The 288,358-nt window shown below is 36.3% G+C and overlaps 4 protein-coding genes across 6 annotated transcripts; 2 read left to right on the forward strand and 2 right to left on the reverse strand.

Annotated features, from left to right (window-relative positions):
- Positions 1-21,093: 21,093 nt before the first annotated feature.
- LOC149777695 (serine/threonine-protein kinase N2-like) lies at positions 21,094-151,783 on the reverse strand. 3 transcript variants are annotated; one of them, XM_089938745.1, is made up of 21 exons: positions 151,515-151,783; positions 95,205-95,463; positions 85,170-85,279; positions 77,501-77,669; positions 73,250-73,404; positions 70,471-70,703; positions 69,819-69,979; positions 62,911-63,020; positions 56,184-56,327; positions 52,639-52,714; positions 49,390-49,518; positions 42,581-42,729; positions 35,410-35,690; positions 33,294-33,366; positions 31,905-32,084; positions 28,972-29,123; positions 27,833-28,052; positions 26,650-26,757; positions 25,312-25,392; positions 24,482-24,541; positions 21,094-22,465 (listed from the first exon to the last, which is right to left on the reverse strand). In XM_089938745.1, the coding sequence occupies exons 1-21, from the start codon at positions 151,545-151,547 to the stop codon at positions 22,322-22,324; spliced, it is 3,027 nt and encodes a 1,008-aa protein (XP_089794871.1). In that variant the 5' UTR covers positions 151,548-151,783; the 3' UTR covers positions 21,094-22,321. The 3 variants fall into 3 exon arrangements, with proteins under 3 accessions (XP_089794871.1, XP_089794870.1, XP_089794872.1); XM_089938744.1 differs by lacking the exon at positions 151,515-151,783 and adding an exon at positions 138,960-139,030; XM_089938746.1 differs by lacking the exon at positions 151,515-151,783 and adding an exon at positions 130,375-130,404.
- Positions 151,784-151,955: 172 nt separating this feature from the next.
- On the forward strand, positions 151,956-197,255 carry LOC149777696 (abasic site processing protein HMCES-like). Its single transcript, XM_089938747.1, has 9 exons — positions 151,956-152,088; positions 160,211-160,348; positions 162,362-162,583; positions 165,989-166,287; positions 169,420-169,484; positions 172,104-172,184; positions 180,587-180,652; positions 182,484-182,593; positions 195,968-197,255. The coding sequence occupies exons 1-9, from the start codon at positions 152,069-152,071 to the stop codon at positions 196,110-196,112; spliced, it is 1,146 nt and encodes a 381-aa protein (XP_089794873.1). The 5' UTR covers positions 151,956-152,068; the 3' UTR covers positions 196,113-197,255.
- An 18,270-nt stretch (positions 197,256-215,525) lies between these two features.
- Positions 215,526-237,522, forward strand: LOC149777697 (ADP-ribosylation factor-like protein 3). Its single transcript, XM_089938749.1, has 6 exons — positions 215,526-215,601; positions 218,752-218,895; positions 224,783-224,899; positions 227,487-227,537; positions 230,693-230,878; positions 233,007-237,522. The coding sequence occupies exons 1-6, from the start codon at positions 215,599-215,601 to the stop codon at positions 233,049-233,051; spliced, it is 546 nt and encodes a 181-aa protein (XP_089794875.1). The 5' UTR covers positions 215,526-215,598; the 3' UTR covers positions 233,052-237,522.
- Positions 237,523-244,513: 6,991 nt separating this feature from the next.
- LOC149777698 (AP-3 complex subunit mu-1-like) lies at positions 244,514-281,708 on the reverse strand. Its single transcript, XM_089938748.1, has 13 exons — positions 281,627-281,708; positions 277,279-277,357; positions 274,721-274,826; positions 273,569-273,681; positions 270,285-270,409; positions 267,365-267,524; positions 264,372-264,485; positions 260,707-260,780; positions 256,557-256,662; positions 254,147-254,305; positions 249,630-249,680; positions 247,677-247,745; positions 244,514-247,162 (listed from the first exon to the last, which is right to left on the reverse strand). The coding sequence occupies exons 1-13, from the start codon at positions 281,659-281,661 to the stop codon at positions 247,097-247,099; spliced, it is 1,257 nt and encodes a 418-aa protein (XP_089794874.1). The 5' UTR covers positions 281,662-281,708; the 3' UTR covers positions 244,514-247,096.
- Positions 281,709-288,358: the final 6,650 nt, after the last annotated feature.

Consider the following 288,358-nt stretch of genomic DNA (forward strand, 5'->3'; position numbering starts at 1 on the left):
TACCATCAAGTACTGTACTGTTACTGTCCCTGTCTTATGTACCATCAAGTACTGTACTGTTGTTACTGTCCCTGTCTTATGTACCATCAAGTACTGTACTGTTGTTACTGTCCCTGTCTTATGTACCATCAAGTGCTGTACTATTACTGTCCCTGTCTTATGTACCATCAAGTGCTGCACTGTTGTTACTGTCCTTGTCTTATGCACCATCAAGTACTGTACTGTTACTGTCCCTGTCTTATGTACCATCAAGTACTGTACTGTTGTTACTGTCCCTTTCTTATGTACCATCAAGTGCTGTACTGTTGTTACTGTCCCTGTCTTATGTACCATCAAGTATTGTACTGTACTGTTACTGTCCCTGTCTTATGTACCATCAAGTGCTGTACTATTACTGTCCCTGTCTTATGTACCATCAAGTACTGTACTGTTGTTACTGTCCTTGTCTTATGCACCATCAAGTACTGTACTGTTGTTACTGTCCCTGTCTTATGTATCATCAAGTACTGTACTGTTGTTACTGTCCCTGTCTTATGTGCCATCATGTATTGTACTGTTGTTACTGTCCCTGTCTTATGTACCATCAAGTGCTGTACTATTACTGTCCCTGTCTTATGTACCATCAAGTACTGTACTGTTGTTACTGTCCCTGTCTTATGTATCATCAAGTACTGTACTGTTGTTACTGTCCCTGTCTTATGTGCCATCAAGTACTGTACTGTTGTTACTGTCCCTGTCTTATGTACCATCAAGTATTGTACTGTTGTTACTGTCCCTGTCTTATGTACCATCAAGTGCTGTACTGTTGTTACTGTCCCTGTCTTAAGTATCATCAAGTACTGTACTGTTGTTACTGTCCCTGTCTTATGTACCATCAAGTACTGTACTGTTACTGTCCCTGTCTTATGTACCATCAAGTACTGTACTGTTGTTACTGTCCCTGTCTTATGTACCATCAAGTACTGTACTGTTGTTACTGTCCCTGTCTTATGTACCATCAAGTGCTGTACTATTACTGTCCCTGTCTTATGTACCATCAAGTGCTGTACTGTTGTTACTGTCCTTGTCTTATGTACCATCAAGTACTGTACTATTACCGTCCCTGTCTTATGTACCATCAAGTACTGTACTGTTGTTACTGTCCGTGTCTTATGTATCATCAAGTACTGTACTGTTACTGTCCCTGTCTTATGTACCATCAAGTACTGTACTGTTACTGTCCCTGTCTTATGTACCATCAAGTGCTGTACTGTTGTTACTGTCCTTGTCTTATGCACCATCCCTGTCTTATGTACCATCAAGTACTTTACTGTTACTGTCCCTGTCTTATGTACCATCAAGTGCTGTACTGTTGTTACTGTCCCTGTCTTATGTACCATCAAGTACTGTACTGTTGTTACTGTCCTTGTCTTATGTACCATCAAGTGCTGTACTGTTGTTACTGTCCTTGTCTTATGTACCATCAAGTGCTGTACTGTTGTTACTGTCCTTGTCTTATGCACCATCAAGTACTGTACTGTTGTTACTGTCCTTGTCTTATGTACCATCAAGTGCTGTACTGTTGTTACTGTCCCTGTCTTATGTACCATCAAGTGCTGTACTGTTGTTACTGTCCTTGTCTTATGCACCATCAAGTGCTGTACTGTTGTTACTGTCCCTGTCTTATGTACCATTAAGTGCTGTACTGTTGTTACTGTCCTTGTCTTATGCACCATCAAGTGCTGTACTGTTGTTACTGTCCCTGTCTTATGTACCATCAAGTGCTGTACTGTTGTTACTGTCCCTGTCTTATGTACCATCAAGTGCTGTACTGTTGTTACTGTCCTTGTCTTATGCACCATCAAGTACTGTACTGTTGTTACTGTCCTTGTCTTATGTACCATCAAGTACTGTACTATTACTGTCCCTATCTTATGTACCATCAAGTGCTGTACTGTTGTTACTGTCCCTGTCTTATGTACCATCAAGTGCTGTACTGTTGTTACTGTCCTTGTCTTATGCACCATCAAGTGCTGTACTGTTGTTACTGTCCCTGTCTTATGTACCATTAAGTGCTGTACTGTTGTTACTGTCCTTGTCTTATGCACCATCAAGTGCTGTACTGTTGTTACTGTCCCTGTCTTATGTACCATCAAGTGCTGTACTGTTGTTACTGTCCCTGTCTTATGTACCATCAAGTGCTGTACTGTTGTTACTGTCCTTGTCTTATGCACCATCAAGTACTGTACTGTTGTTACTGTCCTTGTCTTATGTACCATCAAGTACTGTACTATTACTGTCCCTATCTTATGTACCATCAAGTGCTGTACTGTTGTTACTGTCCCTGTCTTATGTACCATCAAGTACTGTACTGTTGTTACTGTCCCTGTCTTATGCACCATCAAGTACTGTACTGTTACTGTCCCTGTCTTATGTACCATCAAGTACTGTACTGTTAGCCCCTTTCCGTTTAAGCAAGACATTATCTACTGTTTTGAGTCCATTCTCTTAAACTAGATATCAGAACAGAGTGAAAGACAACAAGCTGTGTAAAATTTAACAAACAGTTTATTTCGCTAGAATTCAAAGTGAAAATGAGAAAAAATGACTTACAGTGTTAAGAATTAAATCTCAAAATAATCCAAAAAGTACAGACACAAGTAATAGTAATTTAAAGTCCTGAATAAAATTCAGCAAAAGTCCAGAATAAATCCAAAAATATGTCTTATAGCTCGAAGTGTGTTGATGTGCCAACAATCTATCATTGAATTACATAAATATAATTCCAGGTTTGAATACACTATAAATGTCAATATCCAATGATTTTATCAGAGCACTTTTATTTTCAGAGAAAACAGTCACTTGAATTCAATAAATTGAAGAAATAGATTCCAGCCCAAAATTACTGGTTACAACATAAAATATACAACTTGAAATTGATCGCTGTTAAAGCACGAATGAAATAATCCTCTCAGCAACACTATATATAATTATATATAATTCTCTACTTGACCTAAGGTCTCAATTAACTGATTCTATAATAATAATAAAAACATTTCCTAATGGAAAATAACCTTCTAAAATGATCCTGATGTTTACAAAACAATATCCTGGATTATGTATAATTCAAAATTCCACAACATAGACCTAAATAAACATATTACTTCTTCCATTAATAATAATACTTATTTTACACCCATACATATAGATAATAAATTAGCGATGTATAAGTTGCTTGCAATTAATAAAATTAAAAAGGTCAATTTGGGTCAAGCAGAAATCAACTCAATTTTGGACAAGGTCAAGTCCAACATACATTGTTACATTACAATAGCATGCAAAAATAACAATTAAATTAAATATACGTAACACTGCGTCATGGCATGATTTTAGTCCTAAACTGGTGGTTTGCTTCTAATACAAATTAGAATTTTCATTTTAACCTTAATTTGAAGTAACCTAGCTTCTTTCCGTTTTGCAACCTTCAGATCAACATGTGTTGTTTTAGTTACACTTTTAATCAGTGCCTTTTAAAACTGCTTTGCTTGCTTATATTTTAAGTTATGCGATGTGTGTTTTCTCCGAGTGTTTATATTTATTATGCTGTGTTTGTGTCTTGCAAATTCATGTTTGGTTTAATGTCTTTATTGTTTTTTAATTGTCACGTCAGCGATTATGTGGATTAATATTTATTACGTCATGTCGACTATAAATAAATCATAAAACTGTTTATGTTCTCAATGCCGTTTAATTTAACTATGCTATCAAATGAAAAATAAATACATTTGATAAAATACAAGCAAAAGTATTACTTTTACTAATGGGATCGCGAGGCTCTCATTTGGATTCAATCCGACATTCAACGGCTTATGCATAAAAAAGCTATATTTACTGTAGTTAATGAAATATTATAATCAAACCAATATATAAAATATAATAATCAAAACAATATATAAAATTCGGATAGAATAAATACAAGACAAGATCTCTGGGATATCAAGCATCTTCCACGTGCTAAGCGGCCATCTATCCACTTAACAATGAATAGCTTAAAATAATAAATATATTTGTGCATGAAGACTTAAGGCTTAAAATTCAAAACCTATATTGTAAACAGATGATGATGATGAAACAAATTTCAGTTTACTATGTACATCGTATCTGTGAGGCAAACTAGTTGGAAAAAAATATATGTGATCATAATAAGTCAACAGATAACTACAAGTCTGCCCAAACGATTGCGATCTGAACTACACGTATCGAAAATTCATCCCTTTGTTTTCTTGTCAATCTATGAATCTATTTGCAATTTAAAGACATGTAAAAAAAACATGAATCCAGATGAGCAGGTGAAAATCATAGCCATGGATGAGAAATATTTCACTTATCAAGGATTCTAAAGTTGATAGATTCATGAAGGATGGCAATTGCAAAATATTAATAACAGTTCAAAGGTCAATTATGTTCATGCAAAGATTTCGGCGGTCATTTGGCGGTCATTAGAGCAGCTGGCTAAACATTTAAATGATGAAACAATGTCACATTTTAGCGAGAAGAAACAATATTCATGACAAAGATAGTTTCGAAGGATATAAAGACCACCATTTATATAATTTTTTTATTCAAGTCTGAGTCAATCAGACATACCTGGTTAATATTACCAGTGTGTACATGATGTAATATTGCACTCCAGTCTGACAACACAAGGCAACATTGGTGACTACTTGGTACTTCACTCTGACAACACTAGGCAATATTGGTGACTACTGGGTACTTCAGTCTGACAGCACTATGCAACATTGGTGACTACTGGGCACTTCAGTCTGACAACACTAGGCAACATTGATGACTACCAGGTCACGAAAGAAACACTAATGCTACGTGACCTTTTCTAAGAATTTATGAATGATTGAAAACTTACAAACTAGATCCCATGTACTATTTATGTGCATCAAAGATTCTCAGTGTTAAGTTATTTAAAGTGTAGTGATCAAAGATTTTCAGTGTTAAGTTGTTTAAAGTGTAGTGATCAAAGATTTTCAGTGTTAAGTTGTTTAAAGTGTAGTGATCAAAGATTTTCAGTGTTAAGTTGCTTGAATTGTAGTGTATCAAAGATTTTCAATGTTGTTTGAACTGTACTTACTCAAGAAAAACTAATCGTGTCTCATATGTAGCATTATAATCTGTGTGGGAATTCAGTAAATTAAACATAAATTGTCTACCGATTTAAACTAGATGAATCATGTATAAATATAAAAGTATACTTGAACATTTCTTGTACATGCAATTGCTTCAAAAATCATTAATGGTTATATAAAAAAAGATGGAAATGGAATACATTTGTTTGGTTCTGACCTGTATGTTAATTTAAAATAGTTTTGATAATTTGTGACAGCTTGCACTGCCATAAATATCTGCCTATTAATTGCCTCAAAAAATTGTCTTAATTAAAGTCGGGTCCATAATGTGAGTACAACACGATGTCTCAGAGTTGTATAGTTTTTACATTCTAACGAAGTGTTCAGCTGTTTCTGCTCGTATGCAGGAGCAGTGTTTATTATTAGAAACATAATTTATGACTTAAGCTACAGCTTTTGATTCTTAATCGCGTTTGCTGAACTTGATCCACCCCATCACCAACAAAATAATACGAACTAACTTTATATTCGTCTCGATTCAGGCAAGTTTTAACATTTGAATAGGTAGATTTATTTATTTTAATCGGCTACATGTTCCACATTTGAACTGAGGAGGGCAGAAATGATTTTTGATAAAGTGTCGTTCGGCACAAAGGAGTTCGAATAGTATTGGATTATCGAGTGTTGTAGGTATCATTGTTGACAACAAGAGGTTGAATGATACCTTGTAAGTAATTTAGAACAAAACCATGGTACATTTTGAACAACTGAATTAATTTATGCTTATTGCTGTTGATGATTAAGGATATCCAACCGGTTTCCTCATATAATAAAGCCCGAGCCACACTCTTGGCGGCACCTGTTACTATTCCTATAGCCTCCAAATTTATATTTTGCAGTGATTCTTTGTCTTGCATAGCAAAATTATCCCAGATAAATCAGCTAAGTTAACATGGGAAGTATAAAAGAACATATGAAATATGCATACATTCTTTCCCAAGACAAGTGATCCAATCTATATTTAATTGTTTTTTTTAAATATGTGCTTTATGCCATGCCTTTTCGGACAATAGCTTGACATGAGCTTGCCATGCGGCATCACATGACAATATACTACCTTAGTGCTTATGTTGGAATACTCCTAAAATGCCTTTTCGGACAATAGCTTGACATGAGCTTGCCATGCGGCATCACATGACAATATACTACCTTAGTGCTTATGTTGGAATACTCCTAAAATGCCTTTACTGGACAAATGCTGTTGAATATGGTAATTTGAGTGTTACTTTCCTGTTATGAGCAGTGACTCTGTTTTGTCTGGTTTAAGGGTCACTAGCCCAGTCCTGTATTTTTTAATGACCAAATGTAGGATTTGACCAGCTTCAGTTTGGATTTTCAACGATAGTATATAGTTTAGTATCATCTGCGAATAGTCTTAGTTACGATTGTGTATCATTTACGATATCATTTATGTACATTCAAATGAGTAATGGTCCAAGAATCAATCCTTGAGTTACTCCTGTAATTCAGATTGAAAATCAGAAAACCGGGAATTCAGGACACGACAGTGGACTGCCTCGAATGCTGAGCTTCTCAAGTTTAAAATGACATTTGGTATGGCAAACATGATCAAACGCTTTGCTAATGTCAAAGAGAACAGCTTAGAGTTGAATCTTTATACAGACTATGATAAGTTCCTGATGATTTTGGGGTCATATTGGTTCATTTTTGGGTGGAATTAGCATAATCATGCAGAGATACACCAAAATAAATCACGAATACCTCTTTGTCAAAATGGTAATATGGAAAATCCAGAACAAACTGATACAAAATGATAAAACATGCAAGTTCAATGTTACAAAGTCTATTCAAAGTCATTCATTATTTGCTTTAACACCAATTATTTAGGAGGCCCAAAGGCAATTCATGTTGGTAGAAACTTTAGATGGGCAAATGATGAAGAAACTGAATGGTTTAATGAAAACTTGCCAAACACCCCTTATAATTGTCATATCAGTTGCATACAACAATCGAATTTGGAGATAACACGTCTACAATTTAATTTGGGGATAACAACACATCTGCAAGATCATTTTGGACTATCCACTTGCTCCAGAGACACTAATTCTTGAAGAAAGTTATTTTTCTCCAAAGAAATTATTAAGCACTAAGAATGCATAAACTCAACTGTACCTAAATTAAAATGCACAAATTAAAAATAAAAACTCAACTGTACCTAAATTAAAATGCACATTAAAAATAAAAACTCAACTGTACCTAAATTAAAATGCACATTAAAAATAAAAACTCAACTGTACCTAAATTAATATGCACATTAAAAAAATTATTTTAAAAAAAAAGAACTATACGGAGCTCTACAAAAAAATGAAAGCTTATTGTGCGCGTAGGTTTGAAACTCAAAGATATACGGAGTAGTCTTCTTTGAACAACAACTATGGTTCAAGGAATGCATCAACTACAAGATATACGGAGTAGTCTTCTTTGAACAACAACTATGGTTCAAGGAATGCATCAACTACAAGATATACGGAGTAGTCTTCTTTGAACAGCAACTATGGTTCAAGGAATGCATCAACTACAAGATATACGGAGTAGACTTCTTTGAACAACAACTATGGTTCAAGGAATGCATCAACTACAAGATATACGGAGTAGACTTCTTTGAACAGCAACTATGGTTCAAGGAATGCATCAACTACAAGATATACGGAGTAGTCTTCTTTGAACAACAACTATGGTTCAAGGAAAGCATCAACTACAAGATATACAGAGTAGTCTTCTTTGAACAGCAACAATGGTTTGCATCAAGTTACGTACGATTTCTAAGAACAAAAGCAACAAATGACTTTGATAAATATTTTGTTCAAACTGATTAACAATTAAATGTTCCGCAAGCAAAAGAAAAACCTCAAGCAACAAAACTAATAATATGTGCAGATGAAAAAGAATTAAGAATGCTAAAAAGACATCTCTTTGGCCAGGAGAACACCAATTTATGAAGATCTGGAGTCGGTCAATCAGGACAACAAACAAACAAAGTATGGAGGAATAACAGTGTTAGAGCTATCCTAATGGTCTATTTGCGAATTTTAAAGCAACAGGTTGAAAAACAAATGCAGCGATAGAAAGAGGTAACTCGTGACTGACACATAATCCGTGTGCAATTTTGTTGAGACTGAAAAGTTTTGCCTGACTCTGAGATTCAAAAAAATTACTAAGCATTACTGCCATTATCCTAATCTAAGTGACTATATTGCTGTTAACAGGCATCCTAATCATCGTAGACTGCAGGCATCCCAATCAAAATGGCTTATCGTAGATTGCAGGCACCCTGATCTAAATGGCTATATCGTAGATTGCAGGCATCCTGATCTAAATGGCTATATCGTAGATTGCAGGCACCCTGATCTAAATGGCTATATCGTAGATTGCAGGCACCCTGATCTAAATGGCTATATCGTAGATTGCAGGCACCCTGATCTAAATGGCTATATCGTAGATTGCAGGCACCCTGATCTAAATGGCTATATCGTAGATTGCAGGCATCCCAATCAAAATGGCTTACCGTAGATTGCAGACACCTGATCTAAATGGCTATATTGTAGATTGCAGGCATCCTGATCTAAATGGCTATATCGTAGATTGCAGGCATCCTGATTTAAATGGCTATATCGTAGATTGCAGGCATCCTGATCTAAATGGCTATATCGTAGATTGCAGGCACCCTGATCTAAATGGCTATATCGTAGATTGCAGGCACCCTGATCTAAATGGATATATCGTAGATTGCAGGCACACTGATCTAAATGGCTATATCGTAGATTGCAGGCACCCTGATCTAAATGGCTATATCGAAGATTGCAGGCACACTGATCTAAATGGCTATATCGTAGATTGCAGGCATCCTGATCTAAATGGCTATATCGTAGATTGCAGGCACCCTGATCTAAATGGCTATATCGTAGATTGCAGGCATCCTGATCTAAATGGCTATATCGTAGATTGCAGGCACCCTGATCTAAATGGCTATATCGTAGATTGCAGGCACCCTGATCTAAATGGCTATATCGTAGATTGCAGGCACCCTGATCTAAATGGCTATATCGTAGATTGCAGGCACCCTGATCTAAATGGCTATATCGTAGATTGCAGGCATCCCAATCAAAATGGCTTACCGTAGATTGCAGACACCTGATCTAAATGGCTATATTGTAGATTGCAGGCATCCTGATCTAAATGGCTATATCGTAGATTGCAGGTATCCTGATCTAAATGGCTATATCGTAGATTGCAGGCATCCTGATTTAAATGGCTATATCGTAGATTGCAGGCACCCTGATCTAAATGGCTATATCGTAGATTGCAGGCATCCTGATTTAAATGGCTATATCGTAGATTGCAGGCATCCTGATCTAAATGGCTATATCGTAGATTGCAGGCACCCTGATCTAAATGGCTATATCGTAGATTGCAGGCACCCTGATCTAAATGGATATATCGTAGATTGCAGGCACACTGATCTAAATGGCTATATCGTAGATTGCAGGCACCCTGATCTAAATGGCTATATCGAAGATTGCAGGCACACTGATCTAAATGGCTATATCGTAGATTGCAGGCACCCTGATCCAAATGGCTATATCGTAGACTGCAGACACCCTGATCTAAATGGCTATATCGTAGATTGCAGGCATCCTGATCTAAATGGCTATAACGTAGATTGCAGGCACACTGACCTAAATGGCTATATCGTAGATTGCAGGCATCTTAATATAAATGGCTATATCGTAGATTACAGGCACCCTGATCTAAATGGCTATATCGTAGATTGCAGGCACCCTGATCTAAATGGCTATATCGTAGATTGCAGGCACCCTGATCTAAATGGATATATCGTAGATTGCAGGCATCCTGATCTAAATGGCTATATCGTAGATTGCAGGCACACTGACCTAAATGGCTATATCGTAGATTGCAGGCATCTTAATATAAATGGCTATATCGTAGATTGCAGGCACCCTGATCTAAATGGCTATATCGTAGATTGCAGGCACACTGATCTAAATGGCTATATCGTAGATTGCAGGCATCCTGATCTAAATGGCTATATCGTAGATTGCAGGCACCCTGATCTAAATGGCTATATCGTAGATTGCAGGCATCCTGATCTAAATGGCTATATCGTAGATTGCAGGCACCCTGATCCAAATGGCTATATCGTAGATTGCAGGCACCCTGATCTAAATGGCTATATCGTAGATTGCAGGTATCCTGATCTAAATGGCTATATCGTAGATTGCAGGCACACTGACCTAAATGGCTATATCGTAGATTGCAGGCATCTTAATATAAATGGCTATATCGTAGATTGCAGGCATCCTGATCTAAATGGCTATATCGTAGATTGCAGGCACACTGATCTAAATGGCTATATCGTAGATTGCAGGCATCCTGATCTAAATGGCTATATCGTAGATTGCAGGCACCCTGATCTAAATGGCTATATCGTAGATTGCAGGCATCCTGATCTAAATGGCTATATCGTAGATTGCAGGCACACTGACCTAAATGGCTATATCGTAGATTGCAGGCATCTTAATATAAATGGCTATATCGTAGATTGCAGGCACCCTGATCTAAATGGCTATATCGTAGATTGCAGGCACCCTGATTTAAATGGCTATATCGTAGATTGCAGGCATCCTGATCTAAATGGCTATATCGTAGATTGCAGGCATCCTAATCTAAATGGCTATATCGTAGATTGCAAGCATCCACATTAAAGTGGCTGTATTGGTGATATCTGGCATCCAAATCAAAGTGGCTATTTGTTGATAACTTATCTTAATCAAAGTGGCTATATTGTTGATTGGATGCATCCTGAACAAAATAGCTATATGGTTGATTCGAATCGTCCTAATCAAAGTGCTATATTGTTGATAGATGGCATTATAAACAAATGGGCTATGTTGATAGCTGGCATCATAAACGAATGGCCTATATTGTTGATAACTGGCTTCCTAAACAAAGGAGTTATATTGTTGATAGATGGCGTTCTAAACAAATGGGCTATGTTGTCGATAACTGGCATCCTAAACGAATGGGCTATATTGTTGATAGCTGGCATCCTAAATGAATGGGCTATAATGTTGATAGCTGGCATCCTAAACGAATGGGATATGTTGATAACTGGCATCCTAAACGAATGAGCTATATTGTTGATAGTAAAAGAGGAAGTTTGTGTTCGTAGATGAAGAAATAAAATACGTAACCTGTTGAACAAACTTTTACAAATAACCACCTAAAAAAGGAGGGATCTTAGCCTTTGAATTCTGGGCAATATGTAGCATTTGTAACGTGCATTTGCAACAAAAAAAAAAAAAAAACTTAATTAGGGACGTGTCACAAACATGTATGGTTGCAATAGTACATCATTTTAGTAACGTCATATATGCAAGCAGCCTCAATTTGAGAAGCACCATTCCATAAATATTCAACAACATGCCTGCCCCTCTCCTGTCCGCTAATATTTGGCTATTGTTATGTAATCCCTTGAAGGGGTCTCATTATGCAAGTTCTTTAACCTGAGAATTCAGATAAAATTGCCTAATGCTGTGATACAGCCTTCAAATTTATCAAATGATTTGTTTGGTTTCCCATTGAGTTCCAATTCAGTTTATATTCTATGAGAAAATGCTTTGTGATATGGAACTGTCACTTTGTAACTGGGACCACTCCGATGGCCTAATGGTTAGAGCATCCGCCCCGGAAGAGGGAGGTCGTGGGTTCGAACCCTAGCCGAGTCATACCAAAGACGTACAAAAATGGTACTAACAGCTGCCTCGCTAGGCGCTCGGCATTAAGAGGTTAGTGTTAGGACTGGTCGGCCTGGTGTCAGGATAATGATTGGGTGGGACATCATGCTACATGTCTGCGGCATGCTGCCCCAGTCGCAGGCATCACTATACACTGCCACACTGCAGACGTCGTAGCCATATGACTGAAAAATTGTTAAAGCTACGTTAAAAAACCTAATCACACATACACATATACTTTGTACCTTTTAAGATGGTGAATTTATCACCAAAACATAGTTTAATGCGTGACATACAGCAAGTTGCCAATAAATGATAGACTCTTTAGATGGTTAAATTGAAGAAAACAGTTCATGCTTTCTGTGAAGATCTGTTCATCACATACCATCATAACCGTAAAAATGAAACAACTACGCTCGTTGCAACATCATTATCTCCCTACTCCATTCCACCTTATTTCTTTCTGTTTGCCATTTCTCTTTACATGTTAGGAAGCAATTATTTTAGTAAATTATGTTTCTCCGATAATACCTACCTGATCACATTATATTAGGATAACTATCGTTCTACCTCCTTAGTCCTATTCCAGCCCCACCCCCTCCCCCGGAAAAACTAAAACAAATTTATTATAAAAAAACACGTCCGTCTATATATAATAGACAAAGAAAAGCAACTCTTACTGGTCAACTAGGTTTTTTTTTTTTTTTATTTGTTTAATATTTTTTAAAAATATTTTGCTGAAGGGATGAGACGGATTTTCGGTAACTTTATCAGATAAGTATTATCAGAGAAAATTGCAAAATTGTCTTTCTCCGTCAAATACATTACCTGATCACACTACATTAGAATAGGCAGGAGGAGGAAGAAATGCCGAGTTCCTTCATGCGAATATGACGACGAAAGTGGAGGGGTTCAGATAATGAAATCTAGATATCCTATGAAATGGTGTGGATTACCCATCATTTTGCGAGAATGACATGTCCAAATCTGATGAAAAGGGTGTAGCCTGGCGCCTCAGGTGAGTCGCCAGATGGCATGGGTGATCAATGATGCTTGACGGAAGGCCTGGGGAAGAATAAATGGTGTTTCTCTTCCCTCCCTGCCTGACGTGGCATTGCTGTGAACCACCACTGCAAATTCTCTGGTGGGATTTGCCTTTTCTCATGTACTTTCACTATATGTCATACTGAGAAAGTTAAAGGGCCTCTTCCTTTCTCACCTCAATTCAACACCCTAATGAAAGCGGAGAACTTAAAGGAAGGGAGAACGTAGGAAAACAGCATTGCATTGATTGTTAGCGGTCTTTTCGGTAAAGACAAACAAAATCGTCAGATGCACAAAGTCAAGTAGAGATGACGTTGACACATAATTCCTCAGTAACTCTAACGTGGCATTAAAAACTTGTATGTGTACTCTATCAACATCTAGACAAGGTACATGTTGAGAAAATATCTCTGTACTTGACTTGCTCTGAGTGGGGTGAGAACATTGCATGCAACTGACTCAACGTAATGAAGCTCTTGTGTTACCAGGATCATGAATATTCCAATAGATGACTGGTAATTCTTGCCATCTTTAACCATTGTTACAAGATTCAGAATGATGTAGTGACGTCATCAGCGTCTACAGCTACCAAGGCAATGACCTAGTAGGTCGAATGGAATGAAGATGGTTGATGGTATTCTGATGGAGACAAAATCCTATAGATTTCCTCTGTTGCTGCCATGAACCAAATTCCATATGTTCCATTTATGGACCAGCATGTTCCAGAATTCCATCTCATCACCTTCATCAACAGGAAATGATGAAGTAGTGATCAAATTATGAAATGCTGGTCTGGCGTAGCTGGTTTGGCTTGGTTGAACAGCTTCACAAGTAATGTTGGTTTGCTATGAATTTCGTAAAATGCTTGGTCCAATCAATTGGTTAGCTGGCCTGCCAGTCAGAGATGACTGACTCCTGACCACTGTAAATAAACATAACTCATTGGTATGGCGGAACTGTTTGGCACGCAGTCATAATTGATTTCCAAAGACATATATGCCTTTCAGCCACATACCCACATTGGCTGAATCCGTGACTCGAACCCACGCAGACAGGGGTGAGATGGCAGTGATCCGTAACGGACAGCGCTTTAGAACAATCGGCCACTCGGGGCCCCTGCGGTCTGGTATTGTAGGAATGGTTTTCCAAAGTTGGTATATGCCTATACAGTCTGTCTACTCTGGACTGATTGCCAGTTGGAGAGACTTCTAACCACTGTAATCATACGCAGCTCATTTGTATGGCTGGTCTGGCATGCCCAAGACTACTTTGAGGTCCAGCCGGTTGATGTGGTATGGTCCATCCTTTCTGTATTGGTTAAGCTGCAAATCTTAATGTCTGGCTTATTTCCTTATTTTTTTTGTGCAAGAACAGGATAAAGACACCAAGCTCTCATGCCTCATGGGCTTATTTGTTGTGTCATCACTGCTTCTCTGCAGGACCATAGGTTTATCCCCAGTAGGATTACAATAGATAAATGTAATTTCTACTCATTGACAAATCAACAATAAAGCCTTTGGAGTCACGTTGATCGTATGTGAATCCATAGCTTGATTGGAATCTCCTGTGCTTTCTAATGTATTCACAGATACCGAACGTTCTAGGGTTGTTTTTGTGTCTGCACGTGGGGTGGAGTGGGCATCATGACATCACCCATGAGACTCCTCAAAAGATTCTACTGTTGTCATGGATACAGGTGCTGTTTTGCATCTGTATGACGGTTGCGGTGGGCATTTCCACATCCCACACGAGACTTAAATGCGCTAGTTTTTGTACAAAACAGTGGACCAAGTATTTTTGTACCAAAATGCTCACAAATTACATGTTATGCCATGAGCAATTGTATGCATGGAGAAGTCTTGTGTCCATCCTCCATGACCTTATTTACACTTCTTGCTCTTGATTGGCATATCTGTAATGAAGAAAAAACATGTGCGTATATATAGATATATGTGTATATGTATGTGTGTGTGTATGTGTATGTGTGTGTGTACACTTTTTTCTTCCTTATATATAATGCAAATTACATTATCAAAATGGCTTAGAAGTTTAATAGTTGATGAGTACAGCCCCCGAAAATTTCTCTGATGAAACTTAAGGCTATGATTCAAAATCACGTGACATTAGTAAACTGTAAAATAATTACAAAAATATTAACAAGTTCACCGGATTGTGCAAAAACATTGTACGCCAATTATAAAACAACATTTTAACTTACAGTAACACTGAAGAAAAAAATGTGGATGACTACATTTGGCACAAATTTGATAGAATTTAAACGGATAGTCTTGAGGACATCTTAATCTATGGTATCCAAAGGAAAAACTGGTTAAAACCAGATATATTGCTGGCCACCTTGCAGGTAGAAAGGGTGTTAACCCATAAGAGTTGCTTCCCTTTCCTCTATATAATATGATGACCAAAATACATTTTTTACTTTCTGGGAAGGCTGCATTTGGGGGATACCAAAGAAAATTACCCTAATGCACTGTGATGATGTTGTTGTTGTGGGGTTTAACGCCATTTTTCAGCACACGATAGGCTATGTATGGCGGCCAGTATTAATGGTGGAGGAAGAACCCAGGAAAACCCCGGGAAGAACCATCGACCCACGAGAAGCTACTGGCAAGCTTTCTCACATACCCACATTGGTCGAATCCTAGACTCGAACCCACGCAGACAGAGGTGAGATGTCAGTGATCCGTGACGGAGACCGCTTTAGACCACTCGGCCACTCGAGGCCCCCACTGTGATGAAATAATGCATTCGAAGGAAAAATGTGTTAATGATATGTGCTTTAAGGTGGGAAGTACGGATTCAACCCTTTTCTTTATTACATATATGCCTTCAAAGCCATCTTTTGATTCAGTACATTCAACGGTGGGAACATACACACACAAAAGAATGAGTAATATTTTACAAATTTATAAAAGATTTCTGGCAAGTACAATGGTCAGATTTCCAGAAGTGACAATTATTCCCAACCCTGGTCAAATTCAATATAGTAGCTTTTGAAGTTATTGAACAATTTTCAATTATTTGTAATGGTGGTAAAGCTGCATCATTGGCATAAACTTGCAAGCCCATAAAATCCAGAATGCTTTCACACAAATTTGCCCCTATTCCTCTGAGCAGTTTCTTAGAAGAACTAATTGAAAGTTGATTTTTAATTTATTTTACAAATCTTAAAGGTCATTATTTCAGGATGCAGACAACTTTGGTATAATTCTTTCAAGGTTTTTGTCAATTCCATGTTTTTATTTTATTTTTAGTATTAGAGACCCTATTTATTTGCAAATCATCATCACTGGTACAACACTGAAAGGCTTTCATGTCAGGCCTATTTGATGGCAAAACATCATCACTGGTACAACACCGAAAGACCTTCATGTCAGGCCTGTATGATAATAGATCATCACTGGTACAACACCAAAAGGCCTTTGTCCGGCCTGTTTGATGGCAGATCATCATCACTGGTACAACATTGAAAGACCTTCATGTCAGGTCTAGTTGATAATAGATCATCATCACTGGTACAACATTGAAAGACCTTCATGTCAGGCCTATTTGATGGCAGATCATCACTGGTACAACACCGAAAGGCCTTCATGTAAGGCATCTTTGATGGCAGATCATCATCACTGGTACAACACTGAAAGGCCTTCATGTCGGGCATGTTTGATTGCAAATCATCATCACTGGTACAACACTGAAAGGCCTTCATGTCAGGCCTATTTGATGGCAGATCATCATCATCACTGGTACAACACTGAAAGGCCTTCATGTCAGGATGCTGTCATGTTTGCTGAACATTTTTGACAGGTCATTTAAAGGCATGCTATTTTTAGTTATGCAGCCCATATTTGATGGTAGATTGGCATAATTTGTACACAATTTTAAGTCATCTATGCCTGGATGCTTTCTGTCAAATGTGGTCAAATTCTGTCAAGGGGTTTTGACAATTCTTAAAGATTTATTTTTAATAACATTGGTTGTATTTTATGCTGCTCAAGCATAATCAGTAGAAGCCTTTCTGTAGGGATGCTCTCTGCCAGGTGCAGGCCTCCAAACCGGTAAGTAGAAGCCTTTCTGTAGGGATGCTCTCTGCCACGTGCAGGCCTCCAAACTGGTAAGTAGAAGCCTTTCTGTAGGGATGCTCTCTGCCACGTGCAGGCCTCCAAACGTGAAAGAATTTTGAAAGTGGTGCTATCTTTTACTAACAGGCAAAAGCTGCTGGTCAAATTTTTTTATAAAGTAAACTTTTTAATTATTCATTGATATAAGTGACCCAGGACACTTAATACCCGTTTTCACTATCTGCTGCAGTCAGTGGATATTGTCGGTTGATGACGAATAAGACATTATTCTAAGATGATTGCAGTTAACTGAAAGCTGTCAGTTGGTTTTGAGAAGCAATTAAATGCGATTAGTAAGAAATAAAGAATGGCTGGGGGATATACTCTACTGTTGAACAGGTCAACAAAAAGATTCGGTGTCATTTGCAAGTGTTGTTAATTTATGTTTATTGCAAACTGTGAGTGCAAGATGCACTTGGGACTGCTTAGTGTATAAGGGGTTATTTACTTAGATAACACGTTTCGATGATTGAACTCAACTGAGTAACACAGGATACCGCTACAAGGATGCCAGTCATCGACTGTAAAGTGCAAGAGTCGCTTACATCAACAAAATATTAAAAATATACTTTATAAAACAAGTCTGTATCAAGCACAAAGAATATGGCTAATCTAGCTCTCAAGAACAAAGATTTATATCCAGCTGCATCTGAGGCAGCTACCAGGTTACTTGTTGCTCCCATTTCTACTGCAGACTGTGAGAGGGGGTTCTGTTGTCAGAATCTGATCAAAACAAAATTACGAAATTCTATAGGCATATCTGCCCTGAAAAATTTAATCAGAATTTCTACTGTTGGGCCCAGTGTTGAGAATTTTGATTTCAGAAAGGCATTTAAGAAATGGTCTTGAAAAAAAATGAGGCAGATATTGATAAAGTTTCAGTGACATTGTTCATAAAGACTAAGCAGTATTTTGTATTATCAGTTATAAAGAAACATTCTTACTCATTCTTGCTTTTCATATGCTATATCTTCAACTTCAGATGTGTATAATGGTATTTTTATATTAATAATTATTCTTGGGCTTTGAAATGTAATAAAAACATGTAAAAACTGTTTTATTGTCAAGTTTATAGAGATTAAAAATATGACCAACATAATATTACACATATATTTAAGTCCCTGCATCATGACATAAAATGGCCTCCTATGGCTTTAAAGTGGCTTCAGATTGTTAAATTTGGCAAATTTCATGGCACAACGAAAAATATTTCCAAGGAAGGCACTGCAAGTGGTTGAATGGAAGATGGTGAAAGTGCAACTATTAATAAATGCACAAGACAACCAGGACATAAACTCATTGGGAATCTATAGGTTTCTTTAATACATACAGTTTGATGAAGAACTTACTCTGGAACAAAATTATTCTACACAACCTAGTTTTCATTCAATGGTTTTTATCTATGACCTTCTGACCTTCTATGACCTATAACCCCAAAAGATTCTTCCACATCTCAAGAACATGCCCTCTGCAAACTTTAATCAAGGTACATTGTCCAATTCACAGAAAATTCCTTCTACCAGTCACAATGACCAAGACGCTTGACTATGTACACCCAAATCAATAAGCTGCTTCTTACCTAATGCACATGTCATCCACAAACTTTAGTAAAGGTACAAGGTCAAAAACTGCAATTATTTTTTCTTCATTTTTCAGCTAATGATCTTGAACTTTTGGCTCCCAAACATTATTGAATGACAATAAAAATTTTTGTCAGTGACAGTGACCTTGACTATTGACCTATAAATTGATAATCTTCTGTCTTATCACAAAATGCAAGTCATCCCTGAAGTATAGTCCATGTCAATGATGAACAACTAATGTTATTGTGTGCAAGCCATTTGTATTTTTGCAGTTACAGTGATCTTAAGCAATTTCTACTTTCTCATAGGCCCATTCCTTACCCCAAGAGGAAGCCATCCATAAAGTGTGGTCGAGGTCTACTTTCTCATAGGCCCTTTCCTTACCCCAAGAGGAAGCCATCCTTAAAGCTAATAACTTTAGGTGGTGGAGAACTAAAGTTTTTGTGCAGAAGCTAAATAGAGGACTGATGGATGGATAGACAGACAGACAGGCAGACAGACAGACAGAGAGAGGAACAGACAACAGCATCATATTAGGCTCTGCATTATGGTGGGTATTTAAATGTAAGCAGTCAATCTGATGAATAATGAATAGATTACTTGTCATTACAAATACAGAATGCAATTGATACTGAATAGTTGTCATCACAATACTGTATGCATCTGATACACAATGAATAGTTGTCATCACAATACTGTATGCATCTGATACATGATGAATAGTTGTCATCACAGTACAGTATGCATCTGATATACAATGAATAATTGTCATCACAATATAGTATGCATCTGATACACGATGAATAGTTGTCATCACAATACAGTATGCATCTGATACACGATGAATAGTTGTTATCACAATACTGTATGCATCTGAAACATGATGAATAGTTGTCATCACAATACAGTATGCATCTGACACAATGAATAATTGTCATCAAAACACAGTATGCATCTGGCACACAATGAATAATTGTCATCACAATACAGTATGCAGTTGATACACAATAAATAGTTGTCATCACAAAACAGTATGCATTTGACATACAATAGGTGTCATCACAATACAGTATGCATCTGATATATGATGAATAGTTGTCATCACAATACAGTATGCATTTGATGCACAATAAATAGTTGTCATCACAATACAGTATGCATCTGACATACAATAAATAGGTGTCATCACAATACAGTATGCATCTGACATACAATGAATAGTTGTCATCCCAATACAGTATGCATCTGATATACAATGAATAGTTGTCATCACAATACAGTATGCATTTGATGCACAATAAATAGCTGTCATCACAATACAGTATGCATCTGATATACAATAAATAGTTGTCATCCCAATACAGTATGCATCTGATATACAATGAATAGTTGTCATCACAATACAGTATGCATCTGATGCACAATAAATAGTTGTCATTACAATACAGTATGCATCTGATATACAATAAATAGTTGTCATCACAATACAGTATGCATCTGATATACAATGAATAGCTGTCATCACAATACAGTATGCTTCTGATACACAATAGTTCTCATCACAATACAGTATGCATCTGATATACAATGAATAGTTGTCATCACAATACAGTATGCATCTGACACAATGAATAATTGTCATCAAAACACAGTATGCATCTGACACACAATGAATAATTGTCATCACAATACAGTATGCAGCTGATACACAATAAATAGTTGTCATCACAATACAGTATGCATCTGATATACAATAAATAGTTGTCATCCCAATACAGTATGCATCTGATATACAATGAATAGTTGTCATCACAATACAGTATGCATCTGATGCACAATAAATAGTTGTCATTACAATACAGTATGCATCTGATATACAATAAATAGTTGTCATCACAATACAGTATGCATCTGATATACAATGAATAGCTGTCATCACATAACAGTATGCTTCTGATACACAATAGTTGTCATCACAATACAGTATGCATCTGATATACAATGAATAGTTGTCATCACAATACAGTATGCAGGAGAAGTATACAATAATTTAAGCAAAAAAGGAAACTGGCCAAATGTGTTAAATCAATAAAAGTTCAACATTACCCAAGTGCTTACAATATTAACTTACTTACCTCTTACATCCCTCAAAATCACACAAGATCAAATGAATGACATATCACATCTTCCTTTATTCAAAACATAATCTTGCAAGGCAAATTTCCCAATATAACAGAAATTACCAAGTCTATACTGTAGGTTCATGAATTCATGGAAAACCATCAAAATTCACACTTTTCCCCACTATCCAACATTTAACAGATTCACGTTAATACTTAATACAAAGATATTTGAAATAACAACATTTCAAAAGCACTGAAAGAATAATATAAGCTTTATTTTGCATTTCTAAAAATTCATGTTACAATTTTGTAACTATTTTGTACGCATGATGTACAAGTACAGCATAATGACAAAATGTGTATTTGTCTTCATTCATAATGTTGAGTAAGTAGATCATTAACATATACAATGAAATACTCATCAGTATCTATATGCATGACATGCATCTCAAGGCAGCAGTTATGGAGTAATCCCACGGTGACGACATTCCTACATCTGGATACAGCGCTAAATCTGATGAAAATTTTAACCACAACGCTAGCATAAAAATGTATCACAGATGTTTTCAAACTGAAGTACAGCATGACAAATTGCTCTCAGTCTCTTCCTTTCAACCACTATTCTAAATCATTCTGGCCAATGTTTCATGGCTTATACTCTTGTATGAGCAATTATACTGTAGTAAGTAAAAAATTATGCAACAGCAGAGCAACTCCATGCTATGGTATAAGCCTCCTGGCAATCCTGTCTGTTTGCATAAATTGGGAAGTAAGAGCACTCTTCCCATTCGTTTAAAGCAGTATACAGTACTATATTGCCTGTATTATGAAAACATCCCCCATCACAACTTCAGGGTCGAATTTGTGACGTGTATAGTTTATAGATGATTTTGGGATATGTATGGTAAAGAGATGAACTTGTGACATGTATGGTTTAGGAATGATGTTGGGACACCTGTTCTAGGGATAGGCAACCATAATGAAAATGTGACGAGAGAACTTGTTTAGCACAATCATGGCAAGGCTGTGTCAGTCCCAATGCATTACAGCTTATTGTTAAGACATAGGGATCAGCATTAACAGCGGCCCTCCTTAAACAGTTTCAGGAAAGCCACAATAAACGGTAAACTAATGCTGAACTGGAAGATGTTCAAGACTACTGTAGCAAAGTGGTTCTCACTTTGAAATCATTGTAAAGATCCTGTTACTGTAGCAATTCAGTGATCATAACAAGTCTTTGTTCAGAATTTTAAAAAAATAAAAAAATTAGCTTAACCATGTTGAAACCCTTCTCAGATTCCAGCAAACAGGACTGATTATACTGAATTTCATCACAGGATCTGGAAAATGATGGCTGGTTGATGTTGCATGAAAAGTCTGTTTCATATCATCATTGGGTTACATTTGAACTTTGAATTCCACCGCTCCCATCACTAAACAAATGACATGATATTGACAAGCCAGAATGGACTGTGCAGAGTGTTAGCACCAATCAGCAATGTAGTTAAAGTCCCTGAACAGATCCTGATCATCTGTGGTCAATGGCCGACGTTCTTTTGCAGGTGTCAACACTGGCTTCTCTTGCGTAAATTCATCATCAAAGTTACTTACATCCTCGGGATGGCGCTGAAGAGGAAGACAAATCATCATGGTTACAAGATGTGACACTAAAAAAGTTGGTTACAAGATGTGACACTAATAAAGTTGGTTACAAGGTGTGACACTAATAAAGTTGGTTACAAGGTGTGATACTAATAAAGTTGGTTACAAGATGTGACACTAATAAAGTTGGTTACAAGATGTGACACTAATAAAGTTGGTTACAAGGTGTGACACTAATAAAGTTGGTAACAAGGTGTGACACTAATAAAGTTGGTTACAAGGTGTGACACTAATAAAGTTGGTTACAAGGTGTGACACTAATAAAGTTGGTTACAAGATGTGACACTAATAAAGTTGGTTACAAGATGTGACACTAATAAAGTTGGTTACAAGGTGTGACACTAATAAAGTTGGTTACAAGGTGTGATACTAATAAAGTTGGTTACAAGATGTGACACTAATAAAGTTGGTTACAAGATGTGACACTAATAAAGTTGGTTACAAGGTGTGACACTAATAAAGTTGGTTACAAGGTGTGACACTAATAAAGTTGGTTACAAGGTGTGACACTAATAAAGTTGGTTACAAGGTGTGACACTAATAAAGTTGGTTACAAGATGTGACACTAATAAAGTTGGTTACAAGATGTGACACTAATAAAGTTGGTTACAAGGTGTGACACTAATAAAGCTGGTTACAACGTGTGATACTAATAAAGTTGGTTACAAGATGTGACACTAATAAAGTTGGTTACAAGATGTGACACTAATAAAGTTGGTTACAAGATGTGACACTAATAAAGTTGGTTACAAGGTGTGACACTAATAAAGTTGGTTACAAGGTGTGACACTAATAAAGAAGTTCGCCAGTCAAAGTTAAATAAGAGCTAAGGTTAATTATACAGCCTGCCATAAACATTAATCCAACTGCAGACCAGGTTTCCTGTTGGTCTCAAATTTACATTCTTATCATAGTTCATGACATGTATGGTCCATGTGAAGTACATTTATATCAAATCTGGCCTGCCATAACAAATGAGTTTCACAACCCTGCTCAACAGGGTTAGAACTCTGGCTTGTGGGTGAAGTCAGCTTGTGGGTGAAGTCAAACAAAGGTTATCATAATATACAAAATGCACACAGATAAACATACACAAAAACACTAGATATACACAATAATACACATGGGCAACTTATTAACATCAAGTTCCTGCTTATAAGTAAAGGTGTAATGAAAAACTCACTAGTCATCAAACATACATGTTTTCAACCATTATCTTGCAAAAAGTAAACCTTTGACTCGTATTGACATTTCTAAAGCTAATACTAAACGTGACAAGCAGCTATAATATATATTAATACATTGGCAGGAAACAAGATGCATGTATTCAAAAATAGCAGAATGCTGGGGTCGACACTAATTGCATTCTAAATTAAAGATGCAAAAAGTAATTCTGAAAAATGAAATAATTTGTAAACATCATTTGAAACATTCCTGAACTTTCATTGGGCAGAGAAAATAAACCCACCACCACTCAGATATACAAATTAATTAATCAAGAGGATAAATATTAAAATTATTCTTTTCATTTTTATTTCAGAAATGAAGAAGAAAAAAGATTGTGCACAAAACTGTCAGTAATATTATGAAACTATCTTTAAATCAAGACTGATGATATGATCTTTATTATGATCAACTTAAAGTTTCAGACTTACAAAAACCTGGCCACAGCCTGCATGTCAAACATGCCTCGGCTTCAATAATAAATGCTTTCATATAGCTAGAAAAGACTTGTCAACTAAATTGACAGAGGTTAACCTAGGCTTATGATGCTTTTGACAAGTCAGGCTCTATAAAAATCACGAAGAGAATAACAAAACTGATCTAAATAACAACCTTTTCCAAAAATTTAAAATTGAATCCACTATGATCTGGATCCATGTCAGAATCCTTTACTTGTTTGATGGTGTGAAATGAGTTATTTGCTACCAATTTTTCTATTTTCGATACAATGTTGCTTGAGTACATGTAAATACTTACCAAAGTGGGTTCGAAAGGAGGTTTCACTTTTCTCATCAACAATTCATCCCAGTTCAAGTGCTGAAGTAAAAGATTTTTGTTATTTTTATGTTGATGCTAATGAAGAGAAATGTATCAATATATGCCTTGCCATCCTCAAGCTTTAGTGTCAAGAACGGTGTAACTGAAATATCTTTCATTTGTCCAATACTATATTCCCATTACACTCCCACCCACCCAGATTACCTAGGTAATAAACATTTTCATCATTCTTCTCTTGGTTCTCTGTAAGCAAGTCCTAAGTCCAATGTAAAAAACATTCAATTACAGTGACATTTTCACTTTTTTCCCCATAAAAAATAACTTCCAAATATAAAAGATTTGTGCGTGTGTGTGTGTGTGCATGAGAGAAAAAAAAGCATTGAAATTTGCAAGTTGCTCTAGTTGTATCTTTCTCTGGAAAGAAAATATTCCAGCAGCTACCATTTCTAACTTCCTACTGTAATGACACATTTCATGATGATTGTTCCAACTGACCATAAAAACACCTGGTCAGGAACCCTTGCTATTGTAATGACACATTTCATGATGATTGTTCCAACTGACCATAAAAACACCTGGTCAGGAACGCTTGCTAGACTCCAGAATTATTCTTTATCACTTCTCCAAGTGGTTTCAACATGCTTAGTGATCAGCAATTTGGAATGGCATATCCATGTTTATGTGTATTAAGCAAGGAAGGAAAATGCTAAAAAAACTGTCATCAAGTTCAAGTACAGAAACATGACAAAAACTTAAATGGCTTAAAATTACACATTTACTGTGACTGTATTGGCTCATACTTCACTTACCCTGAAGAACGCCTGCTTTTTGACATCCTCTGCATCACGTTCACTTGAACCCAGTCTCCTGTCTGGGTTTCTTCTCAGCAGCTAAAACAGAATATAGCTGGTGTTAAATTAATAGCTCAATTTAAATTTACTATTATTAATGAAGGACCAATTTTTGTGATTTCTGATTTGGCTGCTACATTAGTCTAAAGTCACAAGCATTTATCTATGAAGACAATAAAATCTCCAACCCAATCCACAAATTTAAGCACAAATTTCTAACTTTTAGCAAAACCAAGAGGGTCAATATAGAAAATTTAAGCTAGTAGTTGGTAAATACTTTGAATAGTTAGATAAATCAATGAAAAAATCTTACAACTCAATCTGGACTTTCCAGCAACATTGGTGAAAAAATAGGAATAAAGTTGGGCTACATCATGGGTTGTTTTTAAGCAGGGTACAAGCTGTGCAAAACTCTTTAAAGCAAGACTTAACTTGTATCATTGTGTCTACATGGATACAAATTGTTTACTAACAAGATGTTGATCATTTTTCATGAGAAAAAAAATGCTCTTCGCACATGGTGCTTGTAAATTCAGCCAATTTCTGGAGCTAACAAAATCATTTCTGACACAACCTGCTATAGATCACTAATCCTAGAACAATTTAACACCCACCTCCATTTTTCTTTTTAAAAGTCTACCTTCTATTCTGGTACCATATATTCACTTATACATCAAATGTAAACTGCACAGATCCAGACCTGCCATCACAAAATGCATGGACAGCTCTGGGTCAACATAATTTGTTACAAGTAATCCATTGAAAAAACAACATAGACTCTGATCTGCTTGTACATTATCTGATGGCAGATCAGGATCTATGTTGTTTTGTAGCTGGACTCAACTTATTTGTGTGAGTATTTGTTGAGCAAAAACATTAACACTGGAGTGTTCATAATGACATTTATGAAAGGTGTGAAAGGGCATATGTACAGACATGCTCACAGATGCCAAAGTGATAGCTATGTCAAAATTCTACCATGGCAGGCTATGTCAAGATTCTACCATGGCAGGCAATGTCAAGATTCTACCATGGCAGGCTATGTCAAGATTCTACCATGGCAGACTATGTCAAGATTCTACCATGGCAGGCTATGTCAAGATTCTACCATGGCAGGCTATGTCAAGATTCTACCATGGCAGACAATGTCAAGATTCTACCATGGCAGGCTATGTCAAGATTCTACCATGGCAGGCAATGTCAAGATTCTACCATGGCAGGCTATGTCAAGATTCTACCATGGCAGGCTATGTCAAGCTTCTACCATGGCAGGCTCAAAAACTGTTTTGGCCTTACCCTTCTCATGATTGCTATGGCCTCAGTGGAGAGAAAGCGAGGATATCGGACCTCATCATTCACAATGCTGTCAAACACTTCCTCTTCATCATCTCCTGGGAAGGGGGACTGAAAACAAAAAGAGTTAACTTTGTAAATACACAAGTATTTATTGTTTCTATTGTTGCCTTCATAAAACTTTTGCATCTACTGGGATCTCAATTAATGAAACTATTAACTGTGTTACCAGTTTGATGTGGCTACTGGGATCTCAATTAATGAAACTATCAACTATGTTACCAGTCTGATGTTGCTACTGGGATCTCAATTTCATGAAACTATCAACTGTGATACCAGTTTGATGTTGCTACTGGGATCTCAATTAATGAAACTATGAACTGTGATACCAGTTTTATGTTGCTAATGGGATCTCAATTTCATGAAACTATGAACTGTGATACCAGTTTGATGTGGCTACCAGGATCTCAATTAATGAAACTATCAACTATGTTACCAGTCTGATGTTGCTACTGGGATCTCAATTTCATGAAACTATCAACTGTGATACCAGTTTGATGTTGCTACTGGGATCTCAATTAATGAAACTATCAACTGTGATACCAGTTTGATGTTGCTACTGGGATCTCAATTTCATGAAACTATCAACTATGATACCAGTTTGATGATGCTACTGGGATCTCAATTTCATGAAACTATCAACTGTGATACCAGTTTGATGTGGCTACCGGGATCTCAATTAATAAACTATCAACTGTGATACCAGTATGATGTGGCTATGTTCACAGTATATTTATTTATGTAATTTGTGAAATCCAGCCCCATCCGTCTTTTCTATCTGATGGAGGGCTAGTTAAAATAAAATTAACTATGGGTACAAACTCTCATTAAATATCAACTTGAACCACTGAATTACCTCCTCAGAGGCTGCTTCAGAACTAAAAGCTGAAAAGCCTGTAGCTCACTTCAATATGGGTGGTGGTGGTCATCTATGTGTTTTATATCCACTAATCCAATAAAAATTTAGGGTTGGCAGGGTCTTTAAACAGTTCTGCCAAACCCCACCATATATTTCTGCATCAGTCTTACAAAGAATTCTGAAGACAAAGATTTTTGTCAGACTGTTCTAATAACTGTTTATTTCTGGGATAAGGTCAAGGTCAAACAAAACCAGCATGAAACTCACTTCTCCAACCAACATTTCAAATATAAGGACTCCGAGTCCCCACCAGTCCACGGCCCGGGTGTACGATGGCTCTGTCAGTACTTCAGGGGCCAGAAATTCTGGGGTACCACAAAATGTGCTGGTCCTGTCACCAAAACCCATGCCCTCCTTACACAGCCCAAAGTCTGCAATCTTCAGGTAGCCTTCTGAATCCAGTAGCAAGTTGTCTAACTTGAGATCTCTGAAAGAGAGAAAATAAGGGGTAAGATATTCCAACAACAGTGTCCAGCTTCCTAAAAGAAACATAAAAGAAAACAATTACAAACCAAAGAAATGTGCACATAAATTATAAATGCCCTGCCAGTGTCAATAAAGACAAACCTCAAAGCAGAAAATCAGACAACAGCCTTGCTTACTCTCCTTCCATTATCTATAAAGTATAACAATCCTATATATTTATTTTTTATTTCATTTAAAATTAAAATATTGCAAAAATGTAGGGATGGAACAGTTTGTTAAAAAAACATAAGAAAATGATTTAATTGCATGTCTGGCAAATGAATTTCTGACAAAAAGTCTCAGAAAAGCTGGGAAATTTATACATCAATACAATTTCACTTCAATAAAATGTAATTACACCACATCTTCTATACCTTCCAATTATTTGTAAATGAAGGAACAGCAAATTTAAACTTATTTAGTACCCTGAAACCTCTCAAGACCAAAACCCTAGTAAACCAAAATCAACCAAATCATCTTTCTTGTTTTAGTTTTTGTTCTTTCATTAAATACTTTAAATCAGTAAAACAAACTCTTTCCACTCTGAATACAAAAGTTTTAGTCACAAGTGTCAGTTTTACACTAAAATGAACCGAAATAAAATAAAATCCCAAACATGTATGGAATGAAATTATAATTGTCACATATATCTATTTTAATACATGCCACTTACGTTTCTTCAACAAATTAAAATGTGTCTGACAGGACACCTGATCACATCTTGAATGGTACTGACACTCCCAAAACCAAATTTATAATCTGCTTTGGAGGGATTTTGGTTTTTTGAGGCTTCACTTTACATAAAGTAAAACTTTTGTAAAAAGTTAGTCATACTTATTCTGTATCATAAATAACTAGTTCTCATACAAGGTAAACCTCACCTATATACAATATTATGTTCATGCAGGTACTGAAGGCCAAGAACAACACAGCCTGCATAGAAGACAGTTCGTGGTTCTGTGAACACGTCACTGTGGATATGCATCATCAAGTCTCCTCCACATGCGTACTCCATCACAAATACCACATGCTCCTGGAACACAAATCTTTCATTTAAAATGTTGATAAAATCCAAAATCTCCAGACTTCCATGACCAAACACTCATCTACACAATTAGCATGAATGGCACATTACATACCTGCCCTGTGTTTAAAAGACATCCATGTTGGCACAATTAGCATGAATAGACCAGCCCTGTGTTTAAAAGTCATCAATGTTGGCACAAATTGGGCATGGATGGCACATCATACACCTGCCCTGTGTTTAAAAGTCATCCATGTAGGCACAAATTGGGCATGAATGGCACATTACACACCTGCCCTGTGTTTAAAAGCCATCCATGTAGGCACAAATTGGGCATGGATGGCACATCATACACCTGCCCTGTGTTTAAAAGTCATCAATGTTGGCACAAAGTGGGCATGGATGGCACATCATACACTTGCCCTGTGTTTAAAAGTCATCCATGTAGGCACAAGTTGGGCATGGATGGCACATCATAGACCTGCCCTGTGTTTAAAAGTCATCCATGTAGGCACAAGCAGGGCATGGATGACTTGAGATTTTATCAAGCAATGGGACTTACTGATGTTGACATTTGATCAAGGCATGCTGTCTAATGTTACAGTGCAGAAACCATTATTTTCTTATTAGATTTATTATGGTTGTGATCTCTGTCCTCAATTTATCAAGCCTATATGTTTCCTTTACTATGTACAAGCCATCCACAATGTTTTGTCAAATAACTTGCTGAACAAAAGTCATTTTGCTAAACCCATTTTTCTTACAACCATGATGACTATAACCTTTTGACCCCAAAATTGACATACTGCTTATTTACACCAAGTGCAACCTATCTGCAAAGTTTGATCCAATTAAGTGATGTTTAATCAATTATTAAGAGTGGAAAATATTTTCTTCTTTCACTTACAGTTGACCCTGACACAAGACCTTTTGACCTCAAATCAAAAGACTTCTTAAAACCCTATGTGCAAGCTTTCCACAAAGTTTAGTCCAAATATGTGGTGTAGAACTTGTATGCTGAAACCAATGTTCCTCTTTCAGTCAGGGAGACCTTGATCTCTGACCTTCTGATCCTAAAATCAATAGGGTTCTTCCTTACCCCAAGGGCAAGACATCCAAATGGTTTGTTAATTGCAGCTGGTGGAAAAGTATAGTTATTGTGCAAAAACAAAATTGATAACAGATGGATGGAATACACAAGAACATTGTAAAAGCTCTATCCTACGGCAATAAGCATGAAGACAAAATGGGCAAATAACTCTAACAACATAAGGTCTAAGTGGGCCTGATATTGTGGTCACCTTTCTTTCTTAACAGCTGACCGTTTCAATAAGCAGGCTTATGAAATGTAACAAACTAGGCAAACTTCCAAACTTAACATCATGCTTATATTACCCATTTTGGTATATCCTGATTAAAACTTGTTCTGACAATAATTGCATAATTAATATTCAGTCTCTTCTTCATCCAAGATCTTGATACTTGATCTAAGGAGATAACAGACAAACCAAGTCAATCTGATGCTAGATCTAAGGAGCTAACAGACAAACCAAGCCAATCAGATGCTAGATCTAAGGAGATAACAGACAAACCAAGCCAATCAGATGCTAGATCTAAGGAGATAACAGACAAACCAAGCCAATCAGATGCTAGATCTAAGGAGATAACAGACAAACCAAGCCAATCAGATGCAGGGTATCTCATTAATATGGCCTATATCTGAAACCTGATAAAAAATCATAAACATCCAAGAGTGACGACAAAATGAGCCAATCTTAAGCAAGCCACCTCATTGTGGATCCAGTTAAATTTTGATAGCGTCCAAGATGCTGGTGAAATCACCCGTATTATAATTTTGATAAAAATTAGATTAGAATTATGGCTACTAGAATGGCAATGAATAAAAGCCAAACTGATGCAAAAGCAAACTGATAATATGTATGGAGATCTTGCATGGAGTCATTGTCCAAGAACTGCATACAATCACATGACCTCCACAGCAACCAACTCAGCCAATCAGATGCAAAAGCAAACTGATAGTATGTATGGAGACCTCTCATGGAGTCATTGTCCAAGAACTTTATACATTCACCTGACCTTCACTGTAACCAACTCAGCCAATCAGATGCAAAAGCAAACTGATAATATGTATGGAGATCTCTCATGGAGTCGTTGTCCAAGAACTGTATACAGTCACATGACCTCCATAGTAACCAACTCAGCCAATTAGATGCAAAAGCAAACTAATAATATGCATGGAGAGATCTCATGGAATCACTGTCCAAGAACTTTATAGTCACATGACCTCCATAGTAACCAACTCAGCCAATCACATGTAAGATGACCTCACTAATATGTACAGCTCTCACTCATCACTAAAACATCTGAGGTCTTCATGATTCAAGAATATATTCTTAATTTCAACAAATCCAAAAAATCAAGTACCCACAAACATGTATTTCTCATCCAAACCATGATATCTGATAACCATACAAAATATAGTCCTTCACAGTATGGTGAAATTAAAGATTTACAAAACTTAATGATGCCAGAATATTGCGATTTATAGTAATTTACAGTACACTGTAATCACCAAATCTAGACATTGAGCTTAATTAGGTATTCCATTGTTAAATGCTAGAAATCAGGCACCAAGTCCAATTAAATATTTATTCTGCAGATTTAACATCTTTGTTATAAAATTGTAGGTGTCTACTGAGTCCCAATTACAAATTCCAGATCTGACACTACCACCACAAAAAATATTTACAAAATATTTTTCCAACTTACGTCTGTCTGGAAACAAGCAAACAGGTTTACAAGGAATGGATGGCGCATGGCATTTATAACTTCAAATATCCTTTTCTCCGACATCAGACTTTCCACCTCATCTCTTGCCATTATGTCACCTTTCTTTAAAGCTTTCAGTGCAAAATATTCGCCTGTACTTCTGTACTGGGACAAAATGACCTGAAACAGAAGAATTCTCATGGAATGCTACTTATATTTGTGTTAAAGTGGGTATCTTTTGTAATGGGATGGTTTAAATATTTGCATTGTGGTGGGAGGAACATGGTCAGGTGCACTTATCATTTTTGATTGAAACTAGAAATGTGTTCATGGAACCTTAAAGCTGCCCTAATGAAAATGCTAACCAAAGTGTAATGTACGGAAAAATACATATCCTAGTTGGCATTACAGTGTTACTGAATCCCTCATTTGAAATATTTTCCCCAGAATTCATAAAATGTCCTTAAATGCAACAAAGACAACATCCTATCCTTAATTTCCACCTACTGTCTTTCTGTCACTTGCACTGGGTAAGAATTTTATGTGTATCTCATTACACTTCAAAATTGGGAAGGAAGTAGCTCTTATATTACCATACAGCAGGTTACTTTCATTAAAAAATGTTTGAATTTTTTTTCTCTTCAAACTTCAGCGACTTAGAATTTAGTGATTGCATATACAGGAAGACCTTTATTTTAGAGGTGAAAACCATCCATATCATCCTTCACCAATAATCATCATTCTGTGTACATTCACCAGCACAAAACATTATAGAGGTCAGGTTAAAACAGCTTTCTCAGCCATTTAAAGTGGAAAAAATAAATGGAAACAAATCATGCATGTAGATGATGTCAATAAACTGATAAATCAATCTGTTTCATTAAAACAGTGAATTGTCAATCTGAGATATCATTTTAAAAACTGCAAAATTGTGATAAGTCAATCTGATTTTTGTTGTTGTTGTTGTTGTAGGGTTTAATGCCATTTTTCAGCATAAGATAGGCAATACATGGCGGCCAGTATAACTGGTGGAGGAAGAACCCTGGAAAACCCTGGGAAGAACCACCGACCCACGATAAGCTACTGGTAGGCTTTCTCACGTACCCACGTTAGCCAAGCCTGAGACTCGAACTCACGCAGAAAGAGTTGAGATGGCAGTGATCTGTAACGGTGAGCGCTTTATACCACTCAGCCACTCTCGGCCCCCAAAAGTCAATCTGAGATGTCATGAAAAAAGTAAGTTACAACTCAATATTAGTCTTCATGGATACAAAAAATTAAAGAACATACAAAACTGTGACTACAATCATTCATTAAATATTCAACTAAGACTCAATACATGTCAACTGATAATTTTAAACGTTAAATGAATCAGAGTCATTTTCTCACCTTTCCAAAGTGTCCTCTTCCTAGTACACTAATCGGCCTAAAATCTTGCATGCTAACAGGCTGATTACTGAAACTAAAAGAAAGGAAAACAATTTACAATAGCTGACAATTTTTCAGATGCATGTTTTATATAAAAGAATGGCTAAATATATAATTTTCATTCTAGTTAAACAATTTCTGAACATTATAGAAACAAAATTTTCAATCAGATATTTCAGTTCTTCTGCAAATTAAAACTTTTTTCGGCATGTAACCTTGCAGTACACTGCAGTACATTTAAGGCTGAAAATCTATTAAATCTGAAAACTAATGAGGTTTTAGTTTTTGCACAAACTTCTGAAATACTGACAGATCTAAAAGTACAAGTTGGCCAAAGATATCTCACATGCCTGATATAAGTCGAATATACTTAAGTTAAAGTGGGTCTAATATAGCTCACACATCTGATATCAGTCTAATACATACTGAAGACCAAGTTGGCCTAATACAGCTCACACATCTGATATCAGTCTAATACATACTGAGGACCAAGTGGGCCTAATACAACTCACACATCTGATATCAGTCTAATACATACTGAGGACCAAGTGGGCCTAATAGAACTCACACATCTGATATCAGTCTAATACATGCTGAGGACCAAGTGGGCCTAATACAGCTCACACATCTGATATCAGTCTAATACATACTGAGGACCAAGTAGGCCTAATACAGCTCATACATCTGATATCAGTCTAATACATGCTGAGGACCAAGTGGGCCTAATACAGCTCACACATCTGATATCAGTCTAATACATACTAAGGACCAAGTAGGCCTAATACAGCTCACACATCTGATATCAGTCTAATACATACTGAGGACCAAGTAGGCCTAATACAGCTCACACATCTGATATCAGTCTAATACATACTGAGGACCAAGTGGGCCTAATAGAGCTCACACATCTGATATCAGTCTAATACATACTGAGGACCAAGTGGGCCTAATAGAGCTCACACATCTGATATCAGTCTAATACATACTGAGGACCAAGTGGGCCTAATAGAGCTCGCACATCTGATATCAGTGTAATACATATTGAGGACCAAGTGGGCCTAATATAACTCACACATCTGATATCAGTCTAATACATACTGAGGACCAAACAGGCCTAATACAGCTCACACATCTGATATCAGTCTAATACATACTGAGGACCATGTGGGCCTAATATAGCTCACACATATGATATCAGTCTAATACATGCTGAGGACCATGTGAGCCTAATATAGCTCACACATCTGATATCAGTTTAATACATACTGAGGACCATGTGGGCCTAATATAGCTCACACATCTGATATCAGTCTAATACATACTGAGGACCATGTGGGCCTAATATAGCCCACACATCTAATATCAATCTAATACATATTGAGGTCCAAATTGGTTTAATACAGCTCACACATCAGTCTAATTTATACTGAGGTTCAAGTCAGCCTAAGAGAGTTTGACATCAGTCTAATACAGATCATGAGGCTCATGTGGGCCCAAGATTGCTCATGAGACCAATATTGGCTTAACAGCCAAATGGAAAAGCAGATGGTCAAGAAATTTGGGTTAGTTACATCAGTCATATCAGACTGCAAGTCAGCATTCTTAGCATATGCCATACATTTTACAGGACTGATGCCATGAGGCTGTTCTCTATTTTTAGTAATGGTGGCCATTTGTAAAAGTCAATCTGCATAATTTATGCAATTCTGAAAGGTGCTGATGCAGACTGCGGAGCTGTTTTTGAGTTTTTTTTCTTTTTCTTCTACTATTCGCAGTAGCATCTTTCATATTTTATGGTAGATTGGCATCACTGGTACATTTTGTAATGTACCATGGCGTGGATGCCACCAACAAATTTGGTCGAGTTCTCTTTGAAATGTGGGCTTGTCAGTATTTGACACAGATTATCAATAAGCTCAAATGAACAAACATCTCGGTCAGCTTTACAATGTATAGAATAAATATCTGAAAACCAGAACTGAAGCCTGATCTGAAAATTAAAATGATTAAATGATTACTTATTCTTTAGCATCAGTCCTACACAGGATGCTGAAATTATTAATAAATGCACACATACTCTGGTTCTTTGATGCCTAGTGGCAGTATTTTTGGTGTTTCCTGTTTCATGGGTGGAAGTTTCGGGGCAGGCTGTTTTGGCTGCTGCTGTGGTGGCCTGTGATGATTGATGGGTGGTGATGGTGCTCGTGGTTTGCTGTGCATGGCAGGGGGAGGGGCATGGGATGATGAAAGGGGTCTGGCAGGAACAGAGTTGGTTGCTGTCTTCTTTTGGTGATCACTAATGCTTTCCAGGTCTATGATGTTCTCCTCTGGTAGGAAATTAAAAGAATTCAATGCCCTCTGAAAATGAACAAATAAATCAAGAACTTCAATAGAAATTCATAATATTACAACTGCTGCCCAATCACCACATCTAACCATGCTTTCAGAAGTTAGAAATAAATAAATAAATGAAAGAAATTTTTTAACACTTCAAAAACATGAAGTGCTGTATGCCAAAGCTTTTATTTAAGTTACTGGCTTTATGTTCAGTCAGAGTGATGCATCCAAGTTAAACTGTGTATTTTACTGACTGCTGTTTGAGTTTTTACTGTAAATGTATGTAATAATAAGTGTTTAATGTCACATCACCACAGATGCCAATTAAAACTCAAGTTCCAAAAATGTAAAAAAATAAAAAATTACACAAAATCTTAAGGACTGACTAAGTAAATAAAAAATCCATTATAAAAAAAGTCTTTCATACAATACAAAATCTGGCATGGCAGAATACATGTTACATTGCTCAATTTTCCACAATGGAAATTACCCTTGTCCACATAGGAAAATTCAATCTTACCATTAGATGGAAAGTTCTAGAAGTTCAGAACTGTAAAGAAGACAGACCTAGCCTGTCCCCCACATCACTGACCCCTTTAACTTGTTCTACATTAGTCCAGAACTGTAAAGAGAACAGACCTAGCCTGTCCCCCACATCACTGACCCCTGTGACTTGTTCTATACTAGTCGAGAACTGTAAAGAAGACAGAGCTAGCCTATCCCCCACATCAATGGCCCCTGTGACTTGTTCTATATTAGTCCAGAACTCTAAAGAAGACAGACCTAGCCTATCCCCCACATCACTGACCCCTGTGACTTGTTCTATACTAGTCCAGAACTGTAAAGAAGACAGACCTAGCCTATCCCTCACATCACTGACCCCTGTGACAGACCTAGCCTATCCCCCACATCAATGGCCCCTGTAACTTGTTCTATGCTAGTCCAGAACTGTAAAGAAGACAGACCTAGCCTATCCCCCACATCAATGGCCCCGTGACAGACCTAGCCTATCCCCCACATCAATGGCCCCTGTGACTTGTTCTATACTAGTCCAGAACTGTAAAGAAGACAGACCTAGCCTATCCCCCACATCATTGGACCCTGTGACAGAAGTAGCCTATCCCCAACATCAATGGCCCCTGTGACTTGTTCTATACTAGTCCAGAACTGTAAAGAAGACAGACCTAGCCTATCCCCCACATCATTGGCCCCTGTGACAGACCTAGATTATCCCCCACATTATTGGCCCCTGTGACAGACCTAGCCTATCCCCCACATCAATGGCCCCTGTGACAGACCTAGCCTAATAATAACACTGGACAACAAATTTTTACAAAAGTCATGTTACTGAAATAAAATTAGTCAATTCTTATCAATTTTTATGTGCTGAACGCGAATATGACAGTCAAATTGCAAAATTGGCTCTAGTTTTTTTGTAATCTGCAAGAAATTAATGTTTACATAACGAAATGCATTCCAATAGTAAAAGGTCAACTGTAATAGCCTACCTATAAAAAATCAAGTCATTGACTACATCTTAGATTTCTTCGCCTGTCTCTTGTACAGCTGTTCGGGAGCATCTCTGAGGAGTGTCCAGCAGTAGTCAGCCAGCATTGTAGTGGACCATTTTCCCTGGTATCTTTGTTCCATTGTTGCGATATCTTGATGAAAACGTTCGCCGTGTTCATCACTAACAATACCACAGTTGCTAGGAAAGAAATCCAAATGGGAATGAAGGAAGTGAATCTTTAGAGACATATTGCAGCCAAGTTTCTTATACTTCATCAACATGTCTTCTACTAGTTCCTTATAGTTTTCTGCCCTAACATTTCCGAGGAAGTTTGTAGAAACTAGGCGAAAAGCATTCCATGCTTGTTTCGCATCACCTTCCAGCAAGTTGTTGAACCGGTCATCTTTGAAAAGCTCTCGAATCTGAGGACCCACAAAAACTCCCTCTTTAATCTTTGCTTCGCTGAGTCGAGGGAATTTTTCATACAGGTATCGGAATGCTGGCAAAGTCCGGTCAATGGCTTTCACGAAGTTCTTCATCAAACCTAGTTTGATGTGAAGGGGTGGTAGCAAGATTTTCTGAGCCTCAACCAGAGCTGGGTGTTGGATATTCTTCTCTCCAGTGGCTACATTCTGCCTGTGAGTCCATTCCTTCCTCATGTAGTGCATTTCCCTTGCTCGGCTATCCCACTCGCATAAGAAACACATGTATTTTGTATATCCTTGCTGCAGTCTCATTAAAAGGGCAACTACCTTCAAATCACCACAGAGGTGCCAGCTGTACTTGTTATACTCAATGGAATTCAGTAGCTGCCTTAAGTTATTGTATGTCTCTTTCATGTGGACAGCATACGCTACTGGAATAGATGGAAGAATGTTTCCATTGTGCAAAAGCACAGCCTTGAGACTCAGTTTCGAAGAGTCCACAAATAGTCTCCATTCTTGTGGGTCATGAGTGATTTTTAAAGCATTCATGAGGCCCTCAATATCGGAACAGAATATCAGATTACTTTCCTTTCTGAAGAAAGGCTCCAATTGCTGGTGGCGCTTTCGATATGCAGTAATTGTGACATCTTCTTCTAGAAGATTCCATTGTTGGAGTCTTGATCCTAGCAATTCTGCCTTGTTCTTTGATAAGTCCAAATCACGAATCAGGTCATTTAGTTCTTCCTGTGTTATTCTGTGTGGGGTTGATGATGCACCACAGTGAAAATCTGGATCACTGCATGCTGATGGACCAGGAGAAGAACAGGTCGACTCACCTTTGTCTTCGTCAGATGAATCAAGAGAATATTCTGCTGGAGGTTCTGGAATAGGAAGTCCCTCACCATGTGGAACTGGTCTCAATGCAGACGGAATGTTTGGGTAGACTATTCTCGACTTCTTTCGCTTCGTTATTCCGCCGGAAAGAGGAGGAACCAAGCAGAAGTAACAGTCATTTAGGTGGTTGCTTGGCTCTCTCCACACCATTGGGACTGCAAACGGCATTGATGACCTTTTGCAATTCAACCACTGTGAAAGCTGTGTTGTACATGTAGCACAGCATATATGCGGAGCCCAAGGCTTGTCTTGGTCACCAACCTTGCATCCGAAGTAAAGATGATATGCCTTCTTCACTTGAGAATTGATACTTTTCTTCTGGTTGGCAAATGTCACTTCCCCACAAATATAGCAAAAATTGTCCGCGGTATTAACACACTTTCGAGGCATTACTGTTCTTTATTGTACATAAATGGATAAAATAATAAGTTTTATGTAACAGTAGCTTGAACTGTCTCGCACAACGTCTAAAATATTTTAAATGCTGAACCTATCTGATTGGGCTTTATATAGTACACTGCTTACGTCAGCTTCAGCAGCCGCCTGGCATTAGTATAATAGGCCTACACATGTATAGTACACTGCTGACGTCAACTTACTTCAGCAGCCGCATGGCATTAGTATTGCATTGCATCAGAAAATGATGCAATCAACTGTGGATGATGTGAGCATGATGGTATTATGCAATGTTACATCATTATTCCGGATGTTGCTGCAGTCCTACTGGAGAAATTTACACAGTGAAACATAGAAAATGAGGTATATGAATATCTTCAAAACGAGAGCCAATACAAATTTTTCACGGTTATATTCGTGTTCGGCACACCAAAATACTACAGATTAGGGCCTTTTCAAGTCAGTAATGATTTCACTGTTGACCAGTGTAATAAGAAGCCTAAGAATAAACTCCCTGTAGGAATGTCCATGACTGTTAAGTTGGTAGCAGCTTGGGCCACCTTTTGTGCCTCAACTATTGGAACCAAAGGAAATATGCCTTGCTCCGGTGTGCCAAAGACCAAATTTAGAAAGTGGAGAAAGTATTGTATGGTCATCAAAATGTAGCTTTCATAGCATAATCTAAATGATGAAGGATTTAGATAGCTCAGTGAGGTAACAACAGCTCAGACCTCAAAGGGTTTAATTTTATATATGAAAGGTCCCTCCCTGAAAGGGACTGATAAGCTCTCTTGATTGTAAGGACAATCCACCTAGAAATATAATGGGTACCAAAGTATCAGTACAGCCCTTAAGATATTTCTGTCCTTCCTGCTCCTTTTCAAAGTTGCCAAACTGTAAAGCCCTAACTGGGTACGAGTCCATCTTGATGATCCCAATCACTTATATGAAAGTGACTTGGGATCTCTACAGTGTGTGGCATTATCAAAGGAAGCTGCATGAAGTTTTGGCTAAAAGACCTGGTGGACAAAAGAGACAAATATATTTCTAATGGCTGTTGAATCGTAAACAACTTCTTTTTATAGACAGGACATGAAGCTGGCTCCTTTGTCTCAAAGATGCTAAGAAGTGAAAAGAAACGTTTGATGGGTATAGTTACCTAAAGAAGCTTCACCCAGTGGTTTATTGGAGGCTATATGAAAGGACCACAATATGCATGAAAGACTCCATCTGGGCATCAGTGAGTGAGACACTGTCTTTGCAGCTCAAAATACCTGACAAGATCAGAAACATGAGGCTCCGGACCCCAACGTCGGGCCTTTCTGAGAACTTGAACATGTTGGAAAAGGCTGCCCTATAGTCCTTAATAGTAGAAATCGTGCATTATGTCTCTTCAAACAGGAAAAGAAGTCAGCCAATGCAATCACAGGAGGACAGGTAGGATGAATGGATTTCCAACTGCACCAATTGCAAAAGATTCTCTTCTATGCATCAGAGTTCTTAGGCTACTGTCTGGCCTGCACAATGCAACTGGCAACTTGCATGAAAAACGTGTCAGGGAGGCTAGATTTGAGATGAGCCAAGCATGGAGGAGGGGAATAAAAAAGACCCATGTGCTGCAACAGCAGGTGCCCCATCTATGGGTGAGCCATAGTGGCTTAGTGGCTTGCATGCTAGACTCGTGACTGAAAGAGTGTGAGTTCGAATCCAAACATCAGACCTGTCTGAGTCAACTATAGTACAATGTCCTTGGGTAATGCACTTTACGCCAACTGATTTGGCACTAAATAAATGTAAAGCACTAAACCAAACCAAACCCTCCTCTTGGGCAATGTTCTGGGCTGGTCCCTCCAAACGGCCAAGAAGATCTCGGGGCAAGATGGGCTATAAAAATGAGCTGAGCCATGAAGGCATTCAATGCCCTCCCCTTGGAAATTGTTGTGGCATTTTAAGATAATGAAGAGAAGTCTAAATTTCACCACATAATATTAGTCAGTTGAAAAACAAAACAGATATTTTGAAAATATGTAGAAGAAAATTGGAGATCACCAAAAATTCTGTATATGAAAGGGAAGACAATTATCTACCCTAGAAAGGCCAGAAACATCCAAAATGAATGAATAACATTAGTTTGAGTAGTTACGCCCTTCCCTATTGCTAAAGATGGGCAACATCAAGGGCACTGCTGACAGAAGTAATAAAAAAATGCCTTACAACTCTATTATAATCTAATATGATTAACAATACAAAGGACTGAGGGTGCAAATATGAAAAATATGGAATCCCATATTTAATTGCCTGATGTGAGAAAAAGTGCCAACAAAAACAATATGGAATTCCATACCTAATTGCCTGTCATATATATATATATATATATATATATATATATATATATATATATATATATATATATATTTATTTAATTAATTTGTTATGATGATGCATATCATTCATGACATTACATAATGATGTAATTGTTATTTTAAAATAAAAGACATCAACTGTTTCTTTCAAAACATTTCGTGCCTGAAGAAGCATAAATGCAAAACTATTTGCACAGAACTTTCGGCATTTTTTTTTTTTTTTTAATCTCAATACTTAACACATTCTGATGATAGAAAAAGTGCAAACATTAACATCGTGGAATTCTGTACTTAACAGCAAGAACATGCCTTGATGTGAGAAAAATAAGGAATCCTGAACAAGCCAGAACACATCTTGATACAAGAAAAGGCAAAGTGCCAAAAAAGATGTCATCCAAAGGAAATAAAATGGCTACTGTGTATGGGGCTATATGGGAGACAGATGGGTCATTTTTCTAGTTTTGTGCTTCAAGAACATTCCATCTAATGGCAGGATGGAAATTTCCTTTATTGTCAAGGGTAAATTCCATCCCTAAAATCTAGGCAATGCAACAGTGACAAGTAATGTATCTGATATTAAAATTATAGCCCTTGCTTGCACCTCTGCTTATTTATATAAGGTCTGCATGATGCATCACCCTGTAAGTGGAAACAAAGCCTGTAAATAACTATCCAAGGAAATGGACCACACTTCAAAGGCCTATTTCAGCAAATAAAAAAGGAAAATATTGATAAATTTAATGAACCTCTGTGTTAGTATGTCATTCAACATAGAGATCAAACTGATATACATTCCTTATATGTATAAATTTCCATTTTATTCAAAATCAAACTTCAAGCATTGACCTGAATATTGAAAACAGTAGAAGAAATGCTCATTTCATTCACTTCTAACTCCAAATTAAAATTCAGTACAGGCTTGCTTCCAGAGAAAGTTTTGGTAAATCATGTGTTTGTTATGGGCAAACTTATGTTCACCTATCAGGGAGAAAGGCTGTTGAACAAAAGGCAAGCATTTTATTCCTATTGCCTTTGCATGATATAATATGACACTGTTTTTAAACACCAATCAAACAAACATGTATGGACCAGATGTCACACTGATACACAATCCACTATCTTGTTCATCACATACTGAATCGTAGATCAAGGCATACATGTCATTAAAATCCAAGCAAAGGATTTTCTCCTGCGTGTTCAAGTTTTAACTCCAGCAACTCTAATAGAAACTGTTAATTCTGATAAAACTATAATGCCCAAATACCCCAGCTACTTTCTTCAAATCCCAACCTCAGACACTGCTTCAAAAATGAATGTTTGTACCTGTATATCCCCTTCATTAGGCCTGGAATTAGGCTGGGAAACTGGAGACTGAGAGACATCGGAGGAATCTTTACTGACTGGCCTTTTCTCTGGAAACTCCACAAAGCTAATCTGGTGAATGGGAGGACCTCTGTCTGACGACAGGATACCTGCAAACATACCACAAGTATGAGCTGCATTCAAGAACCCGAGTATGTTCATGAAGTATGAATATGCTTCCACATATAAATATAAAAAAATGGCAGGACAGGAAATGGAAAAATGTACATGAATAGCAACACATGCCTCTTACACACCTCTAGTTGTGCTATCAGATAGATTTTGTACTTAACGCAGATGAAAATCAGATAGATTTTGTACTTAACACAGATGAAAATCAGGTTCTGTTTAATTGCTGGACTTTGCTAACTTGGTAGATGTACAGAGCAACTTCACTAAACTCACAGACTGTTTTCCTTGATGATGAGTAATCAACACTTGTCTGCAGAAAATAAGCGCTTAGTTAACAACATCAAGTAAACAGCTCTGTCAATCAGGATGTTTGAATTCAACAAAATACTAAATTCATATATCATGGACTGTTTACCTTCCAAGCCTCCATGAAATTATCTTCTCTGGAATAGTCAAATCTCCTATAAGGAGAAGTACTTAAAAATGAGATTTTCCAAAGATGGCTACCTAGGTGGCCATACTGGCATCAATTTCATAAGGACCAATTAGGTATCATAGATATCTCTTTGTGAAATACCCATGTCACAAAGAATATCTATTGTGAAATACCCATGTCACAAAGAATATCCATTGTGAACTACCCATGTCACAAAGAATATCCATTGTGAACTACCCATATCACAAAGAATATCCATTGTGAAATACCCATATGTCACAAAGAATATCCACTGTGAAATACCCATGTCACAAAGAATATCCATTGTGAAATACCCATGTCACAAAGAATATCCATTCAGAAGTTGCCATAACAAGATCTTTAAGATCATCACTACTGATGCAATATTGGGCACCTTTTAATTTAAAATAAACAAGACATCATATGAAGTCTTTAAATGAAAACCCATGTCACAAGAACCTTCCATTCAGAGCATGTAACCATAATAAGATTTTAAAGATGGCAGCCATATTGTATGCCAGATTTTGGACCAGCCAGATATGATAAAAACTCTTGAAGCAAAAATCTCCTGTAGCTGATGTCATTCTGAACTAGAGCAACAGGACTTGATGCCCATGTTGTATTGCAGGTCAGCACCGATTTTATTTTATACCAAGCAGACATAACTTTCAGTGAAAACCCCCTGAAGATATGACCACACATTCAGAAGGAGATGCAACAAGATTTTCATGGTGGCCATTGTGACAGCCAAATTCATTGTTAGATTAATACAATTCAGTGAAAGTCCCATTTAGATAAAATCAGTTGTTAAGGCTGAGTAGTAGGAAGATTTTTAAAATAGCTGCCATACTGGAATCTCTGAGGAACCATTTTCACTTGGGACCAACACCATAAAAGGCCCTTACGTGAAAATTCCATACTGACATGACCATCTATTCTGACAAAAATTGAAGGAAAGTTTCAAGCTGAATGTGAAAGAAGCCATATTGGATATTAATTTAGGACGAACCAAACACACAGAATCTTTCTGTACAAACTCGACATCAATATGACCATCCATTTAGTAGTAATGACTTTTAAGATGGCTACCGAAGTTCCCATGGAATCCATTTAAAATTAAATTGGGCCAAATCTTTTTGTAAATTTTTGAGGTACTGGTAGTTTAGGAGAAAAAGTGATAACTAGTGCTAATAGATGACAGATAAAAGGTCACTGCATAAGCTCTTCCGTCCGATGAAAGAGGAGCCAAACACCAGAGATTCATGTTACTTTTCATTTCTCTTTTTGATCTTCATGGTTCTACAAATCAGCTTCAGAAGCTTTTATCACTGTCCAGCCTTAGAAGCCAGATTATGCTGGGTGAAAGTCAGAGGCATTGAGTAATGTTCATACATCTGTAACTACCTTGATTAGCCACTACAGGTGAGACCTTACATAATATGAATGCAGTTCACTCACCTAATTCCTATATTCATCTAAAATACACATTAAACCTGTTAAGGGTAACAAGTCACAATATAAAATGAATAATTGTTAATATGGAAAGCTTTCCACTGAATAAGCATGTTCAAAACTACTTCCAACTGCACTAGTCATAAAGGACTACATACAGCATCTTCAAAACTACTTCCAATTACACTAGTCATAAAGGACTACATACAGCATCTTCAAAACTACTTCCAACTGCACTAGTCATAAAAGACTACATACAGCATCTTCAAAACTACTTCCAACTGCACTAGTCATAAAGGACTACATACAGCATCTTCAAAACTACTTCCAATTACACTAGTCATAAAGGACTACATACAGCATCTTCAAAACTACTTCCAATTACACTAGTCATAAAGGACTACATACAGCATCTTCAAAACTACTTCCAATTGCACTAGTCATAAAGGACTACATACAGCATCTTCAAAACTACTTTCAACTGCACTAGTCATAAAGGACTACATACAGCATCTTCAAAACTACTTACAATTACACTAGTCATAAAGGACTACATACAGCATCTTCAAAACTACTTCCAACTGCACTAGTCATAAAGGACTACATACAGCATCTTCAAAACTACTTCCAACTGCACTAGTCATAAAGGACTACATACAGCATCTTCAAAACTACTTCCAACTGCACTAGTCATAAAGGACTACATACAGCATCTTCAAAACTACTTCCAATTACACTAGTCATAAAGGACTACATACAGCATCTTCAAAACTACTTCCAACTGCACTAGTCATAAAGGACTACATACAGCATCTTCAAAACTACTTCCAACTGCACTAGTCATAAAGGACTACATACAGCATCTTCAAAACTACTTCCAATTACCCTAGTCATAAAGGACTACATACAGCATCTTCAAAACTACTTTCAACTGCACTAGTCATAAAGGACTACATACAGCATCTTCAAAACTACTTCCAATTACACTAGTCATAAAGGACTACATACAGCATCTTCAAAACTACTTTCAACTGCACTAGTCATAAAGGACTACATACAGCATCTTCAAAACTACTTCCAATTACACTAGTCATAAAGGACTACATACAGCATCTTCAAAACTACTTTCAACTGCACTAGTCATAAAGGACTACATACAGCATCTTCAAAACTACTTCCAATTACACCAGTCATAAAGGACTACATACAGCATCTTCAAAACTACTTTCAACTGTACTAGTCATAAAGGACTACATACAGCATCTTCAAAACTACTTCCAATTACACCAGTCATAAAGGACTACATACAGCATCTTCAAAACTACTTTCAACTGCACTAGTCATAAAGGACTACATACAGCATCTTCAAAACTACTTCCAATTACACTAGTCATAAAGGACTACATACAGCATCTTCAAAACTACTTTCAACTGCACTAGTCATAAAGGACTACATACAGCATCTTCAAAACTACTTCCAATTACACCAGTCATAAAGGACTACATACAGCATCTTCAAAACTACTTTCAACTGTACTAGTCATAAAGGACTACATACAGCATCTTCAAAACTACTTCCAATTACACCAGTCATAAAGGACTACATACAGCATCTTCAAAACTACTTTCAACTGCACTAGTCATAAAGGACTACATACAGCATCTTCAAAACTACTTCCAATTACACTAGTCATAAAGGACTACATACAGCATCTTCAAAACTACTTCCAATTACACTAGTCATAAAGGACTACATACAGCATCTTCAAAACTACTTCCAATTACACTAGTCATAAAGGACTACATACAGCATCTTCAAAACTACTTTCAACTGCACTAGTCATAAAGGACTACATACAGCATCTTCAAAACTACTTTCAACTGCACTAGTCATAAAGGACTACATACAGCATCTTCAAAACTACTTCCAATTACACTAGTCATAAAGGACTACATACAGCATCTTCAAAACTACTTCCAACTGCACTAGTCATAAAGGACTACATACAGCATCTTCAAAACTACTTCCAATTACACTAGTCATAAAGGACTACATACAGCATCTTCAAAACTACTTTCAACTGCACTAGTCATAAAGGACTACATACAGCATCTTCAAAACTACTTCCAATTACACCAGTCATAAAGGACTACATACAGCATCTTCAAAACTACTTTCAACTGCACTAGTCATAAAGGACTACATACAGCATCTTCAAAACTACTTCCAATTACCCTAGTCATAAAGGACTACATACAGCATCTTCAAAACTACTTTCAACTGCACTAGTCATAAAGGACTACATACAGCATCTTCAAAACTACTTCCAATTACACTAGTCATAAAGGACTACATACAGCATCTTCAAAACTACTTTCAACTGCACTAGTCATAAAGGACTACATACAGCATCTTCAAAACTACTTCCAATTACACTAGTCATAAAGGACTACATACAGCATCTTCAAAACTACTTTCAACTGCACTAGTCATAAAGGACTACATACAGCATCTTCAAAACTACTTCCAATTACACCAGTCATAAAGGACTACATACAGCATCTTCAAAACTACTTTCAACTGTACTAGTCATAAAGGACTACATACAGCATCTTCAAAACTACTTCCAATTACACCAGTCATAAAGGACTACATACAGCATCTTCAAAACTACTTTCAACTGCACTAGTCATAAAGGACTACATACAGCATCTTCAAAACTACTTCCAATTACACTAGTCATAAAGGACTACATACAGCATCTTCAAAACTACTTTCAACTGCACTAGTCATAAAGGACTACATACAGCATCTTCAAAACTACTTCCAATTACACCAGTCATAAAGGACTACATACAGCATCTTCAAAACTACTTTCAACTGTACTAGTCATAAAGGACTACATACAGCATCTTCAAAACTACTTCCAATTACACCAGTCATAAAGGACTACATACAGCATCTTCAAAACTACTTTCAACTGCACTAGTCATAAAGGACTACATACAGCATCTTCAAAACTACTTCCAATTACACTAGTCATAAAGGACTACATACAGCATCTTCAAAACTACTTCCAATTACACTAGTCATAAAGGACTACATACAGCATCTTCAAAACTACTTCCAATTACACTAGTCATAAAGGACTACATACAGCATCTTCAAAACTACTTTCAACTGCACTAGTCATAAAGGACTACATACAGCATCTTCAAAACTACTTTCAACTGCACTAGTCATAAAGGACTACATACAGCATCTTCAAAACTACTTCCAATTACACTAGTCATAAAGGACTACATACAGCATCTTCAAAACTACTTTCAACTGCACTAGTCATAAAGGACTACATACAGCATCTTCAAAACTACTTCCAATTACACTAGTCATAAAGGACTACATACAGCATCTTCAAAACTACTTCCAATTACACTAGTCATAAAGGACTACATACAGCATCTTCAAAACTACTTCCAATTACACTAGTCATAAAGGACTACATACAGCATCTTCAAAACTACTTTCAACTGCACTAGTCATAAAGGACTACATACAGCATCTTCAAAACTACTTTCAACTGCACTAGTCATAAAGGACTACATACAGCATCTTCAAAACTACTTCCAATTACACTAGTCATAAAGGACTACATACAGCATCTTCAAAACTACTTTCAACTGCACTAGTCATAAAGGACTACATACAGCATCTCCAAAACTACTTCCAATTACACTAGTCATAAAGGACTACATACAGCATCTTCAAAACTACTTTCAACTGCACTAGTCATAAAGGACTACATACAGCATCTTCAAAACTACTTCCAACTGCACTAGTCATAAAGGACTAAATACAGCATCTTCAAAACTACTTCCAATTACACCAGTCATAAAGGACTACATACAGCATCTTCAAAACTACTTCCAACTGCACTAGTCATAAAGGACTACATACAGTATCTCCAAAACTACTTCCAATTACACTAGTCATAAAGGACTACATACAGCATCTTCAAAACTACTTCCAACTGCACTAGTCATAAAAGACTACATACAGCATCTTCAAAACTACTTCCAACTGCACTAGTCATAAAGGACTACATACAGCATCTTCAAAACTACTTCCAACTGCACTAGTCATAAAGGACTACATACAGCATCTTCAAAACTACTTCCAACTGCACCAGTCATAAAGGACTACATACAGCGTCTTCAAAACTACTTCCAATTGTACTAGTCATAAAGGACTACATACAGCATCTTCCAACTGCACTAGTCATAAAGGACTACATACAGCATCTTCCAACTGCACTAGTCATAAAGGACTACATACAGCATCTTCAAAACTACGTCCAACTGCACTAGTCATAAAGGACTACATACAGCATCTTCAAAACTACTTCCAACTGCACTAGTCATAAAGGACTACATACAGCATCTTCAAAACTACTTCCAATTACACTAGGACTACATACAACATGGGCATGAGCTACACAAATACTTAACCTAATTTAGTAAAACATGAAATGTATGTTGCAGTGACCTTCTTTAGTTGTAACAAAGATGCAGTTTGATATAGCTTATCACACGAAAAATATTAAAAAAACTGACTCCTGTAACCTTTCACTTTTTGACCTACAAACTGGTAGTTATATTTATGGAGACTTCTTTTTACATGTATCACACACAATACAAAATAATAAAACACACGTTAAAATCTACTCACCTGGTGAGGAGATCTGGGGACTAAGAGCCCCAGGTGTGTCTGTACTTTGCTGTGGTAAGGCCCTCTTCATTAACCTGCCCCAGGTGGCCACGTTGATATTCATTTGGCCAGGGCGGAGGAAGTTTTTACCTGTATGATGGAAAGAAACCAAAACCATAAATGGCTGCAGTACTTATCTATATGAAAATAATAAAATCTATTTTTAACTATGCACCAAGACTTAGTAAATAAAGTAACTCTGACTAGGATTTTTGTGTCGAGGTATAAACCCCTGCCTTGTTTCTTTTCCTCGTCAATTTCTTTTTCAATATAATGATTCAATTTTATTCAAGCATATTATGGACTTGCTTGACATGCAAACAAGGATGCAAGCTTTGTCATTATGATAATAAAGTCTGTCATGCTATATTATGATGCCATGAAACCGTCACATGATGACCACAAACAGCTCAAGATTGTCACATGATGTCCTGACACAAATGGACTAGCACATGATAACTTCGGACAAAATGACCAATACTGTTGCATGATGTCCTGACACAAATGGACTAGCACATGATAACTTCAGACAAAATGATCAATACTGTCATATGATGACCTAAGGTAACCAGACTGATACTGTCACATGATGACCTCAGTCAACCAGGTCAAAAGTGTCACATGATGACCTCAGTCAACCAGGTCAAGAGTGTCACATGATGACCTCAGTCAACCAGGTCAAGAGTGTCACATGATGACCTCAGTCAACCAGGTCAAGAATGTCACATGATGACCTCAGTCAACCAGGTCAAGAGTGTCAAATGATGACCTCAGTCAACCAGGTCAAGAGTGTCAAATGATGACCTCAGTCAACCAGGTCAAGAGTGTCACATGATGACCTCATTCAATCAGATCTAGACTGTCACATGATGACCTCAGTCAACCAAATAAAGACTATCACATGATGTGTGTGATTTGGATTTTTAATATAGTTTTAACAATTTTCCAGTCATATCACTATGATGTCTGCAGTGTGGCAGTTTATAGTGATGTCTTGCACTGGGGCATCATGCCACAGACATGTAGCATGATGTCCCACCCAGTCACATTATCCTGACACCAGGTCAACCAGTCCTAATACTAACCTCTTTGCTGAGCGCCATGCAAGGTGGCTGTTAGTACCATTTTTGTAAGTCTTTGGTATGACTCGGCCAGGTTCTAACCCTGGACCTCACAAATCCAAGGTGGATGCTCAAACCACTTAGACCACTGTAGCGGTTATCACATGATGATCTCAGTTGTCCAAAACAAGACTGTCACATAATGACCTCAAAAAACCAAATCAATACAAAGTACTGAGAAAACTGATGACATGGGGATTCCCCATAACTTCATACTCTCAACCATAGCCTCAGCGCCGGATTTAGCGATAAGCTAATAAGCTTCAGTTTCGGGCCTCACAGTCTGAACTCAGTCTGAAGGGGCCTCTCAAATTTATTTTATACCAAAAACGGCCTCTAGAGCTTCCCATAGGATAGGGCCCCACTATGTCTAAATCCAGCACTGCATAGCCTAGATTTCTGAGAAATTATCTGTACCAAAGTACAGTGAAATCACGGCAGTAAACGGCTGCCTTAAATTTTCTGTACAAAATACAGTGAAATCATGATAGTAAATGGCTACCTTAAAGTTTCTCTACAAATGTTCAGTGAAATCATGGCAGTAAATGGTTGCAATAAATTTTCTGTACAAAAGTATAGAGAAATCATGGCAGTAAAAGACCGTCTTAAATTTTCTGTACAAAATTACCGTGAAATCATGGCAGTAAATGGCTGCCTTAAATTTTCTGCACAAAAGTACAGTGAGATCATGGCAGTATGAGTGTGATTTGGATTTTTAACGTAGCTTTAACAAATTTTCAGACATACTGCTATGATGTCTGCAGTGTGGCAGTTTATAGTGATGTCTAGCACTGGGGCATTATGCTGCAGACATGATGTCCCACCCAGTCACATTATCCTGACACCAGGTCAACCAGTCCTAGCACTAACCTCTTAATGTTGAGCACCAAGTGAGGCAGATGTTAGTACCATTTTTATAAGTCTTTGGTATGACTTGGCCAGGGACTGAACCCACGACATCCCGCATCCGAGGTAGATGCTCTAACCACTAGGCCACCGGAGATCTTTACTCCAGAAAATACTCTTGTGATTTTGTAAAACTTTTGCATGCAAGAAATTAATTTTAGAGTTGAAGCCAAAGTCAAGATTTTTTTTACAATAAAGAAGTATGAATAATATCAAGCAAATGTTGTCATTTCTTCTGAAAATCTGGGAAAACATATACATTTCTAGGCACACATTTTCAACAATTAGATAATGTTTTCATTACGTTTTTCAAAATGTATTCAGTGTTATCACAAGTGTCAGTTTCTTTTTTACTTGAGATGGGACTTGTTCTTTGAAATCTGGTCAAGCATATACTTCTCCATGTCGAGAAATAAATGATCATTATTTCACTGAAGTCAAGCTCAACAAGCTCTTTTTGCGTCACTGAACACATCAAGGCTGTTTCCATGCCTGTGTTTTCACAAGGCAGCAAATACCGACAGTCTAATCTCAAGTTGATCCATTCATGTGCATCAAAATTAAATCCTTAAGAGTCATTGTTGTTGTAGATATTTGTCATTGCTTGATTTAATTTCTTTACTCTGCCATTCAAAGCAGAAGCTGAAATCAAATTGCATCAACACCATGCAAATGCCATTGCATCAATACTATGACAACCATTTCATCAACATCCTGTGACTGCCATTGCATCAACACCATGTGACAACCACTGCATCAACTCCATGTGACAACCACTGCATCAACTCCATGTGACAACCACTGCATCAACACCATGTGACAACCACTGCATCAACTCCATGTGACAACCACTGCATCAACTCCATGTGACAACCACTGCATCAACTCCATGTGACTGCCACTGCATCAACACCATGTAACTGCAACTGCATCAACAAAATGTGACAACCATTGCATCAACTCCATGTGACAACAACTGCATCAACTCCATGTGACTGCCACTGCATCAACACCATGTAACTGCAATTGCATCAACAAAATGTGACAACCACTGCAGTGCTTTTAAGTTTAAACTGCAGTGAGAAACAATATCACTATATTCTTTCAAAAACAGACGAATCTACTTCAGCATGGGAAAATGAAATCATAAATTTAAACTTCTTGTAATACTTAATGGACATACCTTTATGTTTTGGGAATATCTTTCTTTGTCTCTGCAGCTTTGGTCTCCGTGAAAATGTAGGGTTTAAGAAAGTAATCTGAAAAAAATGGAAAAAAATGATTGAAATGATTGTATCCTGTGCATAACAGTTCATCTGGGAGATGGAAAGACAAACTCAAAGCATCATTCAGCAAGAAGTGTAAAAAACCCAACACATTTGCAAGACTGATTTAACTATAAAACATGCACACCAGTCCAAGATCAACAAAGCAAAATAAATCAGACAGTAAAATCTGTCACAAAACAATCCTTTAAATGTTGGCCATATTACACACATCCACTGAATGCTGGCTCTGTACAATGTGTCATGAAAATGTTTCAATACACTGATGCAGGGTTATGTCTAGGATACCATGGACAGGGGGCACTGTATCTCTCTGTTCTCCAAATTTGATGAACAAAATTTTCAAAGGGACAAAGAAAAATATACTAGATTGTGCTTAAGGCATTAAGAATAAAAACACGATGCCCAAGTGGGCCTGATATCATTCCTCTAACTTATATAATTAAACAGTTGACCATTTCAGCAAGCACACTTATGTGGTAGTACAAGAACACATGCAATGTCAACTGGCTGCCAAACCTTACAATTCTTTCTCAAGATAATGGCACTATTTCTTGCTCATAAATGAAGTCATCCACGATGTTTATGATTATAATCCCAACATAAATATATAACTTAATGAGTGGTAATCCCAGTCATTCTGAAGCAAGATCACCTCCTTAATATCTTCCATATCATAACTGAAACAGTCCAAGATCATGATGATCGAGGCACATATTCCAAATCTGAACAAAATAACACCACTTATATAGCTTCCCGAGTGGAAACAAGATCAACCAATCAGATGCATGATTACATCATCAACGTGTAGATCTCATTATCAAACCCATCCAGGATCTTAACGATAGAACCCAATATTTCAGGCTTGATCAAAACTGGATCAGAAATATGGGTTCCCAAGTGGAAACAATTTCCGCCAATCATATGCAAGATCAAGTCATTAATCTGTGTAGATGTTGCTTACTATTCAATCATTTCAACATTTTGAAGATATGAATCGATATGGCAAATCTCATCCAAATTAGATCAAAAATATGGTTTCCAGAGAGGTAACAAGCCAATCAGAACGCAAAAGCACCTCAATAGTAGGCAAAGATCTCACTAATTATCAAAATCACATAAAATCTTAATCATAAAAGCATATACAGTAGAAACCTGCTATAACGCAATAATTGGGGACCCAAAAATTAGATCATGTTAATAGCAGGGTCGAATTAATGCGGGGTTTTACAGTATTTTACTTTTTTCAGAGAACAACACATTGGCACACATACATTTATTCATGTCTAATGTATATCATTAATAGGGTATCAACACCATTTACTATCGTGCCTTTGTGGAATGCATTTCATCCATAATGCATGTTGATAAATTCAAAAATTGCACACACATTTAAAATATTCAATATTTTGTCACAGATCATTGTGTTGGAATTCAATGTCTAATATATAGCACGAACAGAGTATTAACACCGTTTACTTACTGTCTGATATCATACTGTCGTGGCATACAGTTAATCCATAATACATGTAATTCCATTGCAAAAACTGCATACATATATAAACTAGTCAGTAATTTTGTCACAGATAATTATGTGTCTGAATTCAATGGGAAAAATTAACAGCAAAATTAGGTTAAGAAAGATGAAGCACATGCACGGTTCTTTACGTTTCAGGGTTATGAATGGTGTCTGTGCACATTTCATACTGCTAAAATTTTCTCATATGCATTTATGTGTACCTTTATCCATTGTAAATTCCAAATAATAAACACTTTTATGCCTATTCATGTGAACAACTACAGCAAGAATAATTAACAAACAATACATGCTTTCAGCGTGCATATAACTTTTACTTCAGATTTTGTGAATATCGAAAGAAACATGTGAAAAATACTTTTATAAAGATTTTTAAGATGAATGCATGTACAATTTCACAACCTTTCAATTTCCAGCTAATAAAGTGGACATTATTTACTGGACAACTGATTGCATCTAATAACACCGCCAAGCCCAGCAAACATGTTGGAGGCTTTTGTTTTTTGACGTTTATTAAATTATGAGAACCTTTTATCAACCAACGCTTTGTTTGCTGCTTGGTTGTGTATGCAGTTAAAGAAGAAACACATGTCGGCTATTGTTTGAGCAACGATTGTATACAGAATTAATTAAAGACAATCACAAAGACAACTTACTGGCTTTACTCATGGATCAGTAATAAGTAACATTTCCGATAATGTTTATTTTGGCATAACACTTCAAGAACCTGGTGAAATTGTCAAATTTGAGAAGCCATGCCACGATCGTATTATATTCAAATTCATATGCAAACTCTTCCCCCAAATGATAATAAACATTTTGCACACTATTTCTTATACTTTAATATTTTTCCGGGTACAAGAAAAATACATGTACATGTATTTAAAATGTCAGGAACCACACCACAATTGTATTATATTCAACTTCATACATGATCTATTCCCAAAAATACTAATAAATTTTTTTAATACACTATTTCACATACATTTTTAAAAAAATCTGGGTACGAGAAAAATACACGTACATGTATTTAAAATTTCAGGAACCATGCCACAATCGTATTATATTCAAATTCATACACGATCTCTTCCCAAAAATGATAATAAATTTTTTATACACTATTTCACATACTTTAAAAAAAATATTTTTCTGGGGATGAGAAAAATACATGTACATGTAATTAAAATTTCAGGAACCACACCACGATCATATAATAATCGAATTCATACACGATCTCTTCTCCAATATGATAATAAATTTTCTGTACACTATTTCATGTACTTTAAAGAAAATTTTTTTTTTATGTGCGAATGAATATATGAAATTTCTGGAGCCATGCCACATTCATGTTATATTTGAATTCGTGTTATTGTGGGGCACGTTATAGCAGGGTCACACTGTATATGTATATGTAAAATGAATACCTGTGTACAGCATGAATAGCTACATTAAGGGTCTATCTTGTTTCAAATTTTTAGATTTCAAGTTAACATTACCTGATCACAGAACCTACCTACTGAATTCGCGTTATCATGGGGCGCATTATAGCGGGGTCACACTGTTTATGTAAAATGAATACCTGTGTACAGCATGCATAACTAAATTAAGGGTCTATCTTGTTTCAAATTTTTAGATTTCAAGTTAACATTACCTGATCACAGAACCTACCTACTTACAAATGATATAATGCAGACCCAAGCAAAGACTATTTACATGTCATACAAGGAAAATACAGAAACTCAGCAATGTGTTAGTTTTAACAACCTCAACAAAAAGAATCCTGTGAGGTTCTAGGTGTTAGTTGTACCAACCTCAGCAAAAAGAATCCCTTGAGGTTCTAGGTGTTAGCTGTACTAACCTCAGTAAAAAGAATCCCTTGAGGTTCTAGGTGTTAGTTGTACTAACCTCAGCAAAAAGAATCCCTTGAGGTTCTAGGTGAATGGCTATGCCATGCCTCTGATTGTCCAGAAAATCTTCTAATTTTAAGAACTTGACTGCACACATTTGCCGCCAGTCTCTCCAGTAGATGGAAAGCTCCAACTCTCGACTCTGAAAACATTATGATACATTATACATGATACTGAATATTCAACACCATACATGAAACTGAATATTCAACACCATACATGAAACTGAATATTCAACACCTTACATGAAACTGAATATTCAACACCATACATGATACTGAATATTCAACACCATACATGATACTGAATATTCAACACCATACATGATGCTGAATATTCAACACCATACATGAAACTGAATATTCAACACCATACATGATACTTAAGTCAACACCATACATGATACTGAAAATTCAACACTATACAGGATGCTGAATATTCAACACCATACATGATCCTGAAAAATCAACACCATACATGATACTGAAAATTCAACACCATACATGATACTGAAAATTCAACACCACACATGATGCTGAATATTCAACACCATACATAATGCTGAATATTCAACACTGTACATTATCCTGAAAAGTCAACACCATACATGATATTGAAAATTCAACACCATACACGATGCTGAATATTCAACACCATACATGATACTGAATATTCAACACCATACATGATGCTGAATATTCAACACTGTACATGATCCTGAAAAGTCAACACCATACATGATATTGAAAATTCAACACCATACATGATGCTGAATATTCAATACCATACGTGATGCTGAATATTCAACACCATACATGATGCTGAATATTCAACACTGTACATGATACTGATAATTCAACATTTTACACAAATACTGAATATTCCTCACAGTACAAGGTACTGAATATTCAACACTGTACATGATACTCAATATTCAACATTGTACATGATACTGAATACACGATACTGAATATTCAAAGATATCAGAACAATTTCTAAAGTACAAGAAACAATTTTTAATGCACATCACAAAACAATTTAAGTAGTCAGTCTATTTTTCTTCTTTAAACATAGTATATAATTTCAGACTGTTAAATTATGTTCATTGGGTATAAAATATTTAAGTTATTTTCACATAATCAGCAGCAAATAAACAAATAGTTCTGACTGAACAGTGACCCCTCACTAAAAAGCCCCCCTGTATAATGCTGTTCTTCCTACAACCTTGATATTGTCATAAGCTCCATGAAATAGGCCAACTTAGCTTTCTTATTGCAAATGAATTTCTGTATCCATTGTTTATAAATCCATTTGCCTGACTCCAGGGATAAACTCACATCTGGCTAGGGCAAGTTCAAATTTCTAAGGTACCTTTGCCCAGGGCAAGTCCAAAAAACTGAGAAATTGATAGGTCATGTTCAGTTTCTGATGCTTTGTGTTTTGTATGCTTTATACTCTGCAATCTTGCTCTCAGTAAATCTATCAGTACATCTATCAGTAAATCTATCAGTACCATTACTTCATGTCTGTATGCACCACATACTTTAATTACAAGTTCATCTAAGGAGTGTGGTCATACTCTGTATTTATGTATCACATACTTTAATAACAAGTTCATCTGAGTGTGGCCACACTCTGTATGCACCACATACTTTAATAACAAGTTCATCTAAGGAGTGTGGCCACACTCTGTATGTATGTACCACATACTTTAATAGCAAGTTCATCTAAGGAGTGTGGCCACACTCTGTATGTATGTACCACATACTTTAATTACAAATTCATCTAAGGCATGTGGCCACACTCTGTCTGTATGTACCACATACTTTAATTACAAATTCATCTAAGGAGTGAGGCCACACTCTGTATGTATGTACTACATACTTTAATTAAAAGTTCATCTAAGGAGTGTGGCCACACTCTGTCTGTATGAACCACATACTTTAATTACAAGTTCATCTAAGGAGTGTGGCCACACTCTGTCTGTATGAACCACATACTTTAATTACAAATTCATCTAAGGAGTGTGGCCACACTCTGTATGTACCACATACTTTAATTACAAATTTGTCTAAGGAGTGAGGCCACACTCTGTATGTATGTACTACATACTTTAATTAAAAGTTCATCTAAGGAGTGTGGCCACACTCTGTATGTATGTACCACATACTTTAATTACAAGTTCATCTAAGGAGTGTGGCCACACTCTGTCTGTATGAACCACATACTTTAATTACAAATTCATCTAAGGAGTGTGGCCACACTCTGAAGTCAAATATTTTAAAGTGAGTCTGTGGAGGCTCAGCAAGATCCTGAAATCCGTCCAATATCTGATGACTCACTGATGGAAGCTTTGAATGTCAGTGTCATCAGTGAAGGCCTTTGATAATGGACCCTTCAGTCTGACGTCTTGATACTGTCAAGTTTCTGAGTCAAACTAATCATAGAATTCAGACAAACAATCACCAGTTGTCACTCTCATGGCATGCAGATGTGTGTACCATGTGTTAACGGCCTCACTCACTTAAAAAATCAGATATCATTTGTCTGCAACGGATGACTACTTGAAATTACATGCCTGAGGACATCAAGCATTAAGTGCATGCATTTTACAAATTTAACCTTAGTAAGATCATCAACACGTTTCTTAGCCTGTCCACATTATGTGTGAGTCTCTAGAACCTGTCCCAAATGTACGACTATTGGCTTCAAGTCCATATGAATTCTATTTACATAGAACCTGTCCCAAATGTACGACTATTGGCTTCAAGTCCATATGAATTTTATTTACATAGAACCTGTCCCAAATGTACGACTATTGGCTTCAAGTCCATATGAATTCTATTTACATAGAACCTGTCCCAAATGTATGACTACTGACTTCAAGTCCATATGAATTCTATTTACAGCCCTTCTTTTGCTGGCTACCCATTAACTGACTTGACGTCAGAGTACATGATCAATTCACTTGCTAAGATTTCTGAAATCCTCTGCAAATCTGTATGCCTTTTAGGACTGAGGTAATAAAATTTATATAATCTGCTCCAGCCCCTACACACACTCCTCTGCCTTTGCTGGGAACAGGGATACATCCCACAGGACATGTGTGACGCCAACATCGTCACTTTGTACAAAAACAAAGGAGACCGTAGCGACTGCAACAATTATCGGGGCATCTCCCTCCTCAGCATTGTTGGAAAGGTTTTCGCCTGTGTTGCCTTGGCGCGCTTGCAGATCCTAGCCTCCCGCGTCTACCCAGAGTCCCAGTGTGGATTTCGAGCTGGCAGGTCAACTGTAGACATGATCTTCTCACTACATCAGCTGCAGGAGAAGTGTCGCGAGCAGCAGATGCCCCTCTACATTGCCTTCATAGACCTGACGAAGGCATTTGACCTGGTTAGTCGGAGTGGACTCTTCAGACTCCTGCAGAAGATCGGCTGCCCCCCACGTCTGCTTGCTATCATCATGTCGTTCCATGAGAACATGCACAGCACAGTGTGCTTCAATGGCGCAAAATCTGAAGCATTCCCAGTCATCAGTGGAGTCAAACAAGGCTGTGTCCTTGCGCTGACGCTCTTTGCCACCTTCTTCTCCATGCTTCTCCAGTACGCATTCAAGGACTGCAGCGAGGGAGTGTACATCCATACCAGGGCTGACGGCAAGCTGTTCAACATCGCCCGTCTCCGTCCTAAGACTAAAGTCACAGAGGTACTCATCTGTGAATTGCTCTTCGCCGACGATGCAGCCTTGACACCACACATGGAAGATGGACTGCAGCAGCTGGTATGCCGCCTCTTCCATGCTTGTAAGGAATTTGGACTGACATCAGTTTGAAGAAAACGAATGTCATGGCGCAGGATGCAGACTCCCCTCCCTCTGTCACCATCGATAGGTACAACTTGGAAGTTGTCGAGAACTTCACATACCTCGGGTTTAACATCTCCAGCTCACTCTCCATTGATTCTGAGGTGAACGGCAGGATTGCCAAGGCAGCAGCAGTGATGGCCAGACTTAACCAGAGAGTCTGGAACAACCCCAACCTCACAGAGAAGACCAAACTGCGTGTTTACCAAGCCTGCGTACTCAGCTCACTTCTCTACAGCAGCGAAACATGGACCACCTATGCAAGACACGAGAGGAAACTCAACAGCTTCCACCTGAGATGTCTGCGGCGCATTCTGCACATCCAGTGGCAGGACAAAGTACCCAACACAGAGATTCTAGAACGCGCCAAAATTAACAGCATGTTCTCCATTCTCAGTGAGAGGCGCCTTCGCTGGCTTGGCCATGTCAAAAGAATGGACCCAGGTCGCATTCCCAAGGACCTGTTATATGGGGAGTTAGCAGAAGGTGCACAACCAACTGGACAACCACATCTGCGCTACAAAGATGTTTGCAAGAAGGATATTAAGACGGCAAACATCAATGTCAACGACTGGGAGAGCTGTGCAAACAACCGTTCCAGCTGGCGCCTAGCTGTCAGGCAGGGAGTTCAAAACACAGAGGAAGAGAGAAGAATAAAACAAGCTGAAAAGAGAGCTAGAAAGAAGGATAGACAAAAGCTTACTTTGGAGCTACGCCATCGTCTCCCGTAGACGGACGGATGCCAAGAAGAGAATCTTTTGATTGTCTGTTCAACTTCAAAGTGCCCAAGGTAAGGACATTTCTTGGCAGCATCCAAAACATGAATCACCAACCAATGTGCTATAATGTGTTATAACAACAGGATTATTAATTGTGTCTGAAAGCATATAGCTGCCAACCCCATAGAACAAAAATACTGACTGCTTATGACAAAAATACTGATTTTCAGGAACAAATATTGATTTTTATAACTTTAATGTATATGTAACTATTTACAAGATCTAAAACCATCAGGACTAGAACTTACTTATTTCATTTCAAAGATGCACCCTGTTCCATTTGGATGCCAATTCAGAAGGTGCAAGAGTGCGACACATTCACACTCAGACCCTGGCTGTTTATAGAAGCTTTTTCCACACCTTATTTTTTCAATCATTATTGATTCCACTGATTATCTGAATTCTGTGACATTTTTTTTTACTGAACTGTTTGCAATCTAGGACATGAGTAATCATTTGTGATTTGAATGTCTGGAAAAAGTGTGCAGAATCAATTGCCAGCAACATTAGCAATTTAAAAAGGAAGTTTCATTTCTAGAAGACATTTATTAAAATAAGCTTCTGATCTAATTACATCAAGGTTCTCTATGGCAGGCTGTGTTGCTGACGACAAAACTGCAAGCTTTTGTGCGTTTTTTGTCATGAGTGCCTCCATGTCCAACAGCGAAATTGCAATTACATAATTTGCTAAACTGAAAGTTTTGTCCTTCCCTAGATTGTTTGACAAATCTAAATATGGCGGCATAATTGTCCTTCCAGTTCTGTTTTCTTTTCTTTGCTGGAGAAAATTCCAACTCTTCTGCTTTGCTTTTAGACATGACTATTAGTTGAATATTATGAAAATGAGATACAGCAATGGCGGCAATCACACGTTCTCATTATCAAGAAAATTAAAAGTATCCATCAATGAAAAGAAGGCTAGGGGTGGGGTGCAACCTGTAACAATGTGTCCCCACCCCCAGCCCTCTATTCATTGATGGGTAATCTTAATTTTCTTTGCATGAGCCCCTGTAGAGGCAACTGCTTTGCGTAATCCAATATGGTGGCTAATGACTGGTAGCCTCGATTATTAATTAACCAACTGTATTTCAGAACTCTATGTCCTTATATGCAATACATTTACTCAGAATGGAACTGGGTATCAGTTCTAAACAGAAAACTGAAAGGAAATTTTTTATTAAAATTTCATTATTAATTTTAAAAAATGGATTTTCAACAAGAAAAATGTACACCTGTATTCAGGTCCAAAATACGGGACTAATATGGGAAATACAGGAAACTTGACAACTATGCTTTTAACAACACTATTCTTTGCTCAAAATGTTTACACTTGTGCCATCCATGTTGACACAAACAAGGTCATAGCTATAATATTTTAATTTATCAGAAGCATCAAAATGTATGTTGAGGTTACAAAGTCCCCTCTTAATTGCAGTAGAATCTTAATTAGAATCTGAGATTTCAAGATGTTCAACACTATGAAGCATTGTTAACTGGACTTTTATGGTCAGGGTCTACAAATCTAATAAGTCAGGGTCTACAAATCTAATAAGCATTGTAACGGGACTTTTATGGTCAGGGTCTACAAATCTAATAAGCATTGTAACGGGACTTTTATGGTCAGGGTCTACAAATCTAATAAGCATTGTAACTGGACTTTTATGGTCAGGGTCTATAAATCTAATAAGCATTGTAACTGGACTTTTATGGTCAGGGTCTACAAATCTAATAAGCATTGTAACGGGACTTTTATGGTCAGTGTCTACAAATCTAATAAGCATTGTAACTGGACTTTTATGGTCAGGGTCTACAAATCTAATAAGCATTGTAACTGGACTTGGTTGTATCCATAGAATTTGTGGTTGGTATCAGTCCCAATCAAAGACTTTCAGCAATAAATTTACACACAGCCTATAATTTACTTGTCCATGGACAAGTAACCTTGCAAAATTTGCTCATCCATATACAAATTCTGCCTCTGACAACACGGAAAATGGATTCTTGTATCCCTACCCATGAATAACAGCAATGTTAAACTATAAGAACAAAGATCAGAATTAAAAAAAGTTGATGTTTACAGACCTTATCTAAATCTACATTGGCTCTATGATCCCAGCATTGCTGACTGCAGGGTTTCCAAGGTGTCTGAAGAACCTGCTGGTTGTCCAGCTTCAATACCATCATTGCCTCATCTGCAAAATAGGTTATATGGTAAAACACAAGAGTTCTTTGGGATCATGCATTATTTCACTTTATAAACTAATGTAGTATCATTTATTTTTGTTTGGCTCAATTTTCGTGGTCTTGTAAAAAAAAAAAAAGGTATTTTCATGGGTACTTAAATTAGTGGTTATGCTGGTCAAAGTTTGCATATTAGTAGGTATTTCATTTCATGGTTTAACCTCTACAAATACCCAAAGTAAAGAATACAAAAGAATAAAACTATGCCGATGCAAACAGCGGTCACTTTAATGTTTAAAACAATACTACCACCTGGATGAGTACAAATTAAAGACCTGGCAAGTTCAATACTTACACTGTGTTTTTGACCAAGCGAATAACATTAGTCGAAGCTGACGCAGCCAACAACACTAAAACAATACTTCCATCTCTATGAGGACAAGTAAAACACCTGTCAAGATTAATCATGTTCGCCATGTTTTCGTTTGAGTGCTCAACATCAAAGGAAGCTGACGCAGCCAACAACACTAGGCCAATCGGTAATTAAAGTACATATGAATGATCTCTTACTTAAACCACTGTCCATCAAGTTGCACCATCAGTACCTTCTGACGATCATGGCGTTAACATGGTGGCTTAAGAGTGGTAAAATTCAACTTAGAACCCCCTCGGTTCTTGGACTTCCTAACCGATCAGAAGCTGCAAACACGGCTCAGGCATTTGCTCACCAGGCAGCTAATGTTTGTGCCTGCCTCTTGTACAGACTGACTTCAACCACTAGACTTGACAGTAAATAGAGTACAAAGAAGAATTAAATCACACTTTAACGAGTGGTATGCTAAACAGGTCATGGACGCCATTACGGAAAAAGATGTTACTGGTGACGATCAGTGCACAGTATTAGCAAACCTTGCTACCTCATTAATCAAGACAGTTCATGCTGAATGGATAATTGCCGCTCATGCGACAATGAGTGAAAAATCGGACCTAATTATCAGTGGTTTTGAGAAAGCTGGACTTGTTTAATTCAGCAATTTGGGGATTATTTACCTGAGAAGCATTTGTGAGTAACATGAGACTTGATTTTCATGATGCTGATACAGTGGCTTTGTCCAAATTTTTTTTGAAGTGTGAACTTGAATACTCTGCTGTAATTAGTGTATATACATAGTGTTTCATTATTAATAGTGTTTCAAGAAATAGTGATAGTATATTATATTGTTCTTTTGGATTAAAAATGCATGCATTAAAAATTCAACAACAGTTGTACTCGAATGAAGTATCAATTTGAATAAGTACTAAATTTAATTTTCATATACTGTTATTTTGTATTATTTCTTCTTTCAGTTTCAGTATTACTATTGTTTGAATACCTATTGCTTTTTCCCTATTTTCTCTCTATCCTTACTTACCTAACATATCGATTTAAGGCAGTGAATGTAAAATTACAGCTATCAGATACTTTATCGAACATGTGCATTGAACCAATATAAAATGATTTATAATTCTGGTTTCAAAAGGTTAAAATAAAAAATAAAACAAACATGTACAACGAAAACCACGAAAATTGGTCTCCCACAAAAATTGATGATACTACAGTATACCATGATGTACCCTGTGTACTGAACTCGCACAAAATTTAGAACAATAATCTTGTTTGTGCATTTTAAGCAAACAAACTTATAAATGGATAGATAAACTTTGTAATGTGTTCAAAAAATGAAAGCATTCAGTTCAAAGCTGTCATTGTATTGAACCTACCATAAGCACTGTCCATATTTTATGACAGTGTATTTGATAAATATAAACTCATCTAATGGGACAAGTTCCAGATGTTTCATACATGTTCAAATGTTCACAATGATAGTACTTTAAAACTGCTACATCATTTGTTTAAATACAGACAGGGGTCCCAGGTGATCAAGAGATCTAAGGTGCTCACCTTGACAGAACACATCCCATCTGTTGGCGTGGGTTTGAGTCTTAGTTTGACCAATGTGGTTATGTGAGAAAGCTTGCCAGGAGCTTCCTGTAGGTCCATGATTTTTCCCTGGGGTCTTCCTTCACCAAATATACTCGCCACTATGTTTTGCCAATCACTGACTGAAAAATGGCGTTATACCCCATATAACAACAAAAAAATCGACCAGAGCCAGATAACTAAATGCACCCTGAATGGGTCCTGGTTGCAAAGTCATTTTATGCATTGTAAAAGACATGATTAACATACTGAACATACTGTCTGGTTTCATGCAGTGTTCACAAAACCACCCAAAGAAATAACAAGCTTTTCCCACTATTACCTGCTTTCCTAGAATTTACCAAAAATGTCCTTGCAAGCCAGAAGAATAGAGAAATTTACTTGTCCTGCAGAATCTACACAGCTTGTGGTTTTTGGTGGTTTAACACCATGTTTCAGCATAAAACTGACTATATATGGCAACCAGTATATTCAGGGAGGATGAACCTGGGATGAACCACTGACCCATGGGTTTGGTTTTGCAGGTTTTGTATGCCATTTTTCAGCACACAATAGGCTTCACATGGCAGCCAGTTAAGTGAAAGGAAGAATGGACCCATGGGAAGTTATTGGCAAACTTTCTCTAGTACCTATGTCGATGTAGCTGACTCCAATTCATACAGGTGTAAATGCAAATGCTACTGACCACTTGGCCACTTGACCACCTAGGACCGCCAAATCTACACAAGTCCTTATCATAACAATAACAATAATACATATAGTTAGGATGGATCACCAAATAACACAAGTAATAATGCATATCACAATCAAATAAAATGACACAGCATGTAAAGGAATACAGTCATAAAAATATGTGATACACCAAGGATGATGCATGAAAGTTCACTGCCTATCGTGAGGGATCAAAATTTTGGGACATCATATATTTTGCAAATTAAAATATTATATTTAACTAAGCTAATAAATTTACAATTAGGTGTTGAAAACTGAAAAAACTTATTTCAGAATTAAAAATATCAGTAAACAAGCAACCTTCGATGTGATTGGCACTCAGCTGGCTGAAAAGCATTTCCAGTAAACTCAAGACCATTTCTTTCTATTTCAATGGCAAGTGTTGATCAGCCTCTATATTTTTCAGTGATGACAAGATTTTCATATTAGCTGCTGTTTTGGATACATTAATGTCAACTTGGTACATTTTTATCAGGACCAACAAGGCATGATATGAAGTCTTGTGGTGGAAACCCCATGCTGATATGGCTTATGGTGGAAACCCCATGCTGATATAGCTTATGGTGGAAACCACATGCTAATATGGCTTACGGTGGAAACCCCATGCTGATATGGCTTATGGTGGAAACCCCATGCTGATATGGCTTTCCATTTCTCCAGAGGAGCAACAATAAAAAGGTTTTCAAGATGGAAGCCATGGTGGCCATATTCAATATCAGACTGGCACCATTTCTGTTTAGTACCATGCAAAAAGTCTTTTGCTGAAAGTACAATGTTGATATGAACGGCCATCCAGGACAAGTAGTGGTAACTAGATTCAAGATGTATGCAATATTCAATATCAGTCTGGCACCATTTCTATTTAGTTCCAACTAGTCTTTTCATGAAAAAATAGTGAGAAGATTTTCAAGGTGGCCACTGTGGCAGCCATACTGGACATCAGATTGACACCATTTCATTTCAGACCAACTAAGAAAACATTAGAAGTCTTCTTGTGAAAAACCCATATCTGTATAACTTGCCATTGAGGACAAGTAGTGTTAACAAAAATTTTCAATACTGGCCATCAGCCTGGCACCATTTTGATTTTAGTCTAACTGGACATCATAAAGTCTTTAATGAAAATCCCATGTTGATATGACCATCCATTCAGAATGAGTAGCAATAACAAGATTTTCTAGATGGCCACAATGGCAAACATACTGGATATCAGATTGGCACTATTTTCAAAACCCCATGTCAATATGACTTTCCACTGGGTACCAATAACATGAATTTCAAGATGGCTATTGTGGTGGCCATACTGGAAGTCCAAACGGCAATATTTCCATTTAGGACAAACTAGACCATGTGCGTGTAAAGTTTCATGGCAATCCTGTAAATATTTCTACAGAAGTAGCAAAAAAAAAATATATGTTAATGGTCATATGGACAGCTGACAATAGATCATCCCATAAAAAAAAGCTGACCAGTAGAGCTAAAACAATTATCCTTGTGAAATATCAGTAACACATGATGTAACAAAAATAAATTGAATGATCCTACAGACAAAAGTGTGATGGTCCATAATTGTCACAAATCATTGGCTCATGTAAGATGGACAGTGTACGGACAATTAGTCAACTGTTTTACTTAGTCCTCCACTTTTAGCATTCACACACTTTCAAGTTCATATTTCCCTTAGAGACATATAATGACTACAGGACTTTAATTTCTTAAATCAGTCATAAACTACAAGTACAAATCTTGCTTTAGTAAACCAAAATGACTACTCAAAAATAATAATTACAACTGCACAGAAAAACAATGACTGATTCTCCAGAAATTAACTGTAATAAAAGTTGACCAACAAGTAGTCTGGTTTAGAGAGTTTGACATATAAATTCACCTAATAAATCTAACAAAATTGGGAAAGATTTATAGAGCCATATTTTGAAATGTGATAGGACAAATTATAATTGTTCTAGGAAGGAAATGAATCTCCAGGATCTTGGACATCATCCACTCATTCAAATTTTCAAAATGGTCCAATGATAGTGTAAATAAACCCCTACTGGTGACACTTTACTAGCCACATTTAAATTACGAAAAGTACTAGTCTGACAGGAAATTTTTTAGCAAGCAGACTACTGCTAATTTCAAAACATGACCTGCATCTTTCTTTCTCTTCATTAGTGCCATGATTTTTCACCTACTGACAGTCTAAATGACCGGTTTGTCATGCAGGCTGTGTTTGTCACCTACTGACAGTCTGAATGACTGGTTTGTCATGCACACTGTATTTGTCACCTACTGACAGTCTGAATGACTGGTTTGTCATGCACGCTGTGTTTGTCATCTACTGACAGTCTGAATGACTGGTTTGTCATGCACAGTGTGTTTGTCACCTACTGACAGTCTGAATGACTGGTTTGTCATGCACACTGCATTTGTCACCTACTGACAGTCTGAATGACTGGTTGTCATGCACACTGCATTTGTCACCTACTGACAGTCTGAATGACTGGTTTGTCATGCACAATGTTTTTGTCATCTACTGACAGTCTGAATGACTGGTTTGTCATGCACACTGTGTTTGTCACCTACTGACAGTCTGAATGACTGGTTTGTCATGCACACTGTGTTTGTCACCTACTGACAGTCTGAATGACCAGTTTGTCACCTACTGACAGTCTGAATGACTGGTTTGTCATGCACAGTGTGTTTGTCACCTACTGACAGTCTGAATGACTGGTTTGTTATGGACACCTTATTTGTCACCTACTGACAGTGTGAATGACTGGTTTGTCATGCACACTGTGTTTGTCACCTACTGACAGCCTGAATGACTGCTTTGTCATGCACACTGTGTTTGTCAACTACTGACAGTATGAATGACTGGTTTGTCATGCACACTATGTTTGTCACATTGAGAAACAATACTCTTTGCAGCCAGTCAATAATACAGGTACTAGCTTTCTTTTCTACCTACCTATGTCAACACAGATAATTCCTGCTTAAAATGTTATCACATAAGATGTTAATTTTCAGGAATTTGTAAATACAACTCAAGTTTTCATTGAAACATCTTAATAATTCTGGAAAATCCTGAATGGTTGCAATCTTTGCACCATGTCCTAATACACAATACAGGTAAGAAAAAATCAATGATGGTGCTGTGTGAAAGCAAGAAAATTATGAAACGATAAAGAATCCAATATTTAATAATTATTGACAGTTTACAAACCAAGTGACATTGCCGCAGATATCAAATGCATTAATCTTCATTTAGTAAATAACATCAAACAAGTTATAGATGATATTATGTTGACAGATTTTATGCAAATTTTCCTCACAAAGAATCTAGTATTGCCATGTTGGTTATTTAAATAAAAAACCATGGCAATCACCTAAAAAGTAGAATTTAAAGTTAGAACTGAAACCATATGAAAGTTTCTGAATGGCGAATGACTTTCCTTCCATCCTCTATCAACCATCCAATGGATTAATTAACCCCTGATCTAATGAATCCACACCTACCTCCAGCTGTCAGTCATTAAGTTCTTTATTTGGCACTGAGAAAGAACAGAACTGGCATCATATGAAATGATGTACAATTATGTCATGTGTTTAACTGATGGCGGGCAACCAAAGCATTTGTATTACATAGCATGTAAAAATTCAAGTCATTATAACAAATACTTTTCATCCAATTTTCCTGAAATATCTGCCATAAACTGAAAATGTCCGAAAATGAAAAAATCGTTGAGTTTAGAAAACCAAATATTGTTAATGAAGATGTGGTTATGTAAGTTTTGTCAATTAAATAATTCCTAATTTTGCATCATCCTCTGGTAGCCCATGATGTTATACAACTTTTATAAATACAAAATTCCACACCGCCATTGCAGCTGATGCAGATACAAATCCCAAGAGAAAAGTATTTTAAGATTTGTGCAGTCCTTCCTTCAACTGCAGACAAGAAGGTAAAATGCCCAAGGTTTCCTAAAGTCCGCAACAATTGCCACTTATCTTTTAAAATCAGTCATCGTACTGAATGTGCAAAGCTAAACATTAATGATGATAAACTGTAACCAGCATGTTTGTCAGTGCTTACTGCTGAGTTCTTCCTTCACATTGTAGGACTTGCTTGAGCCTTTGTAGCTTTTGGAACCACGAAGTAAACTCTTGCTCTCCCCTGGGCTGGACAAAAGGAGCTGAAGGCTGTCTCTTCGCCGCCCTGGAATTTCCTCCAGCAAACCCTGGCAGCCTACCAGTCTGAAAAGGGAGATAACCACATGCAACATTTACTGATTTATCTTTGTAACTTGAGCAAAATCACGCTCTTACTCACATTCTAGCTATCTCTTTAGTCAGGTTTTGTTCATCTTCTCAACACCAATTTTTTCCAAAAGATAGTAAAGAGGCAAAACAGAATCCTTTCAAAATATGTTTGGCAAAAACATAACAAAGTGAAAAAAGGGAGAGTCATTTTGAAAAAGTAGGGCAAAATGGGGATTCTGACAAAAATGTAGAAAACCCCAGTGTAATGACTTCTAGTAGCAAAAACACATAATAATAATAGGAAGTATAATTGAAATACTCATCAGGAAATATTCCAAAGTTCCTGACATACAATGAACATAATTAAATCTTTTCTCTTTTAATCATTCTTTAACCATTTTTCTTTCTATCACACATGCATGCACACTCACTCACTCTCTCATACACACACACGCACACACAACATAACATGACAGGTAGCTTACCTGACTTCCAATTTCCCAGTGAGTGCGGCAGCTTTTGCGAAAGGTGAGGAGTTCTGTGAGTGTAGTGTCGAATGCTGTTTGTTTTGAGTGTACGAGTACTGACTGAGTCCATCAAGCTCCTGCTTAAGGGACTCGATCTTGTTGGATTCTGGACTTAGCTCCTGAATTCGCTTTTCTAGTGAGATGCGGAGCAAATCCAGCTTCTGGTTTGACTCTGCCAAACTTGACTGTGCCTGGAAAACAAAGAAAATTCACGACATTTACTAACAATACTGAAAGATTTATATTTCTGTTTCAATATTTCATTAGTATTGTGCAGTGGTTCCCAACCTGTGTGCCACATAACTCCTGGGGTGGTGGAGACAGGTTATTCCAAGGGGCCTATAAGTACAACTATTTGAATATTGGGGTCTGTGCAAAATTTACTGAAGTTAAGATGGCTCCTTATCCTCGAAAAGGTTAGGAACCACTACTATAGTGGAATACAACTGCAGTATTTTTTATGTGGCTAATTTTCTATCATGATTAAGAACCACATCTACAAATCTTTGCATTATTTCACTTATTAAGAAATTCAGTTTATAACAAATGTACGCAATATATCCCATAGGGTTATGAATTTTAAGTTGGTGCCACTTAATTTGCCACCAGTTAGCTGTCTCGAGAGAAAACCTTTTGTAGGCAGAAGGGGTGGGCCAAGCATTAGAAATTCTGGTTTTGTGGAACACCAGTGGAATTATTTTTAATGGTGCAGTTATAAATGCATACAGATGATCCCATCAGTGGAATTTTTAAAGGTGCAATGGTATATGCATACAGATGGTCCCACCAGTGGAATTATTTTTAAAGGTGTAATGGTATATGAATACAGATGGTCCCACCAGTGGAATTATTTTTAAAGGTGTAATGGTATATGAATACAGATGGTCCCACCAGTGGAATTATTTTTAAAGGTGTAATGGTATATGCATACAGATGGTCCCACCAGTGAACTATTTTTAAAGGTGCAATGGTATATCGAAACAAGCAAAGTCTTCTTAAGGGAACCAAGACCATGGCAGAGTCCAGAATTCCCATGAAATAAAAAGAGTTAAAGGCAAGCAAACAACGAGGCTTTGGCCAGAGGAACCATTATCATGGACATTATTTTTTTCTCTCAATCCAGTCCAGGGCAAATTGAACCCTCCCCTGGCTTATAAGGAAATAAATCTCCACATATATTAAGTCCTGAGAAGGGATGAGATCAAACTTCTCTAGGCTTAGGATAAAACAGAGATGGGTCACAACAGACCAACACAGGGACAGTGCCTTCAGAAGAGAATGTTGTGCATGACCAGTTGTTAAAATACTGCAAGATGGGAATCCCAAATTACCTCAAGGGGGCTGCAACTACTACTACTGACACTCTTAAAAGTTCCAGGGGCATAGGTGAGACCAAATGGAAAAGCCTGAAATTTAATGCTTCCAGGATGAGACAAAACCTGAAGTATTTCCTGTATGGAATGAAGATTGGGATGTCGCAGGTTATTACTGTGTTCCTGATGGAGGCAGTAGTCTCTATCTTGAAGCATTCATTCCAAAGAAATCTGTTTAAAGCACAAAGGTCAATTATGAGTCAAAACATTCAGCCTTTATTCAACACCAGAAATAATACGGAACAGAAAGCCTAAGACAGATCATTTTCTACCCACTTAAATATGCCATTTGACAGGAGGGTGTGCACCTCTTCTCTTTATCAAGCTAGTTTGGACTGGTGAAAGATGGGGTCCATGATAGAGGAGGATGCTCCTGGAAATGAAGACAGTAGCCATCCTATAAGGACCAAACACCTGAAAAAATGGCCTACGTGAACTCCTCATGGGACACTAGCATAAGACAATGGGAAAGGGTGCTGACACCTTACCTGTGTGTACACCATACCTCTGTGAAGATGGATAAGAAGTCTAAAAACTTTCTCCCTTAGCCTCTCTTCAGCAAGATCTTCAATGTCTCCAAGGCATTATCCCTGTGGAGGTACAGAGGGTGCCATCAACATGGAAATGGCATATCGCAATATCTTCACTGCAGACGGCTAGTCATCCTTTATGAGATTGAAGAAGTCTGGGGTAAGAAGGCTAGCCTTGCTTACTGCATTATCAAGGATCCAAACTTCCACTGCCTCTAACACCTAGTCAGACAGGTGGGTAGGTGCCTGGGACCTCAATGGATGGGGAGGAACCATTGCTACAGGTTGCTCTGAGAACTCATCTGAGTCTACCATGATGGAAATTACATCACTGTCATGAGTCTGCTTCCAAGTGGACACAGGATTGTCCCTCCCATTATCTTTCTCTCGTGAAAGTGATATCAAATTTGGGTTGCCCTCATTTAAAAGACACTCACAGGTGTGAGTGTGAATGGATGAAACCAAGGAAGAAATGTTGAGGGTACTATGGAAGGAGGGAACACTCACAACCTGGAAAGGTGAGACGGGCAACATTCTATAGGGAAGGGGTGATGTTATTCAAAGATACAAGGTGGTTTTCTGCATGTTTACCAAAACAAAGGAGTCAGACTTGGACCATGTTCTTTTCAATTCTGATGTCCTATTGTTTTCACAAAATGAACAATGTTCCTTGACCGTAACACCTGTGATTTCTAGGAACCAATGAATTACTGAATCATGGTACCCCCACTTCACTCCAATAATGAATTAGTAGTAAGCAATAGCAAAGAACATGCTTCACAATAGTTACTTGGCCCTAGTAATAGTCTGCTGGCATGAGTAGGAAATAATTACCTCTTGCAATGCCTTTTTGTCTGGCGCCTTGTTAGCCTGTAGTAGTTTGATGGCATTTTTGGCACCTTCCACCACAGCAGACTCTATTCTGATGTGATGCCGCAGTTCCTCAATCCTAAGTTCCAGGGGGGACAGGATTTCACAGCGCTGTGAGGCTGAAAATATAATAAATTATGTTTGAAGCAGATATGTGCCTGAATGCTTAACAGAAGGAGTTACAAAAAATATATATAGATGGCTTTACATATGGATGCACAAGGGTGATATCCTCTACCATACCAATGTCATGAGGGGGCATGACAAGGAAGTCGGAGACTGTGTGTCAAACTCATAACACTGGACAACAAATTTTTACAAAAGTCATGTTACTGAAATAAAATTAGTCAATTCTTATCAATTTTTATGTGCTGAACACGAATATGACAGTCAAATTGCAAAATTGGCTCTAGTTTTTTTGTAATCTGCAAGAAATTAATGTTTACATAACGAAATGCATTCCAATAGTAAAAGGTCAACTTAATAGCCTACCTATAAAAAATCAAGTCATTGACTACATCTTAGATTTCTTCGCCTGTCTCTTGTACAGCTGTTCGGGAGCATCTCTGAGGAGTGTCCAGCAGTAGTCAGCCAGCATTGTAGTGGACCATTTTCCCTGGTATCTTTGTTCCATTGTTGCGATATCTTGATGAAAACGTTCGCCGTGTTCATCACTAACAATACCACAGTTGCTAGGAAAGAAATCCAAATGGGAATGAAGGAAGTGAATCTTTAGAGACATATTGCAGCCAAGTTTCTTATACTTCATCAACATGTCTTCTACTAGTTCCTTATAGTTTTCTGCCCTAACATTTCCGAGGAAGTTTGTAGAAACTAGGCGAAAAGCATTCCATGCTTGTTTCGCGTCACCTTCCAGCAAGTTGTTGAACCGGTCATCTTTGAAAAGCTCTCGAATCTGAGGACCCACAAAAACTCCCTCTTTAATCTGTGCTTCGCTGAGTCGAGGGAATTTTTCATGCAGGTATCGGAATGCTGGCAAAGTCCGGTCAATGGCTTTCGCGAAGTTCTTCATCAAACCTAGTTTGATGTGAAGGGGTGGTAGCAAGATTTTCTGAGCCTCAACCAGAGCTGGGTGTTGGATATTCTTCTCTCCAATGGCTACATTCTGCCTGTGAGTCCATTCCTTCCTCATGTAGTGCATTTCCCTTGCTCGGCTATCCCACTCGCATAAGAAACACATGTATTTTGTATATCCTTGCTGCAGTCCCATTAAAAGGGCAACTACCTTCAAATCACCACAGAGGTGCCAGCTGTACTTGTTATACTCAATGGAATTCAGTAGCTGCCTTAAGTTATCGTATGTCTCTTTCATGTGGACAGCATACGCTACTGGAATAGATGGAAGAATGTTTCCATTGTGCAAAAGCACAGCCTTGAGACTCAGTTTCGAAGAGTCCACAAATAGTCTCCATTCTTGTGGGTCATGAGTGATTTTTAAAGCATTCATGAGGCCCTCAATATCGGAACAGAATATCAGATTACTTTCCTTTCTGAAGAAAGGCTCCAATTGCTGGTGGCGCTTTCGATATGCAGTAATTGTGACATCTTCTTCTAGAAGATTCCATTGTTGGAGTCTTGATCCTAGCAATTCTGCCTTGTTCTTTGATAAGTCCAAATCACGAATCAGGTCATTTAGTTCTTCCTGTGTTATTCTGTGTGGGGTTGATGATGCACCACAGTGAAAATCTGGATCACTGCATGCTGATGGACCAGGAGAAGAACAGGTCGACTCACCTTTGTCTTCGTCAGATGAATCAAGAGAATATTCTGCTGGAGGTTCTGGAATAGGAAATCCCTCGCCATGTGGAACTGGTCTCAATGCAGACGGAATGTTTGGGTAGACTATTCTCGACTTCTTTCGCTTCGTTATTCCGCCGGAAAGAGGAGGAACCAAGCAGAAGTAACAGTCATTTAGGTGGTTGCTTGGCTCTCTCCACACCATTGGGACTGCAAACGGCATTGATGACCTTTTGCAATTCAACCACTGTGAAAGCTGTGTTGTACATGTAGCACAGCATATATGCGGAGCCCAAGGCTTGTCTTGGTCACCAACCTTGCATCCGAAGTAAAGATGATATGCCTTCTTCACTTGAGAATTGATACTTTTCTTCTGGTTGGCAAATGTCACTTCCCCACAAATATAGCAAAAATTGTCCGCGGTATTAACACACTTTCGAGGCATTACTGTTCTTTATTGTACGTAAATGGATAAAATAATAAGTTTTATGTAACAGTAGCTTGAACTGTCTCGCACAACGTCTAAAATATTTTAAATGCTGAACCTATCTGATTGGGCTTTATATAGTACACTGCTTACGTCAGCTTCAGCAGCCGCCTGGCATTAGTATAATAGGCCTACACATGTATAGTACACTGCTGACGTCAACTTACTTCAGCAGCCGCATGGCATTAGTATTGCATTGCATCAGAAAATGATGCAATCAACTGTGGATGATGTGAGCATGATGGTATTATGCAATGTTACATCATTATTCCGGATGTTGCTGCAGTCCTACTGGAGAAATTTACACAGTGAAACATAGAAAATGAGGTATATGAATATCTTCAAAACGAGAGCCAATACAAATTTTTCACGGTTATATTCGTGTTCGGCACACCAAAACACTACAGATTAGGGCCTTTTCAAGTCAGTAATGATTTCACTGTTGACCAGTGTAATCAAAGAAATACTGTAAAACATGTGACATTGACAGCAAGGTCAACATGAGAGAGTGATTGTGTTGAATGAATTTGTCTTCGCTTCATAAATACTGTATTCACTGCATGCATCAAATCAATCAAGAGATTTAAGAAACATAAGCAAATGAAAAAACTTTAACAGAAACACACACAGACACACAACAAATTTCAATGACTGTGACCTTTATCACAAAGTAAATGGGGTAATGAATTGTCTTAGATTCATAATGATTCCCGAGCATGAAAAATATATCAAGGGGTTTAGAAAACACAGTGAAATCCCTTAAACTGAAATTTCAATGAAAAGAATCCCCTTAAATTAAAAATTGTATTGGAGTCTGAATTTCTCTTTCATTTTCACAATCTTTTCCTCCAAACAAGATTTTCCTCAATTTTAATCCCATGAATAGGATTCTAAGTGCCACACTTTTAGTCCCCATCAGTAGGATTCTTAGTGGCACTCTTTTGTTTCCCTAAGTAGGATGCCAAGTGACACCTTTTAGGTCCTTATGAATAGGATTCTAAGTGGCACCCTTTTGGTCCCCATGAGTAGTGTTCTAAGTGGCACCCTTTTGTTTCCCTGAGTAGAATGCTGTGGAACCTTTGAGGTCCCCATGAGCAGTATTTTAAGTGGCAACCTTCTGGTCCATATCATTAGGATTCTAAGTGGCATCCTTTTGTTTGCCAGAGTAGAATGCTGTGGCACCTTTGAGGTCCCAATCAGCAGTATTCTAACTGGCACCATTATGGTCCCCATGAGTAGGATTCTAAGTGACACCCTTTTGTTTCCCCGAGTAGAATGCTGTGGCACCTTTGAGGTCCCCATGATTAGTATTCTAAGTGGCAACCTTTTATTTCCCTGAGTAGGATGCTAAGTGGCACCTTTTAGGTCCCCATAAGTATGATTCTAAGTGACACCTTTTGGTCCCCACAAGGAGAATCCTAGGTGGCATTGTTTTGGTCCCCATGAGTAGGATTTTAACTGGCACATGTTTGATATCATGAGTAGGATTCTAAGTGGCACCCTTTTGTTTCCCTGAGTAGGATGCTAAATAACACATTTCTGGTCCCCAAGAGAAGGATTTTAAGTGGCATTGTTTTGGTCCCCATGAGTAGGATTTTATCTGGCACATGTTTGTTACTATAAGTAGGATTCTAAGTGGCTCCATTTTGTTCCCATGAGTAGGATTTTAACTGGCACATTTTTTAGTACCACAAGGAGGATTCTATGTGGCACACTTTTGTTCACTATGAATAGGATTGTAAGAGGAACCCTTTTTGTTTCCCTATGGGTAGGGCTCTCAGTGGCACCCTATTTGTCCCCATGAAATAGGAGTCTAAGTGACACTCTACTGGTCCTGAGTTCAGCACAATACCCAAAACCACAACAGCCCCTGTCTTCATAAGTTGCACCTATGAAAGGCAGGAGGAAGTATTGGGCCAATTTGGCATTCCTGAACCCACAAAAGGAAAATATGAAGTGATTCAATTTACCATCCTCATTTGTTGAAGAATCTTGGGCAACCTTCCTCAACTGCATTTTCAAAATTTCAATTTTCGTTTTGGCATCTGCCAACATCTGTTGTGCTTCTGCCATAAGTTTTTTGTCACGTGATGATCCTGTGCTGTACATCGTGATCATGTTCTCTGCACCCTGCTTCACCTGCAAGCATTAACAGTGTTTATCAATTGAGGACAAGCGTGGAATGTTATTTTTACATAATTAAACCAAAGTCCCAACTACAAGATGGAATCAAATATTGGTCTCTTTGCTTAAATGAAAATGTTCATGTACTTTTACATCTTATCACACCTGTACTAAAACTAATACACTCTACTGTCAACATCTTTACATGCATGCATTTAAAACAATGTAAGGTCTATACTCCAATAAGAGGCCCAAGTGGGCTTGATATCACTCACCTGACTGACATCTGCCCAATAACCAAATCCAAGAGCATTTGGCCCAAAATTATGTATCAGTAGGATGCTTTCTGTGTTGTTCATTGCATATGCTTTTAAAGAAGTTGTTTCAAAGTTTTATGTTTTTTTACTTTCATCCATACTTGATATAACATAAACATCATTTGTCAAATACTGGCACACCTTGATGCCAGGATGCTCTCTGTCAGAGTTTATCTAACTTTTCTAAACAATTTTTCTTTTTTACACAAGGCTGGGTAAATGTTTTTCTATTTTTTTGCAATGGCAACCATTATCTAATTGTGGACTGACATCTTTTCTGTAAGTGTGAAAGGCCTTCAAGCTATGATACTTTCTGTCAAATTAGGTCCAATTCTATTAAGTAGCTTTTCAGAAGTTATTAATAGATCTTCAATTTTTTTGTAGCAGGAGCCATATTTGATGGCTGATTGGAATCATCTGTGCCAACTTCAAAGCCCTTTAATGACAAGATTCTTTCCAGCAAATTTTTGTGCCTCTGTTAAGTGGTTTTTGAGAAGTTATTTTAGCACTGGTGTCCAGACATGATAGCATCATCTGTACAAACTTGAAAGGCCTTGATGTCAGTATGCTTTCTGTACAATTTTCTCAAATACTCTAGTGGTGTTTTGTCAAATTTTGTCAATTTCTGATGATCAGTTTCTGAGAAGTCATTTAAAGTTTATTTTTTGTAGTGCTGGCCATATTTTAGGCGGTTGGCATCATTTATACAAATTCTTAAAGCAGGCTACAGCAGGAGGACATCAAATTTGATCCAATTTTGTTGATCATTGATGTTAAATAATAAACCTTTTAAAGTTATCACTTAATTTTAGTTGCATTGGCCATATTAGAAGGAAGATCAGCATCATTTGAATGAATCTGAAATATGTCCATCCCAGTATATTTTCTGTCAAAATGATTCAAATTATGTCCATCCCAATAAATTTTTTGTCAAAATGATTCAAATTATGTCCATCCCAGTATATTTTCTGTCATAATGATTCAAATTATGTCCATCCCAGTATATTTTTTGTCATAATGATTCAAATTATGTCCATCCCAGTATATTTTCAGTCAAAATGATTCAAATTATGTCCATCCCAGTATATTTTCTGTCAAAATGATTCAAATTATGTCCATCCCAGTATATTTTCTGTCAAAATGATTCAAATCATGACCATCCCAGTATATTTTCTGTCAAAATGATTCAAATTATGTCCATCCCGGTATATTTTCTGTCAAAATGATTAAAATCACGTCCATTCCAGTATATTTTCTGTCAAAATGATTCTAATTATGCCCATCCCAGTATATTTTCTGTCAAAATGATTCAAATTATGTTGTGGTTTTTCCAAAAGAAACCATTAGGTTTCTGTTTTTAGTCACAATGGCCAGATTTGATGGCAGATCAATACTAATTTGTGCAAAATTTAAAGCCATCTATTTGCAGGTGAGTTGCTATTAGAAAATCTGTCCACTTATTTTTTGTGTGAGGATTTTGAGAAGCCAAATACAAATATTTTTTGTGAGGATTTTGAGATGTCAAATAAAGATACTTTTTGTGTGAGGATTTTGAGACATCAAATAAAGATATTTTGTGAGGATTTTGAGAAGTCAAATAAAGATATTTTTGTGAGGATTTTGAGATGTCAAATAAATATATATTTTGTGTGATGATACTGAGAAGTCAAATAAAGATATTTTTTGTGTGTTTATCTATGTACCTATGTATATCTATGTACCCATGTATATCTACGTACATATATATATATATATATATATATATATATATATATATATATATATCTATGTACGTATGTATATCTATGTACCCATGTATATCTATGTACACATGTATATCTACGTATATATATATATATATATATATATATATATATATATATATATATATATATATATATATATATATGTACGTATGTATATCTATGTACCCATGTATATCTATGTACCTATGTATATCTATGTACCTATGTATATCTATGTATGTATATATATCTATGTATGTATATATATCTATGTACCTATGTATATATATATATATATATATATATATATATATATATATATATATATATATATATATATATATATATATATATATATGTACCTATGTATATCTATGTACGTATGTATATCTATGTATGCATATATATATATATATATATATATATATATATATATATATATATATATATATATATATATATATATATATATATATGTACCCATGTATATCTATGTACCCATGTATATCTATGTACCTGTGTATATCTATGTACCTATCTAGATATATGTACCTATGTATATATATGTACCTATGTATATCTATGTACCTATGTATATCTATCTACCTATGTATATCTATGCACCTACGTATATCTATGTACCTATGTATATCTATGTACCTATGTATATCTATGCACCTACGTATATCTATGAACCTATGTATATCTATGCACCTACGTGTATCTATGTACCTATGTATATCTATGTACCTATGTATATCTATGTACCCATGAGCTCTTATATTAAATTTGTAATTTATATTATACATGCAAGGCAAGAGTAAGTGAGCTTAGGTATGGTCATAGGTAAAATTGAGTTTTGACGTAGATGACTGCCTCACAAAATAAATGTTGCATGGTTTTTTTTTTTTTTAAAAAAGGAATCTTGTTTGGTGGTGTCTCAACAGTTAGTCTAGTTCCCTGCTCTGTGGACTCCATATTTGGCAGGATACTATTAAACTCCATTATGGGAACCAGACTCATCAAGAAAACAAAAAGCACTGACGTAATACACAGATTTTTCGCTTACACGTGATGGTTGTTGAAACCAGTTGAACGATCTTTCACATGTTGGACATTTTGAAAATAAATGTTATTTAAACAGAATAACGAACATCTTCATTAGAAAAAGCACTTTATTAAAAATTATTATCGATGTGATTGTAAAATGAGGATTCAGTCATTAACCCTTTACCTCATAGAGCATAGTGACAAAGTGCAGCACGCTATAAACAGAACACCTGTTACCTAGCAGACCGCATCCGCATAGGCATGCCTGTGAATTGTTAAGCAATGTAGTGGTGTTACGTTTAACAGCAGTTTTAACCATTTTACGTTTTAGGTAGACATCTATTATATATGGAAAAATTGAAGAGTAAAGTCCGATTGTTATAGCTGTGTACTTATTTTTCACAGAAGAATATTCTATGTGCTTCAAAATCTTGAGAGAACTCGTTCACCGTCATGTCAGTGAGGCCGCGTGACCGACCGTAGCTGCCATTTCCCATACTCGAAATTTACATGTTTATCGTCTGCGTCTACATCACTAAGTCATCTGAATTTGATAATCAATAAAAACTAATTGCTGCTTACATAAATATCAGAGCCTTTACCTTAGTTACTGAATCTTTCGTGGTTGTGATTCTACTCGTGAAAACTTCGTTAAGTACTAAATGAAATCCTGCCTGTGAACTGTTAAGCAATTTAGTGTATGTTACGTTTAACAACAATTTTAACCATTTTACATTTTTGGTACACATATATTATATGTGGACAAATTTAAGAGTAATGTCCAATTGTAATAGCTGTGTAATTATTTTCCACAGAAGAATTTTTTTATGTGCTTCAAAATCTTGAGAGAACTCGTTCACCGTCATGTCTGTGAGGCCGCGTGACCAACCGTAGCTGCCATTTCCAATACTCGAAATTTACAAGGTTTTCGTGTGCGTCTATATCATTAAGTCATCTGAATTTGATAATTTATAAAAACTAATTGCTGCCTACATTAATATCAGAGCCTTTACCTAATTTATTGAATCTTTCGTGGTTGTTATTCTAATCGTGAAAACTTCGTACGTACTGAATGAAATCCGCGGCTGCCATTTTGGAGAGTGGAGATTACGACCCAGTTACTTTAAATAGCAGATATCAACCAGTGCATGAATAGTGACCACGTGATCTGACATAATTGTCATTCGCAGAAATGAATGTAGTATGTAATAAGGGGGTTTTCTCTGAAGGTGGCGCTACGAAAACTAGCTCAAAATGGCTGATGTTTACAGCAGGCGTCAAAAGGCGCTTCTACGCGAATCTTGCAGAGGCATCAAAAGGCGCTTCCATGCAAATGGAGTAGAGGTGTCCAAAGACGCTTGTATGAGGTAAAGGGTTAAACAGCCCCGTTCCCTAACGCTGCCCCCATCCTCCCACAGCTTTCTCAAATTTTTGGAGATCCCTCGGTAACTCACGCCCTCGCTTATAGTGTGGTCTATGTTTGTAGACCATATTGTGCATGAGTTATTGAGGGAGAGGTGTACTTCAAAGTTTGATACGGTCAATCCACTTTGGGTGTTATATGTAATACTGCCAAAGACAGTTTATCCCATCTTAAAGGGCTGTCATAGGGAGAATTTGCCATGTAATATTCTCAGAAGAGACAGACTCTGAAAATTATAATGCCCAAATGAGCCTCAGATTGCTGAAATATATAATACCTAAATGAGCCTCAGATTGCTCACCTTGCCTAGCATCTACCTAACTGCCAAGTACGAGAGAACAACCATGAAATCTGGTTCAAGTGGACACCTTTTGCATAATTTCTTAAAATGCTGTTAGCTGCTTATGTTTCAAGATTTCTCTGTTTTATTCACCTTGTTTCAAGGTTTTAAATTCAGTTATGACTTATTTTTTATGGAGGGTCGGCGACACTGAATAAAATTGAAAGCTCTTCATGTTACGATGCTCTCTGTGAAATTTGGTCAGATTCTGATGAGCTGCTTTTCATTAAAATGTTATGTAAAGGTTTTGCTATTTTAGTGATGGTAGCCATATCTCATAAAAATGTTATATAAAGGTTTAGCAATTTTAGTGATGGAAGCCATATCTCATAAAAATGTTATATAAAGGTTTTGCAATTTTAGTGATGGAAGCCATATCTCATAAAAATGTTATATAAAGGTTTTTCTATTTTAGTGGTGGTAGCCATATCTCATAAAAATGTTATATAAAGGTTTTGCTATTTTAGTGGTGGTAGCCATATCTCATAAAAATGTTATGTAAAGGTTTTGCAATTTTAGTGATGGAAGCCATATCTCATAAAAATGTTATATAAAAGTTTTGCAATTTTAGTGATGGAAGCCATATCTCATAAAAATGTTATGTAAAGGTTTTGCTATTTTAGTGATGGTAGCCATATCTCATAAAAATGTTATAAAACAGTTTTGCTATTTTAGTGGTGGTAGCCATATTTCATAAAAATGTTATATCAAGGTTTTGCTATTTTAGTGATGGAAGCCATATCTCATAAAAATGTTAAATAAAGGTTTTGCTATTTTAGTGATGGAAGCCATATCTCATAAAAACGTTATAAAACTGTTTTGCTATTTAAGTGGTGGTAGCCATATTTCATAAAAATGTTATATCAAGGTTTTGCTATTTTAGAGATGGAAGCCATATCTCATAAAATGTTAAATAAAGGTTTTGCTATTTTAGTGATGGAAGCCATATCTCATAAAAATGTTAAATAAAGGTTTTGCTATTATAGTGATGATAGACATATCTCATTAAAATGTTACAAGAAGGTTTTGCAATTTTAGTGGTGGTAGCCATATCTCATAAAAATGTTAAATAAAGGTTTTGCTATTTTAGTGATGGAAACCATATCTTATACAAATGTTTTATAAAGGTTTTGCTATTTTAGTGATGGTAGCCATATCTCATAAAAATGTTAAATAAAGGTTTTGCTATTTTAGTGATGGAAGCCATATCTCATAAAAATGTTACATGAAGGTTTTGCAATTTTAGTGGTGGTAGCCATATCTCATAAAAATGTTATATAAAGGTTTTGCTATTTTAGTGGTGGTAGCCATATCTCATTAAAATGTTACATAAAGGTTTTGCTATTTTAGTGGTGGTAGCCACAGCTCATAAAAATGTTATATAAAGGTTTTGCTATTTTAGAGATGTAGCCATATCTCATAAAAATGTTACATGAAAGTTTTGCTAATTTAGTGGTGGTAGCCATATCTCATAAAAATGTTATATAAAGATTTTGCTATTTTAGAGATGTAGCCATATCTCATTAAAATGTTATATAAAGGTTTTGCTAATTTAGTGGTGGTAGCCATATCTCATAAAAATGTTATATAAAGATTTTGCTATTTTAGTGATGGTAGCCATATCTCATAAAAATGTTACATGAAGGTTTTGCTATTTTAGTGATGGTAGCCATATCTCATAAAAATGTTATAAAACAGTTTTGCTATTTTAGTGGTGGTAGCCATATTTCATAAAAATGTTATATCAAGGGTTTGCTATTTTAGTGATGGTAGCCATATCTCATAAAAATGTTATATAAAGGTTTTGCTGTTTTAGTGATGGTAGCCATATTTCATAAAAATGTTATATCAAGGTTTTGCTATTTTAGAGATGGTAGCCATATCTCATTAAAATGTTACATGAAGGTTTTGCTATTTTAGTGATGGTAGCCATATCTCATAAAAATCATATATCAAGGTTTTGCTATTTTAGTTGTGGTAGCCATATTTCATAAAAATGTTACATGAAAGTTTTGCTATTTTAGTGATGGTAGCCATATCTCATAAAAATGTTATATGAAGGCTTTGCTATTTTAGTGATGGTAGCCATATTTCATTAAAATGTTACATGAAGGTTTTGCTATTTTAGTCATGGAAACCATATCTCATAAAATTTGTAGAGATGGTAGCCATATCTCATTATGTATACATTTGAAAGACCTTCACAGTAGGAAGTTCTCTGTCAAATTCTTTTAAGTAGTTTTGGAAGTGTTGAGTAAACTTTTGAAATTTTAACTAACTGCAGTTACATTGAGTGATGAATCTCCACAATACTACCTGTAAAATTTTGTGCTAACAATGTAATTTGAGCAGTTGTAAATTCCATTTTTATTTTTTTTGTATACAGATGACACACAATAGACAGTTCACAGTGGATGAAGGACAATACCATAAGTACTCATGACTTTTATAACCATATGATAAAACCAAGCCAGTCAATTGAGAATAGACAGCATGCAACTGATTAAACATCATGAAGAGAGAGTCGTAACCAAGGCCCAGCTGGCCTCATTGCTATTTAAGCCAAAAACGAACCAAGGTGTGAGAAATTCTAATAAAATGTAATGGCAATTTGATTGCAAATACATGTAAATGTCTTACCTTCAGTTCAATGTCCAGCTGTTTCTGGAGGGAATTGAGCCGTACACTTACGGGATCTTTTTCTTTATAAGCACCATCTATTGCACACTCTGGTGACTTCATCGCATCCACTGGAACAGTAAAGCAGAGTGAGAACAACTCTTGTAGCATCTCGCATAAAGAACCCATAATCCCAAGACCTTAAACAGTAAGGCCCCTTTCTGAATTGTAACCCCTTTTGAATTGCAACTGCAATGGCTGAACATTAATGGGTTAAGTTCCTGGTTCTTGTACCTCTGTTAGACACTTTCTATGAAGGCAATTAACAGAAAAGACTGTTATGCAAAAAGATAAAAGGAAATCAGTAACAAGCAATCTCACATATATGGAGATATGGCACAATCCAAAAGGTAAATCTGCCAATTTCACATATTGTGGGCAGGTTTCACTGAGATGCGACTACATTATAACTGGTGTCATTGAATACAAAATTCTGATACTAGACATCTTTTGCAAGCACAGTTACCCAGCATAACACTAAGGTTTTCATTATACTGCACAGTTAATCTACACCACCATAGTACTAAGGTTTTCATTATACTGCACAGTTAATCTACACCACCATAGTACTAAGATTTTCATTGTACTCCACAGTTAATGTACACCACCATAGTTCTAAGGTTTTCATTATACTCCACAGTTAATCTACACCACCATAGTACTAAGATTTTCATTGTACTCCACAGTTAATGTACACCACCATAGTTTTATTACTGGTATGTTGCAGAGTGAAGACCTTTTAACATGAATATCTTGCTGATATTGCCAACCTATAAGGCCTTCTAAGAGAAATATCTTATTGATACTGGCAATCTATAATGCATTCTAATATAAATATTTAGTTAATGCTGGCAATCTGTAAGGCCTTCTAAGATGAATGTCTTGTTAATGTTTGCAATCTAGAAGGCCTTCTAGTATATTTTGTGAAAATACAGTCCATGCAGATAATGTCAGTCAACTGTGTTCCACTAGCAATACACTGACAGTAAGGGAACTGTCTATTTGACAAAATCTCAAACCGACTATTGCAATACAATATTAAAAGATCCAAAGCCCCAAAAGAGGGTCATCCATGATGAATGTCCAAAACACACAAAGAGGGTCATCCATGATGAATGTCCAAAACACACAAAGAGGGTCATCCATAGGAAATGTACAAAGCATCCATGTTAAATAAGTTTCACATGCTAAAAATGTAGTCTACTGTTTGGTAATGAGTCAAATGATAAGACAGTGTGTTGTTTAGTAACAAGTCTGCAAATTGTATTAAGAACATTATTATTATGGCGTGTGTGGTAGAAGCATTCAACAAATACAAAGACATGTATGATAATTAGCCTTTTCATTATCAATTACACAGTAACCTTTTTTGTTACATTGTTGCAACGACTGTACTTTTACTTCTGAGACGACTACTTCAAAAGATAAAAAGAAGGCTGGATAATATCCCTTTTCTCTGAAAAAACAACAACAACAACAAAAACAACAACAAACTATTAATTATTCTTATTGCTCAAATTCGACTACATTATGAGAAATGAAAAGATAAAGAAAACAGTATGTGGTATGAGTCAGCTTATAACAGAAAGATCTGGCCTGCAAAAGACAACGGAATTAATAAAATTAAAACCAGTTTCAATTTTCTCTTGGGATTAACGGTTATCTAGAAATTGGGGTCCCCAAGCCTTGCAGATATCTGAGGTCCATTCCATCAAGTAATGAAATAGTGATCTATGCACATGAATAATGTGGGAAATGAATAAATAAACACGTCTGAAACAGCCAACTCTGTATGATAATGTGACCTATTTTATTCTTGGCCCCACCCACCCCCAACTTACAAAACTGACTTAATTCAGATATCTTTCAATGCTAAAAGCCATGATAAAAAGACAGAAATGCCAACAGCAGCTGTCAGATAATTTGGAAGGTAGGACTATTTATTCAAGTGTAGACCAAACTTTTGTGTTTATTATGTGAGTAACAAATCTGATTGACTAAACACATATCTACACTTTGTAGCACACTTCTGCTGCAAGCTGCAGTGCTTTCAATCAATTGTAGAGGACACTGCTTGGCTTAATAATAACCTTTTTCAGAATAAAGATACACTGACAAATATTTGGCAATGTTCTTTTTACTTTCTTTTTAATTACACTCCCAAATTTTATCAGGTAACTTGAGGAAGGGTGAGCACTATGCTGCCCCATATGGATCCAAATCTTACCCGACGATAGAGATAAATATGTAAAAAGAAGCACTAAATTCCACTGAAGACCAATGATTTTTAACATGCATACACCACTCCCTCGATAACTTGTGCCCTGATAACTCGCAAACCCACTAATAATGCGAGATCTGACGTGGATCCCTATTTCTTGAAAACAGTGGATAAGACATATTACCGGTAATTTGTTACATTTTCTTTTCAAACGACATTCTTAGTGCACCACAATTACTGAATATTCAAGGATATTTCAATCAATGAAAATGTACTTTAATAAATATCGATTAAATAATTTTATTTTATCAATTGAAATTTGTGTTCTGGTTCTATCTTTTATTTCCTTTTAAGCATAATCATCATAAATGCAATGTGTCTTCTTGTAATTAAACACAAAATTTGTCAATCTACTGTAACAGCTATGTCTGCAAGCATTTCTCTGAGAACCTAATTAAGTGCACACTGTGTTTTGATATCGGACTTGAAGAAGCAACTGTTGTATTGTTGCACTAAATAAAGAGCAGGTCTCCTCTTCTATTATCACATTAATTATGTCATTTGAATCAAATAAAAGTGGTATAAAAAAATAAAGGAATCTTGCTTGGTAATGTTACAACAGTTAGTCTGGTTCCCTGCTTCCGAGACTCCTATTTTCGCAAAATATACATCACTCTGGGAACCAGACAAATAAACAAAACAAAAAGCCGTGTTTTCTTGAACAGTATTTGGTTGTTGAAACCAGTTCGAATCATGTTATCGATCTTTCTGATGTTGGACATTTTATACAGAATAATGAACAACTTCATCAGAAAAGTGCTTCACTGACAATTTTTCTCGACTCAATTATAAAAACAAGGATTCAGCCATTAAACAGCCCAGTTCCCTCCACCCTGTGGTTTCTGGATGTCAAGTGGGTTTCTTGGAGGTCCCTCGGTAACTCGCGCCCTCGCTTATAGTATGGTCTGTGTTTTGGGATCCCGATTTGTTCAAGTTATCAAGGGAAAGATGTGTATCCCATGATGATGATGACCATAACATGTGCCAAGTCTCACAGCAATCCCACTCCCAAATGCAAGTATTACAATAAATTTTAAAAAATATGGCAGTATAGTTGAATTCATTATGCTATAATAAATATCATTCAGCTGTCAGTGAAAATAAGCAATAACTTGTACAACATTTATGAGCAATACCTTGTGCAACAATCATAGGTAATAACTTGTACAAAAATTCAAGGGCAATAACTTGTTGTTGTTGTTGTACGGTTTAACGCCATTTTTCAGCACATGATAGGCTATACATGGCGGCCAGTATTAATGGTGGAGGAAGAACCCAGGAAAACACCGGAAAGAACCACCAACCCACGAGAAGCTACTGGCAAGCTTTCTCACATACCCACATTGGCTGAAGCAATAACTTGTACAACATTTATGAGCAATACCTTGTACAACAATCATAGGTAATAACTTGTACAAAAATTCAAGGGCAATAACTTGTACAACATTTATGAGCAATACCTTGTACAACAATCATAGGTAATAACTTGTACAAAAATTGAAGGACAATAACTTGTACAACATTTATGAGTAATACCTTGTACAACAATCATAGGTAATAACTCGTACAAAAATTCAAGGGCAATAACCTGTACATCATTCATGGGAGCACAGATTTGTCAATATGTGAATGTTTAGATGATGACCATAATATGCATAAAGTTTCACAGTAATCCACCTAAAACTGCAAGACAAAGTGCAGGGTTAGTTGCAATAACAATATGTGACACACTGCACTGCATTAAGCTAAAAAACGAAATGGGTAATACCTCAAATAGAATTTTCAAACAAAATCTGCTGTAGTTGTGTACAATCTAAAATGGTTGGCATACCTGTTGCAAATGTTAAGGACAAATCAAACATCAAGTCAAACCAACAAGATAAATAATGAAACAGGATTCGACACATTTCTGTAGGAAGCAAAATCATGACTTCTTAACTTTCAACCATAACACAAGGCCTTCATCAGTGGAATGTCATGAGTCACATGATAAAGGCCTTCATCAGAGGAATGATGAGTCACATGATAAAGGCCTTCATCAGAGAAATGATATGAGTCACATGATAAAGGCCTTCATCAGAGGAATGATATGAGACACATGATAAAGGCTTTCATGAGAGGAATGATATGAGTCACATGATAAAGGCTTTCATCAGAGGAATGATATGAGTCACATGATAAAGGCCTTCATCTGAGGAATGATATGAGTCACAAGATAAAGGTCTTCATCAGAGAAATGATATGAGTCACATGATAAATACCTTCATCAGAGGAATGATATGAGTCACATGATAAGGGCCTTCATCAGAGAAATGATATGAGTCGCATGATAAAGGCTTTCATCAGAGGAATGATATATGAGTCACATGGTAAAGGCCTTCATCAGAGGAATGATATATGAGTCACATGATAAAGGCCTTCATCAGAGAAATGATGAGTCACATGATAAAGGCCTTCATCAGAAGAATGATATAAGTCACATGATAAAGTAAATGTTGACCACATGACACAAACCTTCTGTACAAAGAAGGAAGTTCCAATTCTGAATCATAGTTCAACATTGGCTCACCCTCCATGATTTCAATAGCCTCCCTTATCTTTCTCCTAAGAGTATTATTCTCTTTACTGAGTATTCTGATTTTATGGCAAGAACTGCTGTCCAGGATTCTCTGTTGGTGTAAATATCTCTTGTTTCAAGGCTTCTAGTGGTCTCCCCAAAGGAGTCTTTGCCCTAATTATCACACTGGAGTGTATGGATGACCAGGCATTTCTTGTTTATAAAAAGTGCAGTCTTTGGGATGTACCGAAAGTGAACGGATGGTGTTTAAGGGTTTGTGGATCACATAAGCCTCCATGCTTTCAGAAGACATTTTTTTTGTAATCTCTGGAGAGTATAGATGAACGGGCAGTTCTTATTCAATGAAGTGTGGTCTTCAGGATGTACCAAGAGTGAACGGACAGGTTGTGGATCACATTAGCTCTATGCTTTCAGAAGAGTTTTTGTAATTCCTAAGATAGTCCACTAATACATGGTAAAGGGACAGTTGCACATTTTTCTCCTTTCTCTTTCAGATAATAATCACTTCTCTGTTACTTTTCCAGAAACACAAACATCCAGTCCTTGTAACCATTAGCCCTAAAGCTTTCTAAAGAGAATCCCTTACAGAGGTTAGTGAAAATATCACTACTGCATTTTAACAAAGTCTCTTTTTCTTTTCATCTCACAAGCCTCTTTCAGTGAACAGAATTCTAATTGTCCATTTTACTCTTGCAGCTACTGAATCAATATTTCTTGTATTGGGTACACTCTTCTCCTGCATGTTAAACATGTCTTTCCAAACCTGAATGTTTGTAAAACTTTTATTTTTATGAAGACTCATACAAAATCTTGTCACTGCATACAATGCATCCAAGAATGTTGTTTTTTAAAATGGAGTCTGACAAAAACACCCCATTACAGTACTTTATTGCAGCTAATCCTATTATTCTTGCTTTTTAATCAAGTTTTTAGTAATCTGATATCTGTACAGCTATCTAACACAAAAGTTTTTCAAATTGTTTCTTAAACATGATCAGAAATTACTTTTGTTTTACAGCTGATTTCTCCAATATTCCATGACACATACATAAGACATTATTTAAAACTGCTTTTCATTGGTTGAAAGTGGTCAAAATTGCCAGTCACAGTTTGGATGGACCAATCAAAACATAGTTTACATATACTGCCATCACAATGATATAAAAAAAATGAATGCCGAGAACAAGCAATGGAATTCATCCATATAATTCAAGAATCTGAAAATTCTGCAAACCTGCCCTGAGATGTCTACAAGCCTTAAGTCCTGCAAAATTTGAAAACTTACATTCCGAAATTGAAATACTGGATAAATTTTTTAACTGAATTAGCACTAGACGCTGATACATCCAATGAGTTATAATTTGCATCTGACTGACCAAAGAACTTCAATTTTTCAAGAATTTTTTCAAAAGATCACAAGCACATTTTTGGCAATAACGTCTTAGATAGCAATCTAATTGGTAATATTTATGATCATCAATTAGGACCAAAATTTACGCAGCACATAAAGCTTCTTTTAATAACTATCCACCTTCCTATATGCAGCGAAAATGTTAACAAAAATACATGTTTACTTCAATTATTATTACATTGTGTTAAGGGGCCCCGAGTGGCCGAGTGGTCTAAAGCGCTATCCGTTACGGATCACTGCCATCTCACCTCTGTCTGCGTAGGTTCGAGTCTCAGATTCACCCAATGTGGGTATGTGAGAAAGCTTGCCAGTAGCTTCTCGAGTGTCGGTGGTTCTTTCCCGGGTTCTTCCTCCACTGTTAATACTGGCCGCCATGTATAGCCTATCGTGTGCTGAAAAATGGCGTTAAACCCTACAACAACAACAACAACATTGTGTTAAAAACAAATGGAGGTGGAGGGACATTGTGAGATCAATGCAAGGCAACATGAACTTCTGGCCTGTTTAAGCAAATTGATGGACTCAGGGCAGTAATTTCACCTGAAGCACCCCTTAGCATGGACCCTGTATATTAATCAAATTATAGCAATGTCTGCATTCATGGCAGTTTGACTAAAAGTAACTTCATGGCTAACTTAATTGTCTGTGTTTCACTGTGCATATTTGTCTGGATCTGTACCATCAGCTGCAGTGACGTATTAGACTGGTCACTGGATCTGTCCCATCAGCTGCAGTGATGTATTAGACTGGTCACTTGGATGCTGTCAGCCAGTGATGTATTAGACTGGTCACTTGTATGCTGTTGGCCAGTGATGTATTAGACTGGTCACTTGTATGCTGTTGGCCAGTGATGTATTAGACTGGTCACTTGGATGCTGTCGGCCAGTGATGTATTAGACTGGTCACTTGGATGCTGTGCCATCAGAATAGCCAAATTAATGACTGTGAATATAAGAAATGGCAGTCTCACGATGGACGGAGAAGTGGATTATGCCAGGAATTACCACGTGTCAAATGTTTTTAACACCGAACATGTTATCTTTGTAATTTATAAAAGTGTTGATGTCACTTCCTAATTGCCGTATTATAATTCTTAGGTCACCAGAAGACAAGCTTATGACAACTGTCACTCAACGTCTCTGAGTATTTAGTCATAAAAGAGATACCATATTTACTATATATATTAGGATGCGATAAAATATTCTTTTTCCTCGCCCAGAACTTATGGTGAAACTTTTTTCACCTAGATCATATGTCCCAAGAATTAAGAAACAAAATAAATTTGTACTGCATTTGTGCTCCCTGCCCCATGCACACTGCAATAAAATAGATAAAGAAAACACTTATTTGATAACAAAAAGAAAGAAACTAACCTTGTATTGTTATCATTTATTCATTTTTATTTCAACATGAGCCTTAAAGAATAAAATATATCCACGAAATCCATATATGTAGCATAGGGTTTTGTACTGTAAGGAGTATCACTTATGTCTGATAAAACACGCCACGTTCATTGACATGAACATTGTGAAACAAATTGCATTTAGTTGTGCTCAAAGGTTTGAATATGTTATCCGACTGAAAACTGGATCCAACAAAATTGCAAACGAGAGGGAAATAATCAACCGTTATATTGAAGCCAACTGTCATTCACTCATGACATGGTGTTGGGCACAAAATAATCAAGATTGAATTATATCTAGGTCTACTGTATGACAGTATATCGCAAATAAAAATCATTATTTGAAAACACATTCACTTGAGTGTAAGTAACAATCTTTTCGCCAGCATGGCTTACAAAAGTATCATTACTATTTACCCACAGACATCAATGCTTCTTTGTATTGATTATTACTACAGATGCCAAGCACATAGAAGCCCGGGTGGTGAATAAACACAACTGGTAGTGAGCAGTAAACTCCTTCTTTGAACTTACTGACAGGACATCAAAGACAAAGCTTATTATTTACTACAAAGCAAGCCAACCTCAGAAGCCGACTTTGGATACTCTGAAGCCATTTATTTAAAAAAGAATATAAATACAAAGGTTATTCTATTGCAAGGCAAGCTGACATTGGAAGCCGACTATGGATTCTTTTAAGTGTGCTGATTTTTTTTCCTCCTTAATATACAAAGACGGCTGATATATGTAAACTAACTTTGGTTCCTTTTCACCAGTATTCACAGTAATTTGGGAAATAAACTGAAACAATTTTTAAAGTGACACAATATAGTGCTTCATGCATGGACGTCCATGATCCAGCATCGTCCAGAAGATTTGGAGAAAATAAAATCATGTGATGAATTTTTGAAGGCCAGAAGAGAAGCAGATCATTTTGCTGATCAGTATGATCATTAACATGGATGAAATTCTAGCGTACTCTGATCGCATTCCTGGATGGACTGACGATAAGATGGAGGTCAAAAGTGTGAGAATTAGAGTGGTGCAGATTTTAAAAAATCTGACTTTAGTCCTTGCAGTTTCTGCTTCCGGTGATGTGTTGCCTCCAACAATTTTTCACGGCATGAGAAAGCTAAAAAATATATTCATTCACTAAAAGAATGGATCATACATGTGCAGGAGAAAGGTTGTGTTGATGAGATGTTGTGGATTTAAGAGTTTTATCTCAAGAACAAAGTTTATATTTCTTGTAATAAAATTTCAGTTTGAGTGTATTTTCCGACATAATTTTCGAATGATTTAAAATGTGTCCCACTATGAAGGACTCGGAAAAAACTATGTGCCCCAGAACATACAGTGTACAAAAATTTTACTTTTAAAATTAATTTTGGTGTCCCAACATATATGATAAATACGTTAATTTGCTCATTGTTGTTGTTGTGGGGTTTAACGCCATTTTTCAGCACAAGAATGGCTATGCATGGCGGCCAGTATTAATGGTGGAGGAAGAATCCAGGAAAACCCCGCGAAGAACCACTGACCCACGAGAAGCTACTGGCAAGCTTTCTCACATACCCACATTGGCCGAATCCTAGACTCGAACCCATGCAGACAGAGGTGAGATGGCAGTGATCTGAAATGGAGAGTGCTTTAGACCACTCGGCCACATATGATTATATAAGAAATATTCAAACAGATTTTTTGAATTTAACTTTGTACAACTGATCTTAATATGGTTACATATCCCACATGAACAAATATCCATATATTTTAGAATGTTGGGATCAAAAGTTCATATTCAGTACATCATATAGGCTGACATTGTACCTATAGTGAATCTGTAAAGCACATTTTTGGCTGTGTGCACTGAAAATATCCCAAAATGTTTTTGTCATCATGAATATGCCTATGTATGGTAACATACTTCAATTTAGTACTTTGACAGAATGCGGTATTGTAGCATCAGCTGATATCTGATTCCACTAAATCAATGAGCTTAATAATTGGTAACTAACACTCTTAAAAATACATTAGAAATGTTCAACAGATCATTTGAATTATGTTTGCACATTTGATCTTAACAAGTACATTGTATATGACCCACTAATGCAAATTTCCATCCTTGTTCACTACAAAATTCAACACTCCTGATAATGATGACATAAAATTGTGGAACAGGAGATAACATTGCTGACAATGATGAATTAACATTGCAAACAATGATCAGATAATCTCTTCTGAGATTAGTAAAAAAACGATTAAATTTTCAGTCTAAAAAATTCAAGGCCATGCGACAATCAAAGCAACAGATCTTAGAAACAAACCATTTGTGAAGTTGTCCCCAGAGTTCACCAGGAAGTAAGCGCTGGTCTCTTGCAGCTCTTGTTGAAGTTCTTGCAATCTCATGTTGGCTTTCTTCACAATGCTAGAGATGTTTGTAAGACTCTTCTTGTCTGTTGTCACCTCTCGCAGTTTCTCCGCACCCTCTTTAATCTTCATTTCTTTGCGGATGTCTCGCTTTAGTACCTCTCGGTATTCCTCTATTTCCTGCTGGCTGCTAAAGTGTTCCTTCATCGGGACTGGCTGTAAACATAAAACAACAACATCTAGAAATGACAAATCCCCTGGTCCCTAACTGAAAAGACACCAACCTACACTTTCCATTTATATACTGTACTACTTATGCTACGCTTTCTTTCCTTGGTAACATAAAGACTGTAGGATACTGAAAATTGTAAATACAAAAAGGCACCGCTTTACAACTAGGTTGAAATGTGTTCAACATCAGGCACTACTGTACAACTAGGTCGAAATGTGTTCCAAGATCATTTTAAACACACTGAACAGTTTGAATTGCATAATGCACTGGAAACAAAAATGTTTAAAGACGGATAGACAAGCAGTGATGGCTATATCTCACTCATATTATACAGTGGGCCTTTAAAAAAGTAAACCTTTTAAATATTTTTGAACCTTAAGCAAGGCTAAAAACTCAAAGGCTGAAAACAGCAACAAATTAGCCTGGAAAACAAAAAATGACATATCAATATGAAAGCATGAAAATTGTTTTAGGTGGAAACCTGATAGTGCATAATCATGTACATGTGGACATGCATGGTCAAGAAAATTTAAATTTACACTGTCTCACCTGTAATTGTTCAAAGTCGAGGGATGAATAATGGCACTCAACATTTTGATTTCCAATGTTGCATAGATCAAGTACCAAAAAAAAAGAGAAGCTTTCATTTTAAGTACGACTACCAGTACTAAGCACAATGGATATGTACTTGACGACATAAACATGATGTGTATCACAGATTTTGCAGATCTGATGCCAAAAACTATGAATATAATGCGAAAATGATGGATATATGTACATCTGTAGTTAGCCTGAGGAAGTTTAGAAAGGTAGTACAATAAATCTTGTTTTGTCCTTATTCCTTCATAAAAGGCTGAAAGTCAATGACATGTTATCATTCATTTCTGCTTGATATTAACACTGAAGAAAAAGAAATAAATGTGCATTTTAAAAGAACAAACTCTACTATTCAACATACATAAAACTGGCCACATCTTAGACTGGGTTTCCATTTTTAACACAACATAAATAAAACTGCCCAAATCTCAGACTGGCATTTCCTTTTTAAATTTACAGGCAAAGTATAAGTCCCAAAGGAAAAAATTGCAGATTTGCTTTGAAAAATTCTCTTAAAATTTTTTCAAGGGAAATTTCGACTCTCAAAGAAATTCTATGGATGATAAATTTCACTAACGTAATAGAGTTTCACGACTTAATTGAGTTGCCAATGACTAGATACACAAACTATTTTATACAACATAATAGAATTTCATGACTTAATTGAGTCATTAATGACTAGATACACAAACTATTTTAATGTCTACATACATGTTTTACCATAACCTTTTTTAAGTCTATGCAATGCACACTTCAGCTGGCTAGTGTTTCAATGTAGTGCTGAGATAAGAGAAAGGTTATATTCTCAAAAGCCCTGTTTCACATACATGATGAATATGACAAGTAATTGGAACATCTACCAGGAAGTAGGAAGTTCATCTAAACTCCTTGTGAAAAATGTTACCAACCTGTCATGAAACAGTGTCACACACAATATGAACAAAGTACTTGGCTCCAATTAAACTGCCTGTGACGACACCTGATGATCAATGGTGTGCAGCCTACTCCCACTGAAAACTCATCTGTGTCAGAATAGTGGTTTTTTTTTGCTTGTAACCCATGATCTATGTTGGACATTGTACTTACTCCTTTACTTTTTGTGTCGGAGATTTTGATATCCCACATCTATGCGCCTATATTTGAATCTGCTTTCCAATTAAATCTTTAAGTCCTTGGTTTAATGGCATATCAGTACTATAGTGGCTAAACATCGCCAATTAAAAGTTCTGAAAATGTTACAGATACAAAACTAGCAAGAAACTGTAGGAAGATAAAACCCTACCAAAAAAGAAAGAAAGCTGTACACCTGTAAAGGTATTCACTTTCTTTAAAGGTATGCAAAATTAAAGACAAAGGTAAAAAAATTAGCCTTTAAAAATAACACCAAATTTTGGTTACATAAACTATTCTTTTAAAAAGCTAAAGATGTTCTTTGGTGCCTTTCTTTCTGTTTTTGTTGGTTTTAATGACACTTTAAATACATTAATAATAATAATAATAATAATAATAACAAGGACTTTATTTAAAGAGAGTAATAGAGTTAGCTGAAGAACTAATCGACCTTGAGACCCTCATACAAAGGAATTTATTTATTTTACCTGCATCAATGAAGCTATTGGATGTTTGGAAGAAGTAAATAGAGTGGGCATTTCTAATCTCAACTGGAATATTATTCCAAAGTTCTACAGTACTGGAAACTTTTTTTTGAATACTTCCTTATTTGGTTTGGGAATTCTATAATGTTTGGTAGACATAGATCGCAGTTGGGGAGTATTACCAGGTAGCAAATACTGGAATAGTGATTGTAAATATGCAGGAACACTATTATTTGATATCCTGTTCATTAATTTGGCTTTTCTCAACCGGATTCGGTCTTAAAAAGAAATATTTTTAACTTACCAGATAAATTTTCCTTGCTTTCTTTCTGGATTGATACTAGTCCAAATGATCTTTTCTGAAGATATCCTAGTTTTGCTATGTTTTTATCATTTGAATTACCCCATACTGTGTCACAGAAGTCTAAATTGGGTTGCATGCTACTGTTATAAAGTAGTTTTCTGTGCCTTTCAGGGAGAAAATGTCTTATCCTAGGGAGAAGCCATAAACTTGAATTAATGTTTTTTTACTGATATATTTTATATGTTCAGTCCATGAAAATTATCTACCAATTGCAAATTTGTATCCTTCCATGTCAGAAATAGTTCATCACTACCAAGATTTGTTCATTTTTGCAGAGTTGAGATAAGCAATATTTTAGTTTTACAAGTATTTACCACCATGCCATTACATGTGCACCAGTTTTCCTGTTTGTTTAGGGCATCCTGTAAAGAAATTTCCAGTTCATGCTTTGTGTTTTGGATGTGTGAAAATGTTGTGTCATCTACATAGAGATCTGTAGATGAAACTGAGTCTCCTAGTAAAAGTGGTAGGTCATTAATAAATAATATAAATAGTAATGGACCTATAATTAAGCCTTGTGGTACTCCATATCTGATTGTTCCAGGTTCAGACACAACATTATTTAAATAAACATGTGTTCTCCCACTTAAGTATGAAGTAAACCATGTAATTCTGCTTTCATCACATTGGTAAATTTTCAGTTTCATCAAAAGGATTTCATGATCCACCATGTCAAACGCTTTCCTGAAATCTACAAATACAGATGCTATTATCCTACCTTGGTCAAGTGCTTGAAGCCATTTATCAGTCAGCGAGACCAAGGCAGTCTCACATGAATGTTTCTGTCTAAAGCCTGATTGATTCGGGTGTAACAGCAAGTGTTTGGTTAAATATGACATGAACCATTCATGTACATGTTTTTCAATCAATTTTGACAAGTTTGGTAGTATTAAGATTGGCCTGTAGTTATCAGCATCATCCGTAAACCCTGATTTGTGAATAGGCATTACTTTTGCAGTTTATTGGCAGAAACATGTAGAGAAAATGGGAAGCTAAGTGACTTTCCCAATGACACACCAGGCAGCCAACTCAGGCTGGTCTGGGTAGGTATCAAACCCAGGTCCCAGGCTTTACAAGTCCGATGCTCCACTAAGTTTGCTACCATGGCTATCCCTCTTTGGTACTGCATAAAAATAAACCTTGTCTCACAGGGTGGAAGATGTTCATATACTTGACAATGAATTTCACTACCCTGATATTTTACTTGCCATTATTATGGTAACCATGTATACCAGAGGGACGTTCATTTTAGCTAACTCTCCTTAAGCCCTTAACTCACTAGCCACTGGGTTACTTTTGAATATATTCAAATACAGCTGCTTTAGGCAGATTTTCCTTAGCCAATTGCCTAGGTGTATAAAAGATATTTTGGACTGGCTATTTCTCTTGTGCATGGGCAGAACGACAAAATTTGGACTTATTTTTGCATACTGGACCCATGATTTTCACGTCATGGCCACTTTATTCCCCAAATTTCCCACTTTCTGCAAAGGTTAACCTGTTTGTGTGCAGTTTGGATTGCTTTGCTTTAGATCTCGCGCCAAAAAGTCTAAAATTCAAACATAAACTTTTGCCCTAAAGAGGTAATATTTTGCCCTAAAGAAAACTAAAGTCTCAACTTTAGTTTATCCCTCTGTACTTTGTAATGTGAGCTAAAAGCCTACATTATTAGGAATCATTGTACAATTATTTCAAAATAAACTAGAATGGTACATGAATATATAAGTAGCATTTATGTGGTGTTATGAACATAAAACTTATGTTTCCTACATCCCATTATACATTTTTATCCAATAAGGTTAAAAGGCTTAGTGAAACACTGTTATTATATTGCTTTAATCTATCAATAACTTCAACTGTGGCATCATCCAAGGTTAAAGGTAAACAATCTGAAACTATTATTAGTTCACTTAAGATGGTTGATTCTTCCCCCAGTCTTCACAATTGGACTGTGTATACAGGCATCAATCTGTGCTCTTTTTGTTTTTCAAGACACACGGGTGATGGCAGATATTTAAAATCTGCACAAGAAAAACTTTGAAATTTTGAATTCAACTTCTACATATTATTGCACTGGCCAGTTTCTCTGGTTAGTCAACACCATATAAGCTCAACTCATAACACTAATGGCTGTTTCTCTGGTTACTCATCAAAGTAGATGCTCAATCCCTAAATGACAATGCACTGGCAAGCTTCTCTGGTCAGTCATCACTGTATAAGCTCAACTTCTATATATCAATGCCTTGATTATTCTTCCTGGTCAGTTATCACTGTATAAGCTCAACTTCTATATATCAATGCCTTGATTATTTTCCCTGGTCAGTCATCACTGTATAAGCTCAACTTCTATACATCAATGCCTTGATTATTTTCCCTGGTCAGTACACATAACTAGGGCATAACCGACTTTTGATCCGGAAATCGGATTCCACCGGATAGTATGAACTTCCGATTAATCGGAGTCGGACAAGGCAGGAACGACCGATTCGGATAATAAAAATAATAAAGTTGAATTTCTATAGCACCGTGTCTAACACTGCGTGTCATTCGATAGTGCGTTAATAAAGAAGTCAGAAAAGTCCAATATGGTCAACACAATGGGGTGAAACGATAATACTTGAGTTAGACCGAAAGATTTAAATTTATTACAATATATAATACAGTCCTACCCGTTTATGTCAACATCCTCAATAATGAAGGCATAATATTGAATACACTGACACATGCTAATGAGGTATTAAAAGAAAATGATTCCGCAAGAGGCCAACTTTATAGGACCAAACAAAAGCCCGTTTTATTTTTATTTGACCGTGACATTAAAGCATGGCGGCAAGATCAACTAATTGTTGAATAAAGTACAGGATGGAACTGGCCGCTTGCCGACATAAATGATTAAGGCGGGAAAATAAAAGCCTGGCGGCAAGATCAACTAATTGTTGAACAAAGAATGGGTCGGAACTGGCAAAAAAATAAAAAATTTCATGTATTCTTTGTGGCTTTGAACTTCGTTGCATTTTGCTATAGTCCTGCCATATCCTTCCCCTTATGACATCGGTGTGATATGCAAAACGTGTGTAACACGGTTTAAAAAGTTGATTTGAAAAACCTTTTAATTTAGCATTTCCGATTAATTGAATCGTATCCGGAATCGGAAAAATTTCATGCCCAAAATCCGGAATCATAAATCAGTAGAAAAATGCTAATCGGTTATGCCCTACACATAACCACAATAGTTTATATTCTTTGTGTGTCCAAATAATTTTAAATTAATACACACGGAAGTATAGAAAGCAGAATACAAAATCTACTCGAACTGAATCAAACAAACCTGAACATAACTAACTACATGCTGATCGAATCAAACAAACCTGAACATAAAAACATGTTGATCGAATCAAACAAACTTGAACATAACTAACTACATGTTGATTGAATCAACAAACCTGAACATAAAAACATGTTGATCGAATCAAGCAAACCTGAACATAACAACATGTTGATTGAATCAAACAAACCTGAACATAACTAACAACATGTTGATATCGAATCAAACAAACCTGAACATAACAACATGTTGATCAATTCAAACAAACCTGAACATAACTAACAACATGTTGATCGAATCAAACAAACCTGAACCTAAAAACATGCTGATCGATTCAAACAAACCTGAACATAAAAACATGCTGATCGATTCAAACAAACTTGAAGACAAAAACATGTTGATTGATTGAAACAAACTTGAAGACAAAAACATGTTGATCGATTTAAACAAACCTGAACATAAAAACATGTTTATTGAATCAAAAAAACCTAAGATAAAAACATGCTGATCGATTCAAATAAACCTGAACATAAAAACATGTTGATCAAATCAAACAAACCTGAACATAACACGTTGATCGAATCAACAAACCTGAACATAACTAACAACATGTTGATCGAATCAAACAAACCTGAACATAACATGTTGATTGAATCAACAAACCTGAACATAACTAACAACATGTTGATCGAATCAAACAAACCTGAACATAACTACATGTTGATCAATTCAAACAAACCTGAACATAACTAACAACATTTTGATCGAATCAAACAATGAAACCAATTGAATTGTTTTGATTCTGCAGAAGTATTTGCTCCGCACCTTGCTTGGATAAATTATACAAAGCATACGAGTTTAATAACGAAGAATGACTTCCCACTTTTAACATTTTCATCGATCACTCTGGAGTATCAGTCACTGCATGGCAGTATTTAATGCCTCTTTACCGTATGGGATAAAGCACACGTCTCCCACTATATAACTAAAAGGGATCAGGTAAAAAGATCAACAAAATATTCAAGGTTATCAAATTTGTAACCATAACAACTGAACAGCAAACAATATGTCAATAACAAACTATAATTGTTAATGCTGGCCCAAGGTGGCCAAGTGGTCTAAGATGCTTGCCTTTACATATCACTCACATTTCACATATAGCCATGTGGGTGTGTGTTATCAGTTCTGAGAAATCAGGTAAGTAAGAAAGCTTGCCAGTATTTTCTTGTGGGTAAATAGTGCTTCCCAGATTCTTCCTCTGCCAAATATACTGGCTGCCATATTTAAGCCCATCATGTGTTCAGATACAGTATGCACTAACTAGTAAGTTGGAAGTAACTGCTAACTGTACATACACAGATCTGCCCTTAAAAAATGCGCTGCACCTATGTAGTCTCTTAGGACTAAACCATTGAACAAACAACATAGACCCTGATATGCCGTCACATAATGTGCTGGACCTATGTAGTCTCTTAGGACTAAACCATTGAACAAGCAACACAGACCCTGATATGCCGTCACATAATGTGCTGAACCTATATAGTCTCTTAAGACTAAACCATTGAACAAGCAACACAGACCCTGATATGCCGTCACATAATGTGCTGAACCTATGTAGTCTCTTAGGACTAAACCATTGAACAAGCAACACAGACCCTGATATGCCATCACATAATGTGCTGAACCTATGTAGTCTCTTAGGACTAAACCATTGAACAAACAACACAGACCCTGATATGCCATCACATAATGTACTGGGCCTATGTAGTCTCTTAGGACTAAATCACTCAACAAACAATAAAGACCCTGATACGCCATCACACAATGTGTTGAACCTATGTAGTCTCTTAGGACTAAATCATTGAACAAAGAACACAGACCCTGATATACTAAAAACTCACTAGATATAGCAGTTGATGTTTATTGCAAACAAAGTCGGCAGTAACACCAAAATGGATAATAAATCTAAAAAAAATGTGAATTTTTTGGGAAAATCATTTTGTGTAACAAATAAGTCTCACCATAATTCTTGTATGATGGAATAACTCACCTATTTGAACTATGACAACAGACTTGAAGCCTTAAAAACGTTTACTTCCTTAATTATTATCAGCATGTGTTTGTTTCATAATTTCATGGTGTTTATTTTAGTCATCTTGTAATTATATCAGTGTTTCCCTTTACTCTCATTTATGCTTCAGGGATCCCATTGTTTTTATTTGACCCCCAGTTTTGATATCAAAGTTCGTGTTTTAGTCAATCTGACCCCCAATTCTGACACCAAGGGGAATTTTGTCTCCCAATCTTGCATCCTTAGTGGATACAATGACTATGTTTTTATGTGTTTATCTAATACTGTAAAATGCTTGGAGTATCTAAACATTAGGTGCTGTACTAAGTCCAACTTATTATTATTATTATTATTATTATTACTATTATTATTTGTATGTTTGTTCACCTCACAGCAGTACTTTTTAGCCCCTTCAAGTTATCACATTCATAAATTGTGCATCATATGATTAGACCTGACCTTCCCAAGTCGATAGGAAGTACCTACTTAGCAGAGGTAAGAGTGCCTTTTGTAAGACAAGGGCAGTCCTTTTAACGCAGTGTCACAAAACTCCAATATCTATGACAGACCAAGCCAATATGAAGCATAAATCTCAATCTCACTAGCATTGTGGACATAATAAACTTAATTAAATGTGTTTCACAATGGAAAACGGAAATATATTCTGCCCAGTAGCAATCTTCTAACAGTTGAAGTGACAGAGGATAATATATATATATATATATATATATATATATATATATATATATATATATATATATATATATATATATATACACACATACATACACACAAAATTTCTTCTTTAAGTTTGTATCAAAGTTAAGCCATTTGCACAAAACATATACAATTTGCTACCATATCAATGTACATCTTTTAATAAGCACACACCACTACTTTTTATTCATCATTAGCACATTTCAATCATCATGGAAGAGAAGTGGCTTTCTTGAACTGACTTCACATATCACTGTTTTCTCAGGATATAAAACTAATCAAACCTGTTTATTGTTACCACCTAAAGCTGCCTAAAATATGATTTTCTCAGAACATGGTATCATTCATGTATGGTTATCATTACCACTTAAACCTCCCATCACATGATTTTCTCAGAACATGCTACCATTAATGTATGGTTATCATTACCACTTAAACCTCCCATCACATGATTTTCTCAGAACATGCTACCATTTATGTATGGTTATCATTACCACTTAAACCTCCCAAAACATGATTTTCTCAGAACATGCTACCATTAATGTATGGTTACCATTACCAATTAAACCTCCCATCACATGATTTTCTCAGAATTTACCACCATTTAAGCCAGCATAAGCATCTGTTGGGTGTACAGCATTAGCCTGATCCCTCTGATTTTGGGTTAGCGTCGACCAAATACCCATGAATACCTTGTGTATCATTGTCTCATTATCACTTAAACCTGCCTGTTTAAGCATCATGATTTTCTCAGAACATGCCACTATTCATGCCTGACGAATCATTAACAATTAAGCCTCAAATTCAGATCTAACTTGTTTTACTGGGCATACCATATAAGGAGAGAAAATGAACCGCCAGAGTGTTGAGAGGCGAAGGATGCCTATATACAAATGAAGTGCAATAATGCTCCAATGAGCCATAAATACCACCAATCCCAGAAATAAGAAATATGAGGAAATGCACACTGATATAGAAACAAAACCTGCTATGTGCTTCACTGATTGACAAAAAACACCTATAGCAAGGCTCAAAATTAGTAACAGTCTGCTCATTAATGTATGTCATGTCTGACTAATAGTTTTCATAGTCCAATAGCTACTATAATCCAATAACTAGTAAAGTTTAGTCCAATAGCTAGTAAAGTTCAGTCCAGTGGCCAGTAAATTTTAGTTCAATGGCTAGTCAAATTTAGTCCAATACCTAGTCAAGTTAAGTCCAACAGCTAGTCAAGTTTAGTCCAATAGCTAGTCAAGTTTAGTCCAATACCTAGTCAAGTTTAGTCCAATAGCTAGTCAAGTTTAGTCCAATAGCTAGTCAAGTTTAGTCCAATACCTAGTCAAGTCCAATAGCTAGTCAAGTTTAGTCCAATAGCTAGTAAAGTTTAGTTCAGTGGCCAGTAAAATTTAGTCCAATGGCTAGTAAAAGTTTAGTCCAGTGGCTAGTAATGTTTAGTCCAATGGCTAGTAAAGTTAAGTCCTGTGTGGTTAGTAAAGTTTAGTCCAGTGGCTAGTAAAGTTTAGTCCAATAGCTAGTAAAGTATAGTCCAATGGCTAGTAAAGTTTAGTCCAATAGCTAGTAAAGTTTAGTCCAGTGGCTAGTAATGTTTAGTCCAGTGGATAGTAAAGTTTAGTCCAATGGCTAGTAAAGTTTAGTCCAATAGCTACCAGTAGTAAAATTTAGTCAAATAGCTAGTCAAGTTTAGTCCAGTGGCTAGTAAAGTTTAGTCCAATGGCTTGTCAAGTTTAGTCCAAAGGCTTGTCAAGTTAAGTCCAGTATCTAGTAAAATTTAGTCAATAACTAGTAAAGTTTAGTCAAGTGGCTAGTAAAGTTTAGTCCAGTGGCTCTTCAAGTTTAATCCAGTATATAGTTAAGTTTAGTCCAATAGCTTGTAAAGTTTAGTCCAGTGGCTAGTAAAGTTTAGTCCAATGGTTAGTCAAGTTTAGTCCAATGGCTGGTCAAGTTTAGTTCAATAGCTACCAGTTACAAGTAGTAAAATTTTGTCTAGTGGCTAGTAAAATTGAGTCCAATGGCTAGTCTAGTCCAACAGCTAGTAAAGTTTAGTCCAATGGCTGGTCAAGTTTAGTCCAATAGCTACCAGTAGTAAAATTTAGTCCAGTGGCTAGTAAAATATAGTTCAGTGGCTAGTAAAATTTAGTCCAATGGCTAGTAAAGTTTAGTCCAATGGCTAGTAATGTTTAATCCAGTGGCTAGTAAAGTTTAGTTCAGTGGCTAGTAAAGTTTAGTCCAGTGACTGCCACTTATGTTACAGTTCTCACAAGTCAGTGTTTGTTTTGTGTTATTTATGCAAATATCCAACTTCGCTCTAACTATATAATTCCAAGAGATTCAACTAAACCAGTGAAAATAAAAGCAACTGTAATAACAAGCCTGTTATTTTAAAAAAATATCTACTATTTGAAACAAGGAAATATGGCTATTTACTCACAGTAAAATTCTAATGAATTTTAGGAGTTACAAGTCAGCCAGCAGGAAAACAAAAACAAATGCAGAGTGAGAAATGACAACAAAAAGAAAAATGCTTTTGTCAGGAAAATGTATAAAAGAACATTTCATCAGATAAACAGGGAATGACTGATTCACGATCAGAACAATGTTATGCAGTGTAACTGGTGTCTGAAGTTCATCGAGGTTGTTCTAAATTGTAACTTTTTAATTCATAATCACACTTGCAAGCTGTGAGCAACACAACAAGAGTTTAGAAAGAAGAGCGGCCATGCAGAAGGAAAAAAAGATAGTTGACCATTGGTAAGATCTTGGAAAGTTAATTTAAAATGGAATGTGCTTGATGGGCTAGATGGGCTTAATGGGCTAGATGGGCTTAATGGGCTTAATGGGCTATCTGGACTAGATGGACTTAATGGGCTAGAGGGGGTGATGGGCTAGATGGGCTTAATGGGCTAGAGGAGGTGATGGGCTATTTGGGCTAGATGTGCTTGATGGGCTAGATGGGGCTGATGGCCTTGATGGGCTAGAAAAGCTTGATGGGCCTGATGGGCTATAACTTGGCCTGATGGGCTAGATGGGCTATTTGGGCTAGAGGGGCTTGATGGCCTTCATGGGCGTAATGGGCTAGATGGGCTTGATGGGCATAATGGGTTAGATGCGTTTGATGGGCTATATGGGCTAGATGGGCCTGATGGGCTTGATGGGCTAGATGGGTTTGATGGGCGTAATGGGCTTGATGGGCCTGATGGGCTTGATGGGCTAGATGGGTTTGATGGGTGTAATGGGCTTGATGGGCCTGATGGGCTTGATGGGCTAGATGGGTTTGATGGGTGTAATGGGCCTGCCATACCTTGAAGAAAGTAGAAAAATGAGTTAATACAGACTGCTGTACAACCAAAAAGCCCAATACATCCTCCTTGAGTCACAAATTCAGACTGCTGAAAACCTAAGCCCAGTACATCCTCTTTGAGCCATAAATACAGACTGATGTACAACCAAAGTCCAATGCATACTTTTTGATTCAAGACTAGAGTACAGACTGATGTACAACCAAAGTCCAATGCATACTTTTTGATTCAAGACAAGAGTACAGACTGATGTACAACTAAAGTCCAATGCATACTTTTTGATTCAAAACTAGAGTACAGACTGATGTACAACCAAAGTCCAATACATACTTTTTGATTCAAGACAAGAGTACAGACTGATGTACAACCAAAGCATAATACATCCTCTTTAATTCACAAATGTAGACTGAAATACAATCAAAGCTCAATACAACTGGCCTTTCTGAATCTAGATGACAGCATTCAATACAATACTTCATCATCGATAACAGGCCTTCTCAATCTTGATGGTAGCGTACAGTGCAATTACATCATCCATACAAGTCCTTGCTCAATCTTGATGGCAGCATTCAAGTATTTCATCATCCACAAAAGGCCTTCCTCAATGTAGCTGACAGCATTCAATACAACTACTTCATCACAGAAGGCCTTCCTCAATGCAGCTGACAGCATTCAATACAAGTATTTCATCATCCATAAAAGGCCTTCCTCAATCTTGATGACAGCATACAAGTATTACATCATCCATAAAAGGCCTTCCTCAATCTTGATGACAGCATACAAGTACTTCATAATCCATAAAAGGCCTTTCTCAATCTTGATGGCAGCATTCAATACAAGTACTTCATCATCCATTATAGGCCTTTCTCAATCTTGATGGCAGCATTCAATACAAGTACTTCATCATCCATAAAAGGCCTTTCTCAATCTTGATGACAGCATTCAATACAAGTACTTCATCATCCCTAAAAGCCCTTTCTCAATCTTGATGACAGCATTCAATACATGTACTTCATCATCCATTACAGGCCTTTCTCAATCTTGATGGCAGCATTCAATACAAGTACTTCATCATCCATTATAGGCCTTTCTCAATCTTGATGGCAGCATTCAATAAAAGTACTTCATCATCCATTATAGGCCTTTCTCAATCATGATGAAAAAATACAATGCATGTACTTCATCAATAATAAGACTTTCTCAATCTTGACAATATCATTCAATACAAGTACTTCGTCATTCACAGAAGGCCTTCCTCAATGTAGCAGACAGCATTCAATACAAGTATGGACCATCCACAGAAGGCCTTCCTTTTTTTATGACAGCATTCGATACAAGTACTTCATTATCCATAGAAGGCCTTCCTCAATCTAGCTGACAGCATTCAATACAAGTACTTCATCATAAATAAAAGGCCTAACTCAATCTTGATGATAGCATACACTGCAAGCACTTCATACATAAAAGGCCTTCCTGAATCCTGATGGTAGTGTACAAGTACTTGATCATTCATAATAGGCCTTTATCAATCTTGAAGGCAACATACAATACAAGTACCTCATCATCCATAAAAGGCCTTCCTGAATCTTGATGGTAGTGTACAATGCAAGTACTTCATCATCCATAAAAGGCCTTCCTCAATCTTGATGGTAGTGTACAAGTATTCCATCATCCATAAAACGCCTTCCTCAATCCTGAAGGCAGCATACAAAACACTCCATCATCCATATTTGGCCTTCCTCAAACTTGATGACAACATACAATGCAAGTACTTCATCATCCATAAAAGGCCTTTCTCAATCTTGAAGGCAGCATACAATTCAAGTACTTCATCATCCATAAAAGGCCTTCCTGAATCTTGATGGTAGTGTACAAGTACTTCATCATCCATAATAGGCCTTTCTCAATCTTGATGGCAGCATTCAATACAAGTACTTCATCATCCTTAGAAGTCCTTTCTCAATCTTGATGGCAGCATTCAATTGAAGTACTTCATCATCCTTAAAAGTCCTTTCTCAATCTTGATGGCAGCATTCAACTGAAGTACTTCATCATCCATAACAGACCTTTCTCAATCATGATGGTGGCATACAATACAAGTACTTCATCATCCATAACAGGCCTTTCTCAATCTTGATGGCAGCATTCAATACAAGTACTTCATCATCCTTAAAAGTCCTTTCTCAATCTTGATGGCAGTATTCAATTGAAGTACTTCATCATCCATAACAGACCTTTCTCAATCATGATGGTGGCATACAATACAAGTACTCATCATCCATAAAAGGCCTTTCTAAATGTTGATAGTAGCAATCAACACAAGTACTATCACAGATATAACATTCATAAGAGCACAGCACCTTGTCTCAAAGACACTAACTGTTAGATCTTCAGCCTAAAGATGCCACCACAAATGTACTGCTAATCTGCTGTGAAAAAGGACACCACACTTAATGTTTGCAGGCATGGAAATAAAAACTGCAACTCTTTTGGTTGGTATGGTCATATAGAAAATCTGTGCTAATTATGTCTAGAAACAAATGGTCCATTAAGGAAGAAATTGCCTCAAATTCTTCTAATGCTATCTCTAATTCTGCATTTTCTGTGTTTTACAAGTCCTATTTCAGTTTCGGACACTGTTTTCCAACTTGTAATGTCAGTAATCCATGTGACTGTGATTGCTCTGCGAAATTCACACAAATTCAATGGACACGTTTAAGCAGAAGGGCCAAAATGACCTAATAAATCTAATGACTCTTGTAACATAGAAGTAAATGCTGTGCAAAATATTTCTGATGAAGTCAAGTCATTAATTATAGAGACTGTAATAGAAATAATATCCCCTGAGGCCCCATGAATACATGATGTAAAGGTGAGCATGCATGTATAATGTCCAGTAATAATGCACAAATCGACTTGCCTGTAATGGTATCATATAGTACTTCAAGTTCATATCGAGTGGAGACTATTACAACTGAAACTCATTTGTCTAAGAGGAACTGGAACCTCATATGCTGTCAGTTACAACTACTGTACAGTTACTGTAAATGTCAGAAGTGAATCCTCTAAGTCTATACCTACCCTACTTAACTAGGTTTGGTAATGAAAGGGGTTAATTGGCATGGCAGATCTCAATAACAGACACATCTTGCCAAAACTTGATGAGGTAAAACTTATTCTGAATCACAACATCAACCCACATGTCAAGCTTATGTGAAACTTTTTCTTGGTATAAATGTACAAAATATGAAATAAGCTCAGCACAGAAACTGAAAGTAAAGACAGGAATGAGATTAAATGTATATAAATGAACAAGTTTCCTATCAACAATGAAAACACTCTGAGACCAGTCAGCTTGAAATAAAATGCGTCCAAATCTGTCTTGCCTCATCAAAGCCAATACTGGTACTGCAACTCTTGATGCAAAATGATATCTTTTGACCATAACAAGTTAATGTAACAAAGAGCACATAAATCTTTGTAGTCTTTTTTCAATTGAAAGTTACCTGAAATAGGTTTAGAATGGTTCGCTGTCCTAGTTGAAATAGGCTTAGAATGGTTCCCTGTCCTAGTTGAAATAGGCTTAGAATGCTTCCCTGTCCTCACTGAAATAGGCTTAGAATGGTTCCCTGTCCTAGTTGAAATAGGGTTAGAATGGTTCCCTGTCCTAGTTGAAATAGGCTTAGAATGCTTCCCTGTCCTCAATGAAATAGGCTTAGAATGGTTCAATGTCCTAGTCGAAATAGACACAGCATGGTTCCCTGCTCCAGCTGTGCCAGTAATTTTACCATTACTGTCCTAAGTTAAATTTCAATTTTGATTAACCCTTTACCTCATAGAGAATAGTTACCTAGTGCAGAGTGCTATAAATAGAACACATGTTACCAATCTGACTCCATACACATAGGCCTGCCTGTTAACTGTTAAGCAATGTAGTGTATGTTACGTTTAACAGCAATTTTAACCATTTTACATTTTTGGTACGCATCGATTTTGTGTGGAAAAATTTAAGAGTAAAGTCAGATTGTTATAGCTGTGTAATTATTTTTCACGGAAGAATTTTTTTGTGCTTTAAAATCTTGAGAGAACATGTTCACCGTCAAGTCAGTGAGACCGTGTGACCAATCGTAGCTGCCATTTCTCATACTCAAAATTTGCAAATTTTTTGTCTGCGTCTACATCACTAAGTCATCTGAATTTGATAATTTATAAAAACTAATTGCTGCCTACATTAATAACAGAGCCTTTACCTAAGTTATTGAATCTTTCACAGTTGTGATTCTAATTGTGAAAACTTCGTAAGTACTGAATGAAATCTGCGACCTCCATTTTGGAAAGTGGAGATTACGAACCAGTTACTTTAATCAGCAGATATCGACCAGAACATAAACAGTGATATTTAATAGGGGGTTTTCCCTAAAGGGGGCGCTATGAAAACCGGCTTAAAATGGCTGATGTTTACAGCAGACGTCAAAAGGCGCTTCCATTCGAATGGAGTAGAGGTGTCCAAAGGCGCTTGCATGAGGTAAAGGGTTAAGTGCCATTAAGAGAGAATATATAGTGCTTTGAAAATATTTTCAAACATGAGCAAAAAGATTCTGTTCTCTCAAAGAACTTTAGAAATACCATTGATTTGGATAACAAACATTAGTTATATGTCCAGGATTTTCAAATCCCCAAACCTTTGTACTTTGCCAAAATGCAAAATTTAAACGTATTTCAAAATTGGCTTCATGCATTAGTTTTACAAAAATGTATTGTTTAGCATGCTAAGAGGGGAAGAAATGTTTTTCATTAAATTAATTTGATATCAACTGTTGGTCAGATTTGTTCCTTGAAAAAAGCAAAATGTATTCCCTTCCAACTTCAATCATAGCATTTTATTTTCAGTTAAGGGACCACTCCAGTGGCCTAAGTGGTTACTGCATCCACCTCAGATGCAGGAGGTCACAGGTTCAAACCCTGGCTAAGTCATATCACAGAATTATAAAAATGGTACTAGCAGCTGCTTCACTTGGCACTCACCATTAAGAGGTTGTGTTAGGACTGATTGTCCTGGTGTCAGGATAAAATGACTGGGAGACTGGGAGGGACATGATGACTAGTGTTGTTCCGATTATCGATTATAATCGATCATCAGTTGGTTGAGCAAACCAATAAGATAATCGATTGTGAAACTCCATAATCGATTATGTGTAAAGGGAGATAACTTTTTAGTTGTATGCAAAGGGAGACTACTTTTTAGTTGTATGTAAAGCACAAAGGTTAGAAAAACTCCCAGCCACTAAAGATGACATGAAATTTATCAATTCCCTTCACAACTACAAATATAAAACCATATGATATTTCATAGGTGCAAAATTTCATAATTAGGAACATATAGCCTTTATTACATGATCAAGTTGTTAAATAGTTGAGTTAATAAATTTAAACACATTTTGATGATTTGTTTCAGTTTTAAATGCAACATTATTTGTAGTATTGTAAACAATGACAAACAAGAAAACCATGTCCTTCTACACTTAAAATTATAGACACATCACATATGAATGAAAGGATTTTGGGCGATTATAGCAGTATTTCAGTTGCATATGACTTGTCAGCCATAAAAAGTGCGTTCATTTAACAAAGATGTAGAACAAAAATAACACAATAGACAAAAATGTAATATTATTATATGGTTAAAGCATACATGTCATTAAAAGAGATTACTCCTGTACATTTACTAACATCTTGAACTATTGATCAAAGATATAACTGTATAACAAACAAAAATTAAAATTTGCTCTTAGTAATCGATTATAATCAATTATCAGTTGCTTAAGTGGAACCGATTATCAATTATGAATTTCTGACTGATTCCCTTCACTAATGATGACACCTGTCTATAGCATGATGCCTCAGAACTATACAACAATATAAACTGCCACACTGCAGACATCATAGCAATATGACTGCAAAATTGTTAAATCTACATTAAAAAACTCAAATCACACACACAAACATTCTTCAGTGAGGACCATCATGTCAATGAAATGAACTTGGCATGTGAAGCCCACAGTATATCCCTGGCCCTCACTCATAACCCACTCATTATAACAGACCCCAGTACATCCCTGCCCATTATACCCCACTCATTATAAAGCCCACAGTATATCCCTGCCTGTCATAACCCACTCATTATAAAGCCCACAGTATATCCCTGCCTGTCATACCCCACTCATTATAAAGCCCACAGTTCATCCCTGCCCATCAACACACTCATTATAAAGGCCACAGTATATCCCTGGCCCCCGACTCATAACCCACTTATCATAAAGCCCACAGTATATCCCTTGCCATCATAATCTACTTATTATAAAGCCCATAGTACATCCCTGCCCATCATAAATGATTCTTATATAAAGCCCATAGTATATCCCTGCCTGTCATAACCCGCTCATTAACTCATTTGGCCCCAGCACTGTTTTCAGTATCTCTGCTGATATGCCTCAGAAGCACAAAGCTGTGTCTAGCTGCTTGTGCCCCATAGTTTTTACCTGTTTGAAAACATCGCGTACATGCATTCACTCTTACCTTAATTTCTCTTCTTATATCCAAACAAAATCCACGAAATTTTCGCCATTTATTTCAAATGAATTTGTCGACACATTGATGTAATTTTTTCCCTATTTGTAGAAGTCTTTCACAACATATTTATACAGTATTTACAAACTTATGTGCAATGTTTATCCGCATGAACTCCGTCATCATCATCATCTTCGGACGATTCAATCTCAGAAACTTCTATGTCCAAATCTAAATCTCACAAAATATTCAACAGCTGAACATATCTTTCCTCAGCTTGCTCAATAATTTCAAGATCAAACCCAAGAAACTCCACATTTTTGCTCTCATCAAAAATCACTCTTCCGTCCGCCATCATTTATGATTTTTCATCAAGAGAACACATGTAGTTAAACTGCTCTCAAACTTTAGCCTTTTGCTTCTGAACAATTCAAACTTCCACAAATGAAAGTAAAATCATTTCTGATTGGTTTAATATTTGTTTAGTTCTTGGAATAAACCATTTCTCACCAATCAGAGATGTTGTATCTAACACACATTCATCACACCTGGAGACGGGATCGGCCATTGAATGCAGTAAACAATTCACGACTACAGGCGGGATCGGCCAATGAATGCAGAAACTGGATCACGTCTACAGACGGGATCGGGGCCGAATGAGTTAAGCCCACAGTACATCCCTGCCTGTCATAACCCACTCATTAAGCCCACAGTACATCCCTGCCTGTCATAACCCACTTATTGTAAAGCCCACAGTACATCCCTGCCTGTCATAACCCATTCATTATAAAGACCATAGTACATCCCTGCCTGTCATAACCCACTCATTAAGCCCACAGTACATCCCTGCCTGTCATAACCCATTCATTATAAAGACCATAGTACATCCCTGCCTGTCATAACCCACTCATTAAGCCCACAGTACATCCCTGCCTGTCATAACCCACTTATTGTAAAGCCCACAGTACATCCCTGCCTGTCATAACCCATTCATTATAAAGACCATAGTACATCCCTGCCTGTCATAACCCACTCATTATAAAGACCATAGTACATCCCTGCCTGTCATAACCCACTTATTGTAAAGCCCACAGTACATCCCTGCCCATCATAACGCATTCATTATAAAGCCCATAGTACATCCCTGCCTGTCATAACCCACTCATTATAAAGCCCACAATATATCCCTGCCCATCATAACCCACTCATTATAAAGCCAAATGTGTATCCCTGTCCCACCTCATAATCCACCAATGAAGTCTCTCAGTATGCCACAGCCCCTCTAATAGACCACTCATTATAAAACCCTTCAATATACCACTACCCCTAGCCCAGATAGCCACAGATCCCATTAAATTTGATTATTATTGTTTCTTACTTGGTAATACATTTCAATTTTACTTCCTGACTAATAGGAACCAATGGTAATGTGCTACAACCTTACTGAATAAATACCCTATTCCTGTATTATCATGTACTCTTATGACTCAGCCTTGTTGGAGGATATCTAAATATATGATGGACTCACAGCTAGGTCATCTTCAAAGCTTCCATGAACTGCATTATTGAGATGAAGCCTGTATTGCTCTATACATGAAATTTCCAGCACATGGTCTATTTACAAATGCGTAACATCCCACTATTTACATCACTCCTGAACAAATGGCCTAGCAGTGCTGAGACACTATGGTCAACAGCTGTTGAATGTGCTCACTCAATAAATACAGATATATCAGAAACTGAATTTACCATATATAACAACGCCCGGATATATTCATCTCAGAGTCTGGTCCAACTGCACACAAAAACATCATGACCACTGTTCTGCCATTGCATAATGCACCATCAGGCCAGTGTCTATGTTGTTTGCTAAACTGTAATAATCCTAACAAACTGCGTAGACCAAGACCTGCCAGGGCATTATGTCATGGCAGAATAGGATCTACAGGTTGCAGCTGGATGGAATTTAATGTAGATAGATATGGCACTATGCTTGCCTAAATATGAAATTTCAGTAAGGATTTTATAATACAAATGTTGTTTGTCTTAAAAATTAGGAACATAAATTTGATAATTGACCAATGATGAGGTCCAAACCTCTCAAGTAGTGTGTGTTTGTGTGTGACTAAGATTTTTAATATAGCTTTAACAAAAAAATCAGTCAAATCGCTACAATGTCTGCATTGCGGCAATTTATAGCACTTGATGTCTATAGTACTGGGGCATCATACTGCAGACATGTAGCATCATGTCCCACCCAGTCACATTATCCTGACATTAGGTTGACTAGTCCTAACACTAACTTCTTAATACAATGTGCAAAGCAAGGCAGATGCAAGTACTTTTTATAATTCTTTGGTACGACTCTGCCAGGGTTTGACTCTGCAACCCGCTGCATCCAAGACTGATGCTCCAACTACTTACAATACAATTACGATTGGTTGTTAGCGCTTGACTCGTGAATTTGACTCCCACCCCTGCAAAAAACTGTTTTCACAATTTGGTCAATTTTTTATTTTGAACAAAGAATGACACACATTTACATGTGAAGTTTTGTTGTCACAATTACAAAACTTCATGAAAACACCATAACATGGCTAGTAAACAGTTGGTGAATGGCTGTGGAAATCTGAGATAATGACAATTCCCTGGATTTCCAATCAAGACAATGTAAAGGAGTTCTTTATGCCAACTGCAGGGGCATAAAAAAGATGCAAGTTAATGGAGATAAAAGATCAATATGATTAATTTGTTTAGCGTAGTGAATAGAACCGATGTATGCTAATAGCTAAAGCATACAATCGACATTGTTAGCTGACATAATTTTTTTTTTTACTGATTTAGCTTGGGCACAGATTTAGAGAACAAAATGAACATGCAATCTGTGATAGAAAATAAAAAAAAGATAAACTCTTTCGTGAAAAAAATGCTTCATTTATGTCCAGTGCAGTGTAAAAGAAGTAAAATGTAGACTCAAAAGTCCAAAATAACTTCTAGAAGGTACTGGTTATAAGGAAACTGAATCCCAGTATGGAGGGTTCACTATAGGATCTATTATGATCAGAGATAACTGGGTCATGGATGTAGTAATTTCTGCAATAAATATTCACTTTTAAAGCATTATATACATTTCTGAATCAGTCATCGCTGAGCTGGACTGAAGCACAGTCCTTGTCTGCTAAAATAGCAATGTCATGAACAATAGTCAACATGGAATTAAAGAAACTGTGCAACAGTGTGACTCTTTAATGATTGAGTCACTAATAACATGATATACCAATATTAACACTTTACTCTCATTTGTACTCAATCTGAACCCCCAGTTCTGACACCAACAGGATAACAATCTTGTATATATATATATATATATATATATATATATATATATATATATATATATATATACATACACACACACACACACACACACACCACAATATCCTCCGGCAATGTATGCATATAAAAAAATTGGTGAAAAAACATTATTTCAAAATGTCAGAGTTAATTGCAATTTTTTATATATTTGGCCTCTGACCTACTCCCAGGAACCCCAAACCTCTTGCAAATGCTAATCATATGGGTAAACCTCATAATGGAACATTTTGGTGAATTATCATCCAACAGTTTGGGATGGACATGGAAAGAATTGTAATATCATCCAACAGTTTGGGATGGACATGGAAAGAATTGTAATATCATCCAACAGTTTGGGATGGACATGGAAAGAATTGTAATACCTCCTTGCTAAAGCATACCAGTAAATAGAGGTCTCAAGCAAAACATTATTACAGAATTCCATAATTAAATTAAATATAGGGTATTTTGATGACATGTAACATTCTTGTATCCCCTAGGGTGTAAGTACTTGAATTTAGCTTAACCATAATTTTATTGGATAAACATAAAATTCTATAATTAAATTAAATATAGGGTATTTTGATGACATATAACATTCTTGTATGCCCTAGAGTGTAAGTACTTGAAAGCTAAGCCATAATTTTATTAGATAAACATAAAATTCCATAATTAAATTAAATATAGGGTATTTTGATGACATGTAACATTCTTGTATCCCCTAGGGTGTAAGTACTTGAATTTAGCTAAGCCATAATTTTATTGGATAAACATGAAATTCTATAATTAAATTAAATATAGGGTATTTTGATGACATATAACATTCTTGTATGCCCTAGAGTGTAAGTACTTGAAAGCTAAGCCATAATTTTATTGGATAAACATAAAATTCTATAATTAAATTAAATATAGGGTATTTTGATGACATGTAACATTCATGTATCCCCTAGGGTGTAAGTACTTGAATTTAGCTAAGCCATAATTTTATTGGATAAATATAAAATTCTATAATTAAATTAAATATAGGGTATTTTGATGACATGTAACATTATTGTATCCCCTAGGGTGTAAGTACTTGAAAGCTAAGCCATAATTTTATTGGATAAACATAAAATTCTATAATTAAATTAAATATAGGGTATTTTGATGACATGTAACATTCTTGTATCCCCTAGGGTGTAAGTACTTGAAAGCTAAGCCATAATTTTACTGGATAAACATGAAATTCCATAATTAAATTAAATATAGGGTATTTTCATGACATGTAACATTCTTGTATCCCCTAGGGTGTAAGTACTTGAAAGCTAAGCCATAATTGTACTGGATAAACATGAAATTCCATAATTAAATTAAATATAGGATATTTTGATGACATGTAACATTCTTGTATCCCCTAGGGTGTAAGTACTTGAATTTAGCTTAACCATAATTTTATTGGATAAACATAAAATTCTATAATTATATTAAATATAGGATATTTTGATGACATGTAACATTATTGTATCCCCTAGGGTGTAAGTACTTGAAAGCTAAGCCATAATTTTACTGGATAAACATAAAATTCCATAATTAAATTGAAGCCATAATTTTATTGGATAAACATGTTTATCCAGTAAAATTATGGCTTAGCTTTCAAGTTCTTACACCCTACGGGATACAATAATGTTACATGTCATCAAAATACCCTGTATTTAATTTAATTATGGAATTTTATGTTTATCCAGTAAAATTACGGCTTAGCTTTTAAGCACTTTCCAAAATATAAAAATAATGGTAAAATACAGTAACCTCATTACTTATAAAAGCACAGTGAGGTATTACATACATGTTCAATTAGTCTTCTACAGTGAGGTATTACATACATGTTCAATTAGTCTTCTACAGTGAGGTATTACATACATGTTCAATTAGTCTTCTACAGTGAGGTATTACATACATGTTCAATTAGTCTTCTACAGTGAGGTATTACATACATGTTCAATTAGTCTTCTACAGTGAGGTATTACATACATGTTCAATTAGTCTTTAACAGTGAGGTATTACATACATGTTCAATTAGTCTTCTAGGTTAAAATGATCAGAAGCAATCTTAATATCCTTGTATTTTAATATCTAGCATCCAACCCCTACATTATACATTTTTAATCTGCTAATGTGAAGTTAACACAAAACTTCAAAGTGCCCAAGCTTACACACAAAGATGTTTATTTATCATTGCTTAAAAAGTTTCAGAAACGGTTAATTTTGACTGGGGAGGGGATTATGCCGTATCTTTTATTTTCCAGTGTTGGGGCGGGGGTGTTCATGGAGGATTTCGTCTTGGGGTAATTTTGTCCTCAGGGGATTTTGTCTTGTACCTATCTCAGTTACACCTATGGTAAATATTACAAAAATGTCTCCAGCTCACAAGTCCCACCCCCAGGGTATGGATCGAAATTTTAAAAACCACCATGTTCATGTCTGGTACCTAATTAGTGTTAAGAGCTGCCTGATGTTATATCTATACAACTGCTTAATCCTTGCCTATTGAAAACAGTGGAGATAAGTATATTAAAACTGTTTATGTATTATATTGCAGGTTCTGGTATGTAAATAGGACCTGATGTACCCACTGGCACATCACACGAGATAACAAATGGAGGCAACCTTTTGCCCTGTGATGATGCTCTGTGATGTGCCCTGTGATGATGCTCCAAATGACAAGGACCTTTTCAAAGGTTACTATTTATGTTGTTACAAAATTTGATTTTGCCCTATTTGACTTTGTTTTGAGCATTTCTTTGGGGGAAGACATTAACTTACTCCATACATTATAGCCAGGACAGTGCTGATGTGCCATTCAACCCCAGACATATACATCGATACTTGGGTACCATACTAGGTTCATGTACAAGGATAAACATACCAATGCCACAATAATCAAAAGGTCAGGATTACAGATCTGACATGGGAACTTGGACTGTATGTGTTGCACACAATCTGCTATGACAGGGATATTTATTGAGCTAGTACAGGTAATTATATTTTGTATCTCCCTTGTGTCACCTGTGGGCAAACAACAGTATCATTATCAGTTCCTTTATAACCATTGACATGGCTAAAACCATAAAACTTGTTTTTCATTAAGCTTGTTATTGATAGGCATGAATTAACCAACCCGTGACATCCTGTCCAGTAATAAAATAAACCTTTCCTCCATTATCCTTAATAACACCCACTTGAGCAAGTGACCAAAAAGGCTAAAGACATTACAGTTGTATCATCATCTAAGATCAGGCAATACATGGGTTTTTATTCTTGCTAAAATAAGGAAAAGAAATAATTAGAACAACTGTAATGACATATGGCATAATCCCCATGCTTTTTTATCATATGCCCACATCCTCCCACCAACCAGGACCATGGAAACACAGCTCAAAATCCATTAAACATGTGCCCTAATATTTTTATAAACATATTTGTCCTGACCTCCTAACAGGGACCCATGAGGAAAGGGGCAGAAATCTGGTTAGTCATATGGATGATAGGTAGGGTATCAAATTTTGTCCCACCCCACCCCACCTCTACTAATCTGCATTCTCAAACACTGGTAGCCACATGACAAATGAATTGTAAAATGTTGTGGCCATTTCAAATTTTAAGTCCCCCACCCACACACAAAATTTGGTCTCTAGAGATGGATATAAGATGAGTACAGACTTTATTGTTAATGGTGACTGAAACTGAAGTTTCTATTCGCAAAACTGAACAGTAATTATCAAAAGCCACAAGATTACTTTTAATAGCACATATACATAGAACTATCTGAAAAAACACTGTCAGCATCTGCTTTAACTCCAGGCCAGCAAATGAATTTCAATTTGGAGTTCTCTAAAATCATTGTTGTACACTATCTGACCTAAAATTCACTGATAAACGGTCTTTACCTTTGCAATTGTTTTCTTCTCAAGAACGCATGAATTAGGCCTTAATGTCTCTTAATTTAGGGTTGCCAGACTTGATGCATTCTGCAGGAAAAGTCCCGCATTTGGCCTTCAAAAACCTTATTAACACATTAACCCCTGGAGGTTTTTGTCATTTTTGCCTGAAATTCGAGTAGGAAGCACATTTTGAAAGCTATTTCTGAATACATCCTAAAACATCAACTTCCAATAACATAATACCTAGTTGTGTTAGAAACATTGTTTTTCATTGACTATTTGACTCGCGCATGAGCAAAAGGTTTGCTTAACAGACCCATTAGTTTCGTATCGAGACCACTCTTTATTCCAAATGCCCATCTTATCCTACTTTTTGCAAAGGTTCAGCTGTCTGTTTGCAGTTCATACTGGTCTGCCTTAGATCTGAGACCAAAAAGTCTAAAATCCAGACACAAAATCGGATTCCAACCACAGGTGAATTTTGGGTAGAAAAAAAAATTGGTCCAAAAAATGAGGTTTATCCCTCTGTATTTTGTAGTGCAACTAGAAATTCCAGATTATTTGGTATCATTGTAGAGCTACATCTGTCTACCTTTCTATATAATACCACCCACTTTAGTGTATCATACATGACCTTGACGCTACAGACGCTCGGCAGTAGGCTACTACCTCCTGCCACGTAAACTAGTTACCACTGTTAAAAAACAAAAAAAAATTCAAAAACTAGACTGTGCCAAACAGGCATTTAAATTTTTTCAAAAACCCAGCAAACCTAATAAGGCCCAAATCTATGTTTATTCAAATCTGACTGACAGTTCTTACCAATTTGCCTTAGCTTCCATGACTACATTTTTCCAGCCCTGTATTGTCAGCAAATGCACAAGACACATATTAAACCATCTGCTTGACAGCTGACTGGGGCCAGACTTGTCACATCTAAATGCATGTACGAAGCTGTGGGCCAGACTTGTGACATCTAAATAACAAAATGTGGGCTACACTAGTTATGTCTAAATACCAAGCTGTGGGCAAGACTTGTGACAACTAAATAACAAGCTGTGGGCTAAATTTGTGACATCTAATTAACAAGCTGTGGGCTAGATTTGTGACATCTAAATACCAAGCTGTGGGCCGGACATGTGACATCTAAATACCAAGCTGTGGGCTAGATTTGTGACATCTAAATGCCAAGCTGTGGGCAAGACTTGTGACATCTAAATACATGTACTAAGCTTTGGGCAAGACTTGCAACATCTAAATGCAGAGCTGTGGGCTAGACTTGACATCTAAATACCAAACTGTGGGTGAGACTTGTGACATCTAAATACCAAGCTGTGGGCCAGACTTGTGACATCTAGATAACAAGATGTGGGCCAGACTTGTGACATCTAAATAACAAGATGTGGGCTACACTTGTTAGGTCTAAATACCAAGCTGTGGGCGAGACTTGCGACATCTAAATAACAAGCTGTGGGCCAGACATGTGACATCTAAATACCAAGCTGTGGGCTAAATTTGTGACATCTAATTAACAAGCTGTGGGCTAGATTTGTGACATCTAAATACCAAGCTGTGGGCCGGACATGTGACATCTAAATACCAAGCTGTAGGTCAGACATGTGACATCTACATACCAAGCTTTGGGCAAGACGTGCAACATCTAAATGATGGGCTGTGGGGCTGACATGTGACATCTAAATGCCATGCTGTGGGCTAGACTTGACATTTTAATACCAAACTGTGTGTAAGGCTTGTGACATCTAAATACCAAGCTGTGGGTGAGACTTGTGACATCTAAATACCATGTAACTCATGTGGTACAGTGCATGACTTGTCTTCCAAGGGTTGTGGTTTCTACAGCTGCCTAGGCCATTCCAAGTCATTGCTACATTGCATCCTTGGGAAAGATACTTAGCTCTCATTTCTTTATCATTAACACAGTCGATGATGTTTAAAAAATGCTATCAAAACTCAAGATTGAGGTTAAATGTCAAGGACCTGATAGTCTCACAATCAAAAAGGGATTAGATTGTATATTAAACTGCATGTAAATTTTTTTTAAATGTAGTATACTGGTATACTTTTAATTACAAAAAGCAAATGACATTTCCTACTTCCTGTATTACAATTCTTAAAGAATGGCCAGATGGTGATCAGCTGACAATTTTCACTTGAAAGCACCAATTTTTATTTGCAAATGCAATCTTTCTGCTTGTAATTTGCTGAATGTGCAGGTGGGATAATTCAGGGAAATAGATGGTTCTTATTAAGATGACCTGGAAGCTGGCAATCAAGAGGCACCCCCCCTCAACACCTTTAACTTAGGTGTGCTGAATGTGCATATAATAAAGGAAAATAGATGTTTCTTATCAAGATTAACCCATAGTGTGCAATCAATTCACACACTTACTTTAAATGAATGGGATAATAAAGGGAAATAGATGGTTCCTATTAACATGAACTGGAAGTGGGCAATCAGGAGTCATTACTTGCATCAACTGAGCTGATTTCACAAATGTAAAAAAAAAAGGTATGTATGGCATATGTCTACATGAATGGCATACCTCTACATGAATGGTATATGTTCACATTATGGCAAATGTACACATGTATGGTATATGTCTACATTATGGCATATATCCACATGTATGGAATGTGTATATATGCATGGCATATGTCTACATGTATGATGTATTTCTACATGAATGGCATTTGACCACATGTATATGTCTACATTATGTCATATGTACATATGTATGGAATGTGTATATATGCATGGCATATGTCTACAGGAATGGCATATGTACTCTGTTACATATATCTAGCTTGCTTTGTGTGTTAGCTTTTTTAAATTTTATTTCATTACATGATATTGTAATGTAACATTGTATGTTGGACTTGACTTTGTCCAAATTTGATTTTATTTCTGTCTGACCCAAATTGATGTTTTAAGTTTTATTTTGTATAAACAACTAATACAGTGTGACCCGGCTATAACACATTCATTGGGAGCCAAAGAACCTGACCGTGTTATAGATCGAACCATGTTATAAGCAGCCAGGTCAATTAGCTGAAGAAAATGCCAGGGGAGAGGGTAGGTAATAAATGGAGGCAGTAAAGTATGTGCTTCATCGGCACAGTTACCATCTTAAATCGATGCACATTTAATGAGAAATACACCTGTAGTGAAAACAGAGAAGGCATATATAATATTTACTTTATTTAGAGAACCATGAATTGGAACATATAAGTGAATAATGTTTTTATATATATATATGACTAATGCATAGCAAGAATAGATTATCAACACCATGTACTCACTAGCGAATCTCATCATAAACACTGAATCCACAATACAAGTGATTCCATCGAAAATATGCACACACAGATTTAAAATATTCAGTCACTTTGTAACAGGTCATATTGGTCTGAATTCAGTGGAAAAACATAGCACAATCTTGTAACAAATGACGAAGCACATTTTCTTTTCAGCATGTCCTATGTCGGTAAAAGTTAGCTTGCATTTCAAGCTGCCATTGGCAGTGTTCATAAGCATAAACCCTTTCTGTGCAAAAAGGAAACTTTCATGGCACAGATAACATGTTCCAGTCACACTGGAAAATGCAAAAATCCATCAGATTCCATTACTTTTATTTAAGTCTGGTACTGACTTCCTTTGAAGAAAAATTCTTGGTTTTTATTGAAGATTGAAGTTGGCTTTCTTTGATGAAGGGTGCATGCATTATTGAAGTCACCGCTAAAGAACAGCTTTGGAGAACCAAACAAATGCCCATTCTTATTGTGGTTTTTATTGAAGATTAAAGTTGGCTTTCTTTGATGAAGGGTGCATGCATTACTGAAGTCACAGCTAAGGAACAGCTTTGGAGAACCAAACAAATGCCCATTTCTTATTGTGGCGGCAACATCATATACAGTCAAACCCACTTATCTCGACCTCGGTTATCTCGACAACCCGCTTATGTCGAGCGTTTTGGTCCGGTCCCGAAAAAATTCTTCTTTGTTATGCTATTTTTTACCCGCTTATCTCGACCTCTGTTAAGTCGATAACCCGGTTATGTCGGGCATAAGTTTCGGTCCGAAGTAACATGTGGACCCGCTTAATTCGACGAAATGCAACTTTTTAACATCAATCTCACAGAAATTGTACAAGAAATAGTCAGTGATAGGCTGATCATCATCATCATCATCATCTTGCTTGCATGATTGTATCTGCTTCGTTGTCACCGATTGGATTATTTCCTCATCAGTAAGTTCACCATAGGCATTGGCATCATCATCCACGTGAACATAATTAGAAAATTCATCCCGAGCAATGCCTATGGAGTCCGCAATCTCATCAGCCATCGCTTCAATTGAGGCTCTTTAATTTCTTGTGCAATTAAACACTGCTGGTGAAATTCTTCATCAGAAATTTCCGGAAAAATACAATGGAACCAGCAGTTTTGAATGGTTTTCGGCGATACACTGTTCCAAGCTGCACGGGCATACATGATGGCATCTAGCAGAGTTGGTTTATAGGATCGCTTTTCCTCAACTGCAAGCAAATAATTGCAAACTAAAGCTTTCCGATAATGGATTTTAAAAGCCTGAATTATTCCTTGGTCAAGTGGCTGAAGCTTACTGGTAGCATTGGGAGGAAGAAAATACACTGTGATTGCTTGTAACCCTTCTACACGTGGGTGAGCACGGCAGTTGTCTATTATCAATGCGATCTTTCGTTTTTCAAACTGTAAGTGGCGATCTAACTTGCGTAACCAGCTGGTAAAGATATCACCTGTCATCCAGCTATTTGACTGGCTTTTATAGTCAACGGGGAGAGAAGACCTATTCAGGTTTTTGAAGCATCTTGGATTTTCTGATTTTCCTATTATTAATGGCTTGATCTTGTCACTTCCATCCATATTTCCGGCCAAAAGCAAAGTTACTCTCTCTTTGGATTTTTTTCCTCCATGGCATTTGTTTCCTTTGAAATCCATCGTCTTGTTAGGCAGACATTGCCAAAATAGCCCCGTTTCATCAGCATTGTATATATCGCATGGCTTGAACTTGTCTAAGATTTTTGGCAAAACTTCTTTATGCCATTCCTTAACAGCCACATCTGAAACAGATGCACTCTCTCCACACACGGTTTTAAAACATATATTATTGCGCTGTTTGAAACGATCTAACCAGCCATGTGATGCTTTCCATGTTTCGTGTCCCAAGTCTTTTGCAAATTTCTCAGCCTGTTGCTGGATACGAGGGCCATCTACTGGGATATTTTCGGCACGGACGTTTTTAAACCATTTTAGTGTTGCCTCGTCGACATCATCGAACTTTGCGGAACGCATTTTCTTTCTATCGGGACCAAATTGTCCAAGTTCATAAGTAGTTTTGATTTTATCAGCATTTTTCTTCCAGCCTGAAATAGTGTTTGATGGAATGTTATACTTGTTTGCCAAATCAGCACACTTTTCGCCTTTTTCAAGTTGTAGCAAAATTTCATACTTCAGTTCAATGTTTTGGTTTGAAAGCTTTCTCTTTTGGAACATTTTTTTCTCTCTCATGAAACAGCATATACTGTACATGTATTTGTCAACAGAAAATAAACAGAACAGATATATTTCTAGGCAGAATATCACCCTATATATATGCTCGTATATATGCACGCGAATGGATAATCTCAGGCACTTGGCTTCTATACAATGGCAGTCGAGGCCCCATAATTTAGTTCTCATGCTTGAGGTCTTCTTAATTTTGTTTTGTTTTCTTATTTGTAATATATCTTATTTAGGTCTGGCAGAAAAATTGGCTTCCATTGTTTTAATTTATTTTCAAAATTCCTGTGAATACCAGTAAAGGGGAACCCAAGTCGGCAAAAAGAAAAACAGAAAAGAAAATAAGAATCGGCACACTTGAAAGAATCAAAAGTCAGTTTCCAGGGTCGGTTTGCTTTGCAATAAAATAACCTTTGTATTTGATATCCTGCCAGTAAGTTCAAAGAATTAGTTTACTGCTCGCTACCGGATGTGTTTATTCACCACCCGCGCATCTATTTATTTGCCATCTGGAATCATAATTGATACAAACTCGCATTGATGCCTGCAGGGTAAGTAGTCTACTCAACATTAACTTGCTTTAATAAATACTCTTTGTAACCCATGCTAGCGAAAGGAGTGTCATTTGCACTCACAGTCAATGTACATGTACATGTACATGTATTTTCAAAAACATTTATTGATCTTTATCTGCGAGATACTGTCATATATTAACCTGGATATAATACAATCTTGGTTATTTTGCACCTAACACCGCGTTATGCGTGAATGGCGGGTGCCTGAAAGCAATCGGTGGATGTTTCTCTCTCACTCTCTCGTTTGTGATTTTCTTTGATCCATTTTTCAATCTGATAACATATACAAACCTCTGAGTACAAACAAACATGATTTGTTTTTCAATATTCACATCAATTATAAAAATGCGTCGTGTGTTATCTGACATAAGTGATGCACACTACAGTAATGGATGCATACGCTACATGTGATATAAGGAGTTCATAGATATATTTTTTCTTTAATAAATTACTTATGATGATAAAAAAGGAATAAATGATAACAACACCAGGTTAGTTCATTTCATTTTATTATCAATTAAGCGTTTTGTTTATTTTATTGTAACATGCAGTGGGAGGGGATTCCAGTAAACACCAGCAAGAGACAGGAGTAATGGTCAAGGACATTTTTAAAATTACCGGTTTTTATGAACCCGGATATCTCGGGACCCGGTTATGTCGACGATTTTTTTACACCCCCGACGTAATCGAGATAACCGGGTTTGACTGTAATTGTATTGCATGATTGAGACCGATTTTCTGTTTATTTGCGAGTACGTTTTCATAAGTCGGTGTTCCAAGGGTAATCTGTTTTCCTTAGAAATTTCAGCAAATTATTTTTTCAGGCTACATTTTAAAAAAGGAATTGGCTGTCGTTTTCGTCGTTTGGTCTATTCTAGTTACTGTTCCTCCCTGCCTACTGAATAAACCAATAAATAAGATTTTTTTTTTTTTACACATTTGTGGTAGCAACGTGATGCTGCCTTCCTTGTATGTGTCAGAAATTTAACACAGGGTCAACGGATGATAGAGATGCAGGTGTTCTAGTCTGATGACACGGATTATTATAGAAAATGTGAAGTGTTCTGAAGGATTTCATTCTGAGTGAAAAGTGGAGGAATTTTACTTACCATCCACATACAAATGTCAGTTTATGTAAGAGGTGAGCAAACTTTCCAGTGCAAGTGCCACATACACAAATTTACACCTTGTTGTGGGCCGCATAGTTCATTAAGTAAAATAATTAATATTTGAAATAGCAAAAACAAAAGGTTTTTCTAAATAACATCTAATTAATTTTCAGTTGTTAATATGTTGTTAGTATTTGAAAATTTAAACTTAAACTTCAAAAGAAGCACATTTATTTGATAAACAGAGTAACATAAACAGAGTCAGTGTGAATGAAGACTTGTTCCTAGGCCGCATGAAAGTCCTTGGCGGGCCACATGTGGCCAGCGGACCATAGTTTGCCCACCCCTGGTCTATATAAATATATTAATTACTAGCAAGCGGCTGAAAATCCAATGAAAGATAGATTACCCATACTACAGAATGCTTCATCTGGTTGATCTTCATTACCAAAAATGTCAACAACAAAAAGCAGATATCTCACAACATAACAGTACACATACTAGATGTCAAGATAAGCGGATTATGATATAACAATGCACTGTTAAGATGGTTTTGTCAGTATGGACAAAGAATTTGTTTATGTAACAACAGATAAATTTCTGTGCATTTTATATCGAGTTTGCGGCTTCCTTTCATGGGGCCACTGAATTTCTCCACTCCAAACCAATGGTTGTATATATAAGTTTAACTCATTCTGCCCTGTAGGTTTTTGTCGTTTTCGGCTGAAGTGCGAGAAGGAAAGACATTTTGGGGGCACATGATTTTGTCTAACTGCAGTACATTGTGCAGCTGATTTCCTTGCACTAGATAACCTGCTTGTGTTAATGTGCCATTAATCACCAAATCAATATCAACAGTGTCTTATTTCAGTCAACAGCATGTGACTGTGTTTACTACTGACTACATACAGATATACAGCGTACAGGTTCCAATACTGTGATAAAAAATTATATGGGCATCAAGATATTGGTTCATGAAATGAGGTTCAAAATAAATAAATACAGGTGGAATTATATTCCCTCTACCTCTATTTTAATGTGACACACAAATGTAAATAATTATGAAAATAATAAAGCCCCATTAAACATGTTATCTCTGTCAACTATGACAGGATAATGGTAGACCGCATCAGTTAATTAAAACTTGTGTCAAAACAGGGCACACAAACATTGTACATGTGGCCATTCGAGACAAGGACAATGTAAAGAAATACAAGTTTAGGAGAGATAATATTTCAAAATATAATGTAAACAAATTTATTTATTTTACTGTGGAGGTCAATCTTGCACACTGTCCAACATGAACAAAATGCTCATGGACATTAGAGCTGAGTATTGTCAGTCATGCTGAAACATGGCAGGATTGCAAATATAAATAAGTCGTAAAATATAAAAGTACATCAATTATGGGGGTGGGGGATGGCAGTCTTCTATAATACTTAGTATGCAAAATTAAGGAGAAAAACACCTAACAAACAAACAAGCAAACATCTCTTGCATCAATGCAAAAATCTACTGTAGTATGTATGTATGTATGCAATGCAAAAATCTACTGTAGTATGTATGTATGTATGTATGTACCACATTATCACAAAAACATCCCTGACCCTCTCTAATGGTACATTTCACATCGAACAAGAAGCCTAAGTTTGCTCATCTGGTTGACATTTGGCTACCACAAGAGCAGTTGGCCAAAAATTACGGGTAAGGAGGATGCTTTTGCAAAGATTTCTTCCGATATTGTTTATTTCTTATGAAAATGCCTGTTACAAGGTTTTCTTCAACATCATTTGTTTCAAGGTTTCTTCAACATCATTTGTCCTTACCTGAAAGGCCTCCATACAAGGAAGTTTTGTGTCGGAGTTGCTCAGATTCTGCTTTCTAATTAATTAATGGTGACCATAATTATTGGCGGATCTGCATCACCTGAAAAGACATCTATGTCAGAATGGTTTCTGTCCAATCTGGTCAAATGCTGTTTAGAGGTTTTGAAGCAAATTGTTTTTCTTTTATTTGTAACGGCACCCATATTGGATTATGGATCAGCGTTCAGAGAATGAATTTACAAGGCTTTGATGCATGAATCGTGCAAATTGGTTTACCTCAGTGCTCTAAGGGCCAGGTGCAAATTGGTTCACCTCAATGCTCTAAGGGCCAGGTGCAAATTGGTTCACCTCAGTGCTCTAAGGACCAGGTGCAAATTGGTTCACCTCAGTGCTCTAAGGACCACGTGCAAATTGGTTCACCTCAATGCTCTAAGGGCCAGGTGAGATGGGAACTTCTGTCTCATTGAGATGAACTTGATACCTCTGACAAGAATTTATTCTACCATGAGTGGACATTGGTAAATGTATGCACTCAGGTCCAGATTTACCCTTCAACTGGTATGTATGGCCAAGTCATGTGTGTCCTATATACAATCCACACAATATATATGAATTTGATTGGCTTTGGTTGGTTTTCATGGCACTTTTAAAACAAACTAAGACTACATTATGATAAGGAAATGGGAGCTATCTGCTTCCAGGTCACATGGAGGCAGCTACTTGGTCTGGCCCGAGTGGTTATCAAAATCATCAAGTCTGTATCATGATACCATTTGACCCAGAAAATAGAGCAATTTTTTTATGCCTTGATAATACTGGACAACCTGAAATAGGCATGCATGCTGGTCAGATGGTTATGCCAATTACTATACTCCTCCAAAATATAGTATCTGTTCATGGTGAAGTTATAAATTATCCATTACATGCTGTGTCTTTATCTGTGAATAGCATTGGTAAGATATGGCTTTTTTGTCTTTATACAGGAGAGACAACTCCAAGAATATCCAGGTACAAATGTAGTAATATAACATTTGTGTTTCATTTGAATACAGATGTACATGTCACTTTTACAATCTCAGCAGGACGGAACCTTAAAACTCTTGAGGCTAATGCTATCATTCTCAGGGGAGACAAAAATTCAATGAGTTTAAATTTAATACTGACATTTTTTTAACCTATTTAATATTTTATCAATCATCTTACTAAACAATATTAACACATTAATCCCTGGAAGTTTTTGTCGTTTTTGCCTGAAATTTGAGTAGGAAACACATTTGGAAAGTTATTTCTGAATAAATCCTAATAAATAAACTTCCAGGTGATTTTTCAATAATGCATGCCTAGTTTTCATTGGCTATTTGGCTCACGCATGAGCAGAGGGGTACAAGTTGGATTTTTTATTTTTTTTTTTGCGTAACGAACCCATTATTTTTGTATCGAGTCACTCTTTATTCCAAATGCCCATCTTATCCTACTTTTTGCAAAGGTTCAGCTGTCTGCAGTTCATACCGGTCTGCCTTAGATCTGAGACCAAAAAGTCTCAAATCCGAGCACAAAATCTGATTCCAACCACGGGGGCGAATTTTGGATGGACAAAAATCAGGTCTAAACAATTAGGTTCTTCCCTCTGTATTTTGTAGTGCAACTAGAACTTCCAGATTATTTGGTATCATTGTAGAGCTACATCTGTCAACCTTTCTATAATACCACCCACTTTAGTGTATCATACATGACCTTGATGCTACAGAGCTCGGCAGTAGGCTACTACCTCCTGCCATGTAAACTCGTCACCAGGGGTTAATGTATTAATTCACAGAGTGAAAATAATATTTTCCAGTAAATGCATGTTGTATAATTAAATCTATTATAACACTTGTTCCAATTATTTGAAATTTTTCAGTACAAGTATCACAGAGATCGACATAACCAGGCACATATTACAAGACATGCATGCCCCAAAGGAAGCTGGTGACCACAGTTTAGCATTCATCTAAATTCTGTTGTTGTTGTTGTTGTTATGGGGTTTAACGCCATTTTTCAGCACACGATAGGCTATATATGGCGGCCAGTATTAATGGTGGAGGAAGAACCCGGGAAAACCCCGGAAAGAACCACCGACCCATGAGAAGCTACTGGCATGCTTTTTTACCATATCTACATTGGCTGAATCTGAGACTCGAACCGGCACAGAGAGAGGTGAGATGGCAGTGATCCGTAACGGCGAACACTTTAGACCACTCGGCCACTCGGGACCCCCTCTAAATTCTGAATATCTGGACTATATTACTGTGAACTCATTACTTTTCATAGGATACCAATTTTAATTTTTGTCGATTTTGTTGTAGCTACGAACCATGAAATGGGATCTACGATTGTGAGGTTCATACAAATTGTATAATCAACCAAATGCATGTATAACATGCATGTTCAACTCCAATCATTTTTTGTCTCTATTATATTCCTACTCTATTTAGAAAATTTTCCCCCCCAAACGAATTGTAATGTCCTACAAATATCTTCTTATTAAATTAGAAGGACTCATTTGATATCCATAAATTGATGTACTATAACAATGAAAATAGTACTTTCACAAAACCGTGGAAACTGATGCCTATGAAATTGAAAATAAATGAATTCAGTCATTCTGTCATGCTAATTGTATATAAAGAATCTTATTTTCCTCGAGGGATTTTTCCATATCCTGTATTGTTTTGACAGGGCTATTTTGACTTCTTATTTCCTTCAGGGACTTTCCCATGTGCTGTACTATTTTGATAGCACTATTTGGACTTCAAAATTTCCTCTGGATAAACTTCCATATACTGTATAGTTTTGACATGTCTATTTTGACCAGAACAACAGTGCCAGAATTGATCCAGACACATGTACACACAAGTAGTTTTGCCACTTAACTGAAAGTGACTTGATGTAATTATACACACACATAACCTACAATTATAGCCACCTGTCTGGCATGCATAGTTCAGCAGAATCACATTGCTTCAGATAAATACTCAAAAAACTAAAAGAATTTATGTGTGTATATCTATGTATATACAGTAATATATATATATATATATATATATATATATATATATATATATATATATATATATATGAAACAAACTGGGGGAAGAAAATCAGATCAGGGGATGCACACCTGTATGTATAGTCTCTCTAAAAATTATGTTATAAAGCAAACTATGTTATCACTAGTATCATGTTTAATTCAGAAAGGATCTGGTATACACTGACGTACAGTATACAGTGACATACGGTATACAGTGATGTACGTATACTGTAGGTATACACTGATGTACGGTATACACTGATGTATATGTCACATCCAACTGTATGCAGATCTGCTGTCACATAATGTACAGCAGAGCTCAGTACATGCAGTTTGTTAGGATTAATCAGTAAAAGACCCCCCACCCCAAAAAACCCCTACTGATTGCAGTTGGACTTGACTTCTATGCAAATATAATTTGTGTAATTGATCCAAATGCACATCATGCAGGATAGCGAGATTGATATCACTACTAGTAAGTTGCTGGCACAATTCCATCCATTAAGTCAGCCCTAATCTGAGATACAATCTTTCCTCAAGGGACTAATGCTAGCACAAGAATCTTCCCTCAAAAGTACTATGTTGACACCAGACTGTTGTTGTTTTGGGTTTAACACCATTTTTCAGCCCTCGATAAGCTATACATGGCAGGCATTATATCTGGGGGAGGAAGGACCCAGGAAACCCACTGGAAGCTATCTCACATACTCGCTTTGGCTGAGTCTGAGACCAAATCCTGAGACACCTCTAGAGGTGAGATGGCAGTGATCGCTAAAGATGAGCAATTGAGACAACTTAACTATACAGAGCCCCGCCCTACTGGATTAACACTAGCACCAGAATCTTTCCACAAGGGGCTAACACTGACACCCAAAAGGGGCTAACACTGCAACAAAAAGCATTCCTCAAAGAACTTGATGTTGACACTAAAATATTTGCCTACCCCTTGTAGTTTGTAACCCTTTGTGACTTTAAAAATGAAAAGCATCAAGGTTATAACAAACGCACAAAATGTAGTCATTTTGTTCTTTCTAACCCAACTGTCACCAGGGTCTCTCTAATACTGTAGTCTTGTTCATGTTTATCCCTCTAATATAGTCTGTTGCAAACAAAAACTATGCCCATCTTTAAGCAGACTTGCTGTTATTTCTATTTAAAATTTTAAATTATGAAACAGAAGGATATGATTTTGTACCAGTATTATAATTTCCATTCTGTGAAAACAGCATGATTTGTACCAGTATTGTAATTTCCACTGTCAAATTAGCCGTAGTCAGAATCAAAAGTTTTCTTTTACAAATCAGAAATCAGTTAAGGGTACGTTTCCAAACAAACTATAGTTTTTGTAACCTGTAAATGACTCATTCGAATACCATTGTATGAGATGAGTGTACTGGGCATTGTCTTTGTAACCTGTAAATGACTCAAATGAATAGGAGATGAGTGTACTGGGCACTGCGTCTTCACAGTAATTGACATTTGCTGTAGTGTCACTTTACTAAAATGACCCCTGTCCATATGATACAATGTATCAATATTTATGACCAATAAAACATGTCCACTTGAAACTACAAGGACTATTTGAGTAACACCTCAATGGAGAAATTCATAGAGATCCCTCTGGTGAGGTCAACAAGTAAACTCTCTGAAATGGTTAGTAACTGGACATAAACTTAGTGATCTCCACCACACAATCTGATTTATGTACTTAAGCACACCCTGTTACAAACTGTACAAAGGTTTCATTGCATGCGTTCAGTCAGAGTAAATTGGTACTTTTAGTCCAAGTGGTGTTTAAATATGGATTAAAAGAAAACAAACAAACAAAAAAATCATGCACAGTGCAAGAAGTAAAGCACACCAAAGGTATATCTGTGTTTGAAACGTGCATATCCCGCATGTTAAGAAAACAAATCTTGAATCTGCTGTAAATATAAATACCACTCACCCTATCAATAAATCTGCTTGTTTCATGTTATGTGATTACATATACTCAGGTTTAATAAATTAAACATAGAGAGAGAGAGAGAGAGAGTCTTGTCTTTGTTTAATTATACTGTACAATAAATAGCAATTTTAAAAGAAAGACAAGCTGCAAATTAGTCTCACGAATGTTGTAAGAAGGACAAAGGAGGAAACACTGCCTTATAATTTCTTATTTAATCAAAGAGACCTGATTTGGGTATAATGCCATTTCTCCATGCAAGATAGGATGTACATGGTGGCCAGTATAATTGGTGGTGGAAGAATGTGGGGAAAACCCCAGCAAGAACCACCAGCCCACAAGAAGATTTTAAGAGAGTATACACAAGATTATCTTTATGTGTATTAAATGTTGTTGTTGTTGTTGTTGTAGGTTTTAACGCCATTTTTCAGCACACGATAGGCTATACATGGCGGCCAGTAGTAATGGTGGAGGAACAACCTGGAAAAGCCCCGGAAAGAACCACCGACCCACGAGAAGCTACTGGCAAGCTTTCTCACATACCTACATTAGCCGAATCCGAGACTCGAACCCACGCAGACAGAGGTGAGATGGCAGTGATCCGTAACGGAGAGTGCTTTAGACCACTCGGCCACTTGGGGCCCCTGTATTAAATGTAATACACCATATATACTCACTTACAAGTCCAGTACAATTGCAAAGTGCACAGACCCACATCATAACACATTAACCCCTGGTGACGAATTTATGTGGCAAGAGGTAGTAGCCTACTGCCAAGCTCTGCAGCGTTAAGGTCATGTATGATACACTAAAGTGGGTGGTATTATAGAAAGGTTGACAGCTCTACAATGATATCAAATAATCTGGAACTTCTAGTTGACTACAAAATACAGAGGGAAAAACCTCATTTTTGGACCCTTTTTGTTTTCTACCCAAAATTCGCCTGTGGCTGAAATCTGATTTTGTGTTCGGATTTTAGACTTTTTGGTCTCTGATCTAAGGCAGACCAGTATGAACTGCAGACAGACAGATGAACCTTTGCAAAAAGTAGGATAAGATGGATATTTGGAATAAAGAGCAGTTGCAATACGAAAATAATGGCTCCGTTTAGCAAAAAAATTTTTTTTTTTACTCTTCTGTTCATGCGCGAGCCAAAAAGCCAATGAAAAACAATGATTCTAACACAACTAGGCATTATGTTTTTTGGGAAGATCACCTGGAAGTTGATGTTTTAGGATTTAATCAAAAATAGCTTTCAAAATGTGTTTCCTACTCGAATTTGAGATGAAAACGACAAAAACCCACCAGGGGTTAATGTGTCAAACCAAGTATATCAGCAGATTTGGGCCTAAGCAGTTTGTTAGGAGTAATCAACAGAAATAGACCTTGATCTGCTTACACATTACGTGATGACTAATTAGGATCTATGTGTCTTCAGTTGGTACATACATGATGGTCTACATATTGTATATATGGCTAATAATGCAGATGCTGCTGATGGTGGGAGAAATGGCGTATTATAAAAACAAAATGAAGGTCACAGTCAATATTTTCAGAAACTGACAGAAAGGATGGTTGTGTCAGAGCACCTGGATATCAGCCGATATGAAAAGTATATGGCATATTCATCCTGAAAATCTGTTACTGTATGCACTCACTTATAAGTCAAGAAAACAACACAGGCCCCGACCTGCTGGCATGTTATGTAATGGCAGATCAGTGTTTAAGTTTCTTGCACTGATTACTCCTAACAAACAGTACACACCCAGATATGTTGGTGCATTGTGTAACAGCAGGGTTAGGTCTATGCAGTTTGCAGGTGGTCCTGCCTTTTCAATATAATGGTATTTCTCACATCTGGCAAAATTCAGCTCATTGGGACAGACACATATACCTTCATATACCTTCACATTTCCAAAGTCCAAAAAAACATCTTTCTAGCCAAGACTATTCCATTCATACATAATGTCTCCTGTGTCAACTATCTTTCTAATGTCAGCAGTACTGCCATGTTTATATTACTGTCTGTTTCTGGGAACACACCTCACACAGCAAAATGAGCCTACTCAAATGCTGCATTGTACCTAGGGCCCAGTGAGCTAGGGACAATGTGTCCCCATGTCATCTAGGGGCATAATTATTAAATGGGGGTAATAACTGTTTGCATTAGAAGCATAGGGGTACTCATGTGTTGGATTTTGATGGACATGGGAATGAAATTCTCTATCCTGCAAACAAAGTGCAACACAGTTCATGTACTGTTGCAATGACACACTGACTGGGTTTCATAAAGAAGTAATCAAGATTTTTTTTAAACATTTTGCCTTCAACAATTCCTGGTTTAATGCAGCTGTACTAAAACATGGCAGCAAACTGCAGTAACATGAGCAGTGTCAATCCTTTGAATTGTCAAAAATAAATTAAATACCTCCAAGTTTTAATGTTCTTCCAAAAATATATTTGGATCAAACTAATGCTATATATCTTTTCAAGACAAAGAATGACAGCGAATTGGATTGCCACTGGAGACCATGAATCATTCTTCTACTACTGATATTCATCAAAACAAACAGAATCAGATTTTGTTTACAAAGTTTTTCCTGGGATATAATTTGTGGAAAAGAATAACAGTTAACATTAGTAACATTTATGTAATCATGTTAAGTTTTCACAAATTTATAAGAAAATTTCACTTATCGCCGATGACTGGTATTGAAAACCACTTATCCCAAGGCAACTGGACCCACCTAGAAAGAAAAGATATTTTCCTTGTGCCTTAATACTCCCAATACAGACAATATGGTCAAAATTTTAGAAACATCTGAAATAAGAATCGAATCAGGTCATCTATATTTGCACACAGACATTTTGATGAAACTGCTTTCCTTCTTGGAGCATAACTGACCTTTGCTCTTTGACCTTCCAACCCCCAAATCAATGTTTCATCTGCATCTAAAATGCAAGCCATCTACAAAGTTTATGTACAGGACTTCAGATCTGTGGAAATCATTTTTCCATTTGTTCAGTCTCTGAACTTGACATTATACATTTTCACTCCCAAGTGATCTGATGTCTTCAGTGACTCAAACACAACCCATCCACAAAGTCTAGTCAAAGCAAGCAATGAAGAACTTAAAAGAAATTATTGTTCTTCCTGTTATCACTATGACCTTAATTTTTGACCCCAAAATGAATTAATGTCTTTCACATCTCATATTTGCAAAATTTGATCAAGACATCTGGAAATCAAGTATTTTGTCAAAAGTTTACTTCCTTTCAGTCTATGAGACACTGATCTTTGACCTTTTCAGCTAGAAATTGACAAGTTTGTTCCTTGTCAATAAACAATGACTGGTAGCATAACCCGTTACCTTATGCAAATGTATATAAACATTGACTGAATAGGAAAATGACAGACAAAAAAATTCCACACCTAAATGCAATATTCCCCTAACAGTTGACTACTATTTCTACTTCTTTGGGTTTAGAGGAAAACAATTAGAAGCATGTAAATGGAACTAAACTAGTGCTTGCTACACTTCACATCTAACAAACCAATGCAAACTTTACCACGCTTTTTCTAGCATGCGTCTTGCTCGTGATCTTCAGCATACTAGCTTCATGCTCAATGCTGCATTGTGTTCTGAATAAGATAATACAAAAATAAACATTTCAGAGCTTGTTTGGTATGGTAATAGCTACCATGTTTGTCATAAAAAATAAATCCTATAAACGAGAATGCATGCAAATTAGGGTAAATTGATATCAAAATGTGTACAATCTTGGGGTATTATATGTGTTAAACCTAGCAGATCTTACTTTACTCATTGACAGAATGTAAATTTGATCATTTTCAACATCAATTAAGCCAATGCTATGAGTTCGAATCCTACTTTTACATCAGCCTGGGTCAACGATGGTGGTGTGTCCTTGGGACAAGACATGTTAACTGTCAAGACACTAAATAACCTACTTGTGCTGCCGTGCCATAAAGTACCTAACCAAACCAAAAGCAAGTGTTACTCGTATCAGGAGTTACATTCTTTCAATGCGAAGTGGTCCCATATCCATGACTCTGTGTACAATTCAGCCATCACAGCTTACGGGAAGAGGGAGCGAAAGAATGTCGACTAGTATGAGGCAAACTGGGAGGAGATGGAGCCCGTGACTGAGGCAAAGAGGAAAGCCCTCCTGGCATACAAGGCTGCACCTAGCCCCAGAACACTACAAGCCCTCAGGATTGCAAGGAATAACGCCCAGAAGACCGCCCGCCGCTGTGCCAACACCTACTGGCTGAACCTTTGCAACAGTATACAGACAGCTGCTGACACTGGGGATACAAGAGGAATGTATGAGGGTATCAAAAAGGCGATAGGCCCCCCCAGCTACAAGACCGCCCCCCTCAAGTCCAAGTCGGGCGAAGTCATCACAGACCAGGGGAAACAACTGCAGCGATGGGTTGAGCACTATCTCGAGCTATATGCAACCCAAAACAGTGTCACTGGAACTGCCCTGGATGCCATTCCAGACCTGCCTGTCATGGAGGAGCTAGACACACAGCCCACCCTGGAAGAGCTTGGAAAAGCCATCGATTGCCTTGCCTGTGGGAAGGCTCCTGGAAGCGACGGCATTCCGCCTGAAGTCCTCAAGAGCGGAAAACCAGCACTGCTCCAGCCCTTGCACACACTCCTCTGCCTTTGCTGGGAACAGGGATACATCCCACAGGACATGCGTGACGCCAACATCATCACTTTGTACAAACACAAAGGAGACCGTAGCGACTGCAACAACTATCGGGGCATCTCCCTCCTCAGCATCGTCGGAAAGGCCTTCGCCCGTGTTGCCTTGGCACGCTTGCAGATCCTAGCCTCCCGCGTCTACCCAGAATCCCAGTGTGGATTTCGAGCCGGCAGGTCAACTGTAGACATGATCTTCTCACTACGTCAGCTGCAGGAGAAGTGTCGCGAGCAGCAGATGCCCCTCTACATTGCCTTCATAGACCTGACGAAGGCGTTTGACATGGTTAGTCGGAGTGGACTCTTCAGACTCCTGCAGAAGATCGGCTGCCCCCCACGTCTGCTTGCTGTCATTATGTCGTTCCACGAGAACATGCACAGCACAGTGTGCTTCAATGGCGCAACATCTGAAGCATTCCCAGTCATTAGTGGAGTCAAACAAGGCTGTGTCCTTGCACCGACGCTCTTTGCCATCTTCTTCTCCATGCTTCTCCAGTACGCATTCAAGGACTGCAGCGAGGGAGTGTACATCCATACCTGGGCTGACGGCAAGCTGTTCAACATCGCCCGTCTCCATCCTAAGACTAAAAGTCACAGAGGTACTCATCCATGAATTGCTCTTTGCTGACGATGCAGCCTTGACATCACACACGGAAGATGGACTTCAGCAGCTGGTATGCTGCCTCTCCCATGCATGTAAGGAATTTGGACTGACCATCAGTTTGAAGAAAACAAATGTCATGGCACAGGACATAGACTCTCCTCCCTCTGTCTCCATCGATGGGTACAATTTGGAGGTTGTCGAGAACTTCATATACCTCGGGTCTAACATCTCCAGCTCACTCTCCATTGATTCTGAGGTGGGCGGCAGGATTGCCAAGGCAACAGCAGTGATGGCCAGGCTTAACCAGAGGGTCTGGAACAACCCCAACCTCACAGAGAAGACCAAACTGCGTGTCTACCAAGCATACGTGCTCAGCTCACTTCTCTACAGCAGCGAAACATGGACCACCTATGCAAGACACGAGAGGAAACTCAACAGCTTCCACCTGAGATGTCTGCGGCACATTCTGCACATCCAGTGGCAGGACAAAGTACCCAACACAGAGGTTCTAGAACGCGCCAACATAAACAGCATGTTCTCCATACTCAGCGAGAGGCGCCTTCGCTGGCTCGGCCATGTCAAGAGAATGGACCCAGGTCGCATTCCCAAGGACCTGTTATATGGGGAGTTAGCAGAAGGTGCACGACCTACTGGACGACCACATCTCTGCTACAAAGAGGTTTGCAAGAAGGATATGAAGACAGCAAACATCAATGTCAACGACTGGGAGAGCTCTGCAAACAACCGTTCCAGCTGGCGTTTAGCTGTCAGGCAGGGAGTTCAAAACGCAGAGGAAAAGAGAAGAATAAAGCAAGCTGAAAAGAGAGCTAAAAAAGAAGGATAAGCAAAAGCGTACTTTGGAGCTATGCCATTGTCTCTCGTAGACGGGCGGATGCCAAGGAGTCAGCCTTTACTCAGATCTTGGCAGAATACCCTTATCATTAAAGACAAACACTAGTCAGCCTTTATTCAGATCTTGGCAGAACACCCTTTTCATTAAAGACACACACTAATCAGCCTTTACTCAGATCTTGACAGAACACCCTTTTCATTAAAGACACACACTAATCAGCCTTTACTCAGATCTTGGCAGAATACCCTTATCATTAAAGACAAACACTAGTCAGCCTTTAGTCAGATCTTGACAGAACACCCTTGTCATTAAAGACAAACACTAGTCAGCCTTTACTCAGATCTTGGCAGAACACCCTTGTCATTAAAGACACACACTAGTCAGCCTTTACTCAGATCTTGGCTGAACACCCTTGTCATTAAAGACAACTCTAGTCAGCCTTTATTCAGATCTTGGCAGAACACCCTTTTCATTAAAGACACACACTAGTCAGCCTTTACTCAGATCTTGACAGAACACCCTTTTCATTAAAGACACACACTAGTCAGCCTTTACTCAGATCATGGCAGAACACCTTTGTCATTAAAGACACATACTAGTCAGCCTTTATTCAGATCTTGGCAGAACATCCTTGTCATTAAAGACAAACACCAGTAAGCCGTTACTCAGATCTTGGCAGAACACCCTTTTCATTAAAAGACAAACATTAGTCTGCCTTTACTAAGATCTTGGATTAGAAAATTTACCTGACCGCTGTGAGCTGGATCTTACATGTTTTATTTCTATCACAGAATACCCTTATCATTAAAGACAAACACTAGTCAGCCTTTATTCAGATCTTGGCAGAACACCCTTTTCATTAAAGACACACACTAATCAGCCTTTACTCAGATCTTGACAGAACACCCTTTTCATTAAAGACACACACTAATCAGCCTTTACTCAGATCTTGGCAGAATACCCTTATCATTAAAGACAAACACTAGTCAGCCTTTAGTCAGATCTTGACAGAACACCCTTGTCATTAAAGACAAACACTAGTCAGCCTTTACTCAGATCTTGGCAGAACACCCTTGTCATTAAAGACACACACTAGTCAGCCTTTACTCAGATCTTGGCTGAACACCCTTGTCATTAAAGACAACTCTAGTCAGCCTTTATTCAGATCTTGGCAGAACACCCTTTTCATTAAAGACACACACTAGTCAGCCTTTACTCAGATCTTGACAGAACACCCTTTTCATTAAAGACACACACTAGTCAGCCTTTACTCAGATCATGGCAGAACACCTTTGTCATTAAAGACACATACTAGTCAGCCTTTATTCAGATCTTGGCAGAACATCCTTGTCATTAAAGACAAACACCAGTAAGCCGTTACTCAGATCTTGGCAGAACACCCTTTTCATTAAAAGACAAACATTAGTCTGCCTTTACTAAGATCTTGGATTAGAAAATTTACCTGACCGCTGTGAGCTGGATCTTACATGTTTTATTTCTATCACAATACTGCATGTCTTAATGCTTTTCATTTTAGTAGTATCTTCACCCACCCGACCATAACATTTACTTCAGGTGAGTAGGAATTCTAAGACCAATGTACATGTCTTCATACACCATACAACAGCAGTATAAAACCACTAAAAATAAACGAGTTTTGACAGCAAACCAACTATGAAAATCCACTCGCACAGCCGACATTTCTGTTTGCTTAGGGAATTCCTGTGGATGTACCTATGATTACCATAATCAAAATTATTCAATAACTTTTGTCATATATATATATATATATATATATATATATATATATATATATATATATATATATATATATATATATAGTTAGCCCCAATTTGCAGACAAAACTTGTAACTCACCATCAGTCACGTTGAAAGAAAAGATCAGCTAATAAAAGGAAACCAAAAATGTCCTTCTATGATGTTTTTATGTTGTCCATCAGCTTGCTACAAGATGGCCACCTTGACCACAAATATTCCACATTTTATCTGAGTTTAAATTATTAAAATTTGTTAAACTAGTGCTATCATTAATTCTGTGTATAAACTGTTAGCAACTGTAAATCCATGTGGGACTTTTGTTTATCCATGACCCAACATGCCAATATAATATGCAACAAATGAAATCAGTCGTGATTTAACTTGCCAATTATTCCATTAGCTAATGTTAACCAACAGTAGCAATGGTCATAATAGCTCCACAACAAGTGCCCATTTCTTCAAAAGACCACTTCGCAATAATATTACAAGATCATAGGCATTAGGTGTGTTGACGAGGCAAAAATTTACAAATCTTGTTTCAATATGGGTTCACCCTGAACAGCTGATAGCATGGACTTATCACTAAATCAGATACTGAAAATCCCGACACAAAGGTCTGCATGGTGTCTAGCTGACAGCAACATCCTGACACAAAGGTTTGCATGGTGACTAGCTGACAGCAACATCCTGACACAAAGGTTTGCATGGTGTCTAGCTGACAGCAATCACCCAGCACTCTGAATACCTAATTATATGGAGATAATTCAGGCACCCTGCTGTAGATACCCAGAGGGACAATGTAATGATCACATATGTCACTGGAAAATATATAAATTCTATTGTAATCTATGTCATTATAATTTTGTAATAATACTTTCGGTTGCTCAACCAGGCTTTCACATTAGAAATAATGGCAGGGCATCATTCATTATTGGTTATAGTAGGCAACAATCTTCCCACCCGATAGTATACGAGAAGTTTCACAACTTAATGCATGTGTACACACACACACATACATTGGAAAACAGTCCAATAATTTACAACACTGTTACCAGTACCATTTCAAATCCTTACATTACAGTTTAATGGTCTGATACAGGTTCTCAACAACTCTGCAGCTTCCCAAACAAGTAGATGTGGAAAATGTTAAAGTTTGTGTCATTAGCGAGGAAAAAGAACAATAAATTCCATGTGGCAACCAGATTGGCTATTACATGAATGAAGGGTGTGTAATTCATAAATTACACAAAATTCAGTAAAGCCTAAAAAATAGAAGTACCTCAAATCGACTAAAGATCTACAATCAGAAAAGAATTTCTAAATTCAAGTATAACCATGTTTTTTTTCTTCAAATGTTGATATCCTGATTGATCAGATTTCAAATTAAAGCCATTGTGGCAACCACTGGCTGTAAGGTCTGCACCACTGTGGCAACCACTGGCTGTAAGGTCTGCACCACTGTGGCAACCATACTGGCTGTAAGGTCTGCACCACTGTGGCAACAATACTGGCTGTAAGGTCTGCACCACTGTGGTAACCATACTGGCTATAAGGTCTGCACCACTGTTGCAACCATACTGGCTATAAGGACATAACAGACATTTCAGACAACCTTAGGTGAAATCCTATGCCGTCATGACCATCCATTCCCAAGACTCGGTGACAAGATTTTCAGTATGTTCACTGATACAATAATACTTGAGGAAAGATTGGCACCATTTTCATTTCGGACCAGCTAGATATTGTAATTAGTCTTCCCGTGAAAACCTGATATAGCTATGAAGAGTGGTAAGAAATTCAAAATTGCTGTCATGGTGGGTGTACTGGATGTCAGCTTGGCACCATTTTCATTTAGTACCATCTACAGTACATCTTAATACAAAATAAAATAAATGATTTTTTCCAGTCCTATCACTTGTGGTTAAACTTTTTGTTACCTTGATCATATGTCCAAGAACTTAAGGGTATGAAACAAATTGTGTTGAATTTGCCACTTTCACCTGTAGGTAAATAGAACGCTTATTTGAAAACACACTGAAATAAACTAACTTTGTAGTTTTCATTAATGTGGAAATGCATAAATGAACTGTACTTGGTTCTCAAAGGCTTCAACATGATACCAAACTGAAATTTTCATCCAACAAAGTGACAATTGCTTCAAAGCACCATCAATTCATGCATGACACAGTGCAACACAACCACGAGTGCATTATATCCATTTTAACAATATAACATTACACCCCAAAACAACAATAATAATAATTAATAAATACATTCAATGCTAGTATAAATTAAGATAGTTTTACTAGCATGGGTTACAATTCAGAAAGACATACAATGCTGTATATGCTATTGCACAAGGTAAACATCAATGTAACAATTATGACAACATGGTAGCAAACAGAAGCTTGAGCAGTGACTAAACACCTGGAAAAAAAGAAAAAAACCTGTTGTTTCAACTAGGTCTATAAATAAACAAAGCTTATTTTATTTGCAAAGCAAGCCAGCTCTGGAAGCCAACTTTGATTCTATGAAGTAATCTGATTTTCTTTTTATAGAAACATATAGGAAAACCGTCCTTGGTTTGTTTTTACTGGTATTCATAGGAATTTTGAATATAAATTTGAAACAATGCAACATTTGGGGCTATGTACATTAGACTTTGAACATACATTCTAGGAAATCTATCAAATCATATGCCACAACTGAATAGGTTTCAACTGTGCTACATGATCAAGGGAAGTTCAAATAAACTGTTATCTGAATATAGAACTACTTGGCACAAAGCAAGTATCAGATTCGTGGCATGATCAAAGGGTTGGGAAAATTAAGTGAGCAAAGCAAAGACCTTTGCTCTGGCAGATAACAATCTCAATTATTACTTGGATATTAAACCTGGCTTACAAAATGTACATTAAATCCGAATATGTACAGCAAAACACAAAATATAATACAAATATGAGCAGTGTTTTATCTACCGATGCATCACTCGACTTTTCCAATTTGACGCACAAAAATCGTCAATGGTACGTAAATTGATGCACCCCAGTGATATGTTTTGCTGATTAACATAAAATAAAGGTTTGGTACAACTACTTTATTGGCCAGATTACAACTATCCCAAAGAGGGGAAACACGCACATATATACATATATAAACACATTTTTTTAGCATTTATGTGCAGTGCATTCTTCTTCAGCATACCATTTCATTCATATATTGCATGTGTAATTTCCATCTTATAGGCAATGTCAACGCCTCGCATTTTCTCACGCAGATGTGAAAACGTAAAATTTTTACATTTTAAGTAAGTTTTGACAAATATGGGTTATATGTTTATATTTTAACTTATCAGTTATATTGTCATCAAAATATTTGTATGTTTATATTTTAACTTATCAATTACACCGTCATCAAAATATTTGTACATATCATGGATTCACCAAATGTCCAGTCCTAAGTTTTCCTTGGGCAGTCTGATTGTGTCTTTTCAAAGATTTATTTTGATGCATGTTGAAGATTTTATGTCAAGGCGTTAGCAGATAAATATACAATGTGAGATTTCTAAGATAAGTGTTTTGAAATAAATGGTACTTATCTCGAATGATTAACTACCAGGAGGATTTTGTTCAAAGCGATTTGATTTTAGCAAATGCAGCACCCACAGGCAGCATTTATATGTTGTTTTTGTAATTATTACAGGAGACTCTATACTGTATATATATACTCTTTGGAAAAAAATTAAATGGACAAAAAAATAAATGTTCTTAACCCTTTACCTCATAAAGCATAGTGACTAAGTGCAGCACGCTATAAATAGAACACATGTTACCTCGTCAACAGCATACGTATAGGCCTGCCTGTTAACTGTTAAGCAATGTAGTGATGTTACGTTTAACAGCAATTTTAACCATTTTACATTTTTGGTACACATATATTATATCTGGAAAAATTTAAAAGTAAAGTCCGATTTTTATAGCTGTGTAATTATTTTTCACAGAAGAATTTTTTCTAATGTGCTTTAAAATGGAGAGAGAACTCGTTCACCATTATGTCAGTGAGGCCACGTGACCAACCGCAGCTGCCATTTCCGATAGTCGAAATTTACAAGGTTTTTGTGTGTGTCTACATCACTAAGTCATCTGAATTTGATAAATTATAAAAACTAATTGCTGCCTACATCAATATCAGAGACTTTACCTAATTTATTGAATCTTTCGTGGTTGTGATTCTAATCGTGAAAACTTCATACGTACTGAATGAAAACCGCGGCCGCCATTTTAGGGAGTGGAGATTACTACCCAGTTACTTTAAATAGCAGATATCGACCAGTGCATGAATAGCAACAACGTGATCTGACGTAATTGTCATTCGCAGAAATGAATTTAGTATCTAATGGGGGGTTTTCCCCAAAGATGATGCTACGAAAACCAGCTAAAAATGGCTGATGTTTACAGCAGGCGTCAAAAGGCGCCTCCAAGCGAATGGAGTAGACGCATCCAAAGACGCTTGCATGAGGTAAAGGGTTAAATAATCTCTCAAAAGTATCATTTTCAAACATTAATATTTGCGTACAGAGTTAATCCTTTAATGTAGTTGGTGAATTAAGCCTTTGACCTTTGTCTCTAAATAAATTTATTTTATTTCTGGATAAGTTAATTATTGTCTTTTATCTTATTCAATGGTAAATCAAATAAATAAAATGGTACATAAAATGGTACAATGGTATATATTCAATGGTACATCAAAACCACTAGTCATTATAATAACTCATCACCTAGAGAACCTTCACAACAATGGCAGAACCTCAAATGAAAAATAGACAAATTCTAACGCTGGACAGTTCTCACAGAAAAAATTTCCAGATCCAGGCCCTAGGCTAGTGACTAAAACAATCACAACCTCCCAGGTTCAAATTCGACAAGCCCCAACCCGAATTCCCGTGCCTGAAATTGCCCTAATTTGGTACTATTATTTGTCACACAACAATGCCATACTTCAAATATTACAAATATGACAAGAAATGACTCTTGTGTTTAGTCAGATTTCAAAATACCTTAAGTAAAGCAAAGTTTTCGTCCATTGTATAACTGCTCTATCAAAGTCCTCCTTACTCATTGTAGCAGTAACATCTGATGAAAGTCTTGCTTTATACAGTTACTCTATACTATTAAGTTTAAACAAAAACCAAGTGTGAGCAAGGGACATCTTAATTATTATATATCATCAAAATTTAACTCGAAATGTCTTGAACAACTCAACAGCAATTAAACATGAAGGAAAAAAAAATCAGACTACTTTACTCAAGTGTTAATGCCTAAATCATTTTTCCTTTATACCTCACCTCTGCCAAAGATTCAAATGCCATCATAGACCACATTTGATCCCTTTATTACGTATAACACCTCAAAAAATATCCCATAATAAGGTAATTGTGATAAAGAACAACACAAATGCTGAAAATTCTGTGCAACTACTTTCGCATTTAATTTATGCTTCTTCAGGCACGAAATGTTTTGAAAGTAACCATATTAAGGTATGCATTTAACACTATCATGTGCATGTATGTGTAAGTCTTAATCCTGGAATTCTGAATCAGCATCATTCAACTGACAATATTTCATAAGAAGTCACAATTTTTTTTAATATTTTCTTTCCAAATGACAAACTTAGTTCACCATAAATAATGATATTCAATGAAATTTGGATCAATGAAAATGTCACTTACTCCTACAAGATACCAGTACTTGAATGAATAAAAACCAGTTAAATATTTTTTTGTTCATCAAGTGAAGTTTGTATTTTAGTTCTATAGTTTAGTTAGGCTTAAGTGTAATGATCATAAATGTAATGCACCCTCTTGTACTCAAATGTAAAATGTGTCAATCTACAACTATGTCTACGAGCGTTTCTTTGAGAACCTAAATAAGTGACACCTGTATTTTGATAGCTGACTTGTGGAACTATTTGTTGTATTGTTTCACTGAATTAAAAGCTGGCCTCCTTTCTATTATCATTTTAATTGCCTCTTTTGTATCAAATAAAGGATGTGGTATAAAAGAAATGTTAAAAAGCACTGAAGTCCCAAATGCATAAGATTTAGTGGTCCCGGTCATCAGTCAGGGTGAACTTGTTTGAACTGATCAACTGAACACGGCTATAATGTCCAAAGAGATGTCATCAAGGATGTGAAGTTTCGCTATTACTTGCAATGAAATCACAGTATAAATAGTTTACTAACTGAAAGTACACAAATTTAGTTTCAAGCAGACCATTCTGACAGGAAATAAATGTCTCAATTTTTTTTTCATAAAATAATCTCATTTTTTGGTACATCGACAGTTAATCTGCTTCCCTGCTTTTACCATAATAAGCTGGGAACCAATCAACAACAAAATTTAGCGACATAATACATAAATGTGTTTTGCATACACAGGAATGTTCTTAAAACCAGTTGGAATAATCTAAATGATCTTTCATATGTTTGGCATCTTGAAAATAAATGTAATTTATACAGAATAATGAACAACTTTGGTAGAAAAAGTGCTTGATTGACAATTATTGTCAAAGCGATTATAAAATGAGTACACAGCCATTAAATAGCCCAGTTTTGTCAGCGGAGATTGTGCAAATTATTTTTCAGAAGTCCCTCTGTAACTCGTGTCCATACTTATAGTGCGATCTATATTTTTGGACCCCATTGTTTACAAGTCACAGAGGGAGAGTTGAAGAATGCATAAATATATATTACATAAATAATGAAGAAATACTAAGACTGAAATATTTCATTAACCCTTAAAGTGCTATATTGTTTTGCAGTACAAGCTCCCTCAGTGCTGAATTATTTGAGAGAAAAAAAAGAAACTGTACAGTTTTTAAACTGCACGTATTGCAATAAATATACACAATAGATATACAATCTCTATATGAAACATGATGGTGGATGTCTAAACTTTAAGATTAGCATCAAGACACGTGTAAGTTTAACGCATTTGCATGTACAGGTGCAAATACAGGTAAAATGACAAGTTATGATTATATTTCATGTGTAATTCTTTTGTTTGTTTTTTGATGGAACAGTTCAAATATATCTAAAAAATATATTCTTTAGTAGTTAACCATGTACATGTAATGTCCGTCACGATGTTATATCTAAATTGTGAAAATCACAGGTAAAGAAAAGGTAACAGTTTTGTAAACATCCACTCCATGAATGTCAGAGGTAAGTGTAGACCCCCAGAGTCAGTAATAAAAATGTTCATGAAAAGTTTTCACTTGTTATTTATGCTAATATCATCAAAACTGAGGTTCATATCTGGTGAATAAACCTCAGCAAATGCTTCAATTTTTTTCATTTATTGGGCAGATCTAGTATAAAGGGTCAACTTGATTGTTCTCCTTGTCTGCCAGGTGTAAATTGCTTAAAATAGCTAGAAATCTATCCCATACTCATTTTATTGCTGAAGTATGGGGTTGATATCACATCATCATCAGCCCAGTAGGAATTGAGATCAGATTTATGTACCAAACCTATTGCTATAATCAATGCAAAAAAGATTTACATTGGAGTACTGATATTGTGTGGGTTGAACTGTTTGGGCATTAAGAACAACTGCTAATACTGATGGAATTTCAGAATTGTCTCCTCTAACAATAATTTTTGAGGGTTTTTTTGCGTACTGACTTTTGTATGAACTTTGATATTCGTTGAACTGATATCCAGATCAAATGTACAAAACAATTTTTTTATAAATCTGAACTAAAGCTATGCACTCAATGAACTTTTACTTGCAAGCAAAAATCCGGGTCTTTTAACTAGCAAAATGTTCCGTCACATTATTGAAGTTGATTCAGGAAGTTTGCAAATGTCTAAGTTTTTATTCTCAGGATTCTCTAGTCTTAATTTGAATGATCCTCTAAGCTGAAAATGTAAACATGCTGAATGTGGCAAATACCGTACTTGACAAATACTGTACTTTGTCCCGTAAGTCATCTCTTACTTAGAAAGCGGGGGCGGGGTAATGGACAAGGTCCCGTCATAGATCATCAGTGGACAAGTCACTTAATTTGTTACAAGGCTACTGCATGATAGAACAAACGGCACTAAAGTAATTCAGCAACGAGAACAGGTATAAAGAACCAACATTATATTACCTGATAGCTGGATCCTGCAATATCGGTCGCCATGTTCAAATGTAGTCCGCCGATTGCGATTATAAAGAATCATTTGAAGCTCCAGTTCACGCTATTTTAGCTGGCAGAGCAGCATTTCGAGTCTATCACGAAGGGAATAGCTATGCCAGATTTATGGAGCAGGAATGTAAACAAACTATTTATATTTTGTTCGATGAATACGTTATTCCAAAGTTCAGAGACATTCACAAATTTCTCCTCTTGGATGACATTGAATAGATCACGTGGTTATTTGCTTCATTTCGTATCCAATCAAAATTAATTTCTCATACCTGATGTAGGAGGACATTCAATATTGAATTTCGTTGGCTACTTTGAGGAACTTTATATTTACCATATGGAGAAAACAAATTACCGCTGCATTCTGCAATAAATAACGTGAACAAATAATACTAATACATTTCAACTATCGCATATTTTAGATGCATTTATTCACATTGGTTCCAGTTCCTGTCGCGTTGCATTGTGGGATTTGATCCGACAAGTGGCGGGAACTTGCACGTCAATTTAGGCGAATGTGTGGTAGAACTGCTTGGTACGCTTTCAGTTATTTACAAAATGTGACAAATTTTGAATTATCATCGGTACCAGATGAACCGTATTATATATATATATATATATATATATATATATATATATATATATATATATATATGCTTAGTTCATGTATGTGATGTCCTGATATATTCTCTAGGGAGTAGATCAACAAACTGTTCTGTGGCTTAAAAAAAAATAAAAATAATAACATTAAGATAGTAGCCTAAGCCAACTGACAAGAAACGGAGAACAATTTGTTGGTCGGAGGAGGGAAGCATGGTGAAACAGGCTCTGAAATGCTTCTAGCAATCTCGTATTTCTTTTCTCACCTCGGGAACAACTATTGTTTGACCAGAACAGAACGTATGCTGGAACGCTCTTGACATTCCACTTGGCCACGAGCTAAGACGTTTGGGTTGCTTGATTCAGCACGACATTCTAGAGCTAGGTCTTGCAGTATAATAGCAATAGTTGCGGATATTGTTCATCTGGGCCTATTAGCATGTGAACCTGCGTTTGTTTTCTTCAAATATGCAGTGTTGGTTTACACGAGGTCGTACCATGGGTAGGCAAGACCATTAACACATGTACGCAAACGAAAGCGTATACATAGGAAAACTGTTTAAAGAAAGGAAGAATATATATATATATATATATATATATATATATATATATATATATATATATTGCCGTTTTGTAAGAGTGATGTCCCTTTACGTAAGGGCGGGTAATTGGGGTCAAAAAATTAACATTATGCTCAACGGATTGCCCATTCATATTTTTGATAAAAAAGTTATTTATAAAAATAATGTAAGAATCTGTCCAGACTAAATTTACAGTTGAGATAAACTTTTGGGAAAAAACATAACTAAAAATCTTATTTATTTCTTAACTTGTATATAGAGACTGTTTTATTTCAAAATACCTCAGAACTATGGAGTTCTTAAATGCATAGAATCCCCGTGAGTAATTTGTCAATACTTGTATTATGTCAGTCAAAACTTCCTCTGCCTTTTATCTGTCAAATCGAGATAGAAACCTACGATGTAATTTGTTGCCATTAATTACTATATTCTTCATATGCCAGCAGAAGGAGACAAGGTGAAACAATCTTGGCCATTGCAGTCGTAACTTGTTGTGCAAGAGGCAAATCACCAAACACATCAAATTGTCCTGGGTTCCTACACCTACTGACGGTGTTATTTGATGACCTAACAGAAAAGTCCAAGTGATGTTCCAATAGGTATTATGTAGCTGTCCTCAAGCAAAGGGGAAATAACTCTTGCATGAAATTATGGGTGCTTTCTACAAAGCAATACCTCCAAAATTTTGTGAATCGGGCCATATAATTTTAGTGAGCCATTTTGGTGTTATCTTATCAGTTGTATTTGATTTATTTAATGTGCAAAATATGCAATAAACACATGCACTTAGAGAATTTGGAATAGCTCTGTTTTTAAAATATTTCAGACAGTTTTCAAAAGGTTAACTGATGTTCCTTAGATTGAGTATTAAAATCAATATGCATTGTACATTGAAGTATTTAGTACATATACATTATCATGCTTCACCATCGCCACAAACTTTAAACTTGCCCCTCTTGATCTAAAGTTATCTTTCCATAATAAAGGTTTAATTTATTACTGGGTTGGGAATTTCAGAAATATAAAAAAATGAAAATATCTTGTTATGATGTAATTTTTGCAACCTCAAAATACGTTATTTGTTTGAACCAAAGCGGCACACTTTTTTTTGTAAAATTTAAATCACTAGATAATGTGATTTCAATAAAACTCATCACCAGTGTAAGAGTTATAAACTTCTGGACTGCTTATTTGGTTATAATTAGCACCAGCCTATAGTATTTTAAACATGGATTTAACCCTTTGCCATCTTGCAGAAATATTAACTATTTTATCAACTTTTTTATTAACTTCTGTTTTCTCAAGTACAAAGATATGTGAAATTGAAAACTGAATTTATTTACACTCTTTGATTTTGGAGTAAATTAAAGCAAGATAAATTTCAAGGAAGTTACGTAGGAAACAACTGGATAAATATTTCAGCATCTTTTTTTATTGACTTTTAAATATTTGTCCTTCCATTGCAGTGACCTGACCTTTGACCTTTTTGGCCCTACCTTTGACCTTTTTGGCATGAGATATTATAGAAAATGCTGTTTCTTTTGTGTGACATTTCCCCTTTGCAAATGAAGAACAATGGCCAATGTTTCTGCTATTGAGAAGCGATTTTATTTTTAGGTATGAAATTTTTGTCTGCATGTGACATAATATCTTGGGAGTTTGGGGGAAATAAAATTGATATGAAACCATGGTGACAGAATGTTGGTATATAAAGTGTCTTGTAAGTAGAGTCAAGCTGAGGGTGTAAGTAAGTAAACTGGCAGTAAGATGTGGCCCTCTGTCTGTTACGTGTTCAACAGATGCATGTTACCACTCTGGAACCAACATTTTATATAGGATCTCAATCAAATTTAGAATATGGCTTTTTATCATTCAAATCCTGGACAGGTTCCATAATGAACAAGTTTCGTGTATTGAAGTGATCTTGCTTTTAATTGTGCACAATTATTTCCACTCTTGAAGCCATAATTCTGGTGCAGTTTTTGGTTCTAGTAGTTGTAGGGTAGAGGAGCCTGTTTTTTATAGTCTGATGTATTCTGTTTATATATAAATAAGTTTGTGTTTGCTACTCAACCTAAACTACATGGACAGTTGAAATGAAACTTGACACACAGATTCATCCCTAGGTCTAGTTTGTCCAAAATGAAAATTGTGCCGCTCAGACACCCATTATGGCCAGCAAATTGACTACACTGAAAATCTAGTTATTGCTAATACTCCTAAACAGAGGGTCATATCAGCATGGGATTTTCGTTTAAAGACTTCATTCGATGTCTGGTTGGTTCTGTGTGAGTATGGTCACCATGAGAGAAATGTCCAGATTCCAGGTAATGTCAAAGGTCATGTACAAATATTCTTTATCAGTAAATAAATAATTTTCAAAATGCAGTGCCTACAGTAAGAGTGTTTCCCATATTCTTCAAAATCTGGCCTCCATTTACATGAATGCCATTTTCCAGAAGAGAGAATCAACTGGTAGTGGTACCCCAGATCTAAGGTTATTCAGAATTAATAATTTCAAAGTACCCTAACTGAAAAAGTAGCTATTTGAAGCTTAAATTAATTTTCAGATACTTTTGTTGGAAATAAATCGTTTCCAAGTATCAGCAGTCATACAAACCCATGATATTAAATCGTATCCAAATATCAGCAGTCATACAAACACCATGCTCCAAATAACTCCAGGTATCAAATCTTTTTACAGTAGGTGTGTTAGACGGATAAAGTCCATTTTAAAAATAGGAATTATTTCTGAGTCGTGTAACCAGACTTAGTGGGCAAGAAGAGATTCAGGGTACACTGCTGGTTTTGTAAATTAGTTTTGGTTTTTATGCTGGAAGCATGATTCAATCTCTGTGAGTATTGGCAACGAAGATAAATGACTTTTTCTTTTTAATCTGAGAAAATGTTTCAACCTGTATCTGTATGGCAAATTATAATAGATAATGTAGCAACTATGTGCTCCAACCTATTTTCTTTTCTTCAGCTCCAGAGTTTTTACGTGTGTGAAATTTGCATTCATGGTTCGACAACTGTTGACTTCATGTGAGTAATATCAGGCCCTCTTGGGCATCATGTTATCTTCTTTGACTTGCAACTGAATGCAGTATATGATAGAATAATCTGACTGCAGATAATCTCACAGATGTCATTGGATCGCTGCAATGAAACGGGGAAATGCTCACGACCATCATCTCTAGATGTACATATTGGTGAATAAGTGCAAGTTTTGTTGCAGTTTTGCCTTTGAAGTCTGATGTAGTTTATGACAGCTTTGAACTCAACCCTTTGAGTTGGTCATCATTAAACTTGGGAAATATCTGAAGATATTTGCATATGGGCAAATTGCTGTGCTTGTGAAAGTGATTGCAAAATCATGTGAATAATGTTTCTTTCTGTCGTATATACTTTTGCTACTATTAATACTAACATGTTAATTATATTTTGGAATGACATTTTGCATCTTGCACTTGTTTTACCTCACGTTTTTTTTTATTACCACAAGTTGTCATGTACATTAGACAGCCATCTCTTTCATTGCTTTATCATTGCACTCACCTTGACCAGCTACATTTTATATGCCCTCTAAAAGGTGGAGCATACTCTGGTGGCCTCTATAAGGTGGAGCATACTCTGGTGACCTCTGTAAGGTGGAACATACTCTGGTGGCCTCTATAAGGTGGAGCATACTCTGGTGGCCTCTATAAGGTGGAGCATACTCTGATGGCCTCTAAGGTGGAGCATACCCTGGTGGCCTCTGTAAGGTGGAACATACTCTGGTGGCCTCTGTAAGGTGGAACATACTCTGGTAGCCTCTGTAATATGGAGCATACTCTGGTGGTCCCTGTAAGGTGGAGCATACTCTGGTGGCCTCTGTAAGGTGGAGCATACTCTGATGGCTTCTATAAGGTGGAGCATACTCTGGTGGCCTCTGTAGTATGGAGCATACTCTGGTGGTCCCTGTAAGGTGGAGCATACTCTGATGGCCTCTGTAATATGGAGCATACTCTGTTATATATCCATGCATTTGTTGTCACCTCCATTTCTGCCCAGTAGCTCATTTTTTCCCCAATCTGAAGTTGTCCAGACTCAGTTTTTGATCCAAACGTTAAAGGTCATGGTCACTATAGCTGAAATAAGAAAAGTCTTTAGCCAGCCATTAATTAACTTTGTGGATAGTTTGCATGTGAGGTAAGAAAGACTGCTATCAATTTCGGGGCCAAAAAGGTCAAAGGTCAGGTCACTGCAGTGGAAGGACAAAAGTGGTTGCCACACAATAACATTAGTGCCCTATAACATACCTGGACCAGAGTTTAAGAATGTTTTGCACTTAGTGTAAGGAAGAAGCCTATTGTTATTGGGGTCAAAGGTCAAGGTAAAGTTTACTTTGTTTCCAAACAGTAACATTAGCTCTGTATCACACATTGACCAGAGTTTGCAGATTGGAGTAAGGAAGAAGCTTTTTGATTTTTGTAATCAAAAGGTCAGAATGATAGATCACTGTTTTCAGATATAGTTTTACATTATAGACCATGACAAACTTTCACTTGGAGTAAGTGGTGTCAAAAGGTGAAAGGTCAAAGTCACTGTGACTAAAAGAAACAAAAATGTTTTTGCACCAAAATTCCAAATATCTACTTGGAGGACTACTAAACATGTGGTGGACATGTCATTCAAGGTACACTTTTTATATAATTTGATTATGTTTGTAGTAAGCAATTAGCCAAAAATAAGAACTGTTTTTATAAGTATATTGTGGCACATGAATTCTTTGAAAGTCACATTTTGCTATAGCATGCGCCATTGTAACACAAATTAGGATATAACCAGTAGTGATGTGGCTCCTGAAATTTCATATACATGTATTTTTCTCCTACACAAAAAAAAATTCTTTCTTAAAAGTATGAAAAAACGTAAAAAGTTTGTTATCATTATGTGAAAGAGATCGCATATGCATAATACAAGACGATCATGGCATGGTTCCTGAAATTTTATATCTATTTTTCTCGCACGTAAATATTTTTCTTTTTAAAAGTACGAAAAATAACATGTAAAAAATTTATTTAAGCATCACTCTGGGCTTCGCCACTGTTGCAAATTGTTTGTTTTTTTCCTTATTGGTGGCAAAATATACCATCAGGTGATTTTTTTTATATTGCCGACATTGTTGGCTGTTTAAACTTGTATCTACAATCATTGGTTTGGAGTTGAGAAATTCAGAGGACCCATGAAAGGAAGCCGCAAACTTAAAATGCACTGAAATTTATCTATTGTTACATAAACAAATTCTTTGTCTATATTGACAAACCATCTTAACAGTGCATTGTTATATCATAATCCGCTTATGTTGACATCTAGCATGAGTACTGTATGTTGTGAGATATCCGCTTTTTTGTTTTCTCTTTCTTTATTTTTTTTCTTCTGTTTGTTGAAATCAACCATAATTTATCTTTCATCAGATATTTGGCCGCTCACTAGTAATTAATATATTTACATAGACTGACATTTTTTATGTGGATGGTAAGTAAAATTCCTCTTTTCACTCAGAATGAAATCCTTCGGAACACTCACATTTTCTGTAGTAATCCCTGTCATCAGACCAGAACACTCCACTACACAAATGTAAAACAAAAACAACAAAAAACAAGATTTACTTGTTGGTCTATGCATTAGGCAGGGAGGAACAATAAGTACAATCAACCAAACAACAGCCCATTCCTTTTTAAAAAATGTACCCAGATAAAATAGTTTGCTGAAATTTTAAAGAAAACAGATTCCATTTCAAGCACTGATTGTTATGAAAATGTACAAAACAAATGGAAAAAATCAGTCTCAGTCATGCAATACAATTATTTGATGTTGCTGCTATAATAAGAAACAGGCATTTGTTTGGTTCTCCAAAGTTGTCCTTCAGTGGTGACTTCAATAATACATGCACCCTCCATCAAAGAAAGCCGACTACAATCTTCAATAAAAACAAAGAATCTCTCTTCAAAGGAAGTCATTACCAGACTTAAATAAAAGCAATGGAATCTGATGGATTGTTTCATTTTCTAATGTGACTGGAACACGTTTACTGTACCTTGAAAGTTTCCTTTTTGCAGGAAAAAAGTTTATGCTTACGAACGTTACCAAAGGCAGCTTAAAACTTGACTAACTTTTACCAACTTGGGACGTACTGAAAAGTAAATGTGCTTCATCATTCATTACATGATTGTGCTTTTTTCCCCTGCTGAATTCAGGTCTGTTTGACCTGTGACAAAATTGATGAATATTTTAAATCAGTGTGTGTGCATATTTTTGATGGAATTACTTGTATTGTGGATTCAATGTATGTGATGAGATTCGCTAGTGAGTTCACTATGTTGGTACTCTGTTCATGCTATACATTGGACATGCATATATAAACAGTATACACGTGTATGTACCAATGCGTGGTTCTCTGAATAAAGTAAATATTATATATGCCTTCTCTGTTTTCACTACAGGTGTATTTCTCATTTAAAATGCATCAATTTAAGATGGTAACTGTGTCAATAAAGCACATATTTTTTGGACCCTCATTTATTACTTAAGCCCTTCCCCACAAATTTTTTGGGGTACATGCATCATTTTCTTCAGCTAACTGACCTGGTTGCTTATAACACGGTTCGGTCTATAACACGGTCGGGTTCTTTGGCTCCCAGCTACCATGTTATAATGGGGTCACACTGTAGTTATAATTTTCTGTGGGTGTGAATATGCATCATATAGATTATAATCAAATAGAAAATCTTGTGTGAATAAAAGCCAATACAGAATTCTAAAACTTCATCTCAGTTTTTGAAATTTCATACAGTTCTATTTATTCTTCCTATACCGCAATCGTGTAGATATTGTATACTTTTTACATTCTTCTTGCTGTCTTTTTCTGTGTCTGTGTGTGTGTGTTTCGGATTTTTAATGTAGCTTTAAAAGTTTATCATTTATATCACTATGATGTCTGCAGTGTGACAATTTATAGTGCTGTCTACCACCTGGGCATCATGCCGCGGACATGTAGCCTGATGTCACACCCAGTCTTAACACTAACCTCTTAATACTGAGCTGCTAGTACCATTTTTATGTCCTTGACTCTACTTGGGTTTGCCAGTAGCTTCTCGTGGGTCGGTGGTTCTTTCCAGGGTTTTCCCAGGTTCTTCCTCCACCATTAATACTGGCCGCCATGTATAGCCTATCGTGTGCTGAAAAATGGCGTTAAACCCAAAAACAACAACAACAACTACTTGGGTTTGAACCTGTGACCTCCATCTGGGGCGGATGCTCTAACCACTAGGACACTGGAACAGTTTCTCTCTGACAGAAGAGATTAATGGAAGAGGTTTAGCAATAACCAAGAGAAGAGTAGGGATTGTTTTGCTGCCAAATTTTATTAGAATTTTTTTTCTTCTGTTGCAGAGATAGTTCCTGACATTGATTCTCTGAATCTATTTGCAGCACTCTAGCCCCTGATGATGTGTGTAGAGCTTGTCAATTTAGGGACAAGCAAGGGAAAACATTCCAACCCTTGTGGCGGGATGCACCTGGAAGTATGCAGTACTATCCATCTTACAACATAGCACCTGGTGCTCATACGTAAGTCACACAAACACTAACAATGATGATTGAGTCATCAAAAACAATGCTGGACCAGGTATGATTTTTTTTTTGTTGTTTTAATACCATTTTTTAGCACATAGTAGGCTGTACATGTTGGTCAGTGTATTTGCCAGAGAAAGAACCTAAGAAGAACCACTGAACCTCAAGAGGGGCCCTGTGTGGCCAAGTGGTCTAAAACGCTCACTGTTATGGATCACTGCCATCTCATCTCTGTCTGTGTGGGTTTGAGTCTCGGATTCAGGCAATGTGGGTATGTGAGAAAGCTTGCCAGTAGCTTCTCATGGGTTGGTGGTTCTTTCAGGAGTTTTCCCGGGTTCTTTCTCCACCATTTATACTGGCTGCCATGTATAGCCTATCTTATGCTGAAAAATGGCATTATACCCTACAACAACAACTGAACCACAGGATGCCAGAGTTGTACATATGATCCAATGGGAAGAGTACATTATGTCCACCTTGCCTCTAGGTTTTGGATATGCAACATTTTAGAGGGACAGAGGAAAATAATAGTACCTAATGCACTAATGGTGCTATAATAATTTGATAATTTAATTTGCTTTGACAGTTTTGCCACTGTAACATTCAGGTACGTTCAGTACTTGGCGAATTCAAGTTTCATCATGTGCTGAAATAACTTCTGAAAACACAGTTAACCTGAAATGATCTTGCTCCCGTTTAACTTGAGTATACTCGTTATATTCTTGAGTGACTTTCATTTCCGAGCTAGCAAATCATTAATTAAATGATAACTTAAGTATCGGCATAAAGTTTGTTTCTTTTGAACCTTATAATAAATTAAATCTTCTTTGCTCTAGGGGTGACTTGAACCCCAAATAATAAGTTAAACTAACGGCTGTTGTACACGTTACATTATAACTTGTCAAGCTACTATTTATGTTAATTGTTTTCATTGTCAGCTACGTTGTTTTAAAATAGATATTCATTGTCATTTTATGGGTTCTGTCACCTTTTACAACGTTGGACCTTGCTAGCGCTAACATTTTATGGGTTCTGTCACCTTTTCCAACGTTGGACCTTGCTAGCGTTAACATTTTATGGGTTCTGTCACCTTTTCCAACGTTGGACCTTGCTAGCGTTAACATTTTATGGGTTCTGTCACTTTTCCAACTTTGGACCTTGCTAGCGTTAACATTTTATGGGTTCTGTCACCTTTTCCAACGTTGGACCTTGCTAGCGCTAACATTTTATGGGTTCTGTCACCTTTTCCAATGTTGGACCTTGCTAGTGTTAACATTTTATGGGTTCTGTCACCTTTTCCAATGTTGGACCTTGCTAGTGTTAACATTTTATGGGTTCTGTCACCTTTTCCAACGTTGGACCTTGCTAGCGTTAACATTTTATGGGTTCTGTCACCTTTTCGAACTTTGGACCTTGCTAGGGTTAACATTTTATGGGTTCTGTCACCTTTTCCAACGTTGGACCTTGCTAGTGTTAACAGAGACATGGATGGACATTGATAATGAAAAGCTGTAGCCATATTTTGTTTCTAACAAAAAATGTACTGATATGGGCACACAGGGTCAAGATTTGGGGACAAAGGGAGAAAAAAAAATGTGGAAAACACATGATCTTGTGCTCACTGTGCAACACTGAAAGCTACTGACAAGCTTTCTCACATTGGTCAAACCCAGACTTGAGCACAGCAAACAAAGGTGTGTGCTATTAGTGATCTGTTAAGGTCATTACCTTAGACAGTATAGCTTCAAGGAGACTGGTAATCGCCTTAGACCACATGGCTGCAGGGGGACTGAGTTGAAAGTAGGATCTGTATTGAGCAAAATGTATTTTCACATGCAGACTTTTTGTCTATTATTTGAAAAAAATCAAAATGCCTCATGCAAGGAAAGGGACAGACCTTTCGTAAGATTTAGACTTTTACTAGTCTGATGATATTATGCTCGGATAAAATTCACATCCTTGAATTTCCAATATTACAAATTTCATAAGTATTTTGGTTTGTCTTTGCAGGCCAGTGCTAATCTCCAGCAAGCACTATGAGGCTGAACTAGAAGAGATAACTCCACGTATTGTTCAGCCAATGAGATGGGGACTGATCCCTTCCTGGCACAAAGGAACAATGGCAGAGAAAACTTACGAGACAAACAACTGCCGAGCGGAGAGTATGCTGCAGAAGCAAACATACAGAGTTCCTCTGCAGAAAGGACAGCGATGTGTTGTGCTGGCTGACGGGTAATTTAATTTTTCTTCATTGACAAAACTGCTGATCAGTTTGGATATCTGTGTCAGATTTACTTGTCAGTTCAACTTGTATTTATTATCATACTATAGTTCATCCTGTAAATATATCTAGTTATGGACTAGGGTTAGTATATGATTATCTAGTTATTGGTTAGGGTTAGTATATTATTATCTAGTTATGGGTTAGGGTTAATACATTATTATTCAGGTATGGGTTAGGGTTCATATATGATTATCTAGTTATGGGTTAGGGTTAGTATATGATTATCTAGTTATGGGTTAGGGTTAGTATATGATTATCTAGTTATGGGTTAGGGTTAGTATATGATTATCTAGTTATAGGTTAGGGTTAGTATATTATTATCTAGTTATGGGTTAGGGTTGATACGTTATTATTCAGGTATGGGTTAGGGTTAGTATATGATTATCTAGTTATGGGTTAGGGTTAGTATATGATTATCTAGTTATGGGTTAAGGTTAGGATATTATTATCTAGTTATGGGTTAGGGTTAATACATTATTATTCAGGTATGGGTTAGGGTTCGTTTATGATTATCTAGTTATGGGTTAGGGTTAGTATATGATTATCTAGTTATGGGTTAGGGTTAGTATTATTATCTAGTTATGGGTTAGGGTTGATACATTATTATTCAGGTATGGGTTAGGGTTAGTATATGATTATCTAGTTATGGGTTAGGGTTAGTATATTATTATCTCGTTATGGGTTAGGGTTAGTATATTATTATCTTGTTGTTTGCATGCATTTTGCATGTTTTCTCTCAGCTAATTGGATAGGTTCATTCAGCTAATGACCAGGCTAGTGATGTGTCATTGGACAAGTACACCACACAGATTAATTAATAATAACAGGTCTTCCAGCAACATTTCTTATGAAATGAATTAATGAATGACTTCTTTTTCAACTATATGCTAAGACATCTTTGATTACTGTCTTCTTAAGATTGATAGCAAGAAAAAAATCATCTTGAAAATTGCAGCACAACTTGAATCAGAAAATTACAGTAAAACTACAATCAGAAAGTGCTTGAAAGGATAATGTATTATAACATTCAGTCATACACATGCCAAGTCTGAATCTTCAGGGATCTCTCATTTTATGACTAGCTTATGGGGATCATATAAGTATGCTAGTGATCTCTCATTTTATAACTAGTTGTGGGAGTCATATAAGTGTGCTACAGGGATCTCTTATTTTATAACTAGTTGTGGGAGTCATATAAGTGTGCTACAGGGATCTCTTATTTTATCATTTGTTCAGGGGAGCTGTACAAGCTGTACCGCAGTGACCTCTCATTATGACTGGTTCATAGGAGCCATGCAAGTGTACTAAAGGGATCTCATTATCACTAGTTTATGAGAGCCATACAAGTGTACTTCCTCAACCTTTCATTATGACTGATTCATGGGAACCATACAAATGTACTTAAGGGATCTCTCATTATGACTGATTCACGGGAACCATACAAGTGTACTAAATGGATCTCTTATTATAACTGGTGCCACATGAATCTCATTGTAACTGGTTTGGGGGTGCTCAACAGTTATCATGTACTTCTGAGTGAGTGATGTATGTAAGGTGAAGTTGTTTGCATTTAAAACATGCAGAGTGGTGAGAATGATGTCATACTTCTATGCTACTTTGATGTAATGTAGCTGACATTTCTTTAGATATTGTACTTTTGGAAATTCTACATGATCTAAGCAAACAGCTAACTAAAATGACTGCTCCCTTGTGCTGAAAAAATCAGCCTGAATTAGTGTAAAGTACATTGTCCTTAGCAGTCATTAAAATAGGGAAAATGAATTTGCCAGACCAGCCGATACCAGCTTCTGACAGTGCAATAAATGAATTACAAAATGTATAAAATGTAAAAAAAAGTTATTGGCTCTTTTTTAAAAAATTTACCGCACAAGTTCAGGAAGTGAAAATGACCAAGTGGAGCTATCGCTTTTTTGAAAGGTGCACATCTGGAGTAAAGCCAAGCTTTATACTCTCTAACTCATATTACACCCATCAATCATACACCAAAATAAAGGGAATTAAAGGTTCCTTGAACAATACCCGAGTCATACAAGGTCTTTTTTAAATAGCCACTATAACCAGTGAGAAACCCGGGGAAATTCTTTTAATTTAAAATTCTAACCCTATGAAATGCATATCAAATTTGGTCAAATCAAAAGTTTTATAATACATATTATTTAACATGTCAATTAAAATTGAAAGCACATCGATGTTGTAATTCATTTTATTACCTGTAGTAGAAGTGTTCCAAATTCTAATTAAGAAAATAATGATTAAGAGTTCACTTAATCATCTCCAATATCTGAAAATCCCTCGAAGTCTGTCTCCGTATCAGAATGAAAAATGGCAGCTATCTCAGGGCTCAGATCATTGGAAATGTTCTCATTATCGTCTGTCTCCATCTCATCATCCTCATCTGGCTTCTCTATCCCACTGACAATTTCTGCTTCAGCAAAGCCATTCACAATAGCTGATTGAGGAACCCTGTCCCATGCATCCTTAACCCAATGTGTATCCTGGGACTATGTAGTACACCACATACTTCGAGTGTTTGTGAAGCTGTGCTTGCCTGCCGTCACTGAATGTTCCCACAACTTCCAAAGCTCAGCTTTGAAACATTTATTACGGAAATGTCTAATGCTTGTAATAACTTTGTCATACCACCTGGGATGATGCTTAACAATGTCTTCTTGGTTTCAATCTTCACCTTTGTCTCAGCACTGAGGGAACTATTACCCACATTATGAGGTACCATGGTATATTGAGGGGATTTATACTGAGAAGTCCATTACCCACATTATGAGGTACCATGATATATTGAGGGGATTTATACTGAGAAGTCCATGACCCACATCATGAGGTACCATGCTATACAGAGGGGATTTATACTGATAAGTCCATGACCCACATCATGAGGTACCATGCTATACAGAGGGGATTTATACTGAGAAAACCATGATCCACATTATGAGGTACCTTGATATACAGAGGAGATGTTTATTGAGACCACTGTAGTTGCAGCTCTAATTTACAGAATGTGATGTATGCATGTGTAGTGTTTAACAGCAAATCAGCACGATCCTGCCAGTATGATGCTGAATGAAACAAAAAAATCCCAAAATATTAAGGTAAAATTGCAAAACTATAGGAATTTGCAAAATTCATTGGGAGAGATGACAGCCAGATACTGGTCTTAGCAGAAAGAAATATTAATTTTTTTTTACCTGAAGTATATTTATTTTTTGTCAGATACATGGAGTATACATCGGTAGACAGAAAAAGGTAACATGCCAGGTTCTGAGGAACATATAGTAAGTAGCCTTGCTTAAGTTAATTTCACATTTACTTTCCAGATTTTTTGAATGGAAGAGATCTAAAGATTCCAAGCAGCCTTATTTTATCTACTTTCCTCAGGATCCACCGCCTGGATCATCAGATTTCAAGATGGGTTTGTCAAGTTCTCACTCCCAAGACAATGCAAATTTTAAAACTGCCAAAGATGATTGTAACTTCCAGATAAAGATTGAAACAAAGACTGGTAACAAAGAGGAGATAAAAACAGACCATGATCAGCCACCAGACTCCAATGATTCCAAGTTGAAGGAGGTTGTTGTTAAGAAAGAAATACAGGACCCCATAATGGATGGCAATGGTATAATTACATTAATTTTTATGTCCACAGCTTGCACCTGTACATTTTGATTAGGTCCTATCTGCCTATACATTCTGCAAAGCTTGTTATCTTAATTACGGACAAAACAAAAAAGGACACTTTGCATGATAGTGAATGGAATTTGGTTTCCATGCTTCCATCCATGTATAGTTTCCCTAATTGGATTTGTCAGGCAATTTGAATAAATAATGGATTCTTCAAAAAGTGAATTTACTTTATTTTCTTTATACTTGTTCAGTGCAAGCTTCAATTGTTTGTATTTATTTTAGGCTGTATACCTGTTTTCATGATTGCTGTGAATTGCTCAAAATAGCCTGTTTAGTACCTAAAGGACACATAAGAAGAAATTTGCCTCTGAAATAACATAGGTTCCAGTTAGCTAATGTTTCCCAGATAGGTTTTTCCACAGTTAGCTAATGTTTCCCAGATGGGTTTTCCACAGCTGGCTGATGATTCCCAGGTGGGTTTCCCACAGCTTATGTTTCCCAGAAGGGTTCCCACAGTTAGCTTATGTTTCCCAGACGGGTTTTCCACAGTTAGCTCATGTTTCCCAGACAGGTTTTTCACAGTTGGCTCATGTTTCCCAGATGTGTTTTCAGCAGCTAGCTCATGTTTCCTAGACGGGTTTTTCACAGTTGGCTCATGTTTCCCAGATGGGTTTTCCACATCTTGCTCATGTTTCCTAGACGGGTTTTCCACAGCTCATGTTTCCCAGATTGTTTTTTTTTTTTCACAGTTAGCTCATGTTCCCCAGAAAGGTTTGCCATGGCTAGCTCATGATTCCCAGATGGGTTTTCCACCACTAACTCGTTTCCCAGAGGGTTTTTCCACAGTTTCGGGGGGAGGTTCCACAGCTAGTATGACACTTCAAACTCCCGCTCACTGCAGACTCTTGGGTTAATTTTAGACATGATAATATACATGTAACATTAGTCTTGTGTTGTGTGGACTGCTCTAGTGGCCAAGTCTTTTTCAGACTACATTAGATTTAGAGTGGCTGAGTACTGTGCTTTTGTATACACATATATCAGTTAACCAGAGATCATTTGCTCAAGCACAGAGAGAAATTTCATCAACAGCAAAGTTAATAATGATGTGAATTTCTTGTACACAGCTATGTGAACACATGGTTCTGTTTATTTGACTACATAGCCTTTTGATCAACCTGATCCAGAAATAGGTACAAAATTTAAACTTAATTGCAAATCGCAGGAATTAACGAAATAAATTTTTCAAGGCAAGAATTTGATTCTTTGCATAGTGGAATTATTGTGTCTACATTCTGTGTTACTTTTAATGTCAACATGGATAAAACAGCTCCAAGGAAGAAATCCTTTTTCATTCTGCCTTTCTGCTTTTTAAAGGCCATTCCATCTATCTCTCTTCCCTGATGCAGAATTTAGTTGTTTTATTTTTATAAATACAATATAAATATATGTAGAGTTTTGGAGTTTTTACTTGGAGCCCAGTATGTTTGCTACATGAAATGCAACTTGTATCTAGTCTAAAAATTAGCCTGGAGCCATCATTGAGTGATTGATCTTGGATGTTTGAACTGTTACCCTAGATTTTCTGTTTATGCAGGACTAAATATTACATGTTCTTGTGCTGAATTATTATAGTGGGTTTAAATCCAAAATCTTCATCTGTGATTATATTCAGCAGATCATTTGTTCAAAGTTGTTAATGATCATTTATCGATCTGATGATAAAAGTTCTTGAAAATGCTAGATTTGATCATCCTCGGGTGACCAATCCTACAGTTGAATGTAATCCAACTTGATTTAATAAGCATGGCATCATTTGCAGGCAATCCTACAGTTGAACGTAATCCAACTTGGCATCATGTGTAAGCAATCCTCAGTTGAATGTAATCCAACTTGATTTGATAAGCATGGCATCATGTGTAGGCAATCCTACAGTTGAATGTAATCCAACTAGGCATCATGTTTAAGCAATCATACAGTGGAATGTAATCCAACTTGATTTAATAAGCATGGCATCATGTGTAGGCAATCCTACAGTTGAATGTAATCCAACTTGATTTAATAAGCATGGCATCATGTGTAGGCAATCCTACAGTTGAATGTTATCCAACTTGATTTAATAAGCATGGCATCATGTGTAGGCAATCCTACAGTTGAATGTTATTCAACTTGATTTGATAAGCATGGCTTCATGTGTAGGCAATCCTACAGTTGAATGTTATCCAACTTGATTTAATAAGCATGACATCATGTGTAAGCAATTGAGATACATCATTAGTAGTCTTACCAGAGTGGTTTATCCATCCTTTATCATCCTGTTCTTCCATCCATCCTTCTTTCATTTCCACACAATTATTTGATTTCAGCCACAGCAGGATAGAGATGAGACATTATCTAAGGGCATTTGTCAGTTTTCTACATTTATCATTTAGCAGAGTTGTTGCCCTTGATTGTAAGATTGCTTTTCTTTTTCCACACAATAAATACCATCATTAGTATTTGAACAAATTTGTTATACATCTGGATATTCATGAGATGTTGCAAGGATTCTATTTCATCTATCAGCAGACCCACCCACAGGAGCAATACTTGGTTTCAATCGAATTTGATATAAGAGTTTATTTTTATGAGACCCTGGACTAAATTTACTTGTTAACATTCCGCATCATTGTTTAGTGGAATGATGAGGTATCATCATTGAAAATTTTGGAATGACTGGAGTTTGTATGACTAAGTTTGACTAGATACTAAAAGGATTTTGTTGCCTTTATCTTTTATTTTATATAAAATTTAACATATATATCCTTTATATCATATTGTCTTATGCTTAATATGATATATTTATCTGGAATGGTTTATCTTTCTAGGGTTTTTATGCAGTTATTAATTTTTTCATTTTTTAAATTTAGTGACTGTTGTATAATTAAACTTTACAATATGCATGCATGTATACATATAGTGTTTAGTGGAGTTACAGTCCCAGGCTGTCATCCCCACCTACTTTCGTTCATGTACATTAATTCTCTTAATTTTTATTCCAACCAAAATTTTTCAAGCAGCTGATATTGGCGAGGCTAACAAAAAGCATGACAGGAATTCCAGGAACTTACCTGTCTCGTTTCAGATCACAAATTGCTCCCACGGCTTTTGACAGTGGCTGGTGTGTTTGATGTCTGGAACCCTCATGATGTAAGTAAATGTATTTTTTAAAAGCAAATATGGTCATAGACTGTTAATATATTTCATTTTTTCTGTGCCAGTTTTTGTGCATTTTTAATAAATCAAATATTGGATATGTTTTCATATTTGACATCGCAGGCAGAAGGTACATGTAGATAGTTACTTATATTGGATATGTTTTTACATTTGACATCATCACGGACAGAAGTTACATATAGATAGTTACTTATATTGGATATGTTTTCATGTTGACATCATTACGGGCAGAAGATACACTTAGTTAATTTTATTGGATATGTTTTCACATCATCATGGGCAGAAGGTACACATAGATAGTTACTGATATGGGATACGTTTTCATATTTGACATCATCATGGGCAGAAGGTACACATAGATAGTTACTGATATGGGATACGTTTTCATATTTGACATCAACACAGGCAGAAGGTATACGTAGATAGTTACTTATATTGGATATGTTTTCACATTTGACATCATCACAGACAGAAGGTACACATAGTTTGCATTTACACGTAGCTCAGTTCCCTTGATAGTGTTTCATCGTTTGCATTTACACGAAGCTCTGTTCCAGTGATACTGTGTCATTTTTTGCATTTAAACATAGCTCAATTCCCAAGATACTGTATCATTGTTTGCATTCACACGTAGCTCAGTTCCCTTGATACTGTATCATTGTTTGCATTTACACGTAGCTCAGTTCCCTTGATACTGTATCATTGTTTGCATTTAGACATAGCTCAGTTCCCGTGATACTGTATCATTGTTTGCATTTACACGTAGCTCAGTTCCCTTGATACTGTATCATTGTTTGCATTTAGACATAGCTCAGTTCCCGTGATACTGTATCATTGTTTGCATTTAGACATAGCTCAGTTCCCTTGATACTGTATCATTGTTTGCATTTAGACATAGCTCAGTTTCCGTGATACTGTATCATTGTTTGCATTTAGACATAGCTCAGTTCCCATGATACTGTATCATCATTTGCATTTACACAGACGTCTGATATTGTTTCATTGATGCATTTATACGTAGCTCAGTTCCGGTGATACTGTTTCATTGATGCTTATGACACTGTTTCACTGATGCTTATGAAATTTGATGTATGTACCCTCTTTTATTAAGTATATTGCCTGCCATTTTCTATTGTAAGAAGAATGATCCCTATAAATTTGAACAGTAAAACAAAAGTTTACTGTTAATACATTTATTGTTTATCTCAATAAAAACAATTACATTTTTGTCACTGCTTCAGTTCCTGCATTGGGAGGTGGGAGGGCAGTTGAAATTGTTGAAAGAAAATGATGTATCTGAATATACTCGATTGCAAGTTGAGTCAAACTGCAAGCATTGTTGACTCTTATCTGCCATTGCATGATGCAGAGGCAAATTAGGGTCTATCTTGTTTGTTCTGATTACTCCAAACAAACTGCATTGACCTTGGTCTGCAGGCACATTACCAAATATTGGACTCAACATTATGAGTTTTACAGTATGGAATGTAAAACTTCTTTTCTGTAAATTCCATTTCTGTCACAAAATCTAATGCCTAGTTAAATAAACTGAAAATTTCCTTGATTTATAAACATTCAGATATCAAGATGTTATCATATTCACCCTAAAGATGGCACATGTGTTCTGGGCTTTTTTGTGCCTTCCTTCATATTGGGAGGGGGAAGTAGATAAAGTCTTTCAAGATGGAGGATCGGTCTAGAAATTCCATTGCATCATCTACAACAGACGAGTGTTGGGTACATTCCATTATGTTTTGAATCACACACATCCCACGCAAAGATAGATGTTGGGTTCATTGCATTATGTTATGAATCGCACACTTCCCATGCAAAGATGAGTGTTGGTTTCCTTGCATTATGTTATGAATCACAGACATCCCATGCAAAGATGGGTGTTGGGTACATTCCATTATGTTTTGAATCACACACATCCCATGCAGAGATGAGTGTTGGGTACATTCCATTATGTTTTTAAATCACACGCGTCCCATGCAAAGATGGGTGTTGGGTTCATTGCATTATGTTTTGAATCACATGCATCCCTTGATTTAACTTTTTCATATTCAGAGATTAGCTGGCAAAACTGGGGCATGTATAAATGTAGGATCTCAATTGTGATTGTGGGATATAGGTATGCTTGTCTGATGCCAGCAGTATTTGCATCAACAAAGACATTTTTGTGTTGACATTGGGATCATGTTTTTCTGCTATTAACATTCATGATTCCAGAGCCAAAGTCTGAGGGTTTCAACACACCTGAAGGATTTGGCAAGTGTTCATACCTAAAAAAGAAAACATGTATAATCTCTATTAAATAAAAACAACAAAATTTCAAAGTTTTTGATGTAATTTAAACATTCTCTAGAAAAGAAGCTGATATGGTACAGATTCATTTGTTTTTGGTGCAGCCTGGAAGAAAAGACAAATATAAATATAAACGCCAAGGCATCAATGCTGTATGAAATTTTAAGTTTCTGTATTCAGCGGAAATGGGGGAATAATATTACTATAATTCATGATCTGTCTTGCCTGCGTAAGTCTTTCACAGCATGATGCCTCTTTCCACAGAACTCTAGTGTTTTATTTTCTCAGGGATCAGAACCTGTATTCTCCTACAGCGTGATAACTGTGGATGCCTCCCCAGCCATGTCTTGGATCCATGACAGAATGCCTGTAAGTGGATAGTCTTTTTCTTTTCTACTCTTAGGCTTTGTACTAAAAAATTCTACAAATTTATGACCCAAATGTCGTCTGGAGTTGCCTCAGTTACATACAGAAGTTCAGCCCTATACATTAATAGAGAATACGATTGTTTGTGACCATAATGAATAAAAGGAGATACCTTAATGTAGAAAAAGCAAACAATAAAAACAATCACAACAAAAACACTACCTCAAATCCAACCATTTATGACAGGATTAGTAATTTCTTGAGCTATTACATTTAAAAGTTCCTGAAATAATTCATACCTACACCTCACTGATTTGCACCTCCTGAAGCCGCTTATAAGGTGGGTAAGAACTAATGAAGTTTGCATATACTTGTAAAATGCTGGAATTTTTTTGGTTTCCTTGAAAGCACTTGAATTTGAGGTCAGTTCCTAGGAGTACTGGACAAGTGCTTGTAAAATGCTCAGTAATCTTGAAAATTACTTGATTTTAAAATAAATGCACTTTTGTTTTAGAAAACAATAATTTACTATTATAAATGCAAAGCAGAAATAAAAATCCATTGAAAAAGTTGGGAAATTTGATCTTTCTGGAACTGTTCTTCCATTTTGTGTTCGTGTACGTATTCTATGATTGGGTCACTTATGTGGCAAATAATACTTGGCCTTGTTGCGATTGTGATCACCTCATGAGTGTTAAATGAATGGATGCATTGTTGACTGGGCCATTAAGGCTGATGACAAAAATAAAGTATTCTGTGATGGGAAGTTTATTTTCCAACACACTTGCCATAAGCGCTATTTATAGGCAAAGAGGCAAGTGACAACAAAGGGCTACAGTATATACAGCTAAAAAGGCAATGGGGCAAGTGATAAACAGAACTACAGTATATTACATGCTTTATAGTCAAGGAAGCAAGTGATAAAGGTCAACAGTATATACAGCTAAAAAGGCTATGGGTGGGACAAGTGATAAAATAAGTTAACAGTATATACATGCTTTATAGGCAAGGAGGCAAGTGACAAGAAAGGGCTGCAATATATGCAGCTAAAACGTCGGATCCACCTGCATAGACTCTGAAAGTCTTTGCATAATTTACTGACCAATCTGGGTCAATGAAGCTTCTTAGAACTAATCAGTAAAACATAGATGCTGATCTGCCAATGTGTAATATGATGGCTGATCGTCATCTCTTTGCAGTTGGACCTGAAATATAGGAGAGTACATGTGAGACACATGAACTCTACAGGAAATATTTGTACCTTTCATGCCATCTGACTGAGATACTGACTTGTAAACGAATACATATAAAATGTGTTTTGTTTGTTGAAAGGACAAAGACAATAGATCACTGGGTGTAAAGGCCATGGACAATGGCTTGAGTGTAAAGATTCTAAAATCCAATGTCATAGCTTGACTGTAATCAGAAAAAGGCCTCTATTTATAGTAGGAAAGAATTTAAAATGCATTTTGCTAAAGAGAGAGTTGGATATTTGGACATATACAGGGTTCTCACAGTCTTTGAAGGTCTTTGATAGTTTGGAAAAAATAGTTGGTATTTTCAAGGCCTTGAAAGTTTGGGAAAATCGAGCATATTACCCCGAGGTCTTTAAAAGTCTTTGAAAATTGAAATAAACCCAAACATTGTAATTTCTTTCCATAATCGCAAATAAAATTGTCTAATGTTGTTAGATTCGGATGTAGTCGAGTTTTCCTGGGTTCTTTCTTTTGATTAATTATAGTTTGAATTTCATCATTAAACAATATTGTAGTATTTGCATTCATTGTTTTCTCATATAACATAACTTGTATACAAAATGTTAGCGAAAATAGGTCCTGGAAATCTCTGTTTGTGGTCTTAAAAGTTTGGGGAAAGTCTTTGAATTCTGATATAAGATAACTAACTCCCAGATTTATGTAGACAAGATGATGGCACCCTTACCCTCAGCTGCAGTGTCTTCCCTTCCCCCCCTCCCAAGATATTTCAGTCTCACTTAATACTTAAATCTGAAATTTTTTAACTAACACACCATAATGAACATTTATTCCTAAATTTTGTGGATCCTATTTTTGACAAGAAATGAAAATTACTGACCAAAGTAGTCATTGTAAATTAATTCAGTGATATTAAATATACAGTATCCACACAACATTTTAAAATTCAGTTGTTGTCTTATATTAAAGAGAAATTAGAGAGATACATGTAAATATATAAATGTAAATGGTGGTCTTTCATCTGATTATGAGGGCATCAGGAACATCATTCAGTCAAAGGATGAAAAAAATATGTAAACATATCAATTTTACTTAGCAGCTAAGCTGGATTTATTTTGATGATTTCATAATCCTTTGGCAGAATGATAATTGACTTATTAATGGTCTTCATACGTTTACAGTACAAGAAAGGTGTTGACATTAGATAGAATCCAGGTAAAGGTTCAGCCTAATTGTTTAATGACACAAGCTAATTGACAGATAAGTGGTCTTTGGGTGTTCACAACACATGAAAGGCACCGACCAACATGACAATAACATTTGAGAGAAGGTTAAATTTCAGTAATGGAAAAATCATTAGGATCAAGACTGACTCTACACAGTAATGGAAAAATCATTAGGATCAAGACTGACTCTACACAGTAATGGAAAAATCATTAAGATCTAGACTGACTCTACACAGTAATGGAAAAATCATTAGGATCAAGACTGACTCTACACAGTAATGGAAAAATCATTAGGATCAAGACTGACTCTACACAGTAATGGAAAAATCATTAGGATCAAGACTGACTCTACACAGTAATGGAAAAATCATTAGGATCAAGACTGACTCTACACAGTAATGGAAAAATCATTAAGATCTAGACTGACTCTACACAGTAATGGAAAAGCATTAGGATCAAGACTGACTCAACACAGTAATGGAAAGCATTAGGATCAAGGTTGACTTTACACAAGCATTAGGATCAAAACTGACTCTACACAGTAGTGGAAAAAGCATTCAGATCAAGACTGACTGTACACAGCAATGGAAAGGCATTAGGGTCTAGATATTACTCTCTGTACTGTAATAAAAAATCATTAGGAGCCAGACTGACTCTGCACAGTAATGGAAAAGCCTTAGGATATAGACTTACTCTACATAGTAATGGAAAAGCATTAGGATCTAGACTGACTTTATATGAGCATTAGGATCAAGACTTACTCTACAAAGTAATGGAAAAGCATTAGGCTCTAGACTGACTCTACAAAGTAACGGAAAAAGCATTAGGATCAAAACTGACTTTATACAGTAATGAAAAAGCATTAGGATCAAGATATTACTCTCTTCTGTAATAAAAAAGCCTTAGGATCGAGACTGACTATACACAGTAATGGAAGAATCATTAGGATCAAAACTGACTCTACACAGCAACGGAAAAATCATTAGGATCAAGACTGACTCTACATAGTAATGGAAAGATCATTAGGATCAAGACTGACTCTACATAGTAATGGAAAGATCATTAGGATCAAGACTGACTCTACACAGTAATGGAAAAATCATTAGGATCAAGACTGACTCTACAGTCATGGAAAAATCATTAGGATCGAGACTACACAGTAATGGAAAAGCATTAGGCTCTAGACTGACTCTACACAGTAATGGAAAAGCATTAGGATCTAGACTGACTCTGCACAGTAATGGTAAAGCATTGTGATCTAGACTGACTTTACATGAGCATTAGGATCTAGACTGACTCTACAAAGTAATGGAAAAGCATTAGAATCAAGACTGATTTTACATAGTAACGGAAAAGCATTAGGATCAAAACTGACTCTATACAGTAATGGAAAAGCATTAGGATCAAGATATTACTCTCTACTGTAATAAAAGAGCCTTCGGATCAAGACTGACTCCACACAGTAATGGAAGAATCATTAGGATCAAGACTGACTCTACACAGTAATGGAAAAATCATTAGGATCAAGACTGACTCTACATAGTAATGGAAAGATCATTAGGATCAAGACTGACTCTTCACAGTAATGGAAAAATCATTAGGATCAAGACTGACTCTACACAGTCATGGAAAAATCATTAGGCTCTAGACTGACTCTACACACCAATGGAAAAGCCTTAGGATCTAGACTGACTTTACATGAGCAGTAGGATCTAGACTGACTCTACAAAGTAATGGAAAAGCATTAGGATCAAGACTGACTCTACACAGTAATGGAAAAGCCTTAGGATCTAGACTGACTCTACACAGTAATGCAAAACATTAGGATCTAGATTGACTTTACATGAGCATTAGGATCAAGACTGACTCTACACAGTAATGGTAAAGCATTAGGATCAAGACTGACTCTACACAGTAATGGAGAAGTCATTAGGATCAAAGCTGACTATACAGTAGTGGAAAAAGCATTCGGATCAAGACTGACTGTACACAGCAGTGGAAAAGCATTAGGGTCTAGATATTACTCTATTTACTGTAATACAAAATCATTAGGAGCAAGACTGACTCCACAAAGTAATGGAAAAGCATTAGGATCTAGACTGACTCTATACAGTAACGGAAAAGCATTAGGATCAAGATATTACTCTCTGTACAGTAATAAAAAAAGCCTTAGGATCAAGACTGACTCTACACAGTAATGGAAAAATCATTAGGATCAAGACTGTACACAGCAATGGAAAATCATTAGGGTCTAGATATTACTCTCTGTACTGTAATACAAAATCATTAGGAGCAAGACTGACTCTGCACAGTAATGGAAAAGCCTTAGGATCTAGACTGACTCTACAAAGTAATGGAAAAGCATTAGGATCTAGACTGACTCTGCACATTATTGGAAAAGTTTTAGGATCTAGACTGACTTTACATGAGCATTAGGGTCAAGACTGACTACAGCGTAATGGAAAAGCCTTAGGATCTAGACTGACTCTACACAGTAATGGAAAGCATTAGGATCTAGACTGATTTGACACAATAATGGAAAGCATTAGGATCAACGTTGACTTTACATGAGCATTAGGATCAAGACTGACTCTGCACGGTAATGGTAAAGCATTAGGATCAAGACTGACTCTGCACGGTAATGGAAAAATCATTACGATCATGACTGACTGTACACAGCAATGGAAAAGCATTAGGGTCTAGATATTACTCTCTGTACTGTTTCATGAAGACTGACCTGGGGCAAATTCTTCAGCGATATGTACTGAAACCAGCTTTGAGCAAATAACATACAAACTCAAGTAACACATTAAGATCTAGCAAAGATACATAAGACCTACATAATAAACAATTTGACCCAGCCAAATAAGAAACTAAAAGAAATATAATACTACCCAAAAGTCTACATAATGATTAGAAATAAAAGAGTACCATGGTACATCAATTAAAACCTAATATAGCTCTCAACTCCCTGTTTAACAAACGGGGAAAAGAAAACTACACCAAAGTAAGATACACGCACTAAAAAGTGGAAAAAATTGAACTATAAGAAAAACCACCACCCTTCTAAAATCTATTTAAAAAATAGTATGCGAAGACACACTACAAACCCCCCCCCCCGATACACAAACATATATACACACTTTATTATTCTTATATACTTACCTAAGAGAAAGACTGGAACCATTTGACATAGATAAGCCAATACAAAAAAAAAACATACGTGAAACAAATTAAAAAAAAATATATATATATATTTTACATATATACATACATATATATATATATATATATATATATATATATACACACACACACACACACACACACACACACACACACAAAATAATACATGAATAGAAGGGGTTAAATGACTCTGGCAAAGTCAACTACATAAGAAAACAATATAAAGAAAAAAAGGGGGAGGAAATTGGCCCATGACATTAACATGTCACTGGGACAATAGTACGACCCTAAGTCGGAAGTCAAAACTTATGGAACTCGGAGCCCTAAAAAGTCCTATGGGGGTCGGAAAGTACATACAATTTTGACTTCATGGGATTTAAAAAAAACTTACAAATATGATGATTAAAAAGAAATTAACCCTGCAAAATTCAAAATCATCATTATTGTTTTTATGCAATGAACATACACAGATAACTTATGGGAGGACAGGGTCAACCCACAATAAAATACACTTTTAGATATAATCAGGGTGCCACTTCTAAGTTCTAACCAGCTATATATGCTGGGATGGAGCTAAGATGTGTCAACAATAGATATTGCTCTCTGTACTGTAATAAAAAATCATTAGGAGCAAGACTGACTCTGCACAGTAATGGAAAACCTTAGGATCTAGACTGACTCTACACAGTTATGGTAAAGCATTAGGATCTAGACTGACTCTACAAAGTAATGGAAAAGCATTAGGATCTAGACTGACTCTACACAATAATGGTAAAGCATTAGGATTTAGACTGACTTTACACAGTAATGGATGGAAAAGCATTAGGCTCTAGACTGACTACACAGTAATGGAAAAGCATTAGGATCTAGATATTACTCTCTGTACTGTAATAAAAAATCATTAGGAGCAATACTGATTCTGCACAATGATGCAAAAGCCATAGGATCTAGACTGACTCTACACATTAATGGAAAAGCATTAGGATCTAGATATTACTCTCTGTAATTTAATAAAAAATCATTAGGAGCAAGACTGACTGCACAGTAATGGAAAAGCCTTAGGATCTAGACTGAGTCTACAAAGTAATGGAAAAGCATTAGGATCTAGACTGACTCTACACAGTAATGGAAAAGCCTTAGGATCTTGACTTACTCTACAAAGTAATGGAAAATCCTTAGGATCTAGACTGACTCTGCACATTAATGGAAAAGCCTTAGGATCTAGACTGACTTTGCATGAGCATTGGGATCAAGACTGACTACACAGTAGTGGAAAATCCTTAGGATCTAGACTGACTCTACACAGTAATGGAAAATCCTTAGGATCTAGACTGACTCTACACAGCAATGGAAATCATTAGGATCAAGACTGTACACAGCAATGGAAAAGCATTAGGGTCTAGATATTACTCTCTGTACTGTAATACAAAATCATTAGGAGCAAGACTGACTGCACAGTAATGGAAAAGCCTTAGGATCTAGACTGAGTCTACAAAGTAATGGAAAAGCATTAGGATCTAGACTGACTCTACACAGTAATGGAAAAGCCTTAGGATCTAGACTTACTCTACAAAGTAATGGAAAATCCTTAGGATCTAGACTGACTCTGCACATTAATGGAAAAGCCTTAGGATCTAGACTGACTTTGCATGAGCACTGGGATCAAGACTGACTACACAGTAGTGGAAAATCCTTAGGGTCTAGACTGACTCTACACAGTAATGGAAAATCCTTAGGATCTAGACTGACTCTACACAGCAGTGGAAAGCATTAGGATCAAGGTTGACTTTACACGAGCATTAGGATCAAGACTGACTCTACACGGTAATGGTAAAGCATTAGGATCAAGACTGACTCTACACAGTAATGGAAAAGCATTAAGATCTTGACTGACTCTACACAGTAATGGAAAAGTATTAGGATCAAGATATTACACTCTGTATTGTAATAAAAAAGCATTAGGATCTAGACTGACTCGATACAGTAATGGAAAAATCGTCAGGATCAAGACTGACTCTACAGTAATGGAAAAAGCCTTAGGATCATGACTGACTCTACACAGTAATGGAAAAGCATTAACATCTTGACTGACTCTACACAGTAATGGAAAAGCATTAAGATCTTGACTGACTCTACACAGTAATGGAAAAGTATTAGGATCAAGATATTACTCTCTGTATTGTAATAAAAAAGCATTAGGATCTAGACTGACTCGATACAGTAATGGAAAAATCATAAGGATCATGACTGACTCTACACAGTAATGGAAAAGCCTTAGGATCTAGACTGACTCTACACAGTAATGGAAAAGCATTAAGATCTTGACTGACTCTACAAAGTAATGGAAAAGCCATAGGATCTAGACTGACTACAATGTAATGGAAAGCATTAGGATCAAGACTGACTCATCATAGTAATAGAAAGCATTAGGATCAATGTTGACTTTACGCAAGCATTAGGATCAATATATTACTCTCTGTAATGTAATACAAAATTATTAGGATCAAGACTGACTCTACACAGTAATGGAAAAGCATTAGGATCAAGACTGACTCTATACAGTAATGGAAAAATCATTAGGATCCAGAGTGGGACTCCATGTAGTAATAATACTGTTGGATTTAAATGCAGAAGAAAGACAATACAGTTAGTTTAGTATGACAGTCACCATGTAACATGGAGGTTGATGTTATGGACAGGTGGTCTTTGGATACAAGGAAATATGCTTTGATTGAAGAAGAAAAGATCTTGTTACTTACATTCTTTGTTTATGTTGTAGGCAATTTTAACAACAGATGAAGAAATTGACGAGTGGCTGGACTTTGGAAACATACCCATCACAAAGGTTTGTCAATTATACTTGAAATCTGAAAATGCTGAGTTGAAATCCCCAGATATTGACTTGAAATCCTGACATTGATTTGAAATCTTAAGAAATTTACTAGAAATCCCCAGACATTGACTTGAAATCTGAAGATATTGACTTGAAATTCCCAGACATTGACTTGAAATCCCCAGACATGACTTGAAATCTAAAGAGATTCACTTGAAATCTGAAGAGATTGACTAGAAATCCCGGACATTGACATGAAATCGGAAGATATTGACTTGAAGTCCCGAGACATTTACTTGAAATCTAAAGAGATAGACTAGAAATCCCCAGACATTGACTAGAAATCCCCCGACATTGACTTGAAATCCCCCGACATTGACTTGAAATCCCCAGACATTGACTAGAAATCCCCAGACATTGACTTGAAATCCCCAGACATTGACTTGAAATCCCCCGACATTGACTTGAAATCCCCCGACATTGACTAGAAATCCCCCGACATTGACTTGAAATCCCCCGACATTGACTTGAAATCCCCTGACATTGACTTAAAATCTTAAGATATTGAGCAGTTGAAAACCTACATCTGACTTTGTAGAGACCCGCAGAGAGATGTAACACAGTAGCTTTGTATGAAGGGTCATGGGGTAGATTTATTATTGACTGAGTCCTCCATACTTTTGTTACGTGTTTCTCCCTCATTTATTTACAGTGCTGTCAGGAATATATAATTTCCTGTTCTGTACACAAGGGGATGATTTTAATGAATAAATGAATTTATGCTAGGCAGATCTGTAATAGAGTTTTTGGCTTACAGTGTGCATGTGTAGCTACCCATTTTCTTGAAGCTAATATGTGTTTATCATAATTTTGCAGTAATATTTAATCAGCTGGCACTGTGAATCGACAGCAAATGGTGGTTGTTTCTTGAGTGTCTAACACCATTTTTATGAAGATTTGGCAGAGGCTTATAAAATTGCTTAAAACGAAATGTGATAGAGGTGTTGAAATGTGCTTGTGTTGAAATTAAAGGCATCCAGATATGCTTATATATAGTAAAGGTTACACATGTAAATTACCTAGCCACATGCTAGTCAGTTACACATGTAAATAACCTAGCCACATGCTAGTCAGTTACACATGTAAATTACCTTGCCACATGCTAATCAGTTACATATGTAAATTACCTAGCCACATGCTAGTCAGTTACACATGTAAATTACCTTGCCATATGCTATTCAGTTACATATGTAAATTACCTAGCCACATGCTAGTCAGTTACACATGTAAATTACCTTGCCACATGCTAGTCAGTTACACATGTAAATTACCTTGCCACATGCTATTCAGTTACACATATAAATTACCTTGCCACATGCTAGTCAGTTACACATGTAAATTACCTTGCCATATGCTAATCAGTTACATATGTAAATTACCTAGCCACATGCTAGTCAGTTACACATGTAAATTACCTTGCCACATGCTATTCAGTTACACATATAAATTACCTTGCCACATGACAGTCAGTTACACATGTAAATTACCTAGCCACATGCTAGTCAGTTACACATGTAAATTACCTTGTGACATGCTAGTCAGTTACACATGTAAATTACCTTGCTACATGCTAGTCAGTTACACATGTAAATTACATTGCCACATGCTAGTCAGTTGCATAAAGTTTTAAGCAGTTTCATTTTAAAAATTTTTAAAATTACACTGCTTTCACAGGTTGGTGTGGTCAACAAAATACCAATAAAATGTGTGGAGAATCCATACTTACTTGTTTCTAGCAACATGTATAAGATCATACTAGTGTTTTGTTTCCTATCAATTTCAGGCAGTGAAGTTGATACGTCCAGTGGAATGCATTCAGCTTCATCCTGTGTCTACAGTTGTCAACAACTCCAGGAACAAGACACCAGATTGTGTCAAACCCATAGACTTGAGGTATGAAGAAAGTTTGTATAGGTGTCAGGCTGTCTAGGGGTAATTTTCTATAGCCATCTTTGAACATAATCCCACACTTACAATGGAAACAAGAACTTTGTCAACTTTGAGAAGACATATAAGTTCCAGTACATTTGGCTAAGATGCAGTGATGATTTACTGATTCCTAACTTTACTGCCAGTTATAGAATGTCATAATTATCTAGGGTTTATTATGGTAAAAAAATAAAGTTTTTTTAAGAGACTTATTAAGTGGCTTTCAAAATAGACAAGTGCATATGTGCAGAAAATGTACCCAAATTTGACTTTGTACATCATCTAAAATTGCCATGATAAAATGTACCCAAATTTGACTTTGTACAGTCATCTAAAATTGCCTAGATAAAATGTACCCAATATTGACTTTGTACAGTCATCTAAAATTGGCATGATAAAACGTTCCCAAATTTGAATTTGTGCAGTCATCTAAAATTGGCATGATAAAATGTTCCCAAATTAGACTTTGTACAGTCATCTAAAAGTGCCATGATAAAATATTTCCAAATTAGAGTTTGTACAGTCATCTAAATTTGGCATGATAAAATGTACCCAAATTTGACTTTGTACAGTCATCTAAAATTGCCTGGATAAAATGTACCCAAATTTGACTTTGTACAGTCATCTAAAATTGCATAGATTAAATGTACCCAATATTGACTTAGTACAGTCATCTAAAATTGGCATGATAAAATGTTCCCAAATTAGACTTTGTACAGTCATCTAAAATTGCCATGATAAAATATTCCCAAATTAGAGTTTGTACAGTCATCTAAAATTGCCTGGATAAAATGTACCCAAATTTGACTTTGTACAGTGATCTAAAATTGCATAGATTAAATGTACCCAATATTGACTTAGTACAGTCATCTAAAATTGGCATGATAAAATGTACGCAAATTTGACTTTTTACAGTCATCTAAAATTGCCATGATAAAACGTACCCAAATCTGATTTTGTACAGTCATCTAAAATTGCATCAAATTGCAATCTTGTAATGACATTGCAATTATGGATTAACATTTTTAAAATTAGGTTATTTTTTTTTTTAAATGTAGGTTTTCATCATAAAAGACCTATGAATGCTCGACAATCGTCCTTTGACTGGTCATTTGTTTACATTGGTCCTTTGACTGGTCATTTGTTTACATTGGTCCTTTGACTAGTCATCAGTGTACAATAATCCTTCAATTGAACATCAGTTCACAGTGGTCCTTTGACTGGCCATTAGTTTAAATGTCCATTGACTGGTCATTATTTTACATTGGTCCTTCGACTGGTCATTATTTTACATTGGTCCTTTGACTGGTCATTATTTTACATTGGTCCTTCGACTGGTCATTATTTTACATTGGTCCTTTGACTGGCCATTAGTTTAAATGTCCATTGACTGGTCATTATTTTACATTGGTCCTTCGACTGGTCATTATTTTACATTGGTCCTTCGACTGGTCATTATTTTACATTGGTCCTTCGACTGGTCATTAGTTTACAATGGTCCTTTTAACTGGTCATGAGGTTACAATGATCCTTTGATTGGCCATTAGTTTACAGTGGTCCTTTGGTTAGTCATATGTTTACAGCTTTACATACAGTGGTCCATTGATTGGTCAGTAGTTTACAACTTTCTGTTCACTGGTCATTAGTTAACAATGGTCCTTTGATTGTTCATTAATTTTCATTGGTCCTTTGGTCATTAGTTTACATTTCAGAATGGCATAAAATGACATTTGTATTTTCATTTATAATAATTATAATGTTAGATGATAATAACATCAAATGTCAGCTGATTGAAGCACATTGTCAGTATCGGGCAGCTGGTGGTAGGTAATAGCAAGTGTACCACTTTAAATTAATGTGATAACAAGTGTATCACTTTCAATTCATATGGTAACATTTTACATTCGTGTGGTAACAAGCATATCTCTTTAAATTCTTGTGGTAACTGTATGCCTTGAAATTCACGTGGCAACAAATGTATCACTTTCAATTCAGATGGTAGCGAGTGCATCACTTTAAATTCATGTGGTTCCAAGTGTATCACTTTAAATTCACGTGGTACCTAGTGAATCACTTTAATTTTATGCAGTACCAAGTGAATTACTTTAAATTCACGTGGTACCAGTTTTCATGTTTTTTAGTGCATAAGGTAGACAACAAATTTGAAGTCACCAAAAAATTTAAAGTCGCAACAAGATATGAACCAGGCCAACATTCCCACCATATTGAATAATAAAGCATCACTGGTTTTTACTCTTTGTTGGTTTTAATACCATTTCTATATTACTGAGAAATATACATTATGATATGTACAGTAAAATCTTTCAAGAGTGACCTCAGCTATGAGCAATAACCTATCATTTATGACCACATGCTCCATGCACAGATCAATTTATGATAGAAATGCACTGTCGTCATCAACCACCTGCAGCAGGTAACCATTGACCCTGACTTTTTTTGCACGATAATTGATTCCACACTTGCAATGAATGAGCAACATTGCAAACACAGATCAAGACATTTATTTAAACCTTTGTAACCACTACAGTTTAGCAGAGTTTGTATTAAAACAAACAGATATTGAGATTGGCTACCAGTTTTCTTAAACCTACAGGTAACATCATATGCTACAGATTGTAAACCAGACTAAAGTACATGACACTGACTGACATTTTAATGCCAAAGTCATATATATCTCTATTACATTTTAATGCCAAAGTCATATATATCTCTATTAAATTTTAATGCCAAAGTCATAAATATATATATTACATTTTAATGCCAAAGTCATATATATATTACAAATAACCTTTGCTTTTTCAAAGCAAGCAGTTATGGATGTACATGGCTCATTGGTTCATATGATTTAATTGTCTTTGGCACAGACCACACAATCCCAATGACGTAGGTGAGAACATTGTCATTGGAGTCAAGCCATGTCATTGGAGTCAAGCCATAATGCATGGGTTGAATGAGGTTTTGTCTTTTTTATTAATTGGTGAAGGTTATTCCCAGATTTGTCATTGCTGAAGATTACAGCAGTGGAATTTACATTATTAATTTGTATGTGTTGGTATTTTCCTTTTTTAAGATTTCCACATTTATGCAAAGTGTTGGCAATGAATAACTTAATAATTACTGTAGGGATTATGCATGTTTGCTCACAAATCCAATCTAATCTTTGATAGCAAGTTGTACATCTGCCCTCACAAATGAATGGAATCCAGTCTAATCTTTGATAGCAAGTTGTACATCTGCCCTCACAAATGAATGGAATCCAGTCTAATCTTTGATAGCAAGTTGTACATCTGCCCTCACAAATGAATGGAATCCAATCTAATCTTTGATAGCAAGTTGTACATCTGCCCTCACAAATGAATGGAATCCAGTCTAATCTTTGATAGCAAGTTGTACATCTGCCCTCACAAATGAATGGAATCCAATCTAATCTTTGATAGCAAGTTGTACATCTGCCCTCACAAATGAACGGAATCCAGTCTAATCTTTGATAGCAAGTTGTACATCTGCCCTCACAAATGAACGGAATCCAGTCTAATCTTTGATAGCAAGTTGTACATCTGCCCTCACAAATGAATGGAATCCAGTCTAATCTTTGATAGCAAGTTGTACATCTGCCCTCACAAATGAATGGAATCCAATCTAATCTTTGATAGCAAGTTGTACATCTGCCCTCACAAATGAATGGAATCCAATCTAATCTTTGATAGCAAGTTGTACATCTGCCCTCACAAATGAATGGAATCCAGTCTAATCTTTGATAGCAAGTTGTACATCCGCCCTCACAAATGAATGGAATCCAATCTAATCTTTGATAGCAAGTTGTACATCTGCCCTCACAAATGAATGGAATCCAATCTAATCTTTGATAGCAAGTTGTACATCTGCCCTCACAAATGAATGGAATCCAGTCTAATCTTTGATAGCAAGTTGTACATCTGCCCTCACAAATGAATGGAATCCAGTCTAATCTTTGATAGCAAGTTGTACATCTGCCCTCACAAATGAATGAAATCCAATCTAATCTTTGATAGCAAGTTGTACATCTGCCCTCACAAATGAATGGAATCCAATCTAATCTTTGATAGCAAGTTGTACATCTGCCCTCACAAATGAATGGAATCCAATCTAATCTTTGATAGCAAGTTGTACATCTGCCCTCACAAATGAATGAAATCCAATCTAATCTTTGATAGCAAGTTGTACATCTGCCCTCACAAATGAATGAAATCCAATCTAATCTTTGATAGCAAGTTGTACATCTGCCCTCACAAATGAATGAAATCCAATCTAATCTTTGATAGCAAGTTGTACATCTGCACTCACAAATGAATGGAATCCACTATTGGCCTAATTGTTTATATCTATTTATACATAAGCCCTGTGCAGTTTTTGACTATTTATAACCACAAATCTACAGAATTTAGTATGTGTGAATATGTATTTTTAAACAAAATCATAAAGTTTTAAACCTGCAAAGTGATTGACAGTATTTGAAAGTTTATCACGATACCTTCCAAGTCTGGACATACCCATTCTTATTGAAAATTAAAAGTAGGTTCCATGTCATATTGAAAACAAAGGCTGGAAACAGGCTTTCCAAATTTGACAGTGCCAATGTCAGCATCAGTAATTGAGAACACAATCACTCCATCGATTACGTTCCCCAATCACGTTGTGTTAGTAAAATTAGGCTGCTACCTTAGATAGACAAAGGACAGCAACTCTTGTCCATTACCTCCCCTTGATACCACCCAGGTATCACCAGTTTTTAGCTTCGCTGCAGTGCAATAGCCTCCAACAATCCTGCCCTTTAGTGTTCCTGTGGGCCCATCCAATGTTCATTTTGGATTTACTGTGCGGTTTTATCAATCTACTGCAAGTTGTATGCTTTATTTTACAATTTCTGCCAATTTTGAGTGATTTGTAACTTGTCGGGACTTATCCTGTAAGACCACTGTCCCACCATGCTATCATTTACCTTATACAACATCCTTTGAGTTTATTCAGTTACTCCATCCACTACAGAATTCTCATTAGAAGAATTCTGAAGTGCTACTTGATAATAATGCTTAGTTTGTTCCGCTTTTACGCTGTTTTGATAGTGCTATTAACAAAGCCTTGTGCATACGTTTATATTGGGTTATTGGTTTCTGATACAATACTTTTTGATCTGTTAGTTTTGACATTTTTAACCACCTAGTAATTTCAACTCCAGCTGATACCAGCAACCCAGATGACACATGCAGCCCAGCCATCCCAGCATGGGAACCTTTTCATTGAAATGGTCCAGACAAAGAGTTCATACGGAAATCTAGTTAAGCCATCAGTACCTTTATCATTATTATGCTGGAGATTTCAATGAGAAACCTGTCCCTGTCACACTGTATGTATCTTATCATTACCATGCTGGAAATTTCAATGAGAAATCTGTCCATGTCACTCTGTAGGTATCTAATCATTACCATGCTGGAGATTTCAATGAGAAATCTGTCCATGTCACTCTGTAGGTATCTTATCATTACCATGCTGGAGATTTCAATGAGAAACCTGTCCCTGTCACACTGTAGGTATCTTATCATTACCATGCTGGAGATTTCAATGAGAAATCTGTCCATGTCACACTGTAGGTATCTTGTCATTACCATGCTGGAGATTTCAGTGAGAAACCTGTCCATGTCACACTGTAGGTATCTTATCATTACCATGCTGGAGATTTCAATGAGAAACCTGTCCATGTCACACTGTAGGTATCTTATCATTACCATGTTGGAGATTTCAATGAGAAATCTGTCCATTCAACCAGGCCTTTGGTGCAGCCAGTACCGGCAATTAATTTGTGTTCTGCCAGCTCCTGAGCTGACCACATGCAGTTCACACCTGATCCATTGGATCAATTACATTTCAAAATTGCATCATTGCCAGCTGTCCAGCCATTCCAATATGGGGTCCATACAACAATGATTTACAAGGATCTTAGTAACAGATCTGTTTGTCCAACGTACTTTTGGCAACAAGCTCTTTCTATGACAGAGATTTCAGTGAGAAATCTCTCTGTCCAGCCTGGCCTTTGGAATGGCCAGTACTGGTGATAGCTGGACTGTCTCCTATACTGCCAACTTCCAGGTCGACCATTTGCTGTGCAAACCAGATGGCATTGCCACCAGCACTGATCTTAATATGTTCACAAGGGAGAGCTAGTGAAGTTTTACTGAGGATGGAATTGAGTCTTCATATTACCTGGTATGTCTTCTCTAGTGCTGCAAGTAGACCCAGTTAGGCCTTTTCACACAGTGCATGCAACAGAACTCCATCAAATCCATCATGGAATGGAAAAAATTGGCTTTCCAGCCGCCGTCGAGGACAATTTCTTTTCTTCCAGGTGTGGCTAGTTCAGTATGCCCCCACCCTTACTGCTGCTCTAAAGAATTGGTAGATCTCAGTGAGGAAGAAGAAAATGACTTACAATGACAGACACCTTCAGAACTGATCTCCCGGCACTTGACAAGAATGTAGTTACTGTGGCTGTTTTACATCTGCTCATCTATTTTTTAGGGCGGACAAATCTGCTCCATCAGAACTGCTGCCTCCTTCTCACTGCTCAACCACCACGGACATTTGGAACCACTCGGTCCCCCTCGGTGTGAAGGGATGCTCAGTAGCCTCAAGACAGGATCTCTTTAGTCACACGTGCATCACCAAAGGTCCCTGGGATGCAATTGTACAGGGGCAGTATGAAACCATTTTTGAGCTCACTGGACCTCTCTTTTCCCTCAGAAAAGGGGGAGACCTGATCCAGATCATTCAGACGGAGTTGTGTTTCATTCATCTTCAATCCCATCTTCCCTTTTCAGGTCGGGAGATGGATGCCTTTCGACAACAGGGGATAAGGGCGTGGGAGCTTTGTGCTAAGGCCACTTTTATTCAAGACTGTTTCTTGTCGGATTGCAAACAGCAGGTGTAGGCCCATTATTGACTGGAGTCTCCTCATCCAATTCAAGATGGAGATGGCAAGGTCATTCCGCCTCTCCGTCCAACAGGGCAAGTATGCCATCAGTTTTGATCTGACACATACTTTCACATCCCTATCCACCCCATCTATCGCAAATTTCCCTGTTCTGCTTACCACCACAGTTATTAACTCGCTGTTCTTCCCTTTGGCCACAACTTCAGCCCATGGGCTTTCACGCAGATTATTGGTTGCATCATCTCCCTGTTTTGGCTGATGTTATCTACATTGATGGCAGCATACCTGGGCAGCATCATACAGAAACACATGGTAAGTTCTATCCTACTCCAGATTGGGAACGATCTTCCTTCTCTTCTAGATCATCTAGGCCTTTTCATAAACTGGGAAAGTCAGACATCCGTCCATCCCAAAACTTCATCCATCTGGGCATGTAGTTCTTAACCAACTAGAATCTGGTGCAACCCGTTGTGTTTGCGTTACCAATATCATTGAACTCATCGAGTCTGTTTCCAATAGGACTTGGATTTCAGTGGGACAGTTCTTACAACTCCTCTGTTTATTATATGGCAGCAGACATGATCTCACTTAACCATCTCTTTATGCTGGCCTTGCCAGCACATTAGCACCCCATTTTATGTCCTCTTAATCAAACAGTCATGATCACACCTGAGATTTGATCATTCCCACATCTGTGGGGCAATCCAGGTGGCTGACCATTGGAGGCCTGCTGAAGAACCCCCAGGCAGAAATAACGGAAGGCACTGCCGCCAGTACACACGGTAGGGTTCCCACCTATTGTTGACCTTTACTACTGTCAGTGACACCTTGGGAATGGCCTCCACACATCAACATTCTAGAAATGAAGGCTGTCATCAATACCTTTTATTTCTGTAAAGATTGTCTTTGAGGCAATAACAGTCCTCTTTTGGTCCAACAGGTAGGTGAGGATCTATCTCTTCAAACAGGTAAGTACCAAATGACTCATCCATTGTGTTCTGACTTGGTATTTTCTACAACAACCTCCATATCATCATACAAATCAGACACCTTCTGGCCGCATCAGTGGCTTGGCCTAGAATCAATCCAGAGGTGCACATGTCCTTCACATGGAATGGCCCCTCCATCAATTGGTCTTCACTCGGATTTGCACACTTCAAGGGTATCAGATGAGCGACCTCTTGGCAACAGGGCAGAATCAGAAGCTACCCACTTTTGTCTCCCGAGTTCATGACACAAATTTTTTAAAGGGTTGTGGGCCTCTGCCACCTCTTCCACAGTGCTAAAGTTATGGAGTCAGAGTGGCAAAATGATTCTGATAGCCCCACTTTGAGGTGACAAGCCCAGAGTCACCGATCTACTTTAACTACTGATAGTTCACCAAGAAAGATTCCAGCCAACCTGAATTGACCACCCTCTTCTTCTACATGATCGGCTCTTACCAGGACAGCCTTGCATGTCCGACAATTCCAATCTTCAGTTCTCGGGAGTAACCAATTATATCGTCCCTCTGCATGCCTCTATCCCACAACTGGCCAACTTTTCTCTGGCTCTGTTCTCTGAGGAGAAACAGTCGAGCCCCAATCTCTACCAAAGGCTACTGCACCATGATATTCGACACATTCCAGCATCATATCAACGCATTCTTTTTGGCACAATAGAGACTTATCGGATCTTTTAGACAATATTGGTCTCTACAGGCAGTATCCCTTAAAGGGATCTAATCCTGGGTTTTATAACATGGCTTGATTCAAACCCATTTGAACTTTTAGCCTACACATCGCTAAAATCACTATCATACGGACCATGTTTCCTGATAGCTTTAGCTTCTACATGCAGGATAAGAGGGCCACATATCCTATATGTGACCCATATTCCCTTTAGTTCATTTCAGAGGGCTCATTGGTTTCGTAGCCCAGTAGTCAAAGCAATCAACCCTTGCTCGATCTCTATAGCAACCATGCAAGATCCAGGTCGAGAACAGCAACCATGCAAGATCCTGTTCACGCACTCAAAGACTCGCTTGCAGCACACCGAGATATGTCATGGCACTCTCAAATGATGCTTCCTTCTAGTGTGTGCCAGAATACATGATATCACCCTTCAAGGCCCTTCTTTGGGGCTGAAGTGGGTCGTACACTTGGTGTACTCTAATGTCTCACATAGCTTACTGCTCTGAAGTCTTGAGCCTCGCTTTTGAATGCAATGTTTCGATCCAAGATATTGTAGAAGCTGTTGTCTGGCATGCAGTCAGTTTTCTCAACCTCAGAGATTTATCATCCCAGAGACAAACTTTGGATCTGGTAGGGCCAGTGGCAGCTGCACAGATGGCCACCAGACCCAACTAGATCAGTCAACACAGCCTGTTAGATTTGCTGGATTCACCAGTGAAAATCTTTATAGGTGAGAAGATTTCAACTTCATCTTCTCAACCATATAGGAGTTCCAGATTGAGGGATCCCAGGCTGTGTTGTGTGATTAGGAGGATGGGTTATCTTTCATATGGGGAATCCAACCACTCATCCCCAGAAGGATGCCCGAGGTAGAGGTTGGATGCTCAGCATCCCCTCCTCCTATTACTTGTTCTTCTGATGTGATTGGGGAATGTATTCGAGGGAGAAACCAAATTTTTTAGTAAATTATATTTCTCAGAGAATACTTACCCAATCACATTACTTAAAAACCCTCCCAACCTCTCTGCCATGTGAGCATCCATGTTAGTGTCTCACTCAGCTAAAAACTGGTGACACCTAGTGGTATCAAGGAAAGTGATAGGCAAGAGTTACTGCCCTTGGTCTAAAAATAGACAGGATAACATGTTTTTTGTCTTTTAGTAGGGCTGGATTTACAAGGTAGCAGCCTAATATTCCTAACTTAAAGTGACTGGGAAGAAACATAATTTACTTAAAAATTTGCTTTTTCCAAATTTTCTTTTATGTGTTGGCCATTTTGGCAGAGTGAATTATGGTATGACCCTGTTTGTCAGTCTGTTTGCATTTCCTGTTGTGCATGATAACTTCAATTCTAAAGTATGTTTCTTCACTAAACTTCGTGAATGACTTGCATTTGGATGAAACTTTATTCAGAGAGGGAAAGGATGACAGTGTCAATGCAGGTACTCAATGAAATGGACTATCTGCTCGACATATCTGGAATTACCCCAAGGCAGTTTAGGCTACTGGAATTACCCCCCAAGGCAGTCTAGGCTACTGGAATTACCCCAAGGCAGTCTAGGCTACTGGAATTACCCCAAGGCAGTCTAGGCTACTGGAATTACCCCCCAAGGCAGTCTAGGCTACTGGAATTACCCCAAGGCAGTCTAGGCTACTGGAATTACCCCCAAGGCAGTCTAGGCTACTGGAATTACCCCAAGGCAGTCTAGGCTACTGGAATTACCCCCCAAGACAGTCTAGGCTACTGGAATTACCCCAAGGCAGTCTAGGCTACTTGAATTACCCCCCCCCCATGGCAGTCTAGGCTACTGGAATTACCCCCCAAGGCAGTCTAGGCTACTGGAATTACCCCAAGGCAGTCTAGGCTACTGGAATTACCCCCCAAGGCAGTCTAGGCTACTGGAATTACCCCCAAGGCAGTCTAGGCTACTGGAATTACCCCAAGGCAGTCTAGGCTACTGGAATTACCCCCAAGGCAGTCTAGGCTACTGGAATTACCCCCCAAGGCAGCTAGGCTACTGGAATTACCCCAAGGCAGTCAAATGAAATTGCTACTGATCTTGGCTCATGATGTTAGGGCAATCAAAACAAAACAAGCATTACATTTAAATGAAACAATTCCCTCACTGACATAAAAGCCATGGGATGGGGGTCAGAGTCCACTTTCTTTAGTCTTTACCTCGGATATCTTTCATCCCAAAAGGCTCCGCTAGACTTGGTGGGGCCTATCGCTGCAGCACAACAGATTACTTTCCAAGGTAAATGTGCAGCTCACAAACTTCACTTGATTTGTGGGAGGGAATACTTCCCATTTAGAAGTGTCTCCCAAGCATGTTGTTATCGAGGAGCTGCCTCTGATACTTTAGGTGGCGCTCTACACTTTCGTATTTTGCATAGGGCTAGAATTTTAAAGAAAAAGAATTTCCCCGGGTTTCCTCACTGGTTGTACTAGCTGTTTAAAAAAAGACCATGCATATCTTAGGTATTGTTCAAAGAAGCTTTAATTCTCTTTATTTTGATGTATGATTGATGGGTGTAATATGGGTTATAGCGTATATAGCTTAGCCTTACTTCATATGTGCACCTTTCAAAAACTGAAAGAGCCTATAACTTTTGTTTACATTTTATATATGTAGTAATTCATCCATGGCAGTTTCAGAAGCTGGTAATGTCAAGTTGGCAAAATTCATTTTCACTATTTTAATAGGTGCTAAAGATAGTGTACTTTAGACTGTACTAATTCAGGCTGATTTTTTTAGCATAAGGGAGCAGTCATTTTAGTTAGCAGTGTGCTCAGATCATGTACAATTTCCATAATGTCAGCCACATTACTTCAAAGTAGCATAGAGGTATGCTAAACTTCTTTCCACTGTGCATGTTTCAAATGCAAACAACTTCACCTTACATACGTCACTCTCTCAAAAGTACATAATAACTGGTGAGCGCCCCCTTAGAGGAAAGGAGTTGGCTTCTCTGGGGTAAAGGGATATAAATCCCTCCTGCCTATTATTCTAAGATATTAAGATCTGGTAACATATTTTGAAGAAGAAACCATTTATTTTTCTTGTAAAAAATTATTTCCGTGTTACTTGTTACAGAGAGTATGCACTCCACTTCAGTCGTAACTGAAGTATATCATGTGATTGGGCACCAGTGCTTGTATATCATGTGATTTGGCACCAGTGCCTATATATCCTGTGATTGGGCACTAGTGCCTGTATATCACATGATGATCACTATATCTCATGTGTTAAAAGGTCTTTGCCAGTGAATTCTAGACTAGTGTTGTTCCGATTATCGATTATATTCATAGTCATGATTACATGATGAAGCTGATAAATTGTTGAGTTAATAAATGTAAACACATTATGATGATTTCTTTCAGTTTAAATGTAAGATCCTTTGCAGTATTTGTAAAGAAAGACAAGCAAGAAAACCATGTCCTTCTATACTTTAAATTACATATGAATGAAAGGATTTGGAGGGATTGCAACAGTATTTCAGTTACATATGACTGATATCTATAAAAAAGTAGCTTTCATTTAACGAAGTTGTAGAACAAAAATAGCACAAAACACAATAGCAAACAAATGTAATATTATCAGGTTAAAGTATATATGTCCTTAAAGGAGATTACTCCTGTACATTTATTAAAGGAGATTACTCCTGTACATTTACTAACATTTTGAACTTGTGATCAAAGATATAACTGTAGAACAAACTCTTATTAACCAATTATAATCGATTATCAGTTGGTTAAGTGGAACCAGTTATCGATTATGAAGTTCTGACCGATTCCCATCACTAGTGAATGCTGGATTTGTATTATTGTAGTAGTTCTCTAAGGGTATTATCATATGTAAATATTATTGAAGAAACATAGTTTAGTTGAAGAAATTGGTTTATTTTAGAATAAATATCATGAAAATATTTTGTTGATGACTTACACTTACAAAGACAAGAAGATTCAGTGGTCTAGAGGTCAGAGGTCACAGCCATTATCAGTCTTAAAAGGACATAATGGATTCTGCACAGTAAATTCAATCCAAGACCACATTACTTGACCGAAGGTCCAGGTCACTAAGACACAATGGACACTGATCTGCAAGTCATCCATGCCTTACGAATTCCAAGACTAAGGGTTATTAAATATGGTGCAGAAATAAATTATGTCGTTCACTTTTGTTTTAATTAATCAGTTAAATTATGAGTCTCGTTTACTTCAGAAATGCTTAAGGAATATAAGTTTTACAGTGCATATAAAATTTGAAGTTGTTCACCCCATTTGTATGCAGTAGATGCACTGGTGCATGTAGAAAAAATGGACTTTTGAATGCATTTGTATATTTTATATATACATATATATAATTTTTATAATAAACTTTTATATAATAGTCAGGTTTTTATTTTATTTTTCCCATTTTCTGTTAGGTAGGTTCCATTAATTTTTTTCTTGAAACAGTGTTTAAATTATTTATGACTAGAATTGACTATTCTGGCTAGTACTCATAGTTAAAATTATTATAAAGGTTTGAAATGAATACATGGTACCATTGCTATGTATAAATGTAATAATTTCAATTTATTTCTTGTTTGGAAACAGTAGCCATTGTACTTTCCATCACTACAATGAGCTGTATTTATCAATTATTTATACATCTGCCATGTTTTACTTGACAGTAAGCCAAAGAAATCTGCCAGCAATAACATGATGATGAACTGGCTCTCCAAGGGAAAGCTCACTTCCTCACAGTCACATGATCCATCACATGACAAGTCACATGATGAGGGTGAACCATTTGCCAAGAAGATGAAATGTAGTTGAATCGTTCTTTATAGAAACTGATTTGCGAGCTATGCATTACATTTTATATATTCATTTTGCTTTACGTCATGCTTTGATTTTGTTTTATTCCAAAATTCATGAAATTAAAAATTTTGTTGAACCTAGCTTTTTTGACAGTAACATCAATACTTTGTTAAGGATTTGGTTAAAGTTGTTCGTTTGCATATATTTCCTAAACCCTTAGTAGATTCTCATCTTTTTTTAATTTTTTATTGAATATAAGTTGTCAGGATTTTATATGTTCCACTATACCACCACCTGTCCAGGTGTACGGGGCATTACTTTAAAATTATTTTCCATCCGGATCTTTACTTATGATCTTTTGCTTAGTCACAACAGTGACACGCACATACACACACACACACATTCACATACACACACATAGACACGTACACACAAGTATTGTACAAAAGAACTACTCATTTACAAACTCTAAGGTGTTTTACATTGCCTGTTTGTTTCTTTGATGTGAAAGTAAAGAAAAACTTAGAAATAAAACCAAAAGTCCACTTTTTCTTCAACTCATTAGTTCTGTTATTTGGTGACATATTTTTTCCAGCTTTTTGTACGATAAAATGTAATTTTTATAATATGTGAGATTTGGGATTTTTGATGCACAACATTTTCAGTATATAATATGTTTTTACAAGCAAAATTATAAAGTTGATAAGATCATCTGAGTTTTTATTTCCTATAAAGACATCTTTTCATGTTATTTTAACATTTGGGTCATGAGTTTGGTTTCATTCCACAAATAATTTCCACAGTTGTTCAGAAACTGAACAGTCACAGAACAAGTGCTCAATTTGTTTTCTGTTCCCTCCTTACAGAAGGTGCATTTATCATAATTACTTAAATTAATCATTTTCAAAAACTGGTTTGTGGTAATATTTCTATGTAGAAGTCTAAAAATAAAAGCCTGTCACTTTCGTCTTTTGTGGAAGTTTGGCCAAGACAAAAGAGTTGGACCATTATTTTACACCAGATGAACATCCTACCTGCCTGGATGAAGTTTCATGTTTGGTTTTTATTCGATCTTTATAAATAAATTTATTCATTGCTCTTACCCTAAGGAGCGAAGTTTTGTCAAAATAACTTTAATTTTCTTTTTCCATTTTACATAATAGCAAAGTATTAGTACGTGTTGTTCTGTTGTTTTTTTCATGAAAACTTAAAAGAGTACTTTGTGCATGAAAAGGTGTACAATATGAACAACACCATTTGTTCTCTACCTTGTGTATGATTTAAAATTGTCTAAAGTTACTAAATTAAGGGGGCCCCGAGTGGTCTAAAGTGCTGTCCGTTAAGGATCACTGTCATCTCACCTCTGTCTGCGTGGGTTCACGTCTCAAATTCGGCTAATGTGGGTATGTGAGAAAGCTTGCCAGTAGCTTCTCGTGGGTCGGTGGTTCTTTCTGGGGTTTTCCCAGGTTCTTCCTCCACCATTAATACTGGCCGCCATGTATAGCCTATCGTGTGCTGAAAAAATGGCATTAAACCCTACAACAACAACAAAATTAAGAATATCTTGAGGCAAGTATTCCTGAACAGTCAATGGTTCATTTTTTCCACTGAGAAAAACCATAAATAACATCAAGCCAAATAACAATATTTTGAATTGTTTTACAGATTTCTTTCAATTTAGCTTTTCCTAACTAATAACAGTATACCTCCAAAATTTCCAAATATTTGTTCAAAAACCAGTTATTCCTAAAAACCCTTCTTCATTCCACATAAAGCGCCTAATCCAGGAAAGTTATATTTAATCCCTCTTCCTTAAAGGGAGCTCTCTCTTTTTACCCTCTTGGTCTTGCCACCCAAATCAACCTGAAAACTATTGTATTCAGTTCATTTTCTATATGGGGTGGAAGATTTGATAGAGCAGCAAAACGTTGAATATATTTTGGCTAAATCAATACTTTTATCAAAGTAATTTTTCTAATAAGAGACAAATTTCTTCTGCTCCACCAGCTGAGCAATTTTTTTGTTTCCTTGAACTTCTTTTTCTTGTCACCTTCACAATATTATTCTGCAGTGTTTGGCTTGAATTATAATAAAGGTGAGGCAGTTCATTTTATGACCTGCTCACTTGCCTGTTTTACCATGGTGTCAAGGTTCCATTTCACAAAAAAGATTTTGGTTTCACGGTGGTTTTTTTTCTTCATTTACTAATATTTTCAAAGTATTTTGTATGTAAAAAAATATATTAGACATTAGACATATATAACCATCAGGTTTTAATAAAGATAATAAATGACCAAAATTTGTGTTTACTTCTTTTCATTATAAACATAGTAGAAAACAGTAGGGTATGGTAAATCATCCTTTCTGTTTACCATTGAAACCATAAACTGTCTAAAGTTCAGTCCATGTGATCCACTTGATAAAAGGATATACCACAGCATACCTGTTTCAACCAAACTAGGTAAATTAAAAAATTACTTTCCTCACCTTGAGCCATCTCAATCATTCCAGGATGATGCCATGTGTTCTCTTTGTTAAATGTAGGACCTATCTGAGAATTCAAAGTCAATAAAATAATCACCTGCCTGTAAATAATTGCCAGATGGCATCTGCCTGTTAATGCCCATTACACATTACCAAGTTTCGACCACAAAAAGATCAACACATCACCAAGTTTCGACCACCAGCAAAGTCAATACGTTACCACATTTTGTTAAAGCGTCCGCCTCGGATGCGGGAGGTTGTGGGTTCCATCCCCAGCCCAGTCATACCAGATGGCATGAACTATATACATTCCAATTTTACAATAAATAATGTAGTCAATTATTGGCTAATGTTGTCACCCTTTATAATTACCACCGGTCTTTGATGGGGTTTGTATAAAAAAAACAGTAAGCCATGCACCTTGCACTGGTTTTTGATGTGGTTTGTATAAAAAAAACAATAAGCCAAGTGTACAAATGGGTACTGGCAGCTTGGGCGAGAATAACGCCAGCTACTATTCGCAGTGGATTCCGTAAATGTAGAAACTCGTCTGGAGTCGACTCATTTAGCTCTGAATCCAGCTATGACAGCAAATGAGATGCAGCATCACAGGCCTGAATGAATCACGCCTAGCCAGGGTTATGCATGTATTTCAAGATGGCGAGGATGATGAAAGTTTTGACGGTTTTGAAAATTCAGACACTAATGAGGAGGATGCCAGTTATAACCATTTATTTTATGGCAGTGCGTAGAAATTTTTAAAGCTGTAGTATCATATGTATTAACAATAATTTATTTAGTTTCGACGTTATAATTTTTATTAGATGTTATCAAAGTTCACAACTTCTAATTAATACAATTTTTATCACTCATTTTGTAATATTACTGACATTGATGTACTGTACCATAGAAGTTCATATTATAAAATTATATCTGTGGCCGTTTAAGATTTTAGTACATACAACAACCATTGCCACTTGTAATAAATTAGTAAACTATTAAATTGAAGATGCTGATTTTCTTAAGTTGATCTTGTCTTCTTGGTATTATATATGTCTTTATATCTTTAAACTTCGAAAAATGTATGTGAAATGTGAAACATAACTATATAATCAACATTAAACATGTTTACTATTTCGAACTTGGTGCGTTGTTTGAAATAGGAAAGGAGTCTTTTAAAATATTACTACATCATGGGAACCTCTTTGGTGGCCTAGTGGTTAGAGCATCCACCTCGGATGCGGAAGGTCGTGTGTTCCATCCTCGGCCGAGTCATACCAAAGACTTACAAAAATGGTACTAACAGCTGCCTCGCTTGGTGCTCAGCATTAAGAAGTTAGTGTTAGGACTGGTTGGCCTGGTGTCAGGATAATGTGACTGGGTGGGACATCATGCTACATGTCTGTGGCATGATGCCCCAGTGCTAGACATCACTATAAACTGCCACACTACAGACATCATAGCGATATGACTGAAAAATCGTTAAAGCTACATTAAAAATCCAAATGACACACACACTATATCATGGTAATACAAGTAAAAATGAAATTGCTTAACGTGCAGCACATTTATACCCTGCAAGGGGGGGGGGGTGCACGGTAGGGAAAAACTTTAGTAACCCATGTGCTATATTCACGAATTTAGTAGCTTTGCACATAATTTCCTGAATGATATGTAGATATAAAGGTGACGTATATTGTGCAATAAAATAAACATAACACATTTATCTCAAATAAATCCAGATACGAACTATTAGGTTACAGGAAAATGGACTGTATTGCAGTATTTGACCAAAATTGCTAAACTAGTGGATGTTGAATAAAGGACCTTCAAACAGTTGTCAACAGAAGAAAATGACATTTTAACTCGACAAGTATATGTCATATGAAAAGTATTGAAAGATAATAACATACATGCCACATCAAGGCATGTTGTGCTAGAAACAAGATTTTTTTTACTCCCAAACCCCTGACACAGTCATGTTTCAAAAAAAACTATTTTCAGTAATCTTTCAAAAAAAGAAAGAAACCCACCACGTCAGTATATGCCTGTAATATGTAGCATGTATAGGTAGTAAACAGTCCCGATTGGAGCTGGTAAACAGTCCCGATTGGAGCTGGTAAACAGTCCCGATTGGAGCTGATATACAACTAATTTTGGGTCAGTTTAAATAGTGGTAATTAAAAGGCAGAAAGATCAGGTATAAACCACCATTTCACATATTACTTAATTGGCTGACAATAGCTAGCGTGATGTGTTATGTATTTTGACGACTGCAGTGGGTTAATCCCATTTTGCTGATTTGCATAGGTAAAGTTCATGAAGCTTAACAACCCAGTATAGCTAAAAGAAATGCTAGATGCGTGTTGAAGAACAAATGTTATTACCTATCATTTCATTGTTGTTGTGAGATTTAACACCCATTTTCAGCACACGATGGGCTATACATGGCGGCCAGTATTAATGGTGGAGGCAGAACCCGGGAAAACCCCGGAAAGAACCACTGACCCACGAGAAGCTACTGGCAAGCTTTCTCACATACCCACATTGGCCGAATCGGAGACTCGAACCCACGCAGACAGGTGAGATGGTAGTGATCCGTAACGGAGAGCACTTTCGGCCACTTGGGGCCCCTATCATTTCCTTGAATGAGAATGATTAAACCATCTGTATTAAAGTTAATTGACAAGTTTGTGATGAGTGGCAACTTTTCTTTGAAGTCTGATTGTATTTCGTATATAAAATGCAAGACATGATTATTTCAGTTGCTGGAATAGCGTTCAAGTTTGACCAAATTTTTTAAGTTGATCCAGGAAGTGATTAGCTATCAGGAGAGCACAGAGAAAATAAATTTTAGAACTCCTAGTTGAAGTTTTATTTTGTGAATTACCATCACGGAAGGGGGAGAACATTTAATTTCTTTGCTCATGCTGCAAACAACATTTCAACATGCAATATTCCTATGTGTACAGTGAAAGTGAAATGGGAACACCACCTGTATATGACTGTAGAGATGCCGTGGGTGGTGTGGTTGATGGGCGGATTGTACCTTCTTACAAGGTGTCCACTTTATTTTGCTGTTGTTATCTAGAGGGTGATTGCCCTCGGTATGGTTGCCCAGATCGAGTAAATATTAAAATAAAGTGTGAAACTTATAGGTGGAATAAATAGAGATCTGAGCAGATATACAGAACATAATGACATGAGCCCCCGTACTTGAAAACCAACAATTTAATCAATTTTACTTAAACAACTGTGATTATACATTAAATTAGGAAGATACGCTTCGTTTGAAATAAATCATTCAGCGAATTTCAAAAGACAAATATATTTATATAGATAGCCAATCTGTTTTAAATGATAGAATTGTTTCATCACAGAATCGAGTGAACAATCGAAGTCATTGCCCTGTATAACTTCATAACCTGCTTATTTCTGGTTCACTCCAACTTCACTGTGGCTGTTCTTCCCTGTCTTTTCGCTTTTTTCCTTCTCCAACCTCCCTACCGTCTCGCCCTTTTTCGGCCCTCAAACTTTGTGTATGTAGATGGATAAGTACATGTATGTAGATACTTGGATCAGTATGTACATGGATACGTCAGTGGAGTTATTCGCCCTTTCAAAATAAACAGAAGCAACCTAAATCTTCTGTCAGATATACTACTGTGAATAGATCATTACTCCCCTCTTGTTATGTCAGATATTGTCCTATCTTAATTCAAACAAATACCAAAGGCCATCTGGTCAAGCTAAACATGGTAGATCATAAACAAACCTGGTTTCATAAGATTAATGTACTTCCTAGCGGCTATTTAATCATTGACTTGCATTAACAGCATAATGAGACATAAAAGTTCCGTTCTCATCTCAATTACACAAATGAATGAATGAAATTCATTATATGTTTGAACTACTTTATTATCAGCGAATACACACCTTCAAGTCTTCATCATATGTGAAATCATCTAAGATCGGAGATTTCATACGGATTCTCGTAACACGTATCAACTAAAGTAATGCATGAAATTCTTAGATTCCTAACAATTCGTCAAACATAAAGATCATTGTACGAAATCAGATAGATGAACTCAACACAGTTATACTCATAACAAGAAAATTGATCTAAGGATTTAAACAAATAAATTCGTGCAAATATATGCAAATTCAAGTAAATCATTATATTGGTATCAACGAACTACATGAGATTGACACAAATACCTTGTGCTTTCACGCTTTGTTCGCTTCTAAAGACAGAATAGTGTCCGTCGACTTTTCAGACATCCGGTCCCTTGGATAAAGGTTTAACGAGAGAATTTATTCCAAATTCAGTCTCTGAGTCTTTTATATGTTTACTCTTGTAGGACAAAAATGCAGACTGACTAGATTTTTCGATGAGGGCAGTTTTAAAGACCAAGAAATTGCGTGTGGGAACCACGCCCCTTATTTAGCGTAACCAATCAGGATTAAATATATCTACCGCCTTTTTTAACCAGGCTCCAAAATTATGGTCAGCCTGACTTCTAGATTTCCAAATAATTTATTCTGGTTACTTTCAAATCTGACAGTTCCGATATAAATATAAGTTAACCTTCCCCTTTCAAGTCGGTCTGATGGTTAAATAAACGAAGGCTTTTTTAAGAATTACTTCCTCTTCCGACACGGACATTAGAAATCATTTCAGTATAGCGATGTAACAAGCACCTGTCCCCATAAATGTAATTAATTGTTCTCTTGCCAAAATTAATGTGCTCTTTATAGATCGATAGAAATTTGCATCCTTACATATAGCCCACCCTCATGAAGAGTAAAACCAGGGATTTTTACACTCCAAATTTCGGAGATCTAACCTGATTCATTTACACGTTATCAGGTGAACCCTTCAACTCAGACATCCCTAGTCTAATTAAGCAGTCAGCCCCTACATTCTCGTTGCCCTTAATATACCGTACCTGGACTTGGTACTGTTGTAGAAATAATGACCATCTCATTAATCGTCCATTTGTTAACTTAGCGTTTGCTAAACAGGCGAGTGGTTGGTGGTCAGTTTCTAAAATATATTTTCGTCCATACATGTAACGTTGGAATTTAGATATTCCAAAGATAATTGCCAAGCATTCTTTCTCAGAGGCCGAATAATTGCGTTCTGCGGTTGAGAATTTCGTGCTACTGTATGAAACTGGGAATAAATTTCCGTCATGTTCTGGTAATAGCACTGCCACCTAAACCTCTATCACATGCGTCAGTACGTAAGACAAAATCGCATGTCACATCAGGCAATTTCACTACTGCGTCTGACGTCAGTCTGTCCTTCAACGTCTGAAATGCTCGTTCACATGCGTCTGTCCATATAACTTTCGTCGGAGCCTTTTTCCGAGTCAAGTCAGTCAATTGGCTAGCAATAGCGCTGAAGTTAGCAACATATCGACGATAATACCCTGCCAGTCCCAAGAAAGATCGATCTTACGTCTTAGTGGTCAGTCGTACTGCGTCCCTAAGTTGGTCGACCACTGAACTATCTGGGGTTAACGTGTCTTCGCTAAGGGTATGACCTAGGTATGTTAGTTTCCTAAACCCTACATGGCACTTAGATGGTCTTGCGGTCAGTCCCGTTTGTCGAAGTCGCTCTAAACGTTTTTTCAGCAAAATTATATGATCGTCCCAAGTAGCTGTCACTAAGAGTAAATCGTCCATGAAGTTTGAAACTCCAGCCACCCTTAACGGTTCAAGTAATTTTCGTATCATACGCGTGAAGACACTCGGCGCATTCTGGACCCCGAATGGCATGACTACCCACTGGTAGGTCCCATCTGGAGTTGTGAAGGCAAGTTTTGCTCGGTCTTCATTTTGGACTGGAATTTGCCAGTATCCCTTAGACAGATCGATTTTCGAAAAAATGCTTCGCGTTGGTCACCTCGACAAATATGGACTCTGGATCAGGTAACAGTCCTACCTGGAATTCCGTGATCCTATTCAACTTCCTGTAATCGATGCAAAATATGCGTGTACCGTCTTTCTTCTGTACCAACACGACAGGAGAGCTATAAGCCGACTCAGTTAGTTCTGTAACCCCCAAGTCTATCACAGATCGAATCTCATTTCAGACAGTTTCTAATTTCGCATAGGTCAGCGGATATGGTTTCAACTTCACTAGCTTCTCATCCAGTAACTTCAGGGTGAACTCCTCCAACTCCGTCTTGCCAGGTCGTTCTGTCAAGACGCTTGAGAAGTCTTGGAGTATCGACTCCAATTCCTTACGTTGCTCTGACGTTAACGTCCGGTCAAGGACAACGTCGACGTAGGTTTCTTCCCTCGTCAAAGGACAACTAGAAGAGTACTTCCGCCTCTCCTCCGTTGTCGTCGGGTTCTTCAGTCTTACATGTAGCAACCACGAACTATGTGGGTGTCTCTCTTTCACGGTAACGTTTCAGGAGATTTACGTGATACAGCTTCTCGTCTCCTATCCTGATACGATTGTTCTGCCCACCCTTTTTCTCCGTTACGACGAATGGTCCTCTCCATGAGACTTGAGGTTTGTTTGTGCTCTAACGGCAGCAACAACAACACCTTGTCACCCACCTCGAAGTGACGTTCATTCGTCCTCTTATTGCAATATTTGGCTTGATGCCCCCTTGCGTCGTGGAGATTCTCCTGAGCCAATTTAGAAACCTCTTCCAGTTTGTTGCGGAGATCAACAACATATTGGTATGTTGTTCGCACTACAGTTTTGTCAACAATAATGTTATAGTTAACCAGAGCAACTCTCTTCTGACCAGAATTTGCTCAGAGAATGCAGAAGAGATGTTTGAAAACCAGTACCATTCAGTCTCTAGTGAATGAGTGCAGTGATGAATACTTAGGCCTACGACACTTGTATTACCTTCAAACCTATTGAGAGCAGCAATGACTGAATCTGTTTAGGACTATATTTGTATGTTTTTATTTAATGCCAGCGCGGATGTGATTATGTGAGTGTTTGCACATGTGTATGGTGATGATATTTGACAATATTAAGTCTACCAACTAGTTTTGTCTTTGTTACTGTATTTATTCTTTGAACAAGACCTTAGTTATTTTCAGGTTTGAATTTCCAATCATTTTCTATATGTTTAATGAAAAAGTAAGCTCATTCTCTACTGGACGACATTGCTATCTTTGGTCATATATATCAAGCGATATTCGGTATGTTAGGGGACGACATTGCTATCTTTGGTCATATATATCAAGCGATATTCGGTATGTTAGGGGACGACATTGCTATTTTTGGTCATATATATCAAGCGATATTCGGTATGTTAGGGGACGACATTGCTACACATTGCCTTAGGTCCATGTCATTGTTATTCTGCTACACATTGCCTTAGGTCCATGTCATTGTTATTCTGCTATGCATTGCCTTAGGTCCATGTCATTGTTATTCTGCTACACATTGCCTTAGGTCCACGTCATTGTTATTCTGCTACGCATTGCCTTAGGTCCATGTCATTGTTCTTCTGCTACACACTGCGTTAGGTCCATGTCATTATTATTCTGCTACACATTGCCTTAGGTCCATGTCATTGTTCTTCTGCTACGCATTGCCTTAGGTCCATGTCATTGTTATTCTGCTACACATTGCCTTAGGTCCATGTCATTGTTATTCTGCTATGCATTGCCTTAGGTCCATGTCATTGTTATTCTGCTACACATTGCCTTAGGTCCACGTCATTGTTATTCTGCTACGCATTGCCTTAGGTCCATGTCATTGTTCTTCTGCTACACACTGCGTTAGGTCCATGTCATTATTATTCTGCTACACATTGCCTTAGGTCCATGTCATTGTTCTTCTGCTACGCATTGCCTTAGGTCCATGTCATTGTTATTCTGCTATGCATTGCCTTAGGTCCATGTCATTGTTATTCTGCTACACATTGCCTTAGGTCCATGTCATTGTTATTCTGCTACACATTGCCTTAGGTCCATGTCATTGTTCTTCTGCTATACATTGCCTTAGGTCCATGTCATTGTTCTTCTGCTACACATTGCCTTAGGTCCATGTCATTGTTATTCTGCTATACATTGCCTTAGGTCCATGTCATTGTTCTTCTGCTACACATTGCCTTAGGTCCATGTCATTGTTATTCTGCTACACATTGCCTTAGGTCCATGTCATTGTTATTCTGCTACACATTGCCTTAGGTCCATGTCATTGTTATTCTGCTACACATTGCCTTAGGTCCATGTCATTGTTCTTCTGCTACACATTGCCTTAGGTCCATGTCATTGTTATTCTGCTATGCATTGCCTTAGGTCCATGTCATTGTTATTCTGCTACACATTGCCTTAGGTCCATGTCATTGTTCTTCTGCTACACATTGCCTTAGGTCCATGTCATTGTTATTCTGCTACACATTGCCTTAGGTCCATGTCATTGTTCTTCTGCTATACATTGCCTTAGGTCCATGTCATTGTTCTTCTGCTACACATTGCCTTAGGTCCATGTCATTGTTCTTCTGCTACACATTGCCTTAGGTCCATGTCATTGTTATTCTGATATACATTGCCTTAGGTCAATGTCATTGTTATTCTGCTATACATTGCCTTAGGTCCATGTCATTGTTATTCTGCTACACATTGCCTTAGGTCCATGTCATTATTCTTCTGCTACACATTGTCTTAGGTCCATGTCATTATTCTTCTGCTATACATTGTCTTAGGTCCATGTCATTATTCTTCTGCTATACGTTGTCTTAGGTCCATGTCATTGTTCTTCTGCTACACACTGCCTTAGGTCCATGTCATTATTCTTCTGCTATACATTGTCTTAGGTCCATGTCATTATTCTTCTGCTATACATTGTCTTAGGTCCATGTCATTATTCTTCTGCTATACATTGTCTTAGGTCCATGTCATTATTCTTCTGCTATACATTGTCTTAGGTCCATGTCATTGTTCTTCTGCTACACACTGCGTTAGGTCCATGTCATTATTCTTCTGCTATACATTGTCTTAGGTCCATGTCATTATTCTTCTGCTATACGTTGTCTTAGGTCCATGTCATTGTTCTTCTGCTACACACTGCGTTAGGTCCATGTCATTGTTATTCTGCTACACATTGCCTTAGGTCCATGTCATTGTTCTTCTGCTACACACTGCGTTAGGTCCATGTCATTGTTATTCTGCTACACATTGCCTTAGGTCCATGTCATTGTTCTTCTGCTATACATTGCCTTAGGTCCATGTCATTATTCTTCTGCTACACATTGCCTTAGGTCCATGTCATTGTTCTTCTGCTATACATTGCCTTAGGTCCATGTCATTGTTCTTCTGCTATACGTTGCCTTAGGTCCATGTCATTATTCTTCTGCTATACATTGCCTTAGGTCCATGTCATTGTTCTTCTGCTATACGTTGCCTTAGGTCCATGTCATTGTTCTTCTGCTATACGTTGCTCTCAGCAAAACTTGTGCCCACTTATCGTGTATAATATAATCGTGCCTTGCATCTCCAGATGTAGATTGTCCAAGTGCCTTAACGCACACTTCCAGCGAGGTATGCCCATGACATTGCACCGCTCACGCATATTGTCTTCAGCATGACCAATTTATCCGTATGCCTTCGCATATCTCCACCGAGGTATGTCCATGACATTGCACCTCTGGTGCACATTTGCTATGGCATGATACGAAGATGTACCTGAGTGCAGTACAGCCTCTTCGTTATTTAAAAAAAATCTGGTTTATGTAAAACCATTGGCCTTTTTATTCAGTACACTTGCTGTTGCTTTATCTATCACTGCTAGATGTCAATCAAATGGTTTTACCAAAATCTATACATCTACATGCACTGAAAGGTTAATGGTTTTTTGCCTAATCCATGTGATGCAAAGCAATCTACCCATGTGAGCTGATTTGGGGGTACTGTTGTAGTAACTCTTTAAAACAGTCAGCTGATTTGGGGTACTTTTGTAGTAATTCTTTAGAACAGATTGTTTTATGTATGTAGTGAAACTGTTATTGGTACCAAACAAAAATATGTCAGATGTCTTCATAATTGCAACAATATTTACATGTTTTGTCACCATTTATTCTGAATCTTGTAGATTACTTAGTAAATACTTCTCAAAGATTCTGGAGAGTTGACCCTCATCCGGGGATCTGTTTTGCGTTTCAAGTTACTTTATAATCTTTGTTTATAGAGATATTTCTCAGTCGGGTCTTTTTATTTACACTGGAAAGTATGTGTTTGTGACCAGTTTGGGAATTACCTTTTAATTTTTATTCGAATTATTTGGATTCTAAAAGATTAATTATTTTTCCTGGAGAAAATTTAGTGCTCATACAGAATTATTGGACAAAGACATTTAAATTTTATTCTGAAATTCAAACACCGGAGTATTATTGACTGTGGAATAATAAAAAAGAACTGTAGACGATATAACACCATGCTGACTACAGTTTATGTCATCACCTTCCATTTTGGATTCTTCGTCGGGACTCGAACTTGAATTCATTAGAACATTTCATTATTAGGACTTCTAAAATTTAATTCGTGGAGTACTCTTGGATTATTTTTTGGATTTGATTCTTAAAACCTTAAGTTCTTATTTTTTCATTTTTACAGAGTTTTTCCAGGGAAATAAATTATCTTTTAAATTTTCAAAACTTGTTGTTTTCAGTCTTTCTTTTGTTACTGTTTATTCGAGCCTAAACATGTAACATAAGAATATGTATAAAATAACACAGTAAGAAACTGTATGCATATGTGTCAGGACTCCTATTTTGGTAAATATGGGAGTCCCACCAGCAAATGTTGCAGTCCCCATAAGCATACAGTTGCTTCCTGATAAGGTGACTTGCAGACGATATTCTGCCCATTTTACCTGGAAGATGGGCAACCTGGCAGTTTCTGCTATCTGTAATCACCAAAATTTATCATTTTGAACTATGCACATTTAAGCAAAATCAACTAATAAATTATAAATATAGATACTAACAGTAAGCCTGATTTGCATTCTATGTATGTATTTTTGTACCAATATCTTGAGATTCAATGAATTTATTTCAACTTCCAAACACCGCATAAAGTTAATTGTAAATCTGTCAGCATACCACAAATATGGCTGATGATGACGTCATTCGGGAACTATTGCATAACTGAATTGACTAAATGTCCAGATGAGAAGAACAATTGGATGAGTTTAATTTTCCAAATTCTTTACACCATTAGAGTGAGACTGAATATTGTCAAATTCAAGGAAAGGCCTTATTCCAAACAATAAGCCAGGCATCACATACTTTCTTACACTTGGCTACTGTTCTATCTGAACTATCAGATCAAACAACTATAGCACTCTCCTGAGCCTCATTACAGTCTTCGTCAATTTGCCGTTTAGCCCCAAAATACTTATCCAAATTTTGAAATGACATTTTATCTAAGTCTTGATGTGTGTTGATTTCGAGGTCACATGCACTACTTCTTCTGCTACACTAGGAAACAAACAGAATAATAAAAACTACATTTGTTCATTTGATGTAAACACGTAACAATTTCACAGTAATCCGGAAACTATCCAAAAGTATTGAGAATGAAGATTTTAATGTGCTTATGTGCTAGCACCAGTGAAGAAAAACAACTCTAATATCCAAAAGTATTGAGAATGAAGATTTTAATGTGCTTATGTGTTAGCACCACTGAAGAAAAACAACTCTAATATCCAAAAGTTTTACTTCAAGGTTAATCCAAAGAAAGTTGGATGTCACAAATATCCTTGAATATTTTACGTAATATGACGAAATTATTAAATATCCAAGTCCTGAAATGTTTCCATAAAAATCCAGCAAGGCACTGTCTTTTTAGAATTATTGGTTTTCCGCTCTGCAGTTTCAATGAACAAATTAGAAATATATAAAAATTTCTCTGCGACTCTTGCAAGACTGAAATATAAATGAAGAATGAAAGGCTGTGTGTTTAATTCCTTTATATAGCCCACTACATACGGATCAAATCAACGATTCGGAATCACTAGAGAAGATTTCATGCTTTTAAGTCATTTTATATTGCAAAATATCCTCGCAGTTAATTTTTGACCTTTTTTTTTATAACTGATCCAATTAGCAGCTGATATATCTCGAGTACAGATGTTATCCTTAGATCACGTGACGTTTCCATGGCTTCCTTTGAATTTTTTCGTGGCGTACATTGACTGAATTAGTTGTTGACATGAACTTGGCAATTACCTTGATTTGTGAATGGATATAGTTTATGTCCATATACCCTTCTTACAATACATGTGTAACGTAGTCGAGCTGACCCTTTGAGACCGGGCAGGGTTTTAAAGAAACAATAAACACGTTCGTGGATGACAAATGACAATATATTAAACACTGGTACTATTGATATGAAAATAACACAGAAAAGCATATAAAATGAATATAAAACACATATGAAATATACTTTGACTACTATATCACATTCATGTAGTCAAAACGTTCTAGCAACTCCATATAAACTTTCATGTATACAAATATCTCTAGCAAACTTGCATATAAACAAATGCTTGTTGCAAACCTATATAATCAACTACTGGTTGCAAACATTTATGTAGTCAGACACTACTGTCATAATTCACATGTAGTCAAACCACTACTTGTTATTGTGCTTTACTTGTAGTCAAACCACTACTTGTTATTGTGCTTTACTTGTAGTCAATACACTACTTGATTGGAAAATACATGTTGACACGGCCTTCTCTATGGCACGGTCACTTTCCCCTCCGCACTTGTACCCGTACGTTGGCACTGAATTGGTGGGTTATACTAGTAATGGTACACCAGACGTCATGGTATCCACAAGCCCATCCGGCTGCTCATAACCGGCGAGCCAACTGTTTGGCTCAAACTAAATTACAATGGCACCTGCCCGACAGCTGAATATGTTTAGAGCTTCCCTCTATATTGGCTGTGCCCTTCAATATCTCCACCCAATATATATAGTAGTGCGCAATAATACATTATTTCGCACGTGCCGCGCGAGCAATAAAAGCGTCACGCAATACGACGAAAAATTACATTTACCGAAATATTACGGCGCGTGAAACAAGACAACCTGAGTAAATGAAAAGTATGGAAGACTAAATGAGCCATATCGGGCATTTCGTAACACACCTCCCCCCTTCAGAAAAGTATACCTACTTTCTAAGACGACGAAATCACACGATATGGTCAACAGAATGGTTCAATTTCTGCTGAGATAATCTGCACCTACATTTTCCGTGCCTTTGATGGCTTCAATCCGGAACCTGTAAGGTTGTAAAGACAAGGTCCATCGCATCAACCGTGAATTATTAATTTTGGCCTTACTGAGGTAAAGTAGCCATATCGGGCATTTCGTAACAACATGTTAACCCACTTAATTAAAGTTGTTGTTGTTGTTGTTGTTGTTGGGTTTAACGCCACTTTTCAGCACTGGATAGGCTATACATGGCGGCCAGTATTAATGGTGGAGGAAGAACCCGGGAAAATCCCGGAAAGAACCACCGACCTTCGAGAAGCTACTAACAAGCTTTCTCACATACCCACATTGGCCGAATCGGAGACTCGAACCCACGCAGACAGAGGTGAGATGGCATTGATCCGTAACGAAGAGCGCTTTAGACCACTTGTCCACTCGAGGTCCCCTTAATTAAAGAATTTAAAATTAAATGTCATTACCCAAAGTGACTTATATTAAACCAAATTATACGATAATATATAATATAGATATCTGTAACATATCTATATCAAATATGTATATTTATTCCTTCAAAATACAGCATTGTCCTAACCTTCATGCTTGTTTTAGTGTTAAAATTGATCCGTAAATCGGCATTATTTCCTAACCATAAACCTAACCATAACCATTAAAATTGATCCGTAGATCTACATTATTTTTGAAATATTAGTGTATATATTTTCCGATAATAAAAATGAATAAAGTAATACTTGTATCTCTTGACTACTTTTTTGTAACCCAAATAGATTTGACCTCATTTTATCTCGTCCAAAACTTTATAAAGAATTAGGCAGAATCTATATATGCTGACATTGATTCGTTCAAGCTGAACTCATGAAAATCACATAGAATTCATATTTTGTAATTTTGTTTCACTATGATGCGCAAATTTTTTTGTTGTTTGTTTTACGTCGCTGTTTATTATTTGCAAAAACCTCTCTGAAACCGGTTTTTACTCAGTATTATGTAGTTAAGTGAAGATATGTAAAAAAATCATATTATTTTTGGTATTATATCATTGTTTATTATGCTCATACGCGCTGTCATTTACTGTAAACCCATACTTCATCGTTTATTGTGTACATATATGTCATCGTTTTATGAACACGTGTCAATAGTCCAGTGAATATGTAAATAGTCATGACACTTTTATGCAATGTGCGTCATCGATTTAAAATGACGGCTGATAGTCACATGCGGTCCCAATACCACCAGGTGTGTGAGGTATAAGTCAGCAAACCTCCGACGGTATCCATTGAACATACTAATTAACACCTGTCCGGTTATTCCTCCAAAATGACTGTAAATTATTGTAGGGTTAAACATTTACCAACATCCTTAATGCCCTAATGCAGCCGTTACGTGCGAAAAGTCGTATATGCCAAAACCTGTGAATAATACTGAATCTTGAAACATACTTTTTCTAAACATCGTAACCGCTCCGGCGGCCTAGTGGTTAGAGCGTCCGCCTCGGGTGCGAGAGATCGTGGGTTCGATCTCCGGCCGAGTCATACCAAAGACATAAAAAATGGTACTAGCAGGTGCCTCGCTTAACGCTCAACATTAAGAGGTTAGTGTTAGGACTGGTCGGTCTGGTGTCAGGATAATGTAACTGGGTGGGACATCATGCTACATGCCTGCGGCATGATGCCCGCGTGCTATACAAATGAAAAATTGTTAAAGCTACGTTAAAAAAAATCCAAATCCAAATCTAAACATCGTTGGGTGTCATTAAAACCAGATAGTATCGACGTTCCATCACTTTATTCGCCATGTAATTTCTCACTTCGAAGTGAGAAGCCCTGCACATATGCACAAATTATACCAATATTGATCGGTGACATACTAGGCGAACCGATTTCAGTCGACATAAGAAGCTAACATCACGCTATGTCGGATTGTCTTCAGCCCAAATTCGCATTCCAGTGTATATTCCAGCACCTCCAGCTCATCACTAATATTCACCCGAGTATTGTTTACATCTAATGCACGTGTTTACTCCTCAGAGTAGATTCCAGCACCCCAGCTCATCACTAATATTCACCCGAGTATTGTTTACATCTAATGCACGTGTTTACTCCTCAGATCCAAAACCAAGCGGACATGCCTCTCAATGTGTGCGCCACGTGCGAATGTTGTTGTTATCAGTCACTCGCGGAATTCATCGACTGAATCACCTCACTACTTTTGGAGCACTCCGGCAAAGATAGGAATGACAAGCGACTTCGTTGACTGAATTAAGGGTTGGCGCCTCTTAATTCTAAACCTCGTTTAAATCTAACAATTTCGATCATTTCAAAGAATGATTTATGTCGGATAGCTTTTTCTTAAATAAAATAAATGAGCACTTTGTATTTCTAATGAATAATTTCAATAAATAATTCTTCTAGTAAGATTGGAAGAATGGTAACATGCATGATACATGGCGGCATTGGGATTTTAAATAAATATAAAACAGTAAATCCATAAATAACTTAAAAGTCGGGTCGACTCGTAATAGTCAACATATCTAAAATTAGGATAAAAATTTTACGACTCTAGATCTTAAACTATATGACCGAAAGAAGCGAAAACAACAAGCTTAGTTAGAATCAAAACTAATTTATTTTTCTAAGTGACGAAGTTAAAATTGAAGAGACACAGTAATTGTGAATTAAATCCCAAAATAATCCTAAAACTCATATCACAAGTCCAAAGTATAGAATATTCAAAATAAATTTAAATAGTCTTGACTGTCATGATGTACCAATAGTTTTGAATGCCCTGATTGACCAATATCCTTGAATGTGTTCACAATAATCCCAAATTAATGTATTAGTCCAAATGTCAATGAGCACTTTGTATTTCTAATGAATAATTTCAATAAATAATTCCTCTCGGTGTATACATCAACACTACTGTAAATGATTCCACAGACTGATCTTAAAACAGGAATAATTATTTGTATATCAAGTCCCCTATATATACAAATTGCAATAGAATGTTATGCAATTCTAATGGAAAATTCCACTAATTCCACTAAGTCATAAACATGGTTAGGGCTTGCATTCAAATGTTGGTAAACATCTTGTTTACTACTTACAAGCATGACAAAATTCAGGTATGCAAGAACTCTAGCCACAACCTTCAATCACGGAAAAAGTGAGGCACACAATACAAATTAAATATACATAACAACATTAATTTATAGCCTGTCACGGAAACAGTCACAACACAGAGTGCCTATTCAAAGCACATATACAAACTTGCATATTTGTATTTTGTAAATTTCTTTATTTATTTACTTATTATTATTATTATTATTATTATTATTATTATTATTATTATTATTATTATTAACTGATTTCAATGTACATGTACACAAACAGAAATATCATTTTTTATGAAATCAAACCGAAAATTTGGATCCTTGAATTTGGTGAAGTTTTATTGTGCATTTGAATATTTTGGTATTTTCTCTGCACAAGCTTCAAACTTGGAATAATAATGAATTATTGCAAACATTCTAGGTACATGTCGCCATAGTAAAGATCAGTTATTTTGTTTAAAAATTGTATTACTGTTCTTGTTCAATATTAGTAGTAGTAGTAGCAGCAACAGCAGCAGAATTATTCCGTGACAGTATAGAAACTCTCACCGCGTCAAATAAAAGTTGGAGTTTGAACAGCCACAGGAAACGTCTTCAGCAAAGAAAAATACCTTTGGTAGTGTTCAATATGAGGCAGTGACGTCACGCGTAGTTACCCAGCAAACTTTATTTAGGAACAAAATGGTAAAAAAAATATGTAAAATATGAAATATCTGCGATCTCAACATAGTTATGGGCAAAATATTTAGACATCGCAGCACTCTCTTTACATCATTATACGTGTATCATCCAGTATTATTTACATTTGGCTAGTATACAAATCTGAGCAACGATATAAACGGGGGGTGGGGGGTGGGGGTGTTTGAAAGGGTATGCATTCAAACTAACTATACATCGACTTATTTAGTTGGTACGTGCCATCTCGCAGCCTCTAAAACTACTAAAAAACCATGTTGAATTAAGCTCTGCAAGGCTATCCAATGCATTTTATACCAGACAGTTTCGAAATGCAATATTTAGGAATTTTAGACTGCATAGAATATGAAACAACGTTTTAGTTATACTACTTCCTGCTGTGTCAGTACTTAAAATATTGAACGTATTTTACTTATTTCATATTAACATGTAATGATTTAATGTCTCATATTTGTACCATATTGCTAAAATTCCCGAAGAGGATTTTGGCTCAGTTATTTTTTTCCAAGGATTTTATATTCACCCTGATTAAAATTCCTTTGCAGATTAAGTATTCAGTACAATTTTATGCCAGATAACATTCTGCATTTGCATCATAACCTGAAAGTTGTTGGTAAATAATATTAGTAATAATAATAATAATAGTAATGGGGCCCTGAATGGCCAAGTGGTCGAAAGTGCTCTCCATCACGGATCACTGCCATCTCACCTCTTTCTGCGTGGGTTCTAGTCTCGGGCTCGGCATATGTGGATATGTGAGAAAGCTCGCCAGAAGCTTCTCGTGGAACAGTGGTTCTTCCTCCACCATTGATACTGGCCGCCATGTATAGCCTATCTTGTGCTGAAAAATGGCATTAAACCCTATAACAACAACAACAGCAATAGTAATAATAATAATCATAATAATAATAATAATGGCTTTTCAGAAGGTAACTCAATTAGTTGCAGGTGAAAATTAATGTTCCTTGAGGCTCTCTCTCTATACATATATAATTCAAGCTAATAATATGCACACATACACACACAAAAGTAAATAGAAAGCACACAAATACTTATTCACACAAATAGCACATTTGTTTGCAGAAATGATATTCTGCATTTACATACATTTATCTCGTAAACTCTTTACATTTTCGAGGTTGTTCTTACTTAGAGACAAAACCCCAAATTGTAATGGCACTCTTATGAAAATCAATTTTTACCACTTACACAGGCAAGACTGTTCACATGCTCAAAGAAAGTTTTGTTCAGATACAGGCTTTGAGCAAGTGGCTTGAAAAAGTCACTTGCCTGGACGTAAAACATTCTGATAAGGACGTATTTTTTACAATTATTTTGAAACACTTAAGGAGAATTAAATTGTTGGTCCCTTGTTCTTTTGTTATTGTACATGGGACTAAACCCTCATTTCAATTCTGCTAAAGATGGACTCGCATCAAATGTGATTTCCAATAATTTCACAATTTCTGCATGATTAGGTGTTGAATTCAGAATAATTATTAATTGTGGCATATACCTCTGCTATTGCAATCTCTGATTGAATGCCTTCATCATCATTTTTGGCTTTAAATTGTTGTACAGTCTATGTTTTTCATCACAATATGTAAAGATGATTATTTTGGGTCCTTGGAGTAGTTTGCAAGGTCAAGGTTAATTTCTGTGTGTGTGTGTATGTGTGTGTTAATGCACAAAATCTGTTTTTAGCCTATGCTGACCCTGTTATGATCTTGACAATTATGTCCAGTTGTAATCATCAAAGAGAATAAGTCAACAGATGTGCGAAGCCCAAACTCATTCATAACATTGATAAGACCATTTCCTGTAAATGTCGGCTTTTATAAACAATGATATAATATTAATCTTACTGTTACATGTACTTTAGTCAATACTTCTTTCAGTAATGGAAATTTGACATTATGTGTGTGTGTGTGATTTGGATTTTTAACATGAGGTGGACCTTCTAACCACTAGGCCACCGGAGTGACATTGGGAGACATGTATCGATGATAGAGATAATCTGATTACTTACCTTATGTCACGATATGAATTATTTATTGGTTCTGGATACATTTGAAGAAAAAAAGTGACAGCTCATGAGGGGAACATTTTACATTTTTGTACTAATATGCTGGCTGCTGGAAATGGAATGCAGGAGGGGCCCGATCTAGATTTAGAAGGGTCCAAGATAGTGGGCTATCTATTTTGAGCTTTGCATGATTATTATATAAGAGGCCACATTTTGATTTGTGTAGCATTGACCATGTATGCCAGTACAAAGCTTGATGAGTCATTGGGAGTGTAAGCATGGCACGACATCCCACATTAATAGTAAGTGGAATGTGCAAATCTTTATATTGGTTTTGTATACTTTTGGAGTTGGTTTCCCAGAATTTGTTTAATCTCTTCTCAGACGCTTTGAAAGAGGGTACTGATATAACTTCATAACTTCTTTTTCTTGATGGGTACACATCTGTGTAACATGAATTACCTAATATTTATATCATCACATGCTTTGTGACCAAGTATAGTTTTAAGGTACCATTGATACTCGCTTATAAGTTGGGTTCAACTACAAGCAACACTGACTACAATCTTCTGTTATGCAATGTGCTGCCAGATCAGGGTCTGATGTCATGTGTTGGCAGATCAGGGTCTGTTGTCATGTGTTGGCGGATCAGGATCTGTTGTCATGTGTTGGCAGATCAGGGTCTGTTGTCATGTGTCCTACTGATTACAACCAACAAACATCACATTTGCAGTTGGATCAGACATATTAGGAAGTATGGAAGTATATACAGTAATACAAGTCTGACTACTAAATTATGGTGCGAGAGATGTTTATTTCTTTCAGTGAGATTTTACAGTTTGTTTATGTGAAACTTGTACCTTCCAGAACTTAGGTAATATCTTGACTTAGTTATTATAAAAGTCACGTTGATAAAGTATTTCAGAATAATATGGTATGGTCTTATTCCCATTTTCCACATGATAATCACAGTTCTTGAAACCAATGAAAACTTGGAAATAGTTTATAAAAAGGGATAGAAATATGTACACTGTATGCGTTAACTTTTTCCTGTACTTTTCAGTTGCTTTTGTCTTACTTTTCAATTGATTGTCTTACTTTTTAATTGCTAGGGTCTTCTGGCTTTACTCAGAAAATTGAAATCTTCCTCAGAAAAGGAGTTGCGAATTTTACTTCTCGGGCTCGATAATGCAGGGAAGACAACTCTTCTGAAAAAACTGGCAGAAGAAGATGTTAGTCATATCACACCTACACAGGTATGTACATGGGAAAGTGGAGGTAACAAATAACACGTTAGTCATATCACACCTACACAAGTATTACATTGGAAAGTGGAGGTAAAAAATAACACGTTAGTCATATCACACCTACACAGATATGTACATGGGAAAGTGGAGGTAAAAAATAACACGTATTTTCCCTGCCACCTATAATGTCACCTCTTCTGTGGTGGCCTTTGCATTTCTCATTCATGTTTGAAAACCCAGAACCATGGTCATCCTAAACTTTAGAGTCAGTCATGGAAAACTGTAGACATTATTGAAAACTCCAAGTCCAAAATTCAGTCCAAGTCCAGAATTAGTAAATAGGAGGTCAGTGGAAGCATTAACTTTCTCTTTCTCTCTCTCTCTCTCTCTCCAAAAAACTGACATTATAAGAGGGGTTGCATCTGATGTGGAGTTTTTAAAAAAAAAGTAAAAAATGGTGTATATTTTGGGCACAGGAAACAGTCTCTTCTCAGTAAGGTGGTCCTTGCTTGAGAGACTTGAGGTCTTTTAAGATGGAGCATATTGCTGACTGACTGAATGATATTGTTGAAGTATAATGTATGATGGAGTATATTGTCAAATATGGTGTCAAAAATGGAGTATGTTGTCAAATATGGTGTCAAAGATAGAGTATGTTGTCAAATACGGTGTCAAAGATAGAGTATGTTGTCAAATATGGTGTCAGAGGTATAGCATATTGCTGACTGCCTCAATGATTGTGTTGAAATATGGTGTCAAAGATGGAGTATGTTGTCAGCAAACTGAGTGATTGTGTTGAAATGTAATGTCAATGACCAAGTATATTGTCAACAGACTGGGTGATTATGTTGAAATATATTGTCACAGATGGACTATGTTGCCAACAAACTGAATGCCTGCATTGAAATATAATGTCATAGATGGAGTATATTGCTGACAAACTGGAAGGCAAGAAAAGTCATATCAACAGGCATACACAGATACATTATACATTCCCTCACTGATGATTAGCTGTCTTTCTGATTTACTCTGATACATGAAGTTTCCAGAATGGACTCATGAGATATGTTGAAAAATACTCTTCTCACATGCTTGACATGTACAAAAGAACCATACAGCAGGGATCGTTCTGGGCTTCGCCAATGTCGCAAATTACGATTTTTTTTCCTTATTGGCAACAAAAATATCCCATCTGGCGATTTTTTTGGCGACATACCTTTTGGTTATTTAATTTGTACATACAATCATGGATTTGGACTGGATAAATTTAAAGCCAGAACGAAAGGAAGCCACAAACTTGACTAAGCAATGCATTGGAATCAATCTGTTACACAAATGATCCTTTGTTCTTATTGACAACCCCATCTTTACAGTGCATTGTTACATCATAATCTGCTTATGCTGACATCTGGGCTGAGTACTGTATGCTGTGATACAGTCAGTCATGCTACCGAACTATACCTACAACTGACCGACTTCTGAAGACGTGAATAGAACAGATACAATTAATTGTATGGCTAATCCTTCTCTTTTTTTTATACATATACCAATACAATAGTTCTGCTGAACCTTCATAGAAAACTGATAACCTTTGAAGTACCGACTACTGTGTATAAATACAAAGCAAATGGAAAAAATCTCAATCACAATTACATCTGTCACCAGTGCAGCATTTTACTCATTGATCTTTTCCTTTTGCCATCAGTCCCGTGTTACGGCTGCAGAGACTTAAACTCCGCAACAAGAAATAGCAAAAAAAACAGTTTTGCATAATTAATAATAATTATTTATTTCTCAAAATACAGGAGTGAAAGAATCCCCAAATTGGGTGTGAATTTATGCTTACATATACGGTCCAATATTGCCAGGTATTGACTCGTGTAAGTTTCATTCGTGGGAATGGAGATCCTATTTTTCTTGTTGAGAAAATTTATACAGCATTCAGTGATCATTCTTGGGATTTAGGAAGCAATTCGCTACAAGCTTTGTGAAGCTAGCCATAAAGGGGGGGGGGGCTGCTGAGAGACTACTGGTGTCACCTGTCAGCACTGAGGACTGTGAACGTGGATTCAGTAAGATGAACCTCATAAAAACTGACATCAGAAATAAGCTCTGCATCTCATCTCTCGAGAATTTAATGAGAATCAGCATGTACAGATGTGAAAAATTAGACTTTGAAACTGCAATCAACAAGTGGGCAGCCCTAAAATTGCGACGGATCTTCATGTAACACTTTGTAACATTTTGTTAATGCTTGTTGTAATTAAAGTATTAACTAATCCATCTTTTGTCATTTTCATTGCCTGTTACATTAATAGACTAAATTAACACTTGGAGAAATGTACACTATTTTTTTTGGCGACACTTTTTGAAAATTGGCGACAAAATATTGAGGTTGGCGATTTTTTTGGGGACAGCTTTTTAAAAGCCAGGACCATCCCTGAATGATACATTATAGACATATGACAAGTATTCAATTGATAATTTTGTTATTGAAAACTTTTATTCTCCATGCTTCAATGTTATTTAGCTTCTGAATCTTTTACTCCTGAAATTTTAAGATTTACTGTTTGTTTTTGACTCTCCAAATTTAGACCTTGGGGTTCCCGAATTTCTACTGAGCACTCTCATGGTATGAGGAGGTACCAGAGGTACATGCATGTAGAGGGCAGTGAGTATTTGTATCATGATTAGGTTATTGAGGTACATGCATGTAGAGAGTACTGATTATTTGTATCATGATCAGGTTATTGAGGTACATGCATGTAGAGAGTAAGAGTATTTGTATCATGACTAGGTTATTGAGGTACTTGCATGTAGAGAGTACTGAATATTCATATCATGACCAGGTTATTGAGGTACATGCATGTAGAGAGCATTGAGTTCTGTAGTGACATAGGTCATAGAGAGCACTGATACTCATTGCAGAAACAAGTAATTGAGGTACATGTATGCTGAGAGTACCAACCACTCAAGGCATTCACTGTTCATTGAGATACATGTATGTTGTGAGTACCAACCACTCAAGGCATTCACTGTTCATTGAGATACATGTATGTTGAGAGTACCAACCACTCAAGGCATTCACTGTTCATTGAGATACATGTATGTTGAGAGTACCAACCACTCAAGGCATTCACTGTTCATTGAGATACATGTATGTTGAGAGTACCAACCACTCGAGGCATTCACTGTTCATTGAGATACATGTATGTTGAGAGTACCAACCACTCAAAGCATTCACTGTTCATTGAGATACATGTATGTTGAGAGTACCAACCACTCAAGGCATTCACTGTTCATTGAGGTACATGTACATTGAAATCTGCCAGTAGTGGCCACCCATGGGAAAAAGGCCAGAATTATGTTTGTATGCATTTGACTGCTGCAAGTTCACCTTTCAGACATGTTTTTTTTTAACAAATGCCTCATACTGAATAGCACTATTGTTACTATTATTATTAGTATTAGTATTATTATTAGTAGTATTATTATTAGTAGTATTATTATCAATATATTTAGTTATGTGTAGTATTCACAAAGCCTCTCCCAAATATTTACATTCCATGTTATTGTATCCTGCTCAGTTTAATTCATCCTCAGAATGAAATCCTCATGGACTCTTAAAAATCCAGTTTGTTTTGTGTACCATGATGGAATAATGATTTCACTACAAAATGACAGCTTACATATGACTGTGAAACTCTTTTCAGCAGACTTGTATAATTGGGCTTAAAAAGAGTTGTTTACAGTTAAACAATATTTGTATTAACCAGTTTCCCAGATCACTCAGATCAAAAGATATTTGGCTAATATAAAAGGCCTGTGATCAGTAGGAAATATAAAGATATTTGGCTAATATAAAAGGCATGTGCTCAATACAAAATATAAAGATATTTGGCTAATATAAAAGGCCTGTGATCAGTAGGAAATATAAAGATATTTGGCTAATATAAAAGGCATGTGATCAGTAGGAAATATAAAGATATTTGGCTAATATAAAAGGCATGTGATCAGTAGGAAATATAAAGATATTTGGCTGATATAAAAGGCATGTGATCAGTAGGAAATATAAAGATATTTGGATCCATCACAATGCATTTATCACAGTTCTAAGTCATGCATCACAGTGAAATGTATGTGTCCTTAAATCTTCCAGTCAAGGCATCTATCATAGACAAATTTGCTCATCCACAGCATGCTCAAGAGAATACCTTGACAAATCACCCTGGCTATGGTCAATCAATAATATGTGGGTCGGTGGTTGTTTATCACTTACCAGCTTACTGCAATAGCCTCTTAATTGCATCATTGATAATTAACCATATAAACTGCACAGGAATGTCAGTATTCCATGAGCATTAAGCATGAAGCTATTTGAAAAATGACAGTTTGCTGTTAATATGGGCTACAGGTTAAAGGCATATTTCTCAGTATCTCTCCATCTGTCTCTGATTCTCTCACATTTTGTTAAAATTAGATTTATTAGAAATCATTTATTTTATAAACACAGTTGCCTTGTAGGGTTTGGGAGCCAAAAATCATATTTTTAATTTGACACGCCATAGTTCAGCAGGTATTGTCTTATGATGAAAGAAATGTTGTATGTCCTTCTCAGTCTGTAACTTTTCTCTTATATCCCGGACTCAATAATTTAGAACTGTCTCATTAGTCATGATATTGATGATGTTTCATGATATTTTTCAAATAATGTATCATTCCTTGAGGTTTTATGTATCATTACTTGAGGTTTTTCAATTATGTATCATTACCTAATGTTTTTCAATTAATGTATCATTACATGAAATTTTTCAATTAATGTATCATTACTGGAGGTTTTTCAATTAATGTATCATCACTTGAGGTTTTTCACTTATTGTATTATTACAAGAGGTTTTTCAAGTAATGTATCATTACTTAGGGTTTTTCATTTATGTATCATTACTTGAGGTTTTTCATTTATATATCATTACTTACAGTTTTTCATTTATGTATCATTACTTGAGGTTTTTCATTTATGTATCATTACTTGAGGTTTTTCATTTATGTATCATTACTTACGGTTTTTCATTTATGTATCATTACGTGAGGTTTTTCATTTATGTATCATTACTTGAGGTTTTTCATTCAATGGTTGTTCTATCTTATAGCTTCCTCACAGTGTAGGATCACATTGACATAAAGAGTGTTTATCTGCATGAACTCTTTCGATAGCAACATCGCTTTGAATTCCTAAAATTTGCAGGACTAACTTTAAGAAGTTACAGAAAGCTTTTGATATCCATGTCCCAAGCAGCTTTAAACTTTTGATATCCAACATGTCCCAAGCAGCTTTAAACTTTTGATATCCAACATGTCCCAAGCAGCTTTAAGCTTTTGATATCCAACATGTTCCAAGCAGCTTTAAGCTTTTGATATCCAACATGTCCCAAGCAACTTTAAGCTTTTGATATCCAACATGTCCCAAGCTTGGATCCCTGCATCATACATTTCATTCAGATCAAAATTTTACTTACAGTTTTTCTAACCAATCTAAAGACTGCATTTATACATATCAAATAAGACTTCCGAACCTGGAGTAAAATCCAGTATTCAAAATCTTAAGTAAATTATTATGACTGAGAAGTCTGAAAATGTTGCTCCAGGAAATCTTCATAACAGCATTTGCTTGGGTGGAACTATAATTGATTGGCAAATTCCAGTCATGGCCTGGTAACTTCCAGAAATGACTTGGTAAATTCCAGTCATGTTTTGGGAAATTCTGGTCATGGTTTGGTAAGCTCCATAGATGACTTGGTAAATTCCAGTCATAATTTGGCAATTTCTCATGGCTTGGTAAATTCCAGCAATGGTTTGGTATACTTTATCAAACATTTTTTTCTTCTTCTCTTTCCAGGGTTTTAACATTAAAACAGTGCAATCACAAGGGTTCCGACTCAATGTATGGGATATAGGTGGACAGAGGAAAATACGACCTTATTGGAAAAACTATTTTGACAACACTGATATACTTGTAAGTAAAATATTTTGTGTATTTTTATGTATTACTTACTGATCTTTTACTGACCACTTGACCAAAAGACCATATTTGCCAATGAACAAATTGCTTCATTGTAAAAAATGATATAGCAACATGAAATGATTTGTCTGTATGCAGTCTTTGATGAAAAGCTAATGTATTTGTCATACCATAAACCATCAGTGGGATGATAAGTTAAACATTGCTTTCTTTCTTGCTATCTGGGCTACTTTTAAAATGAAATATATATATATATATATATATATATATATATATATATATATATATATATATATATATATATATATGTAATAAACTGACTACGAACAGTGCAAAACTAGTATCTAGCTTGCCTAAGTGCCTTCGACTCTTAATGAGTCTTTTTTAAAGGCAAATACAAAACATAGACAAGACAAACAAATAAAACAGACAAACTGTAGTCCTTGTAAAACTTTACATGACTATGACTTGTTGTGGATGCTGAAAGATATTTTATATTGACCTAGAAATCGATGAGCCATAGTGTCATCTGTTATTTTATGTAAATTTATGTATGCGCAAATTATATCCTGGATATTTCATTGTTATAGTTGTAATTATAAGTTATTGGGTGACTATTAAGCAAATTTAGAGAATTATTGAAAAGAGAATATGCCGGCTGCAGAAAGGTAATTTTATTTGTGAATGGCTGTCACCCAGTAACCTATAATAACAACTATAACAGTGAAACATCTGATACATAGGATCAAGAATATCTCTTGGTTTTTGTGTGTAGTGTTTGTTTTATGGATCTCTTGCATACATGCATCTGTTACACTTTTGGCTTAATCATAATGCTTTTTTTCCACCAAATTACATGTATGTTTTATGCTTGCATGTATATGGATTACACTTTATGATTCAATAAAGATATATAAAAAATAGTCATAAAAAGTTGTTTTTGTCATTTTTGTTATCATCCCTTTTTTTCCACTCATGTAAATTTGAGAATATTCTTAATAAGATGACTGCTCTTTAAAAATAGCATAAGAGTACTTTCCTTAATTACTGTTTATAGCAACTCTGTATGACCCATTTCCAAGAAACTAGATGTGTTTCTTCAAATATGAACTTTGCCTCACAGATTCATTATATTGATTACTAGCTAGTTAGCAGACCAGTCTATTCTTTAATAGAAAATGGTGTCAGATGTTTAGTGAAACACTTTACTGTGTGAGTTGTGAATGTCATAAGATGGAAAATGTTAGAGCAGATGGATCTTTTCAAAATTAAAAACATGTGAGATCAAAAAAAGGACAAATCAACACCGCTTAATAAACTTGAAAAATGTGCACTCTGAATATACAATCTTGCTCTTTCCAGTTCATTCAGCAAAAGTTACACATAGACTAGTTAAAGTAAGTGCTGAACATAATTTTTCAGTGTATTTTGTGTTTGTATTCTGGTTGTAATCCATTTGCCCTTTGTGATAAGAATTTTGACCAGCTGCAGAACCAAGTTAGTGTGAAAATGTATCTTTTTATGCATGCTGTAATTCTGGCATGTAATATACAGATTACACTTTTACATCCAAATCATGCATTTTTGCCACTTATAATAGCAATAAATACTCGTATACCTCTCATGGAGTTGACATGTATGCTTTTGGCTTTTTAATAATAATAATAATAATACTAATAAAGACTTTATCTAGAGAAGGAAACTCAGTTAGTTACAGAACTAAGCTACCATCACCACTCCAATGGCCTAGTTGTTAGAGCATCCACCCCAGATGCAGGAGGTCGTGGGTTCGAACCCTGGCAGAGTCAGACCAATGACTTCTAAAAATGGTACTAACAGCTGCCTCGCCTGACGCTCATCATTACGAGGGTAATGTTAGGACTGGTTGGCCTGGTGTCAGGATAATGTGACTGGGTGGGACATCATGCTACATGTCTGCGGCACGATGCCCTAGTGCTAGACATCACTTTAAACTGCCACACTGCAGACATCGTAGCGATGTGACTGGAAAATTGTTAAAGCTGCGTTAAAAATCTAAATCACACACACAATCTACCTTGAGACCTTCTAGCTGTTGTGTACAGTAATATATAGTATATACATCATGTGAAAAGTCAGGCTTGACACTAAATAATTAACTGATTTTAAGAATGAAAATTTGAAGCCTGGAACATATGCACAGGCATCTTTGTACACATAAACATATATAAAATATAAAATATCATCCTGCATGGAAAAATTCAACTGTGAAAATGATGCAAAAGTACAGAAAAGCAGGCAGTGTTTATATTACTAGCACTGTTCAATTTTCTTCAGATTTCATCATTATGAAAAGAAGAAACGTAGGAGTCTGCCTTATGTCACTGGGAATGTTGTTCCATAGCAGTGGACCAGTATATTGAAAACAGTTTTTAAATAAGTCCCTCTTTGTTTTGTGTTTAGTGTTTGTTTTGTTGCTTCATCCACTGATAAAGAACCTGTTTGGCTCAAAACATTGGGAAACTGTTTTATATTTTTTCCGTAAGCAATATTTTGCATTAATAAATATTTATATATAATGTAAATATTTCTGTTTTTACAGTTATATGTTATTGACAGTACAGACAGGAAAAGGTTTGAAGAAACTGGGATGGTGAGTCCGATTTTTGTCTTGACCTAATTCTTCTCATTTTAGAGGATTTAAAATGAATTGTAACGAGATGTACAAACATTTCAATTATAATGGCATTTTCAAATATTGTTCTGACCAAACTTTTTAAAATGCGGTCATGACAAGATGCCTGACATAGTGACATATTTGACAATAAGATCCTTGTTTTACATGGAATATGCAGTGTAAATGGGGGGGGGAGGTTGTAGTGGTGAGCCACTGCAGATGCTCAAGATTGAATGTGGCATCATTGATATCAGTAACATCTTTGATATCAGTTACATCATTGATATCAGTTACATCATTGATATCAGTTACATCTTTGATATCAGTTAAATCATTGATATCAGTTAAATCATTGATATCGGTTACATCATTGACATCAGTTACATCATTGATATCAGCTACATCATTGATATCACTTACATCATTGATATCAGTTACATCATTGGTATCAGTTACATAATTGATATCAGTTACATCATTGATATCAGTTACATCATTGATATCAGTTACATCATTGACATCAGTTACATCATTGATATCAGTTACATCATTGGTATCAGTTACATCATTGATATCAGTTACATCATTGATATCAGTTACATCATTGGTATCAGTTACATAATTGATATCAGTTACATCATTGATAACAGTTACATCATTGATATCAGTTACATCATTGATATCAGTGTCCGAGAAGCTGCCAGGGCATAAAGTGCATGAACCATGCAAATTTTTTATGACTTTGCACACGTAGAAGGCAGTGATGTACAAGAAATCCCACAAATTACTTTAAAGTCATGCATATAAAAATGTACTCATGGCAGTATATAATTTTTTTATAATTGTTAAGTGCTTGCCATGACATAGGACATGTTGCTAGTAAACGTTTTGTAGCATTGTAGTAGTGTGTCTTTTTTCACGTTGACAATTGTTTACACTTATGGGTATTTCTGCTTGATATAAATGCTTGTTAAACTGAAATTAAGTTGCACATTGGCCATGTAACAAGCATTTGGTCGCAATTTTAACCTTGCATTCATAATTTAAGCTTTACAAGTGTTGTTTAAAATATGGGCAACCTAGAAAGCACAAAATGGCTGTCTACCAACATGGTTCATCTTCATTCTGATGACAGCAAAGACAACAGTGATTTTGAAAATTTTGAAATATATCAGATTAATAGAGCTGGAAAAGTGTTACTGGAAATGACAGTGAGTGATTTCAACCTGAAAATGATGTTTAACACAAGTTCAATGTACATGAGGTGAGGGACAAAAATAGATGACGTGCCAATCATCTTCTACTCAGTGGTATTTTGAAATTAGAAGTGGAAAAAGCAGAATACCATGCCTAACTAAACTACAGTCAATTTAAAAGTGGAGTGCAATTTTCATATCTCTTCTAGAACAATTCAGCCTCGTGTAATCTTGTGCTACAAAACTATAGGACTGTAAGAGTTTTGATAAATTGAATAAATAAGAATAAAAAAAGAAATTAAAAGGTTAGGGTGTTTTTGACCAAAATACATCTGTCTAAAAAAGCAGATTATGGCATTGATAGACTTAAATCTGTAACACAGAGGTCTTGCAGTACAAAACTATAAAGCACTTTAAGATTTAATAAAGAAATAAGAATAAAAAAAGAAATTAAATGGCAAGGATACTTGTATTTATTTGATAAAAATACCTCTGTCTGACCAAGCAGACTTTGGCATTATTGAATGTTAAAACCCTAATAAAGCATTATAGAACAATAAGAAATCTAGCATGGTAGTCAACATGGTAGTCATCATGGTAGTCAGCATGGTAGTCATCATGGTAGTCAGTGTGATAGTCATCATGGTAGTCAACATGGTAGTCATCATGGTAGTTAGTGTGATAGTCATCATGGTAGTCAACATGGTAGTCATCATAGTAGTGAGCATGGTAATCAGCAAAGCACCGATTCCAGAAAGTGAAACTTTGGTTGAGCTCACGTTAGTGACAAATCTTATTTAGGGGCAGAGACAATACCTATGAGTTGTGGAAAATTTTATATAACAACTATAAAGAACAGTTTCCATACCTGTTCCAGCTGTGTAAGCTAACTATGCATGTACCCCTTCAGACAGCTGTGTATGCTAACTATGCATATATCCCTTCAGACAGCTGTGTAAGCTAACTATGTAGATACCCCTTCAGACAGCTGTGTAAGCTAACTATGCATGTACCCCTTCAGACAGCTGTGTAAGCTAGCTATGCAGTTACCCCTTCAGACAGCTGTGTAAGCTAACTATGCATGTACCCCTTCAGACAGCTGTGTAAGCTAACTATGCATGTACCCCTTCAGACAGCTGACTGTCAAAAGGGGATTCTCAGCACACAACAATAATCATACACAGGAAAGGAACAGATTAAGCTTATTAAACAATCAGCATATTAATGCCTATAGAACTAGAAGCGACACCTTTTAAGGATTTTAATTTTAATAGAGATGTAACAGAGTGGAGCAGGAAGAAAGAAAGACAGATGTTTAAGTGTTAGGTAAATACTGAACTATGAACATTTTTCCTCCCCTCCCTTTTTTTCTACTGCTGCCTTATTTTGGTGATAAGGAGGGAACTCATCCATCACCCAAGTTAGGTAAATCCTGGCAGCATCTCTACATTATCTTGATTATTTCATTGAGCAGAAAAGAAACCTACACAAAATGTGGGTAAATATGTTGACACTTTAAACATTCACCAAAAGTGTGGCAATTCACTCCTGTTACCATGGATATAGCATCTTGAGCCTTTCCCACCAACAGTTTAAACAAGAGTGAAGAAAATACAGAGGATTATGTATTCAATTTGCATCTGTTCAAAATATATTGTGATAAGAAGTACACTTCTAAGCAATATTTGCTTTTTCTCAAGATAGTGCAATTTACAGACACAATAATAGTGCAGTTTACAGAAACAATAACAACAATATTGTGTTTTACTTAGATCGAAGTCATTGTAACCATGTGAATTTATAACAGTAGTTCCAATATGGTGATTACTATATTGTTTTCAAGGTGTTCTTCTGTTGGCAGAAAGACCAAGATATTCAAAGGTACAGGTGTATTGACATTTGCCCTAGTTTATTACTTACCTTATATGTTTCCAGGAATTGAATGAATTACTGGAAGAAGAGAAACTGCATGGAGTACCGCTGGTGGTTTTCGCTAACAAACAGGATCTAGCTACTGCAGCCCCTGCCAGCGAGATCGCGGAGGGATTGCAGCTACAGGCAATCCGAGGCAGGCAATGGCATATCCAGGCATGCTCGGCGTTAACTGCAGAAGGTGTTAAGGTAAATTGAAATTAAAAAAGCAAATTTATATTAAAAAATACATGTTGCATGGAGGCAGCTGTGATGGCTTGGTGGTGAGCATCTGAAACTTGCGACCTAGGGGATGCAGGTTTGAATCCTACCATTGGACCAGCTTGAGTCAGGCACAGTGGTGTGTCATTGGGCAAGGCACTTTACTCCAATTGCCTTGGCACGAAATAGCCTACACATTTTGCTGTGCCATAAAACGCCAAGCCAAACATGTTGCATGGAACACATTATTAAGATGTAAAAAATGTACTTTATTGTGGATGACAAGTCCAGGTGACCTGCCATATAAATGTTTTGTAAAGGAGAGGGTGGACTTATTAGTAAATAAAGCTTCCTCGTGTAAAAAAGTTTGCTACAATTTGGTAAAAGATGAGTATGGGGATTACGATGGAAGTTATACAGTACTTGTGTTTTATAAACAGTGACATCCTTAATTTTATCCCATCAAGCCTCCAGATTGACTGGAATTGACTCAGACATGACTGGAATTTACTATTTCTGAAATTTACCAAAGCATGGCTGAAATTTACCAAGCTAGGACTGGACTTTTATCAAAACATGACTGGAGTTTACCAAGCCATAGCATCTTTAGTTTTGTCCCACAGACTCTCTAGTTTGACAACAGTGCTGTCTTTAATTTTATCCCATGGACCCTCTAGTTTGACAACAGTGACATCCAGGGGCGGATTAAGGCTCACTGGTGCCCTAAGCACTGACAAATGTTGCTGCCCCCCTCATTTCCACGTACACATGGGAAGATAACCCTAGGGTGCACCATGATCAAGAAACAGAACATTATGATCAATTTGCACTAGTTTTATCAATTTTTTTTACAAATCTTCATTCGTTTTTTTTTCTTTTCACCCTTTTCTCAACTTTGTGGTGCCCCCTTTTGGCCCTGGTGCCCTAAGCATCTGCTTAGTCTGCTTAATGGTTAATACGTCCCTGGTGACATCCTTAATTTTATCCCATGGACCCTTCACATAACAGTGACAGTCTTAATTTTATCATATGGACTCTAGTTTGCCAACAGTGACAGCCTTAATTTTATCCTATGGACTCTAATTTGACAACAGTAACAGCCTTAATTTTATCCTATGGACTCTAGTTTGACAACAGTGACAACCTTAATTTTATCCCATGGACTTTAGTTTGACAACAGTGACAACCTTTATTTTATCCTATGGACTCTAGTTTGACAACAGTGACAACCTTAATTTTATCCCACAGACACTAGATTGACAATAGCAGAGAACTGTCTTGACTTGTTTCAGTTCTAGTTTTTATTGTCACTAACATCACCACCATAAAATCATTTTCAGGGCCTCCTTTGGAAATATTTTTCTTTGTGCCACGAAATTTGCCAAATTAAAAAATATGTAGCCACATTTCAGCCATAGAAGCCATTTTATGCCATGGCATGATGCAGGGACTTAAATATATGCATAATTTTATATTGGCCCAATTTATAATCTATATAAACATGACAATAAAACAATTTTTACATGTTTTTATTACATTTCAAAATAATTATTAATACATATAACTATACCATTATATACACGTGAAGTTCAATGTATAGCATATGAAAAGCAAGAATGAGTAAGAATGTTCCGTTATAACTGATAATACAAAATACTGCTTAGTCTTTATGAACAATGTCACTGACACTTCATCAATATCTGCCTCATTTTTTTCCAAGACCATTTTCTTTTCTGAAATCACCAGAATCTGTTCAAAATAAACGTATGAAATTCTGTGGGTATATCTACTCTGAAAAAGTTTAATGAGAATTTCTACTGATGGGCCCAGTGTTGAGAATTTTTATTTCAGAAAAGAAAATGGTGACAAGGCCTGATTTTTTTACCCCCAAGGCTTGCATTTGTTTTACCACCAAGGCTTGTATTTTTTTTACCACCAAGGCTTGCATTTTTTTTACCAGCAAGGCTTGTATTTTGTTATCAACAAGTCTTACAAAAGATAAAAGTTATTTGACTCATTTTGTATTTTTTGTTTAAAATGAGTACTTATGTAAGAACCTCCATATCCAAACAAGAAAGCAACTTGAAGTATTTTTTTTTTCTTTTCTTTACTACAGGACGGTATGCAGCATATAGTAACGATGATGGCCAAGAAGAAATGATAATAATGTCTGGATTAGAATACTTCATTTTCCTCCATTAGGAACAGATAAGGCATCCCCATTAGGAAAGGTTCTCCATAACAAGGGAATATCCTACATATCAACATTGTTGTTCTCTGCATCATCTAGTTGTCAAAATCACATCACTAATTGTTGATATTGTCCGTCCAGTCATTTGTCAATGGGACCTTTTATTTTAATTGACTGTAAGACCTTGTGTATTTTTTGATTTTATGTCTGCTTTTTATCTTGAGAAAATGTGTAGTGGTAATCTGTATGTATGTTAGGTGTGTAGTCCTGTTTAATGTTTCTTATATATGAGTATATATTTGGAAGGGGGCAAAATAACTGATTCATACATATTAAATACAATAATCAGTCTTTCTATATTTTTGCTGAACATTTGGTTTGATAGACTTTAAAATGTTCATTGTATTTTACAAAATATATCCCCAGCCACTTGCATTTTGAGATATGAAGAAATAAACCTTTCTTGCTTGCTGGGATATGATGAAATATGACCCTTCTTGCATGCTGGGACTAGATGAAATATGACAAGAAAACATCTGAAATGAAAGAATATATAGAATACATTAATTACTTTTAATGTGTCAAAAATTTGGGAAAATTAGAGTACATGTTTGTTGGGAGTTACAGTAGACTTTTCCAATGTTGTCTTTTAGCCATGCTCATTTACCTCAGATCTCTTGTAATATCACAAGATTTTCAAAATTATGCCACGTTTTAAATTTAATGAAGATAACATTCAGATTTCAGCAGAATGAGAGCTATGATTCTTGAGTTATTTCAGCTGAAAGTTACTTTATATTTGATACGTTTTAGTCTTGTTTGTGGGAAGAATGCCCATACGTTGTCCCACACTATGTAACATTATGTAACTATTAACACCAGGCTAATAGCCAGTCCATTGACTGTAGATAACGAGCTTTGGAGATATTAGGTTTGGCTGAGTAACATGTTGGAAAAATCTATTTTTAGATGGGTTAAGTGATTAATGAATAATAAAATGTGTATCGGAGTGCTACATAAAATTTGTATTTAAGCCTATTGCTACTGCAAGATCTGTATTGTATGGATTTTTATGTTTTTATTTATTAATGTTGTAACATTGTGCTATAAATATCATATTCCAGTGTGACATAACAAGATCTGGATTGCATGTATATTTATCACACAATTTCATATCTAATAAACACTTAAGATTCTCTCAGTGCGTATACAAGGCGGTTTTGAAATTTGCATGTTTTGTAAGTCATGTGGTTGAGAAAGAGAAATTAAAAAATTCCAGGTCTTACAGTCCTAGTGTTTGTAGCTTTATGCAATAAATACAAATATATTGTCCCTCTTTTGTTGTTACTAATGCATTAAACGTATCCTAACATATCAGAAATGTATGCTTCTGTGAGCTTTTAATCTGTTTAGTTCTGTTCTTGCATGCAGGCCACTATCTAACAACTGACATATGTAAATTTTAATGGTAAGTATGAACTTCAGGAGCTGGTATTCCCAGCAGGATTTGACATCAATTCAAGCACTAATTGATTCAGGTTACAGCAGGATTTGACATCACTTCAAGCACTAATTGATTCAGGTTACAGCAGGATTTGACATCATTTCAAGCACTAATTGATTCAGGTCACAGCAGGATTTGACATCACTTCAAGCATAATTGATTCAGGTTGCAGCAGGATTTGACATCACTTCAAGCACTAATTGATTCAGGTTACAGCAGGATTTGACATCACTTCAAGCACTAATTGATTCAGGTTACAGCAGGATTTGACATCACTTTAAGCACAAATTGATTCAGGTTACATTACTTCACATCAAATTATAAAAATGCTTGTTTGGAAACTCAGGCAGTAAATGAAAACATGGCTGTACTTGAAAACAAGGCTGTACTTAGAAACTAGGCTGTACTTGAAAACAAGGCTGTAATTGAAAAAAGAGGCAGCAAAACAAGTTGGACCTGCATGAGCCTAATATAAAGCAGTGTAGAAATGAAAAGATTTACACGAGAAGGAGATTTATACAGTCAAAGTCCTGACAACTAATGCAGTGTGATGTTAATATGAATCAAACCTGTGCTGAATGGTAGGCGGCTGGTGGAATAAGTAACACAGATATCAGATTTGTACACTACATGTGGGTCACAGGGGTAACTTTAAGAATGTAGGATTTGAAGTTGACAATCAATGACAAATAACTTGTTAACATTTGTTACTCAGTTGTGATTGTATGATCATTTTAAACTTTTTTTTCTTCAGATGAATGTTGCAAATGTTAATTTGTCTTAGCATTGTAAACATGTTTAGGATTTAACACTTAGCATTTATTTTGTGAATCATTTAAACATCCTTTATCAAATATTTGAGGTATTGTCTATTTTAATGAATTTTTTGTTATAATCTAAGGTAGGAACATTACTATGTTAGGAAAAACGTTCTATACAACATTGTGTGTTTGTCAATGTCCTTTGTAATTAACAATAACTCAAATTGTAGAGGAAGTTGTTGGAGATAAGCATCCGAAGCATTATTTGTAATTGCATCCCAAGCAAAACTATTGAAAAACTGCTTCTTTGAAAAGGAGAATCAATATTCTTTCATTTAGCGGAAGCATTATAAAATGATTTGACATATGTGTAAGAAATAAATCAATAATGGTGATAGAACCTAACATGGTATTTATAGAATTTCCTGATCCATAAATCTGTATCTTAAAGGACAACATTGCGTCTAGGATAGTGAACTTGAATTAAAATAAGGTTCATTGATCTCACTATTGGTGTTTTAAATTGCTAATAATGTACAAAGTAGAATATGTCCAAGATACCCAGGTTATTTTAACTTTATGTCGTCTACAGAGAGAAAGTAATCATCCGGCTTTGTCTAGATACATCACACAGTATACTCATATACATTTCTTTGTATTACTTTGATTCAGCAAGCTTTATCAAACATTTGTACCAATCAATTTTGTTACCTCATAACCATTAATCTCATTAATAGCCATTTGTGATGTCATTCATTGTTTATCTCATAGTGTCATAAGGCCATTTGAGCTTATGGAATGGTCCTGCATGCGTACATTGTCAGCTGTCCATCAAACTGTTATTTTATCTTCTTAGAAAGCAACATCAAATATATCTCACTTTACTTAAATTGGAAAATCCTTTAAAAAGAATTAGACCAAATTTGATAGAAATCACCCTGACATACGGGTTTTAACGTCTCTCAAAGCTTGAATAAACCATGCCGATCCAATATGGAATATTAAAATTTTGCTATTGTTCCTAAAAACAGAAAACCTTGAAATGACTTCTCTAAAAGCACGCAAACAGAATTTACCCCAATTTGACAAAAGCGTTTTGCATTGATTATTTGCAAGTTTTTTTACATGGGATAGTGTTATCAGTTATAGAAAAGCCTGAAAGAACATTTAAAAACTGCATAAATAGAATAACTGGTCACCAAAACTAAACTGGAAAAACCTTTCAAAACTAATAAACAGAATTTCTACCAAAATTTGACAACGAGAGTCCTGGCATGACTGACACTGAAGTTTATACAGATGATGCCATTCTGCCATCAAATATGACAACCGTTATGTAAAGAAGCAAAAACAATTAAATAACTTTATCGTAAATACTTGTCCACAAAACCAGACCGGTTTAACAGAAAGCATCTTGGCATAATGGCCTTTCAATAAACGCTGATATGCCATCAAATGTGGATACATCAAATGTGGATAATGTGGATACATAAAAAAATGTGGATAATGATACAAGGACATGGAGAGACCATGAAACATTTGTTTTCATAACATTAAAACAGGATTAGAAGAAATTTCTACACAAACATCCTACCAACCTATATCTTTGGCCAGCTCTGCTTGCATTTTATTATTTAAAGGCAGGTGACTGCCAGGTGAGCAGTCTAAGTACTTAATCAACAGTCTTGATGTAGGGCAAAGTCATTTTGTAGTTTGGTGGAGGCTGGCTAGAGGATTTGTACAACTTGAAATCATTTTGATTTGCATCAGAGGGTCAGCATTGCTGTTGCTGTGAAATTAAAGCTGAATTAAACAGTCATCTTTTGTAAAATGGTGTTTAAAGCGATGCATTTCTGGTAATTAAATACTTTTCAGTGTTGTGTTGATGCTCTATAGAAAATAGACAGGCTTAGATGTGCAAAAATGTATAAAATTGGGAATTATAGAAATTTTATACTGGCCAAAGAAATAAGGAAACAATTTTTAAAAATTCAAATTATTGCTACCCAAAATAACTAAAAAGACCTTGAAATAAGCAGTTGATTAATAATTATTATGTTCTTTACCAGTTCTGTTTTCATTTATCTGTGTTGATAAAATCTGTGAAGTATGCATGATAAAAATTGAAAGTGTATCATATCTACATATATTCAGATTATAGTCGTCATTTCTCCAAGCTTTTGTTTTAATTTGCTTTACCCTGACTGATATCTGAGGTATATATTTGTGTTTAAATTAGATTTCAATTACTAATATCTGTTTTCTGCTTTGATTTTCACTTTTTCTTTCTCTTAAACATTGCTGTTATAAATCAAAATTTGCAGATCTTAATTTGTCAGTCGTTACTACTTGTTATTTTGTTATTCATCCGTGACGTAGAGCTTAGTGAATAATATGAGCTCTGTAATTAATATAACTGAATACGTGTACAAAAGATTTTTGTTTTGTTTGTGACTAGACCTAGGTTTCACTATTCTGGTGCCTTTGATGTTTTAACGTTAGGGTGCTGTCTTCAATTTTTTGGAGAGTCACATATCTTATGGTTGAAACTTTTGGGACAATTTTCTTGTTTTATTTATCAGATGTCTGTATCCCTTTATAATAGGAGTTCTCCCCATCATACACATCTATGGATGTATGCTAGGACTTTCTGTTTCCCCAGTGTAAGTACCAATGCCTTTATGCTAGATCTTCCTGTCTCCCCAGTGTAAATTCCATTACCTTCATGCTTGATCTTTCTGTCTCCCCAGTGTAAGTTCCATTGCCTTTATGCTAGATCTTCCTGTCTCCTGAGTGTAAATTCCATTGCCTTTATGCTAGATCTTCCTGTCTTCCCAGTGTAAGTTCCATTGCCTTTATGCTAGATCTTCCTGTCTCCTGAGTGTAAATTCCATTGCCTTTATGCTAGATCTTCCTGTCTCCTGAGTGTAAATTCCATTGCCTTTATGCTCGATCTTCGTGTCTCCTGAGTGTAAATTCCATTGCCTTTATGCTAGATCTTCCTGTCTCCCCAGTGTATGTTCCATTGCCTTTATGCTAGATCTTCCTGTCTCCCCAGTGTAAATTCCATTGCCTTTATGCTAGATCTTCCTGTCTCCCCAGTGTAAGTTCCATTGCCTTATGCTAGATCTTCCTGTCTCCCCGGTGTTAAGTACCAATGCCCTTATGGCAGGAGTTACAGCCTGCCCTCCATGCCTACATAGTACATGATCATGTCACCCCATCATAAGGATCAATGCCTTTATTGTAGTAATTGCCATTACCCAGCATAAGCACCAATGCCTTTATTGTAGTAATTGCCATTCCCCAGCATAAGCACCAATACCTTTATCGTAATAATTGCCATTCCACAGCTTAAGCACCAGTGCCTTTATTAGTAATTGCCATTCCCCAGCATAAGCACCAATACCTTTATTGTAGTAATTGCCATTCCACAGCTTAAGCACCAATACCTTTATTGTAGTAATTGCAATTTCACAGCTTAAGCACCAATACCTTTATTACAGTAATTGCCATTCCCCAGCATAAGCACCAATGCCTTTATTGTATTAATTGCCATTCCCCAGCATAAGCACCAATGCCTTTATTGTTGTAATTGCCATTGCCCAGCATAATCACTAATACCTTTATTGTAGTAATTGCCATTCCACAGCTTAAGCACCAATACCTTTATTACAGTAATTGCCATTTCACCAGCATAAGCACCAGTGCCTTTATGGTAGGAATTACCATTTCCCCAGCATAAGTACCAGTGCCTTTATGGTAGGAATTACCATTTCCCCAGCGTAAGTACCAATGCAAGTATAGCAGGAGATCTGGTCTCCCCAGTGTAGACATCAATGCGATTATGGCAGGAGATCTGGTCTCCCCAGTGTAGACATCAATGCTATTATGGTAGGAGATACAATCTCTCCAATGTAGACATCAATGCTATTATGGTAGGAGATCTGGTCTCCCCAGTGTAGACATCAGTGCTATTATGGTAGGAGATACAGTCTCCAAGCATAAGCACATATCTCAGTTTGGTGATTATTTGTAAGCACAAATGCCTTTCACAGATAACACACCAGGTTATATGCATATTGTCTTCTTGTTCATTATTTTGTCATGAGAATACTAGAGTATTTTTAATGATTTGAGTTTGCAATAATAAAGTGCCATGTTTCAGTCAAAAATTCTTGTCATGTTCTGCTGTTGAACTAAAACATCGTGTGCAGATATGAATCGATCATTATTTCTATTTTTGACATTGAATACAAAACAGAGGGAAATCATTTTCTTTAAGAACTTGTATAAACATTTTCAAGCATTTAGTCACTATATTAATCCTCATCAAATTCTAAGCAGTTGTAATATATTTTGGAAGCTTTGTTAAATAGATAATTAGGATATAGGCCAAAATTGTATTTATCGGCCCCTCATTGGCTTTATTCCATAGTCTAAGATCAGCTGAATTAAGTCCCTTGCTCTTTTTGTGTTATGCATCGCCAGCACATCTTACTTGTGATAATGATTTTGATGTACATGATTTTAGTTGAGTTCACATTCCTAAAACTCCTTATACACGTTTTATATTATGAAAAGCAAATTTATAAGTAAATTATGTTTCTCCAAGAATACTTACCCAATTACATTAAGAATATTAGCCTGTTACCTCACAAATCCATCCCTACTAAAAGACAAAAAGTGTCTTTTTTTATTTTAGTTGATGAAGGGCAGTCTTGCCCATTACCTCCCTTTTGCACCACCATTACCTCCCCTTTGCTGCTGTACTGGCTAACATCACCTAGTTCATCCTCTGTGACAATCCAAGCCATTTTTGTGTTCTAATTGACTCCTCCTAATGGAATGTGATTGGGGAATATATTCAAAAAAGAATTTTTTTATACTACATGTATATTCATAAAAATGTATGTCATTTAAAAAAAGTATTTATGCAAAGGAGTTCTTGAATTTTATTAACAGTAAATCAGTTCTTCACACAATTTATACATGATCCCAAAAATCCCATAAGTGTGTGTGTGACTGATTTTTGTTTTAGATATATTTTTTTAATTTAATATATGTAAAAAATACACCAATACTATTAATGCTGTTTCTTTGTTTTATTAGTGTGATTAGGAATAAAATCAAAGATAATTGCATTTCACAAACAGGGTTAAAAACTCATGTCATTTGACTTGTTTGTGTTGTGTTACAAGTCTGTGCTCTTAAAACAAGTAACAGAAAAGAGTGAAAAGCAACAAGCTTTGTAAAATTCAACAAATAATTTCTCTAGAATACAAAGTGAAAGTGTAAAAAAAAAGAAGAGCTGAGGGTATTGCAACTAAAATCATAAATAATCCTAGAATTACAGACAGAAGTCCTAATAATAAAAGTTCTGAATAAAGAAGAGAAGAAAGATGCATCTTTATATCACTTTCTTATTCACGAACTGTAAGACATTCTTGGCCTAGATAGACATCATCTGTTGGAGATAGACAGTGCAGGGTGTTGGTGTCTGATTTCAGTTTTTAACACAGCTTTAACAAGTTTTCAGTCATATCGCTACAATGTCTGCAGTGTGGCAGTTTATAGTCATGTCTAGCACTGGGGCATCATGCCGCAGACATGTAGCATGATGTCCCACCCAGTCACATTATCCCGACACCAGGCCGACCAGTCCTAACATTATTAACATCTTAATGTTGAGCGCCAGGCAAGGCAGCTGCTAGTACCATTTTTATAAGTCACTGATATTTTATTATGTGTAAACTCCATGTTGATATTACAGTCTGTTTAGTTTCTTGCTACTCTACTCTGTTGGGGCTCTTTTGAAATCAAAATGCTCAAAAGATACCCTCTCTAATTGTATAGGGATTAATTTCTTGATTGTTAATCTGTTCTTTATCTGTACATGAATATTGCTCTGTGCGGAGAACCCCCTTTAGTCTGCTGTTTGGATGGGCATATGCTGAGACAGCTAGAGCATTTTGGGAAATTGTTCTTTATGGTTATTATGTGCAATTTTCCACAGCTCATAGAGAAGATTTTTCACTAACATAAACTCTGCCAAAGCTTCACTTTCTGGTATCAGTGCTTTTGCTGACTACTTTGCCAGATTTCTTATTTGTTCCATAATGCTTTACTAGGGTTTTAACATTCATTAATACCATAGTCTGCTTGGTCAGACAGGTATTTTTGTCAAATAAATACACGTATCCTTGCCATTTAATTTCTTTTTAGATTATTTTTTCATTAAATCTTAACCCTTAAAGTGCTGTATAGTTTTGTAGCACAAGATCCCTCAGTGCTGAAATTCTTTGAGAATAGAAATGAAAACTGCACTTTTTATTAGGTTTTGGTCAGTTATTATTTGCTTAATGAAATTTCTAAGTAGCCCATAATTTAAATGATCATTTGTAAAACTTCCTTGATTAATGCAAGATAAAAGCTATGACAGAATGCTTGTTCCAGGGCCCAATGTATGAAATCAAATTTCCTTAACCATTCATGTCAAGTGAAAGTATTGAGATAAGTAAAGAGTTCCCTACCTGAAAAGATGACAAACATCATGAGACCTCTGCAGGCACCATGACTTATGTAGCATCAGACCATTTAAGGGGTAATCCAATAAAAAGTACTCCCAATCCTGTGTTGATAATAATGATGATTTGTCACCTGTTCATTAAAGTGTGCAGCCATCTGCTGACAGATCTGTCAGCAACATGTCAGTGTACATTTTAAGAATTGGTATTTCTTGTATCTTGTGACTTGTTGGTTGAAGGGTTCATTTGTTGATATGTACATAATATTTCTGGATCAAGTCGTATGTTTAATGACTTGTGAATCGACATGGAATAGAGCACCCCCATGTTCTTTGGCCATTTTGAATTTAGTGCTAAGTATGGGTGTTACCTAATACTTGTCTAAATTGTATCCAGGTGTGTTCCAGAAATATTTGCATGCAGTAAAATTGCACATTTTAATGAATAGGCGACATCATACCCATAAATCATCCATCTCTGTCAGCACAGATTTGTGGGTTTGATTTCATGGACTATTTAATGGGTAACAGTTAAATAAAAATTGTATAATACGTAGCTAATTTGCGGGAGTAAACCATGTATTACTGCTTTCCAGGTGTGTGAATTTGTACAAATTTTGCATGATTTGCACACTCACAACCTGGTAGCATATATAAAGATGGCATCCATGAATGTCTGATGGTTGCCATTTTCATATATCAACCACATATACCTTGGGATGTGTGTGTGTGTGTCTGTGTGTGACTGTTAGGTGTGCCACAATTCATCGATGCACTGATGCATCAATACTTTCCTTGTAATGAAACACGTTGATACATGTGGAGAATCAATACCGTATGCAGGTTATTTTAATCCTTGGCAGTAGTCAATAATTTGCCCTCCTATTCTTTAAAGTGAGGATTAATCTGAGACAGCTGTTGAAGGCACATTTTTGTTAGTAAAAGTGAAAACACTTGACAACTCTCACTGTCCCTCTACAAATTAACACAAAGTGATGTGATTCACAATATCCTCACCCTCCCTGCCAGTTCCATCCATTAATAATTTTATCCTAACAGCTTGTTCAGCATAAAGATATGATCCATATAATCAAGTACTTCATTCACCATGTATTAACCACTTTTCTTAGTTTTCTTTATCGATTTGTGTCTTGTCTACTTTGGACAAATTTAAAAACTACACTAATGGCATCATGCAGTGAAATATGTTAAATTGAATTTTAATTGGTGGTCATTGTATGTTCAGGAAAACAATAACCACCAATCAGAGCATGATGCAGCTTATCTGCTACGTGACAAACAGGAAGTACTGGCTTAGCAACAGAGAAACTTAGCGTAAAAGTGATCAGTAATTGTTCTGTAAAATATATAACTTGATAAATTATCCTGCCAGGGTGCATAAATCATGCCACATTTGTTAGAATTCATGCATTTGGAGAAGTGATTTGACTTGTGTAAATTAGCTGAAAGTTGTGCATATGAAAAGGTACTCAGCACAGTATGCAATTTTAACTTAACCATTGACCTTTAAAGTGCTTTATGTGACATTAGTTGTGTAGGTAGATGTATCGTAGTGCTAGTCATGACATGTTTTTCGGGTAGGCAACTATTTACATATTAGGGTCTTTTAGCTCGACATTAAAGGTTGTTAAACTGAATTTGATTGACACATTGTGCCCTGAAACTAGCATTATGTCATTATTTGACCCTTGCATTAAGGCATGGGCGCCTGCACATGGGAGCAAGGTGTGGCACTTGCACATTCCCTCCTGATTTTACCTCCAAAAATATAAGAGTTGATAACTCCATGTTCGCCCCTGTCCTCCTGAAAAAAAACTCTGTGGGCACCCCTGCATTAAGGTAGTTTTACAAATACATATTAAATATGCAGCTACTAGAAAAACCCAAAAGATCGATTCCCAGTGGGGTTAATTTTCCGACAACTATTTCATCTGGCAAATACTGGCTGATGATAGTTGTGATGACAATAATTTTTAAACTTCTGAAGTATATCAGATTATTGGAGATGAGAAAGTGGTGATGGATATACCAGAGGGTTATTTTTAGTTCGATGTACATGCTGGATGGACAAAGTAGATAGTATGCTGGTAAGTTACTTTTTCAGCAAATGTTAAAGGACAGAATTCCGAGCCAAAGTAAAATACATACAATTTAAAATTAGAATGCAATCTTCATTTATTTTCTCAAAATATTTAGCTTTGTGAGAACATGTGCGTCAGAAGTTGTATACCCCTATTGGGGTTAAGATGAACTGAATAACCAGAATGAAATAACTGAAATTAAGAAGATATTCATTTCATCAAAATAATCTACTGGTGGCTGCGACTAATTAAATGGCGCAGCCTTAAATGGCCTAAAATGTTTAATAAAAAAAGTCACTGACAACTAATAAGTATAGACAATCATATCAATACTCGGTACAGGTGTATCGTTTCACCCCGTGTTTGTGTGTGTGTGTGTGTGTGTGTGTGTAAAATTTGATGGTAATCCTCCCAGTAGTTTAGGAAAGTAACAATAACAAACTTGTGCCGATGGACACTAGACAAGAGGCCACTACATAGGGTATTATGGTCTATAAGCAGTGGAACTAAAACAAATTAGGGGAGAAAAAAAAACAGTCTTATGTTGATAAATATATTTTATGCATACCATATACATCATCAGAAAATATGACATGGTGACAGCTTGAGAAATTTTCCACAGACAATATGATATGGTGAGACCTTCCACAGAAAGAACAAAAACATGCATCAAAAACAGTTACATTTTATTGTCAAAAATAATTGCTTGGTCCCGATAAACTATGTATACCATACATTGACAAGATTTAAATCTATTGACAATACACCATTTCAAATAAGCATAGTACAAGCCAAATATTCTTGTACTAAAGTGGACTCTACCCCACCGACCTGATCCCCCTTTATTTACATGTACATGACTAATTAAACAGTATTGCAGCAAATGACTGAATGTGACCAAAATAAAATAAAATTTCTTTCACATAGACACATTGGGCTAAATATATATTTATGGGATGTCGAAGAATCAATAATGAATTACACTACAACTCAATACCAACTCTTCACATAAACGGCAAAATAAGGTAAATTATAATGAACATATCCAATATGAGGCTATTAAATAATACTAGGCTTGTTTAAAAAGACAACTACCAAATCTCAATTTGTATCTCTCTCACACTTATGTACAATCTGTTATCTCTCTGACACCTATGCACAATCTTATCTCTTACATCCACACACAAGCTGTTGTCTCATACCCATGTACAATCTGTTATCTGTCACACCAATGTACAGTCTGTGTTATCTGTCACACCGATGTACAATCTGTGTTATCTGTCACACCGATGTACAATATGTTATCTGTCACACCCATGTACAATCTGTGTTATCTCTGTCACACCCATGTACAATCTGTGTTATCTCTGTCACACCCATGTAGAATGTTATCTCTGTCACACTGATGTACAATCTGTGTTATCTGTCACACCAATGTACAATCTGTGTTATCTCTGTCACACCCATGTACAATCTGTGTTATCTGTCACACCCATGTAGAATATCTCTGTTATCTCTGTCACACCCATGTAGAATATCTATGTTAACTCACATACACATTGAAAATCTCTGTGTTATGCTTTGCTGCATGGACTTTTCAATATGGATATGTCACAATTGAAAACTCATTAAGCACATTTAGAATATTTTGAAAAAAACTAAATAGAAACTTTAATCTCTCCAAATTGTAAGTTACTACTGAGCACTTAGACAATCTAGATTTAGAAACTTGATTAAGACATAAACAGAAATACAACAGGTCTATAGTATATACATGCTTATACATGTACTAAATCAGCCAAGCTTGCATGCAGAGCAAACAATCAAAACTGTTACCAACGACAATCTCACCATTGCTGCTGGAAAAGTGACTGCTATGTCCTGCTTTCAACTTTTTGACAATATTTCCAAAAATGGTGTGCTGACATGCAGAATCATCTTTTTTTTTAAAAAAAAGCCACAAGTCTAAGCTAGAACCATCATGTGACACACTCCAGGGTGAACAGAACATCATGGTACACATTCCAGGCAAATAGAACATCATGGGACACATTCCTGGGTGAACAGATCATGGAACACATTCCAGGCAAATAGAACATCATGGACACATTCCTGGGTGAAGAGAACATCATGGGACACATTCCAGGCAAATAGAACATCATGGGACACATTCCTGGGTGAACAGAACATCATGGAACACATTCCAGGCAAAGAGAACATCATGGGACACATTCCTGGCAAAAAGAACATCATGGAACACATTCCTGGCAAAGAGAACATCATGGGACTCATTCTCAGATGAATAGAACATTGTGGGTTACATTCCTGGGTGAACAGAACATCATGGGATACATTCCTAGCTGAAAAGGTTGCCTTCATTAGTCACTCCTTAAAACATACAGGAAGGTGCACAGAGTCTATTATGCTTAGAGACTTACCAGAAGTGATTTTATGAACATTCCTTCCCTTTGCATATCTGCTAAAAGAAATCTGTTAAGCCCCTAAGAGGCGATTCGATTCTTGCAATCTGATATGCCCTGACAACAGTAACAGAATCTTGATAAATCAACAACTCCACTATTCCAATTATATGCCCTGACAACAGTGACAGAATCCTGATAAATCAAAAATCCACTATTCCAATTACATCTATCTCATAATTTGGAAATTCTTAAAATAACTCCATTAGCTAGACACCCAAAGATAATTCTGTTAGGAAGAGATTATATGATCAGTCTTTACCTGGCCTATCTTTGACAGAATTCAATTAAGTCTTTCCAGTAAGTTAATTTTGTTTATATCCACCTCCACACCCAAATATTTTTGACCTAGGAAGCATAATTATGTCACTGGGGCATTCCACAGTAGGCTTGACAACCCAACCCCCCCAAAAAAACCATGTAAACTTAATTAAATTAATTTAATTTCAGATGCACATTTTTCATGACACATTTAATATCTACAATACAATTCAATCATAATAAATAATTCCACTTGAAGCAAATCTTTTCTTTACAACATGACATTTACTTTTACTCATTCATTTTAAAATGTACTGTCACATGTACATTATGAAGTCTTGAACTCTGTCAATCTGCTTCATTCCGACCAAGTTTAATTCCTCATGTCCTGACCTGGAACTTTCCTGCTTTAGTAAGATACTTAACTCCCTTGAACGGCTTATATTTCTGAAAACAGTAAATAGATAATGAAAATAGATCGTTAAACAAATAATGAGAAATTAATCAAGTGATAAACATTGTCCAATCTTAAATTATATGAAACAATATTCTTTGACACAAAATTTCCTTTTCAATTGGAGTTTTTATTCATTGCTGAAGTGTCTTCCAAGATATAAAAGAAAAAGTAAGTCATAAATTCAATTATGCTTTTGTGCAAGTCTGGGGATTAAAAAAAGACAAAGCAAAACTATCTTAAATTAAATCACAACAGAATTTGGAAAGGTCCTGTAAAATAAATCCTAAAATGTTGACCTATACCTTAAAAAGTGGAATTATTTGAGAATTCAAAAATGTCATTGCCACCTATTTAGTTGATAAAAGTTAAAACATAAAAAGTTTTAAAAGCAATGATGGTAACAATGGAGTGACGGTCCTTAGTACATAAAAACCAAAATGGTGTATGGCATTTAAACATGTCCAAGCAAATTAAAAAAAAATATTAGCTCACTAATAAACCTACCTCTCCATACATATCTAATCTGTTGACCTTTAAACCCGATAATGCCAGCTGACTGATCGAAAAGTGTAACTAGAAATAAAAAGCAATATATGTTGAAATGGCATAATAAAAAATATTGCAACAAGACTCATGATCCATCTCTCTATTTATCTAACAAGCCATACATTCAATGATCCGTCAAGCCATATATTCATTTATCCATCAAGCCATATATTCATTTATCCATCAAGCCATATATTCATTTATCCAGCAAGCCATGCATTCATTTATCCAACAAGCCATACATTCACCACACCTCATGTTTATGTTCTGTCACTGATTGTTTGGAATCAGAATGTGCGAAACATTAATTCTTTAATTGAAATTATCCAAAAGACACTATCGAAAATCACATTCATTTCATTTTGAGTGCAGCTAAGAGAATCTGATTTCAGCTGGAAATGTAGTCCAAATTACAGTATAAAGTTTTGGAACAAAGGACATGGGCCATTCATATTTGCAGAACTAAGTACTTTTTGAGGAAATTGAAGATGCATGAATGTAAGTATATTTATTGCTATTCTTATTACCAGCTAAAGAAGACATGTTTATGCCCTGTAATTCACATGCTCACTGTTGGAGGGATCCCAGACCTTTGTATTGATTCTATTGCTAGCCTAACACTGTATCAAAATAGTTAAATGGGGAAAATTGCAAAGCAGCTGTTGTCCATTTAGCCACTGGAGATTTGTGTCATCTTGGCTCTGGTGCTCCTAGCTTCCTACCAAAGCCTTAAGTTACATTTTGTTCTTGAATTTAGTGATTTGACTGACTTGTAAAATGCATGTCTCTGACAGATACGCAATAGCCCTTGGCCTCAATACGTTTTTCTATGCTATTTTTAGAGACCCATGTGAGCACTGGTCATAGTCTGATGTTGTTGTTGTAGAGTTTAACGCCATTTTTGAGCACATGATAGGCTATACATGGCAGCCATTATTAATGGTGGAGGAAGAACCCAGGAAAACCCCAGAAAGAACCACTGACCTACGAGAAGCTACTGGCAAGCTTTCTCACATACCCACATTGGCTGAATCCGAGACTGGAACCCACACAGACAGAGGTGAGATGGCAGTGATCCCTAACGGAGAGTGCCTTAGACCACTTGGCCACTCAGGGTCCCAGTCATAGTCTGAACCATTATATTTGTGAAAAGTTAGGAATATTTCTCCTACATAAGTTTAAATATCAGAATGATGTTTTCAATTACTGTGTCTCTCACATTTGTTACTGACATTGCAAATATCATGTTCATTCACTTGTTTGTAAGTTTCGTTTGTGACCCAGTGAATTCGTCCATATTTTTAACTTAATCATATCTGTCAAAAGGATAAAACAGCTTGTTTAGTCCATTCACAAATCTAATCAATAAAAAGCTTTGTTTTTTGTTGTTGTTCTAGGGTTTCACGCCATTTTTCAGCACACAATAGGCTATACATGGTGGCCAGTATTAACGGTGAAGGAAGAACCTGGGAAATCCCTGGAAAGAACCACCGACCCTCAAGAAGCTTCTGGCAAGCTTTCTCACATACCCACACTGACCAAATCCGAGACTCAAACCTACACCGACAGCGGCGAGATGGCAGTGATCCGTAACGGCAAGCGCTTTAGACCACTCGGTCACTCGGGGCCCCCTCAATAAAAAGCTAAAGCATCCAGTACAAGAGTATACATGGTATATTTAAAAAGGAGTTCCTAATGTCTTGCAGAATGAAGCCATTTAGTATGGAAAAATACTACACGATTCTGACAATATAAAGTTAATGGTGAAAAAAAATGAGCATCTAATAACTCCAGTTTTCAGACTGCAAGACACAGATGTCTATATCAGATTGAAAGAAATCAATTAATTGGAGTTATGTATCATTTATCAGTATATTATGTATTATGCACATGAACTCTCCCAATACTCACTGTTAATGGGGGATTAGCCTCTGGTATTGGAGCACCTGTTTGAAGACTAATCTGAAAATGACAAAAATATGCACAATGTAAAGTTCTAGATGTACTCGTCCTTTGATATGTGTTAATTCTTAATGGTGAGAGTAATCAAGTTACCAGCTAACATGTCTAGACAAAATAAGCTGAAATTAATAGAGGCAAAAAGCTGTGGTTGAAAATTGTGATACTTATGTGAGACACATTTTAGGGAACAGCTCTAAAAACTGTAGTAACTGTGGTAACTGTCCTAATCAAAACTAACTTTTTGACCATACTTCAGTTAAATGCAACTCAGGGTGGATTAGTCAAGTAGTAAGAGAAAACTGACTCAACTCATTTCACCCTCTCTGATTCAATTACTACTGAGTTAGTCAATATTAAGTGACTGAATTTAAGTCATTAATGCTAGTAATCTGACAACTGACTCAACTCCAGGAAGTAGGTATAAAAGTGCATTAAATTAACAGCATGATTTTTGTTACTATCCCTTTCATTTTATAGTATGTCATTTAATATTCCTCTCATATCATGGTATGTAATTTAATATCCCTCATATCATGGTACGTAATTTAATATCCCTCTCATATAATAGCATGTAATTTAATATCCCTCCCATATCACGGCATGTCATTTAATATTCCTCCCATATCATGGTATGTCATTTAATATCCCTCTCATATCATGGCATATCATTTAAGATTCCTCCCATATCATGGTATGTAATTTAATATTCCTCTCATATCATGGTAATTTAATATTCCTCCCATATCATGGCATGTCATTTAATATCTCTCCCATATCATGGCATGTCATTTAATACTCCTCTCATATCATGGCATGTCATTTAATATTCCTCCCATATCATGGTATGTAATTTAATATCCCTCTCATATCATGGTAATTTAATATCCCTCTCATATCATGGTATGTAATTTAACATCCCTCTCATATCATGGTATGTAATTTAATATCCCTCTAATATTAAGGTATGTAATTTAATATCCCTCTCATATCATGGTATATAATTTAATATCCCTCTCATATCAAGGTAAACTATACAATTTAATATCCCTCTCTATTATGGTATGTAATTTAATATCCCTCTCATATTAAGGTATGTAATTTAATATCCCTCTCTATTATGGTATGTAATTTAATATCCATCTCATATTAAGGTATGTAATTTAACATCCCTCTCATATCATGGTATGTAATTTAATATCCCTCTCATATCATGGTAATTTAATATCCCTCTCATATCATGGCATGTAATTTAACATCCCTCTCATATCATGGTATGTAATTTAATATCCCTCTAATATTAAGGTATGTAATTTAATATCCCTCTCATATCATGGTATATAATTTAATATCCCTCTCATATCAAGGTAAACTATGCAATTTAATATCCCTCTCTATTATGGTATGTAATTTAATATCCCTCTCATATTAAGGTATGTAATTTAATATCCCTCTCTATTATGGTATGTAATTTAATATCCATCTCATATTAAGGTATGTAATTTAACATCCCTCTCATATCATGGTATGTAATTTAATATCCCTCTCATATCATGGTAATTTAATATCCCTCTCATATCATGGCATGTAATTTAACATCCCTCTCATATCATGGTATGTAATTTAATATCCCTCTAATATTAAGGTATGTAATTTAATATCCCTCTCATATCATGGTATATAATTTAATATCCCTCTCATATCAAGGTAAACTATGCAATTTAATATCCCTCTCTATTATGGTATGTAATTTAATATCCCTCTCTATTATGGTATGTAATTTAATATCCATCTCATATTAAGGTATGTAATTTAATATCCCTCTCTATTATGGTATGTAATTTAATATCCATCTCATATTAAGGTATGTAATTTAACATCCCTCTCATATCATGGTATGTAATTTAATATCCCTCTAATATTAAGGTATGTAATTTAATATCCCTCTCATATCATGGTATATAATTTAATATCCCTCTCATATTAAGGTAAATGATGCAATTTAATATCCCTCTCTATTATGGTATGTAATTTAATATCCCTCTCATATTAAGGTATGTAATTTAATATCCCTCTCTATTATGGTATGTAATTTAATATCCATCTCATATTAAGGTATGTAATTTAACATCCCTCTCATATCATGGTATGTAATTTAATATCCCTCTAATATTAAGGTATGTAATTTAAGATCCCTCTCATATCATGGTATATAATTTAATATCCCTCACATACATCTCATATTAAGGCAAACTATGCAATTTAATATCCCTCTCTATTATTGTATGTAATTTAATATTTCTCCCATATCATGGTATGTCATTTAATACTCCTCTCATATCATGGTATGTCATTTAATATCCCTCTCATATCATGGCATATCATTTAAGATTCCTCCCATATCATGGTATGTAATTTAATATCCCTCCCATATCATGGTAAGTAATTTAATATCCCTCACATACAATGTGATGCATTTTAACATCACTCTCACATTATGGTATGCAATTTAATAACCATCTCATACTATCATATGTAATTTATTATATCTCCCATATTAATGTACATAATTAATTTAATATCCCTCTGATATTGTCATATGTAATTTACAATACCTCTCAAAGAATGGTATGTAATTTAACATCTGTATTATACTATCATACATAATTTAATAGCCCTCTCATATAATGGTATGTAATTTAATATCCATCTCATATTATGGTATGCAATTTAATATCTCTATATTATGGCAACAAATGTAATATCCCCATCACATTATCATGGGGCCCAGAGTGGTCGAAAGTGCTCACCGTTACGGATTACTGCCATCATACCTCTCTTTGCATGGGTTCGAGTCTCAGGTTCGGCCTATGTGGGTATGTGAGAAAGCTTGCCAGTAGCTTCTCGTGGGTTGGTGGTTCTTTCCGGGGTTTTCCCAGGTTCTTTCTCCACCATTAATACTGGTTGCCATGAATAGCCTATCTTGTGCTGAAAAATGGTGTTAAACCCCACAACAACAACAAGATCATATTAATTTAATATCCCTCTCATATTGTATGCAATTTAATACCCCTCTCATATTATGGTATGCAATTTAATATCCCTCTCATTTTATGGCATGAGTTTTTTAATACCCCTCTCATATTATGGTATGCAATTTAATATCCCTCTCATATTATGGTATGCAATTTAATATCCCTCTCATATTATGGTATGCAATTTAATATCCCTCTCATATTATCATGTAATCTGATATCCCTCTCATATTATATTATGTAATTTAATATCCCTCTTATATTATGGTATGCAATTTAATACCCCTCTCATATTATGGTATGCAATTTAATATCCCTCTCATATTATCATGTAATCTGCTATCCCTCTCATATTATATTATGTAATTTAATATCCCTCTTATATTATTGTATGCAATTTAATACCCCTCTCATATTATGGTATGCAATTTAATACCCCTCTCATATTATGATAGGCAATTTAATACCCCTCTCATATTATGGTATGCAATTTAATACCCCTCTCATATTATGGTATGCAATTTAATATCCCTCTCATATTATCATGTAATCTGATATCCCTCTCATATTATATTATGTAATTTAATATCCCTCTTATATTATGGTATGCAATTTAATACCCCTCTCATATTATGGTATGCAATTTAATATCCCTCTCATATTATCAAGTAACTTAATATCCTTCTCATATCATGGTATGCAATTTAATACCCCTCTCATATTATGGTATATAATTTAATGTCTCTATCATATTAAGGTATGTAATTTAATGTCCCTCTCAAATTTTAATTTAATATTCCTAAATTCTGGTGTGTAATGCAAGATCCCGCCCATATTATTGTATGTAATTTAATATCCCTCTCATATTATGGTATAATTTAATATCCCTATATTACTGTATGTAATTTATCCCTCTCATATTATTTACCACTCTGGTGGCCTAAGTGGTTAGAGCATTTGCCAAGGATGCAGGAGGTCACAGGTTTGAACCCTGGCCAAGTCATGCCAAAGACTTATACAAAATGGTACATACAGCTGCCTCACCAGGCACTCAGCATTAAGAGGTTAGTGTTAGGACTGGTCACCCCGGTGTCAAGATAATGTAACTGGGTGGGACGTGATGATACATGTCTGCGGCATGATGCCCCAGTGCTAGACATTACTATAAACTGCCACACTGCAGACATTGTGGCGATATGACTGAAAAATTGTTAAAGCCACACTGAAAATCCAAATCACACAAATACAGACAAATGCACACACACACACACTCCCTCTCATATTATAGTATGCAAAGAAAGCAGATCTTAACACTGAAACTAATATGCTTATTGCCGCTATTGACATGTCTTCAGAAATTATGTATGTTCAAATATGACAACTAAACTTCCATTGGTTTTTACATTCAATATTTAAAAATATTGGCCAACTTACATTTCCTTTAATACCTGGATACTTGGATGGTTCTATCCTCCCAACATCCCAAGTCATGACCTTGCCAACAGGGTCAAATGAATATTTGCCTTGTGTAGGGGTGAGTGTGACATTCAACACAGACTTGGGGAATGTACACTCTAATACAACATTTTCAACCTGAAACAGACACAAGAAACTACTGTGGATTCACTTCTGTATGCTGGCACAACATTTTATTTTTATTTTGTGGTTACCACAAGAAAAGATTTGAAATACCCAAAACAATTTGTTTATGGCTGCTATGAAAACTGAATGAATTCGCTATATAGACAGCAAACAAGGTACTAGCTAAAAGTGGTTTTTATAGACATGTGTTCTTTCATATACAGTACATAAGGGACTGGCTGAATGTGGTCTTTATAGACAGTAGAGTGATTCAAAGGGGTAAGGAAAGGGGCCTTATTCTACAAAAACCCAGGGGTCCATTGACAGAATCAATATGAACATTAGTAACGCATGACCATGCATTGTAACCTAGGTTTACTTCCAGTCTGTATCAATGCAAATGAAACCCTGTTTATTTGTTTACTCAGGAGTCATAAAGCATTTCTTTCCAACACTTTTTTTAAGAACTGCAATATTGTTCATCGTAATATTTATGTTGTGTTTTTCTAAAATTGACTTCAAATTTCTTTGAGCTCTATTAAAAAGGAAGTATTTTCTGACATTCAAACAAATTTCTTTGCAATAAAAGAGAGTTTTGGATATAAGATTTTTCCCTGGAACACTGTAGGTTATTTGACTTACTCAATACAGACAATCAAAATGACTGTAGACATTTAAAATGAAATACATTACCAACACTCTAAAATCAAACTCTGTTGATTTGACCTTTTGATCTGAAAATCACAGTTAAAGTGATATTTCACTTAGAAGACAGACCCTACAGTAAACAACAGCCATTTTACATGTGCTAGGACAAAGAAAAACAGGAATGTGATGAATGGCACATTTTACATCCATCTGATGTTAAATGGTTCGCTACGGCACTAGTAGGGTATGGCTCACCATGGATGCTAGAGACCAACACGTCTCAATGACCTCAATGAAGCTAGAGACCTCAATGACATCGACTGCTGATCAACATATACAGTCTTGAACTAAACATACTGTGTGAAAACTATCATTGTATTACAAGACCTACCCTGACTGAAACCCTTGACCTTTAGACCTTTTGAATTAGGCCCCTTTCCTTACCCGTTTGTCTGAATCAACTGAATAAGGCCCTTTCCTTACCCCTTTCTCTGAATCAACTGAATAAGGTCCCTTTACTTACTCCTTGTCTGAATCAACTGAAAAAAGGCCCATTTCCTTACCCCTTTCTCTGAATTAACTGAATAAGGTCCCTTTACCTACTCCTTGTCTGAATCAACTGAATAAGGCCCATTAGTATAACTCTTTCAATTGTCTGAATAAGGTCCCTTTGCACAGCTCTTTGTCTGAATCAACTATACAAGGCCCCTTTCCTTACCCCTTTGTCTGAATCAACTGAATACGGCCCCTTTCCTTACCCCTTTCTCTGAATCAACTGAATAAGGCCCCTTTCATTACCCCTTTGTATGAATCAACTGAATAAGGCCCCTTTCCTTACCCCTTAGTCTGAATCAACTGAATAAGGCTCCTTTCCTTACCCCTTTGAATCAACTGAATAAGGCCCCTTTCCTTACCCCTTTGTCCGAATCAACTGAATAAGGCCCCTTTCCTTACCCCTTAGTCTGAATCAACTGAATAAGGTCCCTTTACTTACTCCTCTGTCCGAATCAACTGATTAAGGCCCCTTTCCTTACCCCTCTGAATCAACTGAATAAGGTCCCTTTCCTTACCTATTTGTCCGAATCAACTGAATAAGGCCCCTTTCCTTACCCGTTTGAATCAACTGAATAAGGCCCCTTTCCTTACCCGTTTGAATCAACTGAATAGGGTCCCTTTCCTTACCTATTTGTCCGAATCAACTGAATAAGGCCCCTTTCCTTACCCCTTTGAATCATCTGAATAAGGCCCCTTTCCTTACCTCTTTGAATCAACTGAATAAGGCCAAAATTCCTTACCCCTTTGAAACAACTGAATAAGGTTCCTTTCCATACCCCTTTGAATCAACTGAATATGGCCCCTTTCCTTACCTCTTTGAATCAACTGAATAATGTCCCTTTCCTTACCCCTTTGAATCAACTGAATAATGTCCCTTTCCTTACCCCTTTGAATCAAATGAATCACCTGAATGAGGCTGTCTGAATCAACTAAGTAAGGCTCCTTATCAAAGTTATTGTAAGTAAGATCTTGTAATCTCACATGAGAGGATATTTTGAGAATCCAAAGGGAAAACATATGAAATGTTTAATTAAACTTCAATAAATATATTAGTACTTACTGTTTTTCCCATGGTTTGCTTGGGACTGAATTGAACATCAAACTTGCCTGCACTTCCTTCTCTGTACAAAATATTATGACGAAGTTGAATGGGGATAGCTACAGAACTGAAAAAGAAAATGATGTAGTTGTATGGGGATAGCTACAGTACTGACAAAGAAAATGACGAAGATATATGGGGATAGCTACAGTACTGAAGTAGAAACTGACAAAGTTGTATGGGGATAGGTACAGTACTGAAAAAGAAAATGACATAGTTGTATGGGGATAGCTACAGTACTGAAAAAGAAAATGACATTGTTGTATGGGGATAGCTATGGTACTGAAAAAGAAAATGACATAGTTGTATGGGGATAGCTACGGTACTGAAATAGAAAATGACAGCTGTATGGGGATAACTACAGTACTGAAATAGAAAATGACATAGTTGTATGGGGATAGCTACCGTACTGAAAAAGAAAATAAAGATAGTTGTATATGATTGCTCCAGTGGCCTTGTGGTTAGAGCATCTGCCTCAGATGTGGGAGATCTCGGGTTCAATTCCCGGCCAAGTCACACCAAAGACTTAAAAAAATGGTACTATCAGCTGCCTTGCTTGGCGCTCAGCATTAAGAGGTTAGTGTTAGGACTGGTCAGCCTGGTATCAGGATAATGTGACTGGGTGGGATATTGTGCTACATGTCTGTGGCATGACGCCCCAGTGCTAGACATCACCATAAACTGCCACATTGCAGACATCGTAGCGATATGACTGAAAAATTGTTAAAAGTATGATAAAAATCCAAATTACACACACACATATAGTTGTATGTGGATAGCTACAGTACTGAAGTAGAAAATGATGAAGTTGTATGGGGATAGCTACAGTACCGACAAAGAAAATGATGAAGTTGTATGTGGATAGCGACAGTACTGATAAAGAAAATGTTGAAGTTGTATGGGGATAGCTAAAGTACTGAAACAGAAAATGTTGAAGTTGTAGGGGGATAGCAACAGTACTGATAAAGAAAATGACAGTTGTATGGGGATAGTTACAGTACTGAAAAAGAAAATGATGTAGTTGTATGGGGATAGCTATGGTACTGAGAAAGAAAATGACAGTTGTATGGGGATAGCTACAGTACTGAAAAAGAAAATGATATAGTTGTATGGGGATAGCTACAGTACTGAGAAAGAACATGACAGTTGTATGGGGATAGCTACGGTACTGAGAAAGAAAATGACAGTTGTATGGGGATAGCGACAGTACTGATAAAGAAAATGACAGTTGTATGGGGATAGCTACGGTACTGAAATAGAAAATGGTAAAGAGCTTTATATAGTCACTTGAATGCCAAATACATAACTATAAGTATCAATGTCATTTCTTCTACTGTATATCCTCACTCATAAGTTGAGTCCTACTGCAAACCATGCAGAACCTGATCTGTTTTTGCATTATATGCTGGCAGATCAGGGTCTATGTTGTCTGTACTACTGATTATTCCCAACAAACTGCATAGACCTAGATCTGCCAGCACTGCTTTAAAAAAAATTCAGTCATATCACTATTACGTTGTAGTGTGGTAGTTTATAGTGATGTCTAGTACTGGGGCATCATGGCACAGACATGTAGCATCACTTCCCACCCAGTTACATTACCCTGATACCAGAACAACCAATCCTAACACCAACCTCTTAATGCCGAGCGCCAAGCTAGGCGGCTATTAGTATAATTTTTTTTAAGTCTTTGGTACGACATGGCCATGGTTCAAAACAGAAACTCAAACTACTTGAGCCACCGAGAGTGGTTGCTGCCAACACATTATTTTGACAGCAGATCTGGTTCTGTGCAGAATGTAGACGGACTTGACTTATAAACAAGCATCGATGGTACATACAAAAGAAATGTTCTGCATAACTAAGCTCTTGTTTTACAGATCCATCATGTACATTTTGAGACTTCATTTATAAACTAAATGTACATCAGATGATATTGTGGCACCCAGTCCAAATTTTTTTTTTCATTTTAAACTCATAATTTATTTTAAATTGCACTGTACACCAAAATCAACGTCTAATTTTCATGTATTTGATGCTCAAGAATCTTTCTTTTATTTAACTTTTTAACTGGTATACTGGGAAGGGTAATAAGTCTTAAAAGTATTGTTTCTTTACCAATCAAATGTAGTATCCAGACCCACTAATCTGGAATACTGGTTTGATCTGAAATATCGTCATGCCCAAATTAATGCCACGATGTATACTTTTATGTGTAAAAGGACACAAGACTGATATAGTTTGCCATTTGTCTACTAGGTCTTATTATAGATGAAATACTGTAATCACATTTATAATGGCATAAGACTAATAAACAAATGAGACATGCGGTGTATGTTTAAAGATTCATGCTCTGATGTTTTGGAGCATACTCGTTTTTATGGCTCTTGAGCTTCTTCAAGTGTGTGCGTGTGTGTGTGTGTGTGTGTCAACAAGCAACTGTTTCTGTAGACCTGTCTTGTTGTCCCTCCTCAACTTTTAAACATTTCACTTCTTATACTTGGTTAAAAATTTCAAAGGTGAAACTGTATGTTATTGACTGAAATCATGACAATAACGAACAGTTAATTGCAATATTCCGCATTCACTGACTTTATAAAAGTGTTCTTTGCACCAAATAAAGCAACATTCTGACTTACTATACTGCTGAAATAAAAAAAATTGAAGGCTGAACTACACAATATAACACACAAAAATTGGATTCCCGAAGATCCATGTTTACAGCATTAAGAGAAAGCGAAAAGTGGTTACACACTGGTATAAAGGTAACCAGTGTTTAGAAAGGGAGTTAACATGCAAGAGTTGCTTCCCTTTGTCTATAGGCTGTTTATACCAAAATACTTTTTCATTTTTCAGGCAATGGCTGGACCCGTAGCAGATTAATCCTAATGTATCTGAAAGTGAAATCTGATTTAGTTGCATGAGTACTCTGAAACATTTTCAAAACTTGCTTCCGTGAAACTGTGATTGAATCAAAGTCTGAAGATTCCCAAACATACTTGTTGTTAGCTATGTGATAGCATGTAAGTCTGAAGTTGCTCAAATCTTACTCATCTGAAGTTATGTAATCTGACACAAGTCTGAAGTTGCTCAAATCTTACTCGTCTGAAGTTATGTAATCTGACACAAGTCTGAAGTTTCTTAAATCTTACATCTAAGTTATGTAATCTGACACAAGTCTGAAGTTTCTCAAAATGAATCTCGTCTGAAGCTATATAATCTGACACAAGTCTGAAGTTTCTCAAATCTTACTCATCTGAAGTTATGTAATCTGACACAAGTCTGAAGTTTCTCAAATCTTACTCATCTGAAGTTATGTAATCTGACACAAGTCTGAAGTTTCTCAAATCTTACTCGTCTGAAGTTATGTAATCTGACACAAGTCTGAAGTTTCTCAAATCTTACTTCTGAAGTTATGTAATCTGACACAAGTCTGAAGTTTCTCAAATCTTACATCTGAAGTTATGTAATCTGACACAAGTCTGAAGTTTCTCAAAATCTATCTCGTCTGAAGCTATATAATCTGACACAAGTCTGAAGTTTCTCAAATCTTACTCATCTGAAGTTAAGTAATCTGACACAAGTCTGAAGTTTCTCAAATCTTACGTCTGAAGTTATGTAATCTGACACAAGTCTGAAGTTTCTCAAATCTTACTCATCTGAAGTTATGTAATCTGACACAAGTCTGAAGTTTCTCAAAATCTTATGTCTGAAGCTATGTAATCTGACACAAGTCTGAAGTTTCTCAAATCTTACTCATCTGAAGTTATGTAATCTGACACAAGTCTGAAGTTTCTCAAAATCTTATGTCTGAAGCTATGTAATCTGACACAAGTCTGAAGTTTCTCAAATCTTACGTCTGAAGTTATGTAATCTGACACAAGTCTGAAGTTTCTCAAATCTTACTCATCTGAAGTTATGTAATCTGACACAAGTCTGAAGTTTCTCAAAATCTTATGTCTGAAGCTATGTAATCTGATACAAGTCTGAAGTTTCTCAAAATCTTACGTCTGAAGTTATGTAATCTGATACAAGTCTGAAGTTTCTCAAAATCTTACGTCTGAAGCTATGTAATCTGATACAAGTCTGAAGTTTCTCAAATCTTACTTACTTGTTTGAAGCGATGTGGTAGGATATAAGTCTGAAATTTCCATCTGGAGGCACAAAGGAAAGTACACGCTCACTCTGAAACAATTTCACAATAGAGTATCAATACTGTTATGACTCTATGGTCTTATACAATGTAACCAATCAAGGTAAATCACACATTAGAGTATCAATATTGTTATGACTCTATGGTCTTATACAAAGTAACCAATCAAGGTAAATCACACAATAGAGTATCAATACTGTTATGACTCTATGGTCTTATACAATGTAACCAATCAAGGTAAATCACACATTAGAGTATCAATATTGTTATGACTCTATGGTCTTATACAATGTAACCAAACAAGGTAAATCACACAATAGAGTATCAATACTGTTATAACTCTATGGTCTTATACAATGTAACCAATCAAGGTAAATCACACAATAGAGTATCAATACTGTTATGACTCTATGGTCTTATACAATGTAACCAATCAAGGTAAATCACACATTAGAGTATCAATATTGTTATGACTATATGGTCTTATACAAAGTAACCAATCAAGGTAAATCACACAATAGAGTATCAATACTGTTATGACTCTATGGTCTTATACAATGTAACCAATCAAGGTAAATCACACATTAGAGTATCAATATTGTTATGACTCTATGGTCTTATACAATGTAACCAATCAAGGTAAATCACACATTAGAGTATCAATATTGTTATGACTCTATGGTCTTATACAATGTAACCAATCAAGGTAAATCACACATTAGAGTATCAATATTGTTATGACTCTATGGTCTTATACAATGTAACCAATCAAGGTAAATCACACATTAGAGGTATATAACATATAACCATGGAGAAAAGTCAACAAACAATACAAATTAAATGAATATAAGAATATGCATTTGTACACATTGCGAGTGTTCATACTATAAACAAGCTCACATATCTACTGGTCTATTCACCTAGTGCATACTATAAACAAGGGAGATGCACAATGTTGAGACTGGTCAAGTGAGATGGACATAATGCTGGGATGAAATCTAAGATGGACATAATACTGGGATGAGATCTGAGATGGACATAATACTAGGATAAGATCTGAGATGGACATAATACTATGATACAATCTGGGGTGGACATAATGATGGGATGAGATTTGAAATGGACCCAATGCTGGTATGAGATCTGAGATGGACAAAATTCTGGGATGAGATTTGCGATGAACATAATGCTGGGATACAATCTGGGTTGGATATAATGATGGGATGTGATCTGAAATGGACACAATGCTAGGATGAGATCTGAGATGGACATAATGCTGGGATGAGATCTGAGATGGACATAATGCTGGGATGAGATTTGAGATGAACATAATGCTGGGATAAGATCTCAGACAGACATAATGATGGGATGAGATCTGAGATGAACATAATGCTAGGATACAATTTGGGGTGGACATAATGCTGGGATGAGATTTGAAATGGACCCAATGCTGGTATGAGATCTGAGATGGACAAAATTCTGGGATGAGATTTGCGATGAACATAATGCTGGGATACAATCTGGGTTGGATATAATGATGGGATGTGATCTGAAATGGACACAATGCTAGGATGAGATCTTAGATGGACATAATGCTGCGATGAGATCTCAGATGGACATAATGCTGGGATGAGATTTGAGATGGACATAATGCTGAGATGAGATCCAAGATAGACATACTGCTGAGATGAGATCTGGCTTCTCCCAAATCACTAAAAAGGCCAGCAAAGAGACATGGGAAAGAAGGCTGGAGCTGTCCATCACCGACTTACCATATGGTTTTAAAGGATGTCATCCAAATATGCTGCTGTTGAGAAGGAATAGGATGACAATGCAATGAATGCTTATGTGCCCATATTGAGACTGAATGCCCATACTGAGACTGAATGCCCATATTGAGACTGAATGCCAATACTGAGACTGAATGGGGAAAGCACGGAATTGATATATAGTTTCTTGGAAGTCAAAGCAAAGGAACTTGTGTGAAACCATGTGGATACAGGCATGCATTGGTTAGACCCAGACTAATCACAAATTTGTCTCTTCTACAGAAAGCTTGACCAACTTTTTAATAGTGAACCTTGTCATCACGATATACTTGTTGATCCTGGTGAGATCTATGTCCAGCTTCTATTTGTGTTGGGCACTAGAAAAAGCACTGAATTAAAGTTTGGCTTGTAAGCTCTCTCATCTAACCGCTTGTCAAGTAGAGAGCAGATCTCCTTCTGCTGATCTCCCACCTTCTCTGGATAGAATAGAACACCTCTCATGGATAAGGAAGACAATAGGGGAGGGAGCTGGATAATCAAAATCCAAAGCCCCTCCAAAACAACTTGGACTGCAAATTCATTTTTCTGTAAAAGGTCAAAGTTTGCTGAAAATTAGGGAGGCTGGTGCTAATACACAGACAGTCATCAGGCTACTGAGGTCACACGTCGCTTGCATTTGTTGGGAAGCCAGGAAAAGGAGAAACCATGTTTTCAATCCACTGTGGCTGACACCTATGTGGCCTAAGGAGGTGGTAAGTAAAACTAGAGTGACAGAGCTCATGCTGTCTGCCTTCACAGATCTTCAATTCAGTTGCTAACAGCAATGGCATGTCAAAAGGCAGTGAGCACAGCACCAAAGAAAGATGCAATTTCAGGGAAGACAAGCAGAGAAAGGTGTTCTGTTTCACCAAGTCTAAATCAGATGATGCCATCTTAGTCCTTGCCTGGTAATGATGTGCAGCCCCACTGTTTTACATTGGCAATGCTGGCTGTGGACTCCCATGTATGCCGGTCCAAGCATAGCTGATGTGGCCACCATAGTGCTTACTATCATGGAGGTGGTGTGAAAAACAGTGGTTCTCCTTCAAAAACTGCAGGGTTGGCATCTTCACTGCAATCACTTTTATCCAGGCTCTTCAAATCAGCATTACAAAAGTCAAAGTGTGTGTGGTACCAGCTGGTCAAGAACAGCACTGCTAACTGACTCAACATTCTAGATGGATGGGTAGAATACAAGTGTATTTTGTAGGATATCAACACGAAGTGTATTGCAATTATAATAATGTAATCTAGGTGCTAGGTCCTATCAGGTGCTATTGTTCTGCCTTGCTCATGTTAAGTCGTTGTAATGACCACAATGGCATATAAATCTTCAAGATAATCTTTAGCGTTCATCAATGTATTTCATGTACTTATTTCCTAAATTGAGATTTATTTTGTAGTTTTATTTTCTCAACTTCTGTGAGCAGGCATGTAACTTGTAAATCTGAGGAATTCAATAAGTCATAATGCAGTTATTTATGATGCATATGAATAAAGGGTCAAAATCATGAAATTAAATGAGAAAATTTTCCAAAAATCTTGAAATCAAGTTTGATGATTCAGCAGTTTTCTTGTAACAGTATTCCACAGGACAATCAGCTAATACAGTACCACAGAACACTGCCAATATATTTGAGATTTAAAAAAATAAGGGGTATTGATGATTTCTGTTCTCCATTGGCTCAAACGTTCAAGGATGGAAGCTGATGTTAGCCAAGAGGAATGAGTTGATGAATGACAGGGTTAAATCTGGCACACTACCATATTTTACCTGGCAGTATTTTTACCTGTAAAAATATCTTTGACTCTTACCTCCCATCTTTTGAATCGAATACAAGGATGGAAGCTGACATCATCCAAAAGGCGAGGGTTGATGAAGGAGAGAGTTAAATCTGGCATACCACTCAATTTTACCAGACAGTCAACCTGTAAAATATTTAGAACAATCCAGATCAATTATTGGAAACATGGCAATAAAGACATTATAATTTATATACTTATTATTTTGAGAATTAATTAGTTCTTGATAACGTTCTTGTTGCAGTGGTCATTCACAACAAAGCCCCTCAATATACTGCAGTCCCTCTGGGTAACATGGATATGGTCATGGGATAACATTACTCTGATTACATTTTCTTATTTTTACTATGTTATTGTTACTTAATTTTCATCTATTATTGTATTTGGTTTCATGCATAACATTTTGAGGAATGCCAACAAGAACACCCTGTGGGTAAGGGATGTAGAATAGTTCTGATGCACCCTACTACATGTACTAAAATGGAGGAGAAGGTATGGCTCAGTGGTCAGCATGTCAGATTAGTGCCTGAATGAATGCTGGTTTGAATCCTACCAATGGATAAACCCAGGTTGGCAACCATGGTGTGTCCTAGGCAAGGCAGATTACTCCAAATGACTCTGCATTTTAATAACCACCTCTCTTACTGTGTCATAAGATATATAAAAACTAAAACATAATAAATTTTATTCAATTTTCATGCAATTTAAATTATTATGACACTGCCTTGTAGTAAAGTATATGTCAACATGGTCATGTAGGTGCATCGACTTAAATAAAAATTAAACTGAAGCTGCCTAATATCCAGACGTGTGATCAGCGAAAAGAGCGATACAAATTTGTGAATTTTGAAAACAATTAGTACAAAATTATACCATGACACTAGCTCCATCCACTTTAATGGTCAGTACCGCATTATATGAAAATCCCAAATATAAAACTAAAACACATTTACACTAATTATATGTACAAATTTATCTGCAGCCATATTTACTGATATACACAAAGTTCATGCTATTTGCAATGATATCATACTGTAGCATACTTGAACATCTTTAATTAGTAAATTTATTTTCAAAACAGTTCAAGCAATTCTTGCCTGGTGGTGGACCTTGATGACTAAAATTGTTATTTTCCCTCAAGATAGAAAATACTCTTTCGCTGTCGCTGAGCTCCAATAGAGAAAGGCAGGTTATGTTCAACAAGAAAACTCATGGTACTTCACCAATGTTAGCTTGCAGGTCTTCAGTCGAAGGCTTAAATTACTCCAGAGCTGAAATCTGCTGGGTGCTCTAAATTTTCCAATCTGTCCTTTTTGCTAGCAGTGTGCCTTTTTACATTGTCTCTGCCTCATGCCCACAGGGGCTTGTATCATTGCTTACAATTTATGTCATACATGTACTATATAATATTATTATGACAGATAAATTGTAAGCAACTATATGAGCCCATGTGCACATTCCCAATTCTAAAATTCACAGATCACTGTGTGCAAAAAGCATAATGTACATCGATGTTTGATGGCTGAATGCAAGGCCAGTTTTTGGTGTATTCCAATCCATACTTCACTTTTTGTGGAATACATTTCCTTTTCCTTGGAGGTGAAAACATTTTAACTTTAGTGTAACTTAATTATGAAATGGTATTAATCCAGAAGATGAGATGCCATATGGTTAACGATTAGTGGTGATGGCGCATCCACTGAAAATATGATCTCCACCAAGTTATGATATCTGTTAATCTTTCAATATTTCAAAAATTCCTACACTCATTTAGTGTTTGTTTTAAAAATAATTAGTTGTTATGGGTATGTACATGTGCCATTTAAAAAAAATCCAGTTGGGCCCCAGTTTTCTTCACATGCATTTGTAAAATTTCTGTTCTAAACATATATTAAATACTTTAAAATGCTTGCTACTGGGCAAACTGTAACAACCGAATATAATTTTATTAACATCACAACCAGCAGTGCAGGACTGTTATTGGCATCAGTGACCACTCATGATATTGTGACTAGCACTTAACGGGATAATATATTTAAGCTGACTGAGAATTCGTGATGGTTGGCAAGTCTGATTTTATGATTATGTTACAAGTATAAGTTTTGCAAATACACTAATTAACACTTTCTAAGAAGGCAGACAAGGGTTACATTCCTCTGCATAAGGTCATACAGGGCAAACATACATCATGCTCAAAGGGGTGTTCATTCAAATTCATCAGAATAAATATTTAAGCAAATAATACAAAATTTGGTCTCATTTTTTGTGGACATAAACATTTACAACATGCATAACTTCTGAATAAATTGTGAGTGTAATTGTTGTTGTTGTTGTTGTTGTTGTAGGGTTTAACGTCAGTTTTCAGCACAAGTTAGGCTATACATGGCGGCCAGTATAACTGGTGGAGGAAGAACCCTGGAAAACCCCGGGAATAACCTCCAATCCATGAGAAGCTACTGGCAAGCTTTCTCACATACCCACGCTAGCTGAGCCTGAGACTTGAACCCAGGCAGACATAGGTGAGATGGCAGTGATCTGTAACGGTGAGTGCTTTAGACGACTCAGGGTCCCTTGAGTGTAATTGTCATAATTCCTTCAAAACAGAGATTAGCCAAATGACTTCGGACCTATCAGGCTCTTAAACACATAAAAAGCAAAATGTAATGGATAGCAAAGTGTCAATTCATGTATACATGGCTACGAAATCAATGTATTCATTTTTTCTGAACCTCTAATTTTCAAGCTTTCTTGTCTTTCTTACAGAGGTCATAGGTATTAAATTATGTCCTTCTTACAGAGGTCATAGGTATTAAATTATGTCCTTCTTACAGAGGTCATAGGTATTAAATTATGTCCTTCTTACAGAGGTCATAGGTATTAAATTATGTCCTTCTTACAGAGGTCACAGGTATTAAATTATGTCTTTCTTACAGAGGTCACAGGTATTAAATTATGGAAAAAATGTTAATACATGGTATTTGCTGACATAACAGATAACAACTTACATAGCCTGTTATCTCAGCAATCACTGTGGAGCCCGACTTGTCAATAATGGCATCAATTTCCTCTATCACATCAAAGTATGCCTCGTTGTTTGTGTACTTCACTCCTGTCCTTCTCCATGGCACATTGGACAACTGACCCGTCGGAAGGGTACCACTGACACTTTAAAATTAAAACAACAAAAATAACCAGGATGATTCAGAATTCCAACACTATTTGTTTCATTTTTTCACTTTGCACCTGAGCATTTCAGTATGAAATTAAAAAATAAATTTCAATAACAAAGTTCTATATGTGCATGTGTGTGATTTGGATTTTTAATGTAGCTTTTACAATTTTTCAGTCATATCACTACAATGTCTGCAGTGTGGCAGTTTATAGTGATGTCTAGCACTGAGGCATCATGCCGCAGACATGTAGCATGATGTTCCACCCAGTCACATTATCCTGACACCAGGCCGACCAGTCCTAACACTAACCTCTTAATGCTGAGTGCCAAGCGATGCAGCTGTTAGTACCATTTTTGTGTCTTTGGTATGACTTGGCTGGGGATCGAACCCACGACCTTCCACTTCCAAAACGGACACTCTGTCCACTAGGCTACTGGAGTGGTCCAAGCACATTGTGTAATATAATGGTAAATAATAATTTGAACTGCATGAATAATTATTAATAAGCCCTCAGAAAGTGAATATGCATAAGTATTTATTAATAATAAATGTGCAGAAAATAAATATCATGAGTATTTTTTAATAAGTCCTTAAAAAATGAATGTCATGTTCATTAATAATAAGCCTCAACAAAATGAACAGCATGAGTAAGCCCTCAACAAAGTGAATAGCACAAGTGATCATTAATAATAAACCTTCAACAAAATGAATGGCATGAGTATTCATTCATAATAAGCCTCAACAAAATGAATCGTGCAAGTATTCAATAAGATGTCAACAAAATGAATCGTGCAAGTATTCAATAAGATGTCAACAAAATGAATAGCACCAGTATTCATTAATAATAAGCCCTCAACAAAATGAATAGCATGAGTATTCATTAATAATAATCCCTCAACAAAATGAATAGCACCAGTATTCATTAATAATAAGCCCTCAACAAAATGAATAGCATGAGTATTCATTAATAATAATCCCTCAACAAAATGAATAGCACCAGTATTCATTAATAATAAGCCCTCAACAAAATGAATAGCATGAGTATTCATTAATAATAATCCTCAACAAAATGAATAGTGCAAGTATTCATTAATAATAAGCCTCAACAAAATGAATAGCATGAGTATTCATTAATAATAAGCCTCAACAAAATGAATAGCATGAGTATTCATTAATAATAAGCCTCAACAAAATGAATAGTGCAAGTATTCATTAATAATAAGCCTCAACAAAATGAATAGCATGAGTATTCATTAATAATAAGCCTCAACAAAATGAATAGCATGAGTATTCATTAATAATAAGCCTCAACAAAATGAATAGTGCAAGTATTCATTAATAATAAGCCTCAACAAAATGAATAGCACCAGTATTCATTAATAATAAGCCCTCAACAAAAAACAAAACCAGAAGATTTTAAAATTAAGTTTCTAAAAAAGAAAACATCACATTCTCAAATAAAGTTTACACTGACTTCAATCTCAGTTTTCCAATAACACAGTACAAAAATGTTTTGAAGATGTCTTTCTATCAGACTGGAATAAAGATACTAATAACATTTTCCCACTGACCTTATTGGCAATGTTTTGTTAAATAAATATACTTTCTGCCCCACTATGGCAGGCAAGTCATATACCACCCAAGAAGTTTATCAGCATCCCACCTAATGACACCTTGAAATCATGGCACTCAAAAGTGCAAGAGTGATAACTCTGACATATAACAGAATTAGAGTGAGGGTGCAGAGCTAGAATTATCAAGAAACAAATTCTCACTTTGATAGAGCATTTGAAATATTCACACACAAAAATACAAAGATTATCCAAAAATAAGCAGATATGATTTAATTTTTCTGATTCTATTATTCGCTATACAGGAACTACAAATCTTAAAAAGTAATATTATTATGACTAGACATCCTAATATTTTCTGATTCTATTATTACCTACACAACAACCACAACTCTTACAAAGCAATCCCATTACAAGTAGACTTCCGAATATTTTCTGATTCTAGTATTCCATACATAACATCTACAACAACTCTTACAGCAATCCCATTACAACTACACTTAATAATATTTACTGATTCTAGCATTACCTACATCTTACTCTCCACCCACTATCTAAATATAATTAATAGTCACACCCACAGGACAGTACATGTGCAAATCCTATAACACAGTACATATATAATAACCTGTATAGACTGTTTCCTTTGCATAGGCTACAAATGCACAGTACAATAAATCTCCATTATCACATGTCAGACAGCAATGATAGCATGTCCTGTGATGACAAAAGGCTGTGTTTGCTCAGCATGGACATTATGTCATGTAATGTCAGTTGACTGTGTTTGTTCAGCATTTACTTTGTCATCTGATGACAGTAGGCTGTGTTTGCTCAGCACTGACATCATGTCATGTAATGTCAGGTGACTGTGTTTGTTCAACATATACATCATGTCCTGAGATGAGAGTCAGCTGTGTCTGCTATTAGGCTTTGCTTATGTCATATTTGTGTGTGTGATTTGAATTTGTAATGTGGCTTTAACAATTTTTCAGTCATATCACTATGATGTCTGCAGTGTGACAGTTTGTACTGATATCTAGCATCATGCTGCAGACATGTAGCATCATGTCCCACCCATTCACATTATCCTGAAACCAGGCCATATGTCATACTAGCAAAATCATCACTGTTTTAGAAATATTCCAAATAAAATCAACAGAATATATGGAGTAATGTCATACCCAGTAGACTTTCCAGTGACAGTATCTGTGATCGTACGCAAGAAGTTAGGTGGTTTGATCAGCTCCTTTAGAATATTGGCCTCCATTGCTAGCGGGAACCCATTATCCAGCATCTCATCCAGAAGCTGCAAAATTAATACAGGTCAAAGGTCAATGGATCACCTGACAAATCTCTTCATCTGTGAGAAGAGAACATTGTTATGCATTCACAAAGTATTCATCATTTTAATTCTGAATCAAGAGACACTGTCTTACGGGGTAATTCATTCAGAAAATAATTGTCAAATTTTTTAAGTAATTGTTTTCAAGAAATGTTTCAACAGTTTAGATGATGAGTGAATTTGTTGTTACTATCCTAACTTTGGTTTGGATAAATATCCATATTCTTTGGGTGATAGGCAACATTTCAGATTTTCATTTTTAGGTGTATCTTGCCCCCACCATTTTATTTACCATTCATTAATGATAAACAAACCTGCCACTTGAGTTTCATTTTTATCCTGCCTATCCTCTTTTACACAAGGTCTATATCAACTCATGTCTCTGTCAATGACAGATAGGGACATATATCACTCCTGTCTCTGTCAATGACAGATAGGGACATATATCACTCCTGTCTCTGTCAATGACAGATAGGGACATATATCACTCATGTCTCTGTCAATGACAGCTGGGGACATATATCATGTTGCATTATAATACAAAGATCTCTCTCAAGTTACACAGTATAACATTGATTCTCTCTGTCACTGGTAACTGGCGACACTTTTTTCTGTATCACATTATATTATAATACATTGATTTCTCTGTCACTAACAAGAGGTGACACTATTTTGTATGTCACATGTTATATTATCAAAAATTGATCTCTGTGTCACTAACAAGAGGTGACACTGTTTTGTATGTCACAAATTACATTATAATAAATTGATTTCTCTGTCAATAACAAGAGGTGACACTATTTTGTATGTCACATGTTATTTTATCATAAATTAATCTCTGTGTCACTAACAAGAGGTGACACTGTTTTGTATGTCACAAATTACATTATAATAAATTGATTTCTCTGTCACTAACAAGAGGTGACATTATTTTTTATGTCACATGTTACATTATCATAAATTGATCTCTCTGTCACTAACAAGAGGTGACTGTTTTGTATGTCACAAATTACATTATAATAAATTGATTTCTCTGTCACTAACAAGAGGTGACACTATTTTGTATGTCACATGTTACATTATAATAAATTGATTTCTGTGTCAGTAACAAGAGGTGACACTATTTTGTATGTCACACATTACACACATAATGTATGGATCATTATCATGGACCACAGTTACCACTGATTTCCACAAAATCTGCTGGGACTTTTCTCTGCCTCAATCAAGTCTACCTCCACTTTTGCTGTATTCTGATTGGTTGAATTACCACCTGTCTTTTTTCACACATGATAGTCAGCATCCATGATTCAAATTGCTCACCTAACACTATCCCTGTATCTCCAGTGTTGCTTGCCAGTGAATGAAATTCGGCTTGAGTACTGATTAGACATTATTTAATCAGTAACAGAATGTAATTTCTCTCTTTATCCTTTAGTCTGTCCATATTACTGCTTAAAATTAAAGTTTAAAGACAAGAATGGCTGGGGAAAATATATAATAATATGCTTCACACAGTTACCATTTATGTTTTGATCAATCAAATTTATATCAATATTTTACTAAAGTAACTGTGGACCACATCAACTATTGCACAATTTTCATCATTGCATGTCCTCTTTTGGCTAATTATTTTAAAACAATGTAAAGTGCTGCCTCGTGCTGATTAAGGCAAAAATAATGTCAGAAAATATAATAATCTTACAATAACACAAATACTGACTTCTAATTTCAGCTCACACCAGGATTTAACTACTCCAGAAAAATTAAATTCACCTTGGCCTGCATCCATGGTGAATATCATTTTTCTGGGTTTGATAAATTATAATCACCTTGGCCTGCATCCATGGTGAATATTATTTTTCTGGGTTTGATAAATTATAATCACCTTGGCCTGCATCCATGGTGAATATCATTTTTCTGGGTTTGATAAATTATAATCACCTTGGCCTGCATCCATAGTGAATATCATTTTTCTGGGTTTGATAAATTATAATCACCTTGGCCTGCGGCCTTGGTGAATATCATTTTTCTGGGTTTGATAAATTATAATCACCTTGGCCTGCGGCCTTGGTGAATATCACTTTCTTGGGTTTGATAAATAATAATCACCTTGATCTGCAGCCTTGGTGAATACCATTTTTCTGGGTTTGATAAATTATAATCACCTTGATCTGCAGCCTTGGTGAATATCATTTTTCTGGGTTTGATAAATTATAATCACCTTGGCCTGCAGCCTTAGTCAATACAATTTGGCTGGGTTTAATACATCAAGCAACCATCCTCATCAAAAACTGCATATTGGCTCCACTCTATTTCGGTATGGGGGATATTAATAAACAATGGAAGCAGCAAAACTTAGTCTGTCCCAGTCAACTAATGTTGTATTTGACAGACTAAAGAAACTGTGCTAAAGTATGGTAGTTGTGGTCCATAACTGACAACCACATTATGTACTGAACCTTATTAAAATGAGAATGATTGTGGAATAAACAAAACACCAGTATATTTGCTTGCATCAAGTGAATAATGAATATATTTCATCAAGTGGGTGACAAACTCCGTATTTTCGTGAGTGGTAAAACCAAGAGTGAAAATACTTCAGTTTGTCATCTTATAATTCAAAGACAAGCATAAAACAGTAATAAGTTTACTACCTAAAAATTAATAAAACAATCAAGATTAGGTGAAAATGAATCGCTGCTGTAAAACATGAATTATGATCTGTAAGTTATGTTTTCAAAACTTGACTGAACTAATTTTATCCGCTTATCAGTTTGGCAAACGTTCTGAGTAGTGTCGAGAAAAAGGGACAAAAAATCTGGAGTCAAGACATAACCATTTTATATCTGAAATCATGTTACAGCCCTCCCCAGTTATAACACTGTTGTTGGGGCCCATTATCAATAACTGCATCACACTAAGAACATATGCCTAACATTATCCTGTGATTAAGACTAGTGAAGATTCGGCAGGGCTAGTAAATTTCTCAGTTTACGTGTCCTTCCGGCTAATTTATGTTAAATTCTAGACCTATATATTCTTAAAGGGCCATAACACACAAAAGCTGATTTGTCTAAAGACATGCTAAGTTTAGAAGGACGGACAAATATAATTACAAACCTCATAAACAATAACATAGTTATCTTTGAGGGATGTCTCTGTGCATTCTTGGAAGTAATCAGTGAAGATCTCCACAGCTCTGTGTAGGAATTCCGTGACAAACAAAGGTGGAACTGAAGATATAAACTTAAGATATAAAACATATTTCACATAAACAGAAACTATAATGTTACAAAACATATTACTGGTATGCACAAAACTGAAAATAAAATCTTACAAAATTTAACTTAAACTGATTGTTGTTGTTATAGGGTTTAACACCATTTTTCAGCACAAGATAGGCTACACATGGTGGCCAATATTAATGGTGGAGGAAGAACCCAGGAAAACCCCAGAATGAACACCGACCCACAAGAAGCTTCCGGCAAGCTTTCTCACATGTCCACATTGGCCAACCCCGAGACTCGAACCCACACAGACAGAGGTGAGATGGCAGTGATCCGTGATGGAGAGACAACTCTGCCACTTAAACTCAAAATGCAATATTATAAATGTGTTATGCCTACACAAAAAATATAATGTTGCAAAACATAGTCTTAAACTGAAAATATGTTACAAAAAATTATATTCTTAAACTGAAAATATCTTACAAAAAATTATGCCTAAAACTGAAAATACAAGAAGAGTAACTTTGATGGCTAACCACAGTTAATCCCATGCCTTTTATTATACTATCCACCCCATCCACCAGCCACAAATCCCTGCCAATGAAAAAAAAATCTCACATATTACAAAGTTTTGAAGCAAATACTTAGAAAATGACACAGTAATTCAACTGTGTGTACATCTGACCTTGTCCCTCACAGGGACTCCAGAGTTTTGTGAATTTCTGCTAGCAGTTTAGGCAAATGTAAATGACAGATGAATGGATTATGCATAATATTAAAGAGGACTTGTTTAATATTAAAGAGGACATGTTTAATATTAAAGAGGACTTGTTTAATATGCTCCAGTTAGGTTTTAATTAACCTGATTAAGCCCAATTTACGCATACCTTGTGTTGCAAACAATTCTGCAGCTCATTAGCTCTTAAGTTATTCTTTCTGTCAGCCTATAAAATGAACACAGATAAGCAATTGCTGAAATTTAGATTATCTAGTCATACAACATACACAAGCAACACTGTCCATGTTAGTTGTAAGACAAACTCACCCTCTGTAGTGACTACAGCCACAAAATAGAGTTGATTTCTGTATATGTTGATGAGATAGTGGTGGGGAGTTACTATAATGGGCGGCACATCATCCACCGAGGCACACTAGAAAAAGAAATACAGAAATGTACAGGAAGTGTAGATCTGACACCTAAAACCCAACACATTTCAAATTATTTGTGTCTGTTAACATTTTATCGACTTTTTGTGCAAATTAAGGAAGATGTAATTGCTGCAGATTGTGAAATAAATTTACTTCCTCCTGTCAGAAATCAAAATAAAGACACTGACCATCATAATTAACACCCTTGTCTTAAAATTTAGCATAGTAAAATTTGAGAGGGAGCATGCCAATATCTGCAATGCACCATAACAGCACAGTAAAATTTGAATGAGTGCATGCCAGTATCTGCAATGCACCATAACAGAACAGTAAAATTTGAAAGAGTGAATGCCAGTATCTGTAATGCACCATAACAGCACAGTAAGATTTGAAAAAGTGCATGCCAGTATCTGTAATGCACCATAACGGCACAGTACAATTTGAAAGAATGCATGCCAGTATCTGTAATGCACCATAACGGCACAGTATAATTTGAAAGAGTGAATGCCAGTATCTGTAATGCACCATAACGGCACAGTAAAATTTGAAAGCATGCATGCCATTATCTGTAAGGCACCATAACGGCACAGTAAAATTTGAAAGATTGAATGCCAGCATCTGTAATGCACCATAACGGCACAGTAAATTTGGAAGGACACATGCTGATACCAGCAATGCATCATAACAAAAATAACTGTCAATGTCATGCAACCCTGTACTCTTTTGCTATTTGGTAAGACCTCTACATCATCAGGGGACTTGATTATAACACCCAGACCATGCAGTAAGCTCCTCGCTGATCCTGATTTTACTGTGTTTTGAGAGAGTGAGAAAGTCATAAGGAATTAGAGAACAAATTACATCGTCTTGCTGAATAATTAGGTCAGTGAAAGTGATAATAACTGATGTCTGATATAAATGTAGTATTTAGAGGTAGCTGGAAATAAATGAAATTAATGACAAGGACTATCAGGGCACATGTCAGCCATTCAAGCATAAAAAATTCTTAACAAAATATTTCTAATTATCCCAAGTAAAAAGGCAGCCTCAAAATTACTAAACTGAAAAATAAGATTTCATTTCTTTTCAACTGTGCAGAAGTTTGAAAGAAACAATTCATGATGGAATTATGTTTAGGTACTGTTATTTCGATTTGTATCTGTAGACATTTTTATTCTGAATGTGAACATGAGAAATTTTTACAATAATTTAACATGAAAGAAAACACTAACATGAAATGAATGCAGCATTTTAAGGAAATGTAATATACATATTCATAACTGTAGTGATGTAGCAAGGATGTAATTTTCACAGTAAATGATGAAATAAAATGCAGTCTCCTGAAAGGATCACAATAAATTCAACACAGGGGCCTCGATAGCCTCCTTTCTCTGAAAGCTAGAAAAAGCAATGCTTACACACACAATTGTAATGGGAGTATTTCTACACTAACCTTAGGACTATAAAATGGAGAAGAAAGTGTGGATTTTACTGGTACCCATAAATGTGCCCCAAATAGACATCAGTGTGAACAAACACTTTTGTTATAAATACAAATTTATAAAAATTATGCCTCATTTACATGGTACAATTTATAAACTTATTTGTATTCAAATATCATTTACACACAATAACTTCACTCTAATGCAAATATTACAGCTGATAAACATTACATGACTCTCTTTCTGAGAAAAGCAAAGATAATAAAACACTGAGTATAATGAATTAAATATGAACTTGCTGAAATATATGAAAATGAGCTGACAACCTGGAATTGCACCAATAAGAAATTCATTCGGAAAATTTCTGAAATATATTGTACCATGCCGACAGCTTCGATAATAAACTATTCAGATACATGTTAACAGACAATGCATGATCAAAGCCTCAGTATGTAACAGAGCTCAACAGTATGTGGATAGGTTTGACAGGTACCTTTTATCAGGAGTGTACTTCTCAATTAAAAAAAGGGGGTCATAATAAAGCAAGATATACTACTTTTCATGCAGTAAAAGATATTATCTTTTTCTTTCTTTTTGTTTCAAAACACATTTCTCTTTTCTATCAAGATTAAAATAAATGTAAATCAGTGAACCCCCCTAGGGGTGACAGACTGAGAGTCAAATATCCCATTGGTGTCCGAATTAGGGGTCACACTGAGTAAAAAATAAATCTGGGATCAAAACTGGGAGTCAAATTAAAATTGTGTGGGTCCCTGAAGCACAAATGAGGGTAAAGGAAAACACTGCCGTAAAAAGTAATGAATTACAGAAAAATACAGTTTTGTTGAGGCAATTTAGTAGGGAGTATATGAATTAAATATTGAAAGCTATGGAGGACAAAGCCTGAATGATGTAATGAAAGGCACTACAGACATATGTCAAGATATTAAAGAAGGGAGAAGGAAGCTTTCTCTTTGCTGATGCAGCTGTAGTAAAATTAATCTTCACTGACCTTGCTTTGTTCTTCAAAAAAATAGTCACATATGGACTTGTTTATCACACTCTTCCAGTGTTTCTCCATGAATACATCTCTGGAAAAAATATTATGAAAAAGTTTGAAAAACAATTTAAAAAAAAACAACAAGATATGACTTAGTACAAGATTAAAATAGACACATTTTTATTTTTTATTTTAGCTGGTTATAAGATCACCAAGGACAGAGTTAGCCAAGCCAGGATGGCCTGGGCAGGTATCGATCTAGCAACCCTCCAAGTATTAGATCGACCCTCTACCGATTGCGTTACCATTTATAAACACGTAATGTGTTTGGAATGATTTCCAAAAATGAATTGTGGATACTTGGAATAATCTTATGTCATTTATCTCATTTCAATCTTGTTCAGTTTATGAAAGGGTTTCTCCTAGTGGAGTGTCGTCAACTCATAACTTTGGGGATTTCTGCACATGCTGACTAGTGTTATGCATATAAATTGTGCTGCACAGGCCTAGCAAAGTCCAGAACTGTCATGAGACGTAGTTCAATTCTGAATTTATGGTTAACTGCAAAAGAAATTTCCTTCTGCATATATACATGTACATGTGTCACTTTCATTCTCTTATTAGAATTATGCATTTCCGCAGTATGCATATTTGCATTTAAAATTAGTTTTAAGCAATAACTTATTTTCAAGTAGAAACTTTTCTGAGTTCTATGTATAATATAAACACACGTTTAAAAACTATCATATTCATATACAGTGTATTTTGGCAATATGACAGAAGCTATACATTGTAATGAATTTTAACCGAGTAACTAGATTACAGTACGTGTTTTGTAATTGCAAGTTAGTACAAATGCTTAATCAACTACCCATATCAACAATTTTCTTCTTACTTTCTAAAAGTTCACTATAAAATAGCAGTTGAAAAGATTTCTAAATTTGTTTGAAACAACCCATTATCAGCTACATGACGGCAAATGCACGTCTTTCAAATCATACTGTTCATCCTAATTTCTTTGTTGCCAATAAAACTTTATTGTAACTGTTTATAGACAACACAATGAAGAATTAAAGTCAGTACATGTATATGAATGAACTAAACCCTTTTTTCAACCGAATTGACATGGCCAACATGCGAGTGCATCTATTTTTATAATGAGTGGTTTTCTTAATGTGACCACCCACTTTATAGCTTCGTTATAACAGTCCATTGATAGGATTGCAAATATAAGGTTTTATTATCTGACTACATACTTGTAGTAATGTTTGGCATTGGTTAAATAGTATTTACTTCACCGTATTTGTTTCTTCTTATTTTCACATAAATGAGTGAACTCAGAATACAACCGTGACCTTACAGCATCTCTCGATTTCCACAACACAGCGTTGTCCCCTATGTTTCTGACCTACATAATAGCATTTAAAGCTAAATCTTCAATAACGTAATATTTAGACTGCTTTCTATGATTTATATATTTTCCTGAATATATCTGCCCAATGGTTTATGAAAAGAGACAATCTAATAAAGTCATACTTCCCAGATACAACAAGCATTTCACTATGACAGGTTCACTTACAGTTGCAAACTGATTTTTATGAAGAAAATAATGTACATGTGGCAGTTAAAATATTCATGTTACCAATTCTATTCTTAAAACACAAACTGCTTTTTACATAAGTTTATGTTTTGAAACACAAGTCTGAATCTTTTTATCATCAAAGGATAACTTGTGGAAATCAGGCATAATAGTTGCTTACTTACTCTGGAAATGGTTTATAGTCAATCAGCTATCAAAATACATGCCTATGAATGTGAAAGAGTTTGTTGGCGCAATTGATATCAACACCAACTACATTTCGTCTTGAGCTATAACATAACACTGGAACTAACTTGGCCAAGGCAAGAAAGCATCTAAAAAGGATGGTCACACAATGTTTCTCTGAAAAAATCAGGGCAAAGTCATTTTCGCTTTCCTAACAGAACATGGTGAAATTTATAATTTTTTAGGATGTTTAGTTGCCCACTTCATCTGGTAGCGTGACCCCTTAATGAACCAACTGATGAAAGACGAGACAGGTGAAGGTGGTGCCCCAAAAATCACCTTGACAAAAATTCTTAATAATAAAGAAAAGATAGCAGATTTTATTTTTAAAAAAGAAGCAATATAAAGATAATTGTGTTTTTATTTCACAGAAGAAAGCTAAATATCAAGATATTTAATGCTGGACAGGTTGATTTTGTTGCTGGGTAAAACTGAAAATAATAAAACTTTCTAGTTCTGCACATCAATTTCAGATATCTATGTAATGTGAAAAGAATTTATGGACAATTATTAAATGATCCAAGATGTCAACAATATTTTCTTACAATAGTCCACCTGTCACATCACCTACTTCGATCAAAAAAATGTGGTGCAATAAAATCTTGATGTAATGAGGTCTTATTATTGTTTTAGGAATGAAGAGCTACTGGTAATTTGAATTGGCCTAATGGGTGGGTGGGTGTGGTATAGTCAAATATCACCTATAGTATGCAATCAGTTCAAAGTTACATATTATTAACTAAATAAGCTGTCGTCTCAGGAGCATTTTTTTTGTTGTTGTTATAGGGTTTAACACCATTTTTCAGTACAAGATAGGCTATACATGGCGGCCAGTATTACTGGTAGAGGAAGAACCCGGGAAAACCCCGGAAAGAACCACCGACCCACAAGAAGCTACCGGCAAGCTTTCTCACATATCCACATTGACCGAGCCCAAGACTCGAACCCACGCAGACAGAGGTGAGATGGCAGTGATTCATGACGGAAAGCACTTTAGACCACTTGGCCACCCGTTTCAGGAGACTGTTTTACAGAAAATGAATTACAATAGGCAGTTTAATATGGCATTTTATGTGCAACAGATTACAGCACTGAGATAGTATTGAGCAATTGAACTGTAAATATCTTGCTGCATGAGGATTATTCAAGGTGCAAAAAGCATTCAATTTGTTGTATACATTGGGCCTTGCGTACAATGCACATGGCAAACATCACAATGCCAGGTAATTGGGGCTGCCATATTGGTCTTCCTCCAGTCAACCCAATCCCTTGACTGACAGTCATACTACATGCATGCTTGTAACCCGATGTCTATCAAACTTTCCATACTGAAAGTACACTTGTGGTTAGTACCAATAATATCAAAGATAATCACAAACATTCCTGAAATATATACTATACAATGACATATTTGCTTATTTACATTTTACTTCTTTTCATCTCAACTGTCACTGCATGTACTTCTCTAAGCATTAATCTGCCAAAGTTTAAATCTTTGGGGTATAATTAGTCTTCTTTTTTTAATATCCATGTATATATAATGAAAAGTACTTGCCATTAGCTACTTATTTTAATTATACCTTATATGTATGCAGGATGTATATTAAATTTAATTGCAAATATGTGAACTATTCAAGCTGTGGTATGCATTTCTGCTAGTGTGTGACAAGGCCATGTGCAGCTCTACACTGGATTCTATGGTGTGTTGAAAGGCCACATACTGGGAAAGAGTTGACACTTATTTGTAAAATTAGCTATGTAAATGTTTGTAGTGATCTAGTTGCATTTTTCTGTATTTGTTTTAACTAGTTATTTATGTTGTTTTATGTTTGATGTTTGAACATTGGATAAATTAATTTTGATCACTGTAAATTGTAGTCATTTGCAAAGACATGAGTATTATAGAAACCTGAATACATTAAATGTGGCTGGTGTCCTACATAAAGGGAAAATACTTGATCAAAGTCAAAGAAAATTCCTACATTAAGTCTTCAACCCAATATTAGGATACCATGAAAGTGGTTAGAAATGTAAACTCACGATTAAATAATTTATAAATTTTCGAAAACTTAATTATCAACTATGCTGCAATAGATCATTCTGCAAACTGTAAGATTTACAAGCAGATGAGCAGAGAATATGAATATTCCAGACTCTACATTTTGGGGACTTGTCTAATTATTGGTGTTTCAACCCAAAGTAAGCTACCGATGTAAACAAGCAGACAGACTTATCTCTCTGTACGCTGTTCATAAATCTAAGAAAATGTTGAAAGCTCTGTCCAAAAAATACCCACCCTAGCCATATTCTCAACTGAGACTCCGTGGGTGTTTTCTTAATATATGAGAAAGTTAATAATTCTTCCGACGCAATAAAAATTAACAGTACCGGTAGTGAGTATATTTTGCCGCACAGTCAAGATTACCCTCCCCCTTTTCTGTGTCTTGCAATGGAAGCTGAATATACCTGTCAATAACAAGAAATATTGAGGAATTTATGTAAAGCGTTTGGAAACAACAATTACTAAAAACCTACCCTGTATTATTGATTATAAAGAAACTGTGAATCATTTTGCCAAGCTTAGATAGGCACCTGACAACAACCGGAAGTGTGTGTGACGTTGAATCGTCAACACTAAAAAGTTCCTACGCATTTATTAAAACTCCGTAACGAATGTGCTAAAGGCAATTATAAAGAAAGACACTTTCCCCATTCTGAACTTTTTTTGGTTACAAAGAAGAATATCTAGCGATGGAAAATATTATGTTTTTCTTCCTCACACAAATTTTAATTTAATATTAATTGACATTGTCGATGACCGTTTCGGGTATAACTTATGTGGAACAAAACTAAAAATTTAAATACTGAACAAACCAAATCAAATCAGGAGTAGATGAAGTAGTATTATATAAGGGGTTCTGGACCAAACGACAGCATGAGTCTTCCCATCTCCATGTCCCACCTCAAGTTAGTCTGAACAAATACGAAAACAAACTTTGTTGAGACAACAAAATTTATTTCATAATCGTTTACCAGTCGAGGACATGCTTACTGAATCGTCGCCGTCGTTAAACAAAATAGGGGTTTGATCCAGAACACCCCTTTAATAAGACTACGTATATATTTCACACAAAATTGCTAGAGATTGCTAAAAAAATTTATATCTGATATTTTATACAAAATTTTATTTGAAATTGCTTGCAGTTTATATGATATTGCTAGCGATTCACTGTAGCAACCAATACAAAAAATTCTATCTTGGTAAAATCAACATCATATTTTTTTTTATCCTAATGCTAATGTGTTAATGTCATCAGAACAGTATCTCTTATCATCGAAATTGGAAAGACCAGATTCTATTATGACATTAGTCTCAATTTTGTGACAATCTGATTTTATTGCCATCATTTGAACATGACCTCTAAAGCCATCCAACACAGACTTATAATTATCAAATCCTATTACTTTACCGACATTTCTTTTGATTCCCTTAGCTAGTTTCCTAACCTTATTATCTGATAATTTTAGACAGTACATTTTACTACGTAATCCGACGAATTCCGTTACGATACGAAAATGTCAATTAGAGATTTGGAAAACGTATAGTATATCATGGCAAATTTATACCAACAACCCATTATCATCAATAGTCTTGCAAGATGCCAGGAAATAGTCTGGTGTCATCCAAAATATAACATGTTCGCTGGCAATGAACTTGGAGTTATTATTAATCTTAAAACTAAAGCTTCGTTCGGGATTATAACACCAGCTGGATATAATATAAAAGGGATGATGCAAAGCACACTGACATGTTTTACATGAATTTATCTGGACACCGTTCAATGATGACATTCCAGCTGGAATGCAAGTGTACCATGTCATTGATCGGATCACCGACAATAACATTGCAAATTTGTATTTGAGAGAGGAGTTTCAACCACATCCTATATAAGATTTGTATGAGGTTAACAGAGGAAGTGTTGTCAAAAACATCCGAACAAGAAAAAAAATATTGGTAGTGTTGGTAATACGGGATATTTGATCGTCATGGTTAGAGGTACACAAACTAATCACATTTTATATTATTCACATCGTTTTGCGTTTGCAGTTTTTCATGAACTCACAAGTGGCTTCGTTATCGATCATGTCAATAGCATAAAATCGATAATCGTCTTGAGAAGTTGGAACTTGTTACTTCGAAAGAAAATGCACGACGTGGTAATGCTGGAAACGTTAGGAAATTTAAAATTCTCAGATCCATTTTAGCAACAAATTCTATCACAAGAGGAGAAACATTATTTCCTTCAATATTTTAATATTCAACCATCTTCAGTAAAATATGCCGTTGATGGAATACATAAATCAGCTTTCTCAATAACAACCTTTGATAGAATCTTCTTTTGATATGAATCACTTACCGTTTAAGATATTTGTTACACCGCTTTTGGTCAAACAGCAATTAACATATTTGTTTAGAACTTCTCTGTCGTATTCTATCCAAATCTTACCGTATTTCAGCATGTGATCTTGTTCAATGTTGCTGAGCAAATTAAATTATTGTGTTCTTTCTCTACTTTGAAATTGGCCATCGCGTTAACATCACCGCGAAACATGTTTCTTATAGCCTTTTCAAGTTGATATGTGTTTACAACATTAGCTCGAGTAGCAAACTGTCATGTTAGTCAAATATTTAGCACAAAATTGCTGACTACAGATCAATCTTTAGAATAACCCTAAGATTTTCTCTGGTCAAGCAACAATGAGCCCATTTTATGAAAGTGTCCCTGTTAGTAGTGAAGGGGGATATTATAGGGTCTATGGGATTTATCATTAAAAACACCCTTGGGAACATATAGGGTCTATGTAAATTTAACATGGAGAAAAATCGTGGGAACATATAGGGTCTATGGGAATTAACATGGAGAAAAACCCTGGGACAATATAGGGTCTATGGGAATTAACATGGCCAAAAACCCTGGGAAAATATAGGGTCTATGTAAGTAGCGAATGGGGATACTAGAGCCTCAATGGGAATTAGCATTAAAAACACCCTTGGGAACATATAGCCTCAATGGAAATTTAACATGGAGAAAAATCGTGGGAACATATAGCCTCAATGGGAATTTAACATAGAGAAAAATCGTGGGACGATATAGCCTCAAGAGGAATTGAACATGGGAATTGGGACTGTATAGCGTCAAAGGAATTTAAACAGGGTGGGACTGTATAGCGTCAAGGGAAATTGAACATGGGATTTTTTTTTTTTTAAATTTTTTTAAAAAAGGGGTAGGCAATTGAAAGGCTATCTCTTTTCGAGAAATATGGGGGCCCTGAAAAGGGCCTTTGGGTTTGTCTTCTTCTTTTAACTTCTTAACTTCTTAACTTCTTCCACCATCCTCTTATTTTGTCCATCATTCCTTTCTTCTTTTTCTTTTCTGTTTCCGGCAACCAGTCCGGGTGGCCCATGGCCCGGAACTTCTCTTGGATTTTCATCCAGTTTGTGTTCAGTTTTTCAAATTCATCCCTTTTTTTTCTATTTTCTTCTTCTTTTCTTTCTTTATACCATCTCTCTTTAATCTTCTTGACTTCTACCTCCATCACTTTTCTCATCAACTCCTCTCCTTTCCTCAGTCTTTCCTGGCCTCTCTCCACATAAGAGCACTCTGTCCCATGTGACATTTTTTCAAGAAAGCACCTGACTTTGCTTGCATTGTCAAGTGCTTCCTTTAGGCTTCCCACTCTGACATAGGTGGGATTTATCATACCTCTCAATCTTTTTTCCTCCTCTTCAATCATTCCTGCTATCACTTCTTTTGCTATGTTTAGACATTTAGTGTAGTCCAGGTACTCTGCTATCTTCCATTCTTTTTCCAGTCTCTCCACTACATAGATACCATCTATTATCCAGTTGTATATATGTACCAAATTGTTGAACAAGTCACTTGCAACCACCATCTTCGTTTTTATTATTCCGCAGAATGGTTCGAACGACGAACGTGGTGGGTTATTATAGTGAAAGCGCGGACGTGATGGAAAACATCCCCTAAAAACATAAAATTAATCTTACCTAGATCATGACCCATCAATGCGCGTACGTGAAAGAAAACATCCCCACTTTTCTCATTTCATATAATCAAACCCAAACTATACTCTCCACATGCGCTAAGAAACAATAAAAAAACCTATAATCTACTATTCACACAAACATACCTTAGCTCTTACAAACAAAAACACACAATCACACAAACACATACCCTCACATTTTTTTTGAAAAAGAGTTAGTGTTTATTTTCACACTACTCTACCTACACACATTGGCAAAATTGATCGTTATTTCTTTTCTAGAGTATTGGGTAGCCCTGAAAAGGGCTGTTTTTTTTGAACTTCAGAGGCACCTGGCTAATGGTGGCACCTTCCAGGTCTTGCGCCGCATACACATCTTGCCCCCCAGTTACTTTTTACCTTTTGGGGGGAGAGAGCAGAGGCAGGATATGTCGCTTCAGAGTCCCAATTTTCGCTCTCTGGGATTTTGAAATTTCTTCTCTCCTTTTCCTCCTCCTCTTCTTTGTTTCTTCTTTCCTCTTTATATCTTCTTTCTTCTTCTTCTTCTTCTTTATATCTTCTCTCCTCCTCTTCTTTGTTTCTTCTTTCCTCCTCTCTTATCCTTCCCTCCTCGACAATGGCTTCCGCGGCCAGTTCATTTAATATGCGCCTGGCATATTCCAGATGCACATGAAGCTCCAACAGTTTCTCAAGTCTCGTGTTCATTTTTTGGTGTTGATCAATCAACAAGGGTAGCTGGACTGCCGAACGAGTTTCAATTTATACTGAAAGCGCGGACGTGAAGGAAAACATCCCCCTAATAACATAAAATTCATCTTACCTAGATCATGACCAAAAAAAAAAACAACAACGCGCGGACCTAAAAGAAACACTCACTCACTTTTTATGCTACCTATTACTATTTAAAATTTTTTATAAATCACTTCAATAGACTATCCACATACTCAAATCAATCCAATCTAACCCCAAATATACACCTCAAACACTAAGAAAAGATATCATTTTAATCTACTATCCACACCAACTTACTTTAGCTCTTACTAACACTAACACACCAACACATACCCTCACATTTTTAATAGCAAGAGTTAGTGTTTATTTTCACACTACTCTACCTACACACATTGGCAAATCGATCGTTATTTCTTTTCTAGAGTATTGGGTAGCCCTGAAAAGGGCTGTTTTTTTGTTTTGCTATGGCATGCTTTTTTAGTTTCTAAGAATGCGATGTCCTCTGAGGATAGACTTTCTGGCAATAGGTCTGCTTCTTCGGAAAGAGAAGAAGAACTCTTTAGTGTCGATATGGCAATCGACAAAGCCTCTGTCAGCTTCAGGTTGCTGCTGCTGCTGCTGCTGCTGTTGTTGCTGTTGTTGCTGCTGTTGCTGCTGTTGCTGCTGTCTCTGAAGTCTGTACTTCTCTGTCCATTCTTCTTTCTCCCTGTTCATTTCTTCTCTGAAGAGTTCTTCTATCAGGTCTTCAGTGATTTTTAACATTCTCACATTCTCTATTTCTTCTGGCTTCGGTATCAGACTGTGTCTGACCCTATGCAAATTCACGTAGGCTTCGTTGAGCTTAGCTAGTTTGGAGCACATCTTCGTAGGAGGATGAGTCGACAATGGATGGTTAGACTGGGAACAAACCGGTTCTTAAAGTCAAAGCGCGGACGTGAAGGAAAACATCCCCACACGGTTTTCGAGCCGCAACGTTTAGTGAGTGTCATTAGAGGGATAGTAAGAAATGAAAGAGCATCAATCCAACATTCTTATAGCTAAACAAACCACAAAGGCATTTTTTTCAAAAACACAACATTTTTTATTCAAAAATCACTTAACACTAAACAACAACAACTCAAAATTTTTTTAACAATAATCCAACACTATAACATCTAACAATTTTTTTCAAATCACTAACATTTTTTCTCAATTGACAATCTACTTTAAACAAGGCTGACAACGTTGTGAATGAAATCGTGATTTCCACTGTTGGAAATCATTAGGCCATTGATTGACACTACGTTTCCTAGCTTGAGACAAAAGATAAGCATAATGGTCACAAAACCATCGATCTACTTTCACATCATTTCTAGCAGAAGAACGAGGATCAAAATGAGTCACTAAATGTTCTAAGGAATAGCCCAGGCTGCGATGATACAGAAAATACACACAGTACTGTCCACACACCAAGGAATCTGTGCCTTGTAATTTCACATTATTGAAACGGGTGGTTTGAGCATTTCTTTTCATAAAGTCGATGATATCGTCTTCCAAAGGGGGCAATCCGTACGAATCGAAATATTCCACACATCCTTCTTGAGGAAAGTAGACGGCTACCCAGTGGGTTCCTGGGAGATGACTGTCGTCCGTGTTGATCACATAAGCTTGATGGTCTTTAGGTTTGCGATGAGGGAGTTCATCTTTAGCACAGACGACAGGATTCCAAGAAGCCGTATACGAACTGTGGTTCAAAAGGTAATAAAGTTCCCAGGTATCCATTGATTTGTGTGTTTTTTTTTCTTCTTCTTCACAGGTAATAATAAGTCGTCAATTCGATCCTGACTTTTTGCTTGAAAATGTCTGACGAATAAACGGTTATTCGTTCTGTTTCCTCACTCTGATTCAGGACAGCTTCGATACGATGGATCTCTTGAGTGGTTAATGGTGGACAAGAATGTTCACGCAAGTCTTTATACCACTGGTGCAACACGTCTTTGTTTGAGATGAGACTCCAAGCTTCGTCCAGATACTCGTCCAATTTTTCTTCTTGACTTAACATTAGGCATTTATCGTGTTGAATTTGACTGGGATGATCGTTTTGACATCCATAGCAATTTTTCTTGATCAATTCCGTCATTTTGTCGACCAAGTGTTTGGCAAAACAGGAGACTAAATGGGCTTCTTGTTCTGGCCATCTCGATTTCATTATGATCACTTCTTCTTCTTTTTCCACGGTCTCCTTACATTCCATCTCCAAAGTTTCTCCACTAGGTAAAGAGGGATAACAGTCTTCCATAGCTTCTAATAATCTAGAATGACTTCTCTCAAACTGTTGATTTCTATGGTATTATCGAATTCGGCATACAGGATGACGTTCACTGTCTGTTTCAGTGCTTCTGCAAACTGAAGTTCCACACGAATCTGGCCAGATTTTATAGGGTGGAAATGTCCCTCGTCGCTGCCTTGGTCTGGAGTGAAATCGAAAGCCCA

This window comes from Sinohyriopsis cumingii, chromosome 17 (genome assembly GCF_028554795.1).
Source record: "Sinohyriopsis cumingii isolate HCF-2022 chromosome 17, ASM2855479v2, whole genome shotgun sequence".
NCBI classification, from domain to species: Eukaryota; Metazoa; Mollusca; class Bivalvia; order Unionida; family Unionidae; genus Sinohyriopsis; species Sinohyriopsis cumingii.

Bases quoted from the DNA above. Each gene is read 5' to 3' on its own strand.
- LOC149777697 (XM_089938749.1), top strand. The intron at 218,896-224,782 runs GTATGTACATGG...TTCTCTTTCCAG, and splicing joins GTCATATCACACCTACACAG to GGTTTTAACATTAAAACAGT. The intron at 224,900-227,486 runs GTAAGTAAAATA...CTGTTTTTACAG, and splicing joins TTGACAACACTGATATACTT to TTATATGTTATTGACAGTAC.
- LOC149777698 (XM_089938748.1), bottom strand. From the start codon at position 281,661: ATGATTCACAGTTTCTTTATAATCAATAATACAGG. The intron at 249,681-254,146 runs GTAAGTTGGCCA...TGTCATTTTCAG, and splicing joins ATCCAGGTATTAAAGGAAAT to ATTAGTCTTCAAACAGGTGC. The intron at 247,163-247,676 runs GTAGGTTTATTA...TACTGTTTTCAG, and splicing joins GATTAGATATGTATGGAGAG to AAATATAAGCCGTTCAAGGG.
- LOC149777695 (XM_089938744.1), bottom strand. From the start codon at position 139,001: ATGCTGAAGATCACGAGCAAGACGCATGCTAGAAAAAGCGTG. The intron at 63,021-69,818 runs GTAAGCACTGAC...CCTATTTTGCAG, and splicing joins TGTGAAGGAAGAACTCAGCA to ATGAGGCAATGATGGTATTG. The intron at 32,085-33,293 runs GTGAGAAAATGA...CTTCTGTTTCAG, and splicing joins GAAGAGGACACTTTGGAAAG to GTCATTTTGTCCCAGTACAG.
- LOC149777696 (XM_089938747.1), top strand. From the start codon at position 152,069: ATGTGTGGTAGAACTGCTTG. The intron at 162,584-165,988 runs GTAATTTAATTT...TTTACTTTCCAG, and splicing joins TGTGTTGTGCTGGCTGACGG to ATTTTTTGAATGGAAGAGAT. The intron at 166,288-169,419 runs GTATAATTACAT...GTCTCGTTTCAG, and splicing joins CCCCATAATGGATGGCAATG to ATCACAAATTGCTCCCACGG.